Source organism: Acanthochromis polyacanthus, chromosome 6 (genome assembly GCF_021347895.1).
Source record: "Acanthochromis polyacanthus isolate Apoly-LR-REF ecotype Palm Island chromosome 6, KAUST_Apoly_ChrSc, whole genome shotgun sequence".
In the NCBI taxonomy this organism is placed as follows: Eukaryota; Metazoa; Chordata; class Actinopteri; family Pomacentridae; genus Acanthochromis; species Acanthochromis polyacanthus.
The window spans coordinates 19,247,886-19,512,256 of record NC_067118.1 but is presented as its reverse complement, the minus strand read 5'-3'; the positions used below and the strand labels follow the sequence as shown (position 1 = coordinate 19,512,256).

General features: G+C 39.3%; 5 protein-coding genes, 2 long non-coding RNA genes and 1 other non-coding gene across 11 annotated transcripts; 5 read left to right on the top strand and 3 right to left on the bottom strand.

Moving 5' to 3' along the window:
* Nucleotides 1-30,812: 30,812 nt before the first annotated feature.
* Nucleotides 30,813-161,112, bottom strand: LOC110961542 (vitamin D3 receptor A). Of its 2 annotated transcripts, none has more exons than XM_051949658.1 (9): nucleotides 160,698-161,112; nucleotides 69,848-69,995; nucleotides 68,852-68,982; nucleotides 52,890-53,074; nucleotides 50,851-50,950; nucleotides 49,953-50,130; nucleotides 42,896-43,047; nucleotides 42,114-42,230; nucleotides 30,813-40,656 (listed from the first exon to the last, which is right to left on the bottom strand). In XM_051949658.1, exons 2-9 carry the CDS (start codon nucleotides 69,991-69,993, stop codon nucleotides 40,403-40,405), a joined length of 1,263 nt encoding a protein of 420 aa, XP_051805618.1. In that variant the 5' UTR covers nucleotides 69,994-69,995; nucleotides 160,698-161,112; the 3' UTR covers nucleotides 30,813-40,402. The 2 variants fall into 2 exon arrangements, with proteins under 2 accessions (XP_051805618.1, XP_022064895.1); XM_022209203.2 differs by lacking the exon at nucleotides 160,698-161,112 and adding an exon at nucleotides 122,803-122,930.
* On the top strand, nucleotides 122,920-126,342 carry LOC127534454 (uncharacterized). Its single transcript, XR_007942644.1, has 2 exons — nucleotides 122,920-123,017; nucleotides 125,781-126,342. It is a non-coding gene; the product is annotated as an uncharacterized LOC127534454 (long non-coding RNA).
* Nucleotides 160,455-167,997, top strand: LOC127534452 (uncharacterized). Its single transcript, XR_007942642.1, has 3 exons — nucleotides 160,455-160,534; nucleotides 166,065-166,232; nucleotides 167,874-167,997. It is a non-coding gene; the product is annotated as an uncharacterized LOC127534452 (long non-coding RNA).
* Nucleotides 161,110-161,181, top strand: trnaq-uug (transfer RNA glutamine (anticodon UUG)). Its single transcript has one exon. It is a non-coding gene; the product is annotated as a tRNA-Gln (tRNA).
* calcrl2 (calcitonin receptor-like 2) lies at nucleotides 163,408-199,426 on the bottom strand. Of its 2 annotated transcripts, XM_051949655.1 has the most exons (13): nucleotides 199,287-199,426; nucleotides 176,544-176,601; nucleotides 176,240-176,414; nucleotides 173,597-173,704; nucleotides 173,348-173,460; nucleotides 172,091-172,182; nucleotides 171,718-171,847; nucleotides 171,363-171,516; nucleotides 168,698-168,758; nucleotides 168,375-168,441; nucleotides 167,812-168,030; nucleotides 166,626-166,667; nucleotides 163,408-166,214 (listed from the first exon to the last, which is right to left on the bottom strand). In XM_051949655.1, the coding sequence occupies exons 1-13, from the start codon at nucleotides 199,334-199,336 to the stop codon at nucleotides 165,930-165,932; spliced, it is 1,554 nt and encodes a 517-aa protein (XP_051805615.1). In that variant the 5' UTR covers nucleotides 199,337-199,426; the 3' UTR covers nucleotides 163,408-165,929. The 2 variants fall into 2 exon arrangements, with proteins under 2 accessions (XP_051805615.1, XP_051805616.1); XM_051949656.1 differs by lacking the exons at nucleotides 176,240-176,414; nucleotides 176,544-176,601 and having other exon boundaries at nucleotides 199,287-199,392.
* A 3,248-nt stretch (nucleotides 199,427-202,674) lies between these two features.
* LOC110968687 (E3 ubiquitin-protein ligase Itchy-like) lies at nucleotides 202,675-231,846 on the top strand. Its single transcript, XM_022218633.2, has 24 exons — nucleotides 202,675-202,821; nucleotides 207,039-207,130; nucleotides 207,744-207,885; nucleotides 210,596-210,720; nucleotides 212,259-212,393; nucleotides 213,177-213,222; nucleotides 213,328-213,509; nucleotides 215,017-215,263; nucleotides 215,788-215,883; nucleotides 216,281-216,455; nucleotides 217,562-217,631; nucleotides 218,208-218,292; nucleotides 218,397-218,525; nucleotides 220,316-220,388; nucleotides 222,170-222,241; nucleotides 223,727-223,818; nucleotides 224,037-224,196; nucleotides 224,349-224,482; nucleotides 226,560-226,700; nucleotides 226,912-227,032; nucleotides 227,137-227,241; nucleotides 228,469-228,565; nucleotides 228,865-228,937; nucleotides 229,241-231,846. The coding sequence occupies exons 2-24, from the start codon at nucleotides 207,061-207,063 to the stop codon at nucleotides 229,338-229,340; spliced, it is 2,670 nt and encodes an 889-aa protein (XP_022074325.1). The 5' UTR covers nucleotides 202,675-202,821; nucleotides 207,039-207,060; the 3' UTR covers nucleotides 229,341-231,846.
* On the bottom strand, nucleotides 231,359-245,134 carry renbp (renin binding protein). 2 transcript variants are annotated; one of them, XM_022218632.2, is made up of 11 exons: nucleotides 244,988-245,134; nucleotides 243,917-244,022; nucleotides 243,754-243,829; nucleotides 243,600-243,675; nucleotides 242,045-242,223; nucleotides 241,407-241,634; nucleotides 238,224-238,305; nucleotides 237,925-238,100; nucleotides 237,666-237,797; nucleotides 236,835-236,922; nucleotides 231,359-235,231 (listed from the first exon to the last, which is right to left on the bottom strand). In XM_022218632.2, the coding sequence occupies exons 1-11, from the start codon at nucleotides 244,992-244,994 to the stop codon at nucleotides 235,149-235,151; spliced, it is 1,233 nt and encodes a 410-aa protein (XP_022074324.1). In that variant the 5' UTR covers nucleotides 244,995-245,134; the 3' UTR covers nucleotides 231,359-235,148. The 2 variants fall into 2 exon arrangements, with proteins under 2 accessions (XP_022074324.1, XP_051805619.1); XM_051949659.1 differs by lacking the exon at nucleotides 244,988-245,134 and adding an exon at nucleotides 244,823-244,972.
* Nucleotides 245,135-248,753: 3,619 nt separating this feature from the next.
* LOC110968683 (uncharacterized) lies at nucleotides 248,754-261,864 on the top strand. Its single transcript, XM_022218630.2, has 7 exons — nucleotides 248,754-248,938; nucleotides 252,050-253,172; nucleotides 255,947-256,081; nucleotides 256,884-257,058; nucleotides 257,668-257,766; nucleotides 258,985-259,076; nucleotides 259,491-261,864. The coding sequence occupies exons 1-7, from the start codon at nucleotides 248,796-248,798 to the stop codon at nucleotides 259,638-259,640; spliced, it is 1,917 nt and encodes a 638-aa protein (XP_022074322.2). The 5' UTR covers nucleotides 248,754-248,795; the 3' UTR covers nucleotides 259,641-261,864.
* Nucleotides 261,865-264,371: the final 2,507 nt, after the last annotated feature.

Sequence of the window (264,371 nt, the reverse complement as noted above, 5' to 3'; positions counted from 1 at the left end):
AAACAACAAACTTACACAAATAAAAACGTGGGACAAACCAGGGATCTTTTTGAGAGTGGGACACAGTAAAGGCCGCCTGAGAGGCTAACTTAATGCTGCACTGATCAGTATTTTCTGATCAACAGTGGCGCACATGAACATGAGTATTGTGATAAAACCTCCAGTCATAGACCCCATCCAGGATGAAGCCTGCTGGGGTTCAGTGTGTGAATGAAAATTTTCCCACACTTGAAGACCATGCATATCATGGAAGTGTTGAGTTTCCAGTGACTCTTATAACTTCATTATAATGGAATTATTTATACTTATGCTTCTTTGTCCGAAAAAGCAATCATACATTGTGGCTCTTTCATAGATTTAATGTAGATTTTCTGGAAATATGACAAAATCTGCTGGGTCAAAAATGTACCTACAACAAGGCTAGTATTTGGTTAAACATCCTTTGGTCATTTTCACCTCAACTTGGCACTTATGGTAGCCATCTGCATGTTCCTGGTTGCATCTGTAATCACTCGTTTTAATAGAATTTGTAAAGTTAAACTAAATTTGTTGGCTTTCTGACACAGACTTGTTGCTTCATTACAGTCCACAGATTCTTGATGGGGTTTAAGTCAATCATGTTGGGTAGACGGGTCTAAAATCCTACTTCTGGCCAAATTTAACCATTTCTTTGCCACTTTTGATTTGTCTTCGGGTCATTGTCTTGTTAAAACATCCAACTGTGTCTAAGAACCAAACCTCTGGCTAATAGTGACCAATAATTTCTCATCTGAAGGTGATAGTTCGTGTTTTCTTCCTGATTGTGGCAGTGACACAACTGTACCATGCATTTTATACTTAGAAACAGTGGTCGGCATGGTTGATTTTGGAATTTGTAGCTTCCCTGCCTTGTTCAAGTCCATGATTAGCTTATTCGGATCTTTGTTGAGCTCCTCAAACTTTTCCTCTGTAGTGTTTGTGGCTGAGTCTAATGAGTGTATCAAATTGGCCCTACTTAAATTGGTTCAGAGGAGTCAGCAGCTGTGGTCACTCATAATCACACATGGGAAGTTCAGAGGCAATGCCTCTAAGAAAATTTGATGAACACAGTTTTCTACATCGCCAGCACATTTTGTCATGTTTTCACAAGACCTATAATGAACCATAAAAGAACCAAAATGCACAATTGTTTTTTGTGACAAATAAGCATGGGTTTCAATGAATAAATGTTACAGGAGTCACTGGAAATTCAAAACTGTCGTGATACACACGGTCTTTACAAATGTCTGTAAACTTTCATTACCAAGTGTAGCATCAGACTGCTCATGACTAAAATCATGAAGGAAAACAAATCTGTGTTAGTCTGCAGGGAAATATATAGACAAAGGCAAATGGGCCACTGTGATGATAAAATAAGGGTTAGAGTTAGGGAAATACTACAATAATTGAATGATGTCATAAAAGTGAAAGTAACACAAAGAAAGGAAAGGAAAGGAAAGGAAAGGAAAGGAAAGGAAAGGAAAGGAAAGGAAAGGAAAGGAAAGGAAAGGAAAGGAAAGGAAAGGAAAGGAAAGGAAAGAGGAGGAGGAGCAGGAGGATGAAGGAGGGGATAAGATGGGGTCCAGACCCCTGATCCCAGCAGCTGCTGTTTTGTAGGTCAGCATTACATCAGTAGGTTTATGGAAAAGGCTGAGAATCACTTCTCTACTTGACCTACTTAAAGAATGTTAGTGTTAGATGACATACAATACTCCCTGGCTTCCCAGCACTCACTCACTCACTTCCTACCCAACGCAAAGCAACGCACATTGTTTTGTCATCTTGTTTCATTAGCAGTTGCTGAAAGACCACACAATTTAGGAAGTAAAGCCTTGAAATATTTTTGAATAACTGAAGTCTTGCCTGAAAAATCTTGGCAAGGTGAAGTGTTTTGAATATTGAACCTTTTTTCATCAGTTTTACGTCCATGTTTATTGTACTAGTATTTTTTAATTCCACAAAGCCCTTGCCAACTGGGGTTTTGGAACAATATCTACACAGTACATAATAGTTGTTAGCAAAGAATGAAATGTAATGTCTTGGACTTCACACAGTCATTCATAAAAATAATATTTCACAAGCTTGTTCAATGAAGCGCTGGCCCAAAAACTGACCCACGCTTCTCACCTTTTATCAAAAGTGTAACAAAGCGTTTGGAACCTCCAGTGTCAGAGTGTACAGCTCTTCAATATCATGGTCGATTTAACATGCCAGCTGCCTTTTTGGAAAGAAATATGGTTGTAGCTTCTTATAAAAATCAGTGTCAAACCCAAAGGAGTCAGAACAGCTCGGCTTAAAATTCAAATATGTTGCGCAAGAATTTATAGGTCTGTTTAAATTTATAGCATCCATATGTTGGGGGACTTAAAGATAAATGGATGGGATGTGGTGAGGACTCTGTGTGTGTGTGTGTGTGTGTGTGTGTGTGTGTGTGTGTGTGTGTGTGTGTGTGTGTGTGTGTGTGTGTGTGTGTGTGTGTGTCATGCAGAGGTTAAGTGGTGTGGTTCTGACCTCTCAGGCAGCAGCCTTCCAACACGGGTCACGTCTTTTTCTTCAGTGCTAGTGAACCACATTGGACTCACACACACATTTACGCACAGCTCTGAACATATAGCACATATGAGATCATCTGAGATTTTCAAGAATTTAGAGCCACTGCACTGACAGTAAAAGTTTGACTGACACTGTGAGTTATAAATCATAGCATGTGCCCAAATCCCCCACGAGTGCTGTAACCGTGGCAACAAACTTGCCGTCACAAACTTCTAATGAGGTGTATTCAGCATTTAATTCCAAATGACATCACAAAGAAAGAGTTGTCTCTCAGAAAACCTTGTTGGTTTTCATAGTAATGAGTTCAAATGTGCCACCAGCATGCAAGACCAGCATGCCACACTTTGAAATAAAGTAACATTGCAGCTTTTGTATCAGTTAGCAGAATGGTCTGATGAACAATCTAATAGGAAACAGAAGCAGCCTCCTCATTGGGAGTGCACAACCTGCCTCAACATTCATATTTCAGTGTGTTTAACAGCTTGCTGTTGTGGCCTGACCTGAATGTAAATAAACCCTGGTTTCATCCAAACATCAGTGTGTACATGATGCTGCCAGCGATGTATACAAGTTTCATACAACCGGCGAAGACAGTTCATACTGTGCAGATCATTAAAAGTGTTTAGAACATTCATAGGAGGATAAACCAGAGTCGGAAATTACTGGATCATCATAAAAAATGTTCCTTTCAATATTCTCAGCACAGAAATGAAGAATGAGTGTGGAAACATTTTATTTGAAAAAGCAGGAAACTCATAATTCAGCTTTGTCTGTATAAATAAGCAAGCAGCATATATCGCCATAATGTCAACAATGACCTATTTAGGCCATCGAACAGCTGACTGATAAATCAATATTTAAAAACATAGTACCAGACAGCTGCATATGGACAAACTGAGGTGTGTGTATTTTAAGATGTACAGTTTAATAGCATGTGTGAATTTAGACGTATGTATGACATGCACATTTGATAGTCCATTACACTGACACGTGGTAATAACACAGCTCTGTGGCAACAGTGACAGTAGAGAGACCGAAAATTATGCAATGACACTTTGAGCCAATTGATCACTTTCTATTAGTTTTTACCAGCAGGTGAACCGTTGTTTTTCACTCTGCCAAGGAGGCGGAACCTCGGCGGAGTTATGTGACGATCGGCGCTGGTCTGTGTCTGTTAGCAGTCATTTTCAGGGAAGGTCAGAAATGAAACAAGGACCACCTGCTTCGATTTTGGCATTGATGCGGCTTACAGTCTGGATCTACGAATTTGTTGAAGATTTCTGCATCATTGTGAGATGGCAAGACGGCGTCACTGTAACTATGACAACAAGTGAACACTACGTCAGCTGCCTGCTGATGATCACATGATTGCGATCCTACTACAAATCCACCGCTGTGGACTTATCCATCGGAAATTATACAAGTAACAACTGACTACATTCTGGAGGTGTTTCCATGTCCTATCAATTCCCGCTGCCCACTACATATTTAGGTCCCAAAATGTGGTATCCGTACATAGTGTACACATGCATAACACACGCCTGTACTCAGCGCAAGGTCACTTTGTTTGTGGGTACGTCTATGTTAAATGGCCTCATTCGATGTTGTCATGATTTCTGCCACGATTTTTTTTTCAAGATTTGAGCCACTGGAAACGATACTGAGCAGCCTTGGTGGAGTACTGCGCTCTCTGAGTGCTTTTCATGTTTTTTGGCATAGAAATGTAAAACAAAACAAGAGATACTTTTAGATACACAATTTGCTGACAACAACCACTGAGGTGTAAGAGATGAAGACCTCCAGCCTGCAGTCAGCAGATAGTCTTCTCTGTAGATATTTAGAGGGCACTCAGCTTATTTTTATGTCATTAATTTACAAGCACTACACAGTCTGAGAAACAGACAAACCTTAATAAATCTGTGGATCCAGACTATGAGCTACATCAATGCCAATATCTAATCACTTGGTCCTTGTGTCATTTCTGACCTTCCCTGAAAATTTCATCCAAATTTATTTGTCTGCTTTTGAGTAATGTTGCACAGACAGACAGACAGGCAGACAGGCAGACAGGCAGACAGGCAAACAGATGCACGCTGATTGTCACATAACTCCACCGTTCCTTGGCGAAGTAAGAAAGATTTTTCTCGTGTCAATCTAACTTCAGTTTGGAAACAGATCTTTATCAGATTGTTTACTGTTCAGAACTGATATGAACTCTGTCCAAACCACAGCCGTCTTTCAGAGATGTAATATCCCTGTTATATATTTAGCTATTATTTGCACACTGCCAACTCTCCACCTGACGTGCATGATGGAGCCAGATGTGGCTGATAGATTTGTGATATCCGAATGCAGAAGCCCGAGGATGTGGAGATGGAAGGACGGAGGAAGGAGGTGAGGAGGGAACACAATGGATTTGGGAGAAAGGGAAGACGGAGGCTCTCTCAGGGGGAAACAGGAGGGGGATTTTTCTTCCACCTCTCCATCTCCCATCCTCTCATTCACATCTCACCCTCACTCTTTTTGTCCCCCCCTGCTTAGTCCAGAATGTAGCTTTTCCTATCTATAACTCGAACAAGCACACACACACATATATGTACACAGATGAGGTTTTGTCTGGAGGAGGCTGCAGTGTGAGTAAGAGCAACAGCTGCAGGGATTAGAGACAAGGGAGGGAAAGGGAAGCGGGAGTGTGTGTATTTGTGTGTGGGTGTGTAGAGGCGAGAAGAGTGAAAATGTTGTAAAGCGAGGTGTGTGTGTGTGTGTGTGTGTGTGTGTGTGTGTGTGAATTAAAGTGTGTGTGCAAAGACGAGCAGACGAGTTACGGGTGAGAAAGACAAATGTGCCGCGTAACAGAAAGAAAGCATAAACCCACCAGCTTGTTTAAATGTGTTTTCTTGCGTTTTAAAGATTCAAACGCGCAGATAATGAGGACAGTTAGCAGCCACACCGCAAACTCTGTACAAAACACAGCTCTACTCTAAGCAGCTATATGTTTCTGTCACAGTGGTGGGCCTGTGGTTTAAAGGCCGTGGGTGGAAGGTGTATGTATGTGCAACAGCATATACTTTGTTGTTGGAAACACCTGTAATTTCACTCAACCAGGAGTCAGTGTAATGGAAGCGTCGAGATGCAATCAGCTCCAGTCTGCAGCAGCTTACTTCTCTCTGCAGGAGTTTGTTTTCTTTAGTTTGTCAGCAGAACGTCTGAAAAACTTGGGAGGGATTTGGACAGAGAACCGTGGGCCAAAAATCACTGTTAAACATCTGGTTCTGGGATTTCTGCCAGCAGACAATTATGTGTTTTTAATCATAACAAAAGCACAAACAAAGATAACAGCTTGATTAAAATGCTACAGAAAAGAGGTTTACATGCTTAATAAATATGATTGCGACAACGTTTTTTGCTTGTTTGTTTGTTTTGGTGCAACTGCAAGCTAAAGGTCTGTCCGCTTAGTTATTTTCTTGAGATATACTCTTTCCACAAGAACCATTAGGTAGCGTTTCTCGAGCCTTCAATCATATTACACAACATTCACTGTCAAGCACATTTGAACCATCTATTTCATAACAACTGGGGAAACGTTAATTTTTTCTGTCTGCAAACAACATGTGTGTATCTGTACCACTTTTATTATCCATTTTACACCCCTTGTCCACAGTCAGGTATAGTGGATCAGGCTACAAAAGGGCATTCCAGGTATCCTTCTCCCAAGCAACTTTTTCTTTCTCCTCTAGGTGGATACCAGGGTGTTTCAGGGCCAGATGAGATATGTAATCCCTACAGTGAGTTCTGGGTCATCCCCCGGTTGGACATGCCTGGAAAAGCTCAAAATAAAGGCACCAGGAGACATCCTACTTGGATTCCTGAACCACCTTGACTGGCTCCTTTCGAAGCAAAGGACTCCAAGCTCCCTGCAGATGTTTAAGCTCTAAGGCGATCTCCAAGTCTGATGCCATTGGGTTCCAGCCTCAGACTTGGAGGTGCTGACTCTTCCAGCTGCTTCGCGTGCTGCAAACCACCAAAGTGCATACTGAAGATCAAGGCTTTGTGAAGTCAACAGAACCACATAATCCACAAAAAGCAGAGACATGTCTGTGGGGGGCTGCTCAGTGGAGTAGTGGTTAGCACTTTCGCCTTGCAGCAAGAAGATCCCCGGTTCGAATCCCTGGGATCGTTCTGCATGGAGTTTGCATGTTCTCCCTGAGCATGCGTGGGTTTTCTCCGGGCACTACGGCTTCCTCCCACAGTCCAAAAATATGCTGAGGTTAATTGAGTACTCTAAATTGCCTGTAGGTGTGAATGCGAGTGTGATTGTTTGTCTGTATATGTAGCCCTGTGACAGACTGGCAACCTGTCCAGGGTGTCCCCTGCCTTCGCCCGAGTCAGCTGGGATAGGCTCCAGCACCCCCCGTGACCCTAATGAGGATAAAGCGGTGTACAGAGAATGGATGGATGGATGTCTGTGGGGTTCCTAAACTGGACCTTTCCTAATCTTGGTCGTACCTTGAGATCCTGTCCATAAACTATCACTAACAGGATTAGAGATGAGGGGCAACCTTGGCAGAGTTCAACTATAATGAGAAACATGTTTGACTGTGTGTCAAGGCAAAGTACCAAATGCAATAAAGATCTCACTTTGGTTGTACAAGGGTTGGTGGCATGTTCCAATGGAATCCCGTACTCCCACAGTAACCTCCACAGGGTTCTCTGAGGGACAGGGACAAACTCCCATTACCCCCTCAGCAACTTCCATGAATAAAAAACTTGTCCACTGTTCTACAGCCGGTGTAGCCCATCTAACTGTAAATGTCAGATTTAGTCACTGACAACTGTGTTCAATTAAAGCAAATTGAGTAAAACAAGCAAACGCAATTGACAGACTTCAAATATATTCAATGTATTATTTATCCTACTAATCCTTTATGGGCAAATTATTTTCCTGTGAATCATGAAGCTTGACATTCACATGCAGCTAGGAGCTGCCATCACAACTGGCTACATGAGGATTTTGGAGATGCCACAAACAAATTGATGACAAATTTCAGAATAAACCAACACAAAGTATCTTAAGGAGGAGGTTCTTCAGGACCAACCAATCAACTTCAGTGCTCCTTGACATCATGTCAAGTGTCTCCGGCAGGATTTTAGGCCTCCTCTTAGTCTCATTCCAAAACCATTGTTTTCCTGTGGTTTTGTTCACATATTAAATATCTGATTCTGATTCTAATTCTGGGCTGCACAGTGGTCGGTGGTTTGCACTATCGCCTTGAAGCTAAAAGATCTCTGGTTCACATCCCCACCTTCCCAGGATCTTTCTGCATGGACTTTGCATGTTCTGCCTGTGCATGCGTGGATTTTCTCTGGGTACTCCCACAGTCCAAAAACATGCTCAGATTAATTGGTAACTAAATTGTTTGTAGGTGTGAGTGTGATTGTTTGTCTCTATATGTAGTCCTGATAGACTGATGACCTGTCCACAGTGCCCCCTGCCTTCACCCCAAGTCAGCTGGGATGGACCCCAGCCCCTCTCGACCTTAATGAGGATTAGGCGGTGTATAGGTAATGGATGGATAATTCTGATTCTAAATTTGGCACTGTCCTTTGTTTCAGAAGCATGTGCTTCTGAAAAAACCAAAGGACACTCCAGTGTACTCATCATGAGTAGTACCACTTTGATTGTTGTCTTCTCTTGTTATCTTTCAGAAGTTTGAATAACATAACTGCATTTAAAATATTATCTTGGTTTAGGCGTAAGACTTTCAACAAAAAAAGCTTTTAACAGAAAGTGTGCTCTCTTAGTATGACTACACAATGTCTCCATTAGAGGCACACATATTGCCAATGTATAATGACCATAACAGTACACATGTATACTGTTTTCTACACGAGCACACATATCAGTGACATTAGGGCTTACATTTATGATTTACCAGTGTAAAGGTGAAACACCTTCATCAACAATGTTCCTCTGCACATCAATATTTCACAGCTGCGGGACCTTGGCAACTTCATTTTAAGTGTCAGGTGTGTGCATGCAATGCTTTAAGTCTAATCATTTTCAGATTTTCTGTGTAAAGACCAGAGTTTCACACAGCAGCTCATCGGGGGGCACGCTATGTTTTGTTTTGTTTCTTAAGCACATGCCTCCATAGCAGCGCATTTCTGTGTGATCGTTACTTTAGTGTTGTTTTATTGACTCATGAGACCCACTTGGTTGCCCAGCAGGAGTCTGATCCGAAGGCCCAATCTGGGTCCTGAACTGTGGTTTGACAAAATATAATGTTCTAAAAATACTGGAAAAACTGAGGGTGTTGTTTTAGGAGCATCTGTAGAATGTAAATGTAGTGAAGTCCAGCACCATAAAAGTGTCTGCCCTGAGGTACACTTCAAATAAAGCACGGAGCTTTCTTCCTGCTCCTTTGATAACACATACATACACTCAAAGTGCAGACAGATAAACAACAATGCAACACAAACAAGAGCAAAACCTCCACCACTGCACACACGAGCCAGCAAGCGGGAGTGGAAAATGTGCAAAAACGCACACATAAAGAGGAAAACCATGAGTGAATGTCTGCAGTTTATTTAGACACAAACACAGAGTTTTCCTGTGTGTCATTACGTGGAGCTCTGGGACTATTTAGCCAAAGGAACAGCTCAGGGAGTCATCAACACAGGAAGTGTTTTATGTAGCTGAAACATTCCATTTTTAACTCTCACACCGGCTAGCTAAAATAAATAACACACTCCGCAACAGACCTGGGAGGTGACAGGCTGGAGTGTGTGTATTTAAAGCCTGTTGGGCACGTTTGTGTATGCCTGCATGAGTTTATGTGCGTGCGTGCGTGCGTGCGTGCGTGCGTGCGTGCGTGCGTGCGTGCGTGCGTGCGTGCGTGCGTGCGACAGAGCATACCCGCCTTCCCCTCAGGCGCTGCGGAGCCCATTGAGTCTTGTGAAGTCATTTCCTCTTAGATGGGGGACCTTAACTCTTAGACTGCACACACAAAATTACAGTCCTCTAGACCAGGACACTGTGAAACCAATGCGAGACCAATATAGACTGGATAGAAGCCAAAATCAAGTCTGTGCATGGTCTGTGTTGCCCCCTATAAAATTATAAATATGATGCAGTTACATCAATAATAAAATGAATATAGAATTGATCGGTGGAACATTGTTTGTCTTAAATGCTTTGACTTGGCTTAGTCCCTAAGTTTTTCCATTAACATTAAAAGAAAAACCATAAGTGATAAGATTCCTGAGAGTGAAAAATGAGTGGAAAGTCAACCCCTGTCATTCCAAGGGGTGACACTTCTATCTCCAAGTGTTCAATGTTCAGAAAAAGTGGCCCAGTGGAATTTAAAGGTCCCATATTACACTACTTTTTTATCATGACTCCTCCAAGGAACGTGGCAGAGTTATGTGATAATCACTGTTGGTCTGTCTATCTGTCTGTCTGCCTTTCTGTGCGCAACATTACTCAAAAACGGACAAATGGATTTGGATGAAATTTTCAGGGAAGGTCAGAAATGGCACAAGGGCCAAGAGATTAGATTTTGGCAGAGTACATGTCAATACATGTAATACATGTTTAGTTCCTCTGTAATATCAGGCATTTTGACTCGTTACAATAAAACCAAAAGGTTTATTAATGACATCAACAATGAATCCCAGCAAGTCACAGAAGTGCATGAACCAGGATTAAGGTCAAACTTGATCAAGAAATAAATATTTCAGTGCACATTACTACAGTGTCCACTACTGCAGTATTGTGCTGCTCAACCGCTCAGTTCACATGATTTTTTGTCTTGTCTGGCCTTCAGTATTGTGATTTGGTGCACTGAATTTAATTACACTGCTCAAAAAAATTAAAGGAACACTTTGAAAATACATCATATTTCAATACGGGGAAAAAACAAACTGGATATTAGCATTGATATGGACTGGTTAATGTGTTAGGAATGAAAAGATGCCACATTGTTTGATGGTAATGGAAATTATCAACCCCCCAGGAGGGCTAAATTCAAGACACCCCAAAATCAAAGTGAAAAACTGATGGGGCAGGCTAGTCCATCTTACTGAAATTCCTTGGTAGCAACTCAAAATGGTGTTCAGTAGTTTGTATGGCCTCCATGTGCTTGTATTCATGACTCACGATGCCGGGACAAGCTCTGAATGAGACGACAGATGGTGTCCTGAGGTATCTCCACCCAGAACTGGACCAGGGCATCGCTGAGCTCCTGGACAGTCTGAGAAGCACCCTGATGGTGTCGGATGGAACAAAACATAATGTTCCAAAGGTGTTCTATTGGATTCAGGTCAGGTGAGCGTGGGGGCCAGCTAATGGTATCAGTTCCTTCATCCTCCAGGAACTGCATGAGTTCTCTTACCACATAAGACTGGGCATTGTCGTGCACCAGAAGGAATCCAGGACCACTGCACCAATGTAGGGTCTGACAATGGGTCAAAGGATTTCATCCTGATACCTAATGGCAGTCAGAATGCCATTGTCCAGCCTGTAGAGGTCTGTGTGTCCCTCCATGGATATGCCTCCCCACACCATCACTGACCCACCACCAAACCAGTCATACTAAACAATGTTACAGGTAGCATAACGTTCTCCACGGCTTCTCCAGACCCTTTCATGCCTGTCACATGCGCTCAGGGTGAACCTGCTCTCATCTGTGAAAAGCACAGGGCACCAGTGGTGGACTTGCAAATTCCTGTGTTGCCAGCCGAGCTCCACGGTGCCAGTCAGCGAGCACAGCGGGCACTAGAGGACGGTGGGCCCTCCGACCACTCTCATCACATCTCTTTCTGATTGTTTGGTCAGAGACATTCACACCAGTGGTCTGCTGGAGCTCATTTTGTAGACCTATTGCAGTGCTCATCCTGTTCCTCCTTGCACAAAGAAGCAGATACCTGTCCTGCTGATCGGTTGAGGACCTTCGACAGCCCTGTCAAGCTCTCCCAGACTAACTGCCTGTCTCCTGAAATCTCCTCCATGCGCTTGAGAATGTGCTGGGAGACACAGCAAACCTTCTGGCAATGGCACGCATTGATGTGCCATCCTGGAGGAGTTGGACTGTCTGTGGAACCTCTGTAGGGTCCAGGTATTGCCTCATGCTACCAGAAGTGACACTTACCCTAGCCAAATGCAAAACTAGTGAAAAACAGTCAGACAATATTAGGAAGGAAAAAAATGTCAGTGGCCTTCACTTGTAAACTCATTCCTGTTTTGGGGGTTGTCTCATTGTTACCCCTCTAGTGCATCTGTTGTTAATTTTATGAACACCAAAGCAGCTGAAACTGACTAAAAAGCCCCTCAGTTACTTACTTGACCAGATCAGTATTCCACATGTTTCACTGATTTGATGCAATACTTAGATTAAAAAGTGTTCCTTTAAGTTTTTTTGAGCAGTGTATTTAACTAAACAAATATCATACAATGTTCATATTCTAAGTATTATAGATTGGCATTTAGACAGACACTAATCCCTAAATCAACAGTCATTTATTACTCGAAGTGTGTTTGTGAGCAGCACTGTGTCTTCACTCTATGTGTTTTGAATCTATGTTCTCTTAGTTTCTGCTTCCAATCACTGCTGCAGCCTTCACACAACCATTTTGTATATCAAACAGAATCCAAACCATGTTTTAAGAATGAATTTCTCCTGCAAACAGTTGTGAATGCACTATGCAGACCCTTCTTTCAAGAATTTGGTGTACACTGACAGGAGTGCTACTATGCAGCATAAAACATGCTATATGTCTATTTTTGTGTCTGTGCAGGTTCTGCTTTTTAGTCTCAACCACACCCAAATGACCAACTCAGTGATGAAAGCTGTGGCCACTGCTTACAGGCAAATTACTATAGAAAAGTGTCATCAGATCACGATTGATGAAGTATATTATGTGGTTGAAGTATCTTTGGATAGAGTGATACTAGCTATTCTTTGCATCTTAAAGGTTACCTTATGTTCCTGGGGTTTTCACATTTCAACTGAAGTTTTCGCTGCATCACACTTCTTGTTTAGTTGACCACATATTTCTGCTCTGCATCATACTAGTATCTGCTGATTCCAACAGAACAGCTGCTAACCACAGACATCCCCTTTTAGTTTCCAACTAACATTGTCTTCACAGTACTCATGAATATAGCAGAGGCAGGACAAACTGGGAAATGATCACATCAGTATGATTGCTAGAGAACAGAACTAAATATAGTTGTTTAACTTTCAACTTCAGATTTAACTACTGCAGTAAAGAATAGGCACTGCTGAATGCAGAATTTAGAAATGTTCATCTCCTAGAGGGAAAATGTCAAAAATTCAAGTCCATTAAGTTAGAGGATAAGAACTGTCCAAATTAAAGCAGAATAAGTTGAGATGAAGGGATGAGTCATATTTATGAAGTGTTTGATTGGATATTTTCCATTATATATGTATATATTCTTATATTTTCTCTGAACAGATACCAGCAGAAACAGTCTATGTTCAGTAGCAGCTGTCTCTGTTAGAGGGAGGTGGTGAAGTGGTTGAACACTAAAAAAATTACAGAGCTGGGCCTGACTGTGCAGAAGACTTTTTAGACTACGAAGTCCATGTTTGTACTTCTTTTTTGGCCTTTTTTAGGCTATAACATATAGGACAGTAACAGAAAACGTGGGGAGAAGAGCAAATGGCCATGGGACGAACTCAAACCCATGACCACTGCATCGGGGACAATAGACCAACGTCTTCCACAATGCTAATCGGTCTATAGCTAACTACTTCGCTGTGACATTTGTTGTTTTACTTTATCGCTATTTCTTCCACATGCTGCATCCAGCCGGTCTGCCGAAGCCTTCCTCCAGTGGAGACGTGATGATGCCCATCCCAAGTCCTGATCAACATCCAACCCTCCTGTCATTCATGGCTGGTCTGTCTGCATATTCAGAGTCAGTGAGCAACGGATTTTCACAATAATAATGTAGTGACCCACTGTGGTGAATGAGTGAGACTTTATCTTGTTCTGTGGTCATTGATTGGACCTTCACACATGCTATTATGGGTGGTAGCCAACTACTTATCTGAGATATTATCCCAGGAAATAAATGGTTTGAAGGTCCTCAATGTAATTTGGAATAAGACCATTTTATGCTTTAAAATGATTAACAGAATTTTAAAATCTTTGCAACTTTGTACAGGTAGCCAGTTTAAATAGGAATTACTGGAGTAATATGATCATACCTGTTAGTGTCAGTTAACATCCAGGCAGCAGTGTTCTGAAACATTTGGAGTCCGTGATGAGGGCTCTCACTGGAGTCACAAAAGTCCTAACTGGACAACACTTCATTGAGCATCAAAAAAACAGATCCAGTTGGGAAACAACTCTGAGATTTCTTGCAGGTTGTTTAAAATTTTGGGTCGGGGATCAAGTTTGCTATAAAGGATGCCAGTAGAGTTTGTCATCTGCATAACAGTAGTCTTACATAGCCGATCATTCCCCATCATTCTGCTGTAGGGGGACAAAAATACTAGGCTTATTTGTACTTTTTAAAATCAGTTACAACTGTCTTGGTAGGTACTAAGGGCAGGACGCATCCACAATCTCCACTCAAAATGGGGACGAGGGAATTGTTTTGCTGGACTTTCCTTAAAATAGTAAAATCACAGAAAAATCTAGCTGAGGTACCTTTTTCTGTTGCATCTAAATTGCTGCTCAGAGGCTGTTGTTTATTGTAGTGAGGGAGGCCAGGAGCGAGCCTATTCTCAAAATCCACATTCTCTGAGTCAGAGTACTGTCACAGAGGTGGGAGATATTATAATTCTGAATGATCTGGCTGAGAGGAAGCATGCACATTGAAAATAGCAGCGGGCCGAGGACAGAGCCTTGAGGGACACTACAAATAAATTCGGCAGTAGAGAAACCAGCATTTGCTATGGCAACAGAGAAGGTTCTATTTTATTTAATAAAGATGCAGTTGTAATAAATGTAGAGCAGTTCCCTTAAGACCTATCTAAGTTTTTAGACACTAAAGGAGAAAGAAATGATCAAGTATGTAGTACGCAGCATTTAATTCTGAAGTGGTAAACACAGTGCTGTCACCTCTTTCTGCAGTTAAAAATAGATCATTAAAAACCCATATGAAGAATTATTATTGCTAAAGTAAGAACATAATGGGAAGAGATGAGATATAGGGGAAGTGTTATAATATGATGATTATTGTATTGAAAATGGCAAATGCTCAATGTTATGCTTCTGGATTTAGATCAGCACCAAAGCTTTTTGTTGGTGTCTTGACAGCTTCATGCTAAGCTAATAATCAGCTGCTTAGTAAAGTCACATCACTGCCTCATGAGGAAGTGAGGAATAATTTATCAGAGGTCAAAGGTTTTGCAGGAATAAGCCTCCATCATATCGATAACAGTTGCTGGATGAGTTCCAATATCAGCAACATGATATTTTTTAGAGGCTTGATCAAGTTCGGTGCAGCAAAAATCCGGGTGAACAAAACCACTTTCTCGCCCACCATCCCCCTTGATGTAATGTGAGCAGGTCGCCCACCAAGCAGATGAACAATTTCCATGAATGCAGCAGCAATAGTAGCAGATTGCCGTAGCAGACAGCATGTTAAACACAGGTCAAACCAAGAAGTCAGAGCGGAGGAGGCTTTTTCCTATCCCAGAATTCCTCCCAACCCACACACACATCCTACAATGACAGCCATCGAGTTCAGCTGCAAGCAGAAGAAAAAAAAATCAGGAGGGAAAGAGTTTTTGAAAGGGATGACAGAGATTAATACTCCCTTCGGAGTAGATTTACAAACTGGAAGCAGAGAGAGGAAAGGAAAGATGGAGGAGGAGACAGGGCAATTTGTTTAATCTGTTTTTAAAAAGTGTTCATATAATTATGTGATGTTTTGGTGCTAATTGTTCTGGGAAATTGCAGTGATAATAAAAACACTGAGCGACGGATGGAAGTGGTGCTTTTCTATTGTGCCTACAACAAGACCCAAATTGTTGTTTTCACATGCTCTGCGGAATGGAAAGAGCAGAATAGAAAATACAAAGAAATAAATGAGTGATGATCCCTCCCATCTTTTTGAGTGGGGGACCCTCGGGAAATGCTTACCAATCCTTAATTCCACTTCCCAAAAAAGACTTTCCTATTTTTACCCGCGCCTCCATGATCCCCAGAGGGAAAGCACCCGCTCCGGGTCGTTTGGTTTTCCCGCAGATATGTCGTCCCTCAAGAAAACCCAAAATAAACATGCGGAAAACCACAAGGATAAATTTGGCTGCTTGTGCGGAAAAGCTTGGAGTCTCCGTGATTGTGCTCTCACATACTTGAAAAAAAAAAAGATAGCTGAGAGGCAGAGTCTGAGATGAGCGAGACAAACAGAGGAATGGAGAAAGTTGGGAACACATGGAACTGGGTGACAGAAAAAAAAAGGAAAACTGATGGGGCTGATGTGGGAACACAGAGATTCCTATCAAAAGTTTGCAGCGAAAGGTCTACACTGTGGGTTGAACACTGGAAAAGTGAACTATGTAAACATTTGAATCTGAGGCTAAGACACATTCTAAATGTCACATGCTTTAATACTGTGTAAATACATTCAAATTTAAATCACGACTGAAGGAAAAGAAGGCACTGGTCTATAACATGATGCAGGACACTAAACAAGAAAGGTTACCTCATGTCACTGCATGATTTCCATCGTCAATCACATCAATCTAAAAATAGGCCCTCTTGCAGTGTATTTTTGCCTGTTTATATGACCTCTGATCTGCTGTGTATCTGCTCTGACCGAAGATAAATCTCCTGCTTTATTACAAAGACAACAAAAAGCTTTGGAAAATGAGTTAGGACATTATGAGAGTATAAAGATGGAAACACTCTGCTGAGAAAAAAGAAAACACTGAGTTCTGCATTTGATAAGTAAAGAAAATGATGATGACTGTTTGGTATGAATCTCTCCATCTGTCAGCACCACCCAAAACCTGAACTCTCCTTATTAACAAAAGAGCAAAAACTGCAGAAGGACGAGATGTTACACTGAAACTGTAGAGTAATTCTAAAAAAAAACAACTACCGGTAAAGTGCATGCAATTTTGTTTACATTAAATTTTCTATATCAAGAATTCTTTTAAATGTAAAAATGGCCTAAAGCTGATTGTCATGGCGGGTTGGGGAACCCATGTGTAGACATCGGAGCAGGCAGAGGCTCGTTCAGGTGAACAGTTTTATTACAAGATACAAACTCAATGATACATCCATCCAGCATCTATACACCGCTGAATCAGCTGGACCCTGGACGGGTCAGCAGTCTATCACAGGGTTACACATAGAGACAATCACACTCGCATTCACACCTACAGACAATGTAGAAATATCAATTAACCTCAGCATGTTTTTGGACTGCAGGAGGAAGCCAGAGTACCCAGAGAAAACACACACATGCACAGAGAGAACATGCAAAGTCCATGCAGAAAGATCTCGTGACAAACACAACCAGGGAAAACTGGGGGAGAGGAGAGACAGAACTAAGACTAACCAAGGTTCATTCAAAAAATGGGTAGAAATACAAAAATCTTAACTGAATAACAGAATAGGAAACCATGGCTTATTTGAATAAACTAAAGTGTGACTAATAAAATGTGGGGTTAGGCAGGGGCTGAGAATGAGGCTGGGGTGGGAGTCCTCACCCTGATAAAATGTTCACTATATTTACATCAGTTTTTGTTGTTTTGGAACTCTTTGAATTCTTTGAATTTTTTTGGTGGGAAACTACTGAGGACACTATGGGATCACGTTCAGGACAGACAGATGAGGACAAGAGAAGATAATGATGATCTCCTTAGCTGGAGGAGCTCTAATTTTACTGAGTGATTGGTTATCATGTAGAGAGATCAAATGTGTGGAGGAGGGAGGACCAGATAAACTGTCTACTCTTCTTATCATCGCTTATACTGCTCTGACTCTGATCAGCTCTCCCACGTCTGTTTTTATGGCTACAACTGGAACAACACATCATCACCAACTGTCTGGTTTCTCTATTGACTGACTCCCACTGTGATTCATGGGACTGAAGCTAGTCCAACTTCATGTGATGAAATTTAGGGAAAAAAACAGAACATTCACCACTAAAGTAAAAACAAAATAGAAACTTAATGATCCAGTGTGGTTTGTTGCTTTTCTTTGTTGTTCTTTCTTAATGGTTACATGACAAGAGACTTATGAATGAATTACACAAAACAAAAGAAGACACTAAAAGATGAAGAGCAACAGCAAAATGAGGCACAGACATCTACAAGGAGATGGAAAACAAACAAAATGAGACAAAAAACAACATTTATAAGAAATAAAATGACACAGAAGGACAAACAATGAGGCACAAAATAATAAAAAGACCAACAAAATGACAAGAAAAGCACTCAGAGAGTGCAGTACTCCGCCAAGGCTGTTCTTTCCACATATGGCATTGTCAGAAATGTAGCATTTTTATTTTTACAAATGCAGCATTTGTTTATTCGGTATTGATGATCAGAAATCACAGTAACATAGAATGTGGCCATTTGATGTAGATGTACCTCAAACAAAATGACCTTGCGCTGAGCACAGACGTGTGTTCTGCATGCGTATGTTATGTACGGATACTGAATCACATGACCTAAATATGCAGCGGGCAGCGGGAATTGATGACACTCGGAAACGCCCCCACAATTTAATCAATTGTTCCTTGTATCATTTCTGACTGATAAGTCCCGATAAGTCTGCAGAAATCAATTTGTAGTAGGATCACAATCATGTAATCATCAGCAGACAGCTGATGTAGTGTTCAGTTGTTGTCATAGTTACAGTGATGCAGTGTCGCTACCTCACAATGATACAGAAATCTTTAACAAATCCGTGGATCCAGACTACAATCTGCATCACTGCTAAAATCTAATCCCTTGGTCCTTGTGTCATTTCTGCTGACAGACAAACGTACGCCGATTGTCACATAAGAACGCCAACGCTCTGCCTCCTTGGCCAAATAATAAAGAGAGGCAAAATGACAACAATGAGTAACAACACAACCACAATGAGATACAGAAAGACCATAGAAGCACAAAACGTCCTAATGTCACATTGGTAGAATTCACTTTTTTAGAAAGTTGGCAGTGTTCAGAAAAATAAAGTTCCAGTGGACAAAGAAATCTTTACTTTTAAGAGTAATTAGTTGTCTTGTTTGCAGTTCAGTATGATCTGTTAACAGTTTTACATAAAAATGCTTTTTTGTTTCCAGTCCAAGGGTACACAGAGGCTAAATTAGCAGTAAGCATATCCAGGCTACATTTGTGCATTTATTATTTCAACTTCTGTGATTAATCATGCTTTGTCTCTCAGCTAGCCATAGCACTTTGCTATAAAACTACAATACCCATGAGCTCTTGATATCATTGCTGGGAAGAGTAAGCTAATCCAACGTTTCCAGTTCTACCTACATCTCATGTGGCATTATACTTTCATCCTTGATGCTCTTGTCTGTGCTGATGTCCCTAGCAACAGGGGCAACTTAAGACTTCACCAACTTGCAGCCAAAGAAACGCCCACCTCTCGTCCAATCTAGTCAAACTTGACCCTGCACTTCCTCACGCCCTCGGCAATAAGGATTTCTTCATTTATTAGTGAGATAAATGTATTTTAGACACCAATCCTGACACAACTGTTTTAGTATTTCCTTTACAGCTCATGAGTGAAGTGAGCTGCTGTTTATTAGTCCCACAGTAACGTCTCCACCTGCTGCCGGTTCTTACTCTGTTTTCTACTGTTTAGCTTAGTAGGTTTGCCTTCTTGTCTTACTCTGGTTATTTTGACTTTTTACACTTTTCTTAGTTTGGTTGCGATTCCACTTGGCTTTTTCCTGAAGTATCAGACCTATTTAAACCTGGTGGTGAGTCGCTCTGGTTTCATTGTTATTTGAGGAGGAGGAGGAGGAGGAGGAGGAGAGAAAGAAGGGTGAGGAAGAGCAGTGGAGGAGTGTCTGGGGTTTGGTCGTGGTCCCTTGTGGTAATATTTAATAACAAACATTAAAAATACCACAGAAATCCTTCACCACATTCCCACGCTCTGACTGGCCAGAACATATACACACATAGGAAAGCAGTCGCACACATACATACCCGCTATACATACCGATGAGACTTTCTATCTGCCTCACTGGCACGCATACTGTACACACAAACACACACACATCCAATTATTCACATAGCCCTGCAAAAATGAGAACACTTGTAGGGTCACGCAAGCATTCATAGACACAGAGAGCCACCCCCCCCCCCACACACACACACACACACACACACACACACACACACACACACTCACACTCATACACTCACAGGCATTTACAAGTGTTATCAGAAAATATATTCAACATAAAACAGTGCATGTGTGACATTTATAGTAAAAGAGAAACACAATAGAAATGTTCAGTAAAACTGTCAAACACATCGACACAAACAGCCAGAACATAAAGCATGCAACACACTGGTGAACGTCAGAATGCATGCACGCACACACACATGCATGCAGACTGACTGTGTGTGTGTGTGTGTGCGTATGTGACAGGAATACAGAGGTTTTGGGGTCATCACTCTGCTCCACTGCTCCTCCTGGGTTTTAAAATCACAGTCTCATCCATGATTATCACCCTTTAAACTGCTATTATTACTGTTATTAGTACTACCCTGCCTCTAGAGAGTGTGTGTGCGTGTGTGTGTGTGTGTGTGTGTGTGTGTGTGCACACGCACATTCGACATGTCGCCAGTGGCTTTCTGACCTCGTCTCGAGGTTTGGTGATCCCAGCCAGAGATTCCTTTCCATCCCTCCCTCCTCTCCATGTTTCACATGTGCGTCAGCGATGTTACCACAACCTCTCTCGTCCTCTCCCTCCCCGTCTCTCTCTCTCTCTGTAGCCCCATGATTCTTCTTGTTTTAAACACCCCACCCTCATGTTTTCATCCGACACCTCCCTCTCCTTCCTCGGGCTCTCTCGCCCGCTCTTTTTGCTCTACAATCTCTGTCATCTTCCTCGAGTCGTCCTCTCCCTCCTTACCACCCTTCCATCTCATTTTCTCTTCTTTTTTCGCTCCTTTGTCCACTTCCAAAACAGTCAGCTGATCTAAAACACAAACCTGCAGTCCAACCTCAAAACTTTCAGTTTCATCTTTGTAATGCTGAGCTGAAGCCCTTATTCAGACTGACTTACAGTGAATTCACAAAATAAAATGCTGAAGGTTCAGACCTTTGTGACCTTCATTTCCATAAAGCTACACTACATATAAATTATATAAATTGAGATCAGAATTCCACCACTGGGCCTTTTGGTCACTGTACATGGTGCACAGTAAACAATCAACAGGTCCCATGTGGTGAAAATACATTTTAATGGTGTTCTGTATGTCTTCAAAATTTGAAGGTGGCAAAAAAAAAAAAAAAAAAAAAAGCTGTGAGAATGTGAAGGTGCTCAGTACTGCCCTGCACATCGCCATGTTAAGTCTATCTCATTGAGGGGGCAACGAGATAGACTTGAAATGCCTCAGCCATAAGTAAAGCTCCCTAAATGTTCTGCTGCAAGAGTGAACAGTCATCATGCACTGACAGAATCTGAGGAACTGAAGATACCTCTTGTTATTATTGGCAATGCCAGCAGAGCAGTAGGAATGTTTTTGGTGGTTTATTGTGTGGCTAATTTGACTAACATCCCCAATAGCTTTGATGGTATGTCCACAGCCTCCCCCATCTGTCTGTCTGTCTGTCTGTTTGCAACATTACTCAAAAATGAACAAACAGATTTGGGTGAAATTTTCAGGGAAGGTCAGAAATGACACAAGGACCCCCTGACTAAATTTTGGCAGTGATGCAGCTTATAGTCTGGATCCACAGATTTGTTAAAGACTTCTGTATCATTGTGAGATAGTGGCACGGCGTCACTGTAACTATGACAACAAGTGAACACTACATCAGCTGCCTGCTGACTTATCGGGACTTATCTAAATTTTGGGGGTGTTTCTGAGTCCCATTAATTCCCAGCACCCGCTACATATTTAGGTCACACGATTCAGTATCTGTATGTAATGTACACATGCATAACACACGCCTGTGCTCAGCTGTGATTTCTGATCATTAATAACGAATAAACAAATGCTGCATTTCTGATATTGCCATATGGGGGAATGAACAGCCTTGGTGGAGTTTTGAACATCCATGTAAAATGATCACTTAGAGAGAAAGACACTTCTTGTCGTTGTTTTAGGCACCTGATAAGTCCCAAATTCATTCTGCAGCATGACAATAGCCTAAAACATACAGGCACCGTCACTAAGAACTATCTTCTTAATGTTGACATGAAGCACCTGGGAAAGCTGGTGCTCTTTCAAAACCAAAGGGTTTTTTTCTCTTCATTACATCTGATATGAAGTTAATTGACCAATAAAAACTATTTATAGCATTATTCTAAGCTCCCTCACTTTTAATGACTGAATCATTTGCACAGTTAAGCTTTGTGGTGAAGCTTCAATTTCATGTTCAAGAAGCAAATTCCAGTGTTGTTTAAATAAAAGGACCCAAGGAAGTCCTGTTCAGAAGTAAATACTGCATGCATTTAAATTTTTCCATGTCAGCTCTTCTTGTTGTCGCACTCCACTTCTTCCAAGAGTTAAAGTGACCACAGAGAGGACTTGGCTGTGGCCTGGAAGAACCTGCGTTTACTGTCTGTACACTAACTAAACATAGTGTACTGATCTCAGTGCACAGAGGCTTGAATTTGTGCTGTTTTCTTGAAATTAACCCAGTATATTCAACAGCATCACCTGCAATCACACCAACTAAACTACATGAGGAATGACAATAAGGAGAGTCCTGAGTCCATAGTTCATACTAAAAGTGAAGTTCTGTGTGAGTGAACCTGAAATGAAGCTTGGTGTTACACTTTGCTGCATTTATTGTGTAAAGATGTCAGGCCACATGAGAATGGGCCTGATTAACCGTGAGAAAGTTGAAGCATAAATATAAAAGTCATACTGAAGACTCAAGCTCTTCTCCATTTGTTTGCCGCAACAGCTGTGGATGTCGGACACTTGGCTGGAGAAACAAGAATCATATTCACTAAAACACTCCTCCTCCACTGGGAAAGGCTGCACAGCGCTGTGAAATGGTGATGTGAAAATGAGACAAGTAAGAAATATTGGAGGTGACTCCCTTCTGGGGTTGGAACAATAAATACTGCAAAACACGTCTTTTCATTTTTTTGCTTTGTAACAAACTGCAACAGATCCAGTTTATGTCTACTTTACTATTCATCATCGTTGTGCACCTTTAATGTGCCATACACAACAGAAGTGAGGACAACCTGTTGTAAAATCCCCTAAACGTCATTGACTCAGAAAACAAATACTTTAGAAAGACTTGATCAAAAACACAGGCACCAAAAACTCAATGCATAAATGGTGACTACACTTGTCAGCACAAATTAGGAAACCTGTGATCACTGAAACAAAACTAAACACACTGTTACTAAACTAAGGAAACTAAAATCAAGGGGGAAACTAAACCCAACACAAAAGTAAATCCACAAAACCTCTCCACTGAGCTCAAAAGATAAACTTACAAAAAAAAAAAAAAGAATATAAATGTCAAACAGGCTCAGGGAAGGAAACAAGGTGGGTTTACCCAGCTAGCTATTAGCTAACACAGTGTAGCATTAGAACACAAGAGTGATGGTTGCTGGAAATGTTCCTCTGTACCCCTATGTAGATATTCCATTAAAAATCAGCCGCTTCCAGCTACAACAGTCATGTACCACATTAACAATGTCTAAACTTTATTTCTGAATAATTTAATGTTATCTTCATTGATAAAAGCTGCTTTTCATTCAAAAATAAAGACATTTCTAAGTGACCCCAAACTTTAATGGTAGTGTACGTGTGGTTCCAGTTAGCCTCATTGCATGAACATGGTTCTAAAATGAGCCTGTGAACACCAGAGCTTTTTTTACTGCTTTCTCTCTATGGGTTGTGTCTCTCTGCATGTCTGCATCATGGCTCTACATAGGGAAAAAAGTGCCAGAGAATTCAGAAAATTTGATTGTGAGACCTTACAAAGTTGAAAATGGATAAAGGAAGGTCAATGAAACACACTTGCAGCAGTAATCAGGAGGTACAGAATAAAGACATACTACCACTAATCAGAGTTGTAGTGGCCATCCTCCTAATAGCTTGACAGATTGTGACTAGCTTAACTGCACAATCTAGCTCTGAAAGACAGGCACCAGACTTGGCACAGGGGTTATCAGTGGAAACTGGAATTTTTCTGACATCTCAGACAGCCAAACTGATAGAGCATAAAGTCATTATCCATCTTTATGGACGGCTTTTAAGGAACACAACCTTGCTTGTTGTTTGCTACAGACTGCAAAATTAAACTTTGCTAAAGGACACAAAGGGAAGCCTGATGAATACTGGAATCACACTGGTTGCTCACATGATGGTCAAAATACATTTGTTGGGGTTGGAGAGTCCAGCATGTTTGGTGGGAACCTAGTCAATGCTACCACAGTTAATGTCTAAACCTGACACTGAAGCGAGAGGATATGGAGCTGCATGCGTGCAGAAGGTGATGGGAGATGACATTTAAAGATGTCACCATGAATGTCTGTGGATTTATCAAAATACTGACCAACTGATGACTCCCAGTGAACAGCAGCTTGGCAAAGAGAATTATTGCACAGTGATGACCCAAAGAACACTGCCAAAATCACACACGAGTTTCTTAAGAAGTGAAAAGGGAAACATATGACCTGGCCAAGTTGGTCTCCTGACTTGAATCCAATAGAGCTTCTTCAGAGTGTATTAAAGAGAAAGGCGGAGCAACGCAACCCCTTCAGCAAAGAGCAGCTGAAAAACATTATGCCTGAAGAATCACAGAAAATCTCTTTAAAAATTAGAGCTACACTGGCATCCTCCATGCCGAAGAGGCAAGTGTTTTTAATGTAACATTATAGTGCAAATTCAATTCAAGGATGGTCATATTCTATATTTTCCTTATTGTCAGCAAATTCCATAAAAACCAACAGTAAATTGAACAAGGATTGTTCGTGTATAGAAAACCCAATCTTGCATTTTTCCTCTGTGTTATAAAACTTCATGTCGCCCAAAAGCATGAAAACATCAGTTGTGTTTCCTCAAGAGACACATGGCTGTATTATGATGAATGTGGGCACTGCTCTGAGGAAATTCTTCATACAGTATCTTGGAGCCACAAGTACCAAATGTGCATTTGTCTGTAATGCTGATAGATAAAGTTTATAGTCTTCAAAGAAATAACGACTATTTATTCCTGCTTTAGTGACAATGACTTAGCCTTGTGCCAAAATTTTGTGCCAAAATGTAGCCTTGGTCAAAAATGACCCAGTCACTGTGTTTAATAGCAGAGAAAAAACGCAAAATGAACTTTTTCCATTGGTAGTGTCTACGGATACGGGTCCGTATCTGTAGCCCACAGGCTACGGGTATGGCACTTTCCATTTGCCAGACAGATACGGACCCGTACGCGAGTCTCGCGAGTCAAGAAGCTGCTAACCACTGCAAACTGTTGAAAGGTAAGCAAAGGTTAAGGTTAGGGTTAGTGTTAGGGTCAGGTTTAGGGTCCGTACCTGTCGTACCGATGCTACGGGTCCGTACAGCTAGCGTCTACCGGGAGTCACGTGACCAGATCTCGCGTATCTGATTGGCAAATGGCAAGTGCCGTATCCGTAGTCCACAGGCTACGGGTACGGGTCCGTACCTCTAGCAACAACCTTTTCCATTTGAAATTTGAGGACTTTTACAAAAGTGACCATAAACTTTAAAGTGGACTAAAACACAGACCAAAATCACATGCAGTACCTTTAGCAGCAATAATCGTGATGATAAACCTCTACTTTAGTAAAGAAAACAGTTATTGATGTAATAAAAGTGTCTGCCCTCTGAAGAGAGAAAAACCCAGAGATTCAGAAAGTGTGAGATGCATGATTTCTTCATGTAAAATAGATTTTGAGTTGAAAATTCAATTAGGCTTCTTTATTTTAGAGGCTCAGTAGATGGTCATTTTTTACCCTGAGGACAAGTGAAGTGTGCAGGATGTTAGAACCACACTAGGGTTAAAACTACAGCAGTGTTTAAAAGCAAAATGCAACATTTGGGTATTGCTTTCAGGAACTGGGCATTCTGAAAAATGAAAGATTTTTGTGGTATTTGTTGACAAAAATAGCACAGTACTCCACCAAGGCTGCTCAGTTGTATCATTTACTACGGATGAGTCCCGATAAGTCCGTAGTGGTTGATTTGTAGTAGGACCGCAATCATGTGATCATCAGCAGGAAGCTTATGTAGTGTTCACTTACAGTTACAGTGACGCTGTGCTGATATCTCACAATGATATAGAAATCTTTAACAAATCCATGGATCCAGACTATAAGCTTCATCACTGCCAAAATCTAATCAGTTGGTCCTTGTATCATTTCTGACCTTCCCAGCAAATTTCATCCAAATTTGTTAGTCCGTTTTTGAGTAACGTTGCGAACAGACAGACAGACGGACAAACATACACCGAACGTCACTTAAGTCCGCCGGGTTCCTTGGTGGAGTAAAAATATAGAATGTGCCTTTTCAAAAATCCCCAAACAAAGACTCCAAAAAAGTCTCTTTTTTTGTCAACAAACTAGGTAAAGTTCTAAAAAATAAAGTTTCTAAAACATTATGTCATCGATAAATCTGGATTTCCAGTTTATCAAAGTTGTGATTTTTTTTATTTATTTATTTTTTTTACAAAACTACTGATTCGTTACAGTGTTACAACATACTAACATTCCAGTAAAGAGCATCTGAACACGTCATGATGAGCAGGATGTGACTAAGGAGGCTCTGCAGGGATACCAAAAACATTTTACTAGTGTTTATGTGTGTGTGTGTGTGTGTGTGTGTGTGTGTGTGTGTGTGTGTGTGTGTGTGTGTGTGTGTGTGTGTGTGTGTGTGTGTGTGTTCATGCCGCTGCACGTCTTTGTGTGTCAGAGCCGTTTCCCAACATGGCTGTGTGCGGTAATTATGCAGGAATGTGTCTGTAGAAACACTTTAGATGCCTGGCTTTTCTGTCTCATCCATAACTGTAACCCTCTTTATACGAGCTGTGAAAGTCAGTGAGATAATAGTCAATCAACACACTGCAGAGTGAGCCATTAGCATCTGGTCGGTGGTTGGAGGAGAACTTAATATGGGAGAAGCAGTTATTATGAAAACCGCAATGAGTGCAATATAGTGGAAGTATTCACAGTGGCTCCGCTGTAGTTTATTTCAAGCTTGAGAACGCAGTCATTCAACCAGGAGGAGCTGTGTCATTAACATAAACAAAGGCTCAGCAGTACCAAACTGTTGGAGTGTTTGTCATGACAGTGATTAAAGTGTAGGACACCGAGCCACTAATCACAAAAGCTTGAAAAGCTCCATTAGTCAGTCCAGTGCTCTCTCGCTATCCTAGAGATGTGACGTTCGCCAACGAGTCAGTCGTTTGAACGGCTCTTTTACAGTAAATGAACGATGCAAGTCGTTTGTATGTGCAAATTGCCCACGCTTTCTTCACGTGTCACCTGTGTGCCCCATGAGTCCGTGTTGTCCACGCTGCCTTCACCTGAACGACTAATGACATCTCCGAGTTTGAGTTGTCCACAGTAGCTCCATTCAAGCAGCTATATCTGCAGCTAAGTTAGAGGAGGAGGACTGGAGACTGGAGTGGAGTCACATTTACCACTTTATCAAAGACGAGGAGATATTAGTGATAAAAAAAAAAAAACATAAAATGAGCCAGAGTCAAAGGAAACGTAACAGCATTTGGATGCACTTTTCTGGGGACGACATGCAACATTTGTTAGAAAAGCATCTCTTTCAAGTCCAAGTCAACAAACACCTTACACCAAGAACATTTTAACAATACAGAAAAAAATAGGGCTGTCAAAATTAATGCAGATTAATCCATCATCATGACTAATCTGATTAAAAATTTTAACATAATTAACCCATCTGCAGCGCATATTGACTCAAATCCCTGAAACGTCTCTGGCAATGTATTTCGGGCAGTTTGTCCAAGCAGACTTACCGTCGCGCATGTAGCCGACTGTTGATCAGGTAGTGGCAGAGCCAAGCAACTGGAAATGGAAGACGCTGAACAGCCTGTTGGCCATCTCAGTAGGGAATGTGAATGATATATAATGTGGTAAATGACTATTCTAGCTGGAAATGACAGATTTTTAATGGAATATCTCCATAGGGGTACAGAGAAACATTTCCAGCAACCATCACTCCTGTGTTCTAATGCTACACTGTGTTAGATAATGGTGTTGAAATGCTGACTAATCATTACAATCATTAGAAGAAAAGTGTGAGTTTTCATGGAAAACACAAAATTGTCTGGGTGACACCAAACTTTTTAACCGTAGCGTAAATAAAATAACATAAATAAAACTCAATACAGTATATATTGGTTGGATGTGTAAGTTTGAATTATTCTGATCCATATCGTAACTTATAACTGCTACCAGTGATTGTTTCCTTGATAAAAACGAGTTACCCATGGTCAACTTCTGAAAAATGAATGAATAGAACAATGACAAAGTCTTTTGAACGGCTCTTTGAGAGTATCGGCTACTCAACATCCATCTCCCTTTAAAGAGCCATAAATCCCATCTCTGCCATCTTGCCTTGGTTGAGGAACAGATCTGCATGTGAGACGTTTTCTGCAGGGTCACATGGAGGTGATTGTCCTAATGATGTTTGGATGACTCATCACAGAGAGCTGTCGGCCTCCTCCTCATGCTCACTCAGACCTGGGTTAAGAAGGGGTTTGCAAAGAAGTCTCAGACAATTCGTTAACAAATTTGGAAACTGTCACACATATTTGCAATCAAAGAGAAGTTTGAACTTATTCTTACACTTTCAGATGCTCTATCCAGTCCAGTCTATCCTGCTCTGCACATCATGCCAGCAAGGCGATGTACGATCCTGTCCTTTCATCATGGCAAAGTTGTGGTTTTATCGTCAGATAAGAAATATTGGGAAAAAATTCAACAGGTCAGAAATAACACAAAGTAAATTTTAAAAAAAACATTGTGCAAAAGAAATATATACAACACTATTTATTCATCTTGTGAACTCTCAGATTTAGCTCCTGCGTCGCAATAACATACACTTACAATATTTAAAGTTACTCTGAGAAAAAAAGGATTAGAAAGAGAGCTGGTAATCAAACTATGATGTAAGGAATCTGTGTGCGTCTGTTCTCCCCATATCTATATATAACAACCATGCATCCAATGTGCTTCAAACTTGCTGGGCGTATTGTTGGGAACACAAAAAAGTTCAGTGTCAAGTTGCAAACTGAAGGAAAGGAGGGGTCTTCTTGGGGTCTCTCAGTCTGTCCTTTTACTGCCTGGAGGTAAACCCCCTCCTTCAAGGCGACATCACTGAAGGCAAATGCATGACATCACAGATGAAAGGCAGAACCTCTAGCTAAAAACGTGTATCTGTCTGTACCGCTTTTTTAAACTGTTCATATTGCACTAGTGCATTAAAAGTGAAAACAATACAGCATAGAGATTCTGACTGAGGAAGCACAAGAAGATTCACAATCCAGAACTGCTCCCTTATTCTGCATCCCTAATGTTCCTTAGTGGTGGTATTTGTGGACATATTTAGTGTATTTTCACATTTTTCTGCAGCAATGAGCTCTCCTATTTCATTCTTTTGTATATTGTGCATGTCTCATTTTCATTGCTCTGTCTAACAGAACATCTATCTGTGAATATTCAGTAGCACTACTGCTCAAAAGTTTGGGCTCACCCAGAAAATTTTGTTTTGCATGAAAACTCACACTTCTATTCATGTGCTAACATAACTGCACAAGGGTTTTCTAATCATCAATTAGCCTTTCAACACCATCAGCTAACACAATGTAGCATTAGAACACAGGAGTGATGGTTGATGGAAATGTTCCTCTGTACCCCTATGGAGATATTCCTTTAAAAATCTGCTTTTTCCAGCTAGAATAGTCATTTACCACATTAACAATGTCTAGACTGTATTTCTGATTCGTTTAGTATTGTTTTCATTGAAAAAAAAAACTGCTTTTCTGTCAAAAATAAGGACATTTCTAAGTGACCCTAAAATTTGAACGGTAGTGTATATTTAACTAGCAAATAGTTATTCTATACTTTATATTAATATCGTATTCTTTTTTAATTTACATCTTGTTTGAAGCAAAAAGCACATAAAATTAAACAATTTACACTAAATCTTTAAACGGACAAAAAGCAAACAAGCCATGAAACAGTGATTATACCACAACAGAGTTAACCCAGTGTCTTAGCGCCCTCTACTGACCAAGGACATGTACACCATTTCTCAGCTCAAAAAAACGAAAAAAGTCTGACTGGGTGTGATGAATACCATCAAACTGAATACATGCTTCATATTTTCCTTTAGTTTTTGTGTATTCATGTGTACAGACTATAACTTCTGCTTTTTTTCCCCTTCATGCACTTTCAGAAAAATTATCTGGCTTTCTAATTTTTTTAAAGGCAACTGACTTATTTGTGGCAGTCACAGCACAGAAATGGGACATTCAAATATCTAAACACTCTCTTTTCTGGAACAATGTACTGTTGACTTGTGGTTTTTATATTTCTGATTTTGTAGTTTGTTTTGATTATTATTCATTCTTCAAATAGCTGGTACTTTTTGTGAGTAGCCTACAGGTATCACAACTGTAATTTCATTATACAATCTTGTGAAACATAGTAAAGCATCTGGTAACTCCTGATTTGAACATCGCAAAGGTTTTATGGTAGATACAGAATTTTTCCTACAAGTTTTGAGATATATAACAGGATATACATTGCCTGTCAAAATAAATTCAAGCAAATAGGGAAGAGTTTGCCATTGGATAGATGCTCCATTAAAAATCAGCAGTTTTCAGTTAGTATAGTCATTTATCACGTTAATAATGTCTAGACTGGATTTCCGATTCATTTAATGTTATCTTAATTGAAAAGAAAACGCTTTTCTATTTAAAAAAGAACACTTCTAAGTGACCCCAAACTGAGAAACAAACCCCTTAATCTACGGACATGTATGTCTACGGAAACACAACAAATCTTCAAACAGAGGCAGGAACACGAGGGGTGTTTTGCATCATTATATACAGCTGTTTTATTTGTGATTTCCTCAAAACATTATCAGTATTTTACTACATACAATGCATGTAATCAAAGTACAATGGATCGACTTCAAAGAGAAGAACACAAAGAAAAGAGCGACCAAAAAATAAAATAAAATAAACAGGCGGTGACCACAAAGAGAGACAATGGTTAAGGTACTGAATGTATAACACCATTTGTTTTAGATAAGGCTATTGATGGTGCCATCAACAGCGACGCCCTGGCAACTACGTGTTCTGAAAAGACAAATGTCTGCTAGAAGCACTGAGGTCTGGTGAGTTTTACTGCATGGTGGTGTGCATGAAGGTGAAGGTAAAGGTACTTATCTTGGGACTCTGATGAGATTAAGTACGATTTGAACTTTTTTTTTCTCTATTGTTTTCCTAATGATGACATTAAATCACACTTTGGGAAGTCACAGTCTGCTGGACATTCTCTAAAAAAATAGATTTAATTAGGTCAAATTAAATAAAATTCAAAGTTTCACAAGACTGTTGTATTAGCACAACAAGTGATTTATTTTTTATTATTTTCTTTTTACTAACACATTTAAATATTTTCTTTTTAGAAGAACCAACTGTCACATAAAAGGGGAATAAATAAAGTACTGATTGAATCACAACCAGCAGAAACACTGACGTGACACATCCTAGTGAGGACACACATCTCCCACAAGCAAACTACTGTTGACTCGTAAAACCGATACAACAATAGAAGAAACTAAAAAGACGAGTGGATATAAAGAGAGGAAACACAGCTACTGAAACTCAATGAGACTGTCTTATACAGAACGTCCTGTATTCTGGTTTAAAACCCCTGATATTGTCCCAAAATAAGGCTGTGGGTTTTAGGCACACCAAGGTACAACTGAGCTGAGCAATATGTGCATTTATGTTTTTAATTTTTTAAAAAGACATGAAACTTTTTAAATGTACTGAATGAATTAAAAATCACTTTATTTCTAATCACCTGGCTAGCCCAGGTCTTGCTATAGAGATTAGAGGATTTGTTTTTGTTTTTTTTTTTAAAAAGGAAAAAAACAAACAAACAATGATGACAAATCATTTTTAGATGTCATTCGTTTTGCAGAGCATTTAGAGACAAAAACACAAGTGCATCATTGGCAAAAACTGCTGGTGAGGGAAAAACAAGTGCACACAAGTGTGTGTGTGTGTGTTTGTCTGAGTGTCCTGTGTTCAGTCAGAAAGTATGTTCACCTGTGAGTGCAGCTGTTTCAGTGTGTGTGAGCAAGCGCATATTTAAAGAGGTAGCAGAGAAATGCGATCAGAGCAACAGATGACAATCAGTCCTGAATGAAATCCATCCATCTGATACAACAGTAGAGAAGCTGACTTTAATCTACCTGCTCTCCTCAACAACATTTCAATTTGAGCCAAAGACCTCCACTGGAGCATCTAAAGTACTGAGACTGGACAAACACAGGTGGTAATACACATTAAGTTCAATAGTCAACAGTATTTCATTTCCATGTTTAGAACAGATAAATCGCACTACTGTTCAAAAGTTTGGGGTCACTCAGAAAATTCCATGATTTCCATGAAAACTCACACTTTTATTCATGTGCTAACATAATTGTACAAAGGTTTTCTAATCATCAATTAGCCTTTCAACACCATTATCTAACACAGTGGAGCATTAGAACACAGGAGTGATGGTTGCTGGAAATGTTCCTCTGTACCCCTATGGAGATATTCCATAAAAATCACCAGTTTCCAGCTCGAATACTCATTTAACACATTAACAATGTCTAGACTGTATTTCTCATTCATTTAATCTTATCTTAATTGACAAAAAAAATGCTTTTCTTTCAAAAATAAGGACATTTCTAAGTCATCCCAAACTTTTGAACGGTAGTCTTTTTCATTTCCATGTTTAGATCAGCTAAATTAAGTGTAACCTCATAGTAAGTATCCTACGATCTGTTTCAAAGAACCCCCTTTATTTATTTTTTTACTGTCTATCAGTTCACAAATTCCTTCTACAGTGATTGAATCTATTATAATTTTCTCATTTTAACAGAAGGACCATGGAACAGATAACATGTCGGTGCAATAAAACAACCACATCATTAAACATCAAACACTTTTAAGAGCTAAATAGATGCAATCAACCTGTGGATTTCCAAATCTGTCCAAAGCGTTCCATTAACAGCTGATGGTAACAAAAGAAGCTTAGAAGAGTGTTGCGCTCCTACATGCTGCGAGCTGAAGCGTGATTCATTCGTGGATATAATCACTAAAGGCTTGGTGTCTTATTCACAGCATACTGTATATTTCTGAAGGCATGGTTTTGTAACATCTGAGTGAGAAGGTGAATAAAAAACAATTCAGAATCAGAGTTAGGTAGAGTTAAAAGAAGGCAGAGTGTTGTGATTGGAGCAGGTGTGTGGGACTTGGCTGGCTGCTGAGCAAAAAAACAAACACAAACAAACAAAAACTATTTGTATCTAGAATGTCTGAAATGGGATCCCAATGTTGCAACCCTTATAAGACGTTTGAAGAAAGCTACAGAAAAGACACAGGAAACCTGCAATACAAAAATCAAAGCTGACAGAGTCGCTGCGCTGGGTGTCGTTTCCAGGCAACAGTCATGAGTTTTGACATTTTGGATGTTGGGACAGAGCAGTTATAAAAATCAAAGAACAACCACCCTCATCTGTGTCAGTTTGAGTTCAACTACAGACCTTCATCTCGGAACAACTGTGTGAAGCTGAAAGCGCTTGCACGAGTCTGAATACGACGTTTTTGACCGCGCGGCATCAATTCAGCACTTTGACACTATTAGAAACCAAGAGAAGCCTTGGTAGATCTGTGGAGACAAACAGCTGTTCATGTAGAAACATCACAGCCTCCTCCTTTAGTTTTTAAAAGTGAACGATGACTGCCTCCTGTTTTGCAGAGTTCTGATTCTCTGGGTTCACCGTTTGCCTCTGAAGTGTGCGCTAATGAACACACCTATCACCTCTGTGCTTTAATGCTACTTTCACATAGCAAGCTTTCAGGCTTAGGCCCAATCTGCTGACACTGGATCATCTGTATCTGTGTATGCACTGAATCACTGACAAACTCAAGCAGCTGCACCACACTTCCTGTTTGGCTTTTGACCTTTTTACTACCTTTGTCTTAGAAATGCCATCTTTTTCTGACATTTTTTTAATGGCATTGCTATAAAAAGTCAACTGGGCAGTGTGCTTGTTTGCTTTCTTGCGACATGATACATGAGAAGGTTGCTCTGAAGTCTGACACCAAATGTAAATCCAGCTGAGGGTTACACAGAGAATAAAGCCTAAAAGCAGTTAGATCAGCACCGTTACAAACAAATAACATTTTGTGTATTTAATCTGTACAGAAAGAGAGTTGTAGGTTCGAGCTGCCATGATTAGTTGGGAATATTCCATGATGCTGATGCTAAAAATGCACTGAATATTTTTGCTTTAGATCAGTATAACACATTAGAAACAAATTTTCTTCATCACTACATTGTTCTCGGCTCCAGTTATTGTTCAGCTGAAGTCAGATTTACAGATTTAGACAACACGAGCATGAAACACAGACCACCTACTGAGCAGGAGACACTTCACAGCTGTTTGCTTCTCTCCGCTGATATATCAATAAAACTAGGTTCCATGACACTTTTTTGTTTCCGTTTTTAGACTACAAATATGAAACTGAAACCAGCAACCACTTCCAAGCTGCTGCTTTGCACCACTAATGCACTGATTTTATAACCACGATGTCGTCCGACAAACTCACCATACAGGAGTTCACAATTACGGCTCTGCAGACGACCGATTACACAATAAGAAGGAACGGATATATTTTAGCTGCTCTGTGCTTGTAAAAAAAAAAAAAAAAAAAAACATCTTTCACATCACTTTTTTGGTTTGATGCACTAATGACCTAAAAATATACCTTCTCTTTAGTACTTTTTAACCATATCTGGTGCTGCTTTATACAAGGATATACAGTTTGCGAACACAGAATGAATTAATATGAAATGTTTGATAAATTGATTCTTAGGTAAAACAGCAGATAGAAAAATAGCTGTTACTTGCAGCACCACTGTTGACTACCTTTAGGGAGAGACGAGCGAGATGTTTTCTCTTCTTGTGCTACTGATGACGAGTTAAGCCTCAGACACAAGAGTAGTATTTAATCTCCTCATGCAACTCTCTCTAAGAAAGTAAACAAGCACATTTCCAAAAATGTCTGTTCCTTTAAGTCTTTTGTCTGTCAAACATGACAATACAGGCTCTACAAATCCAGCGTATAGAAATGAAAATACTGTATAAACAGAGCAAACAATCTCTGCGTCATTCCTTGCACTGCTCTGTTGCAAAGAACTCCTTCCAGTTTTATATGCAACACAAAATCACCTCAAACTGCTATCAAGCCTGTCCTGCTCTGTCGAGCCAACTCAGCAAAAATAAACTACGTATGTAGCAGAAAAAGCAACGCTAACTTGTGTCTCTGTTCCAAAGATCCAAGTCAAAGATTTGTTTGCTAATTAGAATGACTGGAAAACATCAGTTGCATGTCCCACGTGAAAGAATGAAAGAATTTGGGCACTTCCAGCTGCTATGTGAATGTAGTCTCCCTTCCAAGCAAAGATTTCTACATGCATTTATACACTTCAGTCAGAAATTGAAGCTAGAGAGGCCTCCGATTTAGTGACGTTAAGATTTATAGGTCTGTATTGAGACTTGAGGTAAAAATCATCCAGCATTTGAAAAGAGATAAAAAAAGGAATATACTGTACATATACACAAAAAACCTTCTAAATTAGTGTTAAAATAAAAATGAATGTTTTATATTAAACACAATCATGCTGCGACAAAATATATATATACACATATATATGTATGTATGCATATATTTATATTTATATATATATGTGCGGAAGGGAGAGGTAGTATGTTTGGTTAAACGCAGCGCCAAAGCATAGCGGCACGTCATCTGTTTGTAGACCAAGAGAGACAACAAAGATGTGAAACAGAATGAGGCAGATGAGGGTCAATTGAGCAAAGCAGAAGAACAGAGAATGACAGTTAACATTTGGAAACATTGGGATCCGCTTGTATACTGACTGGCCTACTGGCAATAGACTCTACTAAATGACTTTCTCTATACAACTGGCAACTAGTTTACTATATATCTGAAAACACTGCAAAGGTTGCTGAGGAGAGAGTTGTAGTGTGTCTGTTTGAGTGCATGTGTGCTAGGAGTTTATGTTTGGTTCCTTAAAGGCTATTGTGAAAAGTCATCCTGTAAATTATTGAGGTATCTGTTAGATGTTTCCAGCTGAGTGAGGTTTCTGTAAGTAAGGCTACTGAGGTGGAGCTGCTGACCTGGGTTGAGGGGGAGGAAGGGTGAGGGGGGGAGAGACTTGAGCGTTGTTTGGGTCCGTTTGAGTGCCAATTGCCTCAAGCATGAGCTACACGGCTAACCACTGGTGTCAAAATCACAAGCCGGATCTGTCGTGCAGGTGTAACGTTCTCCATGTACAACCCTAAATTTAAACGATTAATAACGACAGTCAAGAAATTCTGCCCAGAGGAAATGAATCGATATCCAAAAGCAGCATAGCAGAGTTAAATAACGGACTCGTAGAACCCTTAAAGCTGAGCAGACCCTCGCCCCGTCACCCTGTCCCGCATTCCTTTTTAAACAAATGATGTAGATGTTGATGTTGAATGTAAAAAAAGTCTTTCAACAACTGTTCTTAAACAAACAACGATTGTTTAAAAATCGGTATTTCAAGAGCTGCGATGCGAAACACAGAGTAGTGAGAAAGGTAATGTCACACTTTGGATTTAAGAGGCGACATCTCAGACAGTCACTGTCACTCCGTCTGTACAGCACGTCACTACGTCTGCCTGTGGCAATTCTCGCTTGAAAAATATTTCATCCCCTATGATCTTCTATACAGGTTCTACACAGTCTTCTGGAGGTCCGATCTAAAGGTTTCCTGGGTCAAATAGGACAGAGGAGTCATTACTTCAGTGTCTTTTTTAGCACACTTAAATGACATGTCCAATTCACCGCAGCTGTCCCCCAAATTCTCAGGTTTCCATCAGCCCTTGGTACACCACAGTTTTACAAAACAGAGCTTGACTGGCTGCTGAGTTAAAGCTATGAAGAGTAATCCTGCTGTAATTGGCTATTGCAGAAAAAGAGGCGGTTAGATGATTGGATGATGAGCAAAGAGGCACGCCCATGCTGCTGCTGCAACAGTTTGCCATTGGCTAGTTCCTGTGTCAGTCAGTTGAGGCAGTGTTAGTTTATGATCACTTGAGTGTGTTTGACATCCTGTTTCTGGAAAAGCAGATGTTTTTATACAGAGCTGGGGACTGCCTTTCCATCGACACTGAAATTATTTCGCTCCGCTGCATTCTTTCCCTTGAGGTTACAGCTCCAGATGTGAAACGGCTGCACTGAAAAGCCCTCTTTCCTTCCATTAGAAAAAGGGAAGAAGAACAGGTGCCAGTGTCCCTTCCATATCCAAACAAGAAAGTGAAGCCACGATGTTAGTTAAAAAGGGCTATTCCGATGTTCATTCACTCGATATTTATGAACAAGGGAGGTGGAGCTTGTTCACGTGCACTTGGAAAAGGCTCCTTGCTCGTCTTTGCGTCATCAAAAAACGTTTCAGCGCAGTAAGCCAAACGCTAGCTAGACAGCAAATTCTGACACACATTACAATTAACAATACTGAAAAGAACAAAACAAAGAACAAAAATCTGATGTTCAGCAAAATGAAAATATTCTGGTTATACTGTATAATTGTCAAAAGCTTATCAATTGACTTTAGAAAGAGAGAGAAAAGACATACATCCATAAGCTTGGAATGGACAGACAGGACACTTGCTAGTGATGACATACTGAGCTGTAGGGTACCTTTAAAAGGCTGCCAGATGTTCACACTGACATACTGTGTGCACACTGTGCATGAGACTTAGCCAGCTGGAATGCTCAACACAACTACTGCTGGGAATGTTCAGTCATATGAAGTCTTTGCAATTACAACATCAGATTTCCAAGTCCCATTGATGCTGGCCTTTTACAACTTTTGGCCAATTTGGTAAATGTTTTATTTAGACGTGTTTGTCTGTGGAAACCTGCCTCTATTGGTAATTCCAATTTGCTCAATGACAAAAATTTCAGTCAAAAATATCAGATTTCAAAAAGCAATACTGGTTCCACCTGAATCTGACAGTCTTCTTCAGTGCTCCCTGAAACAACTCAGTAACTTGACCAGAACTGCCGCCTCTGTCCATTCTAGTTGAATACAACATAAGAGTTCATCTCCTAATTGCATATAGCACTGTATCTCCAGGTCGTCTTGCCATCAACAATTGAATTCTCTTAGTATTTTACCTACATTAATCTCTAACTATGTACAGACTTAGCAAGTGGTATTTACATAGTTTGTCCACAAGGGGGTGATACAGGTCTGCATGAGGGTTGAGCATGCACCGTGTCAACAGAAACGTGATATGATATGTAGTGATGTTGAAAATAAACATCCTAAACCTCGCTTATGTGGCTGGTGTTGAAATGATATAATTGTGAAAGAAGGTATGAGGCTTGATTTTGAGTTTCGTATAAAAAAGGTCTTTCTCATGCTTTGCATCTCTGCCCTGCGGTTAATAGCATTTGGAGGATATCATAACAAAAACACTACAGGCTGTACATTGGTTAACATCTGTGTATTGCTACCATTTGTAGAATATTCACTTTGACCTGAAACTTAAGGCTAATGTTAATCAATGTTTTGACATAGATGAGTAGAAGAATGTAGCCATTTCACGTTTAACAGCTTTAGCAGTGATCTCTAATGGATTGTACAATCATGCAAACCATAATAAGTTTTTAATTGATCAGATAAGCTTAGGAATGAAAATCTTGTAGTAATCATTATTTCAAAAAGTTTATATTTTTAGCTTCCTTATGCTGTTTTTAAGTATGATTAGAAATCACAGTGATGCCTAGAGCTTCAAAAACAATCTCCGTCTTATGATTGTAAGCTTACGCCACACACACCATAAACACCAAGTACACAATATCATCAGACAAGCTTTTCCCTGAGTCAACAGCTGGTAGTTGGTTTCTGTCCAACTATCTAGCTCTAACTGTCTTAGCAGCAATCTAACCAGCCAAACAAATATTTTTGGATAATCTCTATCCACAAAACATGAAGTTGTGTTTGCTTATGTCACTCTACAAACTTCACAGGTCCAAAAATGACAAAATCCAACAGAGAAGAGCTTCCCTGCACTAGACCCTCAGTCAGAGCCTGTATACACACCCCCTTGTGGTCCATCAATATTCTCACACACTGTACACATATCGCAAAAATAGAAGGCCTCCTCGTGTGTGTACATTTGTCTTTTGAAAAATGACATATAACACACACAACTGAGGAGGAGCCTTCAAATCCTCTACAGTATACAACACTCAGAACTATTTGCTTCCATGGAAGCAACTGTGTTTCACTGTCTATATATATAGATATATATATATATCTCAGCTTATACGTATCAATTATATTTATATAGCATTATACATACATTCGTGTTTTGTGAAATTCCCTTTTGTCTTGTGAACAGGGAATTCCAACTGTAGCAACTCCCTCCATCTATCCAACCCTTATTTCCCCGTTCCTCCAAATCCCACCTTTCTTCCCACCCTTCCTGTGCTGAAGCATTCCCACTCCAACATCCGTCTTTACTTCATTAGACTATCTGAGATCTCTTCTTGCACAAACACATATACACAGGGCTTAGCAGGAAAGCCCACCTGTCAACTCCCATCTTAGCCAAGTATTTTTAAACCAATAAACCAAACATTTCTATTAAATGACTGTAAGCTTGCACATGGCTTCTGATGTTGAATATATTTGGATGTCGTTGCTTATGCACTGTAAACCAATGATAGTTTATAATTATATAAACATAACCTTCTACCCAGCGTGGGTAACAGATTTTCCTGTCTGTGATCACAATTTTGGGACATGGAGAGATTTTACGAGGTTGATGGTAAAAGGGATGTGACTGTCACATCCATCAAGCTTCCTCCACTGCAATAAAATGGCAGGAATCTAGTAGTTTCCAGAGAAAGGTGGTGATGGAAAAAGTGTTTTTTGGAGCTTGTGAAGATCGGGATGTCGGTTGGTTTAGATATCTGTATGATGTAATGAGCTGTAATGTGTGTTTGGGAATCCAGAGGTCAAAATATAATCTGGTTATCCAAGTGTTGAAGAAATCAACAGCATATTTGGGTGTATCAGATTTGATATACAGATGTGCAGTCATCTATATCTTGCTTCTTGAGGTCAGGAGGAAGAGGAGGAGGAGTATGGACTGGTGATGAAGAGGTGAAGGTTACTGTCTATCTATCTGATTATCCATCTTTCTCCCATATGTCCAGGGTTTAATCAGGGCTGCTGTTTTCTTGAGGAAGAGGTGGGAAAAGTTGGTTAATCATCCAGTGTGTGATGAGTGTGTGTATGTATGCACATGTGCCTCCTTCTCTGCTATGACACCTCACTACCAAACACTTCCAGCACCAGGGGGGTGAGCTGCATGCTGTGCTCGGGCTGGAAGGAGAGTGAGCGGTACTGCTTGGAGTGCTCCTCGTTCAGGCTGCGCAGATCGGCCAGCTTCTGGATCATCTTGGCGTAGAGGAGGCGTCCGCCTGGGTGGTTCACCCGGATGTAGGCCTGCAGCGCCTCGGACAGGCAGTCTTGGAGCTGCTCGATGCGGGCATGGTCTTGGACACCAGGACGATCTACCATTGGAGAGCAGGAAGTGAGTGGAGTATGCATATGGGTCATTAAGAGAGAAGAAACTCAGCAACAGAGGAAGACGAGTGGACGGGTGAGCAGAGTCAGACAGGAAACAGGAAAATATTGGATGGATGAAAGACAAAATCAGTCAGAACACTTCTGTCTTCCAAACTGTTGCTCCAGACAGAATTGTAAGGTTATCAGATTATGCTTCCATTTACATTTAATATAGAAGACAGTGATTTTAAGTACATTTTAATAATGAAAACACTCACCGAACATCTAGGTTTTTGTCAGACTATTTACTTATATACAGTTCTAATACAACCACTGTCTTTATTCTCGTTTGGTTGTTGTAGTGATCCCAACATGCTCTTTTATCTTAGAAAGTATGTTACTCTCCCTTAGTTCCAGCAACCCATGTACTGCTCTGCTCACTTTTTACTTTCTTTAAGTATAGATGAAGGTAATAATTGTGTGTAAGAAAGTTTCAGTGTGGGTATGCACTCCTTTTACTCCTTCCATGATCTTGCTGTTATTTTTAGTCTACAACATCCTCCCTGTACATGTTTTCTCTCCAGGTGTTTGTCTGAAAATGAACAAATTCACAAACAGCTCATGTCTACTTGTCCATTTCATTACAGTAGTTTTAAAACAGGTTTTCACAGCCATTCCATATCCTGCGTACTTAATTATTAATGTCACATGCTGTTTTTTTTTTTTTAGGGTAAGTTCAGTCACTCAGAAATGACAGCAATCTGGTTAAAGCAAACTGCATATTTTTGGCAAAGTTTTTAACAAACAGAACGTCACAAATGAGTAGCTCCAGAAGTGTTGGAAAGCTCAAAACTAAATAATTATTTTGTTTCAGTTTCTAGCTCTGATAAATATTGTAATTTTTGCTTCTATTTTTTTTTTAAAAGACAAAATTCTTTCCAAACAGATTGATTTTTTTAGATTTAGTCTTTTTAAGTCTCACTTTTAACTCTATCAACTTTGCAGAAATAGTGGTGTTGCTTTGACACAAATGGTCCAATATTTCTAAAACCCTCCAGGTCCAAGGAAAACAGAACATTGAGATGTTTCCATCTTCTTTTGAAGTGGCCTATTTAAATGATTCAGTGACCTGAGACTTGTTATGTTCTTTCACTTATGATGTACAGCTTGTAAACTTTCGATTCCCACACTGTGTCAAACAGAGCGGTTCATCTTTCAGGAAAAGCGTTTCATGTGTTACCGATAGCATCAAGAACACACTGATATTTGGTGGCATCTAGGTCAGAAAACAAACTTAACCTCCACACAAACCCTGAGTCACTGTTTATACTTTGATCAAATGGAGATGTTTGTAACCAGTCAACCCACTCACAATCTCTGATCTTTATTTTCAGTCAGCTCGGCTCAGCTGGAAATACACCTACACCACGAAGACATGCATGAACACAGACACCAGCAGTACCTGGGGAGAGCAGGCAGATGGCCATGAGCAGCACGTGTTCCTCCTCGTGTAAGTTCAGTTTCTTCAGACCGACTTGGAACTTCACCAGCGGCTCCAACAGCTCCAGAGTGTGACCCGCTGTGGAGGATGACACAAACATACCGTTAGTACTGCAGAGCCAGCTACATCTGTTGTGTCTTTTTGTTGAGTTATGAATGAAAACGCATATCATGCAGCAACCGACTTCAAGAAAGAAACATTGCTCCCTGTGTATTTACACTTTGCAGACAGAGAGCATTACTTCCCATCCTGCATGTATGAGAGATTAAGCACAGAGTGTGTGTTTGTGGCTACTTTACTGCACCCATGAAAATACCTGAAGCCTCGACCTTACAGTAATGTGCAAGAATGCGTAGAAAAGAAGCGTATGGATGATCCTTATACAACTTGGTTACATAAATTGGGACAAAAACAATCACAGCTGTGTCATCAGCCCCAACAATGAACACTTCTCTAACCTTGAGAATGTGTGCACAATTACGCTGTATGAATGCAGTGCTTGATGTTTTTGCCTCGGTGGAAACTTCCAGAGCACTGGGTGCATGAGGAAGGAGAGGAGTGAGGTAATTGTGAAGGTGTGTAATCAATAAGCGAGGTCTCTGACGTGCTCTGTGGTTGTAGTCCTGTGACTCCAAACACGGCGCTTTATGTAATGATTACGCAGAAGAATAAAAAACGTGCTACTTATCCTGTTTGATTAGTTCCACTGTGATACTACTATATGACAGCGAGATGCAACCAACCCTTCGTAACATCGTTGATGCAGTATTTAAAGTCAGGCCCTCCACAGCTCCAGGACATGTCCTCCAGACTGAACGACTGGTTTGACCGCAGCATGATGATCTCAATAGCACTCGACTTCAACAGAGCAATCTGGTCCTCTGCTGTCAGGTCTCTGGATAACACACACAGTTACAGATGCAGTATGAGTTACAGTGAAAATGTGTATAGTCAGGTACATTCACACATTTGATACATTTTCACCAAGAGGCAGAAACGGTACTGTTTGCCTGCAGTCAGCCGCACCAGTGAGACGTCTGAACTCTGATGCTTACACTAAAAACATCACATCTCTGGTCACTGGGTCAGCCCAAAACCGAGACAGCTATGGCTCAGAAAGCTACATATCTATATCTGACATATATTTATATTCTTACATATACACTATTTGTACAAATTGTGTGCTGGAAATGACAAGAGCTGCAGTTTAGAAGTCGACACACATTCTCTTGTGTAAAGTTGACGTGTGAACTCGGCAGCAGCAACACTAAACGCTCTCCACAGCAGTTATTGTAGCTAAAACAAGGATGTCAAGGGAAAGAAAATTATACTGAAATTACATACTTCTGGAGTCTGGTATATTCAACATCAAAAAAATAAATACACACGTGGACAAAATTGTTGGTACCCCTCAGTTAAAGAAGGAAAAACCCACAATTCTCACTGAAATCACTTGAAACTCACAAAAGTAACAATAAATAAAAATTTATTGAAAATTAAATAATCAAAATCAGCCATCACTTTTGAATTGTTGATTAACATAATTATTTAAAAAAACAAACTGATGAAACAGGCCTGGACAAAAATGATGGTACCTCTATAAAAGATTGAAAACTATTTGACCAGAGTGACATGATTAACTCAGGTGTGTCATTTAATTGACATCACAGGTGTTTCCAAACTCATAATCAGTCAGTCTGCCTATTTAAAGGGAGACAAGTAGTCACCCTGCTGTTTGGTGAAAAGGTGTGTACCACACTGAACATGGACAACAGAAAGCGAAGGAGAGAATTGTCCCAGGACATCCGAAAAAAAATTATAGACAAACATCTTAAAGGTAAAGGCTATAAGACCATCTCTAAACAGCTTGAAGTTCCTGTGACAACAGTGGCTCATATTATTCAGAAGTTCAAGACCCACGGGACAGTAGCCAACCTCCCTGGACGTGGCCGCAAGAGGAAAATTGATGACAAATTGAAGAGACGGATCGTTGGAATTGTATCCAAAGAGCCCAGAGCAACCTCCAAAGAAATTAAAGGTGAACTCCAAGGCCAAGGTACATCAGTGTCAGATCGCACCATTCGTCGTTGTTTGAGCCAAAGTGGACTTCATGGGAGACGACCAAGGAGGACACCACTGCTGAAAAAAACTCATAAAAAAGCCAGACTGGAATTTGCAAAAATGCATGTTGACAAGCCACAAAGCTTCTGGGAGAATGTCCTTTGGACAGATGAGACCAAACTGGAGCTTTTTGGTAAGGCACATCAACTCTATGTTCATAGACTCAAAAACCAAGCATACGAAGAAAAGAACACTGTCCCTACGGTGAAACATGGAGGAGGCTCAGTAATGTTTTGGGGCTGCTTTGCTGCATCTGGCACAGGGTGTCTTGAAAGTGTGCAAGGTACGATGAAATCTGAAGACTATCAAGGCATTCTGGAGAGAAATGTGCTGCCTAGTGTCAGAAAGCTTGGTCTCAGTCGCAGGTCATGGGTCTTCCAACAGGACAACCATCCAAAACACACAGCCAAAAACACCCAAGAATGGCTGAGAGAAAAGCGTTGGACTATTCTAAAGTGGCCTTCTATGAGCCCAGATCTGAATCCCATTGAACATATGTGGAAGGAGCTGAAACATGCCATTTGGAGAAGACACCCATCAAACCTGAGACAACTGGAGCTGTTTGCTCATGAGGAGTGGGCCAAAATACCTGTTGACAGCTGCAGAACGCTCATTGACAAATACAGAAATCGTTTAATTGCAGTGATTGCCTCAAAAGGTTGTGCAACAAAATATTAAGTTATGGGTACCATCATTTTTGTCCAGCCCTATTTCATTAGTTTGTTTTTTTAAATAATTATGTTAATCAACAATTCAAAAGTGATGGCTGATTTTGATTATTTAATTTTCGATAAATTTTTATTTATTGTTACTTTTGTGAGTTTCAAGTGATTTCAGTGAGAATTGTGGGTTTTTCCTTCTTTAACTGAGGGGTACCAACAATTTTGTCCACGTGTGTAAATTAATTCATTATAGACAGACAGACACATAGATAGACAGATAGGATGTGTATTAACTGTAGAAATAAATCTTTCACTTCCTGACGTTTTGTATTCATAAATAAGCTAAGAGTTTTGTCCAGATTGACTTGTAGCTCAGCCCAAATGCAGGACGAGGTCTGATTATTCTGTTAAGATCTTGCTGTTACTATTTATCAAAGTTGATACTTTACAATATAAGATTTATTTTTAATTAAAGTAATTAAAAATGCTTATTTTCTTTCTCTTTCTTAAATTCCCTTTTTTACACTCCTCACTTCTGAGTAAAAACTGAAATGCAGGACCTTTTCTTTGACAGTACATTTACAGTTACTAAATCTGCTCTGTTCTGAGTTCTTACAATGAGTTTGTGAATAAGAGAACGACTAACAGAATGAGACTGAACAAGCCAGGCATTTCCACTGGAAATGCAGACTGCAAAAACATTCAGCAATTTTCAGGGATCACATTAGGAGGGATGAAGATTCATTCAACATTCACTCTGGTCAAAGTATATCACAACTTCACAACTTTCTCCTTCCAAACCCACACATTGCATTGTTCAACAAATAACAGATCTGTCAATCTGTCAGAAAGTTCTATTTCACCACATGTACTAATAATCAACTCTGTGTGAGTGTGAGTGTGTGTGTGTAAGAGAGATAGAGAAAGCATGAAAAAGAGAGAGGGAAAAGGAAACCACAAAGCACAGCATGTACAATGAGTGGAACATGGTTCCCGTAGCAACAGAGCACTGTATGAACTACTACTACTACTGTATCTGTATCTTATCTCTATACACAGACATATTTGTGACACATTTTGTGAAACTTTGTCATCATCACTGCTAAATACCGCTGTCTTGTTCCTTCCCTTTCATATTTATTTTAAATATATTTATTTTACTCCCTCCAATAAAGATATAGTTGTTTTGTAACCTTGTAAAAATTTACATATAATATTGTTTTTATATGCTGAAAAACACATCATGAGTGAAAACAAGCTGCTAACACCATGATTCTGCATCTCTGCCTTAAAACTTCAGTGAACCAATGTCATCTAAAAACAACGATTTAGACGTCCAGGGTTTCATACACATCAGTATGAGGCTTAGAACATGTAGTTTGCAGCTCAGTATGTCAGTTTTCTCATAAAGATGTTTACCATTTTTTTGGTATGCAAAAATATGAGTGCTCTTTCAGTTTGCCTTATTCAAGAAATGTTTACAGTTTAAGAGATAGTCTACAGAGTCCTTGAAGGAAAGAAAAAAATGGAATAAAAAACTGAATGTATCCAGCACTGTATCGAGTATTCAGTTTTTCTTGACATGTTTGTGTGATGCAGCTTCACAAGAAACAATTCAGTAAGAAAATGTTTTAAACACTTTTTGTCCAAACAAAAAAGAATTAAACAGGCAAAACTAGTTCATGTTTTGCTGGTTTCTAATTACTGCTGTAATGTAACAATTTGCATATTGCAAGTGAAACATCAGAAAGTTAATATAACAATGAACATGAAAGCAGCAATATTGTAATCTAGGTTTGTTCCCTTCAAATGCAGTCCATTTTTCAGAACATATTTACAGTAAATATTTTCTACTATTGATGCAAAATAGTTTCTTTTGATTTAAAAAAACCTTTTCTTTATTGTTCAAAGTACCCTAGTTAATGAACCTTATTTTAGTTAAAAATAGAAAAAAGTACAACATAAGGATATGTAGATATTTTACATTGCATTGTCAATGAATAATAGTTGATCAAATACAACATTTGCTGGAATTAACACGAATTCCAGTATAAACCACAACACATTATGTATATCCATGTGACAGATATGTCAACTCCATTTGTTTTCTACACTGCCTCTGTATGTGCATACATTTATAAACCTATCTCTGAGCTCAGCATACATTTACAAAGCTGCAGCCTGTTCCACCGTATTCTTTCAAGAGCTTGTTTGTTTGGGAGTGATAATAGCAATCTCGTCTTCCCCACTAATGCCCCACATACAAGTGGGCAGCAAATCAACGTGCTCTGCATGTAGGTGGAGAGTTCATCCAGACTGCTAGCATTTATGGATGTACGCGCTACTAGTTGGGTTAACAGAACTCAGTAAAACAGCAGATAACTGCAGTGGTAGTAACGTTTCATTTTCATCATTGCTACAATGTAGTTTATGGCACCAAATGAATATAACATAAATTACATATCAATACTGGAGCCCTTCTGATGTGCTCCTGTCGACTGACGCATGGTCATTTTAAGCAGTCTCCCATTTATTTGTCTCATACTCACAATAAAACTATTTAAGTAACGTTGCAACAAACTGTGTTTTTTATTATTGAATAATCTTTCAGTTGCTTCCATGATTAATTTAATAATCCTTGGATCTATAAAATAGTGAAAATGTAGATTTTTCCAAGAAAAGCAAAAGCAGCAAATCCTTACACTTCTGAAGCTGTGACTGGTAAATGTTTAGCATTTTTGCTTGGTAATGGTTTAGATAATCAAATTCCTATCAAAATAGGTGCCGATTTATTTTTCTATCCAACAACTATTTCAGCTTTAACCCAGCAGATCTGAAATGCAATCTGTCTTAAAGGAATAAATAAATAAATTTAGAAACTTTAGAGCAAGAAACTGTAGAAACAGGAAGAGTTGTCAGATTTTCAACTTTCCGAGGGTCCTCATTTTTTCTTTGCAGCTTCATTGGAAAACAGATCGAAATCAAGGTGTAAAATGGTGGCGTTTTATCAGAAGAACTTTATTCAGCGTGTCTTATTTAAAAACTGATCAGAAGAAAAGTTTGAGATAACATGGTTGTGTCAGCAGCATAAAAAAAATTCTGCGTACCACAACTGAGAAGTCTTGTTTGACATGGTTGTGATCAACAGACAATTCAGGGACTTTAGAGCTAAATTAGGCTGAAGTGCAGGCTGTGTTTTTACAGAGCAAGTACAAAAACAAATGAAAAATGTAAACTGTTCCATACAGAGTCACCATTTTTCAGTCCCTCCAGGAATTCGCGATGTTGCGATGACGCGATGACGCGAATTCACACGAAATCAACCAATCTCCGCAAATTTTGCGCGGTCTTGCAATTTTGTCCAATCACCGCAACTTTCCCGCAATTTTGGCCCGCCTCCCGTGAGTTCCACCAATCAGAGCAGTCCCCAGCGCAAACCTAATGCACATACGTCACCGAATTCACTTCCTTGTTTATGGTTTGAAGATGCAGACATGTGTGATACTAATGTCTCTGAAATGATCAGACAACAGACCACATAAATCACCATGATGGAAACTGTTGCGTCCAGATCCGTTAGAGCACTGAAAGAATGAAGGTAAATTAGATTATTTATTCCACCTAAGAACACGGCGGAGTTATGTGACGATCAACGCCTGTGACTCCGTCCTCTGTTACCATATGATTCAAAAACAGACTCAGGGATTTAACTGAAGTTTTCAGGGTCAGTCTGAAATGACACAAGGACCAAGTGATTAGACTTCGGCAGTGATACGGCTTAAAGTTTGGATCCACGGATTTGTTAAGGATTTCCCATTGAGGTAGCGGCACAGCGTCTCATAGCGGCACGGTAACCATGGCAACAAGTGACCGCTACCTCAGCGGCCTGCTGACGATCACATGATTGGTATCCTACAACAAATCTACCACTGTGGACGTATTGGAAATGATACAAGGAACAACTGATTAAATTGTGGGGGTGTCTCTGAGTCCCATCAATTCCCGTTGCCGGCTACATATTTAGGTCACGCGATTCGGTATGTACACATGCAGGAGGAGGACTGCGCTCTCTCAGTGCTGTTCTTGTTAGTTGACGTGACAAGTCGTGAGCATGTGAACACGTGTGTGCCAGGATGTGAAATTAACTTTTTAAGCCACTGACAGATATGTCCGAATATGATTCATTCAATAGTAAATTAGCATTTTGTGCCGCAAATCGACCAACAACGTCATGTTAAACCAGTATCTGGCTGCTGCTAATTTCCCACCATGGTGTGCCAGCTTTTGTGGAAATGGGTTGGAACGCAAAATAATTAATTTCGGAATAAATATTGTCAATTACAGTGTTGAAACATGTTCTACAAGCTAGAAAAAAATGCCGCTTTTTCGCAGTTGTCATTGTCTCCCGCAATTTCATCACAATAAATAAGCTTAAAACATCGCAATTTTTATCGCAATTTTTTAGAAAAGCTGCCGCGAATTCAGGCATTTTCGGCCGCAACAATCACAAAAAACGCCCGCGAAATCCTGGAAGGACTGATTTTTTCTCACGTTTATTAAAATTTTGTAAAATAATTAATCAAAGAAATTCAACTTCGACTTCTTCGATTTTTATGATGAACGGCAACTTTGCTAAAAAGCACAGAATACATTCTGAATTCTTTGTACTTGCAGCCATAGTTGTGATGTTTCCCCAGAGGTGAAGGACATTGTAGTGCAGTAAAAAAATGAGCCCGCAATGTGTACAAACATGACAGGCGCAGAAAACACAGAGAAAGTGCTTGGAGTTCAGAAGGTTGAACTAAACTCAGGAAAATTGGATTCAAATATCAGTACAGGTCATGTGATTACTGTTTTTGTAAAGTAGGAATTGTTAACCATGTTTTAAGTGAGCAATATGAGTACCAAAACAAGTCAGATTTTAAAACAACACTGCACTTATAGCTCAACATTAACTGTACTTCTTTGTACTGTCATGACAAAATTCAATTACTGTGTTAGTGTATTTAATTTGTACCTGAAGCCGGGGATCATCTTGGCGAACCCAATGACCTTCTGGATGCTGTAGGAGACCAGGTCAGCCAGGTGGGGCAGCATGGAAAGCTTTTGGTCCTCCTCGCTGGAGTCTGGACTGCTAGCACCATCCTGGTACATCATTAACAGGCTGCTGAAGTTCATTCTTGTGTCCACTGACTCTGTTTGAGGAGTGAAGAAGAAGGCAGAGGAGGAGGTGAGAGGCATGGTAAGAATGTGATTAAAATGAAGCATTTTGAACACAAATAGTAAAGTGGTATTGTGAGGTTAAACAAGATGAAACACACAAGAATTGAACATTTACTGCAGCTTGCAAAGAAGAGAGTTCTACTTTGAATTGAATTAAGCCATCACAAAATTATACTGCTGATATTAAAATGAGCAACAAAAAAACATAATCTACCTTAAAAACACACACAAATCCAACTAAATCTGTATAAGAATTCATAACAAAATAATAAATGAACTACTGTCATTTTAAAAACTTGCAGATTTGCACTAATAAAATAGAAAAAATGCTTTTAATGTGAACAGGGGTAACAGCTCCTGTAGAAAAATACACAAATGTTCTAGTAATTAACACAATTTAAGACAGTGAACTATAAATCACAGCGTAACAACTACAAACACATGTGTAAGGATGTTTGTTTCTCAACTGAGCCCAGGTAAGCAAAAGAGCAGTGCTGATGTTGAACAAGCTTTCACTGCCATTGCAAAATACTGTATGAAATCAGAGGCAGACAGTGGAGGAGAGTAACTGCTGAGGTTTATTTTACTTTTTGAATCAATAGCTCTCTCCACAGCTCTATCTTTGGTAAAGGTAACCCTGAAAGATGAAAGTACACAAGGTTGGGAGAATAAAGGCTTTTTATTCATCTCACCAGGTGAGTGGTTGAATGAGTCAGAGGAGGCATCAGACAGAGAGTGAAGGGAGGCAGCTCTGCTGGCACTGCGTGTTACTGGGCCTTCACGTACTGGAGGCTGCAGGCACACAGACAAACACAAATATTAATATCCTTACAAGGCAGTGCACTGCCGGTCTAATCCTCCTGAGTTCCACCTGAATTGAAGAATCAAGTGCTGCACAAGTCCAAGCAGTCACCACAAATCGATGACCTGTTTCACAGGACCAGGGGAACTGGAATTGCTTTTTATTTTCACCCACCTTTGTTTGGAGTTTGACTCAGAATGGTAATTTCGCTTCATATGTTAGATTTAAGCTCTTAAATGTTAGATTTAAGAGCTTAATGTTTTTGAAAAGGTTACCTTAAATAAAAGTTTTTGTGGTAAACCTAACAACGTGCAGGAATGTAGATTTGGCACAGAACAGAATAATATGCAACAGTAGAATGGGCACACCGTTATTGTTTGGTGTGTGGTGTTGATGTGTGGTACAGTGAGAGGAGTTTGTGAATGTCGCAGCAGGCTTGACTTAGACTGTCTGAATCTCACAGGCTTTGGCTGATTTCTATAATCCCAAAGTGTGTTGGCTTATTCTAATGTTTACACAGATACTAAAGATTAAGAGTTCTCCAAAGAGCTACAACATAGAATGTCTTTCATAAAAATCTATTTTTTCCCCACTGTCAAGTCCTAGTGAAGTCCTGCACTCATTGTATTTATATGAAACAGAGAAAACCATTTATTATCCTTTACAAAACACACCTTAGTGCTTCGTTTGTTTTATTCCTGCTATTCTTGTTTTATTCTTCGAATTACCCAACTACTTCATCCTTTAAAGTTGACATGCAGTTCAATGTCACACCCACAAATCACCATCTGTAAAACTCAAGAATCACACTTAACACTAATGAATCCCAGACTTTCTCAGACATCCCAACCAATGTGTGTCCTCCATCTCATTTACTCTGGACAGCCCAATTGTTGTAGTTCACAGAGAGAATGCTGTCTAAAAGTATCAAGTTAATGATATGGAGGAAGAAAATCCGACCCCACTGTTGTGTGAATAAACGCCTTGGTGACTCGTGTTACTGGTGTTGAGTAAATTGGAAACACCTATACAATACAGTCATTTTACTCTGCACTTCTTAACATTTGTGCCATACGCATTTTAAAACCACTCATTAATAAGCTTGCTGCCACTGCCATGCATGTGACTTGTGTATATTTATAGACCCCCTCCAATCAAGCTTTTCACCCTGTTAACATGTCCGTATGGTGTTTCTAATATATGCTAGAAAACACACCATGAGCAAAATAATAATAGAGTATTTATTTTATGGAAATACAACTTTTGAATATGTAACTTTGATGAACACATTTTTTAGGGGTTCATCAATGCCAGGGCAGCAACCTCAACTGACACAAAGATCAGAGAGATGTCTCTGAGTTTAGCTGCTAATTTTTTAGGTAATTTTATTTACAATCTGTGACTCGTGTATATAGTTGGCATGAACTTTAGTAAACTGAATTAAAAAATGAAATTCAATTTTAAACATAATTTTAAAGCCAAAATGTAGACGAGGTTGTATCCTTCTTAAGCAGTTATCTTTGTCTCTTTACTCTGTACAAGGCTAAATGTAGTCACCACTGACAGGTAACTTAACACTATGCAAATACACTTAAACTAAACTTCCCCTGTTGAAAATCACATGTAACGAAGTGGAGACCATTCCTGGTGTCTAACCCACTTGAGTCAAATTACAGTTACAAAGACAGAATGACAAAGTCCGTAGTGTTGTGGTAAACCAAAACCGATGGCATCGGTACTCTTCTACTATGTTGTTCTTTTGAACAAAAAAAAGAAGGGTTATGACCTTATTCCATGCTTCAGGGCACTCTCTTTTGTTACATGACATAATGACCTGCTCCACCCATATTCTTGTGGAGAACAAAGTGACTGTGACTTCAGAAATGATCATGTGAGTGTGGTTTGGGTAAAGGAAGTAACTAGACTAACCCTAAAGCGAGAGAAGTCAGCATAGGAGGCATCATAGGTCTTGTGGTGAGCTTCCACCAGGCTGGTGATCATTCGAGCCTGCTCCTCATTCAGCCGTGGCCTCATCGCCTCCCGGGCCGCCTCCTCCTCTTTCCTCTTCAATATCATGTCTTTTTTCCTTTGGACCTCCTCATCTGTCAGTATGACTGTAGGAGATATGGTAAAACAACTTACAGTTAAATTGTGATTTGACCAGCACATACACATTTACAAACAGTGCTGTGAGAAAAAAAGAAAACTAATCAATGAGGATGAGCACTGAAAACATGTAAATGTATGCTTAAACTTAAACCTACAACATAAATTAAAGTCTCATTAATTCAGTGAACTCGCACCTATTCCAATATTAAAAACCTCTAATTTAGAAAAAGAAATTTTACTCCTATAAATCCATCAAAACCAAACCAGATCAACATAAGCTGCAACCAAGTTTTGTATTTAATCCAGCAGTGTGTGTGTCTTCCAATTTAATAATTTAGGGAAACATTTGGTTGATTTAAAGGTTTAAGAAAAATGGATTTCAGTCTATTATTCTAATTATGGTTTACATGTTAAGTTTCAAACAAAAAAAAAAAAAAGGGGGAAATAAACTTATGATCTTACTGAAAGCAAAACGGTAAAAGCAACAGTATAGACAGTTAGCTCACTCTAAACATCTTCAGAGGGCTATTCTACAATACGATTACAGGAATAATCACCAGCTTTAGTATGGACTGTGGCCTTAAAAGTGGGACTAAAAACAGTCGGCGGTAAAACCAGCTGAGGGAGATGTAATGTAAGCTCCAAATATTTCCATCCTGGGTTACACCAACCATACATCTCCTCAAGCTGGCACGCAGAAAAGGCCTGTCTGCTGCCTTTTTATGTGGCTGATGCAGCGGGTGTTGGATATTTAAGTGCCTTTTGCCTTATTCATGCTGCAGGAGGAGAGACTGCAGGCACAGAGTGGCACAGTGGTGCAAAATGGATTAGACATACTGTTTGTAGTGACTCTTTGATTTGACGAGATGAGGGCGTCTCTTGGGAATTCCTAAGTTTGCACGTGACTTTCACATGTCTTACAGCAGTAAATTGTTTTATAGTCCTATATTCTCAACATTCATTATTTATTACATCTAGCAACACATTTACATCCGTCTCCTTTGGATTTGAAATGATACAAGTAATAAATATTGTGCATTTAAGTGTTTTTATACTTTTTCATTTACTTAGTGGTGCATGCCTTGCTCAAATAATGAAATAATGTGCCAGCTCTAATAAAATCTGACTTCTTTGGCATATTAAATGTCAGAAATGTAACAAAATCTAAAGAAAATAACCTCATTGTCAACATTTCCTGGGCTGTCCAACCATTGTCTTCTCTTTAAAATACTGAATTCACAAATATACAGTGCATCCGGAAAGTATTCACAGCGCGTTACCTTTTCCACATTTTGTTATGTTACAGTCTTATACCAAATCGGATTCAATTCATTTTTTCCCTTAAAATTCTACACACAACACCCCATAATGACAACATGAAAAAAGTTTTTTTGAGATTCTTGAAAATTTATTAAAAATAAAAAACTAAGAGACCACATGTACATAAGTATTCACAGCCTTTGCTTAATACTTTGTTGATGCACCTTTGGCAGCAATTACAGCCTCAAGTCTTTTTGAATATGATGCCACAAGCTTGGCACACCTATCTTTGGGCAGTTTTGCCCATTCCTCTTTGCAACACCTCTCAAGCTCCATCAAGTTGGATGGGGAGCGCCGGTGCACAGCCATTTTCAGATCTCTCCAGAGATGCTCAATTGGATTCAAGTCCGGGCTCTGGCTGGGCCACTCAAGGACATTCACAGAGTTGTCCTGAAGCCACTTCTTTGCTATCTTGGCTGTGTGCTTAGGGTCGTTGTCCTGCTGAAAGATGAACCGCCGCCCCAGTTTGAGGTCAAGAGCGCTCTGGAGCAGGTTTTCATCCAGGATGTCTCTGTACATTGCTGCATTCATCTTCCCCTCTATCTTGACTAGTTTCCCAGTTCCTGCTGCTGAAAACATCCCCACAGCATGATGCTACCGCCACCATGCTTCACTGTAGGGATGGTATTGGCCTGGTGATGAGCAGTGCCTGGTTTCCTCCAAACAAAACGCCTAGCATTCACACCAAAGAGTTCAATCTTTGTCTCATCAGACCAGAGAATTTTTTGCTGATGGTCTGAGAGTCCTTCAGGTGCCTTTTGGCAAACTCCAGGCGGGCTGCCATGTGCCTTTTACTAAGAAGTGGCTTCCGTCTGGCCACGCTACCAAACAGGCCTGATTTGTGGATTGCTGCAGAGATGGTTGTCCTTCTGGAAGGTTCTCCTCTCTCCACAGAGGAACGCTGGAGCTCTGACAAAGTGACCATGGGGTTCTTAGTCACCTCTCTGACTAAGGCCCTTCTCCCCCGATTGCTCAGTTTAGATGGCCGGCCGGCTCTAGGAAGAGTCCTGGTGGTTCCAAATGTCTTCCATTTACGGATGATGGAGGCCACCGTACTCATTGGGACCTTCAAAGCAGCAGAAATTTTTCTGTACCCTTCCCCAGACTTGTGCCTCGTCACAATCCTGTTTCGGAGGTCTACAGACAATTCCTTTGACTTCATGCTTGGTTTATGCTCTGACATGCACTGCCAACTGTGGAACCTTATATAGACAGGTGTGTGCCTTTCCAAATCATGTCCAATCAACTGAATTTGCCACAGGTGGACTCCAATTAAGCAGTAGAAGCGTCTCAAGGATGATCAGTGGAAACAGGATGCACATGAGCTCAATTTAGAGCTTCATGGCAAAGGCTGTGAATACTTATGTACATGTAATTTCTTTGTTTTTTATTTTTAATAAATTTGCAAGACTCTCAAAAAAACTTTTTTCATTTTGTCATTATGGGGTGTTATGTGTAGAATTTTAAGGGAAAAAATAATTGAATCCGATTTGGAATAAGGCTGTAACATAACAAAATGTGGAAAAAGTGAAACGCTGTGAATACTTTCTGGATGCACTGTATGTAGACATCTGGAGTTAGAGCCAATACCTCCCAGGGCATTAATGATAGCATACTGCAGAAAATAACAGCAGAATGGGACAGAAGTAAAAACACTGATACACCCATTGTCAAACAATGAACCGTGTGATTGTCAGAAAGAGTGCTGCTGAACATTGATTATAAAGTAATATTATATCTCTGGTATCTCTGCCCTTCATCTGAGTGGCCTTGTTCAAGCTACTGATGTGAAGAGGCTCAACACTTATCCTTGACTTGGTTCAGTATGAATAATATACATAACTCCTGCAGTACTTTTTTTTTTTTTTTTAAGATGCCTCTCAGCAACAGACTGTAGGGCCAACATCTGGATGTGTGCTGCAGACTGGCCTCCGATGGTGTGAAACAGGAAACCTTGGATTACAAGCAGTGCCTGAAGAGATTTATTAAAGTGAATAACAGCAGCTTAAAAGTTTTGTGTGTAGATGTAGACAATCTGTAATGAGACAGCCTGAAAAAAATCCTTCTGTGTTACTTGTCTTGGTATAGAAATCTGTAAAAAGAGACAATTTATTATATTTAACACTGCATCACTAGTACTGATTTCATTCAGTAAAAGAATTAAACACATCACAGCAAGTGTTGCACACAGCAGGCAGATGGGGTCTCATGCAACTGCTATGAGCACATCATTTTTTCACCAAAACACTCCTAATGTCAAATATGCACCTGTGAACACTGACTACAAAAGAGCAGCCTGACCCAAATAGACGGTATGAAAGCACATAATGACATTAAATTTCAACATATTGTTCACAAGTATGTGTGCGAGTGTGACTACTGTATCTTTCAGGACATGATGTTTCCATTGAGGCCTGAGAAAAAAGTAAGAATGCTGCAGCTATTGCTAATGTATCCAGCACACGCAGGAAAGTGAGCAGAAAATTCTGAACCAACGACAAACAGAACAGTAAAATATTTATCACTGAAAAGGGATGCAAATTTTTACAACAATTTTCCTAACTAATAGTTGGCTATGTTTTCAATCAATAATCGATTAATCATTAGAATGTATCAGGTACAATATGTGCTTCCATGTGCCGATACAGCCCTTTATACACACCCAAGACACACGAACACTAAAAGTCTGCTGCATTATCAGCTTGGCAGCATTAGTGACATCTACAGAATTGCTGTCTACATAAGCTTAGGTTTGTTTACTCAACAGGAAGCCATTAATTGCTACAGTAGTCTCTGTCATGGTTGCCAGTGTTTGAACTCGTGTGATGTCTTAATCTGTTAACACACATTAATAATCAGTGACTTCTAAAGTGCTGTCAACCTGTAGCCTTAAAAGAAAGAACAGATTTGGATATAGTATTAAGGCTGAATGATATCAGAAAAAAATGGCTTTGTGATCATTTGATTTTCAGCAACATGAAAAAATACAGGAATTTTCACGACAACTTGATCAACTATTTAGAAAGAAAAATTATCCCGCCAAGGAGGTGGAGCCTCAGCAGAGTGACGATCAGTTTGTCTGTCTGTTAGCAACTTTACCCAAAGATGGACTAACCGATTTAGATGAAATTACCAGGGAAGGTCAGAAATGACACAAGGACCATTGGTTAGATTTTGGCAGTGACGCGGCTTCTAGTCTGGAGCCACAAATTTTTTAAAGACTTCAGCCATTGGAAATGATTATAACAACTGAGCAGCCTTGGCAGAGGACTGTGCTCCGAGTGCTTTTCTAGTTTTAGAATAGTTATCAAAAGGGATATTCTGGAGGTGACTGCATTTGCATAGAAAACGAAAAAATATTGTTTAAAAAGCTAATTAAAGTCATTTGGAACCTTTCTCATACACTGTAACACTGGCAACTGCATCTCAAACAGATTTTTGCTTTGGAAAGTCAATGGTCAAACAAATCAGTCGTGTTGACTCGAGTTGCAGGAACAATCGCAAGACACTGTCAACGGAGTACCTCTTTTTGCTCTGCATCATCTTTTCTGTAGTCAAAACATTTATGCAGAAATTACAATATTTTTGGAACACAATGTTCTTCTTCACTGTTTGTTTCCTGTTCCACACTCACTTCTTTAAAAGGTTCCATATTGTGTCCCTTTTCAGCAAAATAATCAAAGTCTCACATGTCCTCTCCAGTCCTGCTAAGACAGTTCTGTTCAACAAGAATGTTCAACTCCTGGCTTTAGGCCTGTTTTTAATGGGTTGTCTTGCTCTGATAACCAATGAGCTGCCCCACTCCATCAACCACAGAACACAATTGAAATGGATTTTCACCATATGGGACCTTTAAATTAAGTTATTTTTTTTAATCATTGAAAATGAGCAACATACCAGTTTTGTTTTTGCATCAAGCAGGATAAGGAGTTGTAGCATTCTTCAGGTAATTTGCTTCACTTCATACTGTACTTTGACTTTTGCACATGCATACATTGCGATGTTAATGCCAAAACAACATACTTTAACCCTAGTAAAAAATATACCAAATAAATACTTTACAGTAACTACTAATCCAAGAGGCCATTGAGATGCCATGGAAGACCCTAAATTAAATAGTACTCAGATCAAGCACTTCATACTGAATACTGGTCGTTTTCCTGGAAGCTGTAAACAACTATATTTAAAGTGGATTTTCAGTGATTGCACCCTGGACTGCAACCGCAAAACCAGCATTACATAACCGCATGATGTGGTGATGCAGACGACAACAACAACTACTACAGGCTTAAAAAGGCAGTGGAATGAATGTGACTGCTTAGCTAACCAGGATTTACTTGGCTTTCATCTCTTTTAACCCACTGTCATTAATTAGGCTTTGGCTGCTCTACAGTGTCCAGCCAGTCCCAAGCCAAGAACAGACTGCCTAGAACCACTCCTTGTGGTGAGGACATCCAAATATGCAGGACATTGCTCAATCGTGAATAGGCACAGTTTGGTCAAAGTTTGGCATAAGCCATCAAGGCAGCTATTCTAAGGCTGGGACATGATTGAACAAGACCGTTTCCAGCCAAGTTTGAGCACTGGATGGCATCATTAAAGCAAGAGTCCACAAAAACAACAGACCATCAAAGGAACATCTTGACCACCCCACAGCGCTTGGCAGAATTGCAGCAGTTTACCAAAAGTTTGGAAAGTGACTGGCTGGATGTGGTGACGTGGTGCCCAGCATGACAAAGGGCAGCAAAGAAAGAAAGGTAGAAAGAAAGGCAAATAGTAAGGGGGAGGAGGGGGGAGAGTAATTAATAAAACAGAGTTTTGGTTAGTACTAGTAATGCCAGAAACACTGGCAAAGAGTGAAAGGCAGAGCGTCCCTATGGGGAAGGCCAGAGGTTCACAGCAGGTGTACTCATTAACCAGCTGACCAACCAGTTAAACACAATAGAGGTGCTTCACGCTCAGATTTGGTGTGATATATGTCAAGATGAATTTGGTGCATAGCCAATATTTCCATAATACTGCCCCTGGCATCTGATGTTCTGGGGGTAAATTCAGGATAGTCATGTGTCACGGCACCAGTATATGCTGAGTGTGCCGTGAAATGAGATATCAATAGATCCCCATGGAAGCAAGCACAGAGACAGGAAGATATGGGATATTAACACACTGTACTGTGACAGCTCAGCAAATGTACAAACATAGTGTTTATTTATATGGGCTTTAATCTATGCACTCATGCACCTGTGTTTCTGATCAGTGAACACGTCAGGATTTCATGGGCATTTGTAAGAAACGTGCTGGCTGGCACACTGCTATATCAAATGTGTTATTGTAAGTGTGCAATGAGTATAAATATGTGCATAGATATTTATATAAATAACTTGTTGCTTTACAAACACGAAAACTGTTGGCAGACAACATCTGATGCTCAATCATCTTTGGACCGCACATTATACAAATCTAAACTAATGCAAACACTCGGATATAATAAATAAACTAGGAAACCACAGTTTTGCTTTTGAATGCACAACGTACTACTCTATTGGATTCCATTTATGTGTGAGGTCCATGCAACTACAAATTAAGCATCTGGCAGTTATGGTAATATGGGTGAAAACATTGTCAAAGGGACAGAATACAAAAGAGTCTGAGATGAACAATCTGAATTAGGGAGCCAAATGGAGGACAGCTCCACAGGAGCAGTTTGGCTACTTAAAGACACTGAGGGCGGGAATTTAATCATCTAAAGGCTAAAATGTTTCAGAAACTCTTCTGTGATTCTAATCCTGTTACAAATAAACACCCACTCAGGCATACAAATACACACAAACGTTGCAAGCATGAAAACACACACACACAGACAAGCGGGGAGGTCTTTTCCTGGCATCTCTCTAACCTCTGTCAAGTAAGGACAGCATGGAAGTGTTTACTACAAACTCAGCTGGCACAGCTCACAGAGGGCACACAAACACAAACAGTACTAATCTGAATGGTGCGGAAGCTTAGACAAAGCTGCCAGTATAAAGAGAGGCGAGCATACAGGCACACTAACTCATACCCATCAAAAAAAGATGGTAACTGTGACAAAGCATTTTTTCATAAACATAAAATACTATCCCAAAATAAAAAGTCATAGCGGGGGGAAAAAAAAAAAATCCTACTAATATCTTGAAACCATATCCTGAAGGTAATGGAAATTTTATTCAACAAACTTAAATTAGAAAAGTGTCTTAAAGAAGCCACTTAAAGCTGTACATCAGTGTTGTTAGCTGAGCAAAAAGATGAGAAGTATTGTTTAAAAATGAGCAAACTCATATGTAAGAATTTACACAGCGAAACTGAAATGCAAAAAATAAAAGACAGTTGTAATCACAGCTTACAGATACATGCTCAGAACATTCATGGTTGATCCTCAGTAGTCATATGAGCAGGTCACAAGACCAAAATATCACCACTGGCAACTGGCAAAAACAAACAACCACCAACATAGAAAACAACCACAACCACACAAGTTTCTTTTCCCTTACCCACCCTCTTAAAGTCTATAGTAACGTGAAAGTTGACAGACATATTTTAGTTCTGTAACATTTCTCCTCATTGTGGGCTCATTTTTCACTACGATATAAAGACTGGACAAGCATGGGAAAAAGAAGGAGCCCAAAAATGTCTGCTCTGCTGCACAACATGGCTATTATGCCATAAATCAATACAAAAATACAGACAAATTTTGTGTGATCAAGGACCGTACAAAGAAAGGATATGTAACCATTTCAAATTTAGTTTGTCTCCTATCTGCTCTGTGAAAACACAGGCTGCATTTTAGTCCAGTTTAGCTGAATAGTTGAATTTTTGTCACACAGCTGTTTGTTACAGCTGAGTCGCTAATGACTTCTTGGTTGCACTGGTAGTGCAAATTTTGTGTTTTTTGACTGAATTAATGCAAATTATATATTTTTTTACAACTTTTTATATGAGGCGTGTCTGATGAAGCGATTTTGATTAAATACCACAAATTTAAACCTGGATTTGGCTACATTTTCTGAAGAAACTGAACGCCACATATTTTAAGTTCAAGAACTGTTGGAAAGTGAAAAATCAGACAATTCTCTCTGCCTATACAGTTTGTGGTTGTGATAAAAGGTTTCATTTTGTAATTTTCTTAAAAAAATAACATGTATGTCAAACACCCTAAATGGGCTTTTTATAGAGTTCACTCCGTATGTTGGTATGCAGAAATATGTACACCACGGTGTAAATACTGTATCTGTCTCAGTGTTGAAATGCAACGTCAACCTAGTATCAAAGAATTCAAAAACAATGCAAGGCTTTCAATTTTGAATCAATCAATGCTCATTGCCAGTATCGTCACCTTTGCCTCAGGTATTTTAATTTATATGACACTACATTATTACAGTATATTGACTTAACCAGGTAAATCGATCTGAAACTCAGTCAGAGAAAAGTATGGAATCCTGCTTTTAAAGTCAAGCAACTGTCAAGTAATCACCTAGTGGTGCAACCAGATACTACAGCAAATGTGCAGTACATGTGCTACCATGCATGGCCTCCATCTTCTGCTTTTTGGTTAATGTATTTTTAATCAGTTAAATTATTAATGGCAATTAACCGGTGAGCGATCCATTATCAACAATTGTAGCTGGCATTAATGTAAGATTGTTTAAAACAGGCTTCTTTTTCCTGAAGTGGTCAGATTTTAAACAGGTGGTACAGATCTCTACATGAACAAAAAATGGCTTTACATACAAGCAGGCACAGTGGAGGCTAGCAGAGCAGCTGTAATACTCAGCAGTGACTACAGTGGGCATCCTTCTTCTCATGAACCTGTATACTAGCTGTGATAAACAAAGAAACCATTTTATCCTGACAAGAGTTGCTCTCCCTCTCTCCTCATGCTTGCTCGCTCTTCTCTCATCATTCCTCAATGAAACAGACACTCCAGTGTAATATGGCTGTTTGTGGTCAACATGGTTGTTATCATCAGTCTGAACGCTGCCCCGCATCATCTCTGTTTCACACAAACACACCCTCACACACACACAGTCTGTTTGTGAATGAAATGTGGGCTCGACCATTGTGCGTCTCTTTGAAGAAAGAGAGCCATTGTTGAACAGGAGTTTAACCCCCAACATCCCCCACCTCCCCAAGCCCCTGGCTTCCTTCCTTCCTTCCTTCCTTCCTTCCCTCACTCTCCTATTCTTCTGTTGTCATCTACTACTTGTTATGGTTATACTGATGCTTTGCTGTTGGTCGTACTTCCTACTGGTGGGTTTGCCATAATGCATATCGACTTACAAAAGAAAAGCGGAGCTTCATCACTCTTTCATATTTAAATAGAAGAGATGCAAGACTAGTTATGTAATGAAGATTGTATAATGTGATCATTTGTAAACATGCAGTAAAAAGGCAGCGCTTTATGCTAGTCATTATGAATCGGTTGTGACAAGGTGTCATTTTGTGTTAAGTGATGTCTCATTCTCCCTTCACAGCACGTTCGTCTTGTATTACACCCAGGCCTGGTGCTGTATGCATAACCAACATGGCTTAGAGCAGAAAACTGTCAAACTGCCTTTCAAGCATATCAGGTAATCCTACTTCAGTGATGAATTACTACTACCAACTAAACTGCCCTGATGATAGCATCCATCTGGGAGAATACAGACAGGATTAAAAACACTATTATTTGACCCAAGACTGACTGCCATATGGTACCAGCATCCTCATGCACATCCACTATTGCCCGTCTCCTTGTCACAAATCAGATCAATTTACAACAAACTTGTGATTCTACTGTCTGCTGTTGCTTGTGAAAGTCTTTAAATATTTAAAACTTTACTGTTCAATTAAAGCTGCAATGTCAAAAAAAATAGAAAGGAAAGTTAAGTTTTCCATCTGGTCTTCACATTGTACTAAAATATTTGGCTTTATATGTAATAAGATGGGGACAGGGATTGGCACTGATCCCCAGTATTAAATGAGCCACATTCTAAATTTGTAAATTTGCTAAATTTGCTATCGGTCTTTCAGAAATTGAGAGGGACTTCATTTTGCTGCATCAGTCCTGTTTCCAATTTAGAAGAAGATAAAAATATTTGTCGTCAATGCATTTTCACTTTCTGAATCCAGAAGAAAACTGTCTGTCTGGGTCAGTTGACAGAGACAACACTCACAGATGCATTTAAATCATGAGCAATCTGTTGAAACATCCAGTAACAGGTCATCACAGACAGAGAGTAGAACAAAGCTTTCATAGCTTGTCCCTCTGTAAGCCAGGTATGTTATGTATGCTAGCAGCACGGAGACCAAATGCGGAGTTATATAAATTATTATTATTATTAGTGTGGATGATTAAAAGTACGCATGAGGCAGCTGATCGTTCAGCGGCAGCTACTAACATCCCACAGTAAAAATACTGTCAAAGAAAAAATCTTGCATTTTTAATTTAACTTCAATACATTTTTGACTTAAAAGTGAAGAGTAAGAGATTTTGTGAGCATCATGTACTTACATTTAGGCTCTTCACGGTTGAGTTTTTAATTCTCACACAATGCTAAACAGTTTAATAAAAAACACAATGCAGAATATTATATTTCATGATCAAGGCTTGTTCATTTTTGTGATCAAAGGTCAAAACTGGATTCATGAAGGCACCCATTCAAAGATTTTGTGACATTTTTTTAAGTAGCAGCTACAATGAACCTGTTCACTTTGGCCTTTGCTACTGGAGGTCCAAAGCAATTTCAACTTCAAAACCCTTTCACATTGGCATGTAGTGGGAGGATGACAGAGGACAGGGTGAAAAAGTGGCACCTAGCTGTAGGTTTAGAGTAAAAAGCCTGCACCTCTTTGTGGCAGTGGAGTCTAGCATATACACACGTGGACAAAATTGTTGGTACCCCTCAGTTAAAGAAGGAAAAACCCACAATTCTCACTGAAATCACTTGAAACTCACAAAAGTAACAATAAATAAAAATTTCTTGAAAATTAAATAATCAAAAACAGCCATTACTTTTGAATTGTTGATTAACATAATTATTTAAAAAAAACAAACTAATGAAACAGGCCTGGACAAAAATGATGGTACCTCTATAAAAGATTGAAAACTATTTGACCAGAGTGACATGATTAACTCAGGTGTGTCATTTAATTGACATCACAGGTGTTTCCAAACTCATAATCAGTCAGTCTGCCTATTTAAAGGGAGACAAGTAGTCACCCTGCTGTTTGGTGAAAAGGTGTGTACCACACTGAACATGGACAACAGAAAGCGAAGGAGAGAATTGTCCCAGGACATCCGAAAAAAAATTATAGACAAACATCTTAAAGGTAAAGGCTATAAGACCATCTCTAAACAGCTTGAAGTTCCTGTGACAACAGTGGCTCATATTATTCAGAAGTTCAAGACCCACGGGACAGTAGCCAACCTCCCTGGACGTGGCCGCAAGAGGAAAATTGATGACAAATTGAAGAGACGGATCGTTGGAATTGTATCCAAAGAGCCCAGAGCAACCTCCAAAGAAATTAAAGGTGAACTCCAAGGCCAAGGTACATCAGTGTCAGATCGCACCATTCGTCGTTGTTTGAGCCAAAGCGGACTTCATGGGAGACGACCAAGGAGGACACCACTGCTGAAAAAAACTCATAAAAAAGCCAGACTGGAATTTGCAAAAATGCATGTTGACAAGCCACAAAGCTTCTGGGAGAATGTCCTTTGGACAGATGAGACCAAACTGGAGCTTTTGGTAAGGCACATCAACTCTATGTTCATAGACTCAAAAACCAAGCATATGAAGAAAAGAACACTGTCCCTACGGTGAAACATGGAGGAGGCTCAGTAATGTTTTGGGGCTGCTTTGCTGCATCTGGCACAGGGTGTCTTGAAAGTGTGCAAGGTACGATGAAATCTGAAGACTATCAAGGCATTCTGGAGAGAAATGTGCTGCCTAGTGTCAGAAAGCTTGGTCTCAGTCGCAGGTCATGGGTCTTCCAACAGGACAACGATCCAAAACACACAGCCAAAAACACCCAAGAATGGCTGAGAGAAAAGCGTTGGACTATTCTAAAGTGGCCTTCTATGAGCCCAGATCTGAATCCCATTGAACATATGTGGAAGGAGCTGAAACATGCCATTTGGAGAAGACACCCATCAAACCTGAGACAACTGGAGCTGTTTGCTCATGAGGAGTGGGCCAAAATACCTGTTGACAGCTGCAGAACGCTCATTGACAAATACAGAAATCGTTTAATTGCAGTGATTGCCTCAAAAGGTTGTACAACAAAATATTAAGTTATGGGTACCATCATTTTTGTCCAGCCCTATTTCATTAGTTTGTTTTTTATAAATAATTATGTTAATCAACAATTCAAAAGTGATGGCTGATTTTGATTATTTAATTTTCAATAAATTTTTATTTATTGTTACTTTTGTGAGTTTCAAGTGATTTCAGTGAGAATTGTGGGTTTTTCCTTCTTTAACTGAGGGGTACCAACAATTTTGTCCACGTGTATAGTTAATTTCTTTTCATTACATTCCAGTCATCACTATGTTCGTTGTTCGTTTCTTTTTTTGTTTCATAAAAAAAAAAAAAAAAAAAAAAAACCACACCAAGTACAAATAAGAGTACTGACAAGCAGAATCAGAAAGAGCAGTAGCACCAAACATTTTTAATGACGTCTAATACTAGTTGGGGGGATGTGTTGAAATTTGGCATCATGTAAAATACTGTGTGTCCAGTGTTTCCCCTCCTATATGACTGACGAGGCGGGCCGCCTCGCTGGTATAGGCCACCGCCTCACTACAATTTTGCCGAAAATGCCGCCTCACTGGTCCGCGCCCAAAAAAAAACAACAACAAAAAAAAAAAAAAAAAAAAACGGAAAGCGCCAAGCCACCGGAGCTGTCATTTTTAACTCTGCAGGTCTGCCGGCTGCTCTCCCCCGGTCTCCCCCGCTAGCTGGTCGGCTAACACCTGCCGCCGCTCGTCTGCCTGGGATGTACAGTTTCTCAGATGTCCAAGTGAATACTACATCAAAGGAATGTCAGCAGAGGGAAAGATGCTGCATCTTGCCTTAACATCGCCCTCACTATTAATCTGCATCACTCTTAGGTCTTATCTGTATAGCAGAGCCTAGATTTACAGTTCTACAGGTTTAGCATTATCATAATATGTTGTTTGGACTATATTTTATAATACGTTATATAATGTATGAATTACATAAGCTAACTGGAAATCATAGGTGGGCTCAATTTAGTTTCAGTGATGGCATCCATTTACTTTTGTTGCACTGACTTTTTACATTCGGGCCTGTTTTTAATTTAGCCTTTCTAAAGTTATTGAAAAAATACTCGTCAACTTCAAAAGAATGCAGTTAGTAAGAAGTGGTGCAATTTGGATTTATGTCATACTTAAGTGATATTTCACAGTGAATTACTCGTCCTACTGTATATTGTAGTTCCTGAAAGCTTTGAGGTGCGTTTGGGCTGATTATCCTGCTGTAGTATAAATCCTTCTAGACAGAAATGTAAACCAGAAGGTCTCTAAAGAATGGAGTGCTACTTGTCCTTGGTCAGGGTGGCACTGATTTGGTGCATGTGTCCAAAACCAGAGTAACAGCCCCAGACTTCAACACTGCCACCATCATGTTTCATTGTGGGGTTTTTCACATGTTGGTATCATTCTCTGTCTCCTGTTTACCTTCATACATATACAACCCTATGTTACCAACATAAATCTTAAACTTGAATTTCTCGTTAAGCTTTTTTTTCCCCCAACAGTTTCTGTGAAATGCTGCCATTGCTGAGCTCACTAATGCATTTGATCTTGCATCTTCTCCTGAGAAGTGGTTTAGAACTGCTATTGTTCCTCTGAGAGCACAACTACACAGCCTTCTTTTGACAGGACTTTTGCTGATTGGTGTGTTGTGTTCTTTGTTTAGCAAATTTTAGATCTCTACTGAAGTTGCTTTTCTATCTCCTGGTGAACACAGCCTTGATGTATTGATCTTCACACAGTGTGGTCTCTTTTGGTTTGCCTGATCGTGCTTTGGATACAACTGACACAATTTCTGCAAAGTGTTTTAGACTGCCAGGCACTGCCTTCTTGGAAAACTTCAGTCTAGCCTTGATCTGATTCTGAGAAACAACTTGACTTCTGAAGACTTCAGCTAAGTTCTGATGTAATCATTCCCACTATGATAATGCAACTTAGTAAGTAGCATTATGATAGTTTCCGGCTTGAAACATGAGGAACAGACATATCTATAAGCTGAGCAATAGGTGCAGAATGATTTACTTTAACAAGCCTCTGCTAAAAACAGCCAAATCAAATTGAGTATCACTTAAAGACTTTTTCAATGGAAGGACAGAAATTAAGAAAACCAACATGTTGTACAAAGGAGTTTACATGATCAGTGAAGCAAATTAGCTTAATTCAGCAGTTTGACATTGTGCAGAACTTGAAATATTTCCTAATTTTACATGTCAGAGCATATTGTGTTTTGAAAAGTTTCTAAATCCTCCGACTCTCTAATTATACCCAGAGTTATGTAAAAACAAGACTGATATCCGATGTGGTCTCAGACTTCTATTCTACAGGGATGGGATCAGCAAGTTCTGATTCCAGCGGAAAGTTGTTGACCAGGGGGGGGGTGTGCGGCAGCGGTGGCGCAGCAACTTCCAATCACTGGGCCGTTTACAATCGTCGTTAACAAGCTATCGTTAACAAGCTATCGTTAACGTCGTTACCATCTCGCGGGAGTATCAGTGACAAAGTGTTCAAACTTAAAATGAAATCCGCGGAAAATTCCCATCCCTGGACTACACTTCATGGTGATTCGATTACAGTACTGTACATGACTGCTCTCACTGAGTGGCAGCTAGCATTCAGCGCGGTGGATATTAGCAGCCGTTTGATATTACGACTCGCCGACCATAAACATACCTCACCCCCCAAAAAACTTTTCTCCTCGAATTTAGACGATTCACAAGAATGACCCTGGCAATGATAAAATCCGCGGAATTCCGCGGATCCGCGGAAAATTCTCATCCCTGATTCTACTGTAAAGACAGATATGTAGGCATTACAATAAGTCATTTCATTATTTCCTATTTTAAGTTTTTTGTCAAATGAAATGAAATAACATAGATAGTACTGGATAAAATCTAAGTATTGTCATTTGCCTCAAGAAAACTGTGCAAAATAAAGCTAAGTTGCAAAAAAAGTCCAACTGTCTCCTCGGTCTTGGTTCTAGCTAATTTCAAGTGTTTCAGAACACATCTTCCCACACACTTTACAGAATAAGATCAAAACTTAGAGTACAGCTCACACTCGGTCACTTACAAATGTTAAAATGAAAATTGTTGAATTGGAATTTCCATCTCCAGCTATGGCTCCAACAAATCAGCAGATCTTTTATAGCAGCAAAGGTCCAAAAAGGTCAACTCACACTCTTTCATCATGCCAATGTCAATGCAGCGTTTGAGACGACAGGCCTGGCAGTGACGCCGGTTATCCTTGGTGATGGTGCAGCTTCCGTTGAATGGGCAGGTGAATGAGGCTTTACGTTTCATACTGCGTCTAGAGGAGTATCAAGTCATCTAGTTATTTAGAATCCTTTATTCTCTGTGGTGGTTAAAAGACAAAAGACATCATGAGTAATGAGAGCAACTGCTATTGCTATAAAAGCTGCTTTCACCTGAAAATAAACTGTAAACTAGTGAAGTAAGCAATCCTGTCAAAATGAATTACCACAAGATAAAAAAAAAAACAAAAAAACAAGTGTCACGGCCACATCAATAAAAAAAATGTAAAGATAATGTCTTTGTTCTTCTTCCTTGTGCTAGTGGGGTAAACATTAATTTAATACTTTATACTGAATCCTATTTCCAGTTCCTGATGATTAAGGGAAAGCATATCTGCTCTATGAGAGAGAGATAAAGTGAGGAATGGAGAAAAGAGAAAAAATTACAGGATTCCAGACACTACTAAATAATGAATATTCTTCTGAAAGCACTGCATAGATGTTCATTTAGGCAGACAGAAAAAGACATACTGTGCCTTAACATCAACAACAGCGTATGTTGGCATTAGGCAGTTATACTCTTCTTTGAAAGCAAAGCAATATGTTAGGGCTTAGCATGGCCAGCCAGTATCCACAAACAATGACCTAGCACTTATCACATTTTATATGAATAATTTAGGAAGAATAAAAAATAATCGATGACTGCTTCCTAAATCTAAAAATTTACATTTTTGTTAAACCATATAGAGCTTCAAAAAGACTCTAGAATAAGTCCAAAAGACGATACCTCTTAGGGCTGTCTGACAACAAAATAAGCCTTACAAATATGCAGAAAAAGCTTGATATAAAACATGCCTACTATAGAGCACACAGAGCACGTCCTCCACATGGAAAACACGTAAGTTCAAAGACAACACGCACCTGAAGAAACCCTTGCAGCCCTCACATGTCATGGCATTGAAGTGGAAGCCAGTGGCCTTATCCCCACACACGCCACAAATCCGTGGGGCATTGCGGTCGAACTCATTTGGTCCAACCACTGACGTTGTCACCGTCATGGGCTCCATCACTGAGGACAAAAAGAAAAAGAAAGACAGACATTAAAGCCTGCTTGACACTACTGGCCTGTTCCTTGTTTCAGAGTCAACCGCATAAACCCAAACACATGCAAAAGAGATTAAAAAAAGTATACTGTGAATGTGCATCCAAGAATTTAACCAACCTCAAACAAAGCGTAAAAATCTGTTTGCTTCCTCTGCCTGTCGTGTGTGAGTCTTTGAGTGTGTGCTGGATGGGGAGGTGTGCATTTTCCTCTTCTTATACAAACAGGTGTTGGGTGATTAGCATATTTAGCAAAAGGCAATGACAACCACTGTCTGCAGCCTGCAGCTATTGGCTGAATGTGTCAGCAGACACAGGTGTACACACACACACACACACACACACACAAAAAAAATCTTAAAAACAACGAAATTATAGCATTGATGGGGAAAAAGAACTGAAGACTGATGTATTTAATACTGCCAGAGAAGTATTGTCTAGAGTGTTATTTTTTTCCCCAAACAAACACCATCTGGCCATCCCATGTGAGACAAACAGCAGTAGAAGAACACACATCAACTCTTAACTGTGAGCAAAGTAATCTATATCAATCTTTTTTGAAAGCACGCCTCTGTCTAAAATCTGACTAAAGAGAAAAGCCAAAAAGGAGAATGTAATAAAAAAATAATTTACAGAGAAAAATATTGATCAAGTTATGCTAGTTGCCTGAAGTCAACTAATGTAATGTAATGTAATGGCTTAACAGCTCACATTCTTCTTTTTTCAAAGGATGCTATTTCATCATTAATTAGACTGAATAAGGACAATGAAAACTGGAAAAAACTGGGGACATTAATGGTTGTAACAGAAAATAGGACATCTCGTACTAAATTCTGAGATGCAATCAATCTGCACTGTGTTTCACATTTTACTACATTTAGTATGCAATATATATATATATATATATATATATATATATATATATATATATATATATATATATATATATATATATGACAGTACAACCTCATTGACCTCACACACATATATATAATATATATATATATATATATACACATTTATTTATCCTTGTAAATATTTAGTTTCTTTCACTTCTTTCTAATACACAGCTTTGATAAAGTACAAGTAAAAATGGCAAGTTTTGCTACAGTTTCCTCAGATCTCTTACTGGCTTGGTAATAAGGATAAGGAGACTTGTTGTTTTGCAATATTCACACAAATGTGTCCGATCCATAGAGTCTGACATGTTCATTTTGGTCCCCAAGATATCAGCTGTTACTGACTAAATTTGGGGATTGGGGATTTTTCCAGGTCAAAATAAGAAAACAAAAATAGTGTTGGGTTGAAGAGCTAAACTTATGCATGTAAGACAACACCAGAGAACAGGAACAGTGAAAACTATGCAGTAGCACACTGAGTGGAACCGGCTTTCAGGACAAACCAATGGTAAAATGTGAATTCTTACTTTAATTTAAGAAGAAAGTTCAAGAGTAAACAAAGCGGTGAAAGTGAAATAAAAATTTGCATTAAATACTAGGAAGGGATTACAAATTTACTAAAACATGTAAATGCCCAATGCTAGTGGATAGTTCGTGGATATATGGAATTTTTAGGTTTAAACGGATTTGAGCCTATTGACAAATAACACTACAGGGAGAGAGAGGTCATGTGAGGGGAAGACAACCAAACGAGGACAAAGAGAGGAGGGGGGTGCATGCAATGAACTTAGAGCACAGCAGGAGTCACGAGGCTGCAGAATATAGCCTGTGGGGAGCTGGCGTACATAGAAGTAGGACTGGGATTATGTCAAACAAGGACAAAAAGATAGGAGGAGCTGGTGCTGAAGAGCGATGGAAGACAAGCGTAAGAAGAAGGGGGGGAGGGGGAGAGAACACAGGTGAGAAAACATGTGAAGGATGGACACAAACATAGTCGGACTCCATTAGGCCTCATTACATCAAGGCTAGTTTGAAATTCAATACGAGTTCTCAGGAAAATACTAACCCACATACACGTGAGGCAGGAGCTTCTAGCTGTGAAGCATCAGCCACATTACTCAGAATACACCATACTGGGAAAGCAGGCTAACACACACACACACACACTCTTCAGTGCTGGTGGGATGTTACTTTAATGCATGTGGACCATCTATGCCCGGCTTGTGCGTATCTGTGTATGCAAATCAGTGATTTCAGGTTACAGTGTGTGCTGGAGTGAGTGAGTGAGGAGTATGTTAATAGGGCAGATGCACGCACAAAAAAACAAGACGTACACCATTAGTCATCATGTCACAAACAGCTTTGTTTACTGATGCAGCAGCAGGTGAATAATGAAATAATTGGAAGGGGCGAAATGGAGAGGCAGAGCGCCAAACATCTCAACAGATTGGTAGAAACGCCCGTAAAAACAACCTGCAGTTTCATTAGTAGTGCTGATTACCCACAGTGTGATTCAGCTACAGGTTGGTAATGAACAACTTGAGCATTATTTGTCCTTTAATCACCTCTCTGGCACTCGTCTCTTTTTCCCCTCTGTTTTCTCTCCCTTGTTTCTCATTTTTGCTCCCTAATAATTTGCGTTTGTATTTATTTACAGACAGCACGATTAATTAACAGAAAAAAAGAGGGCAGTTTTGTAAGCTTCCAGGTTATTTATAGCTATCAATTTCTCTTTTCTCTTATTTTAACATTTGTTTCTCATACAGTACATACCATGCATACAGAAAGTTGTCAGATTCATCCCAAGTTTCAGACACTTTGATTCATGAACCTTAAAATAGATTTACATTTTTTGCTCTCAACTCTTCACATAATACTTCACAATGACAAAGAATGTTTGAGTGTTTTGTTGACATATTAAAGACAAAAGACCCTTCATATACTTGATTTGAAGATAGTTGACAGCAAAGAAACATAAAATATTGAAAACTAAACTTTCCATATACACTGTATCAAAATAGTGAAAATTCAGAGACATATAATGGTTGTGTAAATGTCAGAGAGAAAGAGACAGCACACTTCATGTTTATATAGATGCTTACCAAGTATGAGGTCATGTGACATTCATGCCAGCAAAACAAATTGAATTGGATTAGGAAAGGTAAGACAGGAAATGTTGTTGGACAAAACAGACCTCAGCTGTGGATAATGGATTCTTCAGGGATTTAATGTGTGTGTGTGTGTGTGTGTGTGTGTGTGTGTGTGTGTGTGTGTGTGTGTGTGTGTGTGTGTGTGTGTGTGTGTGTGTGTGTGTGTGTGTGTGTGTGTGTGTGTGTGTATACATGCTGGAGAACTGATTCATTAAACATGTTACACAGATACGGTCACATTATCTCTGCAGAGGTCAAGCTATACTGTAAACACAAATACTGATTCATATACAGATACAGAGCTGATTATTATTTTAATGTTACTCCCCCCCCCACGGTAGAATTTATCATGTACCCACTTCAGCATCTAGTTCTATTTTATAGTTGACTTGAATTTTTAATTATGACTATATCTTAGATGCTCTTTACAAATCCTCAAAGAAAAAAAAAACCTAAACTATTACACAACAGTGCTACTAGCAAACAGTACTTGTGTAAAGAATTATTTTAATATGTGACACAATAAACTGTAATCCTTTATGTGGTCATTATTTCTCTTATGCAACATTGTGCTGCTTGTCTTAGTCTCAACACTACATAATATTTGGTTCTTTTTTTGTCTGAATCAAACAAAACAACACATTTAATGAATAACCTTAGGCTCTGGGAAGATGATGCTGTTTATTTCTAACTGTTAATGTTGTATAACTCTATCGTTTAATAAAGAAATATTTGGCAGATTAAATGTGTCTTTAGTCCTGAAACGGCAGAAATGTAACTGTTTTTGCAGAATTTACTAACTTACTGAAGAGTATGTCCTTGGGCTCAGAGTTAGCTAACTACCTATCAAAAGATGGGGCTATTTACAATTTACAATGTACAAGCGGAAATGTGTTTTTGTTTACCATGTTCTCCAAATACAGCCTTGTGACACACATCACTCAATGTCCCAATAGTCCTTGCAAGTGCTGACGCAATAACAAAATTCAATGCTATGTCAATACTGCTGCAAAATACTGAACGCTGATCTTTGCAAGGTTTCAGTTTTCCAACTTTGACTAGAAGAGGAATACCATTTCAAAGTGTGCACATGTGCTGATATGTCAGGTAAACAGAAAAGATTTGCAATTAAAGCATCATATTTTACAGGACACGAGTCTCAGTACACCAGTGTTCTGTTGTCAATCACTGCACTGGTATTCACTGAAAGTATGAAACGCAGGCATTCAAAGTTAAAATTCTTCTGTCATGGCAAAAGAAGTCTTGCATTCCTCGCAGTTACCCATCCAAAATATCTTTCTTTCTTCCCTTCATGTTTCAAGATGGATTACAGCAGCCCAGCTCTGCTTGTTTAGCCTGATGCTGCTAGTATTTTTCTCTGTGATGCATTGAGCAGTGATATCTAGCCATATGAGAATCTAAAAGCTTGTGCCCTTGAGGCAAGCTGTTAAGACCCCATCACCATGTAGTGTGTGGAAGTAACACTCACTGAGAGAAATCTGACATTCCTTACCGAATCACTGAGGAATAGAGTTTGTTTTTTCTGTATGAAGTGTAACAAAATACACACACGTTTGTTTAAAAGTAGCAGCATTCATAGCTCTAAAACATAACAATCATCATGGAACAGGCTGTAATGGTGAATGTTGCAGTGTACCAAAGGTTATAGAAGAGGTGCTGGATTCTTTTGTGGATTATGCAATTTAAGCTATAGTTTTGATGAATTATTCTTGATTTAAATCCGGTACATTTAACCTTACTCTTGCGGTTACTCTTTAATTCTGGTCAGCAAGCAAAAAATAAGATGTACCTGCTGGAAAATAAATTTCTTTTACATGTTTCAGGTAATGCAATGCTCTCAATTCTCAGTTAGCATAAGACAAGAAAACAAACCAAATTCTTAACAAATCTTAAGATATTAAGACTAATATTCACAGATATAAAAATGCATAAAGATCCACGAGTATTAACACCAATAACTGCTGTATGAATAACCTGTAAACATGCCGTTGTGACTTGCAAACATTAGCAAAGCCCACCCAGAGCAGCTGACAGCAGTGTGGAAACTGTTGTACCTTTTCCAAAGCTGAAAGTAGCTCTCTTGTGACACTCTATCTGCTTTTCTTTTCTCTTTCACTCCAGCCCCTTCTGTGCCCCTTGGAGGCCAGTCAATCCACTGTGCTGTGTTTGTCTTCATGCTTTGCTCCCATCATAAATCTGATGTTACAGTTTGAAAAACCGATACAGGCCATGCTGCTAGAACAGCAGCAGCACACGGTTGGTGAGGAGGGAAGAGAAATATGCTACATGCTGAATAATAATGAAAATGAGTATGTACTGTATCCTAGGTTTGGGTGACAAGTTCAAACTTTTGAACAGTCGACTCTTGCCAATATAGGTCAAAGGTGTCTTACGCCATTTGAAAAAAAGAGTTTTCATTTTGTTGCATCAGTATATTCTAGACCATGATTTATTAATGGCAGCCTGCCACAATATTAGCACTGACTGCAACATATTGATTTTTAAAAACAATTTATTTGGTAAAAGCCAGTTTCTCTTTCATCCTCTGTTTCAGAAACACATTGTCACCAGGCCTGCACACTCTGAATTTAGGCATGTGCGAGAGGAAAGACTGTTTTTCTGCACGATAGAATCAATCTAGAATTCTAGGATAGTTAGTACCCTGAACACTCCCAGAAATATTTGGTCTGGGAAACAAAACAAAACAAAACATTTAATCACATATTTCTTCGCTCTCCTAACTCTATTGTATACCATAAAGTTTAAGTTGACCGAGACTGTCAGCCTCTGTGGACATGTGTACGAGCGCTCATCTGTGTTTGAGGTTTTCTGTTAAATGAAGCACGTGGTGAAATTGTCAATGTATTGAATAACCTGTACCAGCGCCATCAAACATCATCACCGTGACTGAGCATGTTGTCACTACAGTACTGAGACGGAGTCAGATAATTAATGATTTGGTGTCGTCTGTCTGTATGTGCGGTTTTCACAGAGAAATGTCTTCAGAAACCACAGTCGGACAAAAATGATTATTATGAGTTCTGTTAATAAGAAAAGTGTTGAAGTTATAGAGCAACAAATTGCACAGGAATGCTTGCTTATTGAGCTAAAAATACTAAATACTTGATCTCAATCACTACTCTAACACAAGACACACTGCAAAACGATCAATAAATCAGACGGGAGGCTAGTCTACAGAAAGATTGTGTCCCCAAAAAAAAAAAAAAAAAAAAAAATCACTATTTTCAGAGGTTTCTATTGTTGATTGTTAGTTACAGACTTTATTTCAGTACTGTGAAAACAATGTGGGAGTAAGAAACTAAAACTTCTCCTGCAGAACCACTGATGTATGCCATCCAAAATTAGAGAGTTATTTTAGTCAACTTGTGGCTGGTGCAGTAAATACTTTGCTAAAATTTAAATACTGCTTCTAGATAACATGCATGCATGTATGGAAAAATAGTCACATGGGAGGTTAAGCATAATTGAGATTTTGCTGGGGTCTCTCCCACCTTTGATATCACATGTTTAAAGAATGGCCACATGCCACTGAAAACTGAAAATATTAAAGGATTGTACGGTTGATATGTCTCTGGTGAAGTCCTCTCTTTCTCTCTGCTCTCTCAAGTGGGCTGCTCTTCATGGGAATTGAAAGCTGAACAGTGCTACAGAAGATTTTCCAGCAGCATTTTCTTCAGGTTGACAAAAGGTTGTGAGATTTGAAATGGGTCTTCAAAGCTCAGCAGTAACCCAGTATTGCCTAGCTTTGTGTAAGAGTCAGTATAGGAGGGTACCATAGGGAATGGACTTTACTGGAAATAGAGGGACTCACTCTATAGGCAGCACAACAGGAAGCATGGCCTACTTTTACCACCAGCTGCCTCATAGTGGGCCTCAATAACAGCTAACCGACATGAGCGCCAGTCCACTACAGCACAACAAAGCAGCAGCCAGATCAGAGCTTAACATGCATATGCATTCAAAATCCCACCACCCAAAAAACAAACAGACGGTCCTAGTGTTTCCTCTTGATGATAATGAACAGAAAAAACTGGTTCATAGGCTACGACTTGTTTTGTTTACTGAGCTGAACAGTCAAAAACTACGAGGAAAATTTTGTTTGCCAGAGTGGGTGATATAGTGGGGTTTCTGTCTAAAAGCAACAGTCCCCAGGTATGTGATTTCTGTTTTGCCCCATAAATTCTGGACATCAAAGGTAAGTTAAGAAATCCCAGAGGAGTAGCAGCACATGAACGCCAACAACCGAGGTCTGGGTCCAAACCTCAACGTGGAACACAAAGATCAAAGCTGGAGAGTTTTTCTCTTTAGCTGGAAGCCAACAGTGTGGAATAGAGAAATGAAAATGGCATATCTGTGGACCTACAGCTATGCCACTTTTCCCAAGCCATCAGAAATGTCTGTCCAATCTCAGGTAGGCAGATAATACTGCAGTTTGGACTTAGCTTAGGATTGTCACAAAAATTACAAAATCACCAGATCAAATACCTAAGGTGACTGCATAACTGTTAGAATCAGCTGGACGACAACAACCAACTGCTTTTCAATGAGTATCTATTGACATTAATGTTATTGATTTAGTTGTGAAGCCAAACACCGCATCCCTGTTTTAGGCACATTTTGGTTTTCAGGCAAATGAAAAAGATGAGCCCAATGACTTGGAGGAGACTTGGCAAATTTACAGCTAGAAACAAGCAGTCAAATGCAGCAAGACAACTTAAAAAAAAAAAAAAAAAAAAATCTGTCAAATAATCATCTCAATTTGCATGATTATGAAAGGCTTTCTATGTGCTGAAGCATCACTGTAAAAAACATTGTGAAAACTGTCTTAGGATGGCGACATCATATGGCAAACAATACCGTAAGTGAGCTGAGACACAACGTAAAAATCTGAGGACTGAACCGGCAGAAACATACGGAAACAAATAAATTGACATTTAAGTAAGTACAAAGAGACTGTCATGCCCTCCACTTCCAGCTCTGCTTAGTTTCCCTCTTCCCTTCCTTTCCCCTAATGTCAGTGAGTGAGGTCAGCGACACTTGACCATTGAACAACAACCTGTTAGTCAACTCAGGCCTTTGCTGAGCCAATATTCACTTTCAGTTTACCCTATACTAACCCGTGATCTCCTTCACCTCAGTTCTGCGACCCTCCTTGCCTGATCCGTCTGTTTCGTGCTGAAACCTCAGCCCTGTCTGACCAGACCCAACCTGGTCCGTTCTGGATTTACCTCCTGGAAATCTCCATTCCTAACACGCCACATGCCTCCTCCATCCACATTCCCTCACCCTCTCTCCTTCTACATGGTTAGCTGCACTCTCTCTGGGGTTCGCTGCAGCATATTGAGCTTGTGTATACTGTCGAGCGTTCGCTAATAGTTCTGCCGTGCTGGCGTACACTATTTGTTTATTGTGTTGCCGTGTGTGTGTGTGTGTGTGTGTGCGTTGCTAGCTCTGTCCTGCCTTAAGTTTTCTTAGCTTGATCTTACCATGTAATGGTTAGTCACTGCTGTAAAAAACATCATCTGCTTCATAAGATTAGGTCTGTCAGGTGGCTAGTTTGCCTGTTTGCATTTTGTCCTGCCCCTTCTACCGTATTATTTCCATTTAGCGTAGTGTACGCTCCGTCCTGCAGTTGGCCAGTACTTGTCCACACTGGTGTCTTGCAGACTTGTGAAACTTCATCAGCTGGAGCCCAAGTATTGTTGCAATTCAAAGTACACATCTAGCAAGTACGGATGAAACGTACAAATGTGTTCTCGCTCCGCCCATATTATTGAGGATGCATATACTATATATTAAAACATAAAGAGGCAGGACTGTGTTAAATCATATTCCCTTTTGTTGTTTTTCACAGTAAATATAATTGGAGTAGATGAGCTCAGGTGTGATGTCTTCAAGCAAGTCCACACTTAACGTATTGATATTGAAAAACGGCCGTTATCTCTCTCAGGACTAGCTACTCCTGTGCACTTCCTGTTATGTCAGTTTCCTGTTTTCCTTTGTAGTATCTGTTGTAAATATTACTCTTGTGAATAAATGTGTTGTATTTGATATGTCCTGTCTGCTGTGTCTCTGTCATCATGCGCTTGAGTGCTTGCCTCGATCTGTGGCACAGATGCATAACTACATTAATGAAGCTGAACCTACTGGCAAAATGAGGCATGTATATCAGCATCAATAGGCTACACTGGGCTTTAGTACACCATCATACAATACAGCAGAGACACAACACATCAGACTTGATGATTGAGCCAACCAGTGCCTGAGGCCAGCAAAAGGAAGACGGGTTTCTGAGCATGCGTGTGCGTGTGTGTGTGTGTGCGCACGTGCCAAGTCTGTTTATAAGATAGTGTCCTACTTGGCAGCAGAAGTATGCTATGCAGAGCAACCGATGTGACTGGTCGGTTTGTGACACACCCCCTGAATATGCGCCAATACACATAAAGACTCGCAAGTAAGTGGCCCTCAAACCAACTACTTTTGATAAGTCACAATAATCACGGCATCACAACAAACATGTCAGTGTAGCACCTCTAAATAGACTTTAGTGAGATCTTTCTTTGCAATCTAAAAGTAATTAAAACTAAAGAAATGTTATTTATGTAAAATCACTGTATACAGTATAAAACAGAACTGAGTACACTTCTGTACAATATCTGAAACACTAATCTTAAAAACTACCAGTTTAGATTTACTATATGGAAAATGTAGTTAATAACAATCATTAATAACATTATAACCTGTCACTTTTTCCAGTACTTTGCATGGATACCTTAATTTTGATGTCAGACTCAATCCTCTTTAGCATGGACGATCTAAAATTTCTGGAGAGGCGTTTTGTTACATACTTGGTCTGGTCTGTGCTCCACAGTTAAGACCATACATTCACTCAGGTAGTCCTTACAAGGTCCATGCCCAACATACTGGACCCCATCGGCTCAGTTTGAATTTAGCTTTGTCTCTTACTGTAATGTTTCACGTATACACGACAGGAGCACAAATGCTGTCAGCAGTGAGTCCTCAGGTTGAACTCTGATCAGCCCATAACTTTAATGCATGACATTCCACTGCTTCCTTTTTTCCATATTTCATCTCTCTTCACTGTCACTATATAATAAAAAAAAAAAAATATCCAGAATGTAAAAACATGGTGTAACACAAACACTTTCTTCAATTCATTCTCTATTTGTAAGCTTTTTTAACTTGGTATGAAGGTATTTTTGGGGAAGTGCTCACTCAAAGGGAATCAAAAGGGAACGTTGAATGCTGTGTCCTGTGTTTACAATATGTAAGGTCTTCACATTACTATGTGAAGTGTGCTAGGAGACTAAATATATTTTGAAATGGTACTATAAAAATAAAATTTTAATGAAATGAACAGAACTTGAATGGCCAATAATAATGGCTGCAACAAAACATTGCTGTAAGAGAAGAAATCAGCATGTTTTACAGGAATGTCACTGCTGGGTACAGTAACATACTGTACTTTTAACACACATAATTGTCAACAGTAAGGAAGCAATCATCTCAAAGTTATTAACATTCCAGACATACTCATATGCAAATGTAGTGTAATGTGCTTCATTGCACTAGCTCTACTTTACTCTGTGCTCTGATTGTTGATTTTATTTATACAGCTCACTTAAAACCCGGACAGGTTTTTATCTCCTTCACACGCGCCCACTCACCAGCAGGAAAAGTGCTGAAGATGCCGTGGTTTGATTTGGTGTGATTTGCCAGCATGCAAAGTCAGTGAGAGGCTGTTTTTACACAGGCACTGTCTAACAGAGGCTGAAGGAAGCTGAGCTGGAATAAAAACAGGCGAAACTTGGCTCACTCCTAGCTGTCTCTCAGGTGGAGGTACACAAACATAGTAGTAAATGCACATACACATATCTGTGGTGCAAACACACTCGCTCTATAACTTTCTATAACATGGAAAAAGCGTGGGACAACCTACTTGTGTAGGTGAATAATATGTTAATCAAATTAAAAACCCACAATCACACACATGCCCTGTGGGTGTACACTGAACACTGGCAGGACGTGGGAACGTGAAAATGACTACTCTGTCAAAATATAATTCCCTCACTTATCAGATTAAGCATCAAAAACAAAAACACACACACAAACGCACAAAAGCTGTATTCATGGCATCTCTCAAGTGCTCCCATTAGACACTTAAGGCAAAAAAAAAACAACAAAAAACAAAGATGATTTGTGCTCCCTACCCCTTTACATCATCAATTCTCTCCTTTCTATTTTTTGCCACCAGGTCAGAATAAATATTAGCAACTTCTGAATGCATACAGCCACAGATAAAGTATGTTGCATATATGTACGTGTGTGTGTGTGTGTGTGTGTGTGTGTGTGTGTGTGTGTGTGTGTCTTCAGTCGCATACAAACATTAAAGAAGACCTTAACTCCTTCATCTCATACTTCTTGTTTGAAATGCTACACTTAAAATCAATGACTTCAAGAAACTAGCATAGACTGAAGTGGAAAAATCCCCATTTGATTCCTCTAATTCAAAAGCGACAGCATGTGCTGAAAATAAAATGCTGTGTCTGATTAGATTAAAATTCCATCTATTTAAGACGATATTCAAATCTGTTTTGACCCAGGTCTGGCCTCCTCCTGTGTTCCCTCTCCTCCCGCCAATCCACAACAGCAGCTTTGAACTTTAGACCTTGTTTTCTAGGCAGAGGATGAAAACGCACAGGCTGTCAGGCTGCTGGCAGACTGACAGGGAGACAGAGAGGGAGGAGCGAGAGGAAGAGAGGGAGAGACAGAGAGGAGCTTGTAAAGAAAGGAATGAAGTAATGAAAAAAATTAAGGTGAGAACTATGTAATGAAAGGAGAAAGTGAAAGAGAGGGAGTGTGACAGGGACTGAAAGGAAAAAAGGAGGAAAGAAAACAAAACAGAAAGAAAAGAGTCGGGTGAAAGAACCAAGAAATGTGGAAAGGAAAATAGTGAGGACACACAGTTCTAGAAATTGAGTTAAAACAAAATAAGAAGGCTAGCCAGTGCGGATAAAGGGAGAGAAACGATGAAGATGAACTCTTTCCATTACACACTGCATGAGCTTGCTTGTAGTGGCACCCTGAGGCCAAAATTTTACAAATATTTTCCACACAACTTATAGCTTTTCAAATGTGTTAGTCAGGAAATTGTCTTCATAGCTTGCAGCTATTTCTTACTAATGGATGTGTGTGGCAGCAAGTCTTGCTGGGCTAGAGGGTCTGTCCAGCGCCTTTCCTGGCTGCTTTCCTGACACAGCTTAGTGAGGATCCTGGCTGTACACAATTAAGTGTTATGGACAGAAATCCAACCGCACAATATAAACACGCATAATACTGTGCCTCTTTTCATTACATGTAGTTTATATTTTTAATATGGTTACATTGTCCTTAATTGTGCATAGTGTAAAAATTTTAAAGCAAATCAATAGTTTGACTTGACTTTGCCTTAATTAATGCGACCGAGTGACAAATCTCTCACTCTGCATGCACACACCAATGAGCTGAGGCCCAATCAGGAGCGATCAATACATTCTTATCCGTTGCTGACCTAGAATATGTGAATAAAGGGCAAAAGGACACCAGCTGATTAACCTGTGGTGTCATGCAGAGGCAAATTGGGAACACAGCTGCATCGTGGATAACGGAGCCACACACAAACAAGCTGATAGTGATGTAAGCCACAAATCACACATGAAGTTAAGATATTTCTGCTTTCACTGTTTCACCTAAATGACCAGTTCATCATTGTTTCCATGAATGGTGGTCCCTGATTTTAACAACATTGCATCTTTTAATTATGCTAAAAGACTGTCATCAGAGGTACTTCAGTATCTATCACCAGATAAGGTAACACAGGTGACAGTCAGTTTGGTAACTCCTTTAGCTCGGTATGCCCTGTAGGCCAAACAGTAAAGGTCAGATGTCTGTTTACGTTGCAATACTTGCTCTCCCAAAAAAACAAAAATTCTAGAGCATAAGCTCCACCCACAATGTTTCGGCACAAGTTGTCCATCACTAATCGCATGCTAGCAGAATTAGCTTTGAAAGCTGGGCAGACACTGTACCAATTTTGGTCCTTTCTGTAGCCCAAAAATGTTGATGCTGAAACAGTATTTCATGCTGGCCTATTCTACCCTCCCTTTGAAATGGGCCAAGTAAAACAAAACATTGATAGAGGCTGTAATTCAGGCCAGATCATTAATGGCATAAATTTCAATCTGGTTGACAGCAGACAGAGGTGGTAGCGAGTTTTGGCCAGACAGAGAAAGAGGAATTTTTTTATGTTCAAATGATAAAATATGTTCTGGAATATCAGAAATAACACAAATTGCATATACATAAAACAATGTACATTCAAACTACTATTTTTCTGTTTCTAGACAAACATCAATAATTTCCTAGCAAACAAAGTAGTCTCGCTAATATTTACACACTAAATACTGCTAAATGCAGTTTTTTTTTTCGATGATTCTGCACTACCCTCCCAGGCCTCCATTTCCATGTTTCTGGTCCCAAATGGTGAACATCAAAAGGAAAAGGCAAAGCTTGTGGCAGCCTCATTCAAGCAAGAGAAGAAGCTGTCTGAGCATTAATTAAGTTGTACAGAGAGTTTCTGTGTGGTCTCTGTGTGGGTGGGTGTGTGTCAGCAAAAGCCTCTGAATGTGTGTGAATTTGTTTTTTTCATTGTAACTGTATTACTTAAATTACACCCACTGCAAACTAAATGGGAACAACACCAAAGCTTGTTTTCCAAAATGGCATAGACATCATTTCAGCACCTTTAAAGGGTCAACACAGCAAACTGCAAAGAAAATGCTTCACACTGCCATAGCTTCAGCAGGTTATAACAGGAGCGAGCACTATGTCACAGCCACATAACGCATGACACAAAAACATCCTACAACAACAGCTCTATGGTCAGCTGTAGCTCAGAGTTGATTTTCCTCATTCACAGTATCACTGTGTTTCACTTGGCAGACGCTGCAGATTTGCTCAACTTTCCGACTCACTGTTAGGAACGGCTTTTGTATTTGGTTACGTAAAGTCAAATCAGTTTGGGTTCCTTTAAAATTATTCTGTATTTTAAAGATGCTTGAATTGCTTTCAAGGGTTTGCTTGAATTAAATGGCACCTCTTAAGGGGGTATTTCTTTGCTTTTCTTAACTTGATTTAGTGTTCACATTTTCATTAATGTTTACAAAATTTGAGACTCGTCTGTTCGGAAATTAGTCGAAATTCCCATCCCTAGTTTACAGCATGAAATAGTCTAAACCAGTAATTATTTGGGAGGTCAGTCTTGAGGCACTAGTAGTACAGGCATGATTGACACTGTCAACCTGTATTAAAACAAAAATCAAAGTGTTTTCTGTATTTTTTTTTGTCTACCAGTGTCCCTTTTTCTTTTGTTTTGAATGTCTCATTGACTTCTTGTCTGGTTTGCTGATAGCTAATTCAGTTTGTCTCTTCAAGATGCATGCTGATTAAATTGCAAAACAGACCAAGTAATAATAACAGAGCATGCCTCATAAACTTGTTCTCTCTGAGTCAGACATTACTCATGCACCATAAGTTTATGGCTCTATGAATAAAAAGCAAACAATGATAAATTCAGAAAAAAGAAAAAATCATTATCTTTATATATCCTGTCTACATATTTGGACTGTTCTGTAAAAACAACACTTAAACTGAGTGAGATAAAATCTTTTTGCTGTATTTTAATGGAAACCCTGAGGAATAAACAGGCATGCTATGAAAAAGAAACAAAGAAAGAATACCTAATATGAAGCAAAAAATGTAACACATAACCTAATCAAGCAGCACTGATAACATCTACCACTGACCTTTTACTGCCATGACAGAGCTTCCTCCATTTTCCTCCTCACAAACAAAGACAGTAGCTTGCAGGAAACAATAAGGCAATGACGTAGCAAGAAATAAAAGACAAAAGGGGAGTCAGGGGAAATAAAGGAGGAATTTGAATGATGTTCTAAAACAAGAAAAAGCACAAAACAAGAGGTAGGCAGGAAAAAAGGGACAGAGAAAGATAATCAGGAAAGGAGTGTGTGAAAGGGGGAAGAAATGAGGAATTAAAAGAAAATGACAGCAAAAGAAAGACGGATTCATTGAACTCCACAGGAATCTGACAAGAAATAACCTCTAGCTACACATTCCTACACTTTGAAAATATCACAGCACTGTATGAAGTCATTAAATCAAGGGAGTGTGATAAAGGGTTATAAAGTTTCAATGAGGCTGTTGGCAGCTCTGTTTTATAACCCATAATTTGGTTAATTTTTCAAGAACGTAAAATTAGAAAAATGTGTTAGCCATCAAAACAATGGCTCGATTCAAATGCTTGGATGCAGAGGGAGGCCTTTGAAGTAGCCTTTATTACAGCAATTTTACATTTTTGAGATAAATAAGCAGGCAGGCTGTACCACACCCTTTTATGAAAGGCCAGAAGTAAATGCCAACTTAGAGTGAGACGGGTAATAAAACACTACATTCATCTTTTGTTTTGCTCTATACTCGAGATAAACATCATGTATGCTAGGGATGTGCGGACTAGTCGTTTAATCGGTTAATTGTCGACTCATTTATTAAACGGTTAGTATTTTACTGGTCGGTTAAACGCTAGTGTGCCCCCACCCCACCCCCAGGTCCCGACCGTGCGCCACCATGCAGCTCTACGCTCGGCCGTGCGCCGCACACTCGTCCCGTCTGGGCTACCTGGTTGATCCTGCCAGTAGCATATGCTTGTCTCTTTTTTCAACCCCCGCTATCCCCCTCATCATTAGCGGTGTTTTGACCACTCCAGCTACACCCACCACGTCCCTTCCTGCCACCCCGAAGCAAAGCATCGGCTCCACTATGTGCTGCTTGGACTGTCATGGCGCACCGACCCGCTGCCGTTATGCACAGACGCAGCGGCACTTTCTGTCTCAGTGGACGACTGAACATCTTCATCAGAGGGTGAATATTCCGCTTCAGAATATGAGTAAGCCATTACTTGACAAAGTACTTTGTCAGCGTTGACCAGACCTCTCGGTACGGTGAGTTTTCTCACTCTAAAATGTACCGTCTTGCGCTCTGACACGCTCCGACGGCGAGTCTCATCTCCTCGGTTTTCAAACTCTGTAAACTCCAAAACTTTGAATGAAAACACGCCCACAACTGATGCTCAGATTGAAGTTCCAGATGTCCGCCATCTCCTGGTGTACAGTACATGAGGCACACGAGGCAGTATATTTGAAGCTATGGCTTGTTATGTTCAGCAATGTTACTTGTGGCAATGTTGCGACTTTGGCGCTTAAAGGGTTAAATTGCAAGTTCAATACTAATTTCCGAACCGACTAGTCGTTAATTTTATTGGCGACTAGTCGGTTCGGAAATTAGTCGAAATTCCCATCCCTAATGTATGCAAACTGCCTAATACATAACTTTACATGACATTAAAATTCAGAAGTGTATTTTGAGAGATCTTGCAACATGCTGGGTTATCAAATTTATACAAGTCTCTGGGTAAACGAAGGCACTTTAACATGGAAGAATTGTAAGGATTTCTTATTAATAAACAACTCCGAAGTAATCCGTAACAACAAAAGCGCTCAGACAATGCAGAGCTCCACCAAGGCTGCTCAGTCATTGTATGATTTCCAACATATAAGTCCCGATAACTCCGCAGCAGTGTACTGTAGTAGGATCGCAATCATGTGATCTTCAGCGTTCACTTGTTGTCATAGTTACAGTGACATCGTGTCGCAATCTTGCAACGATACAGAAATCTTTAACAAATCCGTGAATCCAGACTCTAAGCTGCATCACTGCCACGATCTAATCAGGTGGTTCTTGTGTTATTTCTGACCTTCACTGAAAATTTCATCCAAATCCATTATTCCGTTTTTGAGTAATGTTGTGCACAGACAGACCGACAGACAAACGTCCACGAATCGTCAAAATACTCCACCACCTTCCTTGGTGGAGTAATAGTGATTGTTTTGGACCTTGGAGATCAGAACAACCTGTAAACACAGCATTCACAAATTATCACCCGATGAAGTTGACATGGTGGACATGATATTAAATGTTCTTTCTACAGCATTGTACAGTAAGTGCAATATTCATTTCTGTGTCAGTTTTGTTTGACTCATACGACACCTGAGGGAATTATGTATTATTATATCTAGCAGCTAAATACTTTACTATGTTCACATTGAATACATGCCGTTTGTTGCTGTGTTTTAAGGTTTGTTTGCTTTTTTTGCTGAGAACGAATGCCCTTGGAACTGAGTGCGTGAGTGATCGGCCAAGAGCAAATCAAAACAGCAAAGTTGTGGGTAAAAGCAAAGAAGAAAAACTAAAAAATTGACGTATGCTCAAATGTTGTTTCTAGCTGAAGGGAACTGCATGAATTGAGAGATAGTTTGCTATTAGTTTACAACTACGAGCAACACTTTTCACATAACACAGTAAGTTGATGTATTTTTAAGCACTGGTTAGTGCATATTTAAAGTAAGTTTACCTGTAATTCCTGGAACCTCTGTCTGTCTGTCTGTTCTTAGCATATCTTCACAACTATACATCCGATCCACTTCAAACTTGAAGGGTGCATTGCTGGGACACTGCAGAAGTGTAGTGTCACGCAGTTTAGATAAATGGTAGCCATGCTGGGGGTTTTTTTGTGCTCCTCAGCCTGACTCCTAGCTGACTCCAAGTGGAGCCCCTGTTGCTAGGCAAAATCAGCGGCAAATCTATGATGTCATAAATAAAAACCAAGATCCTCTCACAGTCTGCAAACTCTGTCAATGTCCCATCTGTTGGCACACATCAGAATCTGAGTGACAGAAGGCACAGCACTAGTGCTTTTGAAAGTACAAGGAGTAAAAATCATCTCTCTTCCAAGTGGTTGGAGCGTGTTACTTTGGTATAAGCAAAAACCTGTTAACGTAATCCCAATTTGAGATGATATCCAACCACTGAAAGGTTGAGGTTTCCTATAGTCACCTTTGGAACCAAATAACCTAAAAGCTGGATGACTGGTCTGGGGACTCCTTTACTTCAATAAAATTGGCATTCTGAGCTGAGGGTGCAAGTCGCATGACAATGGAATGCCACAAGGCAGCAAACTTTAGGTGTTGAGAATTTCCTGAGCCCCACATATCTCATGCCAAGATAAGCCATTTTAAATCAAGCCATACTTTAGTTGATAGCTATACGTCTCGATAAACTTTATTGCAATGGCAACATTTTACCACAAGTGCATCCTTCTCTCTCTCTCTTTTTTTGAAAAGAAAAAGGAATTGAAGTCCCTCATTTATTCTGGGTAAATTAAACAATTTCAGTAAATATACAGTTAAATGTTACAGCAATGTGTGGACTTTCTGGTCCAACCCTCCCATCTGACAGGGCCTTCAGCAGCATATTAGCAGTGTTTCTCATATAATGTCAATATTGGAACAGACACACCAGAGTGAACTGTGGCATGAATGGATGTAGTGATGCACAACTAATGGTCAGCGTGGCATGACTGAACAAGCCATTATTCATAAGAAATACTTTTAGAAAAATATGGAGAAAAAAAAAAAACACTCTGTTATAGTAAAATGTCAACTGCATATTAACCTAGTGGACACTGCAGAATTTTTACAGGGCTATCACAAAAAGGTGAAATCTGCCAAAGCCTGACATGATGACACTTGGCAAGGTGGAAAAATCAGTCCAAAGGCAATAGTGTTGATTTTTGGGGCTGTTGACAGAAAGAGTAAGACAGATTCAAAGTTTTTTTAAAGACAATCTTACACTCTTTTACAAACATAAATCTACCACCTTTCATTTTGGAAGTGGTTGAAATGGTTTTAGATGACAAAAAATAAATGCAAAGTGCTAAAATTCCATTTGTTTATCAGATTTGCTACAAACTCTAAAAAGCAGTGACCTCCTTGCAATTTTAGCACCCCAATGCAGTCCCCCCCCCCCAAAAAAGAGTAAAATATATATATATATATATATATATATATATATATATATATATATATATATATATAAATAAAGAAGTGAGGCCTTTCTCGCGCTCTGCCAAAAAAAGGAAGCAAGCCAAAACTCACATATTAGCTCACTGAAGTGGAAGGTGCTTAATGTGGCTAGACAGCACTTTGATGGAACCTTCTCTCACTTTACTTACAGAACAACATTCTTTTTAATGTCAAAAACAAACTCATTACAAAAATGATTTTTTTTTTTTAGTAATACCAACTGGCTATTGGAAAATTGTTCTAGTAGCTGCTGTTTGCGTGGTATAGCTAAAATGCACTGCTCAAAAAAATTAAAGGAACACTTTTTAATCTAAGTATTGCATCAAGTTAGTCAAACATGTGGAATACTGATCTGGTCAAGTAAGTAACAGAGGAGGTTTTTCGTCAGTTTCAGCTGATTTGGTGTTCATGAAATTAACAACAGATGCACTAGAGGGGAAACAATGAGACAACTCCCAAAACAAGAATGAGTTTACAGGTGAAGGCCACTGACATTTTTTTCCTTCCTAAGGTTTACTGACTGTTTTTCACTAGTTTTGCATTTGGCTAGGTCAGAGTCATTACTGGTAGCATGAGGCAATACCTGGACCCTACAGAGGTTACACAGACAGTCCAACTCCTCCAGGATGGCACATCAGTGTATGCCATTGCCAGAAGGTTTGCTGTGTCTCCAAGCACATTCTCAACAGCATAGAGGAGATTCCAGGAGATAGGCAGTTAGTCTAAGAGAGCTGGACAGGACCGTAGAAGGTCCTCAACCGATCAGCAGGACAGGTATCTGCTCCTTTGTGCAAGGAGGAACAGGATGAGCACTGCAAAAGCTCTACAAAATGACCTCCAGCAGACCACTCGTGTGAATGTCTCTGACCAAACAATCAGAAAGAGATGTGATGAGAGTGGTCGGAGGGCCCACCGTCCTCTAGTGGGCCCTGTGCTCGCTGACCGGCACCATGTTGGTTGACATTTGCCATAGAACGCAGGCTGGACAATGGCATTCTGACTGCCATTAGGCATCAGGATGAAATCCTTTGACCCATTGTCAGACCCTACATTGGTGCAGTGGTCCTGGATTCCTTCTGGTGCACGACAATGCCCAGTCTTATGTGGCAAGAGAACTCATGCAGTTCCTGGAGGATGAAGGAACTGATACCATTAGCTGGCCCCCATGCTCACCTGACCTGAATCCAATAGAACACCTTTGGAACATTATGTTTTGTTCCATCCGACACCATCAGAATGCTCCTCAGACTGACCAGGAGCTCAGTGATGCCCTGGTCCAGCTCTGGCAGGAGATACCCCAGGACACCATCTGTCGTCTCATTCAGAGCTTGTCCCAGCATTGTCAGTCATGAATACAAGCACACGGAGGCCATACAAACTACTGAACACCATTTTGAGTTGCTGCCAAGGAATTTCAGCAAGCTGGACTAGCCTGCCCCATCAGTTTTTCACTTTGATTTTAGGGTGTCTTGAATGTAGCCCTCCTAGGTGTTGATAATTTTCATTTCGATCAAACAATGTGGCACTTTTCATTCCTAACACATTAACCAGTCCATATCAATGCTAATATCCAGTTTGTTTATTCCCCACATTGAAATATGATTTGTTTTCAAAGTGTTCCTTTAATTTTTTTGAGCATTGTATATAGCATTGTTTAGTGCTGCTCTGCAAAGATGAAGGCCTCAAACCTGAGCTACATAGACAGTGATACTTCTTAAGGGCATCTCTTGGCTTGAATTTTCATTTAAAAACAAAAAATAGCCAGTTTGAAGAATGACAACATTGTTCAGTAAAAAAAGGTGCCAACAAAGAGCCAGTTGTTTAGATGATCTAACCAAACTAAGTATTGGATAAAGTCAAGTTTTCATCTGAGGATGCTACTGAAGTTCAGAAATTATATGTGAGCATGTCAGAGTCTTGACAATTATGGCCAATCACATTCCTAGCCGTCATCCCCTTAAATACCAGTTTCTCCTCATTTTGATGCACTGACGAGAGGGTGTTTTCTCAGAGGAAGCTCATTTTTGTTGGAAAATGCTGAAGATCCAATGGTCATTGTGGTTTTTCATGATGGAAGGAGTGTGTGCATGGGTGTGTCTTTATTAAGATCAGAATATTTTTGGATCCAGGTTTGAGTTTTTGAAGAGCTCAGTGGCCTGCAGGCTGTCAGAGACGCACTCAGGCCTGAGACCAAGACTGCAGTGAACTTCTGGATCTACTCTGACTCTCCTCCCGCCAGAGTGCACAGTGAACTGTCAAGATCCCTCATTGGTGCATCTGAGGGGGGAAAAAAAAAAAAAAAAAATCTGTGGTCATACCAGGTCACAAACACAGCTCTCTGTGCCACAGCAACAGAGGCACTAACGTTACCATCACTTATTTTTTGTGAATTGAAGCACTTATGGGGAATCTCTACTGATCTACAAGTTTTGAATTACATTTTTCATTAGGACTGGCAACAAGGATGCATTATCTTCATGTTTAACTCAGGCATTGTAGGGAAATCCTACTTCGTTCTTTTCTAAATTGAAAGCTTAGTGGACTGTGTTTTGCGTGTGGGCCGGCTGTATGTATAGGAACCAGTAACAGCCAAGAGTACAGGATAAGCCCACCTGGTATGCAACTCTAGCTTGTAGCTTCCTTCATTCTCTCCAAAGGCAGAAAGGCAAATTCCTTTGTGTATTATTTCCACGTGTTAACGCAAGCAGGCAGGGGATTGAGGAGAAAGAGAAACGCAGAAATGGTCACACTCCCAAACACCACAATAAAGAAACAAAGGCATATTTTCCATAGATAAAATGCCACACAAAGCCAAAATCTCTCCAACTGTCCTAGCAACATAATAAGCCATCCTCTCAAAGATGTATACACACACACACTTGACCAAAACATGCATCCAGTGTGCTTGTCATTGCAGTTTTTTGTCATCCTGGGACTTGAGACACTGGGCACAGGGATGGTCCTGTGCCAGTACTCTAGTTGAGCAGGTACTTATCGTTCCAATGGCAACACTGAGTTAAGTATCAGTTTATCTTCCACTGCAGTACTGGGTGAGGACTCCTCCCAGTTTGTCTAAAGCAGACCTTCAAGTGTGCAGGTATAAATGAAAACACCCTCCTCCACCCCAACCAGCACCAGAACCTCAAACACCCCCACATCACATTAAAACGTCACTGGAATCTGAAGTGCGTTTAACAGCGTGCTTTCAACAAGCTTTACAACAGAAGAACAAACAATCAGTTAAACACAAAAATAAACAAATAGATACCACAGGATTTACAAAAAAAACTGATAAGAGCGTAGCCTCATAAAAACCAGGTGACTGTGACAGTGGACAAGGTTCAGGGTCAGCGTATGGGTTAGGATATTATAAACTGAAGTGAAGGATCTTGAGCCTGTGCTTGAAAACAGACTCTTTCACATTCCTTGATGTGGCTTGGCAAGCTGTTAAAAGAAGAGGAGTTCAGAAGGAGAAGGGCCTGGCACTCAGTTAAGCAGAAGGGCCTCTTACTGAAGGAAAAAAGCCTGATTTGTTCAAGATTATAGGGAGTAATACAAATCCAGCTGCTTTTGGTCTAAACGTTAAATCAAGGTTTGTTTTGTTGTATCACCTTTTTGTTGTCGTCATTGGCACAACTCAAATGTCATGGGTAATAAAAATGACAGTTCCCAAAGGAGCACAATATCGGAAATATATTTTTTAAAAAGTTTCATCAAATATTTTGTCTATCTGTAATATAAAATGTTTTGTAAAGATATTTTAAAAAAAAAAAATCACAGTGTGACTTCAGTAACTGAAAAAAAGTAATCATTTTAAAATGCTGTGGTGGTAGAAGTTACTGCATAAAAATAAAAAGTAATAAAAAAAAGAAAAAAGCTGATTGAAGCCATTTGGAGTCTTTTTTCATATGGTGTAACGCTGACTAAGCTATCCAAAATATTTTTTTGCCTTGGATGTCATTTAGATCTGACTTTGCACTCATACAAGTGCAAGTCACTGTCAAATGAGCACCAGGCATTCTTGGCCTACATCATCCTTCCTGTTGTGCGTTCTCTCTTTTTTTTTTTTGGAAACTTTTCCATTGTTCTCCTCTTTTCCTTACTCATCTCGCTGTACACGTCATCGAACACTATCTTTTAAATTTAGTTAAAACTAAGGATATCCAAAGAGGCTTAAATGTGAGTAAATTATGTTTTGGCTTGTAAATTAGTCATTGAAAAAGAAAACTGTGCAAGTTTTCTTTTTAAATCAAGCGGCATATAAAGTTGTAGTGTGACGTATTTGCCAATGTGATTGTTGTCGATGTTGAAACGATATATCACGCAGGAATAATTGCTTCTACGCAAAAAGGTGTGGGGACTAAATAATTCAAAATCATAATATGATGGCTAAAAACATGCTCATCTTAAATCATAGGTTATAGAATGTTAATCTAAGGATTTACTGAACAGTAAAACATGAAGCTTACAAGAAGTTGCAGAACATGAACATCTGGGGTTGACACTGTAATGACATGAACTAAGTTTTTGGCAAACTACACAATAAAGCTTCTTCACTACGCTGCAGAAATAAAAGACAACAGCTTGGTGTTTGAAGAATCAGGTGTCACTTTCACATTTCCCACAACAACCTTGAAGTGTAAACACAAAGACTTCAATTTTTAATGCCTTTAATCCAAGGAAGGTATCACAGCTAAGTACGTGGATACCTGATCATTCACACACACAATCATGCACATAAGGGCCCTGTAGGGACTGAGGATCAAGCAGCCTCTGGGAGTCCATTGGCCCCAAAGTAGGTTGAAGGATAAAAAGAAACAGACACAGACAGGCAAGCGTGCACTAAAATTTCTCAAATACAACAACAAGACAAAAAGATGAACATTTTACACATGCATCAAAGCTGATCTGGTTGGTACTGGATTTTTTTTTAATTTCTTAAAGGTGAAAAATGAATTCATCACTCATCAAGTCTAATTTAGTAATTAAGTTTAATAGTGGTGTTCCAGGTTTTGATCAGATATTAAAGTTCTGTCCGAAATTTAAGTGAAACTTTCTGACAACATCAATCCTTGTGCTATATTCTCATGCTTCCATTTTGAATATACATTTTCTTTCTTTATGTTCCGTTTAAACAATAATATCAGTTAGTCCTTTGCCATCTTGGCTTTAACATATTTCACTTTTTTTATATACAAGCTGGTGAGTCAGAAAAGAGAGGAATATCCAGTAAATGCAAGGTCAAGTTAAAATGGCACAAAAATAGAAAGTTGCTGTTGAGAAATAGTAGCTTTTTGTGAAGGAAAGGATAATGAAAATCATACAAAAGAAGGCAGTTAGTTCTGGCTGAATGACTGTGAGGTGAATAGAGATTAAATAAAGAAATGTTTGTGTGTGTAATGCCACTGGTTGCATATAATTTACAGGATGTTTAGAAGAGATGTTGAGGATTTCTCAAAATGAGCTGATTAGAAACTTAATTCAAGTTATGAAAGCTATATAAAGAGTGCACAACATAAACAAACACAGAACTACTAATACTAAGGGTTTACCAGTAATGGTTCGTCAGAGGTTGCACCAATTATTAGTAATCAAGCATACAAATAATCGATATGTAGAATTGCTAAAATAGAAATTGTAGCATTAAAATGTAGAATGACACCAACTCTAAGAAATTTTCTTTCTAAATGCCATTTTTTCTAATTTCCTTATGTTTAATTAAGAAAAATGTACAATTACCCCTTAGGCTATAACTTATGATAGATAACCAGTCAGACAGCACTGTGGGCGAGGCATTGCTGCAGAGTGGTCACTACACAGAGGCATTAAAGTCAAAGTAGAACATTTTTAAATGTACTCATTTTGTCAGGAATTACTTAAAAATAACGATACAGATTTTTCAAAAAACCCTGTGTATAAGCTCCAATGATAACCAGTCAACTCCTAGTAAATGTTTCTTTTTTTGTTCGTTTGTTTTACCGTGTGTGTGTCTGTGTGCGCCCCTGGGAATTTCAGAATAATCTACAGTTTTATGCTGCTGTCAAAAACGTAGTACTATAGATAACGAAGAATGCAGATGAATGCCATTCTCTACAATGGCTTCCACTGTGAATGGCACATGGTCGCGGCAGGAAAGAAGTGGTTAGAGTGCACCCAGAGATTAGCCACTGTAATAAAAGGAGAAACTCTCACAGTCAACTTAACGGGGTGCAAATGGCCTCTTGAAAGAGCTCCTTCAGACTGGAACAGTGACATAAGCTTCCATTCAAACCTCTATTATCCAATTCAATTCCATTTCATCTCTTTTGATTCAGCCCAATACATTGTGTTGCTGATCTAATACTACATTCTTCTCTACTCAGTTTAAAAGCAGTTTCTAGGCTGGCATCTTCAACATCCAAGTCTGTAAACTGAGTACAAACGGGGCCCTTGTAAATAAAATATTTACTGCGTATGTGACAATTTTTTATATAGCATCCTATGAGGAGATGTTCCACACCATGGCTTTTCTTGTAGTCAGACTGGTGGGCATTCCTTCTGTAAATGGATATCTACCATATGATCTGCTTTTCAGAGGAACTGTATGGATGATGTCATTAAATATGTAAATTAAAAAAAAAAAAAAAACAGCACTGTCCAAACTTTCCAACTTCACATGAATGAAGCAAAAGTGTGACTGGTTGTGTCGCAATCAGGACAACAGTCACTGGATGCATATTTTGTGAACAGAGCACATCCTGGCACAAGAACAAAAGTGGCAAGCAGTTAAACATTTTTATGAATGCGTCAAAGGAGCAGAGGCATGAATCATCAATCCAGTCAAAACTTTGATCAGTAAAAATCAGAGCAAAACAAGATGAAGAGATTTGTGAAACTGATCCTTACCAATGAATTGGTCTGTATTCCGGCAACCATAGGTATAACTAATCGTGTAATCAGATGCCTGTAGCTAAATCTCTGGGGAGAGTTTTGTGATTCAGAATATAGATGATTCTACAGACAAAAAAAAAAATCATCATCATATGATCTTCTGCTCAGATCACTCATCACTATGAGCTAGTAAAAACAAACAGGACACTAGCAAGGGCAAATAGAGCTCAGTTCAGTTACATAACTCCCAGAATAACTCCTAACATCACTATAAGCAGAAGTTAGATTAGCCAGAATAAGTTGAAACACTAGTGTACATTCATAGGACCTTAACAGTATTTCCCCCCCCCCCTTTCTTTGACTAGCCTCTACACTTGTGCACTTCAAAATTCAATCAGATCGATCATGGCAGATTTCTTGAGATATGTCTCCAATTTGCTTAGAAGTTGTAGAACTCATACAAACTCACAGTTCACTGGAGTAGTACAAAAAGTATGAGCATTTCAATAAGACAAACCCTGTGTTTTAATCCTATGCAAAATACATAATTTTACAATGCATGTTTTGGTCTTTTCAAAGACTGAGAGGAAGGTTACACTGGGACAAGTCCGTGCAAATGTTTCAAGTTTAACCACAGTCTACCACATTATAAAATTACACCAAATGTGAAAACAAAAAAAGACACTCTTTTCCACCCACTACCTGGCATCCATTTATGAGTGAAAATAACAGGGCTTAGTGGAAAACAACAGTGTCTGACAGAAAATGACTCATCTATCGCTCCATCCCTCATCTCTCGCTCTCTGCTTTCCTCTTTTCTAGTTACCATCTCCGGCACATCCTGTGCATAAAAACATAGGTGAACTTAAATGGGGAAAATAGACACAATATTGTGTACTACACGCTCTCCCTCTGTACCCAGAGCTGATTGGGCAGACAGACAAAAAGTTAAATAACACAGCGTTCTTTTAAAAGTAGAAAATAAACCACAAAGGAAAAGTGTCAGAACTCCAGACTAACTCTTCCACTGGCAGCACTGGTGCTACTTACTTTCTTGCTTTGTAGTAGAAGCAAACAGTTAAGTTGCACCTCCAATCCTTCTATTTTGGCTCAACATTGCCACAGCCATTAATCAACCATGCATGCTGATGAATAGTTGCTTTTGCCTTGACATTCAGTAATACAAAACTTCATATTTGTAAAATGTTTTAATCTGAAAATATATTTATATTATCACCAGTCCTTTTCTGATGTCAGTCATAAACTGGGCACAGGCTAAACACTTGGTGGACATCTGCTAAATGAAAAATACTACATTTTACCGATGTTCCATAAATGTCTCACATGCTGGCTATGGTCTATGCTGCCAGGCAGCTGCTGTGTAGCAGCTCTGACAGGTGTGCGGCCAGATATTTGTGGGAAAACAGTTAAAAGAGTGTTCTACAAACTTGTACCCAATTTGAAACCGAGTGATTTTTATCGACATGTGCTGTTTTCTATCAGCAGATATACTATGAGTGGACTTTTCTACAAGCAGATCACATTTTACATGTCAAGACTAGAGTCAGTCACGTTTATATAGTCAATACTGTGATAGCTGTTAAAATTTGAGCCATCAAGATTGAATGTGGGGCTACTTTTTCTTCTTGGCTGATTCAATCGAGATCCCTCTGACTGCACCTAAACACTTTAATCACCTGGTGACACTGACTATTGTACACATCTGCCAGGAAGAGACTAATCCATGTGGAAGATACAGTATCATTTTCAACCACAGTAACTTCTGCAGTAGCTACCTGTGCTGACGGAAAGACCACCAGATTAGCAAGGTATCATCATTCACTCACAAAATGCGGCCATGTGAAATTACAGCTCGCAAGGAACTAACGGGAGACTCTGACTGAGGTGATATTCATTTTCCTCTCTCTCTCTCTCATGTCAGTCTTGGGGCTAACAGTGGAGGCCAGATTACTGCTCATGTTGAACCACACTTTGAATTTTGAAAAAAATATGTATGTAAAAAATAAAAATACATGTCAGTTTATCATCGAAGAATTACAATTTCGATAGGCAGAGGGTCAAACTATTCTGCCCAACCTATGAAGGATGATCAAGTTTGAGCTCCAGTTCTGAACTGGAGGCTAAATGAGACTGATGGGATGACTCTTGGTACCAAACAAACTTCTTAAAATCTCAACAGCACAAAACCTTTATCGTTTTTTCGGACCATATAAACAGCACCAAAATGTTTAACACCCAAATCCCTCTGTGCCAATTCTGTATTGATGTATTCTTTATAAAACTCCTATCAAAATCATAAGATTCAGATTTAATTCCATACATATTTTTGTATCAAATAAAAATAACAATCAATCATGTATTATTTGCTTGGTGTTATTTCCTGCATATTTTGCAACAGCCAAGTTGCACTGAGTAAAGAAATATGGAATAAGAACAGACAAAAATAACAGAAAATACATGTAGGAGAAAGCAAAGAACATCCTAAATATCAACAGGCAATATTAATTACTGCAGTGTTTCCCCTCCCATATAACGGACGAGGCGGGCCGCCTCACTGGTATAGGCCACCGCCTCATTAAAATTCTGCCGAAATTGCCGCCTCACTGGTCGGCGGCAAAAAAAAAAAAAGTGCAGCGCAAAACCTGCTGGACCGACGAGACCGTCCGTGGAGGGGTGTGCGGCTGCGGCGGAGACGGCCCGATAGTATATATAATCAGACGACTCGTCAATGCGTCGTTAGTTGCAGCCCTAATATAAATACAACCATTTACCATTTTTAAATGTTTCTGTCTGAATAAAACTGTGACATTGTCACGGATTTTAAACCTACAGGGTGTTGCATGCCTCATCAGAGGAAAAAAAGGCCCCAAAGGCAGAATATAGGAAACTCTACTTTTTGTAATCATAATGTAGTAATATTGAAGTAATGGAAAGTGAGCAGACTGAAAGAAGTATGTGTGCGCACAAGTGTTTCTAAGTGTACATGTCAAAGATAGTTGTGAGATGTTTGTTTATCTTGATGCACTACTTCGATTAGAGGAGTTCCAGACTGCAAACAGCAGAACATCGCTCAGCACTTGATAAGTGTGTGTGTGTGTGTGTGTGTGTGTGTGTGTGTGTGTGTGTGTGTGTGTGTGTGTGTGTACACAAGCACATGCACTGTATGTGTGAGAGGCCTCTGCAGAGAAAGCTGTTCAGCAACAAGACTCCAGCCTCGGCTGGTTTGATAACTAACTCGATAACTTTGTTCATGTCAGCAACCCTGACTGTTGTCCTGTTAACATGCAGGTTCTCAGTTTCAAAGCGAGAAAGACAGACCGAGAAAGAGGATTATATAAACAATAGAAAACAGAGACGAAATTAAGGTAAGCATTATATAAAGACAGGTTTAGAGCGAAAAGGACCAAAAGAAAGAATGGGGTTGAGAGAAACCTCTTTGGAGACATGGAATGACAACATCACTGGCTCCATCTGTTTCAGTGAAAGCCTTTTGTCATTCAGAAAAAGATGACTTTTACAGGTAGGTTACATCAATGAAAGCCCAAATTACAAAGAGACGCTGTCGTTTTCTTATCTCTTCTACTCTTGTCACAACACAAGGGGAAGTTTAAATTGGGTTTTTCATTCATTGACTCTTATATAATTAAACTGAATGTACAGAACATCAGGAACACCTTTAAATGTAAAGCAGTCCAGTACCACAACCCACTGCTGCTTTGTAATAGTAGAGCTTGTGGTAAAGCTGTTGTATTGGATTGTATGAGATTCTATTTGGAAGCCAAATAAAGTGGCCAGTGAGTGTAGCTTGTAAAAAAATAAAAAATAAAAAACACACAAATTTGACTCCTATTGTGACTCCAACACCTTTTAGTTTTTTTAATGGCTTTATTGTTGGTTACCTTAAGAATATTCACACTGCATTTGTAAGCTGGCTTTTCCAACCACGCTAAAAACATGCAGCATCTTCACTGCAAAGTCACAATATCTTTTACTATGATATGATTGTTTTTATTGTTATTGTCTCAAAATTATTCATTTATGTTACAAATTGCTAAAATATTCTTGTTTTAAGTCCTGGCCCACTATGAAAGAAAATTCTTCAGGCATCAATGGCAGAATTTCGTTTGATTTTCACATGGAATTCCTGCTACTCGGGACGTCCCTCCTTTCTTCAAAAGGCAGCTTTTGGGGTTTCAACATGGCATCGCAGGCGAAACACCATGCTTCATTGAGCTCCAGTGTTAGTGTACAAATATCACCAGAAACAAAAACACAACAAAACAGATCAATTCTATAAAGTCTGTCAGTTTTACCTAGACCATCTCGGACCAGAGCTTTCATCTATTGTCATACAAGGAATCGTCTGACCTGTAATTTTTATAAATAATAATAATAATAGTAATTTGTATGTGTATGTGGTCCATTTCCTGTGACCTCTTATTTATGTATGTGCTTGTATATGGGTATATGCATAAGTGTATGTATGTGCTTATGCAAGTGTATATTATATATTGGTAAGCTGAGATGTCTGTTAGTTTCCGTTCGTGATGTTTGAGTTTTCATTGCTGTGTTAAAATCTGAAAACCTCATAAATATATTGTGAAAAAGGGCAGCTTTTTTTTTCCCCCCAAGAGATGTCACTGAAACTAAGCCATTTACCAGAGTTTTCATGAATTGTTTTTCTTGACATTACTACTGTACTGTAGGCAAAAATCACTACATTACAAGTCACACACAAGCCCCAACAACATTTTACACACAAAAGTACAAGCTGCTGACAAAGTAAGATTTATGAATCAACTCCAGAGATCTAACATGCACATTCGTCAACCATGACAACTGTTTTTCAAACAGGTGGTCTGAATCACCACATGTAAAAGCAGAATTTGATTCTGAATGACAGCCTCAACTCTGTGGTGACCAGTCCAGCTGTAAACAAGTGGGACAAGGGCGGGATCAGGCAAAGCAAAGAGCGACTGTGCCGACATTCAGTTGTGCTTTTATTTACTTTCTTCTGCAAATGTGTCTCTATTAATAACTTATTTGAGTGTGTATTTACACTTGCGTGTGTACGTGCATGAAACAAAGAAGCTGAATACTCCATGCTTCCCAGCAAAGCATGAGGTCTTTAACTAAGCATTACATGCGCACAGAACTGCAGAATAAAAAAAAAAAAAAACCACAACCACCCGACAGCACAGCGAGACCAGAGAGAGTGGGAAGAGAAAAGATGGGGTTCTGAGGGAGCACAAATCATTATCTCTGTTTAGGCTTGCTGTGGCTGTTGTTTGTTGCTTGGTTTTTCCTCTCTGGGTAAACAACCATACTTCATCGGAAAGCAAAACCACTTTCCCCTGCTTTCAACGGCTGTGTATACACACATTTACACATACAAACAGAAAGATGCTTATTTGATTGTAGCTGTATGTTGCCTTTAGCAGACAAATAAAACATCAATCTGATGTGTCGTACAGCTAAATGAGTCATTTGATGTAGACTTAAGGTCATGAAAAAAAAAAAGCTACTTCAGATGTTTGCTTGTTCAACACATTTGAACAAGCAAACACATTATCCTCTTTGATACGATGTCTACAGAAAAGGGAAATGTGCACATAAAATTTACATTTAGGATTATTTTCACTTTGAATCAATAGATTGAAAAAAAATAGCATACTCCTACATTATCACTGAATTGAATGCAATTAAATGGAAATAGAAGCCTCCTACAATACCTAAATTTAATCACAGTATTTGCTTTCTTGGTGATAATGCCCCACAACATGGACATTACAGATGATTTTAAGTAGCCTGAAATCTAAATTAATGTGGAAGAAATTTAGAAGAAACTACGGATATTTTCCCTTGCTAGAGTATTATAAAAATGTTGCAGGTATAGTGTTAGGGGTCATGCAAAGTGTGGTTCCAGTGCATCATCCAGCCATGATCTCTGACCAACCCCAAAAAGCCTGAAGACAAACATACAGTCTACAGTTAACAGTGTCATTTTCACAATTCAAAATTACAGTTACATTCAGTCTTTTAAAAACAAAATTCTAAAACATTTTTTGGATTAACATGCATGGTGACAGCAACCCTTCATTTCATTCCTGATTGATCACACAACAACAAAAACTTGCTTTCAAGGTTATAAATCCCAGAGAATATTACAGAATTTTTACACATTCAAGCCAAAGATGAAAATAGACACAAAACAGACAGCAAGCTATTATAGTAGAGCATCAACACATAAAATGTGTAGAGTTTTCTCAAACTACAGGAACTTTTGATTCAAAAACCAAAGTGTAGAAAGAACATCAGCTAAGTTGCAAAGTATTCAAGGAATGGCAGTATTATGTAACTGTTGCTGAAGTCAGTGAAAGCTGCCGTCAGGGAGGTTGGATAAAAAGAAATATGAGGCTCAGTCCTTCAATTATTGTTCTTTATTAATTTCAGTTTATTAAATTTCTGGCCAAGGGTCCACAATAAAGTAGTTAAAAGCCATCTTTAATTATAAAATCAAATCTAGCTTTGAAAACATGTCTCTATATGCAGTTCTGAACTAACTTTTTCACTGGTAGCACCTGAGAAACTGGTTGCACCAGCACCTGATTTGGTTGGACCTTCCCACCCCGGCCATTTTTTGGTACAGCACAACGTACTATTAGTCTTGCATGCTGAAGATTAGCTTTATCAATTTGCATATCCTAAGTACTGCATTAATGTAATGGTTGACAATGACTATATATACATTGTCAATACATTCAAAGTATGTTAATTAGACAATAGATTAATTTTGTTTGCAGTCATTTCCTGTCTGATATCACTTCTAAAAAACTTTGCCAAAACCAAACACTTCACTTGTTGAAAGTCTACTTATGAATATAAACAACAATTATACCAATGCTTTGCCAAACAAATCACCTACATTTTACCTACAGTGGGTACGGAAAGTATTCAGACCCCTTGAAATTTTTCACTCTGTCATTGCAGCCATTTGCCAAAATCAAAAAAGTTCATTTTATTTCTCAAACTGAAATGTCACATGGTCATAAGTATTCAGACCCTGTGCTCAGTATTGAGTAGAAGCACACTTTTCAGCTAGTACAGCCATGAGTCTTCTTGGGAATGATGCAACAAATTTTTCACACCTGGATTTGGGGATCCTCTGCCGTTCTTCCTTGCAGATCCTCTCCAGTTCTGTCAGGTTGGATGATGAACGTTGGTGGACAGCCATTTTGAGGTCTCTCCAGAGATGCTCAATTGGGTTTAGGTCAGGGCTCTGGCTGGGCCAGTCAAGAACAGTCAGAGTTGTTCTGAAGCCACTCCTTTGTTATTTTAGCTGTGTGCTTAGGGTCATTGTCCTGTTGAAAGGTGAACCTTCGGCCCAGTCTGAGGTCCTGAGCACTCTGGAAGAGGTTTTCCTCCAGGATATCTCTGTACTTGGCCGCATTCATCCTTCCTTCAATTGCAACCAGTCGTCCTGTCCCTGCAGCTGAAAAACACCCCCAACATGATGCTCCCACCACCATGTTTCACTGTAGGGATTGTATTGGGCAGGTGATGAGCAGTGCCTGGTTTTCTCCACAAATACCGCTCAGAATTAACACCAAAAAGTTCAATCTTGGTCTCATCAGACCAGAGAATCTTATTTCTCATAGTCTGGGAGTCCTTCATGTGTTTTTTGGCAAACTCTATGCGGGCTTTCATGTGTCTTGCACTGAGGAGAGGCTTCCGTCGGGCCACTCTGCCATAAAGCCTCGACTGCTGGAGGGCTGCAGTGATAGTTGACTTTGTGGAACTTTCTCCCATCTTCCGACTGCATCTCTGGAGCTCAGCCACAGTGATCTTTGGGTTCTTCTTTACCTCTCTCACCAAGGCTCTTCTCCCACCATTGCTCAGTTTGGCTGGACGGCCAGGTCTAGGAAGAGTTGTGGTCGTCCCAAACTTCCTCCATTTGAGGATTATGGAGGCCACTGTGCTCTTCGGAACCTTGAGTGCTGCACAAATTCTTTTGAAACCTTGGCCAGATCTGTGCCTTGCCACAATTCTGTCTCTGAGCTCCTTGGGCAGTTCCTTCAACCTCATGATTCTCATTTGCTCTGAGATGAACTGTGAGCTGTAAGGTCTTATATAGACAGGTGTGTGCCTTTCCTAATCAAGTCCAATCAGTTTAATTAAACACAGCTGGACTTCAATAAAGAAGCAGAACCATCTCGAGGAGAATCAGAAGAAATGGACAGCATGTGAGTTAAATATGAATGTCGCTGCAAAGGGTCTGAATACTTATGACCATGTGATATTTCAGTTTTTCTTTTATAATAAATTTGCCAAAATTTCTACATTTCTGTTTTTTTCTGTCAATATAGGGTGCTGAGTGTACATTAAAGAGAAATAAAATGAACTTTTTTGATTTTGGCAAATGGGTACAATGACACAGAGTGAAAAATTTCAAGGGGTCTGAATACTTTCCGTACCCACTGTATGTCTAGGCATGTACTCCTAGGTGGCTGCAGTTCACTTTGACAGGTTTGTGACCAGCAATAAGGTGGAGAACATGGATTTAGAAAGCTGCATTTTCCTCTAGCAAACTTTGGAAACCAATCCTCTCATCTTGCGAACGGGGCTTTCCATATTATTACTTCAGTAATACAACTACCATTGTGTAGCATATAGTAGTTTAACAATGTTTAATGGAGTTCAAGGTGAGCTGGTGTGTTCACACTGCAAATGAGCAATGGAGGAGGGCTGGAGATAGAGGCAGGAACCAGTTAACATATTTGCAGTCCCAAGCACTCTAGAGATGCACAATTATATCGACACTATTCTTGGTGTCATCCAATAGAGGCTTTAAAATGAAATAATGGCATCACCCTGACATGCCAACTGACTGTCAGAAAACACGTCAGGCTGAAAATTAAAGGCTGATAGTAAAAAGGTTCCACAAAAATTGACATGGCGTGTTTGACTTGTAATTTGAAGGCTGTTTTCTTCTTTTGCCTGGTAAATGCGTACATTTGAAAAGTACTGTATTAAATTTCTACAACTGTCATCACAATAAGTATAGGATTAATTAAATTCTATCACAAGAGAAACTTGATGCTCTTTGCAGTTTGGCGGAAAAATGATGTGCATACAGCAGTATCAGCAAAAACTGCTTGGGAAACATGGGCATGTAGGATATTACAAAAAAATCTAATATAGTGCATCTGTAGTGTAGAGCAAAGGTCGCAAAGGTGTAGCGTTACATCTAGACCATGAAGAGATTACTTCAATGGCAAATATGTAATTTGTCGAACAATAGTTAACAGGGAATCATTACCAGGAGAGAAACTTCATATTTTGTTCATCAACATCATGAACACACACATTACACTTGCACATTGTATGCAAAAAACTCATAGGTTTTACAGCTATGTAAGTAAATTTTCTTCCCACTGATTCCATTTATCAATACCATAAAGCAGCATAATTTAGCAACTCCATGCATACAGATGTTTTCATAAATAAGCCGCAGTACACCTTAGGCCTGAATGGCCACATTTTCAAAAGAGTACTTCACTTGTGAGCATATCACTTACAACACCGTAGACATAAATATACAGTGAGGATGTAAAATGATGACTAACATGTCTGGCCTCACTGCTTCCTACAAGACCCTCACCATGTTCAGTACAACTTAGGAAATACTATTTCTATATTCTCTTCTAATCATAATTGCAATGTGTTTTTCCCATTGAATGTGATGTCAGAAGCATTTGAGATGCATATGCTAAACATAACAGCTGTTGCAAAGCAGCACCACAGAGAAAAACATAACTAATTCATCTGCACACAATAAATGGTTAATCATGACAACCCTGAAAGCACAACCTGTTTTACACGCAACTCCACAGATAGGACATCCATGCAGACAATCTCAATACTTGCTGAACCATATTACTAACAAATGTACTGTTCTGCTAAACTGTTTCGTGGTTGATCTGAACAAACACCTGGGCGACATCTCAGAATAAAACGAACATGGTGAAACTGTTGCTGGAATAACGGCCATGAACAAACAGGCATATATTTCTCTCATTTCAAAGACACTAGCAGTGCTCTGCATGTAAATGCAGTCTTCATAAAATCACTAAAAAACAGATTTTAGAGTCAAAAGCTTAAACAGCAGAAAGGACTATTAGATTTTAAAAAAAATATTTGAACTAGTCATGACCTTGTCCTGTTGGAAAGCTGAATGAAATTTAATCTTAAAATCATGATAGTTTTCCAAATTCACATTATTGAACATGTCTGATACAAAAATATACAGTTTGTTTTTATCATATTCGTACTAAACCCAAAATTCTGCACTCCTTGTTGCAACTGAGAAGCCGTGAGTGATAGCAACGACCAACTATTGTTGAAAAAATTCTGTGATTTTTTTTGTCTAAAGTGGTGAACAGAGGTCTGTGAGCAAATTTAAAATGTTTTTCATTAAATATCTGTTGTATGTACAAGCAGAACTTCTTAAAGTGTTGGTAACATCTGTGGACAATCAGAAAAGTGTTAAACATGATTTTTTAATTTTTGTAAAATAAGTCCTCAAACAAATTCAGCTTTCGTTTTCTTCTGACTTACAATTTAAGTTTATGAGTTTTCTCCATTCCTAGCAATGGTTATACTGTTTTCAAAGAAATGCATAACTTTATATTGCAGTGGAAAAACAAAGCAATATTAAGTAGAACTGTGACAGAAGTAAAAAAAAAAAAGGTAGTGTCTACAGATACGGTCCCTTAACATAAATATTAATGAGCGGGACATAAAAATTAATGAGCCGGCTGATGAACGCGCTTCGTGATTGGCTGGTAATCCGACGGACATAAATATTAATGAGCCGGCGACGCTGAGATTCGAGGTGAATCTGCGGAATGAATGGCGGAACTAACAGCCAGCAAACTATAAGTATTTTTTTACCTTCAAAAGTAGCGACAGACTATTACATATTAACAACCTAAACAAAACCCTGATGTATTTTCTGCGTCTGTCAACACAGACCCTGTCACAGTCACTTTAATGTTAGCGGACTCTGTTGAATGGCTAATTTACATCACCACAAACAAATCTCACAATATCACAGTAAATCGAGTTTGTGGGTTTTTTAAATTCATGCCGAATTAAAGAGCTGCTCCTCACCATTCACGAGTGTTTGTTTCATATTCGACATCCTTAACTTTATCTTGTAAATTAGCGTCCGAAATTAAATGGGAACATTTGCAATGGAGTTCGTCAGCCGCTTCCACCACTGAACGCGGTAAACTAATTAATAGGAACTGGACTTCAAAAAATTTAGACACGGCGTCTAAAAGAGTAAAAACTACATTGTCTACGTAAAGTGTGAGAGGAGACGGTGTATTTTAGTTAAATTATACAATGTTCGCCGTCAAAGTCATTCATATAAACTGCCTGTAATGTGCAGCAAATAGTAGTTAACCATCGCCAGCTCTTCAGTGACCTTAACACGTCCGTACCTCTAGTACAGATGCTACGGGTACGGGTCCGTACCTCTAGCATCAACCAAAAAAAAAAAAAATGCCCAGAGTGTGCTTATTTCTGTGTGTTCCTTGCAACTTCTCAGATCTCACAGGTTTCATAAGACTCACTGGATGGTCTACTGTTCCAATAATGCTATCTGATGTCACAAAAACTTGTTTTTATTACATGACTCATTCAAGAGCAAACTATTTCCTTTCCTGTCTAAAGTGAATTAAAATACCTCACCTCCTTGCTGTCCCTGGCTCTCAGCCAGCTGAGGGGCCTCTCAGGCTGGATGATGGGGGCTGAAAGCCTCTACCTTACCTGGTTAGTGTCCCTGGGTTTCTTTGTAAAGATCTTTATGCAATCTCTGGTGCATTAGGAAAAGCTGTACGGACATAGAATACTGTTGGACCCTGAATGACAACATTCTATGCTTGTAAAAATGTACCATTTTTGTAAATAAAGAACCATTTGTGAAATAATCAAGGATGTAAATTAATCGTTTGATACATCCACTCAGAAATGTGGTAATCCCTCCAGGTGATGTTCTGCCAGGCATCTCAGCTCCCTGTTCACTTCAGGACTTTTTGTCTTCATTCTTGTTTCCAGCGAGTGAAAAACATGTTCAGCTGGACTGAGGTCAGCGACCTAACTTGACCAGTTAAAAACATTCCACTTTGGCCGCAAGAGAAAAAAAAAACACGCAAGTTGTTTTTGCTTTGTGTTGAGTATCAACGTCCTGCTGTATTCTCATAAAATTCAGAACAACGCATAATTAAAGGACTATCATTCATTACATTGTTCATCCACAAAGACTTAAACACTGTTAACCTCAAAGACAGTATAATTCTTTTGAAATCCTGCTACACTAAAAAGCCAAAACAGTGAAATGTGTTATTGTCAAACTACTCAACACACCCTTTCAAATACATGCTAAGGAAAGTCATGCTACTATTTCACGCTCAACAGGATTTAATAACACTGTCTCCTGGCATGAAGGAGTCGATGAGTACTCAATTTAATGACTTTTTCCCTTCCACATCATTGTAATGTTCAGTCTCTTCACCATATTCAGTCTTCATATTGCTTGTCATTTCAAGAGACTAGTGTTTGTTTCAGTGCTTCTATAAATTAAAAATAGTTAAAAAGAAAAAGCATTAGAATCTATAAATTTCAAATAGTTAAAAAGAAAAAATATTAGAAATCTCAGAAATTCTTTTTTGTTTTGTTTTTTCTTTGTTTGTTTTGCGATGCCACAAAAGTTTATGACCTTCAGCTCTATTTATAATATGATTAAAAAAAAACTGAGGTCAGATAGATAGAAATGACAACTGTCTCCTTGGGCAATCAAAGATGATGACATGCTGGGACTGAGCTGCTCAGGCTCTCCTCATCTTTTTTCTCCTCTCAAAGCCAGTTTTAATCCTTTGCAAAACTAATTTACTTCTTAAGGACTACTGCATGAAGCAATAGTATTAAAAACCTTTTTTCAACTTTGTAAAAATGCAGTGATCAATGCCAAGGTAACCACCTAAAGTGTCTACATGAGTCAATGTCCACTAAGCAGAAACAAAAACTGTTGCAAATGCATTGGACACATGCAAGCAATACGAGCGGACGAAAAGGACACTATAATGGCCTTTTCACGTTACAAACACACCGAAGAAGCAAATCTGCAAAACCGATTGAGAGAAAAATATGAGATGGAGAAAAACAGTGATAGATGGAAGTGGCAGGAGGTGATTGGAGGAAAACCAGGGAATGAAACTGTAGATAGTGTGGAGAAACTGTGTGGTTACTGTGAAACAGCTGTGTCAGCTGCCAGCATACACACTGGACACACACACACACGTTGTGTATATAAGGTGGACTGGACACACGCACAATAGCACAACTGCCAGATCAAAGTATGAGGCCACTTGAACACACCCACAGCCACCAACATCAACATAAATGTCACCCACGTACACATCTGTGATGACTAGTTTTAGTTTGACAGGTCCAATATTAAAATGTCACACAGACACAAGCAGAGGAAACATCCCGCAAAGAAACAGACAGACTGCACGATATATTCAACCATCCATCCAAATCAGACTAAATACTGAGAATGTGCCATGTAAACAGTGAACGGCTGGTGGATGAGCAAAAGTGATCGAGCCAGCTTGGTAAACAGGCAGTCTGCACAGCTCAGTTCTAATTTTGGAAAACCGGAGCAAGAGTGGAAGTGACTGCTTTTGCCACCAGTGGCTGAGAGCAGGTCTGTACTGCAGAGATATGCCCTCACTCAAATTCTAGGTGGAAATTAACAGCACTGTGTTATGTTGATTTACTGGATTGAAATATCTCAGCTATAGTTTTCGTGAAAATAAATATATATTACAGCACGCATAGCGTAAACATCAATACATCAGTCTGAAAGGCTGTGTTCTCTGCCCACTGTTTTCAGATGTGCATATTCATTTTTTGATCCTTCGCACTTTATCACAATTTAGACCAATAAACTATTGGAGCATTTTTTTTATAATATATTTGTGTTTTTCTAATATGTGGCACCATTTTTATATATTTTATGGTTCTTCTTCAATAGTTTATGGATCTCATTTAGTGTCAGCTGAAATAGGTTCCAGCCCCATACAACTCTGTACGCATGGATGGAGAGAGCCTATGTAGAAAACATGAAAAAAAAGAAGAAGGCCACAGCAGATAAGGGTTATTGTATGATTAAAATACTATGAATCTGTTCAATGAGGTAACCTAAGATCAGGGCAGAGTCATCAAAGTGAATCATATTTTTCATTATGTATTCTTGTATTTCTGTCTGGAGAAACCGAGACACAAATAGCATGCTTTTAAACCACTTATTTCCAATCATGTTAGTCCTCTTTGGACTTACAGAAAATTTCCACAATATCCGTTACATTCTTGACTTCTGCATTTCATAATCTCATAAGATAAATCTAGTGCCACTCTTCAATTAGGCAACACTATTCATTCACACAGCAAATCAAACAATTAAATAAAAAACACTGATTTATACATTTTTCAAATTTTTCATTTTTCTCCCTTGTGTTGCAGCGCTTTGATATTATAAATACCCCATGAATATTGCATTAAAATACACACCACATACTGTATCTGTGCAATGTCTCAAATTATCTTGATGTGTGAAAATGAAAGGTAAGTCTAGTAGTGAAAGAACACAAGTGGAAGCCTGTGCACACACAAGAAATCTAAAACATAAATACTGCTACACTTGCTAGTCAGCACCAGAAATACTAGCTAGTTAAACCAGTAATATTTTATCAACGTAGAACAATGTTTCACTGTTGCATCCTAAGATGTTACATGGCCCCTGCCAACACCATCCCAACACTAGTGTCCAAATGCTACATACCAAATGATAATGATAAAATCACATCAAACCAAAGCAGTTTAGCAGAAGAAAAAATTAAATTAGGTTGTATGTGGTCTGTAATAAATTGGCATATAACCACTCACCCAGAACAATGTGTAAACACATTCAGCACAGACATGCAGGCATAAGCATGCATGGAAAGAAGGCTGCTGCTGCTAGCACTGCTAACATTGGCTACACTCAGTAAATTAATATGGCATTGTTTGCCCATGGACACCGTGATCCCACTTGGTCTGAAAAGATAACGTAACGTATCTTGAGATAACATTTGTTGTGAATTGGCGTTATATAAACAAATTAAACCTTGGCAACGACCACATGTTTTTAGTCATTATTTCCGAACAAATCACCGAATTGGCTAGAGAGGGGCTTTAATATGTGTGTGTGTGTGTGTGTGTGTATACTTTTTTTATTTGTAATTTATTTCATGAATTGATATGTCTTGTTGATATATAGAATAATGTGCTATGTTCATACTAAATGGTGGAAAGTCACACATCTCAGGAGCATTTAAAATACAATTTGGTTATTAAAGAATGTGATTAACTGTTTCGAATGGCTCTTAAAGACACACAATTTATATTTTGAGGTTTAATTTTTTTTTTAATGAAATTGTGTTTCAGTGTTTTCTTACTTTAAGACTACATGACCAGTCTGAACTCAAATTTCCGTTTAGTTAACAGGAAAATGAGTCATCATGAACATCACTAGTCTACCCACACAATTTAATTTCTTTTATGGCCTTCAAGTTGCATCATTTTCCCAAATGATTCAGAAGACTAAGGCCGCGTGCAATGTGCATATGTTAGAAGGAAAGGGATTACGTATGAGTGAGTGTGTGTGGCAGTGTTTTTTTTCTCGCACTATAAACTCTGGGGCAAACACTACAAGCCTCGATCAGTGCAGCACTAAAACAAATTTGACCCGAGCAGACTCCTGCTCCTGCCAAAAGCAAAAGTCTTAAACGGTACACAATGCAGCACACAGCATGAGGAAAAATAGCAACGGGACAGAGCAACACAGAAAATCCATAACAAGGGAAAAACACAGTATGCAAAACAACGGAGAGAGTGAGGGAGGGAACGGGGCAGAGAAAGAAAATAACAAGCGTAAAAAGCTGGCGGTGGACGAGAAGAAGGGCAACAACAACAGAAGGAAATGAGACCGAGACAGGCTCTGAGAAGAAAGAGACAGAGCATTTTTAAAAGCAAATTAAGATTACCCGGAATGCAATTTAAGGACTTTTGTAACCAAACCAAAATCACAAAAAATGGAAAAGCTGCATTACATTAAGCCCATGCTGTATTCATTTGCCAGTGGACAAGCATGCAAATAAAACACTCTGACTGCGTGAGGAAATAATAAAGATAACATTACCACAGGAAAATAAAACCAATATGTCTACTTCTCATGTTTGTGAAAATGCTGTCTTATTTAATTTGCCTTTAATTCCAAAGAACTATCTATGCATGCTACAATTTCTATAATTTTATCGAGATGAATCTGGAAAATAATTTTATCTGCTCCTATGAGACGACGGGTCACATTTTTAGAAGCATGTCATGATACATTATGTACAACCATTGTTTTGGAGAGAAATAGTCAATATTGTTGACTGATAATACAGTCAATTTTAATAACTTTAACATCACCTTTGCTGTGTATTTATTGAATATGAGGCAGAGAACTGAGCTGAACCTTTAGGCAATACTGTGCATAATGTACACACCACGTTGTATGAGTGTATTTAACACTGAAACAGAATCATCATGGATACAAACAACATCCATATCAAACTTGTAAAGCTTTGTTTTGCTGCATTTCTGTGTTCCCTGATAATGCAAAAAACAAACATGACACTTTATAAAAGCAGCGTACGCAGATGGACATAAATATAAAGCCAACACAGACATACTGCAGTAGATGGACACATCCAAGACAAGCACAGTGAAAAGAGAGACAAAAGAGGGAACACAGGTAATATGTACGGTCATATGTATGATTATCATCAAGTGAGAGAAGACAGTAAGAAAAGTAAAGGGTCAAGTCAAAGTTACATTAATTTTACAGGATTTAAATATTATGAACTGTATATTCCCCTTTTTTTCCCTGAAGTAGCATCAAAGTTACAACAATAATCTAACGTTATCGTATTTATCATTATCACACATTTGCTCCAGGGCTTAGTCTAACTTACAGTTTATTACCCATATAGAGTAGAAAAACAAATCGCACTTTCATGGTTTAATGTGACATTTAATGAATGGATCAATGTTTCTATGCTGATATTAAAGAAACTAAATTTACTGGACACACATTTTGCATCTCTGGAAACTTAGAAATCTCCGACAGTCTTGGTTTCCATCTCTACGGTACTAATTGCAGTGATGGACACTCAGGTCAAACAGACTAGAAGAGAAAAAAAAATAAAACACATAAAAGCAAAATCTGAGACACAAGTACTATCCAGCTCTGTTCTACTTTAGTGGATTTAGTGGGAGCATGCAGAATCCCGGTTTCAGAAAGCTATTTTAGGACTTTCGAAGACATTTGTAACCCAAAGATCAGATGTAAAACTGTCAAATTCAGCTTGTCTGCAGCACATGATCAATCTATAAATGAGCAGCATAAGGGGGGAAAAAAAAGGCATGAAGTTGATAAGAGATCTCCAGACTGCCATCCTTTGGTCGTATTTTAGGGAAAGAAAGAGTTTGTGTGCAGGAGAATTAAACTGCAATAGTTCTAAGCCACAACATGCTTCACCCCGTTCTCCTGGCATCGGCCTGCCGCTGTGAACTTCCACTTGATCCACGGTGTCTATGTACACGTGTCAAAAAGATGCAGGCCGGAAGAGGAAGACAAGGACAGCGAGGCATGAAATATTTTCGCCAGCAGTAATGAAGGATATTGACTTTAACCAAATTTAGAACATGTGTGTGCATGCATGCAGCAGGGTGCCCGGTCATTCACTGCATGACTAGATGACTAATTGTCCCACAAACAGGATAAGATGGGTGGAGCCTTCTATGGGGGGCCTGTTGAGCTGCAGCCAATCGCTCTCAATGGGCATGTCTCTCCCTCTCTGTGCTACAGTAGCACCAGGAAAGTGAAAATAAGGAATGGAGGGCGTAAAAGAAGGTTGAGAAGGAGGGTAAGCAGCTCACTAAGAGCCCCTTATAGTGGGCCTCCGAAGACAGACACAGACGAAGTGAACAAGAAGGCAGACAGAAGCGGAATCTCATTTGAGGCCATTTTGAGTTTCCTCCTCAAACCAAAGCAATTCTCTGCGATAGCCAACCGAATGTTAACACCCTCTTTATGGCGAATATTATTCAATAATGGAAGTCACGTCAGAACTTTATTGTACATTCATTTTCAAGTGTTTGAAAGTTGTGAAGTTTTTTTTCGAAATGATAGGACAAGTGAGACAAATTTATCATCATTAGTATTAAAAAAAATACCACCAGAAAACAATAGTTTAATTCTAGCTACGCAGGAACAGAAGATTATCAACATATTATTACAGTCTTTCACAGTGAATTACCTGTAACAATCATCTCTTCTCTGCTGCATCAAATTAAGCTTTATACCTGATCTACATAATGAAGTGATGTGTTCAATGCAGATAACATCAGTCCAGCTGCTGGAAACAGCTGCTCAGCTGGATCACATGTACGCAAATACATTCGCAGCAACTTGAACAGTCCAAGAAATCGGTCAGAGTTTACTGCTACCTCTAAAATGTATTTATACTCAGAGCACAGCATTGCCGATACATTTCATCATTTTAATGATGATTTTCTGGGGAAGCATGTAATCAGAGTCCTGCTGCCCCTGAAAGTTAGCGGTGTTACAGCTGCTCTTTACTGACAGACACCGCTAGTGTTAGTGGCTCAAAATACTAGTGTAATGTCAGCAGGAGCCACAGATAGCCAGGTAAGCCTAACAGCATCCAAGCACCTTTTTTACAACTTGACGTGACAGTTAGACAGCCAGGAAGAGCCCTTGTTTACTGCTGCACACACCGGTAACTCCACCTCTAAGACAATTTCTGGCATCCATGTCCCTCATCTGCCTCTATATATATATATATATATATATATATATAAAATTACTAACTGCAATTATTCCAATAACAATTAATCATCAACATTCCTACATATTAACAAAAAAATTTATGAAACACAACTCAGATATAACTGTAGTCACTTAATGAATGTGATTGCAATATTTTTTTAGCTCTGATTTGTTCTCCACAAACTCCTGTGAGAAATATCTAATGCTCCACTTCAGAGCTGCAACAAGTTATTGATTAGTTTGAATACTGGTTTCTTTACTCATCTATGGTAGCAAACTGATTATCTTTAGGTTGTGAACAAAGGACACTGAAGGACAACATCTTGGGCTTTGAAAAACATTGATCGTCATTTTTCCCCTATTTTTTTGACATTACATAGATCAAATAGTTAATCCAAATCATCAAGAAAATATTGGACACACTAATTGCCTGCAGCCTTACTCTACTTTCTTTGTAATTTACAGCAAATCTAGCAAAGGAGAGGAAGCAATAAGTGGTTTTATCAGCATGTTTTTGCTGCTACAACAAAGTTGATGCAAGCTTTGCGATAAAACCTAAACTTTAACGTTGCAGACTAAAACACTGATGAAAAACAATAATAGACACTGAGCTAAGAGGAACTGTAGAGTTGGTTTATTCTCTGGGGCTTTACCACTACAGCTATTCCCTATTCTATTATGCTCTGTCATTCTGTTCATCTGTTAACATAAAAAAAATATTGATTGTATCACTTTTAAGTCATAATTACAATACAAAAAAGTTGATTTTGTGCAACTCAAATCACACAGGACTGAAGCTTAGTGTGAAAAGTAGTCTGTCACTCTACCTGTCTCTTGTCTCAGATCGCCAGGGAGTACGCTCCGTTATATACATACTCTCACGCACACACATATTTCTAGGTTTTATGAGTGGCTACAGTAATGAGGCAGTTGTGTTTTTAGTGTAGCAGTAAAACACATCCAAGTGAACTCTCACATCAGTCTAATTAAAAAGCCCAAGTTTAAATCAATGGAAAGTGAGTCTAATCATCCATAAGGAAGGCAATGATGGATACAAAAGGCTTCTGGCTGCTGAAGGAAATACCTTTAGTGTAGAGTTTGGTAGTTTGGTTCTAATTAAGCCAAATAATAGTCAGTGAATGAGCTGCGCATTTCAGGAAACAAGTACACTTTGATTCACTCTTGTTAGAGTTCTGTGCAACACAGGAAATGTTAGGGTTTGTGCTTGTTCTAACTGCAAGATTTTATCCAGGCTTTAAATATTCCAACATAGTATACAACACAGCTCGCAAGATTAACATCTGACTGAGTTGGTTTTGTTATCTTGTGGCCAAATTTCTCATTGCACTTCTCTCACTGGGAGGAAAGGTGACAAAAACATGTGACTTCCACAGAGTCATTCAGAAAACTCATTTTTTAACCTTTTAAGGAGCACAGTTGGGAAGTAGGAAGAATTGATTAGCAACAGGCAGAATATATGACTTTATTGCTTTTTAAAAAAAAAAAAAAAAATCATATGCACATTTTTCAGCCCCATCAGCATTTAAGACGCAAAATTTCATGCAAATAATGAGCCTCTAAAGACAATATTCGTGTGCCGTCCAGCGTGGCCTGGTGCTAGATTGTGTCCACCACAAAAAAAAAAAGAATTATACTTTTAATAACTGGGCCAAAACTATCTTGTTGTATGACTTCCAGAGTCTTTATTTACTTTCAGCATGTTGTCTAAGCTCATTAAGTACTTTTTTCTGTATTTACAGAGGCAATGATCTACCCATTGCAATAAGATATGGCTCTTGTACCAGGTCTTTGCTGTGCTGCTTCCATTTACTATTTTAAGTCTTGGCATATGTTTTGTCACCTCAACACCAATCCAGATCTGCAGGCTGAGTTACCTCTGCAAAGACAGGCTGATGATTTTAGTCTTCTGTTGAGCATTTAAGCTGTTAGAGTGAAGCCAGCATTGCCCTGCTAAAGGCAAAGTGAGCCTGTGTTTCATCTGAAGTCAATCAAAAATTGATGCTGATGAACACTGAATGACTGGTTTTAGGTCTGTGTCTAGAGGGATAGCTTGGTCGCCATGGCACATTTTCCAAATATTCAGTAGACTTACAGCCACTTCAATTTGTATCGATTTAGCTTGACTGATTATGGAAAGGACTAGGAAGTAAGAATTCCATGCATTTCAATCTTTCCCTATCCCTGGGTACATCACATGGATTAGTGCAATACTAGAGTGAGTAATAAATGTTTTATGGCTACACATATCATATACATAGGTTTATCCTGCATTTAACCCATTCCACCTGCGTTACTGAAAATTAAGTTAAATAACAGTTCCTGAAGAAGCACTTCCTAATCACACTCATGATGCATTGCAACAAGAAATGAAGGGAAACTCTGAGTTTCTGAAAAGAAAAGAAAGGGACTTTGCTGTATTTTGACGGGGACTTAAACTGAACCTCTGACCCCTGCAGTGTTATGCTAAGCTACCCCAGACCACAGCATGGTGCTCAAACCTTGTGATCTATCCCACTGTTTACCACTATGAGTCATTGAGATGAAGAACCCTGAAAACTTTCAATACTGTTCGTATTATTTGTATTGTAGCCTGTGACCTTAAACTGTGAGGTGAGCCGCTTTAGACATGTATAGCAAGCCCCTCCAGGGCTTCAAATGAGACCTAATCACACCAGCCACAACAACAGAACCTCTACTGCATTTATGTTGTAGCTACACAATTACCTCTCATAAGGAATCCATTAGCCCCTGTTTAGTAGATCCACATTAAGGAGGGAGGAGGAGAGAAAGAGACTGTGGCTATGGGAACAAATGAATATTAAAAAAGGACTAATCCATTACATGTGAATGTCACATAGTAAACAAAAGTATGTTTTTCTTATCCCTAATTCTGATTTATTCTTCACAACAGTCGTTCAACCTCTGACCAGCTCATGAAAGCTTTCACATTTTGCCACTGCGAACACCTGGTGCGTGTTCGCAGTGGCAAAATGGTAGAGCCCTTTGAGAAAAACCTTTACCCGCTACAGGGAGTAATGTGTTTTGGCTTGCATGACCACCTCTGCGTAACTGGCAAAGCCAAATGCGAGTGAAAAGTTGACAGAGTATTGTGTTGGAGAAAACTGAGAACTGCAGAGTCAAACTACTGAAGCAATCACTTGCACATTTTTGCAGGCAAAAGCAACAGACACATGAGTGAGAATATTGCGTCTGTCATAAATGTATCCTCATGTAGAATCTGTAGTTGTATGGCACAGAAGGTATTTAGTTAGAAAGCCTTGACAGTTGATTCTTGAGAAACCATGATCCCAAGATACGCTATCAGGGCCCATCTGATCATATTTTAATGAACTGGTATCAGCTGAAATAAGGTGAGCAATTTCTAGTCCCATGTTTTGTTTGTCCCTCCTCAGTCTGCTACTGTTGCAGTGTTCTTCTCTTCTGTGACAGCCAGACACCACAGTGCTGCAAGGTTTACTCCTACATATGCAAGAGTTAGGCTCCAAAAAACATTTAGCTGTATCAATAAGTGAGTCTGCATTGTAAAAATTTCATAGATTTGCTCAGATGCTAACAAATCTCATGTCCTTCTTTCATATTTGTAAAGAGCAGCGTAAAAAAAACATAGCACCAGGGAAATGCCAATTAACTGGATATTTTATCCGTTTCAAATTCATTTTGTGAGTAAATCCGGCACATTAAAAGTACACGTGTCTGTTGTCTGGTCTCTCTGCAAGCTGTCTGCATCCCGCCAAAAATCTTAAGTGAGGGAAGAACGTCCTTTCACAGATTCCTACAACCAAAAGCCTCAAAGCCTTTGGGCGGCTCCTTCATCCCATCAGCCATCAGACCGTACAACACCAGAGCACCCAGAATCTACTCAAGGCAGAGAATGTTATCAAGACAATCGGAACCACTAATCAGTCTTTTTTTCCCCCGCCTATTTTTGACACGGCGTATATACCCTTATCTGCTCACTGACAACATCCATGACAATCCATCTGCACAGTTTGCATTGCAATTTGCACAGTACTTGTACATGTTGTTACCATATTTTATTCTGTATACATATTGCACATTATCTTTATTGCACTCTATTTTTATAAGTCTCCTTCTCAACTGTAGCGTCAAGTGAATGCCCCCCCCCCCCCCAGGAGATGAATAAAAGTGCATCTTATCTACAATGCAAGTTTAAAACTCTCATTCTCCTAGTTAAATGTGCAAACATTTCACTTAAAGAGATAAGCCTCTGTTAATCCCTCAGCAGAAAAATTTACAGCGTTACAGCAGCAAAGGGGATAGTGCAAAAAATATAGGGTTACCAGAAATGACTAAATATGAAGCAGTGCTGACTTTAAACTCCGTGAACTGCACAATGTCACTGGGAAAATCTAACACATAGCATCAAAAGATAATTTTCCACTGCAGGAACTTGCAAGTCATTTTACGGGCCTAAACTTTTGTGCGTGTTCCAAGTGCAAGAACCACCCCTATAGACCCTCTTTCAGGGTAATTTTTAGGGAATAAAAAGTATTTCCTCTGGAGTAGAAACTCATGAGAGCCCTTGACAAACTGCTTTGTGGGTCTTGATGCAGATTGTTTGCTGTGTGAAGACAAATTTTGATTGCTTACTAAGAGGATAATAAGGGCCATTTTCTGTCCTTCAATGTCCTCATTGAATAAAAGCCTTTTTTTTAAACATCCTAAATTTCACCATGTAGGCTAACATAGGGCTGGGCGATAAATCTAATTAATTCGATTAATTCGCATTTTTAAAACCTGACAATTTCAAAATTTGCCAAATCGTAAAATCGAGGCGAGCTTAAATATATAACAATACAGATTCTTCTTCTGCCTTTTACGGCTTGTGCACTGGCGTTTGCTTCCGCCTCTCATCTCCTTCTGCCAAAACACTCACACTGCCATCATGGCGGACAGAACAGCAGACGAAGAGTTGGTCGCGAGAAAAGGGCCTCATGTTACATCGATTATATGGAAGTGGTTCGGCTTTGACAAGACTGACACAGAGCAAACGACAGTCATGTGCAAGGTTTGCAAAAGTACTGCGAAAACGAAGAGTAGCAGCACAACTAACCTTTTTCAGCACCTCTGGCAGAGGCATCCTAAAGAATGGGAAGAGTGCTCGCAGCTATAGGAGTGTGGCATGGCTAGCACTAGCCATAGCAAACAGACCGCAAAGAAACAACAAAAATCGATTAAAATCGTAATCGTCCAAGATGACAAAAAAAAATAATTGATTTATCTTTTTTGCCATATCGCCCAGCCCTAAGCTAACATATCAAAAATTTTATTGTTCTATTTTCTAGATGCTCATAGAAGTGAAATGACGTCCAGCAATTACTATTTGTTGCGTTGTTTTGGCGCGCTTGTACTAAATATCACAGTCAAAACTGTTGACTCCTACACCGCAGTGGAAACAGTAAGGCTAAAAATCCTGATTAGAGGACCATTCCTGTAAATGTTCTTGTCCCCTCTGCCAGCCCAGAGTTCCTGCAGCAGAACATTGCCTAAAATGTGTTGTCCTGTAGGTAACTGTGCAAGTGTGTGTGTGTGTGTGTGTGCGTGTGTGTATTACATACTGAGAATTACCGTACATTTCCAAATAGTGCATTGCACCTTGAAGACCCCATGCATCTGTTATCATTTTACAACTTGCTCGTAACTCAGCAGAGTACAAACCTCTCAAGCACAATGTGCTCCACTAAGCACCTCATTACAGAAAAAGGCCCTCTGTATCCCACTGAGGTAATAGTGGGAGGGAGGAACCTTTATATGATGGAGTCAACACAGCAAAATGACAAAGTGATTGTCCCTTTTATGTGCCAACACTTCTGAACTTCCAGCTTTTTCCACATTCATAAAGCATGGTGTGTTTACTCACAAGGCAGGGAAGCAGTAGCTGGGTAAGATCACAATGTGGCAGAAGTCCAAGGAGAAACAAGCAAACGTACAGATGGTGCAACAAAACCATACTATGGGAAAATAACACCACTCTTCCTCAGAGAAGACAAAAAAAAAAAAACTTTCTAATGTCACGGCTGCCTTGGCATCAAATGTTCCAAAAGTAGCAGTGCGACAATGTAGCAGGTAATTTAAATCCAGTTCAGCACTAAAAAGATAGCAGTACAACTAATTTAACACATAACAAATAGAAAAGAGTAATAAAAAAATCGTCATTGTGCAAAATCATACAATACGTATGATCAAAAGGCTATTTGCTTTCTGTTCAGCCAAGAGAGCCACTCTGAGACTGAGAGAAAACATTAGTAGATATCCATCATGTCCATACTTCAAGATATTACTACTCTTTCAATAAGATTTAAACAATTACCAGTTCTAATCTTAAGCAAGACTATTTGTTTGGTCTAAAGCATTTTAGTGAAATTACACACAATAACATTTAGTGACTGTGACCGAGCATGACAACTGATGCTAAAATTCCACAACAGTAGTCTCACGTGTGAACCAGAAAATAAAACTGAATACATTTTATCAATAGATGCTGTACTCTGACAACTTTACAGCTGCTGTTATACACATGTAGGACACAACAGTCAGGGGTGTTAAACATATGGCCTGTGGGCCAAAAGCGGCACGCCAAAAGGTCCAGTCTTGTCCAACCTGTGGGACGACTTTGCAACATGTAAAAATTACAGAGAAGGCATTAACTGCAAGTTTGTAAAACTGTAAATTTAAAATCATTTAGAGACCTACTACGTCGTTCGTTTTCAGATACCTCCAACTAAATGTTTTGTGCCTCTGTAGACACACTGATGTGGAAATTGTAATGTGTAAATTATAAACTGAGGCATAAAATTGTTGAAATTGCACTCATTTTTCTTAAGAAGTTTCAGGTTGTTCATAATGTTTTGAAAAAAGATAGTTCATTAAATGTGAGCATTTTCAGAATTGTACTTTTTTTGCACTAAAACCAAGGGAAAGTTGTCGTTATTTACAGGCTACTATGCTGTGATTTTACTGGTGTGGCCCACTTGGGATCAAATTGGGCTGCATGTGGCCCCCAGACCAAAATGAGTTTGACACCCCTGCAATAGCGAATAGAGTACCTTTTCACCACACTGTAGATTTTGCTGTCTATGGCTCACACAGGCTCACGCAACATTTTGTCTAACTGTAGTAACTGTGTCCATTCCACTCCACGCAGCTCCACGCTAATCTGTCCCTTTGTCGTCCCTGCAGTCTCCTCCACACCAGACACTGACAACCTCCAGGAAAGAAGGCATGCCACACCACATCACTGCACCCATCTGGATGTCTGTTTACACACCAAGTCATAAATACATGTTCATTTACAGCAGTGTAATAACCTCCATTGCCTTTCCCCCTCTATTGGCGTTTTAGGATTTACAGGACTCTGCGCACTGGCCCTGCTGCAGGCAGGCGGACATACACATGTGGAATGTGGAGGGAAGCACCCGCCTATAACAATAACACCACACACAAAACACAAGCGGGACACGGCGGGTGTAGGAGTTGGGCCGAAATGCGAAATGAATCTGCAATGTGAAATGCCATGTGGTCTGAACGCACGTAAACACGGTGCAGCGACGAGACAAAGCGACGAGCTGCAAGATTTTTCGCTCATGTGCGGCGGCTAGCTCATAACACTGCATGCTAACCGAGTGTTGGGAGTCCCAAAAAAACGAGCTGCTGAAATCTCTCTTACCTGATGTGGCATATCAACCTTCACTTTGTGCAGTAGCAGAGGGGGGCCCAGATGTCGGAGCCAGGTCGACAATTTTCCCGAACCAGTGGAGCTGAAGGTGGCTTTTCTTTTTTTTTTGAACAATTTCCCCCACGCCGAAAAAGTTTTTCCTCGGTATAAAACAAAACTGTCAACAGAGAAGAAAGGAGGGGTGAATGAGGACGGGCTATCTAACGGTCAGTCGGGGGGCTGGGGGATTAGGTAACGTTAGAGCCCCGGTGACGTCCCGTTATTTCTAGCACACTTAACACCAAACGTCATTCAACAAATCTGGCAATTTACTAGTCGACTTGCCCGGGCTCAAGTAAACACCCCCGTGGACGAGTCTTTAGACCTTTCCCGATTTGTTTGTGGTCATGTGAGAGATTCGGCACACAAGTTACACATGAAGCAGCACTTCATTCAACGAAAACTTCCAAGTTTTATAACCATCCACGCTCCTGGCTAACCGAGCTCACGGTGTATTTTGATTGTAAACCTATTGCTGTCATGTCAGTGAGTCGGATTTACCATTTACGACAAAACTTAAGTCATGGTAAAATGTTTGTACATGTGCCAACACGTAAAGTCAATCCAACTGCTGGATTTTAAAGGAGTTTTCCGTCAGCCTCTTTCCTCCAGACACAGGAGGACAAACGGGGGCTCGGACACGGGCTAGCTAAAACACCCGCAGCACCAGCGGTCACAGTATGAAAATGTCCTTTAATTTCCACACACTGTGCATATTATTGTGAATATTATTGTGCTGCAGTGGCGTGGCGGCTGTGAAATGGCCTCCCTACAATGACATTACGCCTAGCTGACTGACTACATTGTTTGTGTCAGCGGCATGTCAAAATATCGCAGCCCACTAGAGAGCAATAACAACAGCTAACGTTAACGGCAGCACTCTTTAGTGGCCTGAAAAACGCGTGTGGCACTCGGCCTAAAGCACTTCTCCGCGAAGCGAAACGAGAAAGTGGATAAGTACTAACGCTACAACCGTAGTACAACACCTCCGACGGCCACAAACGTACGAGAAAGTGCAAAATAACTTACATTAGTCCATGCGCGGAGCACCGTAGGCTCGGTTAGTCCAGTTTCTTAGATCTCTATCAACACAGATGGACAGCACTTCTCCGTGGTCCCGCCCCCGCGGTTTAGCAGTCAGGCATATCTATACATATATATAATCCCTCAAGTGTCCAATCACAGCGCTCCACTCTGGAGAAGTCTCTGCTCCCATTGGTCGAGAAGCACATCAATCACGTGCTGATTTAACAGCTGTCTCCTTACCATATAGGGGTGTGTCATGACGTAGCCTGATCAGTAGTAAATAATTCCATCATAAAATAAAACTCAAAAACATGAATTCATTTCCATGATTACATATATAAATAATAATCTTTGTTTTCTGAATCTCGTGCTGCTCAGGTCGTTTGCTTACATGCATTTATCATTACTGGCCTTATGTCTATTATTGTCCCAACATTTATTATTATTTGCTTTGTGTGTAAACATTTCTGTTTGAGTACTGCTGTATTTTGAACTTAAATGTACTTTGTACCTCCACATTTCCCATCATGAAAGATTTATGAATTACCTATACATAATATATGAAAGTTCCAGCATCCTCTTGTCTCTCTGTGATCTCTCTGGCCTGGAAACTGCTGGTAACTGATAGTATACACATACCAAGAGCATAGGAGGCTAGAGGAAAAACATTTTCACTAAACCACGGACCAGTTGGGCCCTGTGGTACTATACTGTGACACCCCTGGGAGGTATAATTACAGTACTTCAATCACCACCTACCCACTCTGTAATTAGTAGTGATTCTTTTCTTATATCTATCTGTCGTCAGAGCCTCCAGATGCCTAGTACATCGCCTGGAAGAGTTATCCGTAGCTGTTTTTTTGTTTGTTTGTTTGTTTTGCTTTAGTTTTTAAGGCAAATAACAGCACTTCAGGCCTGTGGCTGTTACAAAGATCCAACCTATGATCTTTCAGTAACAAGGGTAGGTCAGAGTTGGAAACATGGCAGCAACAAATCCGTAATTCCTGTACTTTTCAGGGCAAAACCAATGATACAAAATAGATGAGCAACATCAGCCCCTATGTGACTTATTTTTATAAAGGAAACTTGAATCCTGATTATTGGTAGTTTGTGAAAGGACAAGGCTGTTTTAAAGAATAGTTTTTTTGGTTTTCTATGCTGTTTGGAAGGAGGCTTTTTAAACAATATCCATCTTATTCATTATGTGATTTATGACCTGCTGCTGTCACATTTTAAAAAACATAGCATGGTTTCATGTAAGGCCAGAACTGGATTTGCTGAAGGCCGTGTGAATTAGTCTCAAGCTTGCACTCAAAAATGCCTACAATTAGTTTTGTGTGGGTTTCTCTGACTGGAAAGGAGTGCTTGAAGGTGGGTAGGGGATGAGGGTTAAATTATAAAATGCATTTGTTGTTAAAGTTACATCAAATTGATTTTTTTCAGACAAAACTGAAGTCACAGACACACACACCATAACACACTGTCACTGTTCGTTCATAGGGAAGCCAAAGGCAACTTTCTCTGCTCTCTGTTTAAAATTCATAAGGTCTGTACCTTAATATGTCAAGCACTGTGAGATGACATATGTTGTGAATTTTCACTGAATTGAATATAGTTAGTCTGGATGCCATTGCCTTGACCTCTGGTTCTACTGTGAGGAACCTTGGAGCTATTTCTGACCACGTTGTGTCCTTCAACTCCCACATAAAACAGTTCTCTCGGACCTTCTTTCACCAGGCTTAAAACTATCCTTTGGTTATGCTGCTATAAGCTCTAACCGCTGGCGGACTTCCCATAATGCACAGATTATCTCTTCTCTCCTTCATTCTCTATACATTCGTATACAAATATTCTATGTCACTACCTTTTTGTCTTCTCTCCTCTGTGCTTTGTTGTCTCTGCAGGTGTCTCTGACTCCTAAACATTTGTGGCCTCACCAACCTCCCCAGTGTTTATTGTTACTCCACCAAGGAACGCAACAGAGTTGTGTGGCTCGTTCGTCCCTCTGTTTGTCTGTCTGGCTTTCTGTGCGTAACATTACTCCAAAATGGACAAACTGATTTGAATGAAATTTTCAGGGAAGGTCAGAAATGACACAAAGACCACCTGATTAGATTTTGGCAGTGATGCAGCTTATAGTCCTCACCCCAACTTATAATAATATAGTATAAGCTGCACTATGCTGTATTATGCTTAATTCCTTTAAACTTATATACTATACTACAATTTTTACTATAATATTGTATACATTATGCTGTTACACTGCATAACATAGCTATGCTATACTAGACTGCACTGTAATATACTTTACTATGCTGTACTATACTATACTACACTATATTATGCTGTACTGTACTAAGAAATACTATACTATACAACACAAAATGTCACTATAATAATGTATTGTGCATGGCATACAGTTCTATACTGCTCTATCTCTCAATAATAAACTGAAGTGTAATAATACTATTAGTCACTGTGCTCTTACATATGATACATTACACTCTTATACCATACACTGGTTTGTCTTGTGCTATATGTTATCATCTCCTTCTATGTCGCAGTTTAGAAATACAACACATATTTGTATGCAAGCTACTGAAAAGTTGCAGCTTGTTAAAGGGTCACCTCAAACAAACCAAAACCAAACTTATTTTATCATCTTCTCATTTACAAACAAATCCATTTTGTCTCAACTGTACTGTTGTGGCAGAAATCTAAGAAGCAAGCAATCCTGAACAAATAAACTAAAATGACCTGTGTGGCTAGATTACCACTCAAAGGAAAAGAGAAATGTGTCTGAGATAGATTTGGGTAAAACAATCCTTTCTCTCGTTGGTTCGTTTCCTTCCAATACTTTCATGACAGGAATGTTGCCAGGGGTCTCTGGTTCTAGTGTTAACTTGACTGCTGGATTCATTAACATAATATAACTGTCACAGATCTCCTGGTGAATTGATCTAGTCTACTGTAAAGTCACTGTGTGCTGTCTTGTCCAGTGGGATTATAAGTTGCATTATATGTGGTTTGAGCAAAAGCAGTTACACCTTAAAGATAAAAGCGAAAAATTCAGTTTAAAGCAGTGTGATTTCATTCATTTCCCATCTGACTGTTCACTGATTCAGAGTCACCTTTTTCTCTGAGTTCAAAGCTTCCAGTGCCTATGAACATCAGCCATTTGAATTTTAAAAGATGTGCATAAATCACTGGCTGCTTCCTCCCGTTATTAACAGCTTAATATACAAATGAAAATCCTTCCTGTGTGTACGTACACAGTCTGTATCCTTCACTGCATTCACATGTGTATGTGTGCGTGATCTTTTTCCTTGCAGCCTGCCTGTGTGTGCATGTGCTGGAATCTAGGCCATCCCTTATGGCTTTGTGTCTGAGAGGCGGATCAGTCTATACGAGGGGAAGCCAGGCATATGGGCGTGTTTATGATGGGGGCATGCGCACACAGGACTCCGTTTTGCTCTGTGTTAGTGTGTGTGCATGAAAAGAGAGAGAGCATATACTGTATGAGGTGCCTGGATTGTGTAGGGGTTGTTTCCACTGTGTAACACACACTACAGTGTAATAGGAGCAGGACACACACGCACACACACACACACACACACACACACACACACACACACACACACACACACACACACACACACACACACACACACACACACACACACACACACTTTCTCTGTAGCTTTCGCTTCCTCACTATCTTCCTTCCCGAACTCTGAATCTCTCCATCTTATTTTAACACTCCCACCTCCACACCAACACACACATGCACATACTCGCCACTTTCTCTCCCACTCACAGGGTGAGTCTAGGAAACAGCTGGAAAAGCAAATAGTCGCAGGCAGGCCGAGCCCCAAGCCACTGACTCTCATACATGACTGGAACTTTGCTTGGATGAATGCAGTCTTCACACTGATTTTCAGCTGCAGTCAGAAAGCACAAGGAGGAGTGCAATTGCACAAACCTAAAGGAATGCTGCAGCGCTCGGCAAACATACTCTTTGATCAACTTCACAGTGTGCGGCTAGAAGATTGGTAGCAGTGTCACCCACGTGTGCCACAAGTTTCTCAGGGATATTTTGGCAGCTATGGCGGCACACAGGATCACACATTGCATTGTAGGAACTGTTTCAGTCACAGCCAGGCCTTTCCTCACCATTTTAAGTTTGTCTTCTCCTCGGCTCTTCCCCGTCCTGCAACCCCTCAACAATGTCACCATCAGCTTCCAACGTCAATAAACTCAACCCGTAGTCACAACATATTTCCAGCATTATTTCCAATCAGACATGAGGAAATCTGAAAGCAAAACGGGAACATGGGGCCAGCAAGTCAGCTAATACCATTCGCTCTACATCACCCTTGTTCTGTTGACACGTCCCATTTGATTAATATCTGCTACAGATGACACTGGGATATTATGAGGAATGTATAATGTCCAGTTGGAGTAGATTCCATTTATGTAAATCTACTCAAGTGGATCACAGTTTTTTGTAGTTTTTTATTTTAATTTTATCCAATCAGGAAACACAGTGAAAAAAAAAAAACATTAATTGTGGCATGAATGTGTCAGTCATTTCAAGGTAATCCAATTAAATGTCGACATTTCACTCACAGCCAGAAATGTCATCCTCATGGTGGCATTACTGGTAAAGTTAGGAGATCAACAAAGACAGCTGAATAAATTCATTTTGGTTAATAAATATGAGTAGAACATATTACAGACTGAATATATTGAGCATATATTGCCCATGTTTCTTGTACTGAATTCTTCTTTTGCCTTTTATGTGCTCTACAGGAGAAAAGACAAAAAAGACAGAGAAAGGGTTTATTCAAGAATGTAATAAATGTAACTCTGAGAATACGAAGCTGCACAGATCATTGCTATATTTCCAGACACTATGAAGTTTAAACATCTCTAGCACAACAGGAATCACCTGTTCAACGCTAACCACCTCCTCCATTCTGCTCGCACCTCTTTGAATCTTCACAAACCACATAAAAGAAGTTCTATATTGTGAGAGAAAAAGAAAGTGAAGAGAGAAAGCACACACTTTAAAAAATAGGTTCCCACTGACTCTGCAGTCTGCTGTATGAAACATAAACAAAGATTTAATCCGGAGATAAATATGTGAAACTTGTCCAACTTGACCTGATGTTGGCGTATTTTTATGCTTATCTTGTGCCTGTGTTCATTCCGCAACTTGTTTTGTACATTCAAAATGAATGTTTCAGTGTGTGTCTTAGTTTCTTTATTATTATTGTTATTTAATATTGTTAATTATGTTATTTTTTCATGTTAAAGTCATTACGCTGCTCTCACTATTATGGCTTTTCCTTTTCCTGAGGACACATCAGTGTTTGATATTTCCTGAGGACGTGACACATTCTAAATGTGTTACCCATGTCAACTGCACATGTCTCTGTTTCACACATTTAGAGCTCGTTTTATTTATTCACCACCTGAGCAATTAACTATATTTGCTTTTGCACTCATTTAAATCCCACTTTTCCTTTGCTGCCAATCCAATATAAAATCTGAAGTAAATACCAATACGTGTTGTGTTACAGCCACTTGACTGAGGCGGAAAATGTTTGATAGATTATTTCCACTCGTCTCAGCACCTCAGGAAGCGTTTAATATGAAGTGACTGGGTTGGAGAGGATACACACCCAGCACAAACACTTCCAGTCAGGCTGAATGCAGTCTGCCGCACATAGCTACAGAGTCATAAATCAGCTCTATCATAACACACCACCTGTGTGTAAAGCAATGGTCAGCAAAAACAGTTTCCATCCCCAATACTAAAGAGAAGGAAACTTTTTTTTAAATCTAAAGAATACTGCGATTATGTTCCCACCATTCTGTTGTAAACATAATACTGGTTCTGACAATGGATCTCTGGGATGTGTGATGATCATGTAGCGTCATACATTTACTTATGATGATGTGACATAACAATAAAGGTGACTTAGGCTCCGCCCACAGTCTAAGGAAAAACTTGAAATAAAATTGTATATGTTTTGTATATAATTTTTACAACTTCAATAAAACAAAATCAAATACCAAATACTTCGAAGAACTGTTACCATGAGACATTTGCACGATGTCAACAGCCTGGAAGTGTGACTTAAGTGGAAGGAAATAAAAATTTGTCATCAGTATTGATAAGCAGAATGTTTTTTAAGGAAATAGTTTTCAAATAGGCTAGCCGCGCTAGACCCATGTTCTGAAGACGCAAGGGTCTAGGACCGCTCGACAGGGAGGGAGGCGGGCTAAAAGGTTGTCTATCAAATCCCTCTGCAGCAATTGGGTAGGTATACAACCAATCAGTGCAACAAATAGGCTGATGTAGTTCCTAGAGCGCCGGCGGATTGTGGCTAAGTCCCATTACCTTCCCAACCAGCGGAGCCAACTGGTATATTAAGGATTTGCCATATCCCGTCGGCATAAGTCCAAATACGTCTTTCTTCTCAATGAAACATTTCAGTGCTGTCCTTTGTTTATCTTTCAAGTTGAATTTTAGCTTCAAATCTTTAAGGGCTGTGGCCAAAGCCGAGTCGAAAGATAACTGTTTATTGTGCGCCGGTTGTTTCTGTCAGAATCGTCGCGCCTCTGTCATCACTTAGTTACGCCCGCCTTCTGACTCTACACTTCATGGTGATTCGTCCGGCCAGTTTTAGGAGAATCCAGCCTCGAGTCTTATGGAGGGTAACTAGACCCACCCTGGCAGAGAATTAAATTCGTTGCCGTGGGTTGTCTAGCGCGGCTAGGCTCGTTTTCAAAGGCATCTCAGATCTGTCATAACCAAATTAAACGAAGCTTTTACAGCAATAAGACAAATTGCTTCTTCCATGGTTGGGCACTTTCACATTTTTTTAATTCTGTCCGAAAAATTGGAAAAGAAAAGTTTCTGGGTGGGGAGAAGTGATGGGAGAGGAAAACAGCAAAGATAGGCAGAGGCTGCACATTCTGTAGACAGTCGAGACAATAGAGTGCCGCGTCATCATTCAGCAGCTCTGATCAATGTCAAGCTGTTGCACAATACTAAAACCCCCTCTCCTTTGTCCTCCTTTATTGCTTCATTTCTACCCTGCAGGCTTTGAGTCTGTCTTGCATCTGCTCAGTCCACACAGGAAAAGCCTTCACAGAAAGTCAAAAGAGAAAATTTAGAAAAAACATGCAAAACTGCTACACTGTGATGGCAATAGTAAAATGACAGAACAATCTCTAAATAGATCATTTTTATTCATATTCAGATATCCTGGGTTGTCTCCGGTGTGTCCCCACATGTCTGATCCTGCAGCATCATATTTCACATCTTTTCTTTTTTGAGTGCAGACTAAATGACAGTGCATGTGTCCCCTCTTTCTCAGTTTGCTGTGTTCACTCTGCCGCCCCTCCCTCTCCCTCTGCTCCCTCATGACCTCTGCTCTAGTGGGAAGTGGCAAAGAGGAAGCCCAAATCGCAGCTTCAAACGAATCCGTCTGTTTGAAAACACTGAAGATTCCCGACCACAAGAAACACACGGCAGAGTCACGGCACTTCTGACAGTGCAGTTGAAATTTCAGTCCAGTTGGTGGGGCGCACATCTGCACTGATATGACTCAGCTTTGCTCTTTATTTACCACACATCCTCTGAAAATCACTTGTTTCTCACAACAGTGTAACCCAGTGCTCCTCCAGCCCTGCATCACCACCCAAAATGGATCCTCACAGTTAATTTGAAGCCTGCCGACAACACTTTCTCTAGAGGATCTCCAACCAGAACAAGCTCAACAACTGCTGCTATAATATAAACTTCATGTATAAAAGATGAGGATTGCCTTTTTATAACTCAGAGCGAGCAGAGCAGCCTGGCAGGGTAAGACCTCTTTTCAGAGTGCATTTTTTGCCCTCTGTTTTAGATTTCTCGTGGAATTTCAGTCCCTCTTTGATTCAATTTCAGTGAACTATGAAATCATACACTTTCACTCCGGCAATTTCCTACCACTAGGATTCCTGTTTTTATGTAGTATACCACACATCCCACCACTTGTTCCCCACAGCTGGAAGCTGGCAGCACATTTCAAAGAAGAGGACACTGGCATTTTCTCTTCGACCAGTTTGTCTTCAAGCTACCATTATTGGTTGTTATATTTTTTTGGACACGGTAGCTTGGATAAGTTGGCGATTCCCTCCCCTGCACAGCCAAGTGCACAAAGCTTTCCGCAACAATGTGCTACTCTTTTCTCATGCTACATTTTCATTGAATAGTTTCAGACTTTTTTGTTGTATTTCACAAGGTTTTTTTCTCTCATTACACAATTTAGTTTGAGCACAGAGCTTCGTATGCTAAAGGTTTAGTGATAGGCACCGATGCTCATAGCATTTCATGATGACACTGATGACTTCTGCAACTACACAGAACATCACATAACACAAATGTACCCCGGTCATGCATAACTCTGTTTTCTAGCGTGAACATGAGACCATTTATGAGCAGCTCCATGTGACACAGATCACAACATCCTAAAGAATGTGCTAAGCTCTAGAGGTTAAAGAGAGCACAGAGCATGTGACTGCAGCAACATACATAAAGATAAGAAAGCAAAGGCGATGACATGGATTATTAAATGTGTATCTATGATACACTACTGATATTTATTGCCTACTAGAATCTGGTAATATTGAGAGTGTAATGTAGCGCCATACTGGTTCTACATCTTGTAGAACGCCCCAATATTTCCAGTTTTTTGTTGAAAGTCAAGAAGTTCAAGTCCAATGAATAGTTTGAAATGGTACAAAGGTGAATGGTGAACTGTCAGAGGTTAAAAATAGAAAAGGTCACCCAAAGCTGAAATATAATGTACATTTCAGAATTATACAAAAACGCCTTTTTTTTAGGGAACAAGAAATGGGTTAAAAACTTAAAACTGTTCTGCAGCAATGGAGGTTGATCAAACCTTGAAAGCTGGTGCTATAAATTCCTATAGGTGTCCCAATTTTTCTTGATTACTTATAACCTCCTCTGTCTGCATAAAAGTAGTGCTGGAACACACCGTGGCACCATACCCCCGAGAGCATTATCTGAACAATATTGTACTGTAGAAAGTAGCGTGTTGCTATAAAAATGGTGAGGAAAAGGAAACTAACAATAGAAGAGAGACAGACCATCATAACATTTAAAAATGTAGGTCTTTATTACAGAGAAATTGTGAAGAAAGTCAAGATGTCAGTGAGTACAGTTTTCTTCACCATCAAAAGGCATTGAGTAACTGGAAGAAACTCTGACAGGAAGAGGTCTAGAAAACCCAAAACCACAACAGAATCATAAGACAAGTTTCTGAGAGTCAACAGCTTGGTGAAAGGCGGCTCACAGGACAACAGCTTCAAGCACAGCTTAATAGTGGTCGTAGTAAGAGTGCCAGTTTCAACTGTGAACAGAAGACTTGGAGTTGCAGGTTTGACAGGTGGAGTTGCAGCAGAAAGTCATTGCTAAGACATCAGAATAAGAAAAAAAGAGGCTTGTCTGGGCTATGAAACACCACCAATGGACTACTGAAGACTTGAAGAAGGTATTCTGGACTGATGGATCAAAATTTAAAATCTTTGGTTCATCACACAGGATTTTTGTACGCCTTCAAATAGGAGAAAGGATTGTTCCTCAGTGTGTGACATCGACTGTCAAACATGGAGGAGGAAGTGTGATGGTCTGGGTCTGTTTTGCTCGATCCAGGGTTGGTGACTTGTACAGAGTGAGAGGAACCCTGAACCTAAAAAGATACCACAGAAAAGATGGTAAGCTTGAAAACATGGAGTGGCAGCACAGTCTCCAGACTTAAACCCTATGGAGCTGGTTTGGGATGAACTGGACAGAAGAGTGAAAGCAAAGAAACCTACAAATGTCACACATTTATGAGAACTTCTGCAACAGAGTTGGGAAGAACTTTCTGAAGAATATGTGATTTTCATTGTGGAAAGAATATCACAAGTGTGTTCAGCAGTTATATTTGCCAAAGGTGGCTGCTTTGATGAGTCAAAAGTTCATAATACAATTCGGTTTCTAAATTGATGCATTTGTAACTTCATTTGTTTATTTGTTCTATGCTTTCATTTCAGAGAACAATGAGACATTAACATGCATAAAAACTGGAAAAATTGGGGTGTCCTAAAACTTTTGACTGGTAGTGTATATATAGATATATTCATATATCAAAAATCCTCACCTGGAAATGGAAACAAGGTGTGTAACCACTATTTTGGGGCAAAACGGTATACTTTAAAGCCTTAAATCACTGTAAATAAAACCTAAAATATTTGAAAGAATCAAACAAAAATGGAGGGCTTGGAGGTGGTGTGCTGCTGCTCCAGAACAATGTACCCATCCACACAGGACAGGTGATAGAAGCAGCCAAATGTGACTTTGAACTGCTGCTCCATGCACCTTCCTCATCCGACCTGCACCATCTGACTTCTAGCTGCTTCCCAAACTGAAATTCTGCTTGTGTGATCGCAAGTCATCCCTCGTAAACTGAATAAACTTGGGATCGCTGAGAAGCTGTAGTCAATATTTTCCTCTATATTCAAATGTGTCATTTATCTCCATAATCATCACATTTTTCTAAAAAACATACAGCAGATTATATAAATAATAACATCAAGATGCAGCCGTAGTTGTTACACTTTGTTTTGGATGATTATCTACTGTCTTCAGCCTTTGCATGTGCGCCAACGGATGGTTAGTGCACAGTATAAAATGATAAGTGCGCCTGATGGATCCATGAGTGCATGTTTGCATGTGCTTGTATCAGGATGTAGGCTTTCTTAGATGTTGTGTTCTCCTTCCAAGACAACAGGTGCAAATGTGGATAAGCTCAACTGCTTTCGCCATTATCCTGCATAATTTCCCCAGGGGGAGGAAAAAAGACAGAGAGATCTGAAGAGGCAGTGAAAGCTAAAGAAGTGTTGTTTTTCTCCAGCTGTATAGTCAGATGGAAAACTACATCTATGCGTTCCCTGAAACACACGTGTGCGCAAATGTTTGGGAATCTGTGTGTGGTATGTGTTTATCTCATTTAACAAAAAGACATAAGCACAAGAAAATCAGAAAGTGACAGCCCTGACTGTAATGCCTTAAAGCCAGGGTTATACATTAAAAAAATGACACACTGATGTGCCAATGCTGCCTGACAGGAGCCTCCACATGCAAACATAGAAAAGCTCTATACTGATGCATGCATGACATTAAATCAATTCTATAAAATGACGAGCACAAACATGACATGGTTCATTAATACGCTGCCATTGGAGTTTGTCGGCACAGGCAGCGTTTTACATCCCAGCTTCATATTCCCATGGCTGATAGAGTTGTGCTCCTGCTGCTACGTAACCATCCTGCTGTTATGCAATTCAACACAAGGCAATTTGAATTTTTTAAACTTAATGTTTTTAAAAGCAGTGGAAGCAGTATTGTTGGGGCTCTCCAGGCAGAGCAATAAGCTCTCTGACAAGCTCAGCTTGAATCTTTCATGTGAGGGGGGGAGCAGGGAATTGTTTGTGTGTTGGTGCATGACTGGCAGGGAGGACAGAAGACAAACTTGGTGAGAATAAATGTTTAAGGCAGTCTTTCATTTGCCATGTTTAGGTATAGGCGATGTAGAGCTGAGGAGAAGTAAAACTATAAGCTCTTGCATGTAAATATTTAATGCTGACTGATTGAGCTCATGTTTAAGTGTGCGGCCTGTAAATTTGACTCAAGAGAGAGAATAGAGGCAGGGATGATGAGGGGCCCCTAGACAGTGCTGTTAGCTCCCTGACCTGCACCGGGTAAATGTTTGACTTAGAGTGTCCCTGCACGCCGGATTTGTTGCACGCTAGTGTGCCATGGAGGCCTGAGAGGGGGAGGAGACACTGTTGTCACCAAGAAATCAGAGAGTCGAGACACCATGCACAGAATTAACCTAAGCTGAACTTTTCATATCTGCAGATGTAATTATTTCCTCTGTAGTTGTTCAGACTGTGCATGCAAGAGATGTAATCACTGAGATGCACTTATGGACTTTATTAGAGTTTTTGCCTACAGCCTTCTTTCATATCAGATTCAGATTCAGATTCAGTTTATTTAAAAAAGGACAGCGAGCAGTTACATTAAAAAGATTGCTGCACCAGATTTAGCATCATGCTAATTTCCATCTGTAGTCCTTGGTCCATAAAAAACAAACATTCCTATTTAAAACAATGCAAATAAAACACATTACATCAACAAAACAAAACAAAATCAATATTAAAATATTTACAAATATGTGTGCAATGTTGTTGGTTAACAGTACAATTATCAAAAATGCGAAAGGGTAACGAGGAAGAGTGTATTCATAGCAATTACAATATATTTAAAATGCATTAAATGACAAAAACAAAATGCAAAAGTATAAAGTTAAAGTGCAGAATTGTATGCGAGGAAAAAGTTTCGTAGATCCTAGATGTGGTAGTTATCAGATGGTACCGACGAGGGTAGCATCTGATAGCTCTATACCAGATTGGTACTGTAAATACACACTATAATATTTTCATATATATATATAATCATTCTTAAATGGTTCTTCTGAGGGCTCTCTGGTTCGTCAAATCACCATCACCAATTGAACAACCCATTTATTTAGCAGCCGTTATTCACAAACTTTATGCAGTTGTTTAAAGTACTGATTCTTATTGGCCTGGCCAACAATCTAAAACCCCAAATATTGAATGTATTATAATGGAAGACTCAGAAATATTGCAAATTCTTACATTTACAGTTCATACATTAAAGTTAAACTTTATGTGTCCAAAAATTTCAAAACAGTTTGTGTTTTCTTTTGTCTGGATCCACATCCCAGCTGACTCAGGTGAAGGAAGGGGACACCCTGGACAGGTCGCCAGTCTGTCACAGGGCTACATATACAGACAAACAATCACACCTAAAGGGAATTTAGAGTTATCAATTATCCTCAGCATATTTTTGGACTGTGGGAGGAAGCCGGAGTGCCCGGAGAAAACCCACTCATGCACAGGGAGAACATGCAAACTCCATGCAGAAAGATCCCAGGCCCACCCCGGGATTCGAACTGGGGATCTTCTTGCTGCAAGGCAAAAGTGCTGACCACTACTCTACTGAGCAGCCCACAATTCAATTTAATTTTTTTAATATTCATTTTTTAGAGCACCAATTACAATTCAAATTGTCTGAGGAGGCATATGTCTGAACCCCCAGAGCAAGTTCTAAGGTGACAGTGGCAAGAAAAAACTCCCTTTTAAAAGGGAATGGGCTATGCAGCATGAAAATAACTCAAAGCACACAAGCAAGTCCATCTCTGAGTGGCTCAAAAAGAACAAGATTAGTATTTTGGAGTGGCTAAGTCAAAGTCAAGACTTGAATCTAATTGAGATGCTGTAGCAAGACCTTAAAAGGGCAGTTCATGCTCAAAAACCATCTAATGTGGCTGAATTGAAACTACCGTATTCTGCAGGGAAGAGTGGACTAGAACTCCTCCATGGTGGTGTTAAAGACTGATCACAAGCAATTACAAACATTAAACTGCAGATGTTGCGGGCGTAGGATCAACCAATTATTAGTTTAAGGCAGTTACTTTTTCACATGGGTTTTCAAGAAATCTCTGACTAATAATAAATAAATATAAATATCAGTCTGATGATCTGGAACATTTAAGTCTTATATAAGATAACAGGGAGGGGGCAGATACTTTCCACAGCACTGTAAGTCTTAACATTACCAGTAAATATTCACAATAAATGATGTATTTGCTTACCTGTGAAACTACATTTTCCTTCAAATCATTGCTTTCCAGGACCCCAGTACACAGTAGTTTCATTAATATAATCTCATACAGTTAGATTAATACAAGAACATGCAATATTGCTTTAATAAAGTAACGTGATTGTGCTTTATACATACAGCAGTCACAATCTTTGGAAAAAAAAAACGCTTTTTCTTTTGAAATGCTGAAACGATTGTGAAGTCTTAGCTTATCTACACAAAACCTTGTTTTGAATTTGTTCCTTTTTTATCTGCTCTTTATTTTTGTCTTGAGAAATACCATCTGTCTTTTTCCTCTGTAGGCCTAAAAACATTTAAAGTCAAACAAAAAAAGGCAAACAAGCCTCTTTTAATCACACTTCTTGTAATGCATAGACATGGAACCTGCAACAAAGAGTCACAAGAAAAGATGATTCCAAGTGTATTTTATGGTATTTTAGCAGTAGAAAGAGATTTAGTCCTCCAGTGCAGTTATTACTTAGTCACTAATCTGATTTCCCATAGTTTCCTTTCCTCTGAAAAGCTACAGGGGGTCACCTACCATGTTGTAAGAAACCTCAAAGCAACATCATTAGTCTGGGTTTCGGTGGAAAATGAATGTCTCATAATGGTCTACATGCAGAGGCTTTTCCATCTCAGCAGGAAACACTGACTACTTGTAATTCAGAAGCATAAAAAACAAGATCTTTAATCTTAGTTGAAATTCTGGCATTACTTATGGCTCTAGTCACCGCAGACCTACACACAGTCCTCTTACAAATCAAGAGCATGAAGTCCAGTGAGTGGCCACACACATCTTTAACATGCATTACACTGTTCTGTTAGCAAACCACTTAACCTGCCCTAACTTAGAATGGATTACAGTCTACGACCTTCTAAGCCAATCAGACAAGAGGAATCCCAGTCGGGAAAATATTTCATAGGTAGAAAACCTGTGAAATAGTCATAGGATGATTTAATTTAACGCTGTCGGAATCAGGGAAACAGAAATCATTTCAACTTTGGAAAAGAGTGTGACAGAAGAGCCTTACCACAAAACTTAGAATTTGATTATTTTAGAGAATGCAGACTACTGCTCCAAAGGTGAAAGGATTTTCATCGTTTGAGAAAGAAGTTTCTTCTGGTAAAGTAATGCAGTGATTCCGCATAACTGACTTCTCTAGGACGCAACAAAATGTACTCTACTGTTGGCCAGATGTAATTACTGTATAAACTGGTGTACTCTCACCACAGAAGTGCAGGTGAAATTAAAGACACACGACTTTAAAGATCCCGAGGTTAAAGGAATAGTTTGATATTTTCGGAAGTGCTATTTGCTTTTTGGATGTAAGGATTAACACCACTCTAACGTCTCTGTGCTACATATGAAGCTAAAGCCAGCATCAAGTGTTTACCTTGATGCTGGCTCTTTCCAAAGCTTCCAAAAATACCACTAGCAAATCTCACAAATTTACACAATGTCTAATTTGAACAAAAAGTATAAAATTTGACTGCCGGCTCTATATTTACCATTCAGACGACGACAGTTGGATCAAACTGTATCACAAGACAGAAAATATAGTTTCTATGTCACAGAAAGTTGAACTACATATTGTCTTTGTGCCCAGTGTGTGCTACGCTTTAACCAATGCAATAACAGCATTAGAGTCTTTTCCACTGCGGACATATTAGCAGGAGAAGCCTTAAAGATGGCTGCATTCCTTTTCGGTGAACGTGTTCCAGGCTCCCAATGCTGTGCATGCTGGCTCACTGACATAGCTAAAACACTTAATGGAATGGAGCCATTGTTAGCAAAATTAGTTTCACCTGCTCCTTTCCTGTTCTAAGTCAAAACTGCAAGAACCAAGCCAGAAGAACAATTGATTTCAAACTACTTGGGAACAATATGGATGTTTGACTTGACTTACTGAGTTGAACTTACATGTAGATTTATAACTTGTGCCTAATTAGGCACACATTGGACATTTTCTGTCACCATTCCATGCCATGAATCCTCACTACACTCGTAAATGGTTGGACATAAAGTTCTCTGCAGTGGATTGCAGCCAAGTCTAATTTATTAATTACACAGAAAAAAAACCTACATAAAAATGTTCCTTTTTTCCCCCCACAGCAGACATCGTAGCTTGTAATAGCAGGAAAAGTGCAAGTGTAACAGACAACACTATAACAACTGCACTTCATTTATTCCACAATCCAGATGCTGTGCATTCTAGCGTGTTGTAACAAACTGAGGTAACAAATGCCTGATGGAATGAGAAGTCTTTTGTTATACTGGAAAAACAGCACTACTTTTTGGCTCAACAAAGTTCAGTGAAATGTGTTTTCTTGCCTGAGATGCTTTCCCTTATGTGTCTGCTTTATTTGTGTGACAGTCTCGTTATTTCTCACACACTCAGTCTTTGCTCACAGTGTAAGCCTGTCTGTGGGAGTTCTCCTCAGTACAGTATGCAGTCTGTGGGTTTTATCAGAGGCGTCCCACCTGGAGGGAGTCTGGGAGCAAAAACACGGCTTCAGACAGATTTAGAGCTCTTTCTGCTCCGCAGGAATGAATGAGAAGTGTTTGTGTTGCATGCTGTTTGAATAGTGCTCTTTTTGGAGCGAGCCTCCCATTGGTACTCGCGGCGTGTGAGCAAGCATAATGATGCTGTTGGATAAACGTTTTGTGTCTTTAAAACGGACAGAACACATGAACACTGAATAAAAACATAGTAGGACAGATCTGTGCATTTCCTTCGACTGACGTTCATAACAGTGTGAGATGTTCTATGCAGAAGCTTTAGAGAAATGACAAAAGCCCCATTGACACTTGAAAAAACAAAGTCGGATTTAACCCCCGTGTTGTCCTGCGGGTCAAAATTGACCCGTTTTAAAGTTTGAAAACGTGGGGGAAAAAAGATTTTTTCACAGTGAAATTTCTGATGTCCACATTTTCAAGATTTTTGGGAAATCTTTGAACATTTTTTGGTGGAAAAAAGAATTGTTAATAATGTTCTTAAGGAAAATATTATTAGTTTTACTGATATATATGTAATCACTTGAGATATTTTTAGGATTTTTTTTTGAAGATTTTTACCCATTTTTTGAACATATTTACAAGAATTCTCTTGTCAAATTTTGGCAATTTTTTAAAAATAAAACTTTAAAGGGAAACTTTTAAGGAATTATTGAAATTTTGTTCCTGAAGATTTTGCAAATTTTCAGAAATTTTTTGCTGAATTTTTGGATTTTTTTTCAGACAAGGAAACAATATTTTTTGAGGACAACAGGAGGGTTAAGTATGATTTAGGGCTGTGGATCCACACATTTTTCATCGCTTTTTTGTTTTCTGGTTCACTATATATTGTACATGTGAAACATTTAAGTGTGACAAATATGCTAAAATAGAAGATTTTTGTAGGGGAGCAAATACTTTTGCACAGCACTGTGTATTCAGACGCACACATATGTTGTACAGTATATATGTATTCTCTGCATGTATGCACCCGCCATGTGTTCAGCAGCTGTCTGTGCTGAAAACTGCATGTCTTTTAAAAATATAGTCATGCACCAAGAATAGGTTACAGGTATGTTTTTGTGCATCGTATGTGACTCAGATTGAATTTAGTCTGGCTAAATCCAATTGACACCAAATTTGAAGCAGGTAGCTCAATAAAACGTCACATGATGCTGACCTTTTATCCATTTTTTTAACATATGTTCAGAGTTTAATGGGTTCATATGTACCATGTGTCTTGCACTTTTTTAATGATTTGATAGCATTACATGTGATTACAGCCTGCATAAGACAGACATATGATTTAAATCAAAGGCAATTGCTTAATTTTACTGTGTGTTGACACATGGTTCCAGTCATTCTCTATAATTTTTGAATGCCTGTAACACAAAATTGATACCGAAAGGACATCCTTTAAAATAGCTTTTCACTCTGACATGCACTGCAGATATATTTACTGGTATAATGAGCATCAAGGGCTGCACAGTGGAGTAGTGGTTAGCACTTTCGCCTTGCAGCAAGAAGATCCCCGGTTCAAATCCCAGCCTGGGATCTTTCTGCACGGAGTTTGCATGTCCTCCCTGTGCATGCGTGGGTTTTCTCCGGGTAATCCGGCTTCCTCCCACAGTCCAAAAATATGCTGAGGTTAATTGATAACTCTAAATTGCCCGTAGGTGTGATTGTTTGTCTGTATATGTAGCCCTGTGACAGACTGGCGACCTGTCCAGGGTGTCCCCTGCCTTCACCCGAGTCAGCTGAGATAGGCTCCAGCACCCCCCGCGACCCTAGTGAGGATAAAGCGGTGTATAGAGAATGGATGGATGACCATCAAAGTCTGCCATTCTGAAATGAAGAGCGAAAATCACTATTTTACTTATAGCTCAGGAGTTTCAACAGGTAATCACAGCATCCCAGTGAGCTACAGCCATTCTGCAGATGACCTGTTTATGATGTTTAACATAATCTGTTATGTTTATGACACTTTAATTGCATGCCATCCTATCTACCAGTTAAGTTCTGCTCACACTGATACAGCAGATGTGATAACAAAAATGTGTCCACTACTTTTGGAAATTACCCTCATGTGAGCCGCTTTTGAAGTAGGCTAATTAAAATAGAAATAGATGATAAAGTTATGGCCTGTTCAGATTATTAGGGTCCGAGCACCGAGGGTGCGAAGGACAGGCGGTGCCAGGGCACCGACTGTCCAAGGCACCAGCGGTGCCAAGGACCCTATTGAAACCCTAGGGTTTATTATTATTATTATTATTATTATTATTATTATTTTTTTTTTTTTTTTTTTTTCTCCCGTAAAGTAAATTGGCTTTTTGGCGGCCTTATCATACTCCAAAACGCGTGAAATTTGGCATGCACATCAGGACTGGCGAAAAATTTGATATTTTATGGGAGTTGCGCATGTGCGTGGCAAAATGGCTCTATAGCGCCACCTGCAAACTTGAAAAAGTAGTCATTAGGCCAACTGCCACAATGTTTCATGTACAGCTACAATATTTGGTGGGCATATGCACAACATCTGGACACACCAAAAAGTCAATTACAGCCACGCCCTAAACCCAACAGGAAGTCGGCCATCTTCAATTTGCTGTAAATTTTTCAAACTTAATCGCTCCTCGGGAAATGACTTGCCTTTTTGGCGGCCTTATCATGAACCAAAACGCGTGAAATTTGGCGTGCACATCAGGACTGGCGAAAAATTTGATATTTTATGGGAGTTGCGCATATGTGTGAAAAAATGGCTCTATAGCGCCACCTGCAAAATTGAAACAGTGGTCATTAGGCCAACTTCCACAATGTTTTATTTACAGCTACAATATTTGGTGGGCATATGCACCACATCAGGACACACCAAAAGTCAATCACAGCCACACCCTAAACCCAACAGGAAGTCGGCCATCTTGAATTTGCTGTACATTTGTCAAAATTTATAGCTCCTAGTGGATAAGTCTGAGAGAACTGAAATTTGGCCAGTACATGCACCAGACCTTTCTGATGAAAAGTTATCAAAAACTCAACCAGAAGCCAAAAGGTGTGGCCATGGCGGAGCCTCAAAAAACTGATCCTTCGCCATGAAACAGGAAGTGGTGTCTAATTCTTCTCAACATGCTCCAATCTGCCTGAAACTTTACATGTATGATGACAGTCCTGTCCTGATGTCATCCACATAGGGATATTCATTGACAGTCATAGCGCCACCTTGTGGTTTCAGGAAATAGACATCTTTTACACTTTCATGCCCTATTGTTACCCGGTTGATCATATTCACTTCAAATGCAGTGACAACAGCCTAAACACATTGATGATGCATCCCAGTGAAAATGGTGACTTGTCATCAAAGGGCGTGTCTGTGGCGGCCAAACCAATTTCGATGTTTCGCCATGAAAATTTAACGATTCATATCTCAGCTGAACAACATCCTATCTGCCTCAGACTTCACATGCTGGATACCAGGTCCAGTCTGAACACATCCACACTCATAAATTTTGAAAAAGTCATAGCGCCACCTGTTGGTAATAGTAAGTTTAAGGCCTTATATTTTCAGGTACAATGGCCCCAAACTTGGTGATATCATGCTGGAAATTGGTCAGTCGAGTCTTCACCTCTTGACAATCACACACTGTGAAGGGTGTGACATTTCATGCAATGCTGTTGCCGTAGCAACCAAATATCGCCATGAAAAACAAAGCCCTTTCTGACAGGTTAGGAATACTCCAATGCTCACAAAAATTACCACACACATCACCATTGACCCAAGGAACAACACTGTATGCATCTCGGCACTGCACATGCTATAGCGCCCCCTACAGTATTTTTAACAAACAGCCCCCCCAGCACGTTTCACCTACATCCATGAAATTTGGGAGGCTTATAGAGCACATCAGGACGCACAAAAAAGCCTCTTGGAGCCATGTCCTAAACCCAACAGGAAGTCGGCCATCTTGGATTAATTGTGAGATTTTTGATGATTTTTCTCATTTTTGAGAGTTAATATCTCCTAGGGGATAATTCCAGGAGACCTGAAATTTTGTCAGTCCACACAGCAGGACTTGGTGATGAAAAGTTATCAAAAGTTTAACCAGAAGCCAAATGGCGTGGCCATGGCGACCATTAGAGTTTTGATGCTTCGCCATGAAACAACAACTGCTGTATAACTCTCCTCTGCATGCTCCAATCTGCCTCAAACTTTCCATGTGTGATCACAATCCAATCCTGATCACATCTACAGGCCAACAGACACTCTCAGTTGCAGCGCCACCTGTTGGATGGACAGGAAATGCTGTATAACTGGCCTCTACATGATCAAATCAGCCTGAAACTTTTCATGAGTGATCAGAGTCCAGCCCTCATCACATCCACTGTTTGAAATACACTCTGAGTTACAGCGCCACCTGGTGGATAGACAGGAAATGCTCTATAACTGCTCTGAACATGCTACAGTCTGGCTGAAATTTTACATGTATGATTGGACTCTGGTCCAGATGCGATTCAGAGGCCGACATACACTCTCAGTCACAGCGCCACCTGGTGGACGTGCATGGATTCGCCGACCAGCGTGGATGCGAGGACCCGTCCATCGCTGCTTGCAGCTTTAATTATATGATTGTTGTTTGAAGTAAATGTAACCAAATCTACAGCTATTTCATGACTCTACTACACTGGACTGTATTAACCATCATCTGCATTTGTTATGCATTTAATTTTATCGGGCGTGTGCAGTTCCATAGTAGAAAACATGTTGATTGTTTGATTGATTGTAGAAAACAGATTGTTTGTTTTCTCCTTTAGGTCGAGACACCAGAGACAGCACTGAGCTCTGAGGCACTGTAGCCCAGTGATCACAGTCTGAAATTCAAGTCACATTGTAAAAAACATTTGTAGATCCTACAGTGAAAAACTGTCAAACCAGGACGGTAAAAATCTGTAAACTCTAAAAGAGCTTGTTGCAGTTTATAGACCACAGAATCACCAGAAATAAGATAACAAGGGAAAAATGTGTTTTTTTAGATTTTTTTCTCTTGAAAAAAATACATTTCCCAACTCCTGCACAGTTTTTCTTGGAAAAATGCCATAATATATGGAACAATACTGTAATTTTTGCATTTATTTCTCGAAAAGAAAACCAGTTTTTCACAGTTAAATGTACACTGACAGTCAATAGAAACTTTGAGACCATATTTTTTAACATAATTTTTACTTTGAAACCCGAAACTGGATTTTCTTCATATGAATCATTTGTTTAGCATATTGGCATACAGAAACAAAAATCTAAAGTTTCAAGAATGATTTCAAAATAAAGAATTTCACAAAAGAAAACGGCACCTGCCAAACACAAAGTCACAACAGTCCATACCGAGTATGGCCTCCATTTGCTTCGATGCAAGCAGCAACCCGTCGGCGCATGCTTTGGACCAGGCTTCTGATTGTGGGTTGGGAACAGCCCATACGCCTGGATACATCACTGTAGCTCAAACCGGCCTCCACCATACCCAGCGCCCGGAGATGTTGTTCATGTGATAGACGCGGCATGATGCTGTTCACTGGACTAACAATGGTGGCCTTTTTTGGGCCTTTATATAGGCCTTAAAAACCCATTCTCAAATTGTGCAGATACTCACTGAGTATTGCTTGGTGTGTATTTGGTTCACTTTTGCAAAGTGACCAACCCATGTGCAATGCATCATGACAAAATGACAACTCATCATTATCTCAACTACCAGGGCACTAGATCATCAGTAAATCCACAATGAATAATTACAACCCCCCTACAAGTAGAATTCTGCGTACATTTCTACCTCAAAGTTTCTATTGACTGTCAGTATATATATTGTTGTACTGAGTGGTGATCTACTGAGTGGTTCTGGGCAAAACTGAGTCATCAGTTTCCTGTTTTTCACCCAGAAATCAGCTACTACACTGAAGCTGAAATGGATACTTAGTTAACCACCAACTGCCACAAAATGAATTTAGCAGTAGGTGCTGATTACTTGTTCTTTTTTTGTTCATTTTGTTAGTCAATAACTGTACCGGCTGATGTGAGTACTTTTTGTTTCCCCCTTTTCCATGGCAGTAGAACATAGGACATCCAGCTCCTCAGGGCAAGACTCAGCAGCCCACCAGCATCTAAAGGATAAAAGACGCTCTTTTGAGGGCAGCAGTGTACACATTCTGAAGGGTGATCGATGTATTTATAATCTTTACACAGCGGAGAACGTCTTTGACATCACTTATCAGGGACTTAGACGGTTTTGAGGATCCTTCCAAGGCAAGTTCACCACCATTAACACAATGAAGACCAATTTATGTTTTCCATATCCAAGTGATCTCAAGGATACATAAATCTTTTTATATGCCTACAATGATCCTTCTGCACATTTCCACATGCAGCCCAAAAGGAGATTTTCTGTCATCCATGGCTTTGTAATTTATCAGTAAAAAAAGTTGTGATTGAAATAGTCTCTGTCAGGCTTTAGAGGTGCTTTGATCTGTACGTTTTATAGACGTGTCCAAACACAGTGCAAGCTTCAAAATTCACTAGAAAATCCTGTGCTATGTCTGTCTGTAGCTAACTGCTGTGTCCTGTATGAATTGAAATGCCATAGCCAACCTTCAAACACACCCATAGGAACACAGTTTTTCTGTGACTGATACAAAGGCCAATGTGATCGTCTGCGTAGTGTGCCGACAAGTAGCTAGAGTAATATTAATTCAACCACATGTGTATCTGCTGGTTTTAGAACATTTGTACCTCAAGGCGTGTGAGTCTTAGGTCATTATTGGGTCATGAGCCATGTGATTTTGGGGTGAGAATAAACACATGGGACTCAGGAAACATCCTGGATGGGAGGTGAATTGTGTTCAAGAACCGACTTCACTGACCTGAATACGTGACATTCTGCACAGACAACCAGCAGCTAATTAAATGAAGGGTCCCTGGGGATCTGGGTCTGTTGGGCAGCTGCCTGCTTTACCTGCTTGGTAATCCAACCTTGTCATCTGGTGTTACTAAAGAAGTTCAGAAAAATGCAAACAAGTATGATATAGAAGTTATCTGATCATTTGCACTTGTGCATCATAGCAGAAGATCATTTTGCTCTAAACAAAACAAAGGACAGCCAGCGGGATAAACTAACAAATTTGCTATTTTATTTCAAACTGCAAGTTGTCTTGTGATCAGTAACTGCACATATGATCGCTTGAAGCTGAGCAAAATGTCATTATTACTGCAAGCAGAGAATGAAGGTCTGAAACAATTCCATTCAGATGTGATTGTGTTTGATGGTAACTACTAGGGGTCAGGTTGGGTTAATAATGTCTGCTCCAACCTTTATTCTGTACACTGAGCACAGCACAGAAAGTAAATAGATGAGACAGTTTTAAGGGGAGAAAAAAGAAGTACTGAAAAGCAAAAAACGATTTTGACATTACCCATGCCATTTTGAGTAAGAATATCTCAGTAACTACAAATATAACCCTGCTACTTTTTTGTACAGTGATAGAAGACAGATGGAACTGTCTTGTAGAAAAATTTGGGGTCTCAGGTACCTGTCCCACACTGAGATTTTTGCCACCAAAAATAGCCAATTTAAAATCTCGTCCAACTTTGGGAGCTCATATTTTCCAAACTGAGGTACCTAGAAAGCTCCAGTTTGCTAAGTTATCACACAAGTTTGTGTAGAATGGAACCCAGAGGTGTTAGAACACTTCTGTGCAGTATTTCTAGTACCTTTAAGGTCCCAAACCCCACTCGTGAGTAGGTGTCTCTTAATTTTTTAGCAAGCCCCCACGGCCTGCAGAGTGTAGGGAAACACCTGGGGATGTTCGTGGGGCACTAGCTACATGCAGAGGCCATGTTTACCAACTCACAGCTCTCTGGTATGTCAAGAGGCTGAGAAATAACCACTTAAAGATGCAAAAAACGCTGGCAAGGCTTTTTATAGCCCAAATTCTGAAAATTTCAGACCCCCACAACTCAGAAACTATTTGAGCTACAGGCCTACAATTTTGCATATAAAGTACTTTTGTGACTATCTAATGGCATGCAAATTTAGGACTAATTTGAAAATGGTGCAGCAACACCCCCAAAGAATATCTGGTCATTTCACCTGGAATGACCCTAAATACAGAAGCACATAATAAAGTTTTCATTTCTCATTGATTATGTCTAAACAGAATCTGTCAAATAAAAATTGCTTGTGGTTCACTTATAATTTCAGCAGTAAGCATCCTTGAATGAAAACACTCTTCTGTCCTTATCTCAACCAACCACTCACAGTTTTCTGTGATTCTAAATGTATCATCACAAGATTCTGTCAGACAAAGCCAGGATAAAGTCTTAGACAACAATGTAGCAATAAAAATGTAAAATTTAAAGTAACAGCAACCATTATAAAATCTCGAGATGCGATCACAAGAAGTGGCTTCGCCTTAAAATAATGTGTTAATTTTCATTTGAATGGTCAGTTGTGTGCTGTTACAACGACTTTCTCCACAAGCCAGCTTTCCAGAGCCGGGGATGTCAGATGACTGCTTTTGTTTGCATCCCGTTGCTGCTGTCTCCTCTATGGAAGTCAGGCAAGGTGACTCTCACCAGGGCTGGAAAGGCGTGAAAGGGACGCTGAGTGACTCGATCACATGTGACAGAAGTGCAGTGAAGGAGCGTTGCATGTCAACCAGTGTGGAGGGAGACAAAGGCAGGAGGGTGAGATTATGGAAGGAACAGAGAACGAGGAGAAGATCTGGAGATAGGGAAGCAAAAGGTCAGTCACAGCCGAGGGGAAGTAATGGAACTATGAATGGAGGGTTGTAATCATTTTATATAGTGTATATTAAGATGCTAGTACAGCATTTTCAACACTAAAGAAGCGAATGGAAGCCAGCAAGCTGTGGGTCAATTTGAAAAAAGAAAATAAATATCATGCACATCAATACGAGACCACATCCTGCCCACGAAGAGAGTCACAGAGGTGTCAAACTGAATGAGATTACAAGAGCAAAAGATCCAAAGGTGCTAATCTGAAGCTGTGTGCAGGTCACAGGGTCCAGTCAGAGTATGCCGGGTCACAATCACAGCCAGGCCACTATGTACAGCCAAGAAGAGACACAGCGGGATGAGACACCAATAATACACCGCAGTGATCTTAATAACAAGGGTTCACCAGAGGGCTAAATGTTCTTCTGGCTTGTTGCCTCGTAGTGGATCCATTTTTGTGGTGTAGTGCACATGTGGTTTTATGTGGACACTGCAGAGTAGTTACAAGACATTTAACAAAGCAGGAAGTGCTTCAGATCAACAAGATTAGTTGGCCTTTTGAAAACCAAACTATTAATAGAGAGGTTGTTCAGATTTTTGCGATTCTTTTGTCGAAGGCTGCGTCTAACGCTGACCCTTTAGTCAAGACTAGGAGAGGACAATGATAATATGAAATTGATGTCAGCAAATAAACACTATGACAAAGCCTGCTTATTGCTGAAGATAGTAACACCTCAATATACCTGCTAACAGACATGCTAGCACTGCAAGGCTGCATTTGAACCAAGTAGTGCTCTGCTAGAGGTGTTTGTGGTGAACATGTTCACAACAGAAACGACGCATTCATGTTCACTTCCCTCCTGTCCTTTTTCTTTTTCTGCTTGTCTTGTCAGACATATAAAAGTTGATGAAAATTTTCAGAGACTGCTCGTGGTACGCATGAATGGAGTGTGTCTGTGTACACTACCGTTCAAAGGTTTGGGGTCACTTAGAAATGTGCTTGTTTTTTAAAGAAAAGCAGTTTGTTCAAAGACGATAACATTAAATTAATCAGAAATACAGCCTAGACATTGTTACTGTGGTAACTGACTATTCTAGCTGGAAATGGCTGATTTTTAATGGAATATCTACATAGGAGTACAGAGGAACATTTCCAGCAACCATCACTCCTGTGTTCTAATGCTACATTGTGTTAGCTAATGGTGCTGAAAGGCTAACTGATGATTAGAAAACCCTTGTGCAGTTATGTTAGCACATGAATAAAAGTGTGAGTTTTCATGGAAAACATGAAATTGTTTGGATGATCCCAAACTTTTGAATGGTTGAGTACATGTGCGAGCAGTAATTGTCATGAGTCAAGATGTGGTTCTGCACTGTACGATGTTAAGTACATTATTGTGACCATTATTGTGTGCTCGGTACACATTTGCGATTTCTCAATGGAGCGAAAACTGGAGGCGAGTGCAAATATCGCATTCTGTGTGAGTCAGCAGTCGAAACGAGTCAGTCTTGCCTAGGATCAACTCTGATGGTGGGTCTGCAGGTACCACCCAGAGAAGAAGCTGCAGTTTTCACAGTGAAAGAGGCACAGTTTCCCAAAGCAGGCATGGCACACTGGGATCCCACTGGTTGTTTTCATCAACATTCATGTGGTTGTGCACTGTGAATTAATCCCCAAAGACTGGACTGTCAAGGCAGAGCTCTACTGTAATGTCCTGAGGCATCTGAGAGAAAACATTACAGGCGAACAACCCTGAACTGTGGCATGATCGAGCAAATGCATCACTGTGGCTGGACACACAGTGTGGCAGTTACACATAGGTTTTTTTGGCCACAACAACACAATGGTCGCTGCCTGACTCAATAGATTTGACGCCTGTGACTTCTAAATCTTCTAAAATGAAACTTAAATACATATTCAAGTTGAAGTGTTACTGTTTCATATACAGCTAAAGTGATTGTGGTGCTTGAAAATGTTTACAGAAAAAGACTTCCAGGGAGCATTACAAGTGATGCAGAAACGCTGGAAGCACTGTATCACTGGACAAGGAGTCTGCTTTGAAGGGGGAAAACTCTTTAAAACCTTTACCTGATGATAATGCTAAATGGAGAGCTGCCAAAGCACCACAAAATATTATTACATTTCATCCCGAAGAGGCCATGAATAAATCATGTGGTAATGCATCTGACAAATTCAGTCCGGACCAAAGTGCTGAATGATGTGACTGTCTTTACCCTAGAGCCACATCCATACCATGGCAAAAACAAGGTCATAGCATCACTGATAGCAAAGACATCTCAAATATTTAATGAAATAAGAAACATTTGCTTTAACAGTTCGACTCTGTAATTTTACATTTTAAAGCAAAATGACCTCTAAAAAAAAATTGAAAAAAAAAATTCTCCTAGGGGAAGAAGACAGGTCATATTTGACTGCCCAGCATACATCAACATGCCAATCTATACACACATATGCTGAATTAATAATACATTATCTTAATGCTGTATTAGTGTAAATTACTACTGCTGTTGTAGTGTAATAGTTTTTGGGTCGATGTGCTAAAAATAAAAGATGATATAATTATGGCAAATGCTATGAAGACCAGAAATAAAACATCTGGACTCAAAACATAGTGGTGTAAACTTAAGGTATTGTAACTTTTAACATATATTGGAATGATATGCATGAAGTCTATCACAAAATAATAAGGGTAAGATGTGGAGCAAAAAATCTGAACATGTCTGGGCATGTTCTGTGTAAATGATGACCTAATGATAACTTAATGCGCATGTCTTCTGTAAAGTGAGATCTAGAGTGAAATATGATAACCTGACGTCATGATCTGACCAACAGATTGAGAAATGACTAAAGTTCATGGCATAAAAGACGGTGCCCAGCTCAGGATCTTCAGTTCTTCTTAAGGTTTTATCACTGCGAAGAATTACAACTGGATTTTGTCGACAAATAAATCCTGCAGCCCTCCGAATGCTGACTTCGCTTGGTGACTTTTTTGAAGACCTTGAACCCTCGTGTCGTCCTACGCGTCAGAATTGACCCGTTTTAATGTTTGAAAATGTTGGAAAATCTATATTTTCACAGTGAAACTTCTGATGTCCACATTTTCAACATTTTTGGGAAATCTTTGAACATTTTTTGGTGGAAAAAAAAAATGTTAAAATTTTTTGTTAAGAACATTCACAAAAAAAAATCAACCAAAATCCAGCGAATTTTGCTGGATTTTGGTTGGTTTTTTTGTGAATGTTCTTAAAGAAAATATTAGAAGTTTTACTGATGTAGATGTAATCACTTTAGATATTTTTAGGATTTTTTGGGAAGATTTTTTTTATGTAAAAAAAATTGGGGGGATTTTTTTTTTACATAAAACTTTTAAAGAATTATTGCAATTTTCTTCCTGAAAGTTGTGCAAATTTTCAGAAATTTCGAGACATTTTTTGCTGAATTTTTGGATTTTTTTCAGATGAGGAAACAATACTTTTTAGTGCCCGTAAATGAAGACAACACAAGGGTTAAAGAAACTTCCAGACATTTGAATACGGTCAAGTCGTAGACTCTGACCTTGATTTGTACCTTAGTTTACACTTCCTCACTGTCCAGATATTTGGACACATTTTATTATGGTGCTTTGGAAATACATGTTCTTTCTATTTTCATGCCAGTAAAGTACTATGAATTGAAACTGAAGGGATCACAGCTGGTGGCATGTAAAACAACGGATGAGACGTGTGACTCACTGGATACTGCCTGCATTCCCTCTTTCCTGCAGCACCTGTGGTACCAGCAGTGCTGCAGCTACATTTTCAGCACTCGGCTGACATCAGATGGTGGTTGATTAAATCTGTGATGGCTTGGACGGTTAATACTTGGACACGCTTCACTTCTAATGCCAACGTTGTGGTTATAAACTAGCTGGATCAAAACCATAGAGAGACGCCGTAAAGCACACCTGGACACAGAAATGGGGGTTGTTTGAGGTGCTTTCCAGGCTATTTTAAGTTCAGACGAGTGCTGCATTTTTGAGCGCAGTGTGCCTCACTGCTTCACATCTGTTCTGTATTCACTGCACATCCTGGATAATACTGGCTTCAGCTGTGCCTCTGTCCTTGTTCTTCTGACTTTTTGGAAAGCTTTCATTGACACTTGAGGGATACAGGTACTCCTGGAGCCAACTGCAGCACCACAGCATGATACCACAATATAAATCTGACTCTGGGCGCAGCAGCAAGCCCCTTTTTTAACCCCTAGCCTTTGGGTAATCCTTGCAAGCAACTTGACTAATCTCTGACACACAATTTCTAAAAAGCTCCATTCGCAAGGTAAAAGTGAAGTTTTAGAAAGACTATAAGCTCAGACAAACCTTTAGGGGTATGTAAAGCAAGCTGGTTTTTGATTCTCTGTTTTCACTTTCATCTCTATTTCAGTCTGTAGCAAAGAGTGAAACTGTCAGAGTGAAAGCAAGAACTACCAGGATGCTTCTATCCATAATACCGAACTGGTAACATGTGGGGATGAAAAATGAAGTCATTGCAAAAAGTGCAAAGAAATTGAAGCTTGAATGATCTCTTGAGGGTGGCGACAAAACAAAGTCAAACCCCATAGATCCCTGTGTTAGAAAAAAGAAACTTTAAAGGAGAAATTAACATGTTTCCAGCTTGGTAGAAAAACTGCTAAGGTTTCTGTAGTTAATCTCCTTGTTCACAACAACTGATGGGTAAAATGTTATAAAACTCACCTGTTTAGATAGTTTCAGGGCTCATTTCTGGATTAGGCAGGAGCTATGCACCAGCAAGATGCTGACAAACCATCACACAGAACTTCAAAACTGCTTTTCAGGAAACATAAATTTGGCATTACAGAATGTTCATCACTCTTTATGCAGAACCTGGGGCCCAGGTCACGAACTGGTGGACCGAGGTCCGAGTCTGGACCCAGACTTCATCCTATTCTGACCTGGAAATATAATCAATAAATTATAAGGGGATTTTGAATGTGACGGGACGCTTCTGTTTTAACCTGAGCAGCTTTTCTAGTGTTGACGTCATTTAGCAGATCAGAGGCTGAACTATGAAGGCAGTTGAACCAACAAGTCCTCCAATTCATACGATGACACAGGTCGTATGTAACGTGCACCGGAATACGACCCATGAGAGCGTATTTACGTTAGTGCCCCTACGGGGAAAAGGAACACATTATGGGATTTAATTCGAGAAACAGCTTGTCCCTCGCGAAACGGCTTTTTCCTCACTTTCCCAGCACGGGTTTAGGGTTATGGTTAGGGTTAGGGATAGGGATAGGGATAGGGATAGTGTTAGATAAAAGTTTGTTCATGGTGATGTTTCACCTGCGACACCGGAGTGTCGATATTTACTTAACCGCCAGAGGTCGCATAGTCAAAACGTAACACTCGGTCGTAATACGGGCGTGTACAGACGATCTATGTGGTCGTTTTTTGTTTGAGGACAGGTTCAGTTGAACATAGTCAGGCTTTCTCTGTGTGAGCCGACTTGAGAAAAACTAAAACTTCAGTCAGAGTTAACAGGTATGAAGGTTTTTTTCAACTTTCTGTGTTAACTCAGACTTTCTACTTAAAACTCATGCACAACAACAGGACAGTTTAGCACTCATTTGACTCGTTTTTCCATACAAATGAACCGATCGGACACGGGTTGTTTTAATGGAGAACAATGAGGAACATCAAAATTTATGTTAAAAAAACTGCAACTGGAAATTATGTATAACAGGAATGCTGATAGAAAACTGTTAAACATGTGAAATGTATTTATTTTACTGATCATTGTAGGTGATAATGGATAACAGACAGCTGCACAATGAAACTATCAAACTTCATTCTTTGAATCATACAGATTTATTTTTTTATGTGACAGTCAGTTACTGATTACGTGCAGACATCATTATAACTGCTAGGCTACATCAGCTTACATCACACTAAGTCAAGTTCGACATTATGATGTTCTGGACCTTTGCTTTAACACATTTTCTCTGACTGGACCTGTTTGAGTTTTAGTTGAATACCCTAATCTAGAGTAATGGCTTGTCAGTTAAACAGAAAGCGCAAACAACCTAAAATGTGGCGTGATGACACGTAGGTGCTCCACGGTGCTCACAGTGTGGCGATTATGCAAAGGTTTTTTTGGCTACAACAAGGTAAGCACCACTCTCCACCCGCCTTACACACCAAATGACTCCCTGCAACTTCCTTTTCCTCCCCAAGATGAAATTCCAGTTGATGGATTGCTGTTTTGACACATTTTAATAGATATCCCGCTCATCGCAGATGGTGCTTGATATGTTTACATAACATGGTTTCTTTGGGAACATGAGGAGCATTGCAGAGAACAGAGCTGCAGAAGCGCTGGGAGCAATGTATCACCACACAAGAAGACTGGTCTGATTGGCAGCCAAACTTAAATCTGGTACAGATTTTGTTTTAACCCTCATGTCATCCGGCGGGTCAAAATTGATCCGTTTTAAAGTTTGAAAATGTGGGAAAAAAATATATTTTCACAGTGAAACTTCTGATGTCCACATTTTCAATATTTTTGGGAAATCTTTGAACATTTTTTGGTGAAATTCGCTGGATTCTGGTTGATTATTGTTGTGAATGTTCTTAAAGAAAATTTTAGAAGTTTACTGATATAGATGTAATCACTTTAGATATTTTTAGGATTTTTTTTTGGAAGATTTTTACTCATTTTTTGAAAATATTTACAAGAATTTTCTTGCCAAATTTGGGAAATTATTAAAAAGAAAACTTCTAAGAAATTTTTTAAGGAATTATTGGAATTTTCTTCCTGAAGGTTGTGCAAATTTTCAGAAATTTGGGGAATTTTTTTGCTGAATTTTTGGGATTTTTTTCAGACAAGGAAACAATATTTTTTGGTGCCTGTAAATGAAGACAACAGGGGGGTTACTCAAAGTGTAATCAACATTTGTGAGTTTAGATCCAAAGTTTAAATGAGGAACATACCAGAACACCTCCACATCCATCACAGCAGTCCAGAAAACATAACCTTGTCAATGATTTAATGTGACTGCTTTCCTTTGAGAAATAAGATCACAGTTTAAATACAAATCAGGTGACACACTTGGCAAACTTCAAGTTTTTTATGATTAGATTCTTTTGGTGTTATTTTTAGAAATGTGTTTTGGACAAATTGTGCAAGTAGCACATTGTTAGTGCTGTCATTTCAGGACAACCCCTGTGACCCTGATCAGTGGTGCTGACTCGTCCTATACCTCCTGCTTACTGCTACAGACAAGTAAACAATATTTTTTCGTGCCCGTAAATGAAGACAACAGGAGGGTTAAAGGTCAGTCAACTTTGTGATCACGTCTTGTAAACCTCCACATCAAAGCCTGAACACCATCTACAAAGTATGGTAGCAAACACCCAGATACCTTACATGCCTTCCACCTTACATCCAAACAAAACCAATGACAATTTTAACGACTGAGTAGCTGAGAAAGCCTCACCTTGCATACAAATGTGTTAAGAAGACAATGTCACAACATTATTAATCTAATGCCTTTAACAAGCATATAAAATCTTCAGTTGCGTTTCTCCAATTCTTGTTTCACTGTAATTGTGGCAGTTACAGTCTTGATAATCCTATCTATGGTTAGAAAGATTTAAAAATGATATGCCTTTTGACTTGCTAGCTCTAATTGCCATATATGTTCTTAAAATGATAAGACCTTCAGCTCTGTTTCTAATTACCTAAACCAAAGGAATAAATGTTGAGGATTCCAAATTCATTGCATGTGTCAAATGTGTGTATTGCAACTTAATTTGTATAGATATAATTAAGATAACACTTGCTCAGTTGGGTACATATTGACCATATCTCTTGTATTTTCAATAATGCTTCTGTATATTTATTATCACAAACATCCCATCTGATATACATTAATCTGGTGAATACAGTTTTTATTTTACATTTTTAAGAAGAAAATATGGTTCAATTGTAACCTTGAGGTGTAAGAAGCAGTTTGTTTGTCCTACTGTTCCCTGCTAACTGATTAAAAAGTGTTCAGTCAACAGAATCTAAACCAGGGCCAAAGGTAAACCCACTGACTTACAGTAATCCACCAGCCATTTATTTGTTAGGACTAATCCCAGGTCAGGTTGTAGAAATGCTTTGTAGCAGCGACTCCAAACCGACAGAGAAATTCCACCTAATCTAAGATGTAATAAACATCAATGACCCTGCACAGAAAGAGTCACAGCAGCGTGAGCAAAGATGAGTGGTTTCGTCTGGATAAATTACTATGAAAGATTAGAACAGCGTGCACAAAGGTCTACTAAATACGAAGTAGAAACATTAACGCAATAATGTAATAGTCTAAACTCGGCAACACTACCAATTCATGTCCAATAAATCATTAAAATGAATGAAATCTGCTGATTGAGTCATTTGAAACAATGATGCGTATTATTCCCCCTGAAAATCAACTCAGTTACACTGATCACGCAGCAATATGAATGCCGCTTCAGTAACTCAGACTTATTTTTCGGACACGGTCGCTGTCAATAAGTCTCTGTCATGGTGGCCGGTCGCTAGCTGAGTATATACATTTCGTGGCCACAAAAACAACTGGACATGACTGTCAGTCATCCGTTGCACAAGGAGGTGACCTCATTTGATGAACGCTTACAGGCACACAATGGTAATTCCACCTTGTTAAACAGTAAGAGGTGTTTTCTCTTGGTGCAACCAGATACTACAGCTAAAGTAGAATACATTTTTGTCATGCATGTCCCACTTAGCGGTTCACATATTTCTAGCAATTAATCAATAACGTCAACAATACAAAGCAATAAAAAATCTAAACAAAATGAAACAGTGCATAATATCACCAATAAATGAAAGATTTGTTTTTATCTTAAAAATTATACATCCAATCCACTTTTGACAGTGGCATGCAGTGAAGTGCAGTGGCAGGTTTGGAACCATTGTATGGTAGGCCTCTCATCATGCACCGCACTAGTACTTTCTGCATCAACACAAGAGACACAAGTGAGACAAAACCAGAAGGACTACTCTATAAAAGAGAGGAAGGGGCCACTCGTTAGCTTTTGTTTGTATTCCTGTCTGGCAGGTAGCTCAGCACACACAGTCCATATTACCCTGCATGGGTGTGGTAGCTGTCCGGCCACAAACAAGCAAGAGTTGAGATTATCGTTAGGATTTAGCCCAAATTAGACAGGGTGGGATTACAGAGAGAAATAGCAGGGACCCATCTAGTCCTGTGTGGGTTTATGCATGCCCTGTTGAGTAGTGTGACGTGTATATAGGTTTTTGACACATTTATTCACTCTTTTTCCTCTTAAATGGTTCAAATCCTTCTTTCAAAATATCAATAAATGTTTATGTATCTATTTAAATGATCCCCATGTAATTTTACATATAATATGCTATGTTGCTGTCACATTCTTAAATGGGAAATACTGTTTTGGATCACTGCATGAAATTATACATAAATCCCATCGCTGTACCGTGGCAGGGAGATTGGAAACAAACTGTTATACAATATTCATTTCTTCCAGTGTGGTTGGCCTACTTCCAGCACATAGGTTCATAGGTTGAAGCAGCAGCACAGCCAGACAACCTTACATTCCCCTGGATTGATCTCCGCCACATCTGTGCTTTCAAAGTCCAGCACCACATCGAGTTTACAACCAGCCGCTGTTAGCTGGTCCAATGTGAGGGAATCTATGCATCCAGATATCCTGTGTTTGTGAGCGTTTGCCTAATCATGTGTGTGTGCGTATGTGGGCTGTTCTTTAATGGGGCTAAAGAGGCAATGGGTCGAGTAGGGGGGGTCTGCTTACGTGTTAGGGATTGTGAAGGCACAGCTAAGTGTGTGTACATTAAGCTGTTAGTATAGACTAAGCTGTGGGACACCAGGTTTATGTACCCTCACAGCACCCTTCGTTAAGCTATGGCTGGATGGATCTGTATGGAACAGGCTTGCAGCCATAAAGACAGAGAGAGAGAAGCTGATCCACTTCTCTCTGCAATTATCCAGAACTGCAGAACAGGGGCAAAAGCAATCATGCGTAGAGATGTGAATTTGTTTAAGAGCGGATTAAAATGTAACCTTTTTCATAAGGAAAAGACATGATTTAAATAAGCAGAGCAAGTTGGTTTTCTTAACCCTCGTGTCGGGTCAAAACTGACCCATTTTAAAGTTTTAATATGAGGGGGAAAAGTATATTTTCACAGTAAAACTTCTGATGTCCACATTTTCAACATTTTTGGGAAATTTCTGAACATTTTTCAGTGGAAAAAAGAAATGTTAAAAATGTTTCTTAAGAACATTCACATAAAAATCAACCAAAATCCAGCGAAATTCATTGGATTTTGATTGATTTTTTTGTGAATGTTCTTAAAGAAAATATTAGAAGTTTTACTGATATATCTGTAATCATTTTAGATATTTTTAGAATTTTTTGGAAGATTTTTACAGATTTTTTGAAAAATATTTACAAGAATTTCCTTGCCAAATTTGGGGGATTTTTAATTTTAAATAAAACTTTTAAAGAATTACTGGAAAATTTTCCTGAAGGTTGTGCAAATTTTCAGAAATTTGGAGATTTTTTTGCTGATTTTTTGGATTTTTTTCAGACAAGGAAACAATATTTTTGGTGCCCGTAAATTCGGACAACAGGAGGGTTACGCAAAGTGTAATCAACATTTGTGAGTTTAGAGCCAAAGCTTAAATAAAGAACATACCAGAACACATCCATCACAGCAGCCCAGAAAACATAACATTGTCAGTGATTTAATGTGACTGCTTTTCTGTTTCCCGAAATAAGATCACAGTTTAAATACAAGTCAGGTGAAATACTTGGCCAACTCCAAGTTTTTTATGATTAGATTTTTTTGGTGTTATTTTTAGAAATGTGTTTTGGACGAATTGTGCAAATAGTACACTGTCAGTGCTGTAATTTTAGGACAACCCCTGTGACCCTGATTAGTGGTGCTGACTTGTCCTATACCTCCTGCTTACTGATACAGTTTCGTTTCAGCAGTCTGAAGTCTCACAATCAATCTGGCAGTTCTTTTTAACGTGGAGCCACAATGCACACATGCAAATAGGTACAGCCAAGTTGTGACATTAATTCTTCATTTTATGACCATTTCAATCAACCGACAATGCATTCACTTAGGCTGATTGGAAATCACACGTGGACTTAACAGTGTTTTGGTGATTACAGGGTTGCTGTTTTTTTTTACTTGTGTGTCACTGACCACAAGTGTATTCACTTTTGTTCCATTTAATCCCTACATTAGGGAGAGTAAAGTATTTGGTTTTGATCGTTCATAGAAAGAAATACTCCACTGTTTCACTTTAAAAAATGCAATTACAGAGAGCTGATTCGATTTTGAATCATCTGATATTTAGACGTTATTGAAATCACTTGGGTTGTATAAAGAACACACAGATGTAGATCCTCTGCTGCCCCCAGGTGGTCATTTGTGTTACTACAACAACTCAGGATTAGCAACGTAAACACAACAACCAAAGAACAGAATAACAGTAAGATGCATTGCTTATTATATATCCTTACAGCAGAATGGCTTAAGGCACAGAGGGTCAAGTAAATAATGTCTATCTATCTGTCTGTCTATCTACCTATCTACCTATTCATACCAGTCTTTAGCTACTTAGCCGTTTATTACTGATATGTAACCTTACTTACATTAGCCGTCAGACTGAAGCTGGAGGAAGAAGCGGTCCAGTCAAGTGGTAGCAGCGTTTCCTACCAAAACATCAGCCAGTAAATGTGTCGCCGTTCTGTCACAGTCGATAACTATCCTCCATTTCCCATTGTTGTCATTACAGCTAACAGCATCAAATACATCCCTCTCGGCATTAGTCTTTGGTGTTTTAATTCGCCAGGAGTAATCGTCGCATTAAGTAGGTTTCTCTTCACTCAAAGCGTCACTGTGACCAACATGACACACGGTAGCTAACGTCAACGTGCTAAATTTCACTGTCAGGCTAAAACGTTGTGTATTTGTGGTATTTACGATGTATAAACAAGACCAGCAAAGGGGGAAATGCCCTGCATATGTTTGATAGGCCGACAAGCCTGGAAGGCGGTACCATCTGGTCCCATGGTGTAATGGTTAGCACTCTGGACTTTGAATCCAGCGATCCGAGTTCAAATCTCGGTGGGACCTCATCCTTTTCCTCCAACTGGTCGCAATATGTGAACACTGGCTGTTGGAGATGGAAGTAACAGCAGTTGTGCATCTGTATAGCTACAAGTTCTAAACTCTGTACCGACAACACAAGAAGAGAGTCAGACATTGGTAAACTGTCACTGTTAGCTTCCTTACCCAACCACCTTCCTTCCATATGTCTCTTATGAATTCTGACTGAGGACAAAATTTCCTGAGTGATTGCACTCCAGAAGAGCTGTCATAGGTCATGATCCACCTCTGAGGTACCAAACCCTTCCTGCAGTGTTCAGAGCCAGCGTAAGGCCTGGGTGTCCAAGATCTTAGCCCTGAATGCTTCATAAATTGCCCCAGATAATTTATTTATTAATCTGAATGAATAATTATTCAAAAGAAGACATCCCAGGATCTATTCATCTGTCTTTCTGACTATATGTCAAAGCCCTCAAGCATAAATTGCAATGATGAATCAAAAATGGTTGGGATGTTGTTCACTGTTCAAAGTCTCACAACAAGATATTTGTAGAAGTCACATTATCGTGTGTAACTAAACTTGAAGACAGTGCCTCTAATTATTAAACTAACTGATCAATAATGGCCACAGAGAAATGAGTAGCAATGAAAACACATTTTATTGTTTATTGTCTGTTGCTGTAATTAGATAGGTTATCATAAGGCTACGGACACAGTTTTTTTTATCAACAGGCAGCAGATTTACAGCACTCTGATTATAATTAGTTGTTTATTTAAGGTATTGCGGGACTTTATGGGTGAACTTCTTCTCACCAACACCTGCATCTTCTCTTCTGGACTACTTAAAGGATAGGTCACCTAAATGACTATTGTATGAGAATTTGGAAGAACAACTACATATCTCTCCACACAGTTTTTAACAATGTAAATCTCACTCTGATATTAATGTGGAACATGAGCTGAGCAAAGAAAGACAATGGGAGGACCTGAATTTGCCGAAAGCACAGTGTCTCACATTTTGTATTTATTACTCTGTCAAGTAACGCGGCTGAGTTACGTGATGATCAGCGTTGGTTTGTCCATCTGTCTGTCTGTTAGCGACATTACTCAAAAACGGGCTAACAAATTTGGATGAAATTTTCAGGGAAGGTCAGAAATGACACAAGGACGAAGTGATTAGATTTTGACAGTGATGCGGCTTATAGTCTGCATTGAGATATTTGTTAAGGATCTTTGTATCATTGCGCCACTGTAACTATAGCAACAAGTGAACACTTCGTCAGCTGCCTGCTGATGATCACGACTGCGATCCTACTACAAATCAACCGCTGCAGATCACAAATTTTTTTAAAGATTTTATCCATTGGAAATCATACAAGGACTGAGCACCCTTGGCGGAGTACTGCGCTTTGTGAGTGCTTTTCTTGTTTTACTCTGAAATAATGTAAAACGCTTCAAATGCAAATTGGAAGAAAAAAATCACAAAATAAAATCTCCATTTGCAGTAGGTCGATGTTAACTTTGATTTAGGTACCATAAACTGCTGACTAGGTTAATCTAAACAAAGCATCATAGTTTAGAAGTTGTAAAATTGAAAGTAACACATAAAAATCTATCTGTAAAATAGCTAGCAAGTAAATAGAGCAACAAGAAATCACAGTACCATAGAATGTGGCCATTTAATGTAGCTGTACCCACAAACAAAATGACTTTGCGCTGAGCACAGGCATGCGTTTTGTATATGTACGTTATGTATGGATACCGAATCGTGTGACGTAAATATGGAGCAGGCAGCGGGAATTGGTGGGACTCGGAAACACCCCTACAATTTAATCAGTTGTTTCTTGTATCATTTCCACCGGATGAGTTCCAATAAGTCCACAGTGGTCGATTTCTTGTAGGATCACAAGCATGTGATCGTCAGCAGGCAGCTGATGTAGCGTTTTACTTGCCATTGTTAAAGTGATACTGTGCCACTATCTCACAATAATACACATATCTTTAACAAATCCATGGATCCCGACTATAAGCTGCATCACTGCCAAAATCTAATCACTTGGTCCAAATCCATTTTTGAGTAATGTCGCTGACAGACAAACAGATAGACAAACATATGTCAATCATCACATAACTCCGCCGCTGAGTAATAATACCATCATCCTGTGTGTAGGTACAGTACAGTACACAGCTGTAATAATGCTTCACACTGTGAATCACAAAATTGCAATAATTTTCACACATAATACCAAAGGATGATGTTCAAACAACTTTATTTCCATGCGTAAATGGCAGTGTGAAAAATATAAATACAGTAATATGCTGCAATCAAACATTTTTTTATACATTTTATTGGAATGTTTCTCAAATTTCTTTACAAATATGTCCACAACAGCTGTTTCTCTACTGGGCAGCATCAGCCAAAGTGTACAGGACGGGCTCCCTGTGCAGAAATACTGCCTTTTCACAGAGCCGCCTCATACTCAGTTGTTTTCTTACCACGGTTGTGTTTTATTCACCATGCATCAGTGTACCCCACAATACCCACACTTAAACTTTTGGATTTCAAGCATGCTGTGAATGGATGCATCCTGGAATAAAACACATCTGCTCACAGCTCACTCTCAGAAATAAGACTTGGAAACTGTTTGTGTACATACAGCATGGTACATGTGCAATAGAAAAAAAAAAGCTAAATTATATGTCTGTGAAGTAGCAGTAAAATAAATTTGTGCATTTGAAAAAAAGCATATTGTAACAATAATGCAAGTCATAAAACATAGTAAAATATCCACAACAACAACACAGAAAGCAATAGGAACACCACCAGCAAAGACACAACAAACCTTTGAAAGTGTCTCCTTTCCAAGTTGACTGGAGGGGTTAATAAGACATAGAGAAGACAATTATCTCTAATAATTTTGATAATTTGACACAGTCTTGTTCTGTTTCATCTTCATTTGACACATTTTAAAATGGAATTCTGTAGCCTTGTCTCATTCTAACATTCATTTCAGTTTTCAGTGTATGTTTTCAGCTTCACTTAGGATTAAGATCTCCTGTTGTATTACAATAAAATTCACATCGTTATACAAAAGACTTTTCCCGTCTGTTCATGGCAAAGCAGTGGGGAATATTTTGGCACGGGCTGCTCAGTGTCACACAAGTTAGAAAACGTGTGATCACTGAAACAAAATTTCTAATTGGCCTAACTGCATAAACACGGTTATAAACTGAGCTGTGAACACCAGAACTTTCTCAGTGTTGGACATGTTTCTGTTTGACTCCACCTTAAAAAAACAATTGTCAAAGGAAATAAAAATCTGATTGTGCTGTTTTACAGTTGCTGCAGGAATTAGGAGGTACAGAATGAGTCGTAGTACCGTTAATCAGAGCAACAATGGTTTTCCTCCTGAAATTAGGCCACGGACTTCTTCCGCCATTGAGCAGTGAATAACAGACAAGTGCTTCAGACTTGAATATGGTCATCAATGGAAACTGGAGTTTCTGTTAAAGCTCAGGAAGTGCAAAGTTGATGCATACTATATATACTGTATATATAAATCCATATGCTCTATAAGATGGTGTATGTTTGAGAGCTTCTGAACACCATACGTAATGCTATTTCTGGTACATGTCATGAGAAAATCAAAATCTGAATGATTCTGTCAGTGAAGCTTAGCTGTGGATGCTGGGTTTCTGCATACCAGTGATGATGTTCTTATCCTTCTTAAATAAATCATATAAAAGAGCATGTGCAATCAAATCAGTGGGCTCTGACATTCATTGGTCACCGATTCGCTTGGGTAAAGCATGTACAGGCTCCATAAGGCAACAGATTGAGGGTATCTTAATGTCAGGTTTGGGGGTTGAACCTTTCTCAATTCAGACAGAAAACTCTTAATAAAAAAAACTACAAAAAACAAACAGTAACTGAGTTACATAAGTTGACTAAAAAGAAGGAACAAAGCACTATATTACATGAAGATTACAAGTTGGCACCATAAGGATGAATACATTTTCTCCTCGGTCCTTAGAAGTCCAAAAATTGGAGCTGTTTCTGTAAAAACGTGTGTGCTTGTATGTGAAACGCCACATGCTCTCTAAGTGCTCTTCAGACATTATATACATACATACAAAACCCAATCAGCTGACCTTCATTCTTTAACCCTCGTGTCGTCCTGTGTGTCGAAACTGGCCCATTTTAAAGTTTGAAAGTGTGGGAAAAATATATTTTCACAGTGAAACTTCTGATGTCCACATTTGCAATATTTTTGGGAAATTTTGGGGAAGTTTCTTAAGAACATTCACAAAAAAAAAAACCAACCAAAACCCAATGAATTTCAATGGATTTTGGTTGATTTTATTGTGAATGTTCTTAAAGAAAATATAAGAAGTTTTACTGATATATATGTAATCACTTTTGATATTTTTGGGAAGATTTTTACTCATTTTTTGAAAATATTTCAAAGCATTTTCTTGCCAAATTTGGGGGATTTTTTTAAAATAAAACTTTTAAGGTAAACTTTTAAGGAATTATTGGAATTTTATTCCTGAAGGTTTCGCAAATGTTCTGAAATTTGAGGACTTTTTTTTGCAGAATATTTGGATTTTTTTTTCAGACAAGTAAAGAATTTTTTTGGTGCCCATAAATGAGGACAACAGGAGGGTTAAATGCATTTACAATCTCTGTGTTTTTTAGTCATCAGTATCTATATGTAAGAGTGTGTGTTTGTGTGTGTGTGGCACTGCAACTGTCACCTCTGTGCTGCATCCATTCAGATGTCGGTGGCCTGCCGTATGTCCAGCATGTCCACTTCCCCGTTGGCGCATGTGCTTTCTTTCTTTTCCTGCCCGTTGGCTTTCTGCTGCGCCATGGGCAGACAGTTGCTGTTTTTTCTCTGTTCAAAAAGCACCACAGGAGGCTGCTCCAGGCTGATGGTGGCGCGGCTGGTTTCAGTGATGGAGGAGTTGGTGTGGTAGTTGAAGTGGTTGTTGGTGATCGGCGTTTCTCCCCAAGCAGACTTCCACTGAGCCCACTTCCTCTGCAGTGCCGTTTGGGCCTGCAGTTCAACATCACAGTTAAGTGGAAATTTTAATACGATTTTCAATATTTTATCTCGGTTTTGAATGAATGTCATAGTATTTATACAATTTACTCAATTCTTGATCTTCAGATCAAACTCAAATGGCAAACGGTTTGCATTATCCAACATGGCCTAGATGCAGTACGTTTTTAGCATTTATAGAATAGAACAGAATAGAACAGAATAGAATAGAATAGAATAGAATAGAATAGAATAGAATAGCTTTATTGTCATCATACATAGGGACATGACAGAAATATAAATAGCTGCCCCTGGACGGTGCATTGATAAGCTAAATTAACAACAATAAAATCAAATTTACATTTAAAACAAGACTATATTAAGAAATTCAGCTGATTTAATGGTGTCATCGAAATGTTAGCTTACCTCACCATTGCAGAAACAGAATATAATTGCCACCAGGAGGCCCTGCAAAGCATCAAGACATAAATTAAATATTGATACAGGAACAGACGTCAGTGAGTGAGGTTATTCTATGAATATTTAGTGTAAATTAATGAAGAAAAACACTCTTTTCTGTTTGAAAAACACAGACCAGATGAGGTATAGCTTCTTTGTTTCTGGTTGCAGTGAATGTAAAACTAGAGGATACTAGTACACTGAGCAGTTGATGAAGTTTCAAGAGAACAAAGTGGTTCTTTCATGCTTTTGTGCAAAGAGCAAAAAAAGAAAAAGTGCTAGTTTGATGTTAAGATTCAGTGGAACTTAAACAAAAAGAAAGACCTTTTTGTCCAACATCTCCTGTCTTGGGAAAAGAATGGAAAATTCTGACACTCAAGGACAAATGTACACTACCGTTCAAACAAAAGTTTGACAATTTCATGTTTTCCATGAAAACTCACACTTTTATTCCTGTGCTAACATAATTGCATGAGGGTTTTCTAATCATCAATTAGCCTTGATGATTAGACATGAGGAGCAATAAATAGCTCATTTGAGTCTGAGTACAGTGTTGTGTTTAACCAGCAACACAGGCTCATTCAAGCACAGCTGTATAAAAGGCTACAAATTAATCCAATGAAGTTATATATGAACTATAATCACATTTACACTACCGTTCAAAAGTTTGGGGTCACATAGAAATGTCCTTAATTTTGAAAGAACAGCACTTTTTTCAATGTCGATAATATTTATAAATGAATCAGTAATACAGTCTAGACATTGTTAATGTGGTAAATGACTATTCTAGCTGGAAACAGCTGATTTTTAATGGAATATCTACATAGGAGTACAGAGGAACATTTCCAGCAACCATCACTCCTGTGTTCTAATGCTACATTGTGTTAACTAATGGTGTTGAATTTTGTGCAGTTATGTTAGCACATGAATGAAAGTGTGAGCTTTCATGGAAACATGAAATTGTCTGAGTGACCCCAAACTTTTGAATGTTAGTGTATGTTCAGAATAGCATACTCAGTTATAGCTCTATTGCAGTCCACTCTGATCATATTTTTGATGCTTAATCACGGTCTTACTCTGCCTGACGTTTTGCAAAAGTTCAACAAATAAAACCCATTAATATTTTGCTTGTGGTTATGATTATTGACTGTACCTGGTAGTGGGAGAAGATGTTTATAATGAAAACATAGATGGCCTTGCTGATGTGTCCCTTAGGTGTCAGGGGGAGGAGGATGTACTGGACTCCCAGCAGAGGGATGAGGATGAGGGTGGCTCTCACTGCCTTCATGTAGGCTGTGGACTCAGCGCAGTGCGTCTCCTTCAGCTTGGTGATCAGAACCCGGACGATGTTCAGGAGGAAAAAAAAGTTCACCTGGATAGATGCACGGTGGATGATGGGTGGTTGAAACGAAAGTGGAAGAAAAGAATGAAACACAGATTTAAACCTATAGGGAAGGTGCATTTCTGCATTTATTCCTGTTGGTGGCACTATAGACATACTTTTGAATAAAGAGCCAATATAGGCTTCTCTGAGAAAATGGATTGCTGTCACTTTAAATGGCATTTAAACACTATCATTTTTCAGGAGTTTAACACCTTAAATGTGAATTGATTTTTCTTCTGCATCATCAACATAGAGAGTTGTCATGAATATAAAAAAAACCCTGCTTTTAAATATAAAGGTGCACATGAAATACACTTCACATATGTACTTACTAGCAGCACAGCTTGAATTGGGCCGTGAATGATGTAGAGCAGGTCAGTTTGTGCGCTGAACCAACACCTGAAACAAACAGAGAGAAATTCGTGGGACTCATACGAATACTATTTGATGAGGCAAATGAATATCCTTCCGTTCCTCTCAGCCTGAAGGTGATCAAACAGCGTAGGAGAAGGTGACAGAAAGGAACAAGGTGGAGACACCCTGCCCTGTAGTGATGTTAAAGTTGACCTTATACTGCAGCATTCCTCATGTTTATTTGATTTTTGGCTTCATAATTGTGACAAAAGAAGCAAAAAATAGCCATGCTTCATCTTACTTGTCATTAAAGAAGAGCCCACGAGCCACAGCATACGTGATGGCAGGAACGATGGGAAAACCTTTGGACAAAAACAGAAACAGAAACTGAAATATCGGACTGATGCCCCGAATGTGAAGGGATTTCTTCTTTTTCATCACAGTACTGCACCTGAATATAGTCGTTATATTAGTATTATATATGTACACTACTGTTCAACAGTTTGGGGTCACTTAGAAATGTACTTATTTTTGAAAGAAAATCTGTTTTTTTCAATGAAGATAACATTAAATGAACCAGAAATACAGTCTAGACATTGTTAATGTGGTAAATGACTATCCTGACTGGAAACAGCTGATTTTTAATGAAATATCTACATAGAGGTAAAGAGGAACATTTCCAGCAACCATCACTTCTGTGTTCTAATGCTACATTGTGTTAGCTAATGGTGCTGAAAGGCTAACTGATGATTAGAAAACCTTTGTGCAGTTATGTTAGCACATGAATGAAAGTGTGAGTTTTCATGGGAAACATGAAATTGTCTGGGTGACCCCAAACTTTTGAACAGTACTGTACATACACATATGATAGTATATTTGCTGCCTTGCTGACAGTTACATGGAAAGATAATAATATTTGTTCAAAAAGACAGTGTCGTGCGATAAACAAACAAAAAAAGCACTTTAAAATTACAATTTTTTTTAAATGTTTTTTTGTCTTTTTGTGTGCAGTTGCATGTCTTGCTTGGTTGTCCTTCTTAAGCTGCTTTTATGCCCTTTTTAATTGCTCCTTGGGGACAAATAAAGTTTTAGAAAAGAAAAAGAAAGAATTACACATTTCTTCTTCACTTTGCTCAACAACTTCACATCCATTACAAACTGAAATGTCCACAAAAACAAAACTTTGCTGTGGTGAACAAAGAGACTGTAACTTAGTAAGATTCACCAACATTTAATGTAATACTGGTTTGGATGAAACGTCAACAGGATCGGAAGTTTAGTTTTGTTGCTTCCAGCTGCTTGCAAGAGTCTTTCCTTTGGGTTTATTTAATTCCGGCAGCATCAGATGGCAGCAGGATCCAAATGAAAGTAAAAGAGTTGCATGCATTTACCTACATGAAACAACAGCAGCAATTACTTGTGATTGTAAATGATTCCTGACATGCAGACAGGCTGAATCGAGATCTAATGGCAAGTCATTCTGTGTGCTTTTTTTCACCGTAAACAGCTATCACAGTTTACGGTGACACCTGTTGGGTGTTTTTTTTTATTTTTATTTTTTATTTTACCTATAGGTGAAGTAGCAGTCAGATTATCATCACACACTGACAGAATTTTCACTGTTTAGCACAGCTTAAATTACCCAAGCTGTTACTTATTTGGACTCTTTAATAAGCCGCTATTATTTCTGATTTAACGTGTTAGTGTATACTGTACAATGTCACGTGAATGAAAAGATATAGCATGTGTACCGTGGCTCTCTCCATCACTGTGGTGGGAATATCTGAATGAACCTGTGACGAACAACAAAGTGAACAATTTCTGAACGACAGAATGGTGTCACTTCAACAGACTGGTGATGCAGCAATGTTAAATATCCCATGTCTGAAAAGTGTGGTCAGTGCTAAGCTCTGATAACTGGCTGCATCCTCCATAAAATACAAAAAAGGTTGACTTTAAACGTCATTTTGCAACCACCATGTTGAGTATTGAGCTTCAAAGGTGCTGTTGTGGGGCTTTGTAATCTTCATATTTAATGGACAGATAAAACATCTGATCTTTTCAACTTAACTCCTGACAAGACAGTGAATGATCCCATTTTTTGTTCAAAATGTTCAAATCTTTTAAGTCACGTCCTTTGTTGCTGTCCTTTGTTACATTCTCAGTTCAAGACAGAATAAGTCGGTTTTCAGCGACAGGACCAGCAGAAATATCAACGAGCTAAATGCAAGAGTGACACATAGGGCACGTGACACGTTCATTACAGGAGGGCTTTACTGGACTGCTATAAAAAGATGCGAGCCTTCATGAGACCTAAAAGAATCCATTACTAATACATAAGAGCTGCTTGAATGCAGCTCCACAGAAAGCCTGGATAATTTTCACATGAAAAGCCCACTTAGCACAGGTCCACACAGCCTTCAAGGTTTCATTTCTGTGCTGAATTGTGTTTGAAAATGTGTGCTGTTAGTGCAAAAAAAAATAAATAAAAAAAAGGCAGTCATATGATTCAAAAGCGGCAGATGCTTTCAAATATTCAGGGGGGGATTTTGAAGCAAATTAATGTTGTGCAAAACTAAACAGAACCTTGAGAACAGTGTTTGTTGAGGATGAAGATGTAAGTTTGCACTCTGTGTGGAGCTCATGAGGCTTTGAGAGGTCAGCACATTACTGGCATCCTGTTAACAAATGATATGCATAATCACAAATTGCAGCTCATATTGGTCTGCTGATGTTACATTGTAAGAATAGATTTTTTTGTATAATCCCTTTGTAGCTCATCCTCATACACACATTTGGATGTTGTCTGTAAGGACATTAATAGAATCTTCTGGGCCATGTGCCCAGCTGGCAATCTAATGTTGTCTGAGATGGATGCGACCTCCAGATGGAGGCAATTTGCATTAAAAACCACCACAGGAAATGAGCTGCAAATGGCAGAGAATTGTCTGATTCTCCTGACTCACCCCATCCCAGGATGTAGTACCAGAAGAGCTGCTGTTCCCCAACAAAGACGGCCACTATGATGAGCGTGTGGAGGTAGATGCCTTGACACAGCATCCAGAAGTAGTTGGAAGTAGTCGTATACTGAGTCAGCACAGACAGGATCTTACAGCTCACCTGATGGACAGAAGATCATTGGACCTCACTGAGACTTTGTTCACTAGAAGCAGATTTTCACCCATAAAAATAGAGTCAAAAACAGAAAACCATCTATATATGAGCACACCATTAAGTTAGAACATCTATAACATGGGGACATTAGGCAAGGGAAGTGAAATGCATCACTGTAACGAGATAATTTATAATTTAGTGACTCACAGGGTTGCTGGCACTGATGGCCTGGTTATTGGCCACATTGAGCCAGAGCCACGTCATCGTCACTATGGAGTTTAAGATGAAGGAGAGAAACATGTTCTTGTGGAGGGAGATTCTTTGACAGCTGAGAGTCCTGAAAAGAGAGAGGTGGACAGAGCAAAGCAACAGTATGAGTTTAAGCACAAGAGTACTTCAGAATGTAATTATTAGTTTATTAAATGTAAAAAGTTAAGCGGGATTTGACTATTGTTTTTTTTAGCTTAGTATTGTTGCCATTAATTGATTTTTATACCAGCAGTGGATCCAGTTAATAAGCCTGGACTTACAGTATATGCAAAGACTTTAGAATCATTCAGAAAACTCTAACTTGACTCACTTGAAATAGGAGAAGATGATCAGACTGATGATTAAGGAGGCAATGGAAAGACCATGACCCACCATAGCCAGGTAGTAGAGACAGAGAGTAAACTGCAGGAGAAAAGGTTCATTCTGATAAATACACATTTTGATAAATATTGAGGATGTATATAATCATCCTCATCACTAATTATAATAATGGATTAGATTCATATAGCGCTTTTCTAAGGCACTCAAAGTGCGTACAATGAATCCATTATTTATTCAATCACACATTCTCAGTCTGGTGGTGGTAAACTACATTTGTAGCCACAGGTACCCTGGGGCAGACTGATGGAAGCGTGGCTGCCAATCCACGCCTACAGCCCCTCCAACCAACACCAACATTCATATACCAGTGTGAGAGCAGCACTGGAGGCAAGGCGGGTAAAGTGTCTTGCCCAAGGACACAACAGTACATGAGTAGGACAGAGTGGGAACCGAACCACCAACCCTTCCATCATTGAACGACCCACTCTACCACCTCTACCACAGCCGCCTCAAATTGAGGATGATTATGTGACAAAATAAGTTTTTTAAATTACCAATGAAAGCAGGCAGAGTGTTTGCATAGTCTAAGTAAGGTATGCCAAAAGCACAGTTGCTGCTTTTCAGCATGGGAGAAACCAAAGAAATGTTTAAAGAGAATATAAGCCTTCTGGGAACAAATAGGCATACAGCATACAACAGAAGTGAGCGTACTGCTGTGCAAAAACATAATAACATAAAAGTTGTTACGCTCAGCTGTCAAAGCACATAAAACTTCTGACTACCAGATAGCAGCATCTCTCATGAACCCATCTTGTGTTGCTTTTTGTTGTTGGTCCAATTCTTACTGGTTATTGTTCTTATTTGTTTTTTCACTCTTCAAAATCATGCCCAAAAAGGTGCACTCTGGGCACTGTAGTAAACAGTCGTTAATCCAGGAATATTAAGCAAATAGTTGGTAGGCATTGCTTTTAACGAACACTAAGAGCCTTGTTTTTTTTTTATTCTCTGATCTCAGTAAATGTCCATCCATCCATCCAGAGTCACGGGCAGGCTGGAGTCTATCCCATTTAACTCAGGGCGAACCATTGGAGGCCCTGGACAGGTCACCAGACTATCAGAAGGCTCAGTAAATGTCACTACTCTAATTTGGTCGAGGACATCAAACTAACAGGGACTACAATAACAAAAATCTGTTCCAGACATGGTAAAGAGCAATACACAGTAGTCTGACTGCATAATGTTTCACCTTGCGTTTGTCTGCAGTGTAAGCCTGACACTGGGTGTAGTTAGACCAGACTCTGTTGCTCTCTGGGTGGTGGAACCATTGGCCATCAGGATTACACACTTTGGTAACCTTCTCTGTTGGAAACAATAGAATTTACACAAACATGTTTAATTAGCAAAGAAAAGCTCACCGAACTCTAAGTATAAAAAACAAAAACACTTGTGCCTGAGTAGATGTGCATGTGTGAGTGGATGTCTATGAAGGCCTTACCCTCAGGGTCAAAGTCCTGATAGTATTCAGGACACATCTGCATGACGGTTCCTGGGGCTGAATCTCCCCAGCACAGCCATCCGTCCCACGTACGATTACAATAGGGGCCTACGGAGGGTAGTGGTGAAAAGCCAATGAATTTTAACCAGCAAACATTAGAGGTGTGTATTTCTGTGCAACTGTATGCGGAAAACAATAGTCATACTAACAAGGTTTTAATAACCTGAAAAAGAATGCTTTGGCTTTTTAAAGGACACTTTAATAAATATTGCCTGTGACAAGTTCAGTCCTTATGTATTAAGTTAATCAGCTACCTTAAATTCCCAACAAGTAGAGGGCTGGAAATAAAGGCATGAAGAAGAGAACTGTGTGGGATAATGCCTCAAGGCATTTCAAAAGCAGTAAACTGTTTGTAGTTCTCCACCTATAGTACTAACTGATGCGCAAAACAGGACATTCTGCAGTTTTAATTTCCGAGTGGAAGTTTAAGTTCCGGTAGAGGGCGCTATTTGTCTGATGAGCCATTAGATTTATGAGATCACTGAACCCACCCATCCTCTATTTAAGATTTCTGTATTTTTCAAGCAGCAAAGGTAAAAGATGTTGCTCATATTGTGATACGTGCATTTCCTTTTTTTAACAAATGATGAGGCAATCTTTCCAAAACTTTAAACTTTATGCTGGAGTTTTACCGTTAAGCCGAGAAGGCAAATGTCTGTGTAATGAGTCTGTCAAAAGGAAAATTTTCACTATTTTTTAATAAACCTGCTGACAACATGGATTGTATAAATTATACGTTCAATACAAACTGTGTGTTATGCTTCTATTAACTGCATGTGTAACCACAGCTGGCCCACACAAAGCTTATCAACAATAGACGGAAACCTGGCTGTACCAGGTCGCACAATGGCATGTTGGGAAACCGAGCACAAAATAACATTTCAAAGGCAGTGAAGTACTGAATGGGAATAGCAGGCACTGTGAAGAAGACAAAGGCTAAGTTTCCTTTCTTTCAGACTCACTTCCTCTGTCTCATTTTCTCTAAGAGTGAGCACACATTGGAGACTGTTGGTAGGTAAACCAACCAGTATAGCGTACATATAAAACTGCATGCTTTAAAAAGTGTTCTCAACAAGCGGCTTCTACTTCACCTTGTAGTTGTGCATAAAACAGCCATGGGCTCCTTACTGCTTCCTGAAGCTAGAAGGTGCTAAACAGCCATTGTTAAGGTTACGTTCAATCCATGCTTTCCACGTCCACAAGAGCACACATCGCATAAATTTTGTTTCTCAGCCAAGTCTGCACTGCAAACACTCCAGCTGCACATGCACTGCCAAGACAAATGGGGCTTAAGGGCCACTTTATACTTTTCATGTCTGTGTGCATACATCAGAATCGGAACTTCTACACAACATACAAGGAATTTGGTTTCGGTTGTGTCACCCAAGAAATATGGAATAATAAAAAATAAAAAAACTATAGAAAGAGGAACAGGAAGGAAAAAATAGTAGGAATAAAATTTAATATAATACAAGATATACAGACATTTACAGCTAGAAAGGAATATATAAACATAGTAGTGCAAAAATGATGTCTGCAGAGCTATCCTCACCAACTTGGATGGGTGACAAAAGTTACATGAACCCTTGTGGACACATAGATGCAGAAAGGATTAAGGCAAATGCTTGTTCTGAAGAGACACCATGTGAGGAGATTCTCTGTCATTCATAACTTTATAATTCATCATTAAAAGAGTTGTAATTGAAGCAGTGTTAGACTGCTTTGACTTTACATGCCTAAAGATCTGAGCAATGCTCTGTACAGCTCTGGAATAATCGCCTGCTATATTGAACTATATCCTGTAAAAAAGTCACAGCCTGTTAGAAACATCCATGGTAGCCCTATGTCTTTCTCTGTGTGCAGTGTGCAATGCAAAGCACACTGACGCGTACCTATTGTAGTATGGATGAATGTGTGTGTGTGTGTGTGTGTGTGTGTGTGTGTGTGTGTGTGTGTGTGTGTGTGTGCTGTCTGCTTTCAAAGTTCACCTGTTTTCGCACACACACAGATAGAGGGTACGAATGGCCCCTCAGTAAGAACCGCAACCAAACAGGGTACAAACATGTCCATTATAATCTCAGAAACAAATCAGTAGGTTTGGCAGCAGTGTAAATCTGCTTCATTGAGCTTTTAAGCAGCATTTCTAGTGTGGCTAGGAAATCCACACAAATTGGATTTAGGCTGCCATCAACCTATAATGAGATTACTGCATTACTAAACAGTATTATAGTGAGACAGTTAAAGCCGTTTTTCATTCTTCTGAAAACATTTTTTTTTTAAATACCTTATCTCAATTGCCTCATAAGGGTCAGTTTTCAGCATCATCATTTGTATTCACATCATTATTGCGGAATCCACAACAAGAGTTGCTCTAAAACAGGAGCCAGGCTGAAAACAGAATTATGTCACCGTTTTTTTTCCAGTAGTAGAGGTGAAAACATTTGCATAATGAGTGATTTTATTCAAACTGATTCAGCTTCACAGCATCAGTCGCTTGAAACACAGTGTGTTGATTCCATTGAAGTTCCAACTGGATGACTGCTATCAGCTGAACTGTGAATAAATGATGCTGGATCTTCTCACCTTCTTCTGTTCGTGGTGGGTCATGGATTATCTTCAGGTAGCACTCAAACTGAGAAGCCAGGATCTGGCGTCTTGAATTTCCTAGAACAGTAGCTATGTCGCTGTTGTTCTCCTGCTGTTCTTCCACTACCATCTCCACATAGTCTAGGGACCCCACATCCTGACACTGGGACACCTGGGCAGTGGAGTTGTTCAAAAAAGTAGACACAGTATATTACAGGTACTATAAATCCACCAGCCCTATAGCTAAGGCAGTGTACATTCTTCTCTTGACAATGTCTTAGATAGTTCCAGCTGTATTCACCTCTGTGCCCAGTGCCAGGGCAAGTAGCAGTGACAGTGTCAGGGTCCTCCACATATCTCTGAGGAGAAAAGAAGAAGGAGGATAGTGCAACATTTTATCAGGGTCGCTTATCATTTGTGACTACACGTGAAGAAGCGGGAATTTGTAATAACAGGGTAAAAACACTAGACTATGAAAGCATACAATAAATATAATATCTTTCAATGTATCTCCTTATATAAAGTATTGCTATTTTAATGCAAACTCAACTCCTTGTGAATGCCTGGTCTTCTAATCACGTTCATGTATGTTTATCTACAATATGCGTGTTTTCTCATGTATCGGGACAGGAAGCTCAAGCTCCAGCGGTCATTCCTCTCCACTGTCCACTCAGGGTCACAGAAAACAGATGTTGGTTTATTATTATTTTTGGGCAAAAGGGCAGCAAGTTCCCTGTCGTATTCATCTTCAACAAGGCAGCTAATGAAGCAGAGGCTCTAAAAACCAATATATACAGCGCAAAATGTCTAAATGAACAAATGACACCTGAGTCATTCCATCTCATTTCAACAAATCTGAGGAAATTTTGTTGCATGACCTCCTCTGATCATCTCCAAACTTTTTTTTTAACTATCCCAACATAAGAATAGATTACTTGCAAAGTTTTAACATCATATGATTGCTATTTGCTAAGTTATAAAATATTTAAATCCCTATTTTTCCACTCGGAAATTGATATGTTAGGTAGAAAGGCTTGATTTAGGAAGATAATACTGGGAACTGACTGATGATATAGACTTACAAGTGATCTGAAGGGTTCAAACACCTTAACAATAGAGCAGGAAAAAAAAATTTGGAATGAATATACCCATTTCTCTGTGGTACAGGGCAATTTAAAAATTTGGCGAAAATGGCATTTTTCAAGAATTTAGGCATTTTTTTCACAAATTTTAATAAGTAACAAGGTTCATATGTTATAAAAATCTCAAAGTACCTTAAAAGTTCTCTCTAACCTAAAAATATCCAAGAGCTAGCTAGTCTCCTTAGACCTCAAAACGATGCCTATTTATGAAACAGACTGAAAAACACCATACATATATTGGCACAGAAACCAATGTGGGACATGGAGTAGAAACATGAAACTTTGTCTGTATAACAATAAACATCCGAATAATTGATATCTGAAGTATCAACATTGTTTCTTGAATCCTTCATGGCCAATTTAACCAAGAAATGCACTATGTTTTATAGGCGTTTTTTTAGGAATTCTAACTAATATATTGCAGTTAAAATGAGTTATATTGCCTTAGGTCCCATGTAAAACATGTAATTTGTCCCCAACTTATCACACCACTATTTCTGTCCTTTGAACTGCTTGAATTTCTCTGAAATCAGGCCATCATCTGCACCAGATATGTGGTACTGTCCACCATGGCGTGTTGAAGGAGCAGTGATTGGACAGAGGATGTGGGCTGTAGGCACCCACACTACGTCATCCTTTCTAGGCCATGTGAACTTCTTGCTGGGACCTTTTGGGTGCATGAATTTCACTTGCAAATCTTCAAATTCAGCTGATAAGTCAAATACGATACCGAGGCTGTCCTGAGAATGCAGTCTGGGAGTGATGCCATTTCTTCTTATTCAGTTACTGTATGAAAGAAAAAACAATGTCTATATAATAATTAACTTCAGATATGCCCTTTGTAACTTATACTACGATGCTGATGCTTCAGATTCATCTTTCATCTTTAGTTGGTCATGTAAATGGTTCCTAAAAACAAAAACGAGGATCAAAATGTATAGTAAATTGATTCAGCAGTTGCTCATCTTTGGCACAAGAAACAAATATGAAAGTAAGTTCACACATACTTCACACATACTAGTTCCTCCAAAAAAAATTTGAACCGCGTACCATGTATCCCACATGCACTTTTTAATGCCTAAAGTTAGGCTATTTTGGGTCTACACCTGAGTTCAACAGCCTATAAATCAATAAATAAGCTTTATTTTAATGTTTTAAAACTTTTACCTTATGCAACTTTCATTAGTAAAGAAGAAAATTCATTCTTTCAATGTCTTTTCACAAGAATAAGTCCTAAAATAGAGGCATGAAAAACCCAAAATAAAGTCGCCCATGAAATAATAAGGATATTTTGGGAAATTCCACAGTCCAGTATTTTTTTATTTTCATTCATTTCTATACTTTTCTCACCAGAAGGGTAAAAGTTTTGGAAGGGGAAAAAATTCTGACCATGTAAAAGGAGTATAAATTGCTTTTTTTAGTAGTTTAAAACCCTAAAATCATAGGCGAGGATTAAGTTTGGACTGACTATGGGTATTAGATTAGATCATTACTGCTTATACTGTATGTTTATAACCATAATACTTTGCATTTGTTCATAAAATTACCCAAATAAAGCCCAAAAAAATTTTTGGGAGGATCTGAGAAAGTGGTGCAACAAGCATTTGTTGAATTGACATGGAATGACTCACCTGTGTTCTTTAAATTGTCATTTCTAGAATGCGTTTGTTAGAATATCATTTTACATGGTTAATTGCTGGGCAATCACTATGTCAGATGGCACATTCAGGTCTGAATGAAACACAGAATTGTAGGGCACCAAGGAGGACATTTGATGCTGACATCCTATATTTGCCTTTGATGATACCGAGGATCCCAAAAAGACCCCAAAACCTGGGTCTGTCTTTTGTGATTACAGTTACAAACATTTTGACAGTAAGTAATAAGTAAGAAGGAAAAAATGAAGGAGAAAGAAATGTAGGAAATGCTGTCAGTTAGGGCGTGAGGGTTTTTGGTGAGGAGTGCTTTAAATAGTAAGAAAAAACACTCATCATTCTATGTTTGGACTTTCATTCTTACCTGCTCTTTCTCACAAAGAGCAAGACAGCTGTAAAGAAGAAAACGACACATAGTCGAGGTTGTTTTTCCTCTTTATGTCACAAATTTTTTCTGTATTTCTAGAAAATCAAGAAAAATTCAATCTTTTTTTTAAAACAGACTGAATTTACATGTCAAATATAAGACATTGGAATAAATCGTCTGTCTTTGATTAATATTTTCCCTTTTTAAGATAACTAAAATATTTTGACAAAAAGACTTGTAATACAGTTGCTAATTTAAAGCAGTTTCACAAATATTTCCTTTTATTAATTTGATCATTTGCCAGCTAGCTAATGTGATTGATTTTAAAAATGTAAATTACCTAATTTGTGGCAGAAGTTGGGTTCTTTTAGTCTGTGCCATGACAGAAAGCATTCACAATCATCCATCCACTGTCTTCCGGTTATTCTCTCAAGCAAAGTTTTCCTGTTCTTCTAAGGCATTTAATAATCTCGTCTCCAAGCTTCTCACCCTACTTCTCAGGTTTGGCCCAGTCACCCTGCAAAGGCAGCCCATGTAGAGAAAGCATAATTCATCAGACCAGGCCACCTTCTTCCATTGCTCCGTGGTCCATTCTGATGCTCACGTGTCCATTGTTGGTGCTTTCAGCAGTGCATAGGGGTCAGCATGGACGCCCTGACTGGTCTGCAGCTATGCACCCTTATAAGCAGTTGCAAAAACTGTAATGCATTGTGTATTCTGACACCTTTCTATTAGAACCAGCATTAATTTCTTCTGCAATTTGAGCAACAGTAGCTCATCTGGTGGATCGGACCACACAGGCCAGCCTTCACTCCCCACATGCATCAATGAGCCTTGGTCACCAATGACCCTGTTGCCAGTTCACCACTGTTCCTTCCTTGGACCACTTTTGGTAGATGCTGACCACTACAGATTAGGAACACCCCACAGAGATGCTCTGACTCAGCCGTCCAGTCTCCACAATGTGGCCCTTGCGAAACTCTCTCAAATCCTTATGCTTGCCCATTTTTTCCTGCTTCTAACATATCAACTTTGAGGACAAAATGTTCACTTGCTGCCTAATATAGCCAACCCACTAACAGGTGCCATGGTAAAGAGATGATCAGTGTTATTCATTCACCTGTCAGTGCTCCTAATGCTATGCCTGATTGGTGGACATCACAAGGCAGTCTGCATTGTCTGTAACTTGAACCCAACACATCAGGAGGCCACAACAGCATGTGAATCATTCTCATTTTCATTTTCTGTTTAAGAAAGTCACTCGTCTGCTCTTTAAATTTGCTCCTTGAAGTAAATGAAAACCCATCCACTGACTTTGACTGTGTAGACAATATTTTCTGTCAGACTGCTCCAGTCTATGGTGCATTGCATTTCAAACTGCAGTGTGATACCATTACCTTTGGACTGTTGATGGAGTTTCTATCAGTGACAACCACGGCATGAACAAAAGCCACAAACATTCAAAATGACAATTCTATTCATAAAGAACCTAACAACAAATGCCTTTCTATCTGTTATGTACACAGTTGTCTCTAGCAATGTATTGTTCCCAATCAGGGCATTGTAAACCCAAGGACACACAGGCCTCACATATAATACCTTGGCAGCGCACGCTGTGTGCCATTGTTGCAATAAACACTGTGAACAATCTATCTGTATCTATTGTAGCCAAGTGGATTGGTTTGTCTTTGTTTTGTGGTAGCAAACGGAGAGGCTGTTGCATTTGTCACTTCCTTTGTCTGCGTCTTTTTGTCTTGTATTTTCTCCAGGGTTATGACCTCTAACTTGACTGTATGAAACGAGGAAGATCAAATAATTGCAGTGAAATGAAAAGATGTCTCGTAAATAGTTCTAACTAGGCTAATGTATGAGGTCACTAAATAATACGCTCTTCACACAGATTTAAATATTTGTACATGTTGGTTTGTGTGTATGAAGGTGTGTTTGGTCTCTGTTTAAACGTGGGTCAAGCAAACACATTCAGACACACACACACATATCTATCCTACCACTCTTTCCTCTTATTGCCACTCTTCAACAGTCTCATCCTCCCTGCCTGTCTCATCTGTTTTTTCTCTTCTACACTGTCGTCTGTCAAAAGTTTATCTCAGTCACTCTGTTTCACACTGAGTTTCACTGTGTGTGAGACTGTCTTGGTAGCCAAAGTGAGGATAAAAGCTAAAATCCCCTGAATGTCACTTATGTGTATGAATGTGGTTTCTGTGTTTCTTCTGGCCTGTGTCAGTAGAAGTGTTACTATGCAGAATGGAAAAGCATGGAAATCTGAATTTGATACTCGTCTATTCAGTGTATGGATAAGTGTTAAGTGTTTGTCATGCTGTTTAGAGAAGGCAACCAGAATGTTTACCACTGTCAGCCCGGTCTCACGGGATTCGTGAAACTGTCACGTCAGTTTTTGTTTCGGTTTCGTGCGCACCAACACGATGTCGTCATGTTTTTCGTGCCGCTCACCACGAGCGAAACCCGCTGTGGTAATCACATCTGAAAGTGGTTTATACCGGCGGATTCATGATGATCTAAGCTGTCCATCGGCGTTTGCAGCCGCCGCTGCGGCCGCCGCTTCGGCCGCCGGACATTCTTTAAATTCCTATGCAAATTCGGCGGATTCATGACGATTTAAGCTGTCCATCGGCGTTTGCGGCCGCCGCCAGACATCCGGCCACAATGGCGGCCGCGGCGGCGGCTGCAAACGCCGATGGACAGCTTAAATCGTCATGAATCCGCCGGTATAAACCACTTTCAGATGTGATTACCACAGCGGGTTTCGCTCGTGGTGAGCGGCACGAAAAACATGACGACATCGTGTTGGTGCGCACGAAACCGAAACAAAAACTGACATGACAGTTTCACGAATCCCCGAGAAGGTGGTCCACAGTGAGCTTGTAATAGAAAGGCATGCAACTGAATACACAATCCTAAGCAGAGCTACCTTTATCCTGTATCTCTCAGACTACAAATCTGCAAACTCTGTACAACGTGCCTCATAACTGGAGCACAACTCAACATCTGCAACTAAACTGGTTCAAGAGACACTGCAGCAACATCTTTGAACTGCATACATACACAGCATCACAAATAACCAAACATTTATCTCTGATAACATTCATGGCTTATTCACTGATGTAATTATCAGAAATGAATGAAGTACCTTCTCTGTTCAAGGATAGCAAATCAGAGAACAGCGGAAGAACAATAATATGATATTCCTTATTAATGTAATTTGGAAAAAATAATGCCAGTATTGATAGCACCGGCCCATTCTTTGTCAGACAAGCTGTTTTTCCTTGATGCTCACTGTTCTACCGTTGCTGCTGGAATAAATGATGTCCACTGGGTTTGGTGTTCATTGATTTGTATCAACAGAATCCACAGATGTAATCTTCTGGCTATTACTTTGGCAGCATGTTAGCAGACATAGTCAGACAGCAACATAACAGCTGCACTACCAAACCATGATTAACATCTACCTACTTGTCCTCAGTTGTCAAATATGGTGTGAAAAACCTACTGAGAAATCTAGAAATTAGTATTTGGGAAAGTGCAGTGCCTGTTGTCTGGGGTCAAATGTTGATGTGTACAGAGACTCCTGTTAGAATCTTGTCTATGACATCATACATTTGCTGTTGATAATGTTACCCAGCAGCAGGGAATTCACCCACAGGATGTCAAAGGTCAGCCAAATGACCACATATACAAGCACTGTTCATCTAACCTGCTTTAAACTTCTCACCGTACTTCCTTGGGTCACCAGCAATGTGCCCAGTGGTTCTGAAGCACACCAAACGTACAGATGTCCAGATATGTAAGAAAACATGGGCACACTCAGACAGAGATTCCTTGAATTGTAGGTTGGTGAACTTTTGAAATGGAAGTTGTATGGGCCCTGAAATGTCCTGAGCTGAGCAGACATTGTGAGAACAGGTAATAACTCTTGATCACTGCCTGAACTAAATGAGAAATGAAAACTGCCTCCATATAAATGAATTCTGTGTTTTAACTAGACAACAAAAGATCATTATTTGACTAAATATCATCAACCAGATTCAGCTACAAGTGCCAAATTCAACACAAAAAAACTACAATTTCTGAAAAGTAGCTACAAGCCACATCCACACTGCTGCCGCTGTGATACCACTGAAAGTTCATCCATCCATCCATCCATTATCTATACGCTGCTTAATCCTCATTAGGGTCACAGGAGGCTGGAGTCTATCCCAGCTGACTTAAGGTGAAGACAGGAGAGACCCTGGAGAGGTCACTAGTCTATCACAGAGCTACATATACAGACAAACTTTAAAGTTACCAGTTAACTTGAGCATGTTTTTGGACTGTGGGAGGAAGCTGGAATACCCGGAGAAAACCCACGCATGCACAGACTCCATGCACAAACATCCTGGGAAGGCCGGGAGGGTGAAAATGCTAACCACCAAGCCACTATGCAGCCCCCACCAGAGGTCTCAGAATAATAAAAACTGCAATGACCAGCACAGGCCTTCATGTGCTTTCTGTTTATTATTTTTTGCATCTCAAAAGCAGCCATATTTAGCAATTTAACTCACAAATTCTCCGCTCCATAATTCAGCCTAACGTCTGCTTACACTGCAGCAAAGCCAAGAAAGCATCTGTAACTGTTGGCGCCTATGTTAGTTGAAATTCTTCCAATAGCTCAGTGTGTTCCTTTAAAGGAGTCCTGATTGCTTTCTCCAGCAGACCAGAGAAGGTCTTAGAGCAGTCATTGTCAAACCAGAATGCATGTTTGTTAGTCTGGTAACAGCTGAAGAAACAAGTCTGGGTCACGAGTACACCATGTGTAACATACTAACGATAACCAACAAAATAACAGCAGGGAGTCATCAGCCAACATGATTAATTATAAGAATATTAATGTAAGAATCAGAAAGTCAAGTCAGGTGCTGGAGTGTCAGTAAGTGTTTCCTAGCAACTAAAAAGCTGAAGGTTGGTGGTGTTTTTAACCCTCGTGTTGTCCTGTGGGTCAAATTGACCCATTTTAAAGTTTGAAGAGGCAGGGGGAAAAAATATTTTCACAGTGAAACGTCTGATGCCTACATTTTCAACATGTTTGGGAAATTTTTTGAACATTTTTTGGTGGATAAAAAGAAATACTAAAAATGTTTCTTAAGAACACACTGACAAAAGAAATCAACCAAAATCCAGCCAAATTTGCTGGATTCTGCTTGATTTTTTTTTGTCTGTGTTCTTCAGAAAACATTAGAAGATTTACTGATATTTGGAATCACTTTAGATATTTTCACTCATTTTTTGGAAGATTTTTACTATTTTTTTGAAAATATTTACAAGAATTTTCTTGGCAAATTTGGGGATTTTTTTTTAAAGTAAAATTTTTATAGGAAACTTTTAAAGAATTATTGGAGTTTTCTTCCTGAAGGTTTTGAAAATTTTCAGAAATTTGGGGAATTTTTTTCAGACAGTTTTTTGGTGCCCGTAAATGAAGACCTCAGGAGGGTTAATAAGTGTGTCTTCTGTATACAGGAACTATGAACTGCTAATCCACATGGCATGAAGGCAAATGTATATGTAATGAAGCAAGGACTGAGGGTCAGTGATTGTGCGCAGCATATCAGTGCATTTTAACTAATAGAAAGAACACAGCAGGAAACAAAAAGACAAGAAATTCCTACTCTTGTACTGACTTTGCTTCCTCAACTGAGGAAATTACCTTTCCTGAGCCAAAAATTCATAAAATGCTTTGAGATCATAAGACAAATCATCAGAAGCGATACTGTGGAAAGGTTTAGTCACTCAACTGTTTTCTGCCAAAACCAGATTTCCCAATGGGGCCAGAGGTTCAACAATATGGAAAGGCCGGTTATAAGGACTCCCCTGTTACTTAGTACAATGTGCTATTGCTTTAGGTAACATGCAAATATGTCTACATCTGAAAAATAGGAACTGTATCTTAATAGATCATCTAATGAACCTCAGATTTACTCTGACACAGCCAAGTCACTCTTATTAACAGACAACAAAATGGGTGAACAATAGTAATAACTTAGAAATGATTATGAGGTATGTATATTTGAAGCAATAATCTTGGAGAGAAGCTTTGGCCACTGCTCCACCCTTTCATCTGCTTCAAATATTATCACTCTAATGTTTTATTTAAAGAACCCAGGAAGGCCATGCCAACATCTCTGATCAGGAGACTCATGAGGCTCATTATTCTTCAGATCCAGCAGTGGGAAGAAACACATCAACATGTTTGTTGACATCTTGTTAGGGTCAGATGGGTCGTAAGGTTTCCTTCTTCTCCAGATGATCCAAATCAGTGGAAATCTGAGCCTCCCAATATCAATCTCCATAGGAGCCCTTCAGGGATTTGTTGTTCTAAGTTGGACATATATAAGACTGCAGAGACCAAGAGGGAATGATCTTGAATGCAACCTTCACTCCCTGAACCGATGAAAGGATTGTTTCTTCAGGACTGAAGTCAATGGACAGAAAACTGAAAGGGTAGACGAGTGCAGCTACCTCGGCACCACTATTGACCGTAAACATTAATTTAAGCTATAAGGTCATTTTTGCCACAAGTCAACAACACCTATACTTCATGAAAAAATCTGCAAGCTCCATGCTAGTCCATCAGTTCTCCAAGCTTTTTACAAAAGTTTCACTGACGGCTTGGACTGGAGTGATGAGCAATATTCACACAATACCTCTGCAAAAGATTGTTTGGATCAGAAGCAAGACAACTGGACTGGATCAGAAATCAGTTCACAACAAGGAACACATTGCAGGCACTGTCTACATGATGAACACAACTTCCTCTTCTCAGGGTGTAAATAAGGATCTCTGGTATCCAGGAGGACTTCAGCAAATTCCCTCTGTCTTTAGAAGGTCTGAATTAGCTCTAGCAGGATAAACAGTTTCTCTGACACTGTAGTACTTTAAATAAAAGGCATGAATTACTTTTTTTGTATTTACAAATGGGTTCATATACACTGAACAAAAATATAAATGCAACACTTTTGTTTTTGCTGCCATTTTTTATGAGATGAACTCAAAGATCTAAAACTTTTTCCACATACACAATATCACCATTTCTCTCGAATATTGTTCACAAATCTGTCTAAATCTGTGATAGTGAGCACTTCTCCTTTGCTGAGATAATCCATCCCACCTCACAGGTGTGCCATATCAAGATGCTGATTAGACACCATGATTAGTGCACAGGTGTGCCTTAGACTGCCCACAATATAAGGCCACTCTGAAAGGTGCAGTTTTATCACACAGCACAATGCCACAGATGTGGCAAGATTTGAGGGAGCGTGCAATTGTCATGCTGACAGCAGGAATGTCAACCAGAGCTGTTGTTCGTGTATTGAATGTTCATTTCTCTACCATAAGCCGTCTTCAAAGGCGTTTCAGAGAATTTGGCAGTACATCCAACCAGCCTCACAACCACAGACCACATGTAACCCCACCAGGCCAGGACCTCCACATCCAGCATGTTCACCTCCAAGATGGTCTGAGACCAGCCACTCGGACAGTTGCTGAAACAATCGGTTTGCATAACCAAAGAATTTCTGCACAAACTGTCAGAAATCGTCTCAGGGAAGCTCATCTGCATGCTCGTCCTCATCGGGGTCTCCACCTGACTCCAGTTCGCCGTCGTAACCAACTCGAGTGGGCAAATGCTCACATTCGATGGCGTCTGGCACGTTCATAGGTGAATCCCGGTTTACACTGTTCAGGGCAGATGGCAGACAGCATGTGTGGCGTTGTGTGGGTGAGCGGTTTTCTGATGTCAGTGTTGTGGATGGAGTGACCCATGGTGGCGGTGGGGTTATGGTATGGGCAGGTGTCTGTTATGGACGAAGAACACAGGTGCATTTTATTGATGGCATTTTGAATGCACAGAGATACCGTGACGAGATCCTGATTCCCATTGTTGTGCCATACATCCAAGAACATCAGCTCGTGTTGCAGCAGGATAATGCACGGCCCCATGTTGCAAGGATCTGTACACAATTCTTGGAAACTGAAAACGTCCCAGTTCTTGCATGACCAGCATACTCACCGGACATGTCAGCCATTGAGCATGTTTGGGATGCTCTGGATCGGCGTATACGACAGCGTGTACCAGTTCCCGCCAATATCCAGCAACTTCGCACAGCCATTGAAGAGGAGTGGACCCCCCGCCCCCAATAAAACAAAACTGCACCTTTCAGAGTGGTCTTTTATTTGTGGGCAGTCTAAGGCACACCTGTGCACTAATCATGGTGTCTAATCAGCATCTTGATATGGCACACCTGTGAGGTGGGATGATTATCTCAGCAAAGGAGAAGTGCTCACTATCACAGATTTAGACAGATTTGTGAACAATATTTGAGAGAAATGCTGATATTGTGTATGTGGAAAAAGTTTTAGATCTTTGAGTTCATCTCATAAAAAATGGGAGCGAAAACAAAAGTGTTGTGTTTATATTTTTGTTGAGTGTATAAATGAATTTTTAAAGGGACACATTTATCTTGTGGACTCACGAAATAAATTCCAGTCCAGTTTAAATACAGTTCTTAAATTGGATTTATTTATTTGATTTGTTTGGACTGGTGCTCTCATCACAGAACAATTTCATGAGGGAAGAATAACGCTGTTACTTAATTTAAATCAAGTTACTCAGTGATGACCCCTTCGAACGCCCACTTTTCTTCAAACTTCCTCTCCCTCTAAATCAGTTATGACCTCCTACAGTTCCCAACATGCCTTTTAGACACTTTCCAAGAAATGGTCATTTTCATGTAGAAATCAGATGCTCAGTAGGAGTAGGTGGGAGAAGAAGTGGTGATTTTATCAGCTCAGCATGTCTCAGAGCCTCAATGCTTTCTGGTCATTTGAGGTAACTGTTGTGGCAAAACTGGTGTGTATCTCTGGACCTGTGTATCTTCTGAAGTGAAGCCTTGTGCGATTAATTGAATATATAAGTAGAAATTGGTCATTTTTAAATGTTTTTCAACCACCGAACACCTAATTCTCTTTGAAGTGGTGATGATAAGATAAAGGTGTACTTAAGCAAGTAAGATATTAGGGTTCATCAGTCCAGATTAGGAGTCACTGATTAGAACCTCCTGGAAGGTGGACTGCCTTTTTTTAAACCTCTGACATCTAGGGTCTACTTTGCTCTATGCCAAGATCCTTCAGAAAAAAACATTCAAACATTAAACTATGGCAAGGTATTTAAAAGATCTCCCAATTATGTGAAACTAATTATGGTGTGGTACAGATTTTGGTAGTTTGACCTGTACTGGCAAACGGCAAACCTGAAGTTGAACCACAAGAGAACATTTCTACAGAATAATAATTCCAAGCCCACCGACATATCTACTGAGGAATGCCTTAAAACGATGAAACGGTGGGTTATGAAATGGAATACTCAAGAAATCAAAGCTTAGATGTCAATCCCAGTAAATGTTGTGTGGAACCTTCAAATGGCTTGCGACTTAAAGAACTTTGAACGGAAGTGTTTGAGCAAACCGACGTCAGAGACACTTGACAGCGATGCAAAACACAAGGTATTCAGTTAAATGAGATTATAAAACTTTACAAACATTTTTCCACAGAAGAATATTACATTTAATGATAGATATGTCGCATAAATGGTTGAAAATCCTATTTAGTCTTATTGCGTTGTTCAGATAAACCAACTTTACCTGTAGGGACTGCTTCAAAGACAATCAAAGTCCATATAAAAAGACAGTTGCCAGTTTTTCACATGACTGTAGTTGAAGCTCTCATGGGGTCAGGGGTCCTCAGTCGAGCTGATGGGAAATCCAAATATTGCTGTTTTACTGTACCAGAATTAGGTTTAATGGCCTTTTCTTCCAGTGAAATGAACCGCAGATGCTGCTGTGACGTAAAACAGGGCTTTGTCCCGACCCAGGGGACATTATTGCCCAAGTTATGAGTCGTTTCAAACATTGCCCTAACTATAAAAACTTAACTGCATTTTTGACTTGCAGAAGAAAATATGATTGTGTACTTAAATTATGTTATTTTTAAGATAACTAAAAGAAATACAACTTAAAGGAAAATTGTGTCTTACTGTTAGAGATGGGAGTGTTTGACAAAGATAAGATAAAATACCAGGAAGAATTAGAGGGAGCAAAAAGTTAGAGCTCATTACTCTAGAGATGGGTGTTTACTCTTCATTTACACAGTACTACTGGCAGATAATTTTCTACAACTACACTGTGTGTGTGAATGTATCAAAGTATCTAGATCTTTTACTTAAGTCAAGTAATATTTCTCCACTGATATGGCATTAAATAGAACATTACTGGATTGTGAATACTGCTGCAACAATGTGTAAATAACATGTTGTAGCTGGTTAATCTAGTTCATATAGTTAGGATTAGTAGAAGTTTAAATGTCAAATATGATGAAATTGCTTACACTTTAGGGACATCTGAGTCAGGACAAAGTGCCGCAATGAGACATTGCTTTAGAGGACCACTAGTTACTCCACCAAGGAACACGACGGAGTAATGTGATGATCGACATTGGTTTGTCTGTGTCTGTTAGCAATATTATTCAAAAACAGACTAACAGATTTGGATGAAATTGTCTGGAAAGGTCAGAAATGACTCAAGGACCAAGATTTTGGCAGTGATGCAGCTTATAGTCTGGATCCACGGATTTGTTAAATATTTCGGTATCATTCTGAGACAGCGGCACAGTGTCACTGTAACTATGACAACAAGTGAACACTACGATCACATGATTGCGATCCTACCACAAATCAACTGCTGTGGACTGTTGGAAATGATCCAGGGAACAACTGATTAAATTGTGCCGGTGTTTCCGAGTTCCATCAAATCTGGCCGTATGTTATATCTTTAGGTTATGCGATTCAGTATCCGTACATAACATACACATGCAAAACACATGACTGTGCTCAGCGCAAGGTAATTTTGTTTGTGGGTGCATCGATATTAAATGACCACATTCTGATCACCAATAACTAATAAACAAATGCTGCATTTCTACAAAAAAAAAAAGAAGAAGCTGTATTTCTGACAGTGCCATATGGTGGAATGAACAGCCCTGGCTGTAGTTTCATTCTTGGTATGCTATAAAAGTTATTTTTATGTAATGTCTTTCTCTAAATAACAACTATCAGCTATATCTGTCAAGTAAGTGTAATGCTGTAAAACATTCAGTGTCTCCTCAAAAAACATCACTGAGTAGAAATGTAAACTGTAATGGAAATATTCAAGTACAAGCACTTCAAAACTGTATTTATATATTGCACTTAAGTGAATTTACATAGTTTCCAACACTGCTCTAAAAAGTCTTCCCTTCTAGCTCAGTGTTAATGTCATGTTTCATTGCAGAAATGAGCCAAAGGAGTTATTTTAGCTCATGCAGCTGCATCTATCTTGTCACATGTTTCTCATCTGCATGGTTTAAACTAGTCAGTTCAGAATTACTTTAAGACTAAGCACTGACATTACATTTTCCAATAAGCCGCTCTCGTTAACTGGTTTATAGATCCAGCTATCAGAGCTCCCTGCCCATGCAACTCTACTGAGACCAGGGAAGTGTGTGTGTGTGCGTCTTCTAATGCATACTTGTGTGCATCTGCTCACACATGTTTCCCATTTATTTGTGTTCCCATTGGGGAAACCACAAAAAAGCAACAAAAACCATGTCTGTATGTGGGGAAGGCAGAGGAAGGATGAAGGTTGAGGAGGACGCCATTATCTTCCACTGTCATCCTGCAACCACTTCCTCCATTCTCTCCTCCGTCCACTTCTAAAGAGCCCAACAGGTTAAAAATAAGCTATTGTTGCATGTATACAAAGGAACATGGAAGGGATTTTCATAGTGAGGGGACACAGCTGACATTCTCAGAGCCTTTTAAGATGAAAGCAGTGTTAAGTATTGAAAGGTACGAAAGATAACTTTGCAGAATCAAAGCAAAAATTATTTTGAAGATGAAGCTGCTGAATGGCTGCAGCAAGGTTGCATGTCATCACACTTACTGACAATAAAATGGGAAAGAATTGGAGATGGTAACTCATTTTAAGCATCTTAGGGTTGTGCTGAACTCCAGCCTCAATCTTAAAAAACACAACAAAAAGGTAACCATAATAATAAAATTTAGCTTACAAAATTTAACAAATTCGGCCTTTCATTACAACAAAAACTATATCCTTGCTCCACTGCATGATCCTGTCTCACATCAAATGCTGCTTCACAACCTGGTCATTTGTTGGTATTACTGCACTAAAACATATTGAACAGCTTTATTTTTTTTAAAAAGTCATCGAGGTATTTGACAAAACGCCACAGTCATTCCATCACTCTGCAATCTTAAAGAAATATCGATTCCTAAACCTTGAGAATTTCAAGTTATTTAAAAGTGCTAGCTCAACATATAAGACTATGAATGGGATGGGCCCACCACCCCTGCAGTATTTTATCCAAAAGAGAAATGGTATTACCTGTCAGCCACCAGGGATGACTGAAGTCAAATTTAAAAAGTCCTCCTTTGCACAGAATACCTTATCAATTAAAGGTTGCACAATCTGGAATACTTTACCTATAGCTATCAGAGAAAGCTCCACCTTTATCGGTTTTAACAGACAGTATAAGACATGGCTGATTAACAATCAAACTCGTGAACATTGAGAAAATCAGACACTTTAAAAAGAGGCACTTTAACTATAAGCAGCTCACTAAATAATAGCACTATAGAGTAGGTTTAACCCAGCCAGAATGAATTTATCATCATTGTCTTTGTTTTACTATATTGTTTTGTACATCTGTAACCCTGTATGTTTTTCTTTTATGTTTTGGACAACAGATGTAAGTTAGACTTGTACTAAATCCAGCTTATTTACAGCAATCTTGTGTAAACCTATGAGATTGTATGTTCATCAATATGCACTGTCCCAGCCAAATAATTTAAAAAAAAAACTGCACAGAAAAGTCATCAAAACTATACAGTAGGCCTGTTCTGAAAGCTTTCTGAATCTGGCCAGTATATTTTTTTTTTGCAAACAGCAGCAACAGTTTGAGTAACTGCTGTAGGACTAACTACAGAGGTCGGATTTTTCATTTAGTGTGTTTAATCATGTAGTGCTATGAGGTTTTCAAGGTTTGTACCATGTCACTTATAAGTGAAGAACTGTGTCTGTGTGGCTCATCAGCAACTGTACATTCAGTGTGCTTCAAATCTGGCAGATGTATAGCAGGGAAACAAAAGAAGTGCAAAGTCAAGTTTGAAGTGGACTAAATAAATGGTAGCTCTTCCTGTGGTACTCTCCCTGGTCTTTATCTGCCTGTTGGTGGAGCCTACAGTTCCCCTATTGCTAGGCAACATCATTAAAGATAGGACTCTAAAATGTTGTCACAGACCGTGTCTTCATGAGCTTGACTATGCTGTATACGATTGGGTTTTTTAAGCATCTTATCTTTGTGTTTGTGCACGTGAACATAATATCTTGATTTCAGAAACCCAAATAAGCACTTCTTACTTTTGGAAAGCCGACTATGGCCGAGGACCCAGTTGCATGTATACATCCAATCCTGGTTCCTGAGACTTCACACTGCATAAAAATATCTGTAAAACAACTGAAATTTTTGCACCCTTGCTGCCATTTTAAAAAATAAATAAATCCAAAAATCAGTACTTGTATTTAAAGGCCTTTAAGCAAAGTCTTTGTTGGAGTTTGTCATTCTAAGTTCTCACACCAAGATTTTGGTGTGAAAAAAATATTTTCATGTCACACCAAGACATGAAAAGGTTTATTGCAAACATGGATCTGCTCTAAATATCAGTCTTTTGATTCTGATTTTCAGTGTCAACCCTGGTTAAAAAAAAAAAAAAAAAAAAGAAGAAGTCAGTCTCATAAATAGTATATCAGCTGTCAGCAATGATCAAAGTTGAGATAAAGCTCATAACTGGGTGCATATAAACACAATCTAGAGTAAATGATTAAAGAAAGAAAAAAAACTAAAGGCAGGATTGTAGAATGTTGTGAGATCAAAGACTAAAATGGAAGATTGAGTGTAAGCATAGACTGTAGGAACTGTATTTGACATTTAACAAAATCAATTTTTTTTAGTAATAATAGCATATTATATAATAACAGTTACAGCAGCAAAAGCACTGATCCTACTGATATCATAAACAATAGCTTTTTGGACTCAGCAAACCAGTTGTCCAATCCATCAGGCACAGAATAAAAGTCTTAAGACCCTAGAACAAGGGGACAAATGATCTTGCATGCATTGTTTGCTATATAGGTCCAGTATGGTTAAAACATTTTTTATTATGTGAAATATGTCACCAAGGTAAATCTTTTCAGCACAGATGAGGTCCTACTTTTTTTTTTTGCGTGAACCTGGTCCAGACTACCACAGTAAATGAATAGTCCTGACAGCGAAGCACTGAGGGGGAAGTGTGATAATATGGAGCTGCATGAATGCAATTGATGACATTTATAGATGGCAGCATGTAGAACTATGAATATCAACATGCCAGTCTCGCTTTGACCGCACATTCAGTAGAACTTAATAGTCCAGCTGCACCACACTATCATTCTGCTTTGGGGTGGAAAATGCTCTGCTATGTTTGTATTCCTTTAAACCAATCGCAGTCATTGTGGCCTAAGCAAAGGAAGTATGTTTTGGTGGTCCTTTAAAGTATTGATGCCTGGAAATGCTGTGGTGTAACATTTGCATGCAGGGAAATGAGCACTGTGTATTCATCCAGATATCCATTATCTATACACCACTGTGGGAGTTAGTAAGAACCCATGCATGCACAGGGAGAACATGCTAACTGCACACTGAAAGACCCCAGGCCGAGATTGGAATCCAGGACCTTTGAACTGTTAGGCGACAGTGTTCACCACCAAAAAAAAAAAAAAAAGCAGAGCTGTCTTAACTGACAGTCCAAGTCTTTGTATAACTTTCAATTTTGGCTTCATTTTCAGTGTGGTATGTTGCTGCCTAGTTGGTAGAACACTAAGAGCCAACAGCTAGTCAACACACAAGATCCTGTTATGCAATGGCCATAAGGAGGTTTAATTTACAGGTCAAAGAGGGTACCTGAACCTACAGGCAGCAGATGACCAATGGGATGCACTGTGAAATATACTTGTCTAGCATGGAAACCGATCTAGACAGAAGGTATTGTTGAAGTAGATTATGTGTTTATATTTGAGGTTCTGTATCTTCTTTGCAAGCTGAATGAAGGCGCATCTTCTGTCTATAGCATTAATATCCAGCATATCTGGGTTTAGGCTCTATGAAAAATGATCTATTAACACTGTCTGATCTTGTAAATCACTTAGGAGAGCCAGCAACACCAGCATTATCAGGGTTTACAGCAACCAAGCTGTCCATGTATGAGTGATTACGGACTTGGTTATGTTCCCATAGCTGGACCTAAAAATAGCTCCGCCAGCTTGGAACCATGCCATGTGGTGTCTTTTATTTTAGTATTTGTATTTTTTTTTTTTTTTGTCTCTGGGGCTGTAAAAGAAACATAATCACAACAGAATAGGGAACAGAGAAGGCAAGTCTTTCTTCTTGATTCCTCTCTCCAACTAAATGCAAGTTTTACCACTAAACAGCTGAGTGAAAGTGGAGGTAGGTTCTGGAGAGACGATGGACACCTGTGCATGTTAGGGATGTGGAGAACCCAGCCGCAGACATCACAGACAGAACGCTAGGCATAATTAAAAGAATTTATTAACTAAATCAAAGAAACCTTTACAAACTGAAAGCGAGACTGAGTGGACAAAAAACTAACTAGACAGCGGCAAAACAGTAAACTAAAGAGGTACTTACACGAGGAGAACTAACACAAAAGCAAACTAGAGTCCAAATAGCAAATCGAGTCCAAAAAAGGTTTATCCAGAAAAGGGTGAAAAATGACAAAGTCCAACAACTGATATAATCCAGCGGTGGAGGGTAAGTGGTAAGTGGGGAGTGGGGAGTGAAGATAGAAGCTGCATGGAGATCCAACTATGCGCCAGCGAAGACTGAGGGGAATGGCAGAGCTTACATAACAGGGAAGGAAACCAGGTGGATTGAATTGAGCTGATTGCAACAGGTGAGAGTGATGAACTAATGGGAAGACAGAGCCAGGGGACGAGCGAGTGGAAGAGAGACAGAAGGGAAAGACACAGCCAGAGGGAGACAGAGACACACAAGCCAAAAACACACACTAAAGGGCAACAAACACTGAGGGAACAAAAAGGCAGCAACAGGGCAGAATCCTGACAGTGCAGTGGTAACTAAGTCAGTCCTAGCAGTCTCTCCCATCTATCAGTACATGTGGGAGCCAGCACACTTTGACACGGATCTCAGATATGGTCAGCCTGACACCATGTTCACGACCAAAGCATCTACTCTGATTCTTTCTTCATCCTGTTTCTCATTCATCTCGCTGAGGTCCAACCCCTATTTCCCCCTGAGGATAAACAAACCCCATCTAGTTCTGTCCAACACATTTCCTCAGTATATCAAAAAATGTGACAATTTATTTTTTTTATTTCAACAAGTTGATTCCTAATGTGTAAAAGGCATTCTTGAATCCCTTAAAAGATCAACAAGTAAGCTTTTTATGGATTTACAAGAAAAGATAAAGATAGCTGAAGCTCATTAATCATTCCTGTTGGATTCTTATTTATTTCCTCTGACAACAAGCCCTTCAACCCTGCACCTATTATTTACAACAGCATGCAACCCCACATGTCATTTCTCTAGAACGAAGCCTAAAATAAGCACAGGTTTTTTTGTCGACTTGGAGAAGGGAGGGGCTTGTTGGCTTGTTTGTGTTATGAAAACTGGAAAGCGAGTTGGGGGTTGGGACCAAAGTAGCAGCCAAAACACCTATTAATACACTGATCGCTGCCTGGCCAGAGCAGGCTGTTCCAGAAAGTTTCCCACGGACAGATGAACAGTCAGACTGTAAAGTCCAGGAGCGGGAAACATTCGGAGGTATTCAAAAGTCAGGCAAGGAGCTGCTCCGAGATTGATGCCTTGGGTGTGAGGATTATAACTTGGCAACACTAGACGGAGAGGCCAGTGAGTGTTCCTGAAGACACTTCACTCAAATTGCATTATAGATAAAACACACAAAACTAAACAGAAAAAGAATCTCTGTTGGTGACATAGAGGCTGCTATGGAAATTTCACAAAGGCTGTGGATGGAATTACATCAGTATTAATGAGCCTCTATCACACAAAGTATGTATAAATACAATGAGGTTCATTTTTAGACAGATCAGTCACATCAAGTAACATGAAGTTACTCATACAAAGAGAGCAGATCCTGCCAGTCTGTAGGGCTTTTCTGGTGATTGCTAATGTGCATGTAGAAGAGAATGAAAATCACCCAGGAGAAATGCAAATTATAAGAGAAATAACAAAGCACTTATCAGCACATCCAGCCTGCTGAGAACAATACCAGGATGGCTTGTGTACTGTCTGTATTTCTCAGAATACCCTGTATAGTGTTATTCTGTGTTTACGCTGTTGAAGCACACTGAATGTCAAATAACACTTGGAGTTCCCCCTTAATTTGAACTGTTTTGTTATTTTACCACAGAGCACAAGTTTATAAGACAGATATGCTTTTTGCACATTTTTGGATTGCTTTCTATTTTTATTTTAGCGGAGACCTCTTAACGTAACTACTGCTTTAAAAAATTGTGTTCATCATAGTTTGATTGCGTCTCAGAGCATTCTGATGACAAGAAAGACTCCTGTTAAATCACTGTAGTATTTTTTGGGATATTGTAAACACATTGTTGGGTCAAAAGGGGTTGTTAGGGGTTTATTAGCAGCTGAACAGCTGGCTAGATTTCTTTAATACTTTACCTACATTTTTAATAAGTTGTGGTAGCAGTTTGGCATTTAGCTCATTTCCCTATGAAAACACATTCTGGGATCATGGTGGTAGGTAGAGGGTTCTGGTTTTTATTCTGTCACATTTATTAAATAGCAAACTAACTAGCAATTTTACACTAGAAGCTCACTAACTAAGGAGCTGGTTAGCACTTTCACCTTGCAGCTAGAACATCCCTGATTCAAGACTTGGCTTTCCCGGGATCTATCTGCATGGAGTTTGCATGTTCTCCTTGTACTTGTGTGGGTTTTCTCTGGGCTCTCCGGCTTCCTCCCACAGTCCAAAAGCATGCTGAGGTTAATTGGTTACTCTAAATTGTTTGTAGGTGTAAATGTGAGTATGATTGTTTGTCTCTATATATAGCCCTGTGATAGACTGCTGACCTGTCCAGGGTGTCTCCTGCCTTCACCCTAATTCACCTGGGATAAACTCCAGCCCAACGTGACCCTAATGAGGATTAAGCGGTGTATAGATAATGGACGGATGGATGCTCACTAACTTTATCAGCAGAATGCTATCTGATAGCCACCGTATCTGCAGCCCTTTTTAAATGTTGCAGTTTAAGGTGTATTCTGGCTGTATTGTTCACCGGATTTCAGCTGTTCCACTGCACGTTTTCATCTTCACATTGCTAGGCAACATTAGCTACCATTAGCTACCTACATACCACTTCATACCATCCTTTTGTAAATCCTTTGTAGTGAAATGTTGTGAAGTTATTAGGGTAAGGCATTTGAATAATAATATTCTTATTCTTATTACTGATCTGTCCAAAAGTTTCACAGTGAAGAAAAAAACAGCAGCAAGTAGAAGTAAGTTCAAACTTGGAACACGTTGTTTCATAAGGTTGCTGAATTTAGACAGGAGAACGTCAACAAATAGGCCTCTAAGGTTACACTGTAACAAAAGGTTTCTAAAAATTAAGGTTTTGTTTGATCTTCTAATTTACAATAAATTCTAATTTACTTAATTCCAAACTGGTGGACAGTTTCATACTTGAAAAGTTAACTGAATGGCAGCTAGAAAAGAGAGACTCAATGCCTGCCTGCTGCTGTCAAAGTTTACAAATGAAACCTATACTTCATCCTTGGGAGACTGTTCTTTATAATTTTATGGTCTTAATCAAATAATGTGATAGCTTTAATGAAGTTAGAATCTTGTCGGACTGAATCTGGTCTACTGCTGATTTTATTTTTAGATCTCTTTTGCACTCACATCTCACCATCAGTTCAACTGAATAGAAATTGTGCTTTCTATTTCCTGACCCAGCGGTGACGTTAAGGTTTAATTTTTCATTTTTTTTTATAACCCAGTAGGTTTTTCAGTGTACCCAGTGTCATTATTTGCTTTTAGCAGTGTTGGCTAACTGTATCCTCCCAGGTGTTGACTAAGCACTTATTTGGCATCTGTGTTTCACATATGTGGAGATAATCACAACTACACTGTTCTATTCTTCTTTATTCTATTCATATGCTACTTAGAATTGCAACAGTAGAAGCAGGCAACAAGCCAGCTCTGGGTGTGACCTTTCCCCAACCTGCATTAATAATCCTCAGTGATATATATATACGAAACCCCATAGAGAAAATACATAGTTTAGACATGTGACTGAGGCTATCAGTGTTTTTTTTCTATAGTGAATTAAGCTTTAATCATGATAAACACAGTCCTATAATATTTCTAATGGAACTTATAATGTTTATGCTGCTTACCACTGAGTTCACAGACATCTTAAAGTACTATATTATTATTATAATAATAAAGTATTGAACTTACATCTATACATTATAAATTCCTGAAATGTGTTGCACTGTTACAGTTTTCCTTCTTCATAAGTGTAAAGCAGTATGGCATCCTGAGTTATATGCTGACACATTTCTCACGACAAGAAGAACACTAGAAGCCATGCCTGGACTGTTCCACATATTTGGAGCTGAGACTTGTGCCTTACCTTTTCTTTGAGAGAGCTGTCAAACTGTCTTTTCCTCCAAATATTCCCATACTTGCATGATCCGAGCAGAGAAGTGACTCATGCTGCCTTCCTGTCAACACTAACTGATCCAGACCACCGAGCAGCAGCAGTCAAGCTGGACACCGAGCAAATACTGCTGTCCTGTTTGCACTTTCAGAATAAAGCATGGCAGAAGTGCATTGATATTTCAGTTGGTTTTAATTAAAACAATGAAAGAAAAACAAAAGCCAAAGTGAACTGTTGTATTATACAGTTCTATTGCTGGCATGGCCTAATTATTTAAATTTTTGACATGATTTTTGTATTTCTATAAGTTTTTCATCATGTGTTGTTCAGAAATCTAAAAAAAAAAACAGTATCTCTATTATAATATTCAATAAGTAAAAAGCACTCAGAGAGTGCAGTACTCCGCCAAGGCTGTTCATTCCCCCATATGGCATTGTCAGACATGCAGCCTTTTTTTTAAAATAAAGCCAGCATTTGTTTATTAGTTATTGATGATAAGACATTGATGGGACTGGGAAACACCACCACAATTTCATCAATTGTTCCTTGTATCATTTCGGATGGATAAGTCCCGACAAGTCCGCAGTGGTGGATTTGTAGTAGAATCGCAATCATGTGATCGTCAGCAGGCAGCTGCCGTAGTGTTCACTTGTCATAGTTACATTGATGCAGTGCCGCTATCTCACAATGATTCAGAAATCCTTAACAAATCCGTGGATCCAGACTATAAGCCGCATCACTGCCTAAATCGAATCACTTGGTCCTTGTGTCATTTCTGACCTTCCCTGAAAATTTCATCCAAATCCGTCGGTCTGTTTTTAAGTAATGTTGCTTACAGACAGACAGACAGACAGACACATAACTGCACCACGTTCCTTGGCTGAGTAATTTCTACAGACACGTCAATATATTAGACCATCTAAGCCCCTTTGAGATGCATATGATCTGACTGGATCCAAATCTTTCCTTGTGAAGGCAATCTTACTTTGCCAAACTTTGTACCAATTATGTATCTCTTTCATTATCACACTGGTCTGAGCTGCACAGTGACACATTAACAGATAGGTACAAGCTACATACTTCACATCACAGAGAATAAAATGCAGAGTTTGTGCACCAAAATTCTTCAACATTCACTTTGTTTACTTTGCTCCATAAATTCATATCTACTCTGAAATGCCCATAAAAGTAAAATTTTACTACTGAAGTCCAGTTTGTGGGTGAAGGAGTCTTTCTTTTGAGTTCATTAAATACGTGCAGCATCACAGATCAGCAGGATCAACAAATGTCTCCATAAAGAGCGAGTTGGTCATATTTACACACAAGCAGTGAATTCAGTAATAACTTTATCATAAAATATCCCGGACATGGAGACAGGATCTATCAGGATCTAACAGTAAATGGCACTGTGTACTTTTCTGCACCTCAAACAAATGAGGTGTCACACACAGGGTCACACACAGCTTTATTAATTATTAGTTAGATAACAGCCATCTTCAGGGTAAGTCCTGAGCTCCATCACAGCTGTCGGGCTATTAATATTTTATTGTTGGTAAAGTAGTAGTTGCATTATCATCACAAGTAGGCAGACTTTTGAGGGAAATCATTAATAACTGGGCATTTGGCCAGTGTGGTAAGCTGCTATTTGTTTAGCTTTGATCTTTGTGTGATATTATGTATTGCCACTGACCAATCTCTGGTGAATGACAAATACTGCATATCTGAATGAAGCTGAGAGAAATATTAAAGTGACTCCCAGAATGTCATCACTTTAACAGACTGATGAAGCAGGGATGTCACTTATCCCATGCCTGAAAAAGGCTTTAGTAAGCGTCCAGTGCCATAGTCAATATGACTACGGGAGAGAAGACATTGAGTGATTTACATGCTGTCTGTATCTTATAACTGCTGCCAGAGATTGTTTCCTTGATAAAAACAGTTAGCCCAGGTTGACTTCAAAAATATTAATTAATATAACGAGGAGCCAGTCTTTTGAACAGCTCCTCAAGATCCGGCTCCCTACAAAGAGCCATCAACAGTGCCATCTGGCGTTTGTAGCTGGGTAAACATCCAGCAATGCCTTAACCTAAATCATTTGAGTTGTGTGCCTGAATGAGCAATGTCTTAATGTTGCTTTTCTTAAAGTGCTGTTGGTTTAACGGCACCTAGAACAATGAAAGCAACACAAACGTAAAATCCACTGTACACTCACATATTTACAGCCATTCACATAAAAAATATGTTGCTTGCAAGTTATTTTTGTTACTTTAGGTTATAAATGGCAGAGAGTTAGTGATGTCTGGGCTTACAGATCTGAAGGCTGACTGTAGAAACAGGGATTATTTCTTCAGTAGAAAGTAGTTCTAATTAAAACTGTACACGTTGTATGTATGTGGATTGTCTATTAACAACTCTGGTTCTTGAAAGTTGTGCTGCATCTGAATTCTCTGAATGTCAGTTTTAATGTTGTACCATAAATTAAATTCCCTCCACCTCCGCTGCATTGATGGGATCCGAAATAAAAAAATCTGAAAAGCCAGACCCTGCTTGGAGGAAGTTAGATCATTCTTATTCTTAGTTTATTTGTATTCTCCCAGTACGTTTTGGTAATCTGAATGACACAACATGGTAAATAAGCCTGAAGAAAAAAGTTCAGTGAATCATTGCAGCAGCTCAGCTGCTTGCTGTGCAGGAAACATTTAGGTTAATAAGGCCATGTGTGATTCTGGTGAAACGTCAGAATACCGAAATGATCAGTGAAGCATCCTACTGTGCCACATGCATGAATTGCATGCAGCAGCTTTCTTAGTGTGGTGACAGTATGGATTCTGCTGCTGTTTAAGAGAGTCAAAGAACAGAAGGCAACATTCTACATTTTGTTCAGTGTCTGAAAGTGAATTTCGGGAATTGCATACAAGTTGGTGATGCAGGGAAACTAGAGGAGAAAGAGTGCCAAAAAAATGTCTGTCTGCCAAAAACTGATTGCTGTTTAGTTTCTATATGTTTCCATCTACTTTTATGTGGGTCTACAGTTATAACATGTGACCTTGTGACCAAAGAATTGTCGGTAGTTTATAGTGCAATCAGCTCCACTATGATATTGTTTCTGATATTTAGGCTGTATGTATTTTGTTTGTTGATTATTCTTTATTATATTGAAGACTGGCGTGTACTTAACATGATTTATGTGTCGAAAAAAGAAATTGCCTCTTTTACGATTATCCTGTGGGCTTGGCACGACAAGGCTGCAAGGGCCTTGAACGCATCAGCATGTTTACTGGCCTCCCATTGGTCCATCCTGCTCTAACTCTGGGCCAATCACAAAGCAGGTGGGGGGAGCGTGCGCCCCACCTTGTTTCGGTCACGTGACGTGAGCTTACGAAGATGGTGGAAGTTTCTTCTTCCTTGAAGTGAAACCCGACTGAAACCCAAACATCCTCCGGAGCGAGGGGCCGGGTGGACGCTGCAGTGCTACTGCTTCAGTTTTACAGTTTCTCCTCGGAACCGGGTAAGTGATAGGAGCACACTAGTCTCCCATCAATGATATGTAGTTTTTCATAGCCGTTGGACTTTTGGATTTCCAGCCAGCCATGATGATGACACCAGCAGGCTAGCAGTTAGCCGGGCTGGGACGGCAGCGGGCTGTCAGACCTGGTGGCTCAGCTGACATTCAACACGTACCCAGCAACTCCAGCAAACACATCGCTACTACAAATATAGCCACACAATGTTTATCGTCCCGGCTGTTTATTAGCTAACCGGGACATACTGTTCCTCGCAGCGCGGCTAACAGTTAGCATTAGCTCCTTATCCGTTGCCTGTTAGGTTAAATTATATAATCTTATCAGTGTTTGTTAGCTTAGCATGCAAATAAAGGAGCTCAGGGGAAGACAGCGTTGGTTTACCTTAACTATATATTATTTTATGGAGAGACAAGTGCGCCATGGTCTGTTTATTATCTCACAGTACAACATAGTTTTGGAGACTTTAAGAAAGAAGCCACTCCTCAATGCGACATATCGCACATTCAGTACAAGAAGTAGCTAAAAGAATAACTAAATGTACATTAAAAGTAATCCAGTGACTGCTCACGTCAGTAAAGCGGTTAAAAGCAATATTGCGCATTTTTAACACAACGACTGAGCATCTGGCAACCTGAAAGCACCTGTCAAACCTCATTATTGAGATAATGGGTCATGTTTCCTGCTCTCCGGTGTCCTCTACCAGCAGCTGCTCAAACTGCATACAGTAGTTCTGTCTGCTTCCATAACTGCAAGTAGACTCAATGATTAATCCATTGGCTGTCAGCAATTACTATAACTGTCAACTATTTTGATAATGGATCAGGTTGAGAACGTTTTTAAGAAAAAGAGTCAAAATTCTCAGATTTAAACTTATTAACTGTGAATAGTTTATGGTTCCTTTGCTTATCTATAACAGTAATTGGAATATTTCAAGTTGTGTACAAAAAGACATTTGAAAACACTGACATTTTATGGACCAAACAACAAGTCAGTTCGTGGGTCAATGATCAACAGAATAATCAGCATTGAAAATAATTGTTAGCTGCAGCCCTTCTTGTAAGGAAAAGAGGAAGTTGGCATTTATTAGTCATGGGAAAACTGGTAAAGTTAGTTGTGTTTGTGTCAGTCGAGAATAACAATGGTAGATGAGCGCACAAACTATTGACTGTTCAGCTGTCTGGTGACAGAACTGGTGCTGTTTTCCCGTCTGTTTTACAAGGGAACTCTTCTGACATCTTACATTTTTGCCACTCGTAGACATTCCATTTTTAATAATTCATCAAGATTATGCATGAATTACTGGAAGTCATGCAGTACCCACTAACGGAATGTATCATCATCACGTGACATTGTATATTTGCCGTTGATTATGTTACCAAGCAACAGCGGCTGAACCTACAGATGGACACAGGAGGATCCCTAAAACACCCCCCAATAAATCCACCATCTGCTTCAAACTAAACATTGCATTTCCCCACATCTCCAGCAATACCCCCGCCAATTTTGAAGTGGATTAGAGAAAAGCTTGTCTAGATATGTGTAAAGCACACACACACACAGATTCCTGGAATTCTTTGATGCTTTTGTCTTAATGAATTAAACAGTAGAATACGTCACTGTTTTCTAACAGGTAGCAGGGTTCTTGACTGTTGTTTCCTTAGAGATTAAATAGAACAAGCAAACCTGTTTGTCCCTCTGTGATGTTACGTACAATGCTGGTCATCAGGAAGGTGTGTGTTGGCTTTATGAATGGTATTAACACTGTATCTCTGAGATGTAAGGCCACGGTGGTAATAGTCTAGGTAATTACAAGTTTACCATAGCTGAAGTGAAACTGTTTTGAGATCTTAATGTTCAAAGTGGGCTGTTCATGCCCATCAGAACTCCATAGTAATAGGAGATGGAGCAATTTGAGCTCAAAATCAATTTAGAAATGCCTCAATGAAATTTGATGGCCTATCTGTGATGTTATTTAGCTTGTTTTAAAACTCAAATCCAAGGCAGGTCATTGTCAAGTTTCATATTCAGCTCCAATCTACAGAACACAGTCGGCCTGCTGCCTGGCTGCTAAGTCAGCAGTTCCAATGAATTATTGACCAGGACCAAAGCAGTAGCCACAGTGAAAGTTTACCCAGGAGCTGCTCACTTTTTCCTTCTCTGCCATGTGCATACTGGAAGAGATAGACTGAGGAACATGCATTATTGAGTGGCGCATTGAGGTTAGGAACCAGATTCAAGGAGTGGTCATAGGGTCTGATCTTCTTTCCTTTCACTTCACCTTTACCTGACACAGTTGTTAGTGATGAGTTGATATGTTTCTGCACACTTTCGAGCAAGCAATATGTAAGTGGTGTTTACTTTTTTATAACGGGACATTATCTTGAAAACCTAGTTGTCGGTATTTCTTTGAATGAGACTTTAGATTACAGTTAATATGGAGGGGATCAGTTGAAATATGTTTGTGTTTAATGCAAAATGAAACCCTACACATCCTGTTTTTTTTTTTTTGTCAGACCTGCAAGCCTTTTTTCCACTGTTGCCAGCACAATGTTTGTAAAACCCACTGTAGCTGTCACAGAAACCACAATCACAGCCAAACACCCACAGCTAGCACTCTAAAAACATCCAGAACAGCAACTAATCTTCAAAGAAGTACTTTAGACATAAAGCAAAGTAATAATTTCTTATTTGTAATGTGCAAAATGTACAATATAGCAAATATGCAGTGTGCAAAAACATTTAACTAATCTAGAATGTAAAAATTTAGTGTGGAAAACTATATAAAAAAATGGTCTAACAGAGAAAAGGCAAAGATACAACATTCTCCATTATTTTGGCCCCCATAGAGCAGCCATGTCAATTGTCAATGTTTACAAAATATTTGGTGAGCAGCCAGTTTATGGTCCTTTTATAGGGGGTTGCTGAAACACATTTTAACGAAGGTAGTAAATCACAAAGTGAAATAGAGGTGCAGTTGATGAATTTTTTGGGCCGGAGATGTTCTGACCTGTAATCATGCACATAGAAAGCACATACACTACCGTTCAAAAGTTTGGGGTCACTTTGAAATGTACTTATTTTTGAAAGAAAAACATTTTTTTTAAGATAACATTAAATGAACCAGAAATATAGTCTAGACATTGTTAATGTGGTAAATGACTATTTTAGGTGGAAACAGCTGATTTTTAACGGAATGTCTCCATAGGGGTACAGAGGAACATTCCCAGCAACCATCACTCCTGTGTTCTAATGCTACATTGTGTTAGCTAATGCTGTTAAAAGGCTAATTGATGATTAGAAAACCCTTGTGCAATTATGTTAGCACATGAAAAAAAGTGAGTTGTATTGGAAAACATGAAATTGTCAGGGTGTCCCCAAACTTTTGAGTGGTCTTGTATACCCACATAGTAACGGATGGATGAGTGGAAATACAAGTCTAGGTTCAACCTTAAGGCATTCAATTGTGAAAGTGTTTTGTGGTTCTTTACAGTCATAAACTTAATGTTATTGAGAAGACAATTTAAATTTGATCGTACTAGAATCATGCCTGACACAAGGAACATTTCATGACTGCAGACCTTTTTCTCCTGAACGTGCCCTTTTATTACCTCCTGTGCAACTTCTGACTATTTGCTTTTGTTTATTTTGTTGCCTTTGTTTGACTCGTTGCACTTATACATTGTGAGCTGATAGTCAGTCTCTTCTGTTATTGCTATTTTGAACACACATGTTAAGGCGTGATAGTATTGTTTAGTGTTAAGGATAACATTCCAGGAAGGAAAGGCAATTTAGATATGTAGACTCTTTGTCTGTTAAGTTTGATGCTGTAGATGAATTCCATTATTAGTCCAAAGCGATATACTGGAAGAACATAAACTCCAAAGGGAGCATATTTAAATTGCTACATTTACTGTAGCTGAGGGCGACATGTTGTATAGCATGCGCTTAAAGCAATGTTTTTCTTTGCCTTTAAACTGTAAGCAGTAGCAAGCCTTGGAATGGTGGTTGGTTAAACACAGCTATTTTTCATAGGAGTGTACAATATTTTTTACCTGCTAATAGTTAGATGTGTATTTTTGCAAGTCTGACAGATAGGGAACTAAATATACTGGATCTAAATGATCTCATCTGTACGCTGCAGATTTGCAGCAGCGAGGAAGTGATCTGTCATCACCCTAATGAAGTGTCTTCTGTGCTGCAGGCTTTCATCCCAGCCCTATGTCATGGCCAGTGGAGTCACCAAGTCGGGCACTTCGAATGGTTACCCTATGAAAGCACAGCTGCAAATCATCGGTACGTCTTAAGTCTTTATCCGAGTGAACAGATGGTAAAGAAGAAAACATCAGGTTGACCTCATTTACTTCAGTCCCTTTTTTTTTTTTCCCCCATGCAAGACATTTTGCTTTGTCCCATTAGGAAAAGAACAGGTGTGAATTAAAGAATGAGACATGCTTCATTTTCATAGTCATTTCTGTTTGTGACATCTGTGCTTTTTCTGTGTCTGCTGTGAAAAATGCTAAGCTCTCTCATTTCTACGTGTGTTTAATCGTATTGTAATCTCAGGCACACATCTGCAGACAGATATTTCTCCTCGAGTCGTCAGCCTTTAATGACGTTGCCTAAGTCATCAGTGCTCTTCCTCAGGTCCCCAGCGATACACCTGCTAAGTTTGAAGCAGATCCAATGAAAACAACAGACACATTTAGGGTGGATATTGTAATGAAAATGCTCTGCTTCTTTAGCAAAATAAATATAAATGTTTAAAATCCCTTTTTTATCGCAGTCATATTCTCTTTTTCAGTTTGAGCTTCTAATTTCAATATCTGTGTTTACAGGATTTCATTGTTTTTACACAATGTCTTTCTGTTTGCTGCATCTGATATATGGTCTCTTCTTCCTGTTTCAGTGATATCAGCAAAACTGAAAGAAAACAAGAAAAACTGGTTTGGTCCCAGTCCTTATGTGGAAGTGACAGTCGACGGCCAATCCAAGAAAACAGAGAAATGCAACAACACACACAGCCCCAAATGGAAGCAGCCGCTCACTGTGTGAGTCAAAGTCATGCCAGGATAATTAGACATACATGACATTTGATCGTAGTTATGATATTCAGAGCTTTACTTGTGCCGCGCTTGGTCATTAAAGAGATTTTACCCCAGCGAGATCTGTGTAGAACAGTATCAGTATTTAAATTGCCAGTGTTTGGATTTGACAGACCACATAGTGAAACCTTATGTTTGAATGTTCCAAAAATCATCTAGGAGTCCGTTTATTTATCTTTGAGAGACATTCATCCATCCATTATCTATACACTTAATCCTCATTAGGGTCACAGGGGGCTGGAATCTACCCCAGCTGACTTAGGGTGAAGACAGGGGACATTCTGTGTCCAGTCTATCACAGAGCTACAAACAATCACAGTCATATGTTTTTGGACTGTGGGAGGAAGTGAGAGTACCCACAGAAAACCCACGCATGCACAGAGAGAACATGCAAACTCCATGCAGAAAGATCCCATTCTCAGGCCAGGACATGAACCAGGGTTTTTTCTAGCTGCAAGGCGACAGTGCTAACCACCGAGCCCTCTTTGGTAGCCCCTTTAGCCTAATTATTACTCATGTTAATGTGTTAAATGTCACTAGTGTGTTGTTTTAGGGAACTCAGAACTGCTCTGTTATTTACAAAAGCTCTTACAGTTGCTATTTACAGGTATGACTGCAGCACAAATTTTAAGACTGTACACATTTGAAGGAAAGTTTTCCCTCTAAGAATAAAATTTTGTTAAATACAGACTGTTCAGTCGTTTAAAACTATTGTCATCTGGTTGCCAGGCATTACTGACGCACTAGATAGAATATGTAGATGTTGTTGTAGAAAAGTAGCAATAGTTTTCTGATTAATATTAGCTTGAAGTTGCTTGTCGAGAGCTTAGTAGCATTTCACATTGGCAGCTTATAAGGAAAGCATGCAGAAGCATACAGCACATAGTAACCAGTGCCTGTGCTGCTCAGTGAAGCGAGCACCACCCCATTGTTCACACACTGGTTAAATTCCCCCGAGTTTGAAAGAAGTAATTAATAAAAACAAGTGTCGTAATTTGGGTTATGGCTTTGAGGAAGACGCATCATGAAAAATTACTGCTGACTGCGCTATTTGGCATTGCACATCTGAATTTCCTCTTGAAAAGTTTCTCGTAAAGAAATACAAAAATAGACTTCCTAAAAAAAAACAAAACCTAGTTTTTGCTGGTGTAACATAGGATCACTCTCAAGATGTTTTTGCTGCAGCAGCTTTCGTTCAAAATGAGTCACCAGGTCGTGATCTTGGATTTTCTCTCCGAGTGCTGGACATGGGCAGGTGTGCAGTTTAAAAGAAAAGATAAAAGAGATCTCAGAGTGTTTAGACTTGGCTTCTACATCCATGTAGAATCCAACACAGCAGTGAGGGAGTGTGTCCATTACGTTTACGTGAATCTTGTTTCCAAACATACTGTCTACATTCAGGTGCCTTTTAACGTCCTGCTGTCCAACATCCACAGATCAGATGTTTTCTTCATTTGACCCTATCTAGGATTGCCTGTTGTGCACCTTCTTAATATAGAGTTCTCCAACAGTTTCTTTCAAACTCACAGGGGCAGGATTATTATATATCAAGTGTTTACTATGGGATGTAACCCGACCAAAGCCCATGTGTCCGCGGTTTCTTTTCCTGGGGGCACTGACGGTGCTAGCTAAACAACTGTCATAGTGATGGTTATAGACACCCGCTGTCCCTGAATAGCCTCTGAACTTTATTGTCTGTGGCTTGCTTTCAACACAAAGACTTTTTGCTGCTCATACAAACACAGATAAATGGGATTTTCAGTACAGTCGTAACAGAGGAACGTAATAGAATCAAACTGTTTCAGCATTACATGACTGTGGTGGTGTCCCTCAGGATGCTTTAACATGTAATTACTCATTCTTGTTACTTTTATTCATAGTGTATATAAAGCTTGATACTACATTTTGCAGTGAGCTCAAAGACAGAAATTCAAAGAAAAGCTGATAAAATGTAAAAGAAATGGTTCTCACTGAAAAACTGCTGACTTTCAAAGCTGATTGGTGAATCATTGCTGAAGTCTGGACAGCAACGCCCTGGAAGGCTTTCCGCGCTGGAAAAAATGCTTCTCTCAAAACAAGAAAAGAAGAACTTATTTCAAGGAACTTTTACCGTAAAATCTGCTTATAGAACAAGTGAAAAATGGCTTGGTACGATTTCTTGAAATAAGATATAATATTTAGAATATTGAGATCTTAAAATTAGCTGGGAAGTCTTATTTTAAACTGTATTTTACCAGGATTGTCAAGCTTAGGTTTCTTAAAATAAGCCAGATATGCTAAGAAAAAATAAATTCAAATGGCAGTTTTTCACTCAAAAATAGTTTTTTACATTCATGTAACCTCCTAATTTGAGATGTATTGAACTTATTTTGAGTTTTCTTGTAAAATACAACTCAAAACAAGATACTTTCAAGATTATTTGACTTAAGATATTTAAGATGCATTGTCTTAAAACAAGTCCCTCCATCTTGCTGAAATGCCACTCGTTAAGTGAATTTATCTTAAATCGAGTGGGATGAGACATTTTGACTAAATATAAGACAAATAGACTTGGTAATATTTTGAGTTTTTGCAGTGCTGTATCAGATCCTTCATGAACAAAAGCAAGAAGTCCAAATGCGCCCCACATTTTCAGCCTAACTGTCTGTTTCAACAGGATCGTGACTCCATTCAGCAAACTAACGTTTCGCGTGTGGAGCCACCAGACGCTCAAGTCAGATGTGTTGCTTGGCATGGCCGCGCTGGACGTCAGTGACACACTGAAGTCCAACGACATGAAAAGTGAGTGTATGACACACACGTGTTTGACACGTTCTTTTTCCTTGAGTACACTGATGACTGATGTCCCATTTATTCCAAAACTTCATTAGACATATTTGGTGAATTGCAGTTTGCATTGTGGGCAAGAGATATATTTCTCTTGTCCAAAATATATATTTCCTGAGTAAAATGCTTTTGGTTGTTTGTTTGCTCTTAAGACTGAGAAGTACCAGTTCAACTCTTTCTTCTTTCAACAAAGCCTTATTTAATCTGTGGAGGCAAAAACAATTATCGTTATTGAGATTTCCTTTGTGTCCAGACTTTAGGGACACCCTGTACTATGAAATGTTTTGCCACCCAGCAACAATAAACACGCATGCTAAATACATAGTGTTATAATATAGATGAAAGATATTCATGGAAAATTTATCTTAAGAGCATATAAACAAGCAGAAGCATTTTACTCATGAAACATCAGAACTCACTGTGATTCTTGTCCCTTTCAACCAAAATAAGATACATGATAAATGGCACTTATCTCCTTATCCCTATGTTTAACTCTGTGAAACTCAAAATCTGCTGGTGGGTTAGAGAGGCATGTTGTCTCTGAAAAACCTTTAAAATTACACTGTTTATCTAAGCCAGAAACCGTAGAAACAGAAAACTGTCAGATGGAGCAAAAAGGAGATCAGTGTGGAAACCAATTAAAAATGTAAGTAGAATAATATCTGGGATTCTAATTTTGTTGCATTACATAAAAGACATTTTTGAGCTCTCTCTACTTCTAGCCATTGTTGAATCGTATCCATAGAGATGCATGACTTTATATTGCAGTGAAAAATGAATCCACTGTAAATAAAAATGTTACAAGAACAAAAATGGCCCAGAACTGCTTGAGGTTCAGAGAGTTCATCTCGGGCACCTCCAATGCCTGCAAAGTCATGGTGATGTGTCCGATTGTAAAACTGTCATCATAAAATGGTGTTTATCAGTCGGTAGATCAGTGCTCAGCCTGTGTGGCTCAGAGCTGGAGGGCCATGTAAAACTGAATGGTACTTATCCAAACAATTGATTGTACAATATAAAAACTCTGTGTACAAATCACATGTTGAGAGTTGATGGATGTTCTTTGTCAGAGCAGGAAAATACACATTGAACCCAATAACTGTAACTGAAATTACTTGTAGATTCTAAAATGTTTTGTATTTCTTATAAATGAGCCTTTGATTTTTCTAGCAAGCACAATATTCAGCCTGATCGGGATCACCAGAGCTCTTTACACTGAACCAAGACTGCAGGTGTTGCTGTGCAGCAGTGTTGTTTTCTGTGATCCCCAAGTTATCAATTTGTGATGCTTTGTAGGCAACTGGTGACAAAAGCTGTACGTTTTGAACTTATCTCTTAATGGTAATCTACTATGAAATGTTACTGAATATTGCGGGTTTAACTTTGGTAACATTTGATGCATGCATGATACCAGTAATGGACATAATTAGTCACAGGAAATGGACTTCAGACCCTTTGTCTTCCTCTGACCCTAGTGTGTTGTTTCATTGCAGTCTCTGAGGTGGTGCAGACCTTACAACTGTGTGCAGACAGGGATCAGTCAGATGTGGTGGGAGACCTGTCTGTCTGTCTAGACGGGATGACTGTCGACCCCGAGATGTTCGCCATGGCCGAGGCTGACCATCACAGTGAGTCAAACCATGAACAGTGTTCAGAGGGCATGCTGTGGATTGTTATGTATCCAAGCCAGTTCAAACGCTATCAGGGTGTCCCTAAAGTCTGGATACAGATCTGGACACACAATCTGCCTCCACAGATTAAATAAGGCTTTGTCAAAAGAAGAAAAAGTTGAACTGGTACTTCTCAGTGGACATGAAGGATGGACACATCAAATGATAGGATTAGGTAAGTGATTTTTTTTTTCTTTGGAGCTAGCATGAATTTTAGCCATGACTGATTCTTTAGTTTCGGCTGATACATTTGGTCGTCCAGAACAGGGTTTGTCCATGACCCTGCCCCTTTCTTAAAAACTTTTTTAACCACCTTCGCCACCGTGGAAAAGCCAGTGGAACCCTCCTTGGATGACGTGCATTAAATTCATATCCTGTCTTTCAATATGTCCATCCTTCATGTCCACTGAGAAGTACCAGTTCAACTCTTTCTTCTTTCGACAAAGCAATATTTAATCTGTAGAGGCAAAAAAAATATAGAGTTAATGAGATTTCCTTTGTGTCTGGACTTTGGGGACACCTTGTATTTGTCATTGAGCTTATAAAAATACTGTTATTCTCATAATAACCTTTAGCACTGTATGAATTGTGCCCTTTTTGGGGTTTTTTTCAAGGATAAGGAAGAAACATTTATATTTTTGTCAGCAAGGTTTTGTACAGACAAGTTTCTTTCATGAGTTTGACAAGTTATGTTACAAGTGAAAAAACTTAACTAATTCATGTTGTGTGCTTTTACTTGAGGTACATCAAATGGGGAGTCACAGCCTAATGGAGATCATCCCATAAGGTACTAAACCAGTTCCACTCTTCAGTCCCATTCCACTGATGTCACATCTTTAATTTCTTCCTTTTGCCTGCTTTGTTTATCTCGGTCTTTCTTCCCTACTCACAGGCGCAGTCGAGACAGTTCTCCAGCTGTGGACGGTGTAGAGCACAGGTCTTCTCCCAGTGGCCGCAGGGCAATGAACAGCACAGGGTCTCCCTCCGTGTCATCAGGGGGGTTGAGGCCTCTCCGACCACCCAGGCCCTCCAGGCCTCCACCTCCAACACCCCACAGACCCACCTCTTCACCAGGTCAGACATTTACTAGAGGACGTCTGATCTGATCTGCTGTAGACACATTTAAGTCAAGAAAAGGAGGGAAACAAAGATCAGATGCACTTCTCCCTTTGTGTATTTGTATAAAATCATATCAATGTAAAACATTTACCCTGAGGGCAGATTGGGGGTTGGGCCCAAAACTTGGCAGACTTTGAAAGGCATTTTTTGTACAACCAGTTTACTTCAGTATGACTTATAATCACGTAAGACGGCACTAAGAAATGCGGAAATAACTGACTGAAGAGAAAAATAGTTTTTGAAATCAGCAGGTACATCGTTGCCAATCATGCTAGCCGGCATAAACAAATGACTATTTTTATGTACCTTCCTCACCTTTCTCAAATCTGTAGTTAGTGCTGTCCTGGTCTGAGGATTTATTTTTTTCATTAAACTTTTTTTTTTTATTTTAGCCAGAAAAAAAATGAAATAAAAAAATTAGGCATTCACATTGTAAAAGAAGCATAAATAACAAAACAATTCACAGGTACAGTCACATCTTGTCAGTGCCTTTATCGAAACATTGTATGTGGCTGTCCCATTTTTCCCAATATTTTCCCCCTTCTGTTGTTGTAGGCGGAGGCTGAAGGTCATGAACTCCATTATGTCTTTGACAATTTGAATCAGAAGGGCCATTGAGGGAGTGCCTCTTTTGAGCCAGCATTTTGTGATTGATTTTTTTGCAGCAACAAGAATTATCCTGAATAAGTATGCATCCCTTTGACTGATTTCCTCTGGGGGTGTACAAAGAAACAACACAGAAAAAGAGATTTCCAATCGAATACCAATCACAGAATACATTAGATTTATCACCTTCTTCCAAAAGTCAATTATACCTAGGCATGACCGAAAAATATGGACCTGATCCGCCTGGACAGATCCACACTCTCTCCAGCAGGGAAACTGGATGGCCAGAAATTTAGATTTTCGTACAGGAGTGATTAAAAAACGGGTCAGGCTTTTCCGACAGAAGTCTCTCCAGGTAAGCGAGTTAGTGGTACGGCTCTGAGATTTCCATCCCTCCAACCAGTGCTCCTCCGGTATATCCATTTTCAAATCTTTCTCCCATTGTTTTTTCACATGGAGGTGCGTTTTATTATCAAGCTGGTTTAAAACCTTATGCATTTTACCAACAATATTTTTGTTACTAGATCCTTTATAGACATCCAGAAAAATCTGAAAAAGGTTAGAGGGGGTTTTAGTCAGGGCTCCTTGTATTTCCTTCACTAAATAATATCTGAGTTGGAGATACCTGAAGAAATCATGTTTTTCAAATCCAAATTTAAGCGAGAGATTTTGAAGCTGTCCATCTGACCTTTTGACGTTATACTACCAAATGTTGTTACACCCAAGTGTGACCATTGTTTAAGTCTGGTATCATGTACTGCTGGTTGAAAGTGTGGATCACGCCCAGGTGAGCTCAGTACTCTGCTGGTCTGAGGATTTTTGATAAGCTCTCAGTCATGTCTGAATCTTTCCTCAGCATCTTCCAGCAACGGCTCTGCTGCAGTGGATGGCAGTGACGGGCAGTCAGGTTCTGATACACCAGTGCGAACACCAGCTTCAGGATCCACATCGGGCCCAGACTCAAGTCCATCGGCAGGTTCAGACAGGAACTCCACTTTGACTTCTGGTTGTGGAGCTGCAGCAACCAGACAGCCAACCAGCAGCATCAGTCCCGCTGTCACTCCCAGAGTCCCCGCAGTCACAACTGGACCGTTACCACCTGGGTTAGATCTCATTTTGTAATCCTTGCAGAGGAACCGACAGAGGTTTTGGTTGAAGATTCAGCAGAACTAATGCAAGTTTATTGTCCTGAAGCTGAAACAGTGGCCATGCCGAGCAATAGTAGTACTGCAGTGCCCAAACCAAACAGCTGATTATATATTTTGCTACAGAATAAGAACAGGAAGAGAGTGTTAAAAGAAGGAACAGAAAGACATTGGTAAGTCACTCAGAGAAGGATTACAGCATTAAAAAGAAGTGAGTTTATCTTTGAGTAGTCCATAATTTTTACAGTTTTTTTTTCTTATCTCTCTTTTTGATTTCATTCAGGATGTAATTCTTTAAATGTCACTTTTAAGCTGTTTTAGTGTCAGCACTGTGACAACGCTGACCTTCACGAGCAATTTTGTTGTTTTTGCAGTTGGGTGACTCATGCAGTAAGAGCTGTTATAAATCTGCACAGAGCATAAATGCCTCAGCGTGCACCATTATCTAATGCCCTCAGGTTTATTGTTGTCTTTTTATCTAGATGGGAGCAGAGGGTGGATCAGAATGGCAGAGTGTATTTCGTTGATCACGTAGAAAAGAGAACAACGTGGGAGCGCCCTGAACCACTGCCCCCTGGGTAAAATGTCTTTTCCTGTTATTGCAATATTATTGAATATGTTTCCTTTAAAATAGTAGATGTTGGTTCATGTTCTGTTTTGGATTCATGACATACTGCTTATTACAGTAGCCGCATTTCACTGCTGTTCTTTTTAAAAGTCTTAAGATTTTTTCAGAGTCTGGCTAATGCAAACATTTATTTGAAGTGTATAACTTTAATGCAATGTCTTTTGTTTTCAAAGCCAAATTTGGAGACCTCTGATCTCAAATAATGCTTTTTAGTTATGCTAAGTAGTGATGTTGTTTTTCTGATTCTGATGTTTTTAATGTAATTAAATGGTGCATAATTCTGAGATGCTTAAGTTGTTGGCCAGTCTACCAGCAGTCACTCTTTTTCTTTCTCTCATTGTCTACAGCTGGGAACGTCGTGTTGACCAGATGGGACGGGTCTACTTTGTTGATCACATCACACGAACCACCACATGGCAGCGCCCGACTATGGAGACAGTGCGTAACTATGAACAGTGGCAGCACCAGCGCAGCCAGCTGCAGGGCGCCATGCAGCAGTTCAACCAGAGGTTCATATTTGGGGTGAGATTTTTTTTTCACATCATGTGACATCATGTGGGTATCTGACCTTTGCCTGTTGCTGACACGTTTTTATATCTGCATGCTGTAACTCGGCTACCATTGCACATGCACAGATCAAGTGCATGGCTTATTTTACATACTGTAGTTTGCAAAAAATATATATTTTTATGAAGTGACTCCTAATGACAAACATGTCAAATAGCTTTAATGGGGAAAATCAGTTTTTCTTGTGTTTTGTGGTTGCTGTAAACCTGGAGGTGTAAAGGAAAAGCTGTTAAGATAGAAGGACGTTTACTTCTGTGCTTCCTCAAGTCCCCCACAACTAGATGGCCTCCCAAATTTGCAAGCCAGTAAGAATGTGACTTAGGTGCTACATCACACCTAACTCACTAATAGTTGTCTGCTTAAACTTTTCCTATTTCTGCACCCTCCTTTCCTGCTGATTCCAAGTGAACAATTCAGAATGAGCAGCTGTCTCTCAAGACCTGGTGGATTACATTTAGTTTTGATGGTAATGTCACCACAACAGTTGGAAAATCCTTAGTATTAGCGCATTGCAACTCATTTTGCTGAGGGTAGCAGTAGCTTTAATGGTATGTCCACAGGTCAGAGCTCTGTGGACACTATGTACTGCTTCACCTGGGATTTTCTAACTTCAGCATTGTCTGACAAACTCACCATACACGTTATAAACACATGTTAAAAATTGTGCGATATTTCTAGGGCAAGTGAATGCATAAAGAGAAAGTTAGAAATGATAGAAAGTCCTGGTCTCCCAGTGTCAGCAACTGTGTGGTCAGGTGTTTTGTGCCTCACTGTCAATCCAAGATGCAGAGAGTTTTATTCCTGGAGTGCATGAAGACAGCAGTAGCTCATTGGTTTTAGAGCAAACCGTCTTTGCAGTATTTTAACTAAAGAATTGAAAACACACTGAGAACATTTGAGACTTGCATCAATTTTGCTGAAAAGGAGCACAATATTTGACGTTTAAAACATCACTCTGTTTAAAATCTCATCTTTATCTTGGCTCTTATTCCTTCTGCCCTCATATCCAGTTAAAGCTGTTATACCATGGATTCACAATAATTCTGTTTTTTGTTTTATAGCTTCAAGATCAGGTCTCAGTCGCTCAGAATAAGGAGTTTGATCCTCTCGGGCCTCTGCCACATGGATGGGGTAAGTTTGTTAATTTTCAACAATGATTTCAGACGTGTGCGTAATTTACAGTTGCAGCTGAGATCTCTTCAGATTAGATAGCCCTTGTGATCAGTCAGTTTTTCCTGTGCGCTCTGTATGTGGTCTGAACTATGATAGTGACAGATGAATGTATCTACTATTAAGTTTCTGTGAAATACAAAGTGATGTGGTGAAAATGACTTTCTACATATACACATTATTAGTAATCAAACAGACAATGTTCATTTGCAATGAAAATAAAAATGATGTCAAAATGTACGATAACAAAAACTCCAAAGTAAAACTTTGTTGTAATGCCTTCATTGTGTTTTCCACACTTAAAAAGTAGCCAAAATAGCAAAGTTTTTCAAGAGATTAATTGTTATTTTTTTTGGAATCAGTTAAAAAAATATTCCAATACAAATAATCATTAAAAATTGCTGAATATTACATTTGGTCAGTCTATTCCAACTCCTGACCTCCAATGATTCCAAAGTTTGACAAGTGGCACCCTAAGTTGAAGTGAAATGGACTGAACATGAATAGCTAAGTGCCTGACTGTAATTGTCTTTTCAGAGAAAAGAACGGACGCAAATGGCAGAGTTTACTTTGTACATCATCCTACACGGGCAACACAGTGGGAGGACCCACGAACACAGGGGTAAGTATGTGTGTGTGTGATAATCTTACTTTCTTGTATCTTTATTCACTTCTTCTAAAACCATACATCACCAAGTGAAATATTGGTTTACTCTCATTTTTCAGGTTGTTGAATGACAAGCCGCTGCCAGAAGGCTGGGAGATGAGGTTCACAGTAGATGGTATTCCTTACTTTGTAGACCACAACAGGAGAACCACCACCTACATCGACCCCCGCACTGGAAAATCATCACTGTACGTCATCTGCCATATTGTTGTCTGCTTTCTGAAAATCTTGAGACTTCTCAGACTCATATAAGACACAAGCAAGCTTTCTAACTTAACACAATGCTCATCAACTAATGAGGAAGCAGTGTATTGCCATGTTTGTGTATTAATTGGAAGTAATACAAAGCCTGCTGTCAGTTGTTAAATCTGTTATTTACAGACAGATGTGACACAGACAGACAAGCACAGGGATTCCTTCTACAGCCTTGCCCTCTGACATCTCGTTGCCTAGCAACCAGACCATTTTGCTGCACAGAATGACCTCATCATTCTGTTACAGAGGGAAAGATCGGTTTGACTTTATTACATTTATTTAAACCAGTCACAGTGGTGTTGGGTGGAGCTAAGCAGAGGGTGTAGCAGTGGTGTTTGTTGTTTTGGTGGATAATTTGCATGCAGGGAGGCACGAACTTTCATTACATGGCTTGTTTACTGGAGAAATTGGCAGATCTAATATCTGAATAATATGCAACACTTGAAACTTTCATCATGGAAGGTTGCTAGCCTGGTGGCTGTTAAAAGGTGCTGTGAAAGCAATTTTAGTAACCCATAGATAGCAGAAGGGGAGGAATGAAATGCGTAGTCTACATCTGGTGAGTCAAATTTACCAGAAACAGGAGCTCTGCCCACAGGTAACCAGAAGTCAGGTTGAAGACCAGAAAAACACTCCAGAAACCAGTCACTGCTCATCCACTTTAAACTCAGCATTGCACTAGCAGTACGCCTGTCAAGTATGAAACGGATCAGGAATTTAGTTGTCAGGATATGTGAAGAATAGATACAAACATGTGCAGACAGACAGAAATGCCTTTAAATGTAGATAACAATACTTTGTAACAAGTTGTTTTCTTTGTTTTCTGAACACAAACATGTATCCTTATTTCAAACGACATTCTTGGAGTTCAGGAAGTCACTAACAAGTTGAAGCAAAAGCATTTGCTTTAGTGGGAAGAAATTTAATTCCATATGAATTGCTCTTAGCAGCTCCTTGCCTCCATGTCAATAACATTCTGGCTGTATGTAGTCAAGTCGTTTTCAGCACTTGTAAGTGTCAATAATGAGTGGTGTGTGTTTCCACCCAAAGAATACCACAAACTCTTTGTGGCATTATGTTATAAACTGACTCATCGAAATGAACTCAGAGCTACTACTCCCACATCAATACTTACGAGAAGCTGATAGGTACTTTTTTAAATATTCATCAATCTAAAGTATGTTTTCATTTGCCTTGAATTTGACAATATAGCATCTCAGCAGGGAGATCACTTGTACCAGGTGGTTCAGTTTCAGCAGTTTTTTAGCTACAAGAGTCTCTAAAATCCCTCTATATTTAGAACTTGTGACACATAATGCTGATATGACTAATGAGTCACCTCGTCTCTCATGATAGTGAGTTTGCTTTGTTTCAGGGGTTGGAAAACCGGTTTTGTGAACGAGGATAGGAATGTGACGATGCACTCTTGGCAGCAGTAACATCTGACAAAGCATCCTGAACTTATTTACACCCTTACAAAGGCTGTTGTACTATAGTTCTTTTTGTAGTTATGCCAGCTTTAACTTAAGTCAAATTTAGTTGCACCAGCAATTAAATTTGTGTCGAGGATTGTGGCAGTGACAGAACAGAAGACATGAAAACATGAACAATTATGAGCTGACGATAATATGCTGTATGTGTGTTAGTGTCATACAAAAACATGTTAACATTTAACATGTTTTTGAGGTATTAAGGCATATGTCTATCTCTCATTTTGTTGCAGGGAAAATGGACCACAGATCACCTATGTTCGAGACTTCAAAGCCAAAGCACAATACTTCAGATTCTGGTGCCAGGTAAGACTCAAAGCACACACTACCATTCAGAAGTTTGGGGTCACTTTGAAATTTTAGACATTTTTGAAAGAAAAGCAGTTTTAGAAGATAACATTACATGAATCAGAAATACAGTCTAGATATAGTTAATGTGGTAAATGACTATTCTAGCTGGAAATGGCTGATTTTTAATGGAATATCTCCATAAGGGTACAGAGGAACATTTCCAGCAACCATCACTCCTGTGTTCTAATGCTACATTGTGTTAGCTAGTGGTGTTGAAAGGCTCATTGATGATAAAAAAAAAACCCCTTGTACAATTATGTTGGCACATGAATAAAAGTGTGAGTTTTCATGGAAAACATGAAATTGTCTGGATGACCCCAAACTTTTGAACAGTAGCGTACACAGTTTGACAGGATTTCTATTTACTTATTCGTTCCCTGCTGTTTGACTCACTACCTTCAGCATCAGTAGACACTTCAGTATAAGATAAGCCTTTATTAGTTTAATGTTTATTATAAAAAAACTATTTCTTGCAGTTACTCAGTCCTGCTTTTGCCATCTTGCTGCTCATTTCATTGATTGGCTCTCCTTCAACCACAAAGCATGAAGTGATGAGAGTTATGACTGAAAATAAAAACTGCAATCTCTGGGTTTTGTGGTTATACGAAATCAGTCCAAATCAGTCATGTGTGATAACGATCGTCTTGCAAGATAAATTCATGTCATTCTGTGCTTGATGGGTTGTGTCACACTCTACACATCAACTTTGTCAAATTGCGAGATGAATGCCTGTTGAAACATAGCCCTTAATCTCTGAACCTCAGGCAGTTACTGAGTTTTGTTTTTTTTTGCTTCTGTCACATTTTTACTCACCATTTGCTTATTTTAACTGCTATAAAAAGATATTGTAGCTAGAGATAGTAGGTATCACAACAGTAGCTATCAGCTGTCTTTGTTAACCAGGTTTTCCTCTTCACATAAAAGAGGCTGTTTAATGCATCATTTGACTTATCTTCTGCTCAAACTACACCAGTTGTGTACCACCTGCTTCAGTACAGGTTGTAATAATAGAGACTTGTGAAGAGCATACAAATTTATTACAGTAAAAAGCACTGCTCCTCAAACTGATGCAAGAGAAGACTGCTAGTAGAAACCTGTTAATTGTGTAAGTTTATTTGTTTTCCCACCAATCTTATTTCTAACATGACCGCTGCACATGAAAGCTAATACATTTTAAACTTCATACATTTAAACATGATATTGAATGATATGTGGACAACATTTTTTGCTAAACCAAAGTGGAAATAATGTTACTGATTGCCTCTAATAGATTAATCAATCGTCTAATTTGTGTTCTATTAGCTGTAGTATCGCCAGTATAAGTGCACAGTGTAAGTGGGTCTGAGGTGGTGATAAGTTCAGTCAAGAATAAATAATTTACTCTTCAGATAATTCAAGAAATCGAATTCATTTCAGGTAAATTTGTTCAAAGTGATTAAATTAGCTGTTGAATGTCTGAACTCATAGTCCTTATTTATATTTACAAGACTGACTCCTCTGCATCTTTGTCATACATGTACTGTAGAGGAGAGCACAGTCTTGTTTTTGTCTTTATAGACATTTTTTTGGTTTCGTACCCACCATACACCAAACGTCATACAGTGATGATGGCCATGCATTCCTTTGGGGTGGAGCGACTGTGCCTCTTCAGAGTGAAAAGAATCGCACAGTATCATGCTCTGACTGAAAAGTTTATTTGGGTGTTAAATTCTGCCAAAATTTTCCCTTTTCTCCAGCAACTGTCGATGCCTCAGCACATCAAGATCACAGTAACCAGAAAAACGCTGTTTGAGGACTCATTCCAGCAGGTATAGTGACTCACCCCAGCCACGAGGTTACACAAGTCACCAAACCCCAGAAAGCTTTTTGTGTCAGGGTTTGTTGTTATTTGCTATTTAGATGTGATGCCTTACCTACTCTACCTTTAGCTAAACTGATGGTCATTGCATTTGTTGTGGTGGAACTCAAATGTAAAATGTCTTGTGTAATTACCCCACCAAGGAATGCAACAGAATTATGTGACGATTGGCATATGTTTGTCCGTCTGTCTGTTCGCAACATTACTCAAAAACAGACTTGGATGCAATTTTCATGGAAAGTCAGAAATGACACGAGGACCAAGTGATTAGCTTTTGGCAGTGGTGTGGCTTATAGTCTGGATCCACGGATTTGTTAAAGATTTCTGTATCAATGCAAGATATTGACATGACGTCTATGTAACAATGACCGCAATTGAACACTACGTCAGCTGCCTGCTGACGATCACATGATTGTGTTTCTACCACAAATTGACCGCTGCGGACTTGTCGGGACTTATCCGTCTGAAATTATTTTTGTTTAAACATGTTGCTGCCTCCTGTTGAATGTTACATTGTATACAAGAAAAGCACTCAGAGAATGCAGTACTCCATCCAGGCTGTTAATTCCTCAATGTGTGTATTCAGAAATCACGGCATCAATAAGTCTGTCCATTTAATATAGATCTACCCACAGACTAAATAAATAAATTTCAAAATTACCTTGCGCTAAGCACAGGCAGGGTTGTTTAATGCATGTGTACGTTATGTACGGATACCCAATCATGTGACCTAAATATGTAGCGGGCGACGGGAAATTATTCAGGCAGCTGATGTTTGCTTGTTGTCATAGTTACAGTGACACTGTGCCACTATCTTGTAATGATACAGAAATCTTTAACAAATCCTTGGATCCAGACAATAAGCTGCATCACTGCCGAAATCTAATCAGGTGGTCATCCAAATCTGTTAGTCCGTTTTTGAGTAATGTTGCTAACAGACAGACATTCACAGAACAGCAAAGGTACACCACGTTCCAAGGTGGAGTCAAAAAAATCTGCTTTATTTACTCATATAGCACTATATTCATGTTTTGACTGAAGGTAATGGAGAATTTATTTTAACTTGTAAAATACACCAGAGCCCTTCTTATCTCTTATTAACCTTCCCATGTATAGTTTGAAGGGCTTTTATTTAGAAAAATCTTCAAAAGTCTAACACAGAGCGTAGCATAGAAAAAGTTCATGAAGTAAAGTTAAGTTTAGGCAATTATTTGATCACCATAGTTAATGAAGTGCAGTGATTTGATCTGTTACATGTAAGTTTGCAGTTTTCTAACTTTCAGTGATTGCTGTTGATGTTTTGAAAACTGCAACAGTGATTCTGAAAATGTACTGAAGAGGCTGAGAGACACTGTAATATCTGCAGGTTATTCTTTTGTGCACAGTAATGCAGTGATTACACCTCCACGCTGTCATTTCATTGTCTTTATTTTAGATAATGAGCTTCAACAACGCTCAGGATCTGCGAAGGAGGCTGTGGATTATCTTCCCTGGAGAAGAAGGCCTCGACTATGGGGGTGTTGCCAGGTAAATTAGAAACTCTGTTTTTATCAAGTTTCTTATGTCTCTCGAGACGACTTGTGAAAAAAATGATCCGTCAGTAACATTTCTAAAGGACTATTTGAATATTTTGTGATTTCATTGAAATTTGGACAGTCTAAACTAGACTCATAATGTTGTCTTCATAAAGGCAGGTTTGCAATGATGAGCTGCATCTCTATTATTTTTTGTATCGTCTCTAACAGGGAGTGGTTCTTCCTGTTGTCCCACGAGGTTTTGAACCCCATGTATTGCCTGTTTGAATATGCCGGTAAAGATAACTACTGTCTTCAGATCAACCCAGCCTCCTCCATCAACCCTGACCACCTCAAGTACTTCAAGTTCATAGGACGCTTCATTGCCATGGTTAGTCGTTTTGTTCTGCGTTAGTCTTATGAGTTCGGCAAGAAAGATCAATTATAGAGTAGTTCTATGGATAGCTGCAGAGAAAATATCTGCACAGCAACGTGTGAAATAAATGGACTCTGATAAAATTGCAGTATTTTTTTGTCTCTCAGGCTCTTTTCCATGGCAAGTTCATCGACACTGGTTTCTCACTGCCATTTTACAAGCGCATCCTCAACAAGCCGTTGGGCCTCAAAGACCTGGAGTCCATCGATCCTGAGTTCTACAATTCCCTCATGTGGATAAAGTGAGTGCACAAAGAATCTGTATGCTGTTATCTGGAGAACAGTTTTTAGAGCGATTCGAAATTTACAGCAAATTTAACTTTGAAGCTGAACCTTTTTTATTCTGCACAGTCCATTTAGTTCATTGCAAAAGATCTGAATCTTGAGCTCAAGTTGTTATGTGCCCCCACTTTATATCTCACTTACCAAAATGACCTTGTATTTTATTTACTGAGCGAAAGTTTAAACCCCGAAAGTAATCAGTTTATACCGTTTTGCTAAATACATGAGTCACGCCAGAGATTTCCTGACATTGCACTGACATGTACAAAAGGCAGGTCTTTGAGTTGGAGTCAGTCTACAAACAAAACGTAGTCGTAGGATTATTTGTCAAAACTTAATCGCAGATTGAGTTGAATGTGAACTAGAGGTGACTTCAGCAGCGTATGCATGCTGCCTTCCTGTAATGTTCTGTGGTCAGTTTTCTCACCATCTCATTGCCCTTTGATCACACACTCGAACAAAAACTAAGTCTGACTAAACATTTTCATCATTTTCACATTCATCTGAAGTCAGCTGACTTACAAGTGTAGCTGAGGTATAAATTATGACGCCAATTCTGATCTTAGCAACAGCAAATACCCCAATAGGATTATGTGCTACACCACGAAAAACTGAATATTGAGGCCGTCATGGTTTAAATCTTTTTCAACATTTTAAAAAATATTGACTCGCTCAGAAGTGAGGCAGGTAGATTATTGGTTGATTAAATCTAGGAAAGCGATAATTTTAGTTATCGAGTATTCTGTCTTTTATTCTAAACAGTTATTTGAGTAATTGGATTCAGAACTTGGCATGCATACTGTGTGGCATACAGTATCAAAACGACCTTGGTGGCATAAGACAGGCAGACATCAGCGGTATATTGTACATATATAGTATAGTACAGTAGCCTAGCCGCGCTAGACAACCCACGGCAATGAATTTAATTCTCTGCCAGGGTGGGTCTAGTTACCCTCCATAAGGCTCGAGGTTGGATTCTCCTAAAACTGGCCGGACGAATCACCATGAAGTGTAGAGTCAGAAGGTGGGCGTAACTAAGTGACGACAGAGGCACGACGATTCTGACAGAAACAACCGGAAACAACTAGCCTAGCCGCGCTACACAACACACGGCAATGAATTTAATTCTCTGCCAGGGTCGACAACAAAAACGACAACAGTCGTTGAGCTCCATTAGCACCGACTCTGAATAATCTTTCTGTTAACATGTCTGTAATATACTTGAGCTTCACCAATTGACTGTATAAATAAGGCTTTACCGAACTACCGCATCCTCTGATTTCTGGCGCTCTAGGAGCCTATTCGTTGTGCTGATTGGTTGCATACCTACCCAATTGCTACAGAGTGATTTGATAGACAATCTTTTAGCCCGCCTCCCTCCCTGTCGAGCATGCCTAGACCCTTGTGTCTTCAGAGCATGGGTCTAGCGCGGCTAGGCTAATAGTACAGGGTATTCAACTAAAACTCAAAGCCATGGGAACCTTCATGTATTTAGTTTGTGATGCAGAAATCACATAAACGTGTTTTTATGTTTGGTCCATTTAAACTGCTGGTACTGCAGCTGACAGAACACAAATAAGAAAACTGATCAGTTTATTAGTATTTATTACAGAGAATATTCAATCAGTAACTTTAGTTTCCCTTTGATATGGCTGCAAATTAAAATGATTTCCTTCATTATGAGACAGAGTCGGACCAATATGCACTTCAGTAAAATATATCATAATAATATCATTTTTATATAGATGAAGTTTGATGGTTTTATTGTGCAGCTGTCTGTTAGAAACAATCAGCTGCATTGATCAGTAAATGAAATACATTACGCATGTTTAACAGTTTTCTACCAGCATTCTTATCTTACATTATTTCCAGTCCGTCGTCTTATGTTCCTTGTTCTCCATTAAAACAACCTGACTGAAGCTGCTGAAGACGATCGGTTCATCATGTGGAAAACGAGTCAAATGATGATTTCAACCCTGACTGAATCTCACTGACTGTTGTAAAAGTTGTGCTGTGATGGTCTTTGCTGCTCCTCAGGGATAACAACATCGAGGAGTGTGAGCTGGAGATGTTCTTCTCTGTTGACAAAGAGATCTTGGGGGAAATCACCACCCATGACCTGAAACCAGGAGGAGGAGATATCCAGGTTACAGAGGAGAACAAGGAGGAGTACATCAGGTGGGTTTTCATCACTTTTCCTTCAGCAGTTTGCAGTTCAGAACATAATTCCTGTTTCAGATTCCATGGTTCTATTCTGTTTTTCTGTGGTATATGGTAAATGTTCCTAAAGTTCAAATGAAGTTTTCATCCAAACAGCAGGCATAAATCCAGTGTTAGTGTAGATTTAGTGAGTTTTATTGGTGAGGTGTTTGTCTTTGTCCGCCTACAGACTGGTAGCAGAGTGGCGTCTGTCCAGAGGAGTGGAAGAGCAGACGCAGGCTTTCTTTGAAGGCTTCAACGAGGTCCTGCCTCAGCAGTACCTACAGTACTTTGACGCTAAAGAGCTAGAGGTATGCCTGAACACTCAGACGTTCATGCTACATGTTACTTTATGAGCTGTAGAAGACACAAAGGAGACCTGTGTCTTTAGTCTAAATTCTTCGTCCTGTTGCAGGTGATGCTGTGTGGTATGCAGGAGATTGACCTTGCAGACTGGCAAAGAAACACAATCTACAGACACTACGCTCGCAGCAGTAAACAGATCATGTGGTTTTGGCAGGTCAGTGTGAAGAAGCAAAAATAGGAAAAGCAAATTTATTTGTAGAGCACAATTCATACTCATACAAGGTGCTTTACAATGGAGAAGAAATGCATTCAGAAAATTTATTGTGAAGATGATTTAGAAGCAGACATTAAGATCATACATAAAATCATAGAAATAAATCATAAACTGCATTAAAAGTCAAGAAAATAGGTTGATCATCTAAGAGAAAGCTGCAGTAAACAATCTGGTTTTCTGGGCTGATTTAAAAGAGCCGACAGTTTGAGCAGACCTCAGTGTTCAGGAAGTTTGTTCCACAGGTGAGGAGCATAATGGCTGAATGCTGCTTCACTGTTTTTGGTTCTGATTGTGGGGAAACCATAAACCTGCCCCTCTGGATGCTTCATATAGAGCTAATAAGTCCAGGATGTGTTTTGGTCCAAGATCATTCAGTGCTCTGAGGACCAGGAGTAGGATTTTTAAGTGTTCTTTTACTAACAGGAAGCTGGTGTAGTGATTTGAGGACCGGTGTAATGTGGTCCAGTTTCCTGGTGTTAGTTACGTTAGGTTTAAACCTGTTTTCCACTGTAGAATAGATGTCAGACATCCTGGATACTAAGTTTAGGTATTTATGTAGAATTCTTTCTGTATTTGAGTGGTTTTGTTTGGATTAACTTCGTCCCCAAAATCCCACTGGCAAGTTTAACAGGCAATTTTTCTTCAGAAAAAAAATCTGTAAATTGCCAGAGTTATCATAGTTACAAACTGTTAAAATCAATCTTTGGATTCTGAAGTTCCTGTTGGTTCTATTGATGAACTAAGATCAAGGTCTAAAATTGCGATTTTTTTTTTTTTTTTCATTGAGATATTTTATAATATAGTCCATATTTCTTATTTTTAAATATTCCAAAAACAAAACCTGATTCCTCAAAATCTATTATTTTTGAATTCTGTGTTCCTTGGCTCCTTTTTCAATTTTTGTTAAAAAAGTAATGGGAAAAAAGGTGATTTATAGCACCATAACTGTGTCATGCTGCATGAAAGACATTTTTGAGTTCCCTCTGCTTCAAAGGCACGTTTGTGCTTTTGTTGTTAGAAGTGCAGGACTTCATCTAAAAATGTGATAGCCCAACAAACATCACAAACTACTCAGCGATCGCATGGTTAAATAGTGCATCTGTCAGCTCTAATAGTGGTTCATTCAGGATGATGCTGTTCTTCTTACTCATCATCTTTTCCCTACAGTTCATAAAGGAGATGGACAATGAGAAGAGAATGAGGCTGCTGCAGTTTGTCACTGGGACCTGTCGCCTGCCTGTAGGAGGTTTTGCCGACCTCATGGGTAATAATGACAACTATAACTATTTAAGTTAGCATTTAATTGCAAATGCTGATGAAATATGGCTCTGGGGGACAATCCAAGCCTCGTTCAAACACAAAGAGTTAGTTCTGTTTGGAATTCATGCAAAGCTGTTCTTTGTTGCTTATTTAGAAACACATTTCTTAAATCATTTGTAGAATTTAGATCTTGGCTTGGAAACATTAAATCAATACTTTGTGTTTTATCGGTTCTAGTTGAATGTAACTGTGGTATTGATGGTGGTGTGTTGAATTAACTCTGACTTGTGCTTCATCTTTCAGGGAGCAATGGTCCTCAGAAATTCTGCATTGAGAAAGTGGGAAAAGAAAACTGGCTTCCTAGAAGTCACACGTGGTAAGTTAGACTCTGTGTGGATCACACTTCCCAAATGAACACTTTGTGGCAGTTTACTGTAAGAAGCTGCAGTATGTTCTGCTTTCGTTGCTTGGCTAGCTGTTAGATGTGAGGAATTAATTCCAGGCAGCTACCAGAAAAGATCTCATATGAGGAAGTAGTCGTTAAGGGTCAGAAGTGTTGTTTGATACTCATCTTCAGCTGTTTGTAAAAGACTTCTTACTTAGAATAAACATGGGATAAAATAAAGTCTAGCATCAAACTGAAATATGTTTTGTTTTGTTTTCTGTTCAATTTCCCCAGCTTCAACAGACTGGACTTGCCACCTTATAAGAGCTACGAACAACTGAAGGAGAAGCTGATGTTCGCAATTGAGGAGACTGAAGGCTTTGGACAGGAGTGAGAGAAACCAGGAAAGTTAAAAAAAAAAAAACTGAGTGCAGGAGTCTGAAGGAATGAAATTCACCATTGTTCAAATCAGGGAGCCTCTTCAGAATGGGACGGCGTTTTGGGAGTTTGCACCTAAACATGCATGCACCTGTGTGCTACTTCTGTGGGAGCCTCTGCCCGGCACACCGAGCTCACAGCGAGCCTCTCAACGCCTGACCCGTACGGGAACATTTTGTATCGTCGTAAACCAAACCACAGAAGCTGCTCCTGTCTCTCAGAATGTTTGCCAAATTATGCATGGTAACCCGAAAACCTGCCCTCCATGACATCTGCTCACCAGGACTACAGTAGTTTCTCCTTTCCTGCACGTGATCGTTTGATGGCACGAGTCAGAACAGTCCGCTCAGACTCTCCTCAGCAGGATCTAGCAGTGACGGTGTTTAATTTAACACAAGATTGAGAGGCTGTGTTGTTTTTTGTTCGTTTGTTTAGAAAGTTAAATTCCACCAAAAAGTCAGTTTTGTTGCTCAAATATTCTTTGTCGGATTACAACGAACCTCACGCTTTGATCTGCATCTCTCTTTTTTTCCTGACTAAAATGGACGATAACACATGACCGTATAAAATGATCGCTTCGACTTGGTGAATTTATCAATAAGTAGTCCTTCAGATTAACGCCGAAATAACAGACAATCCTGGTGCTTCATAGGGATTTGGGAGACGTGGCCGTTTAGTGTTCCTGGTTCTGTCGTATTTGATCTGTGAATCGATTTATGATTGTGAAAAGTGTTGCATCCTCCATTTTTAGCGGTGGTGGAGCAGAACTTAAACTGACCCTAGTTTTATAGGGCCAGAGTTTGCACACTGTGATGTGGAACGGGACATCATGGATTAGAGTGTTCTTGGAGAAACGTGTATGTAATTCATTTTAGCATCAGCTTTACGCACATTTACATCTTTTCCTCTTTTAATTCATGGGATGACAAAAACACGAATAATATTTATTTCACATGTCTGAACTTCAAAAACACATGTAGAAAAACACCAAAACGAAATCAAACCAAATCAGTTTTTAATCTTAACAGGCATTTTGAGTAAATGTTTGCCAAACTGTCAAAGAAACTGCATGTAGCTCCTCATACACATGTAGCATTGAATTTGAGTGTTAGAACTCATGACTTTTTCAAGCTTCACAGCAAACAACGAAGTGAATTAGAAAAAAAAACATGATTTATGTAACATTTAACCAATGCTGGTTCAAAAAGATGCAGTATTTAAAAGTTCCGTCTTCCCTTTTCCACTTAGCGGAGCGTTTTACCTCTGAATAGTTTCACTTTGGAACAACACTTCCTGTTGTTGTCACTTGTTCTGCAGATAGGTTCAAAGTGAAACACGGTGAGATCTGAATGTGTGGCTGGTATATTTTTGAAGATGTGTTCAAAATCATGGCTTTAGATCTCTTGTTAATTATGATTTCGAGAACAGCTGATTTAGCTATATTATTGCATTAATAACGGATGTGTGTGGGCACAAAGAAACCTCCAGCCTGGTATCCTGTTTTGATCATGTATCGAAATGGTTTGAAGAACTCCAGACGCTTGTTTGGTTTAGTTCGGAGGGCGTCACACATCTGGTTAATGGTCACAGAGGTAGTAGAAGTTGATTAAACTACTAATTTAAGGGGTTTGTTGTTTTGGGGTACACCGTGGTGTGGTCACTGAGAAACGCTGGGTTCAGGTCGGTCTCGCCTGATGAAGCACGGCACTTTTATTTTCTCACAGCATGCGAGACATCCAGCCCCGGTTGTTTGCTGGTGCCTCTGGGCTCTTTGTTTCCACACGCATGCTGAAGTGATCGTTGGTGTCTGTCATTAGCCTTCAGGTAGCCTTATTTCCACCTGTAGACATCAGGTATTCTTTTTAACTACTTTCTGTGTGATCAAGCACGGGTTGCTTTTATCATGAATTATTAATCTAGCTTTGGTCAGACGCTCTTAACCCCACTGTGGAGAAGTGACCAGGCCAAGAAGAGTCTTTTCTTTTTTCTTCTTCCAAGGACCTGCCCAGTGTGGAAGCCTGTTTCCATAGCAACTACTGAGACAAAGTTAAAATAATGAATGTATGCTGGTGATTGGTAAAGTTGCCTATTTACAGTTTTGCCTAAGATTGTTACCCCGATGCAGGATGCTGTTTTAATCTTGTTTGGGTCGTTCACACATTAAGATCTTGGGGATATATTAGTTAAGCAATTATGTAAATATCATAATTCACCGCTCTTTTTTTGTGTGTTTTTTTTAATCTTGTTTGAAGGATCCTCCACGTCAAACTAAACCACTGTCACTCTCCTGTATATGAAAAGAATCTGTAAATGGTGTCAATAACAAATTTTCTTTTGTAAAAGAAAGGTTTTAATAAGAGGTTTATGGTAACACTCTATTTTCTTTTCCTGTTTAATTTCTGATGTAAATTAAAGATGTGTAATATAGGAATTGTCACCTTAATAAATTAAATCCAAAAATGTGTACGTGTTTGTGCCTTGACTGAAGGAAAGAATCACTGCCGGTGTGTATTCTGGTGTTTCAGTCCCTACAAGTTTTAATCTCTTAATAAGAGGATGATGTTTGGTCATTTCCAAAAGCCAGCAGTCAAACAGTCCAAGCATGAAGCAAGAAGATATTTTTATCCTCCTGATGTTACTGATGTACAGTCTGGTCATCGAATTTATTACTGTTTTGGTGCAGTGAAAAAGGGTCCAAAAATTCTAATGAACTATTCAAATATTCTGAGAAATTAGCCTCAAAACCAGAGTTGCAGCATCACCAAAAGTTTAGGAATGTACAACTGAAATGAGCACACCCTGTGCAATGTCACGTATTTAAATAGTGTACAGCCTTACAGTAGTCCCTCTAAGTTGGACAGTATCTCATATGTAAAATAAAAAACAATTAACTACTCAGGGAGCCAGTGAAGGGATCAGATGATTTAGAGCAGAAATACTAAGAGAGGAAATAAACACGCTCCGCTTAAAACATCCCCCGCCTTATATATAGTGCCTCTAAGTGCAAGAAATAATAATATATACTGGACGATACACCTACAAAATGATACATCTTCACTACAACAAAAACAATCAGGTCAAGGTCATACACCAAAAAAGGCAGATCTACATTATGCACAGGTGGCGTTGGTGCAATGTGCATGAAATCCTTCAGGTAGTTTCTGACATACGCTCCAGAAACAGAATCAAAAAATATTTGAAGTGCCTCACAATGACCTTGAAAATAAGGTCAAGGTCATGCACCCGAAAAAGCACATCTCCATTACTAACAGGCTTAGTGTGTGCAATATGAAGGAAAACCTTCAACTGGTTTCTCAGATATGCTCCGGAAACAAAAAAATATTTGAAGTGCCTCACAATGACCTTGAAAATCAGGTCAAGGTCATACACCCCAAAAGGCACATCTATACTATATAGAGATGGCCTGGGTGCAATATGAATGAAATCCCTCAAGTAGTTTCTGAGATATGCTCCGGAAACGAAATGTGGACGTACGTACGGACATACGGACGGACGGACGTGCCCACGCCAATATCCCCCTCCGTGCCTACGGGCGGTGGGGGATAAAAAGTGCATTACAGCAGTCAATGTGAGCTGAGATAAAAGTATGTATAATCACCTCCAGCTCAACAGTTGTAACTACAAATCTCTGTTTACTAATATTTCTCAAATGGGGAGGGAAAATATTTGGTCAGGTCCTTCACATGGGTGTCCTGTGACTGTAAATAACGTTTTTCTGTTAGTGACTCAAAATGCATTTGTTGATCTCAATCCTATGTGTGTGGAATTCAATATTTCAAAGCAAGAGCCTGTAGTCTTTCATAAGCAGTTTTAAAATAACTATGAAGAACAGTATGGGAGTGGATTGGTGGTGAGCACTTTCGCCTTACAGGTAGAAGATCCCCAGTTTGACACGCTGAAGTTAATTGATAATTCCAAATTGTTCATAGGTGTGAATGTGAGTGTGATTGTTTGTCTCTATAAGTAACCCTGTGATAGCCTGGTGACCTGTCCAGGTGTCTCCTGCCTTCACCCTCAGTCAGCTGGGACCCTAATGAAGATTAAGCGGTGCATAGATAATGATTTTTTTTGTGCCTCCATTATGATAGCCACAAAAAAAGAGTCACAGAGTGCATTACTATTCTAGTTGTAGAAGATGTTGTGGTGTCCTGTCTTCCTCAGTCACTGTAGCATTGTTTCCAAGTGGGACCTGCAACTCTACAGTCTGAGGCTGCAGCTGGACACACTTGACCGATCTAATTCAGTTACTGATAGGGCCACAGCTGCTCTAACCCACTGCTATCTCACAATGATACAGAAATCTTTAACAAATCTGTGGATCCAGACTATAAGCTGCATGACTGCCAAAATCTACTCAGGTGGTGCTTGTATCATTTCTGAGCTTCCCTGAAAATTTAATCCAAATCTGTTTGTCCGTTCGACCTGTCCAGGGTTCGCCCGAGTCAGCTGGGATAGGCTCCAGCACCCCCGTGACCCTAGTGAGGATAAAGCGGTGTATAGACAATGGATGGATGGTTGTCCGTTTTCGAGTAATGTTGCAAACAGACAAACAGACACACAAACCAACTCCGACCGTCACATTCACCCCCTGTCAAAAGTTGTGAAACGGGTTCTCATTCAAATGAATGAGAACCTGTCTCAAAACTGTAACTCCTCTGCATTCCTTGGCAGGGTTAAAAAAAAAAAAAAACTATTTTATAGCAAGTATATCACCCTCTATAAAGTGTTACATGTGAGGTTTTCAGCTTTATATTTGAGTTCTGCCCCCAACTGGCCAAAATGAACAATAAACTTTGTGCAGTCTTAAACTGAAAGTGAAAATAACTCCTTAACTGACTTCTGCTGTATATTGAAGTAGATCAGCTCCTCACTACCAAACCTTGTTTTCTAGGAGCACTGGCTTCACATATCAGTCACCTGTTGTCATATCTGAAGCTTCAATGCCATTAAAACATGAATTCAATGAAATAATTTGTATGCATCACACTGAACATTTAATCATCAGTTGTCATATTTCAATATACAGTTCATTTACTGGCATGTAATTTTAACTTGGACTTGATCATCAATATGCTAGAAAAACAGACGCTTTAAAAAAAAACTGGTAAAGTTGTCATAAAGTGGAACGATTAGTGGAACGATTAGGATGAGACAATAAAAAGTATTTAAAGTATGCATAGAGAAGCCACATATTAAACATACATTTGTTTTTAGTGGTAATGTTTTTGCCTCACCAAAGGTCACACCTCTTGCTAAGCAAGAGAAAACAAACTGGTAAATCTAAAATGCATATAGACGGCAGTGTGACTGTTAAAGCCTGTCAGCTCTCATAGCTGACACCTGAAACATTATTATTTAAAGTCTGTTGAACATTTCAGCCACAAACCAGAGAAATCTACAGTACAAACTTAACAAACAGCAGGCGATCTAACTTTGGGAGAAAAAAAAACAAGATATTAGGCAGGTGTAGAATCAGAAAAACATGATTTTATCTGCCCAGGAAAGCATCTTACCTCAAGTGCAAATTGTCCCTGATGGCCAGAAGATATGTAAAGAAGGACACTTTTTTATGTAGTGGTATTGTAACGCAATTTCCCAATAAATTTCATGAGCGACCAGATAAAACTGCTTTACAGTGGCCTATGCTTAAAAGTTTGTGCAATTATGCTTTGCATGCTGATTACTTGTGGTTTAGTCCAAAGACCCACAGGTCAGACTAGATCCCTTTATCAGAACATTCCCATCAGACTGTTCTGTCTTTGTTTGCCAGCAGATCGTCCAGAATACGCTCACACATGTACAGGCAGCGAGGCACATGGAAGAACCCTGAAAGAGATAAGAAACACTTTTATTCATTATATTTTATTACTTTACCATTTGGCCAAAGTGCTAAAATTCTCATAGCGCTTCATGCTCTTCAATGGACCTAAAAGACCTGGTTCATCAGTCTGTGTAGTCCATGTAGCTGATGTGGTAAGACTGCATGAGCCCCTTAGGAACAGTACAGAATAAAATGATACTGGCATTGTAGGGAAACTCTCCCTGTTCTGCACATTAATATGTGCTGTCAAGTGTTGGGAAATACTGCTGCATACAGTGCTGTAAAAAAAGTATTTCCCCTCATACAGATGTCTTTTATTTTTGCATATCTGTCACACAATGCTTCAGATCATCAGACTAATATCTATATTAGACTGAGATAACCCACCAAACACAACATGTAGTTTTTAAATTTATGGTTTATTGAAGATATATTGAAAACCTACACCCAACAAAAATATAAATGCAACACTTTTGTTTTTGCTCCCATTTTTATGAGATGAACTCAAAGATCTAAAACTTTTTCCACATACACAATATCACCATTTCTCTCAAATATTGTTCACAAATCTGTCTAAATCTGTGATAGTGAGCACTTCTCCTTTGCTGAGATAATCCATCCCCCCTCACAGGTGTGCCATATCAAGATGCTGATTAGACACCATGATTAGTGCACAGGTGTGCCTTAGACTGCCCACAATAAAAGACCACTCTGAAAGGTGCAGTTTTGTTGTATTGGGGGCGGGGGGGTCCACTCCTCTTCAATGGCTGTGCGAAGTTGCTGGATATTGGCGGGAACTGATACACGCTGTCGTATACGCCGATCCAGAGCATCCCAAACATGCTCAATAGGTGACATGTCTGGTGAGTATGCTGGCCATGCAAGAACTGGGACGTTTTCAGTTTCCAAGAATTGTGTACAGATCCTTGCAACGTGGGGCCGTGCATTATCCTGCTGCAACATGAGCTGATGTTCTTGGATGTATGGCACAACAATGGGCCTCAGGATCTCATCACGGTATCTCTGTGCATTCAAAATGCCGTCAATAAAATGCACCTGTGTTCTTCGTCCATAACAGACACCTGCCCATACCATAACCCCACCGCCACCATGGGCCACTCCATCCACAACATTGACATCAGAAAACCGCTCACCCACACGACGCCACACATGCTGTCTGCCATCTGCCCTGAACAGTGTAAACCGGGATTCACCTATGAACGTGCCAGACGCCATCCAATGTGAGCATTTGCCCACTCGAGTTGGTTACGACGACGAACTGGAGTCAGGTCGAGAAACAAAAGTGTTGCATTTATATTTTTGTTGAGTGTATATCAGCCCAATGAGAAACTAATTACTTGTCTAAACTTAACAACTGATTTGGCCACCCTTGGCAACAACTACTGCAGGTAAAGGTTTGTGATGGGTTGTAAAAACAATGTGAGGACCTCAGACAGCTCAGTTAGGGATTAGGTGTGTTATGCTGGGGATCTAAAGCCTACAGTTCCCTTTTGTTTTAAGCTCGTTTGTGTTCCATCAGCTTTTCATTCAGGCCATTTAACTTCTTTTGATTTAGCATTCAGTTAAATGTACATCTTTAGGTCTTACCTTTAAATGGGCCTCCAATAAAATCCAGTGCGACTTTCCCTTCTTGTGTCAAATAGCCAAACCACCCACCACTCTGAGCATCAGGGAACTGCACAGAAACAAACACACACACACACACACACACACACACACACACACACACACACACACACACACACACACACACACACACACACACACACACACACACACACACACACACACACACACACACACACACACACACACACACACACACACACACACACACACACACACACACACACACGTATTATGCCAGCAGTACATTGAAATATACAAATATTTATTTTATATTATACATTTGCAGAGCCAGTATTTCAAAGGCTTCAGAGGTTATAGTCCTTTGTTTTCTATGTTAGTAACTCATGCTTGAATAGTGAATAGGTCAGAACAGCTTACCATAAAAACTAGAAGCAGGGGAAACCATATCCTGGAGACAAACTGCTAGAAAAGACTAAATGTTTTGTCTTTTCATATTACTATATCATATAGTAATATGACTTTAATGTGTGCGTTAAGTGCAGGGATGCTAAGCACCCAAGTTACATGTATCTAAGGGTTAAGAGTAACTTAACACAAAATGTTAATCAATGACCTGCAGAGCTGTTGGTTGGTGTTTTTGGAGCTTGGACGGAGCCAGGCAAGCAGTTTTTTCCTGATTCCAGCCTTCATGCCAAGCTGGGCTGGCAGCTTTGTAACATGAGGTTGGTCTGAACTCATGAGAACAAGCGCATGTCCCAAAATGTTAAAACAGTTCCTTAAAATGAGTTGTGAAAAAGTGCAGTTGTCGGGAATACAGCGTGAACTCACATGGGTGAAAGTGTAGTCATAAACTTGAAAGAACCTCTCCAGCAGCTCAGGCTTCTTGGTCTGACTGTAGGCCATGAGGAAGGCAATGAGAGCCTCACAGTGAGGCCACCACAGCTTCATACTCCACTCCAGCTGTTCAGGTGCACAAAACAGTGTCTTACAGTCTGATCTGATGTGTTAAATAAAAGCAAGTAATTGACTAAATGCAAACAATATCTACCAACAAAAGCAAAATGTCTCAGAAGGTCAGCTGACTAACCTGTGTGGGGCAGTGACCATCCACATCCAGGAAGTAGAAGAGACCACCGTGCTTTTCATCCCAGCCACACTGAAAAGGGAGCTCCATAAACTTGTTGATGGCAGTTTCCTGGATCTTCTCATCGCCGCGCTCTGCACTGTACTGAAGCAGGAACCAGCCCGCTTCCAGGGCATGACCTGCATCAGAAATGTGGCAAATGTTCAGGCAAGAAACTAAGAACAGTAAAGCATGCAGCACATGCCTCCAGAAGGTTCTGACTGGGTTCACTATCATCTGTCAGCAGGCAGTGGAGTGTTTACCTGGATTCTGAACTCGTCCTGAACAACCCGGCAGCTCCGTCCCGTCTACTGAAACATTCTCTAAAATAGCCGTCCCAGCTCTCTGAACCAAGTTAGAAAAGAAAAGTAGTATTATTTATGGTATACTGAACAACTGAATTTTAACCCTACTGTTGTCCTCATTTATGGACGTCAAAAATAGTGTTTCCTTGCGTAAAAAAAATCCCAAAATTCAGCAAAAAAAAATCCCCAAATTTTTTGAAAATTTGCAAAACCTTCAGGAAGAAAATTCCAATAATTCCTTAAAAGTTTTATTGAAAAAAAAAATCCCCAAATTCGGCAAGAAAATTCTAGTATATATTTTCAAAAAAATGAGTAAAAATCTTCCCAAAACTCCTAAAAATGTCTAAAGTGATGACATATATATCAGTAAAACTTCTAATATTCTATTAATTTGTTAAAAATCAACCAAAATCCAGAAAATTCGCTGGGTTTTGGTTGATATTTTTGTGAATGTTATTAAGAAACATTTCTAACATTTGAAGAGTTAATTTGCAAAAACAGATAACTCTGTTTTGATAAATTTTCAGAAAACTTTTTTATTGTTTACTTGAGATAATATCAATCAAACTGAAGTTGAGTGGATTTGACTCAGTAGAAAAATCGTGATAAAATAGAGAAAAAATAAATTATTAGTGTTATTATTATTATTATCTCAAGTAAACAATAAAAAAATAAGTTTTCTGAAACAGAGTTATCTGTTTTTGTAAATGAACTCTACACATTTTTTTTCCACCAAAAAATGTTCAAAGATTTCCCAAAAATGTTGAAAATGTGGACATCAGAAATTTCACTGTGAAAAAATATTTTTTCCACACATTTTCAAACTTTAAAACAGGACGACACGAGGGTTAATACAAAGTCTAAGTAAAACTGCAGCTTCTAGCTTCCAATTTTAAAATGACGCTGGCATCACTAATAAAACAATTACGAAAAGTCTAACACCAAAACATCATCGTCTTTTAACAGCAGGTTGTGAGCGTTAAACCAGCTTACAGTTTGCCTGATGATCTCACTGCTTGTGTTACATCTATGCTTTCTGAATATTACTGGATTATGAGATCCCAGATATTACTCAGGTGAGAGCAGCGTTACTACAAACAACAAAACTGACAGCCAGAAGTTCGTGCTCAAGTAAAACGAAAAGTTGTGCCGTTTTCATAGGGCATTGTTTGAGGGACCAATGCGGTGCAGGACATCCAGTTTGTGCATCACATTAATATGTGTAACCCACAGATGGTTCTGATCAAAAGTTTATATACACTTGGAAAGACCACGGATATCGTGGCACTCTTGAGGTACCAACCACTCCAATGACTATGGACTGAAACACGTCTTTTACACAAAAAACAATCATGTATTTTGGTTCTTTCATAAATTTATGAGAGATCTTGTGGAAATTTGACACAATCTGTTGGGTCCTACATATACATACAGCAACTTGAATGATCTGTTTTGGTGATGTAGACAGTTGCACTGATCCAGATTTCTCAATAACATGGCCTCTTACCTAGCCTAGCCACGCTACACCCATGTTTCTGACGGCACAAGGGTCTAGGGAAGCTCGACAGGGAGGGAGGCGGGCTAAAAGGTTGTCTATCAAATCCCTCTGCAGCAGTTGGGTAGGTATACAACCAATCAACGCAATGAATAGGCTGACGTAGTTCCTAGAGCACCGGCGGATTGTGGCTAAGTCCCATTAGCTTCCCAACCAGCGGAGCCAACTGGTATATTAAGGATTTGCCATATCCCGTCGGCATAAGTCCAAATACGTCTTTCTTCTCAATGAAACACTTCAGTGACGTCCTTTGTTTATCTTTCAAGTTGAATTTTAGCTTCAAATCTTTAAGGGCTGCGGCCAAAGCCGAGTCGAAAGATAACTGTTTATTGTGCGCCGGTTGTTTCTGTCAGAATCGTCGCGCCTCTGTCGTCACTTCGTTACGCCCGCCTTCTGACTCTACACTTCATGGTGATTGGTCCAGCCAGTTTTAGGAGAATCCAGCCTCGAGCCTTATGGAGGGTAACTAGACCCACCCTGGCAGAGAATTAAATTCGTTGCCGTGGGTTGTCTAGCGCGGCTAGGCTACCTCTTACCTTCTTGTGATTGATAACGACTGACTACAGCTGCTGACTTTTCTTAGTTGATTTAAACAGGACCTATTGTTATATGTGATACCCTCGCTAGGCTCAGTCACATATGCTAAAGTTAGAAAGTTTAAGGAAAGTTTGCTCAGGACAGATCTGAAAAAAGCTAATTATTGACTTTGACAGGTCAAGAAAATCACAAGCCATTTCAAAGACGCTATCAGTCCCAAAATCAATTGTGCAAACGACTGTAAGTATAAAGTGCCTGGCACAGTTGTGTCGCTGCCACGACCAGGAAGAAAATGCAAACTATCGCCTGCTGCTGAGAAACAACTGATCAGGATGGTCAAGAGTTGACCAAAAATCACCAAAAAGCAGGTCTGTAATAATTTAGAAGCTGCTGAAACACAGGTGTTAGTGTCCGCAGTCAAGTAGTATATTTTACAGTTACCACAGGCTGACAGACTGACATGTAAGAAGAATGCTCTTCCTCCAGAAGCAGCACTTTAAGGTTGCTGCTGATCACATGGACAAATAAAAGGCCTTTTGGAGGAAAGTTCTGTGGTCAGATGGAACAAAAATGGAGCTATTTGGCTAAAATGACCAGAAACATGGTTGGTGGAGAGAATGGGAGGCCTTCAACCCCAATAACACCATGCCTATTATCAAGCATGGTGGTGGCAGTATTATGCTCTGGGCTATTGTAGTGCTGTATAAAAGTAAATGGTTGGCCAACAGATAGTTGAACTGCACCAGTTCTATCAAGAGGACTTGTCAAAGGGAAAACTAGAAGCTTGTCAGAGGCTTGCAGAAGGCTAATAAATGTGCCTTAGCAGAGGACAAAATAGCCTAGGAACATTTAGCCAAATATTAGCATTGTTGTATCATAGAAAAATAAGAGCTGTCGGAGTCATTGGGAATCAAGACTGCCATAATATCCATGCTCATGGTATGTAACTTTTGCTTACAACTGTAAATTTCATCTCTTCATGAATCATGCTATTCTGGCAAGTCATTTTTACTAAAAGAAAGTACGAGTGATGATATCTCTATCCATACCTGGACATGATGTAGAATTTGCTGCACACACCACTGTTCCACTTCTTTGTACTTCTGAACCACGTCCTGACCCCGACCTTCAGTTAGCTGCTGCACTAAACACAACAGCATCATGGGAACTGCCATGCTGTTGGTGGGAACGTCTCCTGGAAGCTGGGGCCGGCCCAGGCCTGAAGAGTCCACCTGGACCCAGTAGATCAGCTGCTCCATCATCTGCTCAGCCTCAAGCTACAACACAACAAAGTAGAGACAAGCCTGTCAGAGAGGTGGTGCGACACTGGAGCTGTGAATGTGTGTGAATGTTCACAGCAAGGTCACCCTGCATAGAGCATATGCTGACATTGAAGCCTCAACCAAAGATCCTCAAACAATAGCTGACTAAAACCAACCTCTGTATTTAGTATCCATATTTTAGAGTGGTGTTTAAAATTTGAGAACTCTTTAGAATTCACTAATTCTACATAAATGTGACCTACAACGTGTGAGTAAATAAACATAGTCACTTATTTGTTGAGGAAATTATCCAATTTTATATTTCTGTTAATGGCAAAAGTATTTCACCTTTGCTTTCGTTTCTGATTCTTAACCACAGTGCATTTTTATTATTAAAGTACTTAAACAAAGAGTTCTGTTTATACCTGCATGTCCTTGTCACCGGTGACCCTGCTGAGTTCGTCCATGGCCATAATGTAGAAACACTCACTGAAGATGGTCCTCTGAACTTTGACTGCTTTACCATCGCTTGTTAAGCAGAAGGCACATTTCCACTTACCACTGTCCCTGGACACACGAGCAAACTTTCTCAGGAATTCACCTCCTAAGATTCAAACAGAACATGGGGACAGTTTTGAATTAGACTCATCATTTGGTATGAAAAACTTTTCAGATGTGAAGACATAAAATTTCTGGATTAGTTACCTGTTAAATTTGCCATATGTGGAGAATTAACCTTTAAGCCATTTAAGGTCATTTAAAAAGAAGAAACTGACTTGTGAATAAGAAGACAGGACTGTTACAGAAACATCGACAAGCTGCTGTGGTTACCCATGCATAAACCTGGGCTAAAAAAAACACACACACTCACATCCTTTATGTGTTAAAGAGTGTAAGTTGTTTTTATCTTATCCTTACAAGAAATATGTTCCCGGCGTCTGCAACATATTTAGGTCACGCGATTCAGTCTCCTTACATAACGTACACATGCATAACACACGTCTGTGCTCAGCGTAATGTCATTTTGTTTGTGGGTACATCTACATTAAATGAACACATTCAATGTCGCTGTGATTTCTGATCATTAATAACTAATGAATAAATGCTGCATTTAAAAAAAAAAGATGCATTTCTGAAAATGTCATATGAGGAAATGAGCAGCCTTGACAGAGTACTGCGCTCTCTGAGTGCATTTCTTGTTTACAAATGTTTCCAAAGGATGAATTCCAAGTGCCAGGGTAAGTCAAACTCATATAAACATAACCAAATGAGAGCTAGATAATCTGAGAAAGAAGATAAATGTAAAGCCCTCCTAGCAGCTTCTTAAGACCATCATTTTCATTACACCTAAGAATACAAATGTGCAAATATCAATATGTGGTCATGAAAACAGACCTCTTCTTCAGACCTCCTGCCTTCTATAAGCTGCACCCATGAAGTATGATCTGTAGTGATGGAGATATAGTTTCTAGCTTTGTGGTTCCATGATAGAGTATTTTCTATGGAGCCTACATGAAGGTTCTTAAGTCCACTGAACTTAATATCATTAGTCTATATGGTAATAACAGTATGTGGGCTATGAAGAAGCTATATAGTTTACAGAACTGGCGGTTTAAAGATGGCTTCATGAATCAGTGTGGGTTGGATAGACACTTCAGTAGTGCCAACGACAGGTTCAAAGTATTTATGTTTGATAAGATCGTCACTTTTTCAGATTAGGCAATTATACAGTTATACATTTTTGCAATGGCTGGCATAAACAGACAAGACACACACGTATGTGTTGGTCCCTGACCAATAAAAGCCTGCCGTCTTTCACAACCTGCATGACCTCTATGAGAAGGATGAGCCAAGGACTAACTAACAGAAACAATAATGTAAAAAAATAACACTGGAGACTGTGGACTAGCTCTTGATGAATTCAAATTGTTCCTGTGAGTAGATTTATACAGGCCCTGATTCAACAGCAACATCAATTACCAGCTTTTGCTGCTACAAGGATTTCAGGCTTGTGGAAACGATCCATGGTTCGGTACAGCCGACAATACATCCACACCTGTGACAGAAATATGTGCACATCTGAATAACATATTAATACATGCTTCACATAGCCAGCATCACTACAGTGGCTTACCTGTCTGCCCTGCAGCCAGACGTACTTCTGTTTATCATAAACACTTCCATCCCTCCCAAGACACGTGAAGAAGCCTCTGAAACAGGAAACAAAGAGATTCATGCACAGGATACAGCCTCCATGCGTACTACACACAGATGTTCATTCCAGTGTGACCACATACCCATCCACAGTGTCATGAGAGTATTTAAGCCAGAAGTCCACCACGCTGTCCAGCTGTGAACGAATACGCTTTCGACACTCCTCCAGCTTGACGTCAGATATTGTTCCTTTCATAGAGAATATGAAAATCAGTTTGTTGTGGCGTTATACGGCTGGATGCTGATTTTAAAACTGTATTTTAAACCGAAAGAGTGTTCTGAACAAAAGCTTCAAAATGAAAAACTGTCTTCAGAAACCTTAATATAGATGTTTTATTATTAATGGATAACAACTGATTGCAGTAGCTGTATTTGTCAGCTTCAGGTCCTCCTCAGGTAGTGGAACCTAAATTCTGGCTGCTGATCTGTGTGCAGCTTTAGGTTTTAAAGGTTTAACCTGCAGGTCTGCCTTTCAGCTCACACTTTGTGAATTTATAATCTCAACAACTTTTTAACATGTTGTGCAGTTAACTTTTACATTTTTTTTTTACAAGTGATCACAAGCTTAGACAGAGACACAAATGCATCCTTTTTTCAGTGAAATGTCAAATTTCCAGTTGCATTTCAGTTTTGAGATCTTTGGGATATCACTTTAAAACTGGAAACTTTACTTTTTTGGCACCAGAAAGTCTTGAGGGCTTACAATAAGTGTGTAACAAAACTGTGCCTGTTAGCAAATTTCCTCTTTCTGGCCTCAGACAGCTCAGCTGACTAATCACAAGCTGCTGACACAGGCTTTCATTGACTGTCTCAACATTAACGATTCCTGACTTTGTTGCGTTTTTACATGCAGCCACTACCGTCTGAAATGACATTTAAAGTGTTTACTAAATTCCTACAGTACCGCATTTTTCAGGAAAAACTAAATCAAGTCAGAAATTTGAGACTAAGCAGTCCGTTAAAACGTTTAAACTGAATAATAAACTCACAAGCAAAACAGCTGCTGTCGTGTTTAGAAGCTAGCTCAGTTTTCAAATGCAACAATCGGTAGCAGCTAGCTTCGTGTGGAGTTTGATCAAGGATTTGGGATTTCCTCTGGTTCCAAAGCCACACACGGCTTCCTTTCATATTATGAAGGGTAACAATCCTCTTACTGTTCATGTCGCAGCGCTTCGTTTCAGCAGCATCAGGATGAAAACATCAACTTTCTCTCCTCTGCAGCCCGCAGTAATGTGACCTGGTGGATCACGTGACCAGAGCCGGAAGTGGAAGTCTTATGTCCAGCGTCCTGCTTCGGATTGAATCCCAATACTTATTTTCTTTCTCCTTGAAGTACGTACAGCAGTTGTTCTCATAAAGTATGTACTGTTCCATCCAATAAGGACACAACTGGGCCTTTATTTGCTTTTCCTTTTTGTCTTTTTTGTTTCCATCCGCTGAACTACCCACCCCTTGTACAGGATGTCCCTAAAGTCTGGACCCATGGCAAATCTCAATAACTATAATTTTTTGCCTTCACAGATTAAATATGGGCTTGACTAAAGCTGAATCTTCATTACTGCCAGTTAAATGTAAATGTTGGTTCTTCACGTCAGACCGTGTGTGCACTGCTTCCTGCCAAAGTCCTAAAGCCTCATCAAAGATTTAATATAATCAGTAGGAAACTACAGACAAAGCAGTAATTATTTTGAAATCACATTTATAAAAAAAAAGCCTATGTTTACTACCCACACATCAGATATTTAATTGTACTACCCTGTTGTAGTCATGATGTGGAGAAATAATCTAAAAGCTAATCTCTCGTTTTCATCTGCTATCTTTCACTATGTTCATCCTTCACGTCCACTCTGAGGTACCAGTTCAACTCTTTTTCTTTCAACAAAGCTGTTTTCATTCTGATTTCTTCTGTGTTCAGACTTTAGGGACACTCTAGGGAGACTTTAGCGCTGCCTTTCACACTGTCATCCCCAGCCTTCTGGTCTCCAAACTAAGTCATGCCAGATTTTCAGTTAATTCTACAATTCTACAATTTCATTTAGCAGACGCTTTTGTCCAAAGCGACATACAACACAAGCAAGAATTCAGACATAAGGAAAAACCTGTAGTTAACATGCCACTGGATTCAGGTCTTTCTAACTAACCGTCTCCAGTGACTCAGAACAGGTAAAGAATTGCAAGCTCTGTTTTTACTGTGAAATTTTATTTAATTTGAACTTTTCCTTTGCCAACTTTTTCTGCGACCAAGCTGAATCAGCCTGAAGATGGGTGGATTGTTAGAGAGTTAGGAGATTCTAAAATAGCTGTAATAAGGACCCTCTTCACCAAACTCAAGAGGAGGGTTTCAGCAAGTAAAGAGGGAAAGCACCTTGGGATAAATGGTTTCACGTTAAAAATGGTTTTTAAAAAAAAACATTCAAGAACCATTAGTTGCAATATTATTAAAAGCATACAACTGTATGCTGGAAAAGAAAATAATTTCCCCACATGGAGAGAAGCAATAATTTCTGTCATTCCTAAGGAGGGTAAAGATGAAGATTAATGTGGGAATTACCACCCCATTAGTGTTTAAATATTGACTGCAAACTGTTCACCTCCATATTGTCGAAAAGATTAGAATCAGTCCTACCAGAACTTATACATAAAGACCAGACAGGCTTCATGAGACAAAGATATGCTATAGCAAAAAACTAGAGATTCTTATAATTAGTTTAGACACAGGAAAAGCCTTTGACTCAGTGAGATGGTCTTTCCTAGTTTACTTTTTGGGTATAAAGTTAATGTTAATAAATATCAACATTTAAATATAGACCCTTCAAATGAGAATGGGCATTTAGATAAATGGAAAAGGGAAGCAGAGCAAACTCAGTATTTACTGCTGAAGGACGTTCCAAAAATGTTTGATGCCAACTCAGGACCTTTATTTTCAAAGATCAAGTCCAATACGCAAAGATGGAATTTTATTTTCTTTTTGAATTTATACTAAAGGATTGGATCAATCAGAATGAATGTTCTTCAATGTATGCTTAACCCTTTTAGTTTCTGCCAGTCCTAATACCATACAATGTCGAGAATATAAGACAAGGGTGGGATGGGCCTTCACTTCCTATTGGAATATGACTTCACAGCTCAGCTGAGACCTTCAGTTTGTTTACATTCACCAAGATGCATGGCAGCATGGAAGGAAATAGAAGCAACGACAGCAATGACAAAAGAAATACCAATAACGGCTCTACTAGACAACAAACTGCAGGGTAAACTGATGGTTTCTGCTGATCCCATGTCAGACATTCTTTTGAAATGCTGGCAGGAAATTGTTGAAATTTGCCCATTAGGAGACTTATTTAAAATGCTTAAGTGATGCACTTACGACTCAAAGTTGCACCAAATTTGCACGATGACAGATTGAAGAATTGATCCCCAAAGGTTTAACTAACTATCACTCATTTGTCCACAAGGGGGCATTCCAGAGCTTTGAAGCTCCACAGAATAAATATGAACTGGGTTCAGATGACTTACAGATACTAGCAGATCACACAGTATTTTAACCAAAACCTAAAAGCGGATTTAGGAAAGGGGGTTACTTAAGGTTTTCCTCAGATGACATCCTAGAATCAAAACAAGGAAGGGAAATGGGGAAGAGTGGGAAAGGTTTAGATGTCTGTTGAGAACTGGGAGGAAATACATCAGTTATAGTGGGTCTCAACAGAGCCAAACACACGGCAAGGGTTCTGCTGTAAAATCATTGTGAGATTTTTTGTTACACACCTATCCAGTAACAACATCAAGGTCATGGTGACGCCTGTAGAAATCTTTACAGTACTAACAAAGTCAAACACATTCATATCTTCTGGGATTGTGGTGTCCATGAACATATAAATAATATATTTGGTGTAAAAAATTCTTTTTAATGTGAAATGATGTATTTGGGCGACATGCTGTTTGAAAATTGGAATGCTAATGACAAGATGTTACTCTGTATATTTGGCAGCAAGTTTTTTTGTTATTTTTTTAAACAGAACCACCCAGTATTGAGGAATGGACTGACAATGTGCACAAGGTTTAAGTTATTGAAAAGTTGGAATTTCCTTCACCACAAATGTGCCTCTTCACTAGTTTTTTCATCTTCTTCCCTTTTTCCTGTTCAGTTTTCTCAGTCTTTCCAATAATTCCCACTGCATTTGTGTAGGTTGCTCCTTCCTCTTCATTGACTTGGCAGAAGTCAAGGACGAGACTGAGGATGATCACACAGTCCAAATGATGAAGAGAAAGACTGTGGGAATCTGAGGGCAAAGATGGTATGAAAGTTGGAGTACATAGGTTCAGTCTGGGACCAACAGACAGGCGGTCAAAATCTGTAACATTACTCATTAGAGTCTTCATGTTAAAACATATTTGTCCCAGCCTGGGTCTGGGTTCTTTCTACATGGAGTTTGCATGTACTCCCTGTGCATGTGTGACTTTTCTCTGGCTTCCTCCCACAGTCCAAAAACATGCTGAGGTTAATTGTTAACTCTAATTTGTCCAAAGGTGTGAATCTAAGTGTGATTGTTTGTCTCCATATGTAACCCTGTGATAGACTGGTGACCTGTCAGAGTGTCCCCAAGTCAGCTGGGATGGACTTCAGCCCTCCCCTACGACCCTAATGAAGATAAGCAGTGTATAGTTGATGGATGGATGGAAGCTAAAACGTAGAAGTGAAATTGTGTAAACCAGGTGAATACACTGATTACAACTGTTGAGTGAATGCACTTAAACATGCACATGCTGTGGCAACGCAAACATGCGTTCAATGGGAAATTAAACTTCCTCGTAATCTCGCACATGCTGCGCAATCACACATTTTGCGCGCGCCCGTGCGGCCCCGACGAAACTGACGTCATTCTTATCCCTGCCGTCTCTTCGGTCCTCAGTACAGTAAGACCTGAGTCTGGGTAGGACACCAGCAGCAGAAGCACGAGTCTCATGTCATCACTGGACTTGATGAAAAAGGAGTGTTTTGCTTCTGGGACCCTGTCCTCGGCTTCTTTCAAAAGAAGATTCATAAAGAAGGGGAGGGTCGCTCCGAAGGCGAGGCAGGATGCAGACAGCGACTGCCAGCTGTGCAGGTGAGACAACAAACTGTCAGAAAGTTAGAATACACAGCAGTTTTCCTTCTGGTTGACTTTAGATGAATTTTAGCATTATTCTTGTTTTTTTTTTATTTTTGCTATCTGTCAAGTGCAAAGGTGTTGAATGTAGGGCTGGTTTTTAGTCTTTTCTAAAGACTGAGAGAGACTGCAAACTGTTCAATCAGCAGAGTCACACTGAAGTGAGGATGGAACACTGACAAGGCTTCCTGTCATGTTAATAGGGCTCATCACACAGGTTTAGTACAGTGGGATTAACTGCAAATGTTGACTGCTTTTTAATTTGCCGGTTGATGGTTGCCCATTTGGTATCACAGAACGCAGATTACTACCTTGTTAAATTGCTCTGTATTAATCATTCATCCAGTCCATCTATGAGCTCATGACAAGATGGGAAAAGACTTTTCTTCTTAATGTATCATTCAGAGATCCAAATAGATTGTTTTCATCATCACTTATTTCCCATATTTTTGTTATGGTTTAGAAACATAAGAAAATGGTGAAAATACCAGTCACAGCTACTAACAACAGGATATGCAATTGGCAGGCCATCAGTCATTTACAGAGACAGACGAACAAGCACACTCACATTGGCACCTACAGACAATTTAGAATCACCAGTTAACCTCAGACACTGTGGGAAGAAGTCGGAGAAGCTGGTGGGAACATGCAAATGGCATACAGTGTTAACCGCTGCACCGGCCATTTTGAAACTCCAAAGATCTGTTCTGCTTGGATTAGGCTGTCTAGCACTGGTTTTGTTTTTGTAGTATAATTTGTTGTACCTGCTGAGGGTAGGAAACTTCAACAATTTTTTTCATTTTTTGTGGCCAAGTATTTCATCTAAAAAATCATTCTGTGTGTTTTGCTTGTATTACGGTATTTTGACATGCAGCTACACATTGCTCAGAAAATATTCGTGGACTTCTGTAATATACATTTATTGTTAAAGTTTTTTCAATGATTGTACCTTCCGTGACAGCTTTATTTTTTAATTTGTCAACTCACCTATTATCAGAGACTGTTTGAACTACTCTTCCACTACTGCAGATTTTCAATTACTCGCATGAAGAGAAAAAAATAACACTTTTAGGCATTTGTCTTTAATAGTTTCTGATATTGTAGTTCAAACCTCAAATTTAACATGTGAAAAAATGGTGAATCAGTACTCCTGGCTGTACATTTCCCAAAGAGACAAGTTAGTGGAAACTCAGTGACAAGATACAAAAAGTCAGAGAATTAATCCCAGAAAATTTTTGAGTCACTGAATATTGAATATGAAATGAATATTACAGTACATATTACAGTACATTTAAAACCAGTATTAAAAAATGGATGCAATGGGCACCCAGATAGCTCAACAGGTTGAGTGGGTGACCCAGTGACCTGGGTCTGATTCAGGCTCATGGCCCTTTGCTGCACATCCCTCTTGCTTTCCTGTCTGCCTCTCTACGTACCTATGGAATAAAGACCAAAAAAAGAACTTTAAAATTTGTGCATAAGTTAATCTGCCGAGAGCAGGCTGTCCTCAAAAACTGAGTGACCATGCATAAAGCAGATTAGTGAGGCCACCAAGACACATCCGGCTCTTCTAAAAGAGGTAGAGTTTGGTAGAAGACAGGGGTTTGTCAGGAATACCACCATTGTTTGGGCATACCATCCACTCAGGATGGAGAGAGTCAACAGCTTCAAGTACCTGGGTGTTAACATCACGTAGGACCTGACATGGTCCTGTCACATCAACACTCTGGTGAAGAATGCTCGACAGCGTCTCTACCACCTCAGATGCCTGAGGGACTTCAGGATCCCTCTCAAGGTGCTCAGGAACTTTTACATCTGCACCACTGAGAGCGTTTTGGCTGGGAGTATCACTGCCTGGATGGGCAGCAGCACCCAGCAGGACTTCTTGGAGGGTGATCCGCTTGGCTGATCGACCATCAGAACCATGCTCCCCAACCTGCAGGACATTTACAACAAACGCTGCAAGTTAAAAGCCAGGAAGATTGCTAGTGAGTCCACCCATCCCAGCCACAGACTGTTCTTTCTGCTGCCATTAGGGCAGTGTTATCGCTGCCTGAGAGTACCAATATATATGTTATTTTGCACTATTTGACACTTTTATATTGATTTTGCTTATTTCTATTCATATATATTTAAAAATATATATATATATATATATACATACACTCAACTAAAATATAAACGCAACACTTTTGTTTTTGCTCCCATTTTTATGAGATGAACTCAAAGATCTAAAACTTTTTCCACATACACAATATCACCATTTCTCTCAAATATTGTTCACAAATCTGTCTAAATCTGTGATAGTGAGCACTTCTCCTTTGCTGAGATAATCCATCCCACCTCACAGGTGTGCTATATCAAGATGCTGATTAGACACCATGATTAGTGCTCAGGTGTGCCTTAGACTGCCCACAATACGACAGCGTGTACCAGTTCCCACCAATATCCAGCATCTTCGCACAGCCATTGAAGAGGAGTGGACACCCCCCCCCCCCCCCAAATAAAACAAAACCCCACCTTTCAGAGTGCACTAATCATGGTGTCTAATCAGCATCTTGATATGGCACACCTTTGAGGTGGGATGGATTATCTCAGCAAAGGAGAAGTGCTCACTATCACAGATTTAGACAGATTTGTCAACGATATTTGAGAGAAATGATGATATTGTGTATGTGGAAAAAGTTTTAGATCTTTGAGTTCATCTCATAAAAATGGGAGCAAAAACAAAAGTGTTGCGTTTATATTTTTGTTGAGTGTATACACACACATTTATTTGTCTTGTATCTTTATTCTTATTATTCTTATTGTTTTGGTCTGGAAGATAATGCAAGAAAATGACCTCGTCGGGTCATTTTTGACTCACTTATGCATCTAAGGCTTATTATTATATTGCTGCATCCGCATACATTTTACACACGGTGCACTGGGGGTCCACTTATTGCAGCAATTTGCCAAGTGTGAGGGTGAGATATGCAGTTTTATTTTTAGAATGTTTGGACAGCACTGTGCATGAAGTTGTTTGTTTATGCTGAACCCTTAAGCTTCATTTGTGTTACTGTGTTCCAGGTATTCCATATTTTCCCTGACTGGCAGTAGTCGAACTGTTCGGCGAATCCTGACAGCCTGCCTACTCTCTTTCCTGGCTCTAATTGGCTCTGTTTCCATCGACCTCAGCTCCAACTTTGACTTGTTGCACACTACAGAGGCAGCTTACAATGAGCTGACTTCATGCAAGACAACTGCTTTTCTGCAGCTCATTAGCAAACTTCAGAAGATGAGACATTTATTTGCCAAAGACATGGAAAACGAGACTTTGGGGGCAAGCTTTTCAGAGATTATGTTGCCTGTCTTTGATCGTCTCTGTGATGAAATGGCGGGTCATAGTAACGGCCATGGGCTTAATTGCAGTATTGAGTTGTCTGGATTTTGCAATCAAGTATTTTTCAATGCTTCACTGGATGCAAACACAAATGACAATGAAACCTCTGCTTTCTCCTTGGCCATCGGAAGGCTTCTTGACATCTGGGGTACAATAGAAGATAGTTTGGTCAACGTCAAGCAGAATTCTAACTGGAGAGATGTCCTGTCTGCAAGACTTCTGGTAACATTCATCGAGCTCAACCACCAGCTGATGGACTTCCGCCACATGGCAACTCTTACTGGCTTCCAGTACAAGTGGACATACGTACTGAGCTACCTCAGCTTTGCCAGGATCATGACAGAGCGACTGAATGATTGCTGGTTCGAGAATATAGACCTTAAGTTAAACTCAAGCTTGGATGTTCAACAGTCGTCTATTTTAGACACAAGTCCATGGCAAATATCTGGAGCTGGGACCGAGCTCCTGTCTGGGTCCCACAGAGGAATTCAAGCTCTGACAAACACCCAGCAGTGCTTGTTTGATCGTGCTGTGCTCGCTCTCAGGTTGGCATCTCGATCCATATCTTCAGTCCTCAGCATGAGGATCTGCCTGCTGGCATTAGCTTGCCTTATCTACCCGGTGGTGATGTTCTCTTTCAAGCAGATGACAGAGTGGATACAGAACTACGCCCAAAGTTTGAAGGAGAAGACTGAGGACCTGAAGCGTCAGAGGCAGCTGGCTGAAGATCTGCTGCACCAAATGCTGCCCAAGTCTGTTGCCAAGCAGCTCCGCCAGCACAAGCACGTTGAAGCTGAAAGCTATGAAAAGGTTGGTGCAAAGAGAGTAGCCAATTATCTTCGACAGTTTGTACACTTTAAACAATGGTAGTGCTCACACCTTTTGTAGACTTGAATGAAACCAATGGGCCATGCGCTGACTTGTCATTGCTTCTTACCTTGACAAACAAGGACGCTATAAATACATCCTAGATAAGGAGATAAGATATGAGATAGATGAGAACAGTAATAATACTTTTACTGTTTTTAGAAAAGACACTGAAACTATTTTGCTATTAAGTCAGCTTCCTGCTGCCAGGCTTCAGTAATTTTAATTTGACATAAAAGCAAATACACTTTTGAATGAAATGCAATGCAATTACTGTACAATTTGGAATCGTTTGACATTAAAGTGACATTGCACAGGGGTGTACTCACTTCTTTTGTATACTACATGTCATAATCACTTGTCAACACCGTTTGTGTGAAAACAAAAGTTTAGCAGTTTATAGTTTTACTGTAGGTGTAAGAAATTGTTTAAAAAACTCAACTGCAACACATAATGAAAATACAGATGTATATAGATATAGAGGTGCAGAAGTGGAAAATTATAAAAATATACTTGGGACACTCTTGTTTAAACTTACAAACCTTCAAGGAAACTGGCAGAAACAGATAAAGTTGATAAAGGCAGAAATAACCTTTCCTCCCCATTCACATTTAACTTTTAACATGAATGGACCCAGAACTTGTAGTGCTACATGGGCTGTGGGGTGCTGCTAAGAGGAGTTTACCTTGTAAGATCTGCGAACCCGCTGAATGAATGTGTGTGTGTTTGCTGCCTTTGTTGCTATTGTTGGCGTAATTACCTGTAATTGCCCTGTTCCATATTCATCAGGAGATAAAACAAGTTATACGGGTGATAATTGCGTCTGGCTTATTGAAGAGGTTTGATGCAGCTGTACCAAAAGCCCTTCGCACAAGGGTGGGGCGCTGTTACTGAATAGGCAGTGCACTCAGTTTTAAAATGATTTGGAGCTCTGCTTTCTAGAGATAAAATTGAAGACTCTTTGTCTTTTCGTCTCAGGCTAAACTAAAGAAAAGTAAGACATGGTCTACTAAGTGTAGAAGGCTGCTGCCCACTAAAACCTCTTTGATATTGCTGTCTAGAGCCTCGTGTATGTAACAACTGTTATGGGTGAGTTAGAGGAGAAATTACAAGTATCTTTGACTTTTAGCTGGACTAAATAGACATAAGCGCATTATACTCTCATCACAAAAGTCCCGTCATAAAAGATGCAGATTATTAAGCTGTATGGTAAAGAATAAATAAGATGATTAGCAATACTTACGACTGAGATTGGGATAACTCAGGTTTATTTATATCTGTTTGACCTCTGAGATCTGTTAACCTCAAACATCCCATCCATTTTTTCACTTGTACTGTTCATGCTGTTGTGTCTTCATTAATTTCATTTCCATTCATTCATTTATTTAAAACCTCAGAGAACACCTTAAAGCGCTTTCATTTTTGAATGATTTCTAAACATAAACAATAAATTCAGACATAGTTCAAATCAAATAGCAAGAGAAGGATATGTGGCATTATCAGATAAAAACAATGGAGGGAAGAGGCAATATAGGTTCATAAATGAATTAGAATAAATGCTCCGCACTGACAAGACAACAAAACAAATGTATTTAAAAAAAAAAAAAAAAAAAAAAAAAAATATATATATATATATATATATATATATATATAGTAGGCAATGATGTGTACCAAAACATTCTCCAATAATGAATCTTAAGAAAAATTGCTGTAATCTAAAAGTTTGAAAATGAAATTGACAGTCTATCTTTTAATTAATTGCCAAACAAAGCAAAGCTGATTCAACAATCCTTTTTTCCACAAACAAAGGAAAACTTGGTTTATTTGTAACAAAAAAAGTCCATTTTCAGCTAACAGCTTGACAATCTGAACCTTAAAAGTGAATTTTTCATGGGCCCAAAAACCATGTTAATGGGTAGTTGAAGATGTAGATGTAGAGCAACTTGAGTAGAATCTGCCCTGGAATGATAGACAATATCACCAGTGTAAAGATGGAAGTTAAATTTGATTTTTAAGAACAGGTAATATTTATATAGAGATTAGTGAATTCAGATTTTCTATCACCTTAGTGGAGAGGAAGAACATAGACAGTGTTCTAAACTGTGACTTTTGGTCCTTGGAATTGGTTCATACATGAACACAAGTCTTTTGGTGGAATCGTTACATAGTCTGCTGTAAATGTCTCCATAAGGATTGGCACTGCCATGCCCTCTGCAGATATGTTAAAAAGAGCACACGATAACTAATTTTAGACATACTTAATTTGCTCATGAATTAATAAATACCATGGAGATCTGTTTAAAATATCCACTTGGAAGATACTAAAGCTAGTTACTTCAGATAACTTTGCAAATTGAGCTATAGATAATTTAGGCAATCTAGGTTTAATTACGGCAAAACAAGAGATATTTGCAATGATGTATAAATACTGGCATTAGAATATTAAAATAAAAACAGCCAACATTCATGTCAGCCTATTTAAAACACTATGAATGCATAGTTAATTTCAGCAACTTCATGAGTCTCACCGGCAACAAAAAAGATTTCCCAGTCGAGTGAAAATGGTTGAACAAAATGATCAATGCACTACAGCATTCCATCCTTCAGGAGGTTAGGATTTATTGTAGACTATGCTGCGTGCCTGTTTGCTCAGTTTGAAACACCACCACCTGTAATTCAGTGCACTGATGGAACCACTTCTCTCCATTTTGTTTCAGGTTACCATTTTTTTCTCAGACATTGTGGGCTTCACTTCTATTTCTGCATCTTGTACTCCTCTTCAAGTAGTGGAAATGCTCAACAACCTCTACATGTGTTTTGACACACGCATTGACTCCTATGATGTCTACAAGGTAAAACATACACAAGCTTTAAAGTCAACACTTCTTTTATTTAATATTTTGGAAAACATTCTTGCTTGCTTGCTTTCTGAGAACGTCCTGGCAGTTGCACTTTGACAAAAAGATTGTTTCCATGTGTAGGCTTTGAGGCTATAGATTGTTTGCACCTTTGCAGACCTCGACAACCTACGGGTGCAATCACGTCACACATTTTGACATGTCAAAGCAGGAAAAGCACAAATCTAATTAATATTCATTCACCAGACCTTGTCACAGCAGATATGTTGTCATAGCAGGGACAGTATATAAGTGCTATGGCTTGCACATGGTGCTATTCTAGCAGTAGCCAGTTTCTGTTATTAGTTCTCACATGAACAGAGATGTTGGCCTTAACATCTGGTAAATCTGTTACTGTGGGCTTCTTTTTGAATTTAGTGAGCGTTTAGTCGTGTCCACATCTAGGGACAGTCATCACAGAACTAAATCACATCCATTTAAAGAGGTTGTGACTAATTGTGGACTGATGTAGACTCTTTAAAATAACATTTGAGGTAACTCTTTGCAGCTGTAAGTAAATCAGCACTTCTTGATGTGAACCCTTTGAAATCAAATTTGAGTATTTCTCCACTGTCTGTCTCCACTGATTTGAACTCCTGGCTTCATTTATCTCTAATTGATGTCATCAGTCTCAACATTCACATGCTCAAATCCATCCTACACTTTGAATGTTTGATATATTCAATATGAACAAGAACAAGCTTTTTGTGTGTCTATAGCTGTGTTTGAGCAACATTTGATTAAACTGTTCAATCAGGTAGAGACAATTGGAGATGCATATATGGTGGTGAGCGGCCTGCCTGAGAGAAATGGAGACCGACATGCGGATGAGATTGCTAAAATGGCACTGGATCTGGTAGCAGCTGTCAGGCAGGTCTCCATCCCTCACATGCCCGATACGAGACTGGAGCTCCGAGCAGGAATCCACACAGGTGAGAGAAGACAACTGTATAATGCAGAGACACATGCCTGCCCTTTCTTGGTCTTTTAAGCCTTTACTATATTGGACAGTGGTGAGAGAGAGAGGAAACATGGGGAGAAGAGTGGGGGAAGAACATACAGCAAATGGCACTCGGTTGGAGTCCGTGAAAATACTTTATACATACTTGATTTTAAGCAGTATTATGATATTACTCTTCCTCGTTGCTCTTGGCATTTAGTTTGGGTCATGCCTCACAATGAGGCAGTTGCCTCCACACAGCATATGACACAGGTCCATCAGAGCTAGTTGGGCTGTTATGTTCTCTTGATTTTTTGTGAACGTGTAACAAAATTGCAATAACTGTGATAAGTCTTCAACTTTTCATCTACTGTACTTTCACTATCAGGTCAAAATATTAATCTATAGAGTAATTTGTGATCAATTACCTGCAGAACTAACAGCACCCCCTCTACCTATTTAGTTTAAGGCTTTATGTATATCACCATAATCAGAGTGTTGTTCTGACTTCCAGTCCTGTTGCCTTGTGTATTGATTGTTTACCTTAATGATTTCAGTTTCTTGCAGAATGAAGCCCAGATTTTTTCTCTTGATGCAACAGGTCCATGTGTGGCAGGAATAGTGGGCTACAAGATGCCAAGATACTGTCTGTTTGGAGACACTGTCAACACAGCCTCTCGAATGGAGTCCACCAGCCTGCGTATGTGCACCTGGACTCACAATACATGAGCATATACACACTACCGTTCAACAGTCTGCAGTCACCCAGGCAATTTCATGTTTTCCATGAAAACTCACACTTGCATTCATGTGCTAACATAATTGTACAAGGGTTTTCTAATCATCAATGAGCCTTTCAACACCATTAGCTAACACAATGTAGCATTAGAACACAGGAGTGATGGTTGCTGGAAATATTCCTCTGTACCTCTATGTAGATATTCCATTAAAAATCAGCCGTTTCCAGCTAGAATAGTCATTTACCACATGAATATTGTCTAGACTGTATTTCTGATTCATTTAATGGTATCTTTATGGGGAAAAAAAGCTTTCCTATCAAAAACAGGGACATTTCTAAGTGACCCCAAACTTCTGAACAGCAGTGTCCACCTCATACAAACAGTGGAATTACGTTTAGACTAGATATTTAAGTCTTTTTATTCATGATCGTGTGTTTGCATTCAATAATTACATTAAATTCAAAAATACTATAAGAATTTATGTTTTATAGTTATTGACTTGCTCCAGAATAAAATGGTGGTCACCATGTGATAGGAAAAAGAAGGAATGATCAGACTTCAGCCCCGCACTGGAAGCAATTGTAAAAACAGAAAGAATGTGCTTTCAGAAGACAGTGTTAGTTTGTCCCTGGGACCGGCGTTGTTTTCGTAGACTCATTTATGCTATATTTGCCTGCTTCACATTGAAGTTTGATGACTTTTTGAATTCCTGTTGCCCTGGAGAACATTCCTCTTCTGCATTGTCATATATGATTTGAACATTTCAAATATCTGCCATGTGGTAGTATGCAAAAAGACAGTCAGAAGGCAGTGCAGTTCTACACTTTGTACACACACATCACTGGTACCAAAATAACCCAGTACTCAAAATTTCCTATATATTTTTGTGGAACCAAGCAATTTTAACTTTTTAATGACTTTTTTTAGGATTTGTTTCGTATTTTGGCTGCGACTTTACTAAAAGAAGTTACACCTGAAGGCCTAAGAGTGACTCTTAATGAAAAATTTCACAAAAGCATTGCGTGTCTGAAAACTTGTTTCTACCGCTTTAAGTTTTGCAAATTTGTTGCATAAACATGGAAGACAAATGCACATTTGGAAAACTGGGGATAATGCTGAGCTCTCTTCTTAACATGACTCGATGTGTTTTACAATGCTTGCGGTGTTTGCTGTTCCAGCTCAGAGAATCCACGCCAGTTCAGAAACCTATTTGGCTCTGGTCAAAGACAACGCCTATGAGCTGCAGCTTCGTGGAGAGATTGAAGTAAAGGTAAAAGATCTCAGTCATGTCATTGAATTCATTTTCTGTAACAGTTGGATTGATTTAATGTTTTTTGTCCATGATTGATTGATTTGATATGTTATTTCATATTCTAGATAGTCAATTTTAGGATTCTTTTGGCCAAAATGAACACACAATAACTATATGTTCTTACTCTGTCCACATGCTGCCTACTCACCAGGTTTTAGGCATTTACATATTGGATTATGTATTGAGTAGGGGTATAACTCTCAGAGGTGGACTTCACAAAATCTCTGTCAAGCCAAAAGATACATAATGCTGTTTTTGTAATTTGGGTGAAAAACTCTCTGTTTGGATTTCTCACTAACAGTAGTATCTCTGACAGACTGATCACGCTTAAGTGTCACTGCTGTTCTCTCATTTCCATCCTTATTCTACTAGGGTAAAGGCAAAATGAGCACTTACTGGCTGGTCGGACATAAAAACTACAGTGTGCAGAATGACAGTCTGGTTTGCCACTGGAATCCAGGCAAGAACAGAAAGAAGAAGACAGTGGCAGACAGCCAGGTCTCTGTGGGCAATGTGAGTTAAGTTCAGTTTAGTTTTGCACGTTTGCCATTCAAAGAGCCACTTTGCCGGGCAGGACATTTGTGACTGTCCTCTAGTTGTTGCCCTACATCATTAAGTATTCTCGCTAAAATGTACATTTCGCTTGAAATAACCCGCTATCTGCCTGTTTGGTTATTGCTTACCTGCATCAATGCCAGGAGTTTTTTTTTTCATTTAACTTTTTTGAAACGTGATTTATTTTCTGTAAATACTATTGTTCATTTTCCTGTCTCTATTTTGTTTTAGATTTCGATGTTGTTTTTAATGTCCATGTAATTCTGTAAATTATCAATTGTTCTGATGGTTATTTCCATGTTTTGTGTTCATGACTTTAAAAACCTGAGTACATCATATGGATGTTGGTGTATCTACAAGTTTCTGATGCATAAATTGTTTCACATTAAGTTAATGATCACCGAGAAACTTAAAGCTCTAACAACACGTGGCATGCAGTCACACAAAGGTGCCTGGAGGTAAACAAATTCTGTCAATAAATCCGTGGACACCATTTTTAAACCTCACAACTCCAGTGAATACCATAAACACTGGAGTCATTGTTAAAATCTATCCAATATGATTTGAAAATAGTGCAGGTATTATTCTATTCTTTTCTGTGTGCCGCACAGAAAATCATATACAGTATAGTGCTACTAACTAATTCTATCTATCTACAGCCATGGCCATAAGTTTGGACACAGCATGACTTACTATGTCTGTTTTGATGTCTATTACAGAACATAACTAATATTTTTTTACAGCACCAGTTTAATTAGTCAACAAATCAACAAGGGATATAATATTATCAATAAATTCCAACAATTGGAACAACTTTGTTCCCAAGACATAATATTAGAAGAAAATAACAAAAAAAATGCAGTACTTTCACAACCGAATTTGGTAAGAATAACAAAATGACACCAAACTCTTTTGATGATTTTTTTTAAATATGAAACTTAATATAGTTCTCAGGAGTTGTGTACTGTATTGTAAGTGACAATTTTGTGGTATTTTCTAAGATTCACAAGCGTCATGGTACTTGTGTCCAAACTTATGGCCATGGCTCTATCTATCTATCTATCTATCTATCTATCTATCTATCTATCTATCTATCTATCTATCTATCTATCTATCTATCTATCTATCTATCTATCTATCTATCTATCTATCTATCTATCTATCTCTATCTCTATCTCTATCTCTATCTATCTCTATATAATGTTGAAAGTTAGAAACTGGGTATTTCAATGTTCTTTCAGTCTTACCTCTTGTGATACATTTACAGTTTTTCTCAGTTGCTTTGGTACATTTCTCAAATCATTCTTGACATTTGTAAAACAGTAAGTGCATTTCTCAAAACAATTCATACAAACAGCAAAACACCATAGACTACCTGCAAAAGCCAGTCTCTTGCTCAAAATCCTGAGTTCATCTCTCAAAAGTAAATATCTGTGTCAGTGAAGATGTCAGTGGCATCAGGATGACAAGACCTTGTGTCATTGTGTGTGGATAAGACGGTCAAATTGCTTAGTCATGTTGTCATTCTAACAGTGTACTCTGGAGGGATGTTCTGATGTAAACTATGGCTAAAGTTTTGATTACAACTATTGTAAATTGTAAGTTAGACCTTAGTATATGTGGGAGACTGATTGCAATAGAGTGGACAAGATTCACATTTATGCTTTTACTGTTGTAATTTGGAGTGTGATTGTTTGTCTGTATATGTAGCCCTAAGACAGACTGGCAACCTGTCCTGGGTGTCCCCTGTCTTTGCCCGAGCCAGCTGGGATAGACTCCAGCACCCCCCGCGACCCCAGTGAGGATAAAGCGGTGTATAGAGAATGGATGGATGTTGTAAATTGTTGACAGACCACCTCATTGCGATACAGAAAGGAAAACAGCGCTGCATAGCACAAAGAAAAAACAAAAGTAGAAATGTAAACAATCTCCTTAGGGAAAAGTGTACATGCAGTGCTGTAGGAACTACAGTGCAGTCTTCCTACACCTCCTGACATTCCTGTCTGTTCAGCCACAAATTCTCATCCACATCACGAATATCTCCTCTTGCATCTTTGACTTCAGGAAACCATAACCCTTCACACATTTCCCTTCGTTAGAGAAATGCAAGATTCACCTGGGAGCAATTTATCAATTCAGGACAGGTTTAGAAAAAAGTTTCAAGGAAATGTGTAGAAATATCCTTGACATATATACACACGTGGACAAAATTGTTGGTACCCCTCAGTTAAAGAAGGAAAAACCCACAATTCTCACTGAAATCACTTGAAACTCACAAAAGTAACAATAAATAAAAATTTATTGAAAATTAAATAATCAAAAACAGCCATTACTTTTGAATTGTTGATTAACATAATTATTTAAAAAAACAAACTAATGAAACAGGCCTGGACAAAAATGATGGTACCTCTATAAAAGATTGAAAACTATTTGACCAGAGTGACATGATTAACTCAGGTGTGTCATTTAATTGACATCACAGGTGTTTCCAAACTCATAATCAGTCAGTCTGCCTATTTAAAGGGAGACAAGTAGTCACCCTGCTGTTTGGTGAAAAGGTGTGTACCACACTGAACATGGACAACAGAAAGCGAAGGAGAGAATTGTCCCAGGACATCCGAAAAAAAATTATAGACAAACATCTTAAAGGTAAAGGCTATAAGACCATCTCTAAACAGCTTGAAGTTCCTGTGACAACAGTGGCTCATATTATTCAGAAGTTCAAGACCCACGGGACAGTAGCCAACCTCCCTGGACGTGGCCGCAAGAGGAAAATTGATGACAAATTGAAGAGACGGATCGTTCAAATTGTATCCAAAGAGCCCAGAGCAACCTCCAAAGAAATTAAAGGTGAACTCCAAGGCCAAGGTACATCAGTGTCAGATCGCACCATTCGTCGTTGTTTGAGCCAAAGTGGACTTCATGGGAGACGACCAAGGAGGACACCACTGCTGAAAAAAACTCATAAAAAAGCCAGACTGGAATTTGCAAAAATGCATGTTGACAAGCCACAAAGTTTGTGGGAGAATGTCCTTTGGACAGATGAGACCAAACTGGAGCTTTTTGGTAAGGCACATCAACTCTATGTTCATAGACTCAAAAACCAAGCATACGAAGAAAAGAACACTGTCCCTACGGTGAAACATGGAGGAGGCTCAGTAATGTTTTGGGGCTGCTTTGCTGCATCTGGCACAGGGTGTCTTGAAAGTGTGCAAGGTACGATGAAATCTGAAGACTATCAAGGCATTCTGGAGAGAAATGTGCTGCCTAGTGTCAGAAAGCTTGGTCTCAGTCGCAGGTCTTCCAACAGGACGACGATCCAAAACACAGCCAAAAACACCCAAGAATGGCTGAGAGAAAAGCGTTGGACTATTCTAAAGTGGCCTTCTATGAGCCCAGATCTGAATCCCATTGAACATATGTGGAAGGAGCTGAAACATGCCATTTGGAGAAGACACCCATCAAACCTGAGACAACTGGAGCTGTTTGCTCATGAGGAGTGGGCCAAAATACCTGTTGACAGCTGCAGAACGCTCATTGACAAATACAGAAATCGTTTAATTGCAGTGATTGCCTCAAAAGGTTGTGCAACAAAATATTAAGTTATGGGTACCATCATTTTTGTCCAGCCCTATTTCATTAGTTTTTTTTTTTTAAAATAATTATGTTAATCAACAATTCAAAAGTGATGGCTGATTTTGATTATTTAATTTTCAATAAATTTTTATTTATTGTTACTTTTGTGAGTTTCAAGTGATTCAGTGAGAATTGTGGGTTTTTCCTTCTTTAACTGAGGGGTACCAACAATTTTGTCCACGTGTGTAATGACAACTTGTTCAACCATTTTGCATGTAAAGACTTATGCGATGAACTAATGCCTAAATGTTGTGGTGGATTAGACTATTCAACAGAGACCTATTATGATATAGTTTGATCAACATGACATAAGCAGTTGATAATGTAGGAAACAGCAGAGAACTGTACATAATCATTTGCATGGATGTAACAAAGAATTTTTAACATGTTCAAAGAAATGAGAAACTGCTTTTTTGATGTGCACAAGTGACACAATGATGTGAAGACTGAACAAGTAGTTTTAAACATTTCAATTCTAATCTGAGAAATGCACCAAAGCCCCCTCACCCACCCTTTTTAAAAAAAAATATGTACAGTATGTTGTTGCAGGGAACTCATGGGGACCATTTTCATGTCAGGTAATACGAAGACGGGCCTTCAAAAAGGCATATAAACTGCATACATTTCTGACAGCAGGAACATTGAATCTCATTTTATGACACTGAATAGAGTAAAAAGAGAGTCAGTAGGACATCTGGTGGCTGGAGGAGGTGTTACAGGAGATGGGATGTAAGACAGAAATACAACAGAGCTCATACAGAATCTGACATGAACATGATCTGCTGTCTTCATATTCTCAACATTCTCAGTTGAATTTGTATTTACATAGAACCAATCCACAACATGTATTACCCAAAACACTTCATGTAGTGATCTGAAGACCTTAAACTAATCCAAATAAAACCCAACAAATTTGGATGGATTTCTTTTAAGCAAACATTTGGAAACGGTGTGGAGAAAAGACCTCCCTTTGCCCATAAGGGAAAACATCTGACAGAACCAGGCACAGGGAGCTCAGCCATCTGCCTAGACTGGTTGGGGTTACAGTAAAGTGAGGAAAAA

What these genes read in the sequence shown, in the direction of transcription:
- LOC110961542 (XM_051949658.1), bottom strand. Translation starts at nt 69,993, where the DNA reads ATGGAGCCCATGACGGTGACAACGTCAGTGGTTGGACCAAATGAGTTC. An exon ending in CTCATTCAACCACTCACCTG is followed by an intron (nt 50,131 to 50,850) that starts GTGAGATGAATA and finishes CTCCTCAAACAG; the next exon opens with AGTCAGTGGACACAAGAATG. An exon ending in AAGATGATCCCCGGCTTCAG is followed by an intron (nt 43,048 to 49,952) that starts GTACAAATTAAA and finishes TGTGTTATCCAG; the next exon opens with AGACCTGACAGCAGAGGACC.
- calcrl2 (XM_051949655.1), bottom strand. Translation starts at nt 199,336, where the DNA reads ATGGGAATATTTGGAGGAAAAGACAGTTTGACAGCTCTCTCAAAGAAA. An exon ending in CCCTGGCACTGGGCACAGAG is followed by an intron (nt 176,415 to 176,543) that starts GTGAATACAGCT and finishes TCCACTGCCCAG; the next exon opens with GTGTCCCAGTGTCAGGATGT. An exon ending in ACATCTTCTCCCACTACCAG is followed by an intron (nt 166,668 to 167,811) that starts GTACAGTCAATA and finishes GATGCTTTGCAG; the next exon opens with GGCCTCCTGGTGGCAATTAT.
- LOC110968687 (XM_022218633.2), top strand. Translation starts at nt 207,061, where the DNA reads ATGGCCAGTGGAGTCACCAAGTCGGGCACTTCGAATGGTTACCCTATG. An exon ending in AATGGAGATCATCCCATAAG is followed by an intron (nt 213,223 to 213,327) that starts GTACTAAACCAG and finishes CCCTACTCACAG; the next exon opens with GCGCAGTCGAGACAGTTCTC. An exon ending in ACTGGACCGTTACCACCTGG is followed by an intron (nt 215,264 to 215,787) that starts GTTAGATCTCAT and finishes CTTTTTATCTAG; the next exon opens with ATGGGAGCAGAGGGTGGATC.
- renbp (XM_022218632.2), bottom strand. An exon ending in AAATTCTACATCATGTCCAG is followed by an intron (nt 238,306 to 241,406) that starts GTATGGATAGAG and finishes AACTTGGTTCAG; the next exon opens with AGAGCTGGGACGGCTATTTT. An exon ending in AGGACGAGTTCAGAATCCAG is followed by an intron (nt 238,101 to 238,223) that starts GTAAACACTCCA and finishes TTTCTGATGCAG; the next exon opens with GTCATGCCCTGGAAGCGGGC.
- LOC110968683 (XM_022218630.2), top strand. Translation starts at nt 248,796, where the DNA reads ATGTCATCACTGGACTTGATGAAAAAGGAGTGTTTTGCTTCTGGGACC. An exon ending in AAGCTGAAAGCTATGAAAAG is followed by an intron (nt 253,173 to 255,946) that starts GTTGGTGCAAAG and finishes ATTTTGTTTCAG; the next exon opens with GTTACCATTTTTTTCTCAGA. An exon ending in AATGGAGTCCACCAGCCTGC is followed by an intron (nt 257,767 to 258,984) that starts GTATGTGCACCT and finishes TTGCTGTTCCAG; the next exon opens with CTCAGAGAATCCACGCCAGT.